Below are 288,358 nucleotides of genomic sequence, written 5' to 3' on the forward strand. Positions count from 1 at the left end.
CTTCCTCCCCACCCCCTTTTTTTACTAAGGCATAGTAGAGGTTTATGCTGCTGCCTGAGTTGCTAAATGCTCTGATGCTCATAGGAATTCTACGATCGTCTGAGCAAGGTCAAAGAGCATAGAGGCTCGAATTCTCGTAACGATGTCCTGAAATTAGGTAGAGGTGGGCTTCCTACCACCGTCTAACTAAGCAAATCAGGACATACGTTTTAAAAAAATATTGATGCGGCAAATGGTACCTACGTTGAAGGTGCCGTTCACGCACCTAGGTACGTCTAAGGATGCCCGAGGCCTGCGTGGGAATGGTTTATGCCGGACGTGGCCTTAGGCAACCCTAGGTGCTTCTGTAGGTGCAAGAGAGGCGCCTATTAACGGCGCTGATAAATGACTGACATCATTTATAGAATCCAGGCCTTAGTGCTCCAGGCCATAGTAGAAACATCTACCGCAGCTTAGTAAAAAAAAAACAAAAAAAACCCCAACAAAAAACGGGGGAGGGTCAATTAGTAAATCGGCTTAAATTATGAGCTTTAACAAATTCATAATTGAGAAAAGTAAAAATTAATTGGGCGACAGGCGCCTATCTTCTTAGATGCAATTCTACAAAAGATAGGCACACTCCAAAGTAGGTGTGTTTCGGGGCGAAGAAGGACTTAGGTGCTGCTAAGTTTGATTCTCTAAAGAACTTAGGCATCTATAATGTATGCCTGTAAAACCCTGGCCTACATTACAGACACCCTAAGTTTTAAGTTAGGCGCTGCTAAGCACAATTCTGCAATTAGTGCCTAAGAATGGATAGGCGCCTAACTTTAGATGCCTATCTTTTGAGGCGCCAATTACAGAATCTGGCACATGGTGTTGCCAGTGTGCGACAGGTTGATTCAGTTTTGTTTAAGCTGATAAGGAAATACTAAAATATTACAAAGTGCCTAAATGACACTTAAGGAAAGAACCAAAGAGTTCTTAAGAACATAAGCAGTGCCTCTGCTGGATCAGACCATAGGTCCATTGTGCCCAGCAGTCTGCTCACGCGGCGGCCCATCAGGTCCAGGACCTGTATAGTGATCCTCTATCCCCTTTTCCTTCAGGAAGTTATCTAATCCCTTCTTGAACCCCAATACCGCACTCTGTCCTATTACACCCTTAGTTAAAAGTGCTTCAAATAAGAGTACCTGGATGAAAATGCTTTATGAAATGAGAATTAAACGCGGCAACATTACCAGCACTCCTGACGCTAGGACCACCGATACACTTTTGTAAGGCTGCTTTTGGAAGACGAGTGCTATCATGATTAGGGATTGTAACAACAAGGGATGGAAAAACAAATCAAGACAGAATGCCACAGACCAGCAACATCTCAGGAAAGTAAAGACTCGCTCCAAATACTTGGAATGTGTCTCACAAAACAAACCCTATAAGTGACCAGGAAATCTGCTGCCAGATTACTCATTTCCACCCACCAAGAGTGGCTGCATAATGTGCACCTCAAAGCACACGCAGACCAACCTAAATTTACACTGCTATCTCTCTTCCCCCAACATGTCAGAATTTTGTAGTCTGAATTTGGTTCACTTTGGAGTCTAACACAAATCTGCACCATGACGTGATCTCAGAACCATTACTGCAGACACTGCCGCAACAGCTCAGCCAGCTCAGGCTGTGTAAATGGGACCAGTCCTACTACCCCACTGTGTGAAGCAGGCAAGCTAATGCTGAAAAGCCGTGCTGATCTTTAGAGACAGAACACACATGCAAAGAGGCTTACTGTGAATTGCCATCTTATATTTCTCAATGGCATACAATATCACACTAAGGCAAGCAATCTTCAGTACCATTCATAGAAAGGGTTTTCTAATTCCCTTTCTCTATGTTCTGATGTTTCTGGATTTGGGAACGATGCAGCCGTCTCGAATAAAGAGACTATGTTAATCAATGACTTCTACTATAAATCCCTATCTTACACTTTGAGACATGTGCAAAGGTGTCAACATCTCTTCAAAGATAGCACCCTTCACGTTGGAGCCTCTCAAGTTGGCTTCCTGTAGGTCACAACCAGATAGATCACAATTCTAAAATAAAAAGGACATGTAAATGTGAATAAATTAAGAGTTTTACAATATTTAAACAAGACTTATGTTGTTAAAGTAGGTAGGGATTTTCTTCAAAGATAAAAGGAAAACTATTACAAAGCAGCTCCGACGACTTCAAAGTGCTTCTTTAGGGCTTGTTTTTGCTGCTGCAGATTGTGTTGTAAGATTTTTTAAAAGATGAGTGCTGCAACATTAAGCTGGAAGAAACCGAAGGGAGAGGAGAGGCATCTCTGCAAGAGGGGCAAGGGAAGGGTTACCTGAAACTCATAGAAACTGTCTTTCTATAAAAATTAACTGATACTTGCTTTCCCTGTCTTTCAGTGCCGACAAATTTCGGTTTCAATAGTGTTTTTCTTAAATAAAATCCACTCACCTCTAAGTCAGTTCCTGCTAGGGTTGCTCCTCGGAGGTTACAGTTTTTCAGTTTGGCATTTTTTAAAGTGGCAACTCGGAGATTAATTCCAGTCATTTGACTCCCCTCCATATCAACACCCTTCAAGTTAGCACCTAAACATATACAGAGTTTAAAGTCCTGCTCTGTAACAAACATAACATAAATTTTTATTTCTATCCCACAATACTTTGCAGTTCAATGCAAGTAACAAACAATAAAATAAACTGTTCATATAGAGTGAATTACAAATATAACTCACATAATTAATAAATCGACAATCACAAATGAATATTTAAAATGCTATACATCTAAAAATTTCTTAAATAAGTAGGTTTTAAGCAGTTTTCTAAACTGGAGATAAGATGTAGAATTTAGTAAAAAAGCATGAATTTCTGATTTCCAGCTTGCTGTCTGGTAAGGAAAGCAATCTACACTGAAATTTCTTAAACATGCATTCTCTGGCCAAGGGAAAAACAAAGAATGCCAGATTTTGTGAAGTGCGAAGAGAATTGTTAAATGCAAAGTGAGCCAGTAAACCAGGCAGCAAACCATGAAGTGCCTTATAACAAAAACAAGCTAACAAACATAATACATGCCGCCAAAGGTAACCAATGCAATTTACGAAAGTATGATGTAATATGGTCTGATCTTTTTTAATTGAAAAGCAGACTAACTGTAACATGCAGAGCCTTCGAAGGTGCTTCTGAGTACCAGACAGCATAACTATATTACAATAATCTATGACCAATAAAACTAAAGACTGCACCAACAGATGAAATGCTGTAGCGTAAAATATGATCTGATAGAGTAATTTCCAAAGAGTGCAGAAACCCTTGCGCACAATTTTAATTACTTGTGAGCTTTCATGGTTAAGTTCCAATCTAAATGAACTCCTAAGATTTTTATAGTGGATTTTATGGGATAAATTACACCTTTTATATCAACATTAAGGCCCTCTTCTATCAAATTGCGCTAGCAGTTTTTAGCGTGGTGAGCCGCGCTGAATGACCACACTACTCACGACACTCATAGAGTTCCTATTAGTGTTGGGAGCAGCGCAGTTCACCGCGCTAAAAACTGCTAGCGCAGTTTGATAGAAGAGGGCCTAAGATTTTCTTCAGCTAACCTATAAGGAGTTGCAAAAAAAAAAAATTTTTAACAGTCAAGTAACTGATCAAAACACATACCAAAACTATGTGCAGCCAGCACTAATATTATCTAGAGCTCATAGCTACTCGCATGTGTTGGTTTTTTTCCAGCTTATCTGAAAGACAAACAAGTCTTCTAATCCAGACTGATCCCAAGGCAGAAGGCAGGTGAAGCCCAATTACAGGGCGAGGCTTCAGGACTACTAGACACATCTACAAGAAAGAAGATTATCGAGGTAAGAACCTAATCTTTCTTTCTAGTGTAATGTATCTAGTAGTCTTGAATGCTAGGGACGTACGAAAACAGTCCCCTGAGTCTAGACCGGGCCCACTAAGCCTGAGATGCAAACTGGAAACAGGAGGATCTAATTCCCAGCCTCTTCCTTCCTTTCACTTTTATGTAAGGGAACCATAGTTTAAGTCTGACTTTGAGGGCTAAGTAAATTAAGAAAAGCACTGCTGAAACAGAAGACTCCAGTGGATTAGAGGATCTGAGACAGCAAGATTTTATAAAAGGTAAATCTTGTCAAATCTGACTGGGTGACCAGACAGTTGAATTGGGGGAAAAGCATTAGATCTGACATAGTCCAACACAAGAGACTTATAAATGAACTGAGCAACCTAAGTGAAAGACTGTTAGAAACTAGTTGAGTGGTAGGCAACAAAGGGTATGGTAAATGTGGGTGGGTCCTTACTATTAATTGATGGTGCTGTTTTTCTTCTTCTTAATTTTTTTATATATTGTTCACCACTTATGTTTCCTTGTATAGTGAAATAGTGGGTTATCAAATAAGTAAAATTGCAAATCTGTAGTTCATTCTGAAGGAGAAGCACATTACCTCACAGACTGTTCCCTGGTCTGGGTCAACATTTTTGTAAGCAATATTGCAGAAGAATTTTCAAGAAAAAAAAAGTTTGCCTCTTTGCAAATCATACCAAAATATGTAATAGGGCAGTTTGGCACCTAAAATTTAATGCTAAAAAATGAAGTATAATGCTTTTGGGAAATCTCCAAGGCAGGAGTATAGTACAGGTGGTGAAGTTTTTCTGCAAACAGAAAAACAGGATCTGATGATTTCAATATAGCCATATAGGTAGATAAGGCAACAGCAAGCACCAGGAAGATGTCTGGGTACACAGGAAAAAAATGGCCAGCAGGAAAAAGGAGGCAATAATGCCTCTATATGAAAATCTTCACTGAAACCTTATTTGGAGAGATCATAAAAGGATATACTTGTATGTAAACCAAATGGAATCTGTCTAGAGGGTGGCCATTAAAATAGTCAGTGGTCTCCATCAAAAAGCAAATAGGGTCCTGTGAAAAAAGTAGCCCTCACATGAATAATTTTAAATAGTCTTACTCAAGGAAAAGGCTTTTGAAAAATCACTACTGTCATATCATTGGAGTCTCTCCAAAGAAAAGTGACTATCCACTGCTTCGGAATTGATTCTTACAATTCTTCCTCTCATCATCAACAGGAGAGAGATGCAACAACTTTGAGGCACACTGCCACATGAGACAGAACTGCTACTAGGTAATGATCTTACAATCAAAATTTATAAATCATTCACTTTACCTTCTAGGTTAGCCTTAAGGCCTGAAGGATCCTCAAAGTTACATCCTTTCAAGGAAGCTCCTTCTGCATTGGAACAAAGCATTTTCACTCCTTGGAGATTTGCACCCTGCCAAATTCAAACATTGAGAGCAAGATTTATAGCACAGCTGAGAAACAGAGGAGCCAGTTCAAATCCTACTATGCCTCCCTGAGGCCTTGGACAAGTCATATAACCCTCCACTGCCTCAAATACAACCTTAAAAGGCGATTCTAAAAATGGCACACAGCAGTACATGCACTTTGTGTAAGCAAGAGAGCACTTATATTGGCAGTTACACACATGAATGCACTATGGACCAGATTCTATAAATGGTGTTTTGGAAAAGTGAGTCTCCTAAAGGGTCTCTAAGGTCTGGTGCTCCTCAGGGGTCATAGCTGTCCCTGACCTTTTTAAATTTATATCTTGTGCCTCTGGCAAGCCTTCAGTACCTGGGGTACTGATTTTTATTTCTTTGCAGATGGCATTGTTACTTTTTTCTTTATTGATAATAACCAAGAACCAGTTGTTTCTGATCTCAATGGTAAACTGAGTTGGTTAACTGACTGCTGTCTGACAATCATTTGATCTTAAATTTTGGTAAATCTTCAGTAATGTGGATTTCTCATAGACACAGGGTGCTCAGAGTCCTACCAGAGACTGATGGTAAACAGCTGCCTCTTCTTTCTCATATCACATTAGGAGCACATTGTAATTTGGATTTAAGTTTTAAACTTCAAATGACATGTTGTAAAATCATGCTTTTATCACCTGCAAATGCTGCACCAGTTCAAACTAGTTTTGACTATTGAAAATGTGATGAAATTAGTTCATGTTTTTATTATGAGTCGCTTAGACCAGTGTTCTTCATCTGCAGAAATTTTCTGCCAGTCCGCAAGGCCAGCACGTCCATCGGGCCTAAGACAGCATACTTCAGCCACCGGTCCACAATGCGATCAACGCGGCATCTTCGGGCCGGCTCCCTGCTGTAGTGTACAAAGCCTTTGGAAAAGACTCCTACCCGCATCCTGCGCCTGAACCGGAAGCCTTCTCTCTGACGTCACAACGTCAGAGGGAAGGCTTCCAGATGAGGCGCGTCCTGCTGGCTACAGCTTTGTGCAATGCAGCACTCGGGGAGCTGGCCCGAAGATGCCACGTTGATCACACCGTGGACCGGCCCAAAGATAACACCGGGGGGGGGGGGGGGCAGGCCAGAAGGCAAGGCACATGGAGGGAGAGAGACAACAACGGTAAAGGAAATACTTTTATTTTTTTAATTTAGTGATTGATTTGTCTGTTCAGGAAGAAATGCATTTGTTTCTTTTCCTCTGGGGTTGTACAGCTTGCAGAATCTTGCATCTTAGGGTTTGTTTATAAATATTAGTATTTTTAGTTTTTGGTCCTGCATTTCCATTTGTTTTCTGGTAGGAATGAATGTTGAAAAGCATACAGTGTGCTTTGTATATTTTAATTTTGTGGTTAACCATTATGTGTTGTTAATACAATTATATTGTGTGTATATATGGAAAAAACGATGTTACAATTAGTACTATTATGGGGGCGGAGTCTGGGGTGGAGATTGAGTGGAGATGGGCACGACTTAGCCCAGTGATCTTCAATTGCCAATCCACAAAATAATTATTTTATTTCTGCCGGTCCATAGGTGTCAAAAGTTTGAAGAACACTGGCTTAGACTACTGTAACACTTTCTTAGCTTTGGTAAAGCAAACTTACATTGCTGCAGCTTATTCAGTATACTGCTGCTAGGCTTCTTACTAGTGCTAAAAGAACTGTTCTTATTACACCAGTCTTGTATGATATGAATTGGCAACTGTCTCCAAGCATACTAAATTTAAATTGTTATACTTAAGAACATAAGAATTGCCGCTGCTGGGTCCATCGTGCCTAGCAGTCCGCTCATGTGGCGATCCCCAGGTCAAAGACCAGTGCTCTAAATGAGTCCAGCCTCACCTGCATATGTTCCAGTTTAGCAGGAACTTGTCCAACTTTGTCTTGAATCCCTGGAGGGTGTTTTCCCCTATAACAGACTCCGGAAGATCGTTCCAGGTTTCTACCACTCTCTGGGTGAAGAACTTCCTTACATTTTTATGGAATCTATCCCCTTTCAACTTGAGAGTGCCCTCTTGTTCTCCCTACCTTGGAGAGTGTGAACAGTCTGTCTTTATCTACTAAGTCATGTCCCCTCTCAGTCTCCTCTTTTCAAGGGAGAAGCGGCCCAGTTTCGGCGCTTTTCGGAAAGAAATTAAGACCGCTCTGTTCAATAGATTTATTTCCTAGTCAGACAACTCCCCCCCTTTTAAAAACTATTACTCAACATGTTGATACTGCGTATTCTCACTAATTGTATTCTGTATTCACTGACTGTTCAGTGACTTCTTCACCATTTGTATTCTGAATTTCGCTGGCTATCCAGCCCCCTTCACTGTAACATGTTAATATTATATTGTATCTGAGCCATCCTTAATACAATGTTCTTTGCTTTATTTGTTAGTCTATGCAATATCACTTATAGTTCAGTCACACAGAATACGTTCTTAAATGCCTATGGGGTATCAGCCTACCCTCAGAGCAGCATAGCTCTTAAAGGGTTAATTCTTCATTTTTCCCTGAAGGCATAATCATCACTATTTTCATATTTTCTTAAAATACTGATAATTATATAAATAGCGTCATAAGTACTTTGTTTCTGTTCTTCAATAAATAATTGCATTCAAAAAAGTTTCATTCATTATAACATATTAATATTATATTTCTTACTAATTTGTACTCTGCAATCACTGACTGCTCAGTGACATCTTCCCTATTTGTATGCTGTAATTCACTGATTGCACAGCTCTCTTCATTGTGAACCGCCTAGAAGTCGCAAGATTACGGCGGTATAGAAATAATAAAGTTATTGTTATTATTATTATTATTAATCTCTCACTGTATTTGATATTTAAGGCCTAGCACTTATGCTCATTAGAGTATTTATTTGAGAAATTGTCTAAATACTCTCCTTTGAGGTCTCTACATTCTTCCCAAAAGGACCAATTTGGGTTACCTGGCCCTACAGAAGTTAAAACTGTTGTCTACTAGGAATAGACTCTTTTCTCATGCTGAACCTCCTCAGGAAGGATATAGCAGAATTAGAAAAGGTTCAAAGAAGAGTGACCAAGATGATAAAGGGGATGGAACTCCTTTTGTATGAGGAAAGGCCAAGGAGGTTAGGGCTCTTCAGCTTGGAAAGGAGATGGCCGACGGGAAATATGATTGAAGTCTACAAAATCCTGAATGGGTGGTGAATTGATTTTCTTTTTTTACTCCATCAAAAGGTCACTCAAAGAATAGTTAAGCTCTGGAATGTGTTGCCAGAGGATGTGGTACGAGTGGTCAATGTAGCTGGTTTAAAAAAAAAGATTTGGAAAAGTTCCTGGAGGAAAAGTCAATAGTCTGCTCGGTAGTTGCAACCTGAATTGGCCACTGTGGAAACAGGATACTGGGCTGGATGGTCCATTGGTATGATCCAGTATGGCTATTCTTATGTTCTTATGAACCTGCTCTTTGGAATTCTTTGTTCAACAGTTTTTGTGATGATTTGTCTTATCACGATTTTTGTAAATTAAGACAATTCTGTTTTAGCAATATTATGGATCTGTGAATTATTGATTATAAGAAATCTAGCAGCTTTAGTTGCATATTTTGGTTGTTTACCGATTGTTCACTCTACTGTTGTAACTTTGAATGGTAATGTAATTGTTGTATCTCATTTCAATAGCAGTAAATTAAGAACAATAAATCCAAGCCAATAACTAACTTTGCACTTTGTGAAAAATAGTGTTCTTGTTTTGTACCTTATAAAGCTGGTTTGATTTTATTCATTTTGTACTTTTGCTATATTTTACATTTTGAGGGAAATTCTATACACCGATGTCTAAGTTAGTTGAGAAACGCCATTTAAAATGGCAAAAACATAAAAGTTAAAGCTCCTACCAGCGCCTAAATAAAAGGCACCAGAATTGTGCCTATGTAGGCACTTTATGGTGCTTTATGTCAGTGTTCTTCAACCTTTTGACACCTATGGACCGGCGGAAATAAAATAATTATTTTGTGGACCGGCACCGGTCCGTGGACTGGCAGTTGAAGATCACTGGGCTACGTCGTGCCCATCTCCACTCAATCTCCACCCCAGACCCTACTCCCCATAATAGTACTAACTGTAACCATTTTTTCCATTCATTTTTCATATATACACACAATATAATTGTATTAACAACACATAATGGTTAACCACAAAATTAAAATACACAAAGCACACTGTATGCTTTTCAACATTCATTCCTACCAGAAAACAGATAACCCCGTGCAAATGCAGAACCAAAAACTAAAAGTACTAATATTTAGAAACATACCCTAAGATGCAAGACTCTGCAAGCAGTACAATCCCAGAGGAAAAGAAACAAATGCATTTCTTCCTGAACAGACAAATTAATCACTAAATAATAATTAAAAAAAAAAAAACCCAGACAAATCAATCACTAAATAAAAAAAATAAAAGCATTTCCCTTACTGTTGTTGTCTCTCTCCCTCCATGTGCCTTGCCTTCTGGCCTGCTCCCCGGTGTTATCTTTGGGCCGGTCCATGGTGCAATCAACGCAGCGTCCTTGGGCCGGCTCCCTGAGTGCTGCATTGCACAAAGCTGTGGGCAGTGGGATGCGCCTCATCTGGAAGCCTTCCTCTGAAGCTGCGAAGTCAGAGAGAAGGCTTCCAGTTCAGGCGCAGGACGCGGGTAGGAGCCTTTTCCCACGGCTTTGTGCACTGCAGCATTCAGGGAGCTGGCCCGAAAGACGCCACATTGATCGCACCGTGGACCGGCGGCTGAAGAACGCTGTCTTGGGCCTTATGGACGTGCTAGCCCTGCGGACTGGCAGAAAATTTCTGCGGACCGGCGGTTGAAGAACACTGCTTTATGCCATTATGGACACAGCTAATACCGGAAATGGCGTTAGATGCTGTAAAGGTATGATGCACAACAAATAAAGGCGCTAGAAACGTAGGCTTGGAAAACCCTGGCCTACATTTTGGGTGGCTATCTTTCCCAGAGGCTTGATTCTCTGAATGGTGCCGTCTTGTGATTATCATGCAATTGGCAGCCGCTTTTTAGGTGGCCGCCAATATTGGCACCATATAGAGAATCTGGGACTTTGGGCTTGTTTACTTATTTCTGGTGTTGACCTGCAATCCTCTTCAAAAATACTATGCTTAGCAAGCAAAAATGATACATCTTGAGGATTTTTTCTCATTTTGAACATTCTACTTAGTAGCAGTGAATTTTAAGGTACTGAATTTCTCTGCCAATAACTAATTGCAGGCTGAGGAGACAAGAGTTACACTAAATGGTCTTAAGTCTGGACACTACTGAGACAGATAAGTACAACATGTGAAGCCAAATCTCAGATTAGACCAAAAAGGTACAGCAGGGCACAAAACAAAATTGGTGGGAATCTACAGTATTTCTTAAACAAGCAAGCAAAAAATAAGCTCTCACAGGTCTCTCTTTTCCCCCGTTTCTTTCAGACATTATTTTGAAACACAGTAGCAAAAGGGGGCGTGGCTTAACGCGAGCACGGATGGAAGTGTGATCGTGAAGCTCCTCACCATCCAGGCAATGAAATAAAAAAAAAATTATTTTTCCTTCAAAATAATTATATAGAAAATATATATTTAAAAAGCTAAACAAAAGATACAAGATAAAATCCTAAATTGCGGCATTTGAAGTGAGGTATGTGCTGACAAGAGTCGGGAAAGCAGAGAGCCGTTTGTGTTGGCGGTTTCGTAAAGTTTGAATGCAGCGCTAAAGCCGCGAAGTATATGTGAATGATCAAACAGTTTGGCGAATTTGTGAAAAAAGTTTATGCTCCGACCAAAAAAAGCTGATAAGAGTCGGGAAAGCAGAGAACTGTCTGTGTTTTCGGCGGTTTCAAGAGGCTTGAAAGCAGTGCTGAGACTGCGAGATGCATGTGAATGACCAGATAATTTGATTGAGAAAATATAAAGAAAGGTTGTGTTCTGACAAGATATAACTGAAGGAAAAAAAGCTGAATTGCTACAGTTAAAGTGAAATATGTGCTGATAAGAGTCGGGAAGGCAGAGAACCGTTAGTGTTGGCGGTTTTCATGAAGTTTGAATGCAGCGCTGAAGCCGCGAAGTATATGTGAGTGATCAAACAGTTTGGCGAAATTGAAAAAAAAAAAAGTTTATGTTCCGACCAGATATAACTGAAACAGAAAAAAGCTGATAAAAGTCAGGAAAGCAGAGAGATATCTGTGTTTTCGGCGGTTTCAAGAGGCTTGAAAGCAGTGCTGAGACTGCGAGATGAATGTGAATGACCAGATAATTTGATTAGGAAATTGTGAAAAAAGGTTGTGTTCCGATCAGATATAACTGGAAAAAAGAAAAAAAAAAAAAACCTGAATTACTACAGTTGAAGTGAGATATGTGCTGACAAGAGACGGGAAGGCAGAGAACCGTTTGTATTTTCGGCGGTTTCATTAAACTTGAATGCAGCGCTGAAACCGCGAAGTACATGTGAGTGATCAAACAGTTCGATTGGGGAAATTGTGAAAGAAATTTGTAATCTGACCAGATATATTGAAACCAAAAGAAGGTAAAAGATTATCCTTTGATAAAAAGGGGATTGAATAAAGAAAATTGAGAGAGAAGAATACTGGCATTTTCTCTCAATAATTAAGAGCCGAAGCGCTGAAGACAAATAAATATCAGCTTACTAAAAAAAAAAATAAAAATACTGAATTGAATATTACTTTCCTCTGACAAAGCTGCGATTGGGCTTGTGAGAGAGGAGACAGAGAAAAGGTTCAACGGAACTTTAAAAAAAAACTGAAACAGCAAGACATTGAGGCAATTGAGAGACGCTGAGAAAAAACAGAAGACAATTGCTTCAAATAGGTCAAAATAAAGAAAAATAACTCTATAAAGTGTTGCTCTCCTCAATCAGGGCTGCGATTGGGCTTGTGAGAGGAGAAAAAAAAGAATTTTTTTTTTTTTTTTTCAGCGCTGAAACGGTGTCTCATTGAGAGAGAGAGTGAATGTCAGAGATAGTGAATTAAAACTTGTGAAAGGAATAGACTAATCTGAAAGATATCTAAGGGAAAGAAATGTTGTTGGACTGAATGTAAAAGAATTTTCAAATCTGACATAGGTAAAGGGAAAAAAAAATAACCATCTAGTTAATATTAAAGAGATAAATAAACTAAAAAAAGGAATATTCAAGATTATGACAGATAACTGAGGAAAAGAAAAGAGCTTAAAAAGAAAATTTCTACTTCAAAAGATAGAACAAAATCTTGGAAGAAAAGAGATTAAAAACCTAAGAATACCAAATCTAAGAGACTAAATACAAGAAATAAGAATAACTAAAAAAAAAGAAAACAATAACATGGCAAGTACCAGACAAAACAAAAATGAGGCTGGTACATCTGCAAAAAGACAGAAACAAGAACAAATAACACCAAGCAAGATACCACTTCCTATCGAAGAATCAGACACATTAAGCAAAGCAGAAGTTATGGAAGAACTAAAACAAATCAAACAAATGCTCAAGGAAACTATAACTAATATGTCGGAAATGAAAGAAGAAATTTTAAATATTCATAGACAAATGGAAGTTAACAACAAAAGAACAACTGAACTAGAATCAAAAATGGAAACTATAGAATGTGAATCAAAAAGATGTAAAAACGACAGCCTGGAATTAAATAAATTAAAAGATCAACTAGAAGACTACGAGAATAGAGGAAGAAGGAAAAACATCAAACTTTTTGGAATACAAGAAAATTTAGAGGGAAAAAATACTATCCTTTTCCTTGAAAATTTAATTCCAAAAATACTACAGTTAGACTTGAAACAACCAATTGAAATTGAAAGGGCGCATAGAATCCCAATTAAAAATTTAGAAAACAAAAACAGACCAAGACCAATAATTTTCAAAATGCTGAGATACCAACAAGCACTAGAGATACTAAATGCTGCAAAAAAAGATAAAAACCTAAATTATAAAGGATCAAGATTATGGTTTTTACCAGACTTCGCCAAAAACACAGCAACTAAAAGAAAAAGACTACTAGACATGAGACCTCTACTAAAAGAAAAAGGATTTAAATATGGTCTATACTACCCGGCGAAAATGAGAGTGTCATCTGGAGACAAGTCCTTATATTTTGAGGATCCCGAAAAACTAAAAGATTTTCTCTCTAAACCAGAACCTATGATATTTTAACATAATACATTAAGATGGTTTTGAAGACTCTATGAAAAATTAGAAAATATAACATATCGAAATATCTGAAGAAATGGAGGAAAACAATACAAAGAAAAGATAATAATAATTATATGAAAGAAAGAACAGAATATAGGAAAATTATTAAATAATACACTACATATATGTTTAAAATAATTATATGTTGAAATTATAATACTAAGGAAATACAAATTAACATATTGTTAAATGGATAATGATACATTAATAAAATGTTATGGAAAATGATTAAAGATATAAAAGATCAATATAGATAGATAGAAGGGAAATTTGTTTAAACATTGAATATTGATTGCCTGGAATGGGGAGAATGTTAGGATTACAGTTCCAATGTGTATCCTTAAGCAGCCAATGTATTGGGTGGGAAAGGGAGGGACAAGGAGAATATTTATTAGAATAATTAAGGGAGATACATTAGGGTTAAATATGTGTGTCGTGAAGAAAATTTTTTGGATATTAAATATGAAAGAGGAGAGGAAGAATAAGATAATGAAAAGTATTAAAATATATAATGTCTTTTAAAATATATTCTATTAATGTCAATGGCCTGAATCACGTAATTAAAAGGAAAAAAATATTAACATTTTTAAAAAAGCAAAATGCAGATATTTACTGTCTGCAAGAGACCCATCTTAATATGAAGGAATCACAGAAATTATCAGGTGGATGGATAAAGGAATGTTTTTTTGCTCCAGCAGTGGATAAAAAAGCAGGGGTTGCAATTCTTATAAATAAAAAATGTATAGCCAATATAAAGGTAAAAAGTTCAGATCCACATGGAAGATGGATACATATCGATATAGGTATGGGAAATGATACCCTGACGTTATTTAATATATATGCCCCTAATTCGAATCAATCAGAATTTTTCAAAAAGCTACAAAACATGTTATTACCACTGGCTGCCTCTAATTTAGTGGTGGCTGGAGATTTTAATGCTGTAATGGATCCATTATTGGATAAAAAACCAGGTAAAAATATTAAATCTTTAGGTCTAGATAATTTAGTTAGATCATGCGATTTGAAGGATATATGGCGTATTCTTCATTTTAATGATCAGGAATATTCATTTTGTTCACAAGTTCATAAATCATTTTCAAGAATAGATTATATTTTTGTTTCAACAAATAAAGTGCAACAGGTGATTAAAGCCTCCATTGATCCTATTATCATTTCGGATCATGCGGGAATATGGATAGAAATACAATTAGATCAATTAGAAAATAATAGACCTCTTTGGAGATTTGATAATGCATTGCTTGTGGATGACAAATTTTTGGAAAATTTTAAAACACAAATTAATGAATTTTTTCAAACAAATTTAGTGGAAGATACATCTATAGAGAATGTATGGGATGCATTTAAAGCAACTATGAGCAACATATTCAGCTTTTATTAGGAAACAAATTAAAAAACAATATATAGAATTAGAAAAAGAAATAAAAATATTAGAAGCTAAATTGATAAGTAAATGGGAATATGAAGTTTTGCAAGCTCTTTTGAAAGTAAAAGGTAAATATAATGAATTAACTTCAAAAATGATAAGAAAAGATTTGTTTACCAAGCAAACAGTGTATTATGGAAATTCTAATAAGGCGGGAAAATTATTAGCAAATTATCTTAAGGCAAAAAAAAGGAGAACTAATATTAATGGAATAAAAGATGATAATGGTATAATAACAAATCAAACAAATATAATATTAAAACAATTTTTAAATTTTTATAAGGATCTATATTCTTCCGAACCTTATTTGGAGAAACAAAAAGATGGAAAAAAATTTTTAGATTTAATTAATGGACCTAAAATTCCTGATCATATAAAACGAAGTTTAGAAGAACCTATATCATTAAAAGAATTAGAAACAGCATTGAGATCTCTTAGAGTTGGATCCGCTCCAGGTGGTGATGGTTACACAGTAGAATTTTATAAAACATTTCAAAATATCCTCTCCACACATTTATTAAAATTATATCAGACACAACTTATAAAAGGTAATATAAAAGGTACTATGGCTGAATCAATAATAATTGTTTTGCCTAAGCCAAATAAAGATCCTACTTTGGTTTCGAACTACAGGCCTATATCTTTGATAAATGTTGATAATAAACTTTTGGCGAAAATTTTGGCTCTGAGATTAGCCAAAGCTCTCCCACATATTATAGATATGCATCAAACGGGTTTCGTTGCTAAAAGACATTCCTCCAATAACTCTAGACTATTATTTCACATGCTAAACTTATCAAAAAAAATGGATGAACCGGCTTTTACAGTTTCATTAGATGCTGAAAAAGCATTTGATAGAGTAGAATGGAATTTTATGTATCAGGCTTTAGAATGGTTTGGTATAGGTTCTGGATTTATACAAATGGTAAAAACTTTGTATAGCTTCCCAATGGCAAGACTAAATATTAATAATAAGATATCTGATGGTTTTCAATTGCAGAGGGGAGTTAGACAAGGCTGTCCGTTATCTCCTTTGCTATTTGATGTTGTATTAGAACCCTTATTGTTAGCAATACAGCAAACGAGGGAGATACAAGGTATTCCATATTCAGATATGGAATATAAAATTTCGGCTTATGCGGATGATATTTTGCTTTATTTGAGAAACCCAGAGTCTACCTTATCTTCTTTATTGGAATTAATTGATAAGTTTGGCAAATTTTCAGGTTATAAAATTAATTGGAATAAATCTGAAATTATACCCTTGAATGTTTACTGTGTAAAAGGATTATTTGATAATTTTCCATTCATATGGAAAGAAGAAGGATTTAAATATCTAGGCATTCAAGTTAAAAAAACAATTGAAGATACTATAAAAGAAAATGAAAAATATGTATTAAAAAAAGTAACGGAGTTATGTGAGCAATGGAACCCATTACATATTTCTTGGTGGGGAAGAGTTCAAACTATTAAAATGATGATGTTACCTGTGGTTTGCTACCAAATGAGTATGATACCTATTTATTTTCAGGGGTCCTTTTATAAAAAGCTTAATAGAATTTTAACAAAATTTCTTTGGCTTGGTAAAACACCTAGAATAGCTTTAGTAACCTTACAAAAATCAATTAAGGAGGGAGGGGTAAATTTTCCAAATTTCTATAGGTACCATCAAGCCTATATTCTACGTCAGGGTATGTATTGGATCCTCCCAGAACTTATAGATAATGCACCAGATTGGTTATATTTGGAATGGCGCCTTATGTTTCCCCTAAATTTAGTTCATCTACCAAGTATTAATATACCTAAAAGATACAAAGAAAATAAAATAATAATGGATACTTGGAAAACATTGAGATTTATTGATAAATTAACACCCATCCCAATATACAAATCAACTAATCAATCCATATGGATAAACTCCAAGATCAAAATTGGCGGAACTCAAATCCTTTGGAAGAACTGGATTATTGCAGGCATTAGATCTCTAGACGATGTTATTTCAGAAGGTAAACTGCTGGATTTTTCACAATTGCAACATAGATTTGGTCTTAATAAAACACAAAGTTTTAAATGGTTGCAATTGAAGCAGGCCATTCAGGTTGGGTTCCCTGAATGGAAATCATTAAACAATCAATATAGTTTAAAGTTCTTATGCTTTAAAGCAGACTTCCTAGGACATCAAGCCGCATTGTGGTATAAATTAATATCTGGATATCTAAATAAAAAACCAAAAAATGGTCTAAGAGACATTTGGAGCATTGAGATTGGACATCAAATTAATGCATCTCAATGGCCACTAATTTGGTCTTGGAGAATGGGATGTACAGTGTCAGCGTCTATGAGACAAACATGGTTCTTTTTATTACATAGAGCTTTTTGGACCCCTACTCGTTTGCAAAAATTAGACAGTTCTAAGTCTAATAGATGCTGGCACTGTAATCTAGAACCAGGGACATTAGATCATTTATTATATCATTGTCCTTATATTAAAATTTTTTGGAATTCAATTTGGCCACAAATTAATAAATTAATGGAAAATCATATTGCAATATCATATGATACAATTTTATTTGGAACAATGATGAGAAAAAAAAGTCAAATTTCACCAGAAAATAATAAGCTTCTATTAATTATGACAGGGGTTGCCATTCAACATATAACTAATAATTGGAAAAATTACAACAACCTAAATTACACATTTTGGTGGAATACAATATGCCATATTTTTAAAATGGAAAGAACAATAGCAATACAAAAGGGGACATATAATAAATTTATAAAAATATGGGGGCCATTGACAAAATACTGTAATGAATAAATAATATGATGTTTTCTTCTTCTTTTCTTCTTTTAAAGATTTTTTTTTTTTTTTTTTTTTATGACACACATAAAGGGGGGGTAAGAAAAATCAATTTATACAAAGTATGTTATAATATATTATACAAAATGTAACGTATGAATAAAAGGTAATAAAAGGGTAAGGGGAGGGAAATGGGACAAAAATTGTTTTCATTATATTGTATTAGATAGAAAAAAGTTATTGAATATATATCAATTGTATTCTAATATGTTGTATATTTTTTATAAAAATTTGAAAATTAAAATATTATATTAAAGTAATGAAAGGGAGGGGGGAGGGTGAGGGGGAAAATCAAATTCAGAAATATAATGTATTAGATATAAAAGTGATAATATGCATTTATCAATTGTAATTTATTATTATGTACACTTTATGAAAAATAAAAAAATAAAAAATAATGGAAAAAAAAAAAAGAAACACAGTAGCAAGCACAGGTATTATCTTTAAGAAGGGCAGCAGTAAGACTTACATCCAGGACAGATCCTGAGAGATCTGCTCTCTCTAGATTTGAGCTGCACAAGTTGGCATGCACCAGATTACAGCGGCTCAGATTCGCCATTTTAAAATTAATGTAACGGAGATCCAGCCGGGATAGGTCAGCACCACTAAAATTCAAACCCTTCAGAAACAAAACAAGAACAAAAAAAAGTACAAGTAGCTACAAGTAGCAATCAATTATCGAATAAGGACACTCTGCATAGAAGCTATATTATGTTATTCTACAGTATCCTGGACAACTTGTATTTTGTTTAGAAACAAATGGCCAAATATTCAGTCCCTAGCAGTCAGCTGCTGGCTACAAGTGGTTTAAGCCCAGGAATTCAATGTTGGGCTCCAGCACTGAATATACAGTAAGTGCGGTCACTTGAAAGTGACTGGGCATCGACAGATATTCAACATGTCCAATTAGCCTTTTTGATGTCCTAACTTTATGTGCCTCTTTAATGGGTTAGCCGACTAAATATCACCACTCAGAAGTGCCGACTCCACCCGAGCTCAGCTTGCTTCCGCTCAGACCACCCTACCACTAACCAGACTGCTGTAGTGGTCACAAGCACTATCTGCTTAAATGCCACTGAATATTAGCATATGGCAAGGTCAGTGGGGTTTAACTGGGCAGGAGCCTTTCCTATCTGGTTAAATCCTTCTGAATAACAGGCCCCAAGTTTGTTTGTTGTTTTTTTTTTTTTTAATATTAAAAGTTACTGTGTTTCAAGATGATCAGTAATCCTATCCACAGCTGGTAAGAGAATGACTATGTTCTTGTAGAAGTTTTCATGCTCTGGAGTACCAGCTTCTTGGCAAGACTATAAAAGTTGCCATTTTCTTGGAGTGCCGGGGCCTTACCCAATGCCCACCTCTAACCATCAACAACAAGAAGGGACAAACATACCTGAAATTTTTCAGCTAGTTGAAGTGTATATACAGTGGTGCCTCACACAACGGACGCCTCGCACAGCGCACGCTGCGCACAATGAACTTTATGTCTTGATTCGTACAACGAACTTCGTTTCACACAACGAAGTCGCCCGAGCTGCATCCTTCCGCGCAGGCACTGCGCTTAACTGCCCTCTCTCCGCCTGGCTCCCTCTTGCCCCCCCGACTCCCCGACACGATCAGGGCAAAAAGGAGCCCAAGCCCTCTTGCCCCGCCGATTCCCCAACTCCCCGACAATATCGGGCCAGGAGGGAGCCCAAGTCCTCCTGGCCACGGTGACCCCCTAACCCCACCCTGCACTACATTACGGGCAGGAGGGATCCCAGGCCCTCCTGCCCTCGACGCAAACCCCCCCTCCCCCCAACGACCGCCCCCCCCAAGAACCTCCGACCGCCCCCCCAGCCGACCCGCGACCCCCCTGGCCGACCCCCACGACACCCCCAACCCCCTTCCCCGTACCTTTCTGTAGATGGCCGGACAGACAGGAGCAAACCCGCCTGTCCGGCAGGCAGCCATCGACGGAATGAGGCCGGATTGGCCCATCCGTCCCAAAGCTCCGCCTACTGGTGGGGCCTAAGGCGCCTGGGCCAATCAGAATAGGCCCGGGAGCCTTAGGTCCCTCCTGGGGGCAGGGCCTGAGGCATATGGTCGGGTTGGGCCCATGTGCCTCAGGCCCCGCCTACTGGTGGGGCCTAAGGCGCCTGGGCCAATCAGAATAGGCCCGGGAGCCTTAGGTCCCTCCTGGGGGCGGGGCCTGAGGCACATGGGCCCAACCCGACCATATGCCTCAGGCCCTGCCCCCAGGAGGGACCTAAGGCTCCCGGGCCTATTCTGATTGGCCCAGGCGCCTTAGGCCCCACCAGTAGGCGGAGCTTTGGGACGGATGGGCCAATCCGGCCTCATTCCGTCGATGGCTGCCTGCCGGACAGGCGGGTTTGCTCCCGTCTGTCCGGCCAACTACAGAAAGGTACGGGGAAGGGGGTTGGGGGTGTCGTGGGGGTCGGCCAGGGGGGTCGCGGGTCGGCTGGGGGGGCGGTCGGAGGTTCTTGGGGGGGGGCGGTCGTTGGGGGGAGGGGGGGTTTGCGTCGAGGGCAGGAGGGCCTGGGATCCCTCCTGCCCGTAATGTAGTGCAGGGTGGGGTTAGGGGGTCGCCGTGGCCAGGAGGACTTGGGCTCCCTCCTGGCCCGATATTGTCGGGGAGTTGGGGAATCAGCGGGGCAAGAGGGCTTGGGCTCCCTTTTGCCCCGATCGTGTCGGGGAGTCGGGGGGGCAAGAGGGCTTGAGCTCCCTTTTGCCCCGATCGTGTCGGGTAGTCGGGGGGGCAAGAGGGCTTGAGCTCCCTCTTGCCCCGATCGTGTCGGGGAGTCGGGGGGGCAAGAGGGCTTGAGCTCCCTCTTGCCCCGATCGTGTCGGGGGTGCCAGGGACCACACGGAGTCACCCACCGTACCACCCGATTCGGGTAAGCGCAGGTATCGGTGGGTGGCTTATTTGCGGGGGGGTGCCTTATTTTACATTTTTTTCTAAAAAGGGGGGGCTGTCTTATTTGATGGCCCTGCCTTATCATCGGGGAAACACGGTAGAAAAAAAAAAAAAATGAACAGTTAAGTCCCAGTTTTTGCCGCTGAGACTCTGCCCTCTCTCACTGTAAAATTAGACTCTACTTAGTCTGTCTTTAAATTTAAAAAAATGTGTGTTGTTTTAAAAAACAATTATGTTTTTAGATGTATCTAAATAAAAATAATAACCAAAAATTTATCTTTTTTTATGTCATCTTAGCATATTTTATGCTACAGAACGAATTATTTTTTTTAACATGTATTGTTATGGGAAAACGCGTTTCACATAACGAACTTTTCGCATAACAAACTTGCTCCTGGAACGAATTAAGTTCGTTGTGTGAGGCACCACTGTATTACTAAACAATTTGACTTCTCAAAAAGGGAAGTCCATAGAAACTTACATAAAACCACAATTAAATACATCAATATAAATATATAAACTACAATGAATAAAATCTCAATACAAAACTCATTGCCTTCCCTACGTTTACTAGGGAAAGTGATGTGCCATATCACAGCTCTCTACAAATACCGCCACATGTACTTAATTGTTATCCGCTGGAAGATTAACAGAGGTCCTTAGGGGTATCAGACAGCCCTCCAAACAGCATAGTTTGAATGGGTAAATTCTTCATTTGCCCCGTGGTACCTCCTCCTCCTTACTTTTTTTATGTCTTTATAAATATTATTTTAAGAATTTTTTATTTGTGTTTATATTATAAACATGCTCAAGGCCTGAGAGTTCACGTCGAACGTGAACTCTTACGTCGAACGTGAACTCTCAAGGCCCAGCACAGGAAGCAGATCTTCAGGCACCGGCACCACGCACAGGACATGCTGGTGCCGGTGCCGCTGCGGAGGCTACAGCAAAGTAAGAAGAGGGTTCGGGTGGGTTGGGGGGACCTCATGTCGCGGCGGGGGGGGGGGTGTGCGGATCGCGGGGGGGCCTTCGGGGGGAGCAATGCTGGTTCTCGTGGGGGGGGGGGGAGTAGCGCTGCTGGCCTCGGGGGGGAGTGGGAACCTATCAAAGCGAGTTTCCATTATTTCCTATGGGGAAACTCGCTTTGATAAACGAGCATTTTGGATTACGAGCATGCTCCTGGAACGGATTATGCTCATAATCCAAGGTACCACTGTACTGTAATTCTTTATTAAAAGGGATCTGTCTAAAGCAGTGGTCTCAAACTCAAACCTTTTGCAGGGCCACATTTTGGATTTGTAGGTACTTGGAGGGCCTCAGAAAAAAATAGTTAATGTCTTATTAAAGAAATGACAATTTTGCATGAGGTAAAACTCTTTATAGTTTATAAATCTTTCCTTTTGGCTAAGTCTTAATAATGATATTGTAATTTATAGCTAAAGAGACATATGATCAAGAAACTGTTATTTTACTTTTGTGATTATGATAAACATACCGAGGGCCTCAAAATAGTACCTGGCGGGCCGCATGTGGCCCCCGGGCCGCGAGTTTGAGACCACTGGTCTAAAGGATATAAAGCGTCTTCAATTAATTCAAAACACAACCATCAAGATTATTTCGGGCGCAAAGAAATTTGACGTTACCCCACTGCTACAAAAAGCCCATTGGTTGCCTGTTATACATAGGATAACTTATAAAACTGCTCTCCTGACTTTTAAAACTTTACAGACCAATGCCCCAGCATTTATCGACAGACTCTTGATTCCATACGACCCCCCCAGAGCTCTTAGATCCATTTCACAGAATATCCTTAACGTTCCATCCTTAAAAACAATTGGTACACGTCATACCTTAATCTTTTCTGTGAACGCTCCTACGACCTGGAATTCTCTTCCTTTATATTTAAGAATCGAAAAAAACTTACAAAAATTTAAAAGTAGCCTAAAGAGTTTTCTTTGTTAAGATGCCTTTAGTTGACCACATGATTCTTAATAATGTTCGAAAGGTTACACTCACCTATGGGGAAAGTGTCCACAATTTATTTCTTTCCATTTATTATTCCTATCTTCCCAACTTCCTTTTGTATTCACATTAATTGGGTTTTTTTTCTATAACAACTGTATTTCTCCCTCCCTTCCTATTGTTTCTTGGGGCTCCATAGTCCTAATTATGTATGTCTTACTTGTCAAATCCCTAGTAGATTTGTTATCTTGGCCTGCTATGTTTAGTTTGTTAAAATATTTGTTTTTATGTTATTTTTTAATATTTTGTAAATCGCTTTGCATATTTGAATAAGCGTTTAATCAAAAACTTGAATAAACTTGAAACTTTATTTCACATAAATTAAGTATTATAAAATATACTAGCAAACAAGAAAGAGTGATCTTAGAATAAGAAATAATTTGTAATCTGAAATTTATTGTACCTGGCACCGCAGTTCTGATTTGGTAGGAGTTGCAAGCAGAAATCGGACAAACTCCTTCCGGGATATTGGAGAATGGTCTTCTGCTGGCTGAGAATTCTTGAAGAGAGATTAGAAAGAGAAATAACCCAGCCGTTGGACAGAGCATGACATGAAATGCCTTCCTTACTTTCCTTGCTTGTGTTAAAACAGCAGAGGACAAAATAAAACAGTAATCCTTTTTGGTCAAGGGTATTAAACCCTGCAAAAGAGAACAAGGATCATCTTCTGGGCAGAAAACAGAAATAGAAGCTTATAATTAATTTACCAAAGTTCAAGAGACTTCTATGTTGAGCCATCATTGTGTCAAGGGTTGGCTCTACCACTTGTGGGCTAGGCATCCGCCTACGGTGCCAGAATTAGAGCATGGTGATGGCGTAGCTGCCAAGACAGCATGGCAATGAGCACATGCACAAGGCCTACCACTACACTGTGATGTAGACCTTGGATGACCTGGGTTGAGGTAGGAGATGGTAGTGGCAGCAGTAGAAGAGAAGAAACCAGGCACAAGAAGAAAATGGGGGAGATGCTGGAGAAAAGGAGACAGGAGGACCTTGAGCTACCCCCAGGGGGAGGGCTGAGGCAGCAAATGGCTGAAGATTCACCTATAAATGTTGGATAGTCTTGGGCTGGTCCTGGTCACACCCATGTTATACACAATAAGCATACAATACTCAAACCCTGCTAATTCTTTCTTTTTCTGAGTCTCACACAGGTATATGCATATGCATTTACATGCTACAAAGCATCAAGCAGGAAGACAGTTATGTGGATTGCCAGCACCTCTGCATGGAACCAACACAATCAATGAAAAATCCTCCCCCTCCCCCTTTGCTAGGCTGTGACAAAACAATATACGTAGATTTTGTATAGAGAATAAAAAGAGTATATTACCTTTATTGCTACTTCTAGGTGCTCAATCAATGAATCTATGCCAAAAAATTTGGCTTCCTCCAAAACACCTAACAGAAATGAGAAATTGCATGTGATTTGTCATTTACAGACAGAAAGTATATACTCATATGACCTTCCTATTAAGTTTGTTCTGAGGTCAGATTTCAGTGTTCAGCTTGAGCTCCAAAAAAGAAACCCTGAATGTGTGCTATATGCTGTTATGCTTCCGACTTGTTATACCCTGCTGTCAACATGGTTCACTTACTGAATTACGCAGCCATTTCCTAGCACTGCATATTCTTCACACTGCACCCCTGCAACACAGGCCTTCCTGACAGCCCAGAGCAAGGTAAACCTCAGCGCATGTTTACAGACTAAAATTACTGCAGAAAAAAAAATAAATAAAAATTCCATAACCCCCCCCCCAAAAAAAAAACAACAACAACATACACACAAACCCTATGTTCACTGGCAGGAGGTGAACATAATTTTTTTTTTAATATGGCGAATACCAGGCCAGGCTGTTTAAATCAGTATCCATATAAAAAGGGGGCAGGGCAAGGGCAAGGGCAAAGGTGGGCAAAATATCCAAACAGTGACGATGGTCAGCCATTAGCCAGATGGTGAAATTATATTCTTACCTGATAACTTTTTTCCCTTTAGTCACAGCAGGTGAATCCAGTCTAGTGGGGACTACATCCATCAACCAGCAGGTGGAGATAGAGAGCACTGAATTGTCCTCAGGTATATCTTGGATGCATAACCTCCTGGCCAACCAGAATAGGTCTTCTCAAAGCAGTTGAAATAAGCACATAAAAGGCATGAAACATATGAAGCTCCTCTCCCTCACATGTGCTACCCGAACCACTGATGCTTTAAAATTGAGAATGCCCAAACCGCGCCTGAGAGCGACAAACCCCACAACAGGGTGGGGCACTGGATTCATCTGCTGTGACTAAAGGAAAGAAAATTATCAGGTAAGGACATAATTTTACCTTCCTTGTCATCAACAGCAGATGAATCCAGAGTCTATTGGGATGTACAAAAGCAGTCCAAATGTAGGGAGGGAAATAAATAAGCACATGTGAGCAGGAGCAATCCTCGCTTGAGAGCACCACACTGTGGAATTCACATCTACAGTGCCCCTCCATGAATAGTACGAGTGCAAGGCAGCATCCCATCACGACAAGAGATGACTCCCCATCTAACAGAAGCCCTCTCAAAGAACAAAGACCATAGGGCTCCCACAAGACCCAAATCAAGAAGAATACCAGAGGAGAGGCAAGGCATCCCCTTGTAGCCAGACACTATTCTTTACCTGGGCAACAAAGTGTCAAGTGGCTTTCCCAGAGTCCCAAGGAGATACAAAGGCAAGCTCAGGGCACTGAGGTAGCTGGTCCAACATCTAGTCCCCACCTCCACATGGATGAACCAAGAAGAAGTAGAAAGAATAAACTCTGAGCAAGAGAGAAAGAACTGCAAAATAGCCCGCAACTAACCTAGCCATAGCTAGCTGTCAGCCGGCTGAGACTAAACAAGGTATATTCAGGCCGTAAGCGAAATGGCGCCAAGGCCAACTCACAGCCCGTGCAGCGGTGACTGGTGCCTGCAGGACTGAGGCGGCATCCCTCCTCCAAAAGGAGAAGGACTGATGGCGGTGATGACAGCAGCTGCAGCAGCGGTGGCGCCCCCCCCCCCCCCCCCCCCGAGCTGCATCGAGAGGGAAGGGCCTCCTACCACCCACCGCTGCCCAACCTAGCTGCAACAAGTGGACTCCAGAAAAGTGCAGGTGCCATGACACCACACTCACCCATACCACAACGGCCAACCCAGACCGGCGCAGGGAGCAGTAAGCAGCATCGCGCAATATGCTGACAATCTTCAGCTCTCCTGCGCTGGGAACTGTGACTACCAGCCCTGCTGAAGCTCATGAAGAGCAACGGGGGCCCCATGGCCCTTCCCTATGCTGGAAAGGCGTACAAAACTCCTCCTACCGGTGCCTCTCCAAAGAGAACGGCAACCCTGTAGCTCCACACCCACAGAACGAGCGAGCTTATGGGATTTAGGTATCCAGGTTCTACAGATGGGGAGGGTAGGGAAAGGACCTGGGAGAACCCAGGTGTTGCCCCCCCCCCCAAAGTTGGCACCGTATAATTAACATCCTACAGCTTAACTGAGGCCTGAGCCACAGGAATATTTCTCTACTGAGGCCTAAGCCACAGGAATATTTCTCCTCTGAGGCCTAAGCCACAGGACCAGGAATATGTCTCTTTTCTGATCCAGGAAACTGAAGCTGCTAGCTACCAAGCCTGGCTCAAAATCCACCGCAGAATCCAGGAGCTGAGAGGAACCCATCCATTCAGCCGTCCAATAGGGAAAGGGACCTGGGAGGGCCCAGGTGTTACCCTGAAGAGGGTGAGGTAGGGACGCTGGGAGGGCCCAGGTATACCTCCAAAACTGGCACCATCAGCCAGAACACATAAGAATTGCCGCTGCTGGGTCAGACCAATGGTCCATCATGCCCAGCAATCTGCTCACATGGCGGCCATCTGGTCAAAGACCTTGCCCTAACTGAGACTAGTCCTACCTGCATACGTTCCGGTTCAACAGGAATTTGTCTAACTTTATCTTGAATCCCAATAGCTGGCTCGAAATCCACTGCAGAATCCAGGAGCTGTGAGGAACCCATCCATCAGCCTGCTGGAGATAGAACATACTGGTTGGCCAGGAGGCTATGCATCCAAGATATACCCGAGGACAACTCAGTGCTCTCTATCTCCACTTGCTGGTTGATGGATGTAATCCCCACTAGTCTCTGGATTCATCTGCTGTTGATGACCAGGAAAAGGACTTTACATCTGGGTAAGAAATACAGTATGTTTAAAAGTTTAATGCCAGCATGGTAACTGCAATATATATATATCTATATGTGCTACATCTTGAGTTACACGTGAATGCATTTCTTACAACAGGCCTAGATTTTCCGCCTGCATAATCATTAAGTTCCTCCTGAAGACCATGTAAACCGTGTCGAGCTCCATCTGCGGAGATGATGCGGTATATAAACCCAAGATTTAGATTAGATTAGATTAGATTAGCACTACATATCCTCAAAGCAAGACATTTACAAGCTTGCACTATTAAAAAAACATTTTTTGGTAGATAGTACTATCTATCATTGTTTTTCATTCATTAGCAGGATGAGGAGTACCAGGGACAATAGAAGATGTCAAAATGTGGCTTATACACAACAACCAAACTCAAGATTCTAAAAAAACAAAACAAAAAAAATCAAAAACAAACTTCAGCTGCTCCAATGCTTAGAGCACTACAAACATAAGAGTTGCTCTATAAGATCAGTCCATAGGTCCATCTAGCCCAGTATCCTGCTTCCGACATTGGCCAACCAGGTCACAAATAGCTGGCAGAATTCATGTTGCTCATCCTCAAAGATAAGCAGTGGCTTATAAAATAGGGACTATATAATAAGGGTGTAATTTTATAAATATTTTTATAGGTAAGAATGTTTATATATATATATATATATATATATATATATATATATATATATAAAAAACCACACCCCAGCTTGCATGTGCACAAGTTTATCTGAACTGAACAAGGATGACCTGGGGACAGTGCTAACCTTTCTGAAGCCCTTATGTTCATACCTTATAAATAGAGCCTCTTTTCTTAGGTTTTGTAAATGAAAGCATGTATTTTCCAGCTAATTAAGCGTTCTTTGAGGATAATTAAAAATATATGACTATATAATGGTGATTTTACATCAGGAACTATTTATTGCTGGGTACTTTTTCCAAGTGGAATAAGATATGTAGATTTGTGCTACTTAGGAACAATCAACACAGAAAAGAGAGAAGGGAAGAGAGGACACAAGGAAAAGTGGTGGTCTATTGGATAAACACCTAGGTTTTGCATCACATAGAAACATAAAAACATGATGGCAAATGGCCCATCTAGTCTGCCCATCCGCAGTAACCATTATCTCTTTCTCTCTCCGAGAAATCCCAAGTGCCTATCCCAGGCCCTTTTGAATTCAGACACAGTCTCTGTCTCCACCACCTCTTCCGGGAGACTGTTCCATGCATCTACCACCCTTTCTGTAAAAAAGGGTTTCTTTAGATTACTCTGGAGCCTATCACCTCTTAACTTCATCCTATGCCCTCTCATTGCAGAGTTTCTTTTCAAATGAAAGAGGCTCGACTCGTGCGCATTTACATTATGTAGGTATTTAAACATCTCTATCATATCTCCCCTCTCCCCTTTTCTCCAGCGCCTAGTATCACTTTCCTCCAAAGTTTACAGATTGGGATCTTTAAGTCTGTCCCCATACGCCTTATGATGAAGGCCACATACCCAACGCTTACCAGTTAAAACCTAAGATCAGAAGCACTATTTATAAAATGTACACTTATGCACATAAAAGAAGCTGTAAAATCTCTGTATATTAAATGGCTGTAAATGTGTGCAGTACTTTCTGTGGGATAAATTTCATAATGCACATTTTCCCTTTGAAAACTGGTGTTAATTTGGGCACTGAATTCATGCATTCAAGTGATCATTATTTATAAAACTACCCGCTAAAGTTGATATCAATGGTACAAGGAGAGAGAAAACATTCACTGTACACTCACACAAACTGCACTAAAAAAAAAAAAAAAAGAACTGACATTAAGTCATTAAACGTGCTTGCATTAGGACCGGTGTTACGCTTGATCTTAAGCATGGGAACAAAATGTCAATAGCATAAGAAAGAAATCTGGTGTAGATGAAAAAAAAAGATATTCAATTCAATTTATGGAGCTGCTTAGGCAGATGTGCTTAATAAAATATACTGACAAAAAAAAAATCCAAAACATTTGCAGCAAATGAGTGTGTGCAAGTGAAATTGCTACCTTAGGCTCCTTTTACTAAGCTGTGTTAGGGCTTTAACGCGCTGAATTGCCGCGCGCGCTAGATCTTAACGCCAGCATTGACTGGCATTAGTTCTAGCCGTGTAGCGTGTGGTAATATCCTGCGTGCGCTAAAAATGCTAGTGCACCTTAGTAAAAGGAGCCCCTAGTGTTTATTAAAGGAAAACAGATGCATCATGGGGGTAATTTCATACAGCCTATTTTGCATGTAAACTATGTTTTACATAAGTAAAGGTCTTATCAAATTGCACATGGGTATACACTAAAAATGCACCTTCTTTTGATCTGCATGCAGACATTTTATAAAATGTACATGTATATGCACACAATCACACCTTCAGAGAACATATAAATTTGTGTGCAATTAGGGGTATCGCTCAGAGCCTAGTTTATAAAAGGTGCACAGCCACCTATGCTGCTTTTGTAAAACAGGTGCATTTTTGACTATTTCACATAGGTGCTCTATTAGAAATTATCCCCAACATGTGCTAACCCATTAACCTAAAGAGTGCACAAGCATCTTCTCATACTCCAAGACTGGGGGGGTTCATATATAAAGCACCAGGGCTGCCAGTTGCTGGATACAGAAGGGGTAGCTGAAAAATTAAGAAGGAAAGAGGAGATGAAGTGCTGTCAGAAGCAGAGTCTGCCTCAGCAGGCTGCAGGAAGACCAAATCCAGATAGTGGATTCATGGAAGCCAGAGAAGCGTTGTATGCTCAAAAGCTTTTTTATAGACAGCACCTACCCAATAAATTAATGCCTTCATTTACAATCAGCTGCCCATGCCGTAAATAGTTCAAAATTGGCTCAAAGTATTCTGGGCTACGATCGATTAGAAATGCCCCTCGGTGGTCCTGTGTATTTCCCCAGGCACCTAGTATCACAATCAGTCATTAGTCAATACATTAGAAAATTCAAAAAAGTTCTGCAACTGAATCAATACTTCCCAACATTTTCCCTTGCTTTTTCCATAAAAATGAAGAAAGTCCTAATATGTTAATCCTTTCAATAAAGCCTCTTCCCCTTGCTATGTCCTTTTGCTTCATTCACTTCCCATTTGTAGTCTTTTCCCGTTTTCTTTTTCAAAGCTATGTCTAGCCTAACTCCTCAGTTCTGTGCTGTTTGCTAACTTTCTCTTTCCACAAGAAACTCAGGGGCTCCCTGCTTCTTATGGGATTTAAATTAGGTATTACCTCTTCTTCACTCACCTTATGCTGCTTAGCTTGCTCTCGGCCCAGTTCATGTTTTGTTCTTCCTGCTCCTTCATATGGCTTTCCCCATTCCTCTGCAATTATCTGTCTTTTCCTCTACCTACATTTCTTACCACCTTTATAAAGATCACATGGTTCTGTTAGATACAAAGGCCAGCAAATATGCTATTGAGACCTTTCTACGGAATAAAACTGAGAAATGTAATCTTACCTGTTAAAATTTCCTTTCCTTGAATCCCAGTAGAGACAGAGAACCCAACATGTTTACTGACCTTTATAGTATCTCTTAGACCTGACCTAAAGTCTTCTTTTTCTTCCGGCTGGCCTTCATTTTTAAATTTTTCTATGAACTTATTTGGCATTAGTAGCACTAACCCTTCCTGTTTAAATAATTATTTAGCCTTAATGCATACAGAAATCTAAAGTTTAGTTATCTGGATAACTTCAACTGGATAAACTGAACTGCAGAACATAACCAGTTAAAAAGGTATCCAGATAACTTTCCTAAAGTTGCCCTGATAGGCCACTAAAATAATAGTGACTTATCCAGTTAAACTTTGTTAGATAGCATTGATATTCAGCACTATCCAGCTAAACTAAAGCCATGTCTTCAGAATGACCAAAGTGCTGCCTCTTAACTGAAAAAACAAAAAATGTCCAGTTGAAGAGTTGGTTAGACAAATCTTTTGAACACAGGTCTCAAAACAGTACACATACAGTTGCCTACCTTACGTTTCATATGCTGTTGAGAAAGCCTCCACAGCACCCTCATACCCCCACTGAATAAAGTAGCAATGGGGTTTGGGAGTAGAACTTATTTATATATCATCTTTCAGTCAAATACTGTATATACAAAAATTAGGGTACAACATAATAAACTCATATCTATGCAAATTAATAAGTAAATAAATCTCATCTACTGACCTCTGTCTCTGAACATGTGGGCCAGCATACTGTCAGGTTCCTTACTGATTAAAGTGCTCCTGGCAGTGGAAAGAGAAACAAAGTAATTCCAAAACCCACAACTCTTCTCAAAGTCCTAGCATATGGATGGCTATATGAAAAATTTACAGCTTTTTGGATCTAGTTCATCAAGATATCAATATTTACCTATGGACAAGTGGACTAAGCTAAAAGCCAATGAATTTTGCAAATTATAGCTTGAGATTCAACGGGCTATTTCCATTGGCCACATGGATAATGGGCCAACCAACTCCGGTGTGAACGGAAGAGGGATGGTGTTGTGCATGTCTTTATAATGAAATGGGATGCCTACCGTGTAGTAGTAAAGCTGCGACCTCCAACATTTAGTGTCAACCAATCAGTATGGGAACCGTAAACTTCCTCAGAGGCCTTCATGTCTGACTGAGGATCTGTACAACAGAAACAGGTTGAATAGATTTGTACATAATGCAAAAACAAAAATACAATGTTAAAAGTAGCTCTGCTCAGTAGACATGCATCCCTCTCACATTTGACAGCTGAAGTTCACTTTGGTAGACCATCTGAATGGTTTAAGTCAGGGGTGTCCAACCTTTTGGCTTTCCTGGGCCGCATTGGCCAAAAAAATGTTTCTGCGGCCGAACAAATGCGCAAATGCTACAGCAAGACAGAGGAGGGAGCCGGCAAGACAGTAAACCCCCGGGGGCAGCAGAGGAAAACACTGCATTGCCCTCGACTGGGGCCGCACAAAATACTTCACGGGGCCATAGGTTGGACACCCCTGGTTTAAGACATCTACATGGGGAAAGGGATGTCTAAGTTTGCCCATTTAAAAGCTTTTTATAAAATACACATGGTGCTGAAAATGTGTATGTCTGATTCCACACACTTTATAAATTAACATTTAAAAATACAAAACAAACAATAGGCCATTACCACTAGGGTATTATTAAGCAGCACTACACACATATATGAGTGCTATTTGCATGTGTAAGTGGCAGATTTTGTAAGTCTGCACCAAGAACAGCTAATTAGCTATTCTCCGAAATGTTCTCCTCAGGGTGATAGTTTTCAACATTAGACTGAAGGAGAACTTCATGGGGAATAGTACTGTACTTACCTAAAAAGAAATTAGGTGAGAGTTATGCATGACTTGAAGGGGGGTAAATGCTAACTGGTAAAATATAGAATATACATATACTTTGAAGATCATCGAAAGTATATCCCCGTGAAAATCTTTGTTGTCATCTATGTGTTCACTAGCACTTTTTATTTAGATACACGTTTTTAAGTATACACTAGTCTTGTAGCCTGTTACGTTAACGGGTGCTAGAATATATGTGTGTGTGTCTGTCTTTATTTCTTTCTCTCTCTCTCCTTAGCCTCTTTCTGTCTTTCTTTTTCCTTGGCTGTCCATCACCACCCCTTGCCTGCTTCTCCTGTCCATTCTCTCTTCCTTTTACCTCCACTGTGTCCACCACCACCCCTTCACTGCTCTCCTTATGCAGCAGCAGCCCTTCTCCCTTTGTTTTACCTCCCCCCTGTCCAGCAGCACCTCTTTCCTTCTCCCCCTGTCCAACATTAGGCCTCCGTTCCTTTTTCATCACCCCCCCTGTCCATCAGCACCTCTTTCCTTCTCCCCCTGTCCAGCAGTAGGTCTCCCTTCCTTTTTCTCCCCCCTCCTTCATATCCCTATGATACACTTACCTTGCTCTGCCCCTGATCAGAGGTTCCCGACAGCCGCCCAGTTGCACCCATTGGAAAAGTTCCCTCTGCCGCATCCCGCACCCCTCCTGACGCGACTCCCGCTGTCTTTCTTTCTGTCTGTCTCTGTCCCTGGCCCCCTTTGTCTTTCTGTGTATCTCCCTGCCCCTGTGTCTTTCTTCTTTTCTTTCTGTCTCCCTTCCTCCCTCTGTCTGTCAGTCCAAAGCAGCATTCCCTCCCCCTCCATTTCCCTCTCCCCACACCAGTTCCTTGCAGCAGCATTAGCGTTTCCTCTACCCCCCTTTCCCTTCCCGCAGTACAGACTACGAACCTGGCAATTCCAGCGTGTGCAGCAGTCTTCACATGCTGCTTCGGGTCCTTCTACTGGCCTGATTTACTCTGGCACGTCACTGATGACATCATCAGAGACGCGGCAGAGCAAATCAGGGAAGTAGAAGGGCCCGAAGCAGCGTGTGAAGACAGCTGCACACGCTGCTTGAATCGCCAAGGTAGTCGGATCCGCGGGAAGGGAAGGGGGCGGCGGCAAAGGACTCGGGTCCCGATCCGGGGCGGAAAGTTGCTGGGCTCCTCGGTGGGGGTGCGATCCCTCTTCTCCGAGACACCCCCCCGCTCGGCCGCTCGCCTGCTGGAGGAACGGAGATCGGCGACTGGCTGCGGTCCTGGCTTGTGGAGGCATCGGCGGCTGGTGACGTAAGCGCGCATGCGCACTCCTACCTAAGGTGCCCTACATCTCACGGAAAACGGACGTATGCAGATGGGAGTGCGCATGCGCGGCCTAGCATTTTATTATATTAGATTGCCATATTTACAAGGCACTTTTGTGTATAAACAATGCTTAAGGATTCTAAAATTAATTTTCTTTTTATCTGTTAGCAAGAACCATTCACTATCTGAGCTGCCAGGCTAGTTTTGGGAAGTACTGTGCATTGCAGTGTGAAAAATCCTATACTGGGCCTTCCACTCCCAGGGACTAGGGATAGCACATTCATTTATGCATGTGTTGAAGTAGTACAAGACAGATTTATCACAATGTCACTCCTGGCAGAATCTGTGCAACTGCGTATTGCAGAATTTGTGCAGAATTCAAGGTGTTCTGTGCAGAATTTCGGTATTCCATCTCTGTGGCCCGAACTGCTGCCGGTGACATCTTTGGGCAGCCTGAGCGAGCTCGGCAGGATTCCCACTACTGTGTTCCCACCCTTGATGATATCACTTCAGGCAGGACAGTGATAGAGGGAAGCCTGCAGAGCTGGTGGCAGGTTGCTTAAATCAGCATCCATGAAGTACACAGGATGGATTGAGGACAATGGGGAGAGATTGAGAAGTGCTGGCAGGGGAGTATAGAGTAATGATGTTGACTGGAGGAAACAGGGGTGAGAGAGTGATAGGTGTTGACTGGGGGGGGGGGGGAAACAGGGCTGAAAGAGCGAGAGATGCAGGTTGTGGGTGGGGACAAGGTTGAGAGAGTGAGAGATGCTGGCTGGTAGGGGACAGAGAGTGAGAGATGCTGGCTGGGGGTGGGGACAGGGATGAGAGAGTGAGAGATGCTGGCTGGGGTGGCAAGAGCGAGAGAGTTGCTGGCTGTGTGTGTGTGTGGGGGGGGGGGGGATAAGCTATTTGGTTTTTTTCTACTATAATTTAAATGAAAATACTGGATTGTACTGAAATTCTGTACCGTGAATCAAAACTAAAACCCAGACCCCTGCTGGACAAATATCAATCATTTTTTGCACAGAGAAGCCTAATTGTATATTGAATAGCACTTCAAAATACTGTGGTACTGTGCAGTTCAAGGGAAGGGGGAAGATATCTTGACTGGTAAGTTTAATTCTATCAGCAAACATGTGGATGATATATGGTTATAACAGACACTCCATCATGATTGGCTGTCTATATGTGGTTTACGTGGTGAAGACTTGACAACCAGCGTTTAAGCATGGGTGGTTGTGGCCTGTAGAGTGGCGGGTGTGGCTCTGGAAACCATTTGAGGCAGGCTGGATGGATTATACAAATCTTTATCTGCTGTCATTTACTGTGTATTATACAGCTCTACTTACCAATAAATGGTTCTCCTTCACACACATATAAAACGTCATCATCTCTGAGAGAAAATACAAAATTTATGATTTATAAAGTAATCGTTACATCACAGTCATTGTACTTCATGCCACATCAAGGGCTAGATTCACTCAGCAAACAGATCGTGTACCGATCGGTCTGAGACTCCTTTGCGGCCCAATTTCCCTCTGACCCATTTCACTAACCTGTGTACTGATCCGATTCCAATCCATGCATGCAAATGAGGGGAAACGACATGCAAAATAGGCAGGGACGCGATTCACTAAACTTTTTTCTTGAACACCGACTGGGCTGGCCGATCAACAAGAAGCGACTTCTGGGGACCAGTCGCTCACGTCCTTTCCGACTGTCCTATCAGCCCTGCAGCCCTGAAATAAACCTTATCTCTGTCTCTCCGATTCTCTCTCTGGCTCCCCTGCTCTCCACCACGACCTACTCTCTGCCTCTCCCGACTCTCTCTCTGGCTCTCCTGCTCTCTGCCACAACTTGCTCTCTGCCTCTCCTGACTCTCTCTCTGGCTCCTCTGCTCTCCACCACGACTTGCTCTCTGCCTCTCCTGACTCTCTCTCTGGCTCCCCTACGACCTGTTCTCTGCCTCTTCCGACTCTCTCTGGTTCCCCGCTCTCTGCCTTGACCTGCTCTCTGCCTCCCCCGACTCTCTCTCTGGCTCCCCGGCTCTCTGCCGCCCTTTCCTGCAGTGCAAGCCTGTGGTTTTAACTTGCTTTAAACCCGCGGGTTAAAACCACGGGCTCGCACTGCAGGCAAGGGTTGCAGAGAGCAGGCGAGTCAGGGCCAGTAAAAAACAAAACAAAAACCAGACAGCAAACACATGCGCAGACCATCTACAGGCAAAGTAGATGGTCTGTGCATGCATCGGGATCGATACCTAGCGATCTGTGTCGGTGGATGGGGGCGTGACTCTGATCACCCCCGTTAGAATATTCTGGCTTCCAGAATCGATCGGCCCTGCCCAGATCGGACACGGATCAGTCATGATAGGGCAGGTTAGTGAATCGGGCCCCAAGTCATTACATGCCTTTACAGCTAAAGAGCACAAAATGAGTTAAAGCACATTAACAAGGGGTAGATAATCAGTAGCCTGCTGAGTGGCTGAGATAAAGCTACTTATTTCTAAGCTAGAACTGAGCTGAACCAAGCTGGCTGTTTTCAGCTAAATATTTTCCTCAATTTAGCTATGAAAGTCAAAATCTGACTGGCTAGATTTACAGAGGTCAATTACAAACAGTTAATACATGTTATGTTCTGTAGGGCACCTTTCATGCAATGAGCCCTATCATAAACTGCATGTGTTTACTATTAGTGAATGACCACTTTAGTGTGGCTGAATTCTCAACTAACCTACTACTATTGCTACTACCGGGATTTTTGGGCCAAGCATGGTGGGAGTGCTACCTCAAATTCTTAAAGATATAGTATTTAAGGCAGCATTTCCGCACCAGGCTCCGTGGACGTCATCAACCACATATGAGAATCATTTGGCCTACTTGTCCTATGAGAATGCATTCATTTGCACTTCTTATACTGTACATTATTCTAAATGAGTGGTTCTCAAATCTGTCCTGGACAACTCCAGCCAGTCAAGTTTTCAGGATATCCCCCAATAAATATGCATGAGATGAAGGTGACAAGCATACAATCTATTATTTGCAAATTCTTCTCATATATATTCCTTAGGGGATATCCTGTTTGATGGCCCCAGGCCAAGTTTGAGAACCACTGTTCCAAAACATATAGAGAAATACATGATTTAACGGTTAGTGTTTCATACAGCTATTTCCTAACTAGTGTTACAAGTAAAAGAATTGAAAAGCTCTGGTTACCTAATCAAAGCAATGTCATCGATGAGTCCTCCTTTCCCGTTATATATACTGGCAGCTTTTATTCCAAGCTTACTACTTGCCACAGACAGTAAATCCGACAATGACCCATAAACAGCAACTACCTACAAATACAAAAAAGAGGACTAATAATCTTTGCATACAATCTAGAACCATATAAAAAATTATGGATAGCAAGGCACCTAGGTTTGGGAATCCAAGGTGACACCTAATGTCTTATAAAAAGTGTCAGAATTGTGTTAAGCGTATGTGGCCGAACTGTGTATTTATAAATCAAATGCTTACAATATCGAAACTATACCCGCCAAATACACCTACACTTTTATCCACGTTTATTCGCTCCTTCAAATAAATGTAGTAAACTGATGAGACAATGTTATGCTGTATATCTCTCCTTCATCCTCCTCTTCAAATTTCCTGCATCTTTCTCCCATGATATCCAGCATCTTTTCTTCTTGACCTGCCCCTTGGTCTCATGACTGCTCCCTTCCTCCATTATCCATAACATCTATCTTCTCCCTCTGCCCCTATCCCAGGTTGTACAGCATGTCTCTTTCCCCCTTGCTAGTTAATAATTTCATTATCCAGCTTATTCCCTCCCTTTCCCACTTGTTAGGTGCCATCAATTCATGTTCAAGTCCTAATGACATGATGAATTTACATATCTAAAAAGAAATCAGTTTTGTGCCTCCAGTGTCATCCCCATACTAGTTGCTTCTTTGTTTACTAAAGAGCCCAGGAGACTGAAATCATTTAGTTTCTATTATATCGCCTTCAAGCTCAAAATCTTCATCATTTTCCGTGTTCATGATCTTCGTCTTGTTTATGTTCAGTTCTAATCTCATGTTATGACTTTTGGCTTTGATGTTTCTCAGTAGATCAGGGGTGTCCAATGTCGGTCCTCGAGGGCCGCAGCCCAGTCGGGTTTTCAGGATTTCCCCAATGAATATGCATTGAAAGCAGTGCATGCAAATAGATCTCATGCAGATTCATTGGGGAAATCCTGAAAACCCGACTGGACTGCGGCCCTCGAGGACAGACATTGGACACCCCTGCAGCACGTCAGGGGCTGTGCCACTTTATTCACAAAGGTTCTTTACCACATCGAATAACTATTCACATTTGGTAAAAAATGCCAGTGGCATATTTTTCCACAATCCAGTGTTTGATAAGCTTATCAAACACCGGATCACCGAAAAATATGCCAAGAGTATGGTGAAGAATCTTTGTGAGTTAAGTGGCACGGCCCCTGAGGAAACTAATCAGTGAAACAGTTGAGTAACTGTCGGGCTAAAGTTAAGTGCTTCTTCTTGTTGTATACATATTTTAGCACGTTAAATTATCATATAGTGAAAATTAATATCAGACCAATGATGAATACACCACCCCAGCAATGGGCATGAAAGCAATGTGAGTAATGCCTAGGGTGTATGAGGTCTGAGTAGTTTGGTATATATTGTATCAGTTTGCTCTCTTTGGGTTTGGATATTTTTGATTTTTTTGAGCAAGCTATTTTCATTTTGATTTTCTTGGATTATCCTCCCTTATCTATATCAGGGTTATCCAACCTTAGTCCTTGAGGGCCATAGTCCAGTCAGTTTGTCAGGATTTCCAAAATAGATCTCATGCATATTCATTGAGGAAATCCTGAAAACCCCTGATCTATATCATCTCTTTCCTACCACTGCCCCCACCCTTCAAATCATTTTGTCTACTATTTCTTTTCACTCTTCCTCTGAAAATGTTCCCTACTCTGTGCCTCTTTCACTCCTCCTATCCACCCACCCCCATACAGCAATTTTATCTCTCACCCGTACCCTTCACCTCTCCCAGCCACTGCCCATCTGGCTGTCATTCTGCATTGAGTTCCCACGCTGATATTTTCGGTCCCGCCCACAAGGAATATGAAATCCGAGTCCAAACGCCGACTACCTTTAGAATAGTCCTCTTCTTTTTTTGATTGCCGAGGCTGCAGTCCTTTTGGTTCAGTCCCCCCCCCCACCGCCGCTGAAGTTTTCGGTCCTGCTCTGCCCCCTGTGACTAGGATTAACATATGGCTCCAGAAAAAAAAAAGGTTGGATCGAGACATTCTCCTTACTTCCATTGCTTTCAATGAAAGTAAACTCGGATATCCTAGTCCATCCTTTTTTTTTTCCTCTGGAGCCATATGGTAACCCTAGTCACAGGGGGCAGAGCAGGACCCGAAAACTTCAGCGGTGGGGGGGAGGGGGGACTGAACAAAAAGGACTGCAGCCTCTGCAATCAAAAAAGATTAAAGAAGAGGACTCTTCTAAAGGTAGTCGGCGTTTGGACTCGGATTTCATTTATGCTAAACAGGAATCCATGAAAAATGGGAGATTTTGTCTTTAGCGAGCTCCGAAAACGTGTAGCTGCCATGGAGAATGGGATGAGAATAAGATGACAAGGGGCCCAGCTCCCGAAGGTGGACATCATCTCCGTCCACTATCCTCTTGTACCTGCAGAACTGCCACCATTATCAAACAATGAAATAGCTGGGAGCTCACCCCACACTTCAAGAACAGCTAAAAGTCTCTTTCTCGACAACACTATAGAGAAGCTGCTGCCCCCAATGATGCTAAAGTAGAGCCCAAATCAACAGAGTAACTACTGGCAGGGCTGGTCGGAAGATTTAACTGATACCAAGGCCTCCAGCCAGACACTACAGGCTCCGCTCCAGTCCAGTGCCCGAGAGCTCCTCGGTACGCAAAACAATCTCCAGTAGCCATTTTTCACGTACCTTTCCGTTCCTGGCACTGCCATTCACAAACAAGGTGACTCTTCGCATAGTCTCCGTCTCAAGCTCACACTACCTCTCTCTACACAGCCGGCGCGCTCAAAGAACACCCATAGCTTCCCGGGAGATGCAAGTGACGCAATGATGCTGACCAATCATAGGAAGAGGGGGAAGGAACCTAGAAAATCTACAAAGTAACCCGCCAACCGTTTGGAGGAGTGGCGCGAGGGCGCAGACCAATTGTAGAGAGAGAACTTACAGGGCAACCCGCCTACAATTGGAGGCTAGGCTGGGAGTGACGGGACAGGGCGGTAGACAATGACGACAGACTAAAGGTGGGGTTTAGGGAAGGGCAAAGGAACACAGCCACAGTTCAAAATCTCATTGGTGGAACACATGTACAAGGGAGAGTCATGGGATGATCCCTCAGACAATCACAACAAAGGGGGAGGGATCTACAGGTATAACTTCTTAGGAAAGCAAACAAACCGGAAAGAGTGAATAGCCGGGCAGAACCATCTTTAGTATGCGATCAGTAATTTCTAATATTGGGTTCCGTGGAATATTGCACCGTGGTTGGTGCCTTCCATAGGTACTAACGTTTCAAATGTTTGGGAATGTTAAACACAATAAAAGTTGCCCTTTCTGGATATAGTGAAGTTTACCTAGTATTGGGGATGCTTTAGCAACCACAATGCTGGCTCCTAAAGAAATGTTAATCTCTAGCTCTTAAATGGAATCTGAAAGTCCTCATCTGATTTCTCAGCACGATTGATACTTACATATTTGAGAGTTTAACTCGTGTTTGTTATTCTAAGTTGCTTTTCCTAAAACGCAATTAAGATAGGAGGGGCCGCTGAAAAGTTCTCAGCTCAACCAAGACGAGAATACAGTAATATAAAATAAAGCACAAAACGTCAAGAAAAGTGTACAATAACTTGTAAGTTTCATGGCTCCACCTCGTTCGCTTTTTGGTTTGACTAGAAACTTTTCAGCAGCCCCTGTCCTCTTCATTAGCTTTAGAGCCTTCTCTGATATACTGTCCACACCACATACCATACATAACACCGTTGAAACCATAAACTAATCCAAAATTAGTTCAACTCTGCGATTTGTACTGAGAAAGGTCATCTGCCCCTCCTTTCTCTCTTCTAATTGGTTTATTCGGGGGCTTTTGTTCTCTCTGATTCGCTGGGAGGAAATAGAGTTTAGATCCTTCCGCACTAAACTAAAAATCGCGCTGATCGTAATACCCTGCATGAAAACAGAAATTATTCTATGGTTATATGAAATACAGTAAATGTGTTGCATTCGCGGGAGAATGGATGTTCGGATCTTTTAAAGTGATATGTTGCGTCTTTATAATACAATTCATAGGCGGGTGACGGTTTGACCAGTGCGCAGATGCATACTTTGTTCTGTCCAATCGCTGTTGAGAATACACATGAGGAGGTAAGTTTGAATTTTTTTTTGCTTTGTTTCTTTGGCAAAGATTTTGCTGGGAAAATTGGTTGCAATTGTGAGCGTGGCATCCTGTGACTGATTTTGAATTATCCCAGAATAACGCTGAGCGCGTGAAGACAGCGATCTGCTTGTTTGGTGGTTGGATTAAGTTGCTTATTATTTTGAGAATTAAAAGAGAAGGCTATCATTCCCTCATTGACGTTCCTGGTGATCTTGGGCAAGTCACTTTTGCTTCCGGTAAGCCCGTTTGGAAAAGAGACCTAAAAACGTTATAATTCACTATGCGTGTTAAAAAAAATAAATAAATCCCAAACTGTTATTAATCTGTGGTGACTACTCGGATCTATGCAGGTAAACCTAGCTGATGATTAGCATGGAAGAGGCAAGAGTTCAGCTATATTTGTCAAGTTTGGTGCAAGTTTATAAGAAGACAGTACTTCTCTGTTAAATCACTGGACCATATGAATGAAGTTCTGTTTCTGTGCAAACTATTGGGTTGATTTACTGGTCTTTTAATCTCCCGACTTTTAAGCCAGCCACCAGCACCATTCATTATTTCTGTGAATCTCAACTAATTTAGTAAGTATGGGGGCCCTTATTCTAAAATGCAGTAAATTTTTCACATTATATATGTTAATTTTATATATTAAAGTGTAGTAAGTTAAAAGGCTATGCTGTAATGGTTGGGCATGTTCTTAATTGCAAAGTGTTAATATGTGATCAAGATCATTACCCCAGGACAAGCAGGCGGCACATTCTTACATGTGGGTGACGACATCTATGGACCATCTAAAGCAGTGGTCTCAAACACGCGGCCCACGGGCCGCATGTGGCCCCCCAGGGACTATTTTGCAGCCCGAAATCTGTCGTCGCCTAAAGCAGGGGTCCCCAATCTGCTTCCCTTCCCACTGCTGTCCCCCAAGCCGCCGCATTTGGGGAACAGGCCGCCACTGCCACAATCAGGGTACAGGCTAGCGCCGAGGTCTTAACTCTCCCTGCTTATCTTCCCCAGCTCGGAGCTGACCAATTCTCACCACCTGACGTCAATTCTAACGTCAGGGAGGAAGTTCCGGGCCAGCCAATCGCTGCCTGGCTGGCCCAGAAGTTCCTCCCCGACGTTAGAATTGACGTCGGGTGGCGTGAATTGGTCAGCCCCGTGCTGGGGAAGATAAGCAGGGAGAGTTAAGACCTCGGCGCTGGCCTGTTCCCCGATTGTGGCGGCGGCAGCCTGTTCCCTGATTGCGGTGGTGGCGGCCTGTTCCCGAATGGTGGTGGTTTGGGGGAGGGCAGGGAGAAATAAAGAAAGAAAGGGGGGACAGGGAGATAGAAAGAAAGAAGGGAAACGGGACACAGACAGAAAGGGGCATGGAGAGAGAAAGACAGAAAGAAAGAAAGGGCACGGAGAGAGAGAGAGAAACACAGACATATAGAAAGAATGGGGGCATGGATAGAGAGAGGAAGAAAGAAGGGGGCAGGGTGAAAGAAATAAAAAGTTTGAGGAGGGAAGGAGACAGATGCCAGATCAGGGGGAAGGAAGGAGGGAGGGAGAGAAAGGAAAGAAAGAGATGTCAGACAATGGAAATAGGCACAGAAGAAGAGAGAGATAGAAGGGAAGGTAAGACATGGAAATGTAGATTTTGAAAAGAATGCAGAAAAATTGAATATTAATGCTAAGATGGATGCAAGGCAGAAAGTGAAGACGGAGAGAAAACCAGTCAAAGGACAAGAAGACCCTGGAAAAATAGTTAAATGCACAGAAAAATAAAGTCACCAGACAACAAAGGTAGGGAAAATGATTTTATTTTCAATATAGTGATTGAAATGTGTCAGTTTTGAGAAAGGAAAGATATTAAACTTTAAATGTGAGGGCTGCAGAAAAAATAGGGTACTTGGAGGGCCGCAGAAAAAATAGTTAATGACAATTTTGCATAAGGTAAAACTCTTTATAGTTTATAAATCTTTCCTTTAACTGTTAAAGGAAAGATTTATAAACTATAAAGAGTTTTACCTCATGCAAAGTTGTCATTTCTTTAATAAGACATTAACTATTTTTTTCTGCGGCCCTCCAAGTACCTACAAATCCAAAATGTGGCCCCACTAAGGGTTTGAGTTTGAGACCACTGATCTAAAGCAGTGTCTTGCAAACTTCTGGAAGCTGTGGCATATTAAACCCTGTGCTGTGGCTGGAGGGCTTCCTAAAATGCATGGACGTCGCCATGATGATGTGCACATGTGTGAAGGCCATCCAGACGGGGCTCTGAGTTGCCAGTGTTGGTGCTACAAAAAGAGAGGCATGTAGAAAAGGAGGTGCTGGTGAGGAGAAGTGCCGGCGCCAGCTGACTGCCTACACAACGTGCCTCTCATCGCTAGAGGTACGTCCTGTTTGCAGTCAGCCGGCGACGTCTGGCACACTACACAGTTTGCAATACACTGGTCTAAAGTGAACTGTCACTTTAAGAAATGAAAAGAATGCCCGTAACGCTCGTGAGCAGGTGCTTTCCCACCCACTGCCAGCTCGTGGACCATCAGTTCTTTGTTTTCCGTCACATGCCTTTTGGCGTGTAAGTATTGTATGCATTTTTAACATGTTTTTTTATACACGTTTATTTTCTGTGTGTATTGCATATGTTTTTTTACCAGTATTATTGAAAGGAGTGCTTTTAAACCTCAACCTATTAGCCTCCTTCTCCTCGCTAAGGACCCTCATGCCTGCGGCTTTTCTCTCAGAGTCATTGACTTCCCGGTAAATTTTAGATTTTTTTTGGGTCGATTTTGAAGTGGCATTAAGAATGGCCAACTCAGACGCTTATGTTCCTCTTCACAACTCTACTGCAGGGCCATCAACTTAAACGTCCAGCTCTTCCTCAGCTACTTTGGTGTTTCTACCAAGCGTAAGAAAGCTGAGAAGCACAAGCACTGTTCCCCCTCTAATGCTGCTGCATAACAAGCATTGTCTCCATCAAAGAAGCAATGACTGGATGCCTCTGTACATGTTCATTCTGTGCGAACTAACACATAGGCGCCAGTTCCAATATCTGTGCAGCAATGAATACAATTTATGCTGCCTATTGCGCAAGCGCCATCTTCGCAGCAGCAAGCACATTTTATGTCGCCTACCGCACAAGAGTTCTTCTCCAGTCTGGAGTTACGCAAAGAGACTCGGGTCCCCCGATGCAAAGTTTCTCAGATTTTGTCAGCTTTAATGGGACCGGGAAGCGCTGTGCTGCCTATTGGCGCGCCTACTCCACCTAAGGGGGACCCATTTTCCCTTCCGGCTCTCAGTGTCGATGACGCTTCAGAGTAGGATTTGGATAATTGTAAGTCCCTTTCCATTTTGTTTTTGTGGGGCTCTTGTGCAACGGTAGATGATGTAGGATCTCTTTCAGGGTCCAGTATCCAGGGTGCGGCAGCGGATCACATGATGATCCCTCCGTGCGTCACCTTTTCAGGTCAGCTTCAGTCTCCCATGTAATTTCTGACACCCTGTCTATACTGAAGCTTGATGCCCTGTAGCCTTCCACTTCGCAGTGCTCCGTCATGTGCAGCACTAATGCACAGATAAACTTTTTTTTCAGCTCACCCGAATCTTACCACTGAAAAGCGGAGACTCAGAGGAGACATGATAGAGACTTACAAGATCATAAAGGGCATAGAGAAGGTGGAGAGGGACAGATTCTTCAACCTATCGGGAACCACAAGAACAAGGGGGCACTCGGAGAAATTGAAAGGGGACAGGTTTAGAACCAATGCTAGGAAGTTCTTTTTCTCTCAGAGGGTGGTGGACACCTGGAATGCGCTTCTGGAGGTTGTGATAGGACAGAGTACATTACGGGGTTTCAAAGAAGGATTGGATAAATTCCTGAGGGATACAGATAGAGGTATAGATAGAGGGATAAAGGGGATTGAAGGGTTTTAGGCAAAGGATCACTTTACAGGTCATGGACCTGATGGGCCGCCGCGGGAGCGGACTGCTGGGCACAATGGACCTATGGTCTGACCCAGTGGAGGCAACTTCTTATGTTCTTAATCCTGAAGGCTGACCAAAGCTATGTTTTGGCCCTATCTTATAGCTCCTGACTTCCAGCAACTGTTTGTCCAGCCGAAGGTGGACTCTGCAGTAGCGCAAGTAACCAAGCGTACCTCCCATCCTAGTGAAGGTGGAGTGATGTTGAAAGACACACAGGACTATAGAGTGGATGCAGTCCTGAAAAGTGAAACGCTGGCTTTGGTTATCAAAGCTTTAGCAGCTGCCTCCTTCATGACACGTGCCTGCTGTACCAGACTGTGGACAAGTTCCTCAGAGCTTGGGGACTCCTGTTCCCATGTGTTTGAGGGTGTGGTTATGAGGTCAATGTTCTTTATGACATCATTAGAGTCCCGAATAAGTTTCAGCTTGCTCCATTTCAGCCTCTCTGATGCTCTGGATCAGACAGTGGGCGGAAGACTCAGCCTCCAAGACCACTCTCAGCAGATTACCCTTCAAGGGGTAGATGCTTTTTGGCAAAGGGCTAGACAACCTCATAGCCAGTGTGGCAGATTTCTTCCTCTAATCCCTCTCGAATAGTAGAAGCCATCAACCTGCTTGAGGCAATAGAAGCGATTTTCATTCCACAAAGATAGCTTGCCAGTTTTCTTCCAGCTGCTCCTCTCCAAGGCCCTTTCAGGGGTCCTGACAGAGATTTGGCGGTTTTTGGTGCCAGCAATCCATGGGTTCCCAGAGTGGCTCGGCCTACAAGAAGCAGCAATGATGCCAGAAGGATGGCCAACCTCCTCATATTGGAGGGTGGCTGTCAGCATTCGGGGACAAATAGGAACAGATCTCGTCTGACCATTGGCTGCTAGACATCAGGGAGGGGCACAGGATCAAGTTTTATCAGTCCCCCTCCAAATTTATTCTTTGAATCCCTGGCCAGAGAAGCAGATCAGAATCTGAGCGACAGTGCAATGATTCCTAGGCATTTGTGCTATAGAACCAGTTTCTGAAGAAGACTCAGGCAGATACTCTTTATACTTCATAGTGCCCAAGAAAGGCACATAAGATTGGAGGTCCATTCTGTATTTGAAGTATATAAATGAGACCCTGAAAGAGGGAGAGATGCTGGATGAAAGGATAGTTGAGAAAAGGTGGATCTGTGGATGGAGACGAAAAAAAGGAAAGATGCCAGACTTCCAGGGGAGGGAAGAAATAGAAGATGGATGGTTAGCATGGAGAAAGAAGGAGACCCTGGCAAGCAAGTTATCAGAAGGCAACCAGAGCCTGGGACCAACAAGATTTGAATAATGACCAGACAACAAAGGTAGAAATAATGATTTTAATTTCAATTTAGTGATCAAAATGTGGCCATTTTGAGAATTTATATCTGCTGTCTATATTTTGCACAATGGGCCCCTTTTACTAAACCGCAATAGTGGTTTTTAGTGCAGGGAGCCTATGAGCAGCGGTTTAGTAAAAAGGGAGGGGGTATATTTGTCTATTTTTGTATAGTTGTTACTGAAGTGACATTGCATAAAGTCATCTGCCTTGATTTCTTTGGGGAAAAAAACCCCTGAATATAAATGATAATTAACATTTTCTCAGCGTACAGTGTGCTTTGTGTTTTTTTTTAAATTTTATTGTTGGTAGATCATTTTGACTTGGTCATTTTAAAAGTAGCTCGCAAGCCCAAAAAGTGTGGGCACCCCTGCCCTAAAGTAAAGCTTAACTTTGTATACCGAGTCATCATTCTGAGAAGGTTCGACTCGGTTTACAGCAATTAAATAAACAGGGAATGATTTACAAATGATAAGTAGAAGATAATAGCAAAATTTCAAAAGAATTAATTTTCAAAATGTTTGGCAAATAGAGTAGTTTTTTAAAGATTTACGGAAAAATTGAAACAAACTGGAACTCCTTAAAAAAAAAAGGGGAGATCATTCCAGAGTTGAGATAATTTAAAGACCAAAGATTGACTGAAGATCTGGACTCCTATAATCCCTTTTTTAGAAGGAAGGGAGAGTTTAAATTGTTGGATACCTCTTAGGGCTAGATTCACTTAGTACACCAATCGTGTCCCGATCACTTTGCAACCCGATTATTCCCCGACCCGATTCACTAACCTTGGTGCCGATCAACCTCCGATCCGATCCATGCATATAAATGAGGGGGAACGGCATGCAAATGTAGGCAGGCAGTGATTCACTAAAAAAATGAGGAACACCGACTGGCCTGGCTGATAAGAAAATAAGTGACTGCTGAGGACCAGTCGCTCAGGTCCTTTCTGACTGCCCTGCTCTCTGCTGCCCTGCCCTGATTCTCCTGCCCTGCGGGTTTAAAGCGGGTTAAAACAACAGGCTTGCAAAGTAAAAATGTGTGGACAATTGCCAAAAAATAAAGTAAAAAAATGTTTCTAGCTCTTCCAGGCACAGTGGGCCAGCGCATGTGCACACTATCTACAGGCAAAGAAGATGGTCTGCGCATTAGTCGAGATCACTGCAGAGCGATCCGTGCGGTTGAGGGGCGTGTTTCCAATCGCCCTCATTTGCATGAGTACACTTTGTGAATCAGCCCCACGGTCATGGATCGGATCCGTGGGCTTAGTGAATCCAACCCTTAGTCTTGTTAACCATTCCATTTTTAATAATTCCTAGCATTTTGTTTGATTTTTTTGGCAGCCACTGCACATTAGACAGAAGAACATAAGATCTTCTTCTTGGGCGCTAACCCCTAAGGTGGACCCTAGCATCTGGTAACTATGATTTGGGTTATTCTTCCCAATGTGCATCACTGCCTTTATCTACATTAAATTTATTTTTAAAACATTTTTAAAGCATTGGCCAAAGAGGCCCCACCAAGCAACTTTGCAGCTTTAAAGATTAGGTAGTTATTTCTAGAAGTCTCCACAGTTAAACAGATGTGGGCATCTAGCAGAAATTCATAATCATTTTTTTTATTGCTGAACTTGTCTTTGGAATTACCCTCCATTTGATTTCTGTTTTGAAAGCAATTGAATGCCTGTTTTTCAGTAAGCATTAGTTGGCACAATGATATTCTTTGGAGCTGATGTTTTTATTTAATAATCAATATTATTATGGCAGTGGAGCCATATAAGTTATTTGTTTCATTGCCTCTCTTTATTTTTACTTGATTTATTTTTAGGTTAATATTTTTACATGGTACATAGTTTTATTTTAAATAAGATGTATCTTTGGAACCCACCTAGATTGTAACATGGGATATAAATTTTGTTTAACTTTTTTTCCTTGTTGACATCTGAAGCAGTTCGAAAGCCTGCAAAATCTTCTAGAAAAGTCTTGAAGAAGTTGCCCGTCGTATGTAACGAGGATCAGCGGTAGTGCCTTTCCACTTGGACAAATCGGAGAAAAAACAACTTTCCGAATGAACAAAGACATTTTCAAAAGAATGAACGAGATTACTCTTTTCAGGTAGTTGAGGAGTCAGTTCCTGGACAAATTCATTATACTTTACAAGAGATGAAAGAAAATATGGATGTTATTACTGACAAAGATAATCAAGATATTGATAAATCAAAAAGTGTGAAGCAAAGTGGAAATGCTGAGACTGTAGCACATGAAGGTGTAAAATCGAATGACCTAACTTCTGGCAAACTAATCAGCACAGTGGATGATGATCCCTCCTGTGTTTCTTCAGTAGAATCTGGTAAAAAATTGGAATACCTAGCTTCAGAAGGTAAATGTTACTATCCTGCAGATAAATTCTTTTCCACACCAGAAAAATGCAATGATTTTCCTTGTGATTCAGAGCAGTTCATCACTGAGGCATCAAAAGAACTATTGAAGCCACCCATTGATTTTACCACTGTTACTGCTGCTGACTTCGGCATTACACCAGAGATTTTTACTATTAAATCTTCAGGTAAAACCAGAGGTAAACTATTGCTAATTTATACATTAGATCTTGGGTGTAACGTGTGGGAAAATACCTTTTTATTTCAGCTAAGTGATTTAAAATGTAAGGGACCTATTTACTAAAGCGTAGGGCTCCTTTTACTAAGCTGCGATAGCGTTTTTAGCGCATGCCAGATTTTAGTGCGCACTAAACCCGCGCTACGCGGCTAAAACTAATGCCAGCTCAATGCTGGTGTTAAGGTCTAGCGCGTGCGGCAATTCAGCGTGTGCTAAAACCGCTATCGCAGCTTAGTAAAATGAACCCTTAATGCATGCTAATGAAATTAGCGCATTCTAAATGCTGAAAAGCCTATAGGTATAAAATGGGCTGCTTTGCATTTAGCATACACTGTCTGTTAGCATGCGCTAAACTTTAGTAAAAGGGCACCTTAGACTGGTGGGAGTGCTGGCGGGCTGGATTGGCTGATCACAGTCCTCTGACGCATATTACTACACATTTCTCAGGGGAGAGTGTGGCGCAGTGGTTAAAGCTACAGCCTCAATACCCTGAGGTTGTGGGTTCAAACCCACGCTTATCCTTGTGACACTGGGCAAGTCACTTAATCCCCCCATTGCCCCAGGTACATTAGATAGATTGTGAGCCCACAAGAACAGACAGGGAAAAATGCTTGAGTACCTGAATAATGCATGTAAACCGTTCTGAGCTCCCCTGGGAGAACGGTATAGAAAATTGAATAAATAAATAGTGATGAGCCATTAGTATGACAGAGCTAGATAATTGCTGTACTTGCTTCCTTTCCGAGTTTATTCTAGGTATGCTTACTTGATAGGCTGTGTCCTAAGTTTTTTATTTGATATGGATGGAGCCAAAATCCTGGTCTCTTGTTTCTTTGGTCTTCACCTCCCTTCCCCTACCTCCTGGAAACTGCAGTTTGTATGCTAACCAGTGATTTTGTTAAATGCATTGTCTCGATATAGGAAATGCCAATAATTCACTGCTGAAAGCAAGACGTAGATCAACAATTGGTGTGCGGGGTTCTCCAGAAACTAATTTTCTTATTCGATACATTGCTCAACAAAGAAGTAATATCAGAAAGGAGTCTCTTACACAGGTACGGTCATTTTGTTCTATAACATTCTTTCCAAGTGTTTTAGAAATGTTTAGCCATAAATAAAAACAAAAAAACTAATCATAAGTCCTGCTCAGTAATCCCAAGTATGTGCAAACTTGATCGGAGTTGATTAGAACTGTATATAGCGGTATGAGATTGTAAAAGATCCACATCCTGAACACTAAGTTTCACTTGTAATATGTTATACAGTCCTTCCTGGCAAAGTGTGTGAAAGAGTAAGTTGCATGGTAATTAATATGATGGTATGCCAGCTGACTAAAATAAGATTTCTGCAATTTCCCTCTAGACTGGTCCAGATATAAGGAGGGTATGTGCTCTCTTGCCAGTAGATAGAGTCCAAGAGCAATGGCTTTTGACATCAGATTTCTATAAATTCTGTGCATCCCTCTGCCAGCCAGTAATTTCTCAGTCTCCAGCAGGTGGTAGGTAGAGCTATTCTAGGTAACCTGTTATGGACAGATGGGCCTCATTTATTTTTCTTTTAATTTATTAGGAGGAGTATTGTGGTAGAACTTTTGGAATCCCTGAGCAAATAAAGACCAAATGTCCCATCCAATCTGCCCATCTGCAGCATCCACTATCTTCTCTTCCTAAGAGGTGCTGATTCTCGTATCCCTAGAGGTGCTGCCCTGGAGTGAGTTGGGTCCCTCCCTCCCCCTCCACTCTTCTGATATCCCCAGGAAGCTGGCTGCCTACACCTTGGTCCGTCTCCCTTATTTCTTGGGAACAGGCCTTCAAATGCCCAGTCTGGAGAGTCCAAGCAGCAGATAAAAATAAAAAATTTAAGTAACAAGGAAGAAATAACCAGTGCCATTTAAAAGATGTCAGGTACTGTGCTGAAGATTCTGATCAGGGCAAGGCAACAGGAAGAGATGAGGCCCTGAGTGGAGGATGGATGGTCTCACTTCCTCCAGCTTCCACATGGCTCATATAGCTCAGAAGCTGTGCAAAAAACTGGACAGGAAATCAGATCAGTTAGGAGCAAAGGACTTATTTTAGTGAGATCTGCCATTGAGCCCACAGAAGCTGTTAGGACACTGGAGTATTCCTCTTGGAAAAGTAAGGTTTGTATGTGTGTGTAAAGGGAGAGGGGCACAGGGAACTGCCGGTGGTAGAATTCATGGAAAGGTTTTTCCCAAGAATTTGTGCTTTTAATCCATAAAATAAGTACCTATCTAAAATATGTAAATCGCTTTGATTGTAACCACACAGAAAAAGTGCTATATCAAAGTCTCATCCCCTCTACCTTACTAGGTGTTTTGTATGAAGAGGGCCCTGGTAGCAGGTGACTGGAATGCAGGGAATCTGAATATTTTCCTCTAGGATGCCCAAAAAGAAACCTAGAACCAGAAAGGAGGAAATTGACCTGTGGCTCTCGGGGGGATCAGGCCTACTAGCAAGAAGCTCTTCCTGCCGAGGTTCTCCCAAGAAGTCTTCTTGGTGTGGATATGTGACTGGAAGGAACTGCCCATATTTTGACATCTCAGATGCTCGTGGCCCTCAAGATCTTTGGAAAAAAATCTGATGACCAGTGCAAATCCCTTTTTCCTGTAATCAACAGCAGACGAATCCAGGTCACCAGTACCTAGCCAGAACCCAAATAGTAGCAACATTATCTCTCCAGTCTTTTCAGTTTCCCTTTCTCCTTCCTGTTTCGTTGGCTGAGCCCAATAGCCTGGCCTGTGGTTTCTTATGGGCCTCCAATCTCTGGTGTCTCTCTTGGCATCCATGGCCTTTATGGCTGGATATAATCAGGGCTTTGCTACGGGGACTGCAGTTGAGTGTGGAAGTGCAGGGCTGGACGCCCTGGTTAAGCCCTGACCCACAGATCTACTTCTGTATGTATTTTCACTGTGGGCCATGGTGGGTCAGGTGATGGTGGTGGTAGTGGTTCACCTCTGCAGGATGGGCATACAAGTGCATCCTTACCTGGCTGATTAGCTTATCAGAGCTCCCTCTTGTCAGGAGGATGAGCACTTGGTACGGCAGGTGGTAGTTCTCCTCCAGAGACTTGGCTGGATAGTCAACTTCCAGACAAGTCAGCTGCAACCGACTCAGTGCTTTGACACAGCGCAAGACTCTGTTTTTCTTCCTGAGCCACACAAACAGAAGCTCAGGAAGCAGATCTTAGAGATCCTGGCATTACCTATTCTCATAGCCTGGCTTTACTTTCAGGGGCTGGCTTTTGATGGTGGCCTTTCTGGAAGTTGTCTCTTGAGCAAGAGTGCCTATACGACCTTGCCAGGTCACTCTCCAGGTAGTCCCTGAAAAGACACACTCTACAGATGCAGCCCCCTGATCTTCAGGGGCAAGATGTAGCGTATGATGGTGGCTCCAGGGAATGTCTTATTGAGAGGTATGCCCTTCAGAATCTCCTCATGGGTGACCCTTACAATCGACGCCAGCCTGAGCTGCTGGGTGACCTCTCTGCTTTGCTTGCCTTTTTCAGGGTAAACAGACTCATTTGGAGACCAAGAAGTCCATATATTGGCCAGAACTGGGAGCTGAAAGAGTTATTGTCCTCACTGACAGGGATAGCAGTCAGGGTGTTTTCGGTTAATGCCACCACGGTACCTTAAGTGAACAAGCATGGAGGCCACCAAGGCACTCTCCCTCGCCTGGAGACACAGATGTTGTTCCATTGGGCAGAAGCCCTCTCAGATGCCCACATGGCAAGGGTAGAGAATGTGCAAGCTGACTTTCTCAGCAGAGAGACTCTAGATCTGAGAGAGTGGTCTCTGTCTGTTCAGTTCTGGGGAAGGCTGGACATGGATCTCATGACCTCAGCCAAAATCCCAAAGGCAAATTGCTTCTATAGTTGAAGAGCCTTTGTTCAACCTGGCCCACAGAGTTTTTTCCCTGTGTTTTCCTCCATGGGCCATGGTAGGCCAGATCATCTGCAGAATAGCAAGCCACGAGGGGGTGGTGATCCTGATAGTTTCATTATGACCTTGTTGCAGATCTCTCAGGCTATTGGTTCATCCTGGTCTGCTCAGCCAGGGCACAGTTCCTGTGGAGAATCCCAAGTTCTTTGGTCTTATGGCATGATTCTTGAGTGGGGCCCTAACTCGTAGAGGTTACTCATGTTGTTGTGACTCTCCTTAGGGCAAAGAAGCCTTTGTGTTTGTGACTTACACTAAGACCTGGAAGGCTTTCCAGTTATGGTGCGCCAGTGAGTGGATGGAGCCAGAGAAGGCTCCTTTCTCACTGATTCTAGCCTTCCTACAGGCTGGCCTATAAAAAGGCCTAGCAGTGTCTTCTCTCAAGGTACTGCTAGCTGGCTTCTCTTACTTTTAGGGCTAGGAGAAGTCTGCAGTCACTATTGTCTCACCCAGACGTCACTTGGGTTTTAAGGGAGGCTCTCCGATTGTGTCCTCCATTGCATAGACCGTTTCCCTCTTGGGACCTTGTTGTTCTGAAGGGTCTATCTTGGGCTCTATTTGAGTCCCTGATGAACAAGTCCCTCTTGGATTTTATGGCAAGACCATGTTTTTGGTTGCCATTGTCTCAGCAAGGTGGATCGCAGAGTTACAGGCTCTCTCCTATAGAGAACCTTTTCTTAGGTTTACAGAGTCTGGAGTTTCTCTGCGGACAGAACCTTCATTTCTGCCAAAGGTGGTTTCTACGTCAATCAAGAGATTCGTCTACCCACTTTCCACCCCTGGAGTTCGGCAAAGCAGACAAGATTTTGCGTAGATTGGCTATATGTAGAGTCATCCTGCACTGCTTGGAAAGGACTAATGATTTCTGGCTATCCGCCCACCTTTTTGTGTGGACCAGTCAATCGAGACGTGACAGGCCTGCTTCCAAGGTTTTGATTGCTAGATAGATTTGCATAGCAATTTCTTCCTACATTGCCTGTGGGTAAACAGCCCCCTTTCTCAGTCACTCCATATTCAACTAGAAGTGTAGCAGCTTCCTAGGCGGAGTCCCGGGCTGTCATTTCCTTATGGAATTTGTAGAGCAGCTACCTGGTCTACTCTCCACACTTTTATGAGGTTCTACAGAGTAGATGTTGAGGCTCGGGAGGATGCTGCTTTTGGGGCCTCAGTAATGCAGGCAGGCTCATCTTTCCTTCCCTAGATGTCTGATACTGCTTTGGTACGTAAGCTTCAGAACAGAATCCTATGTCTTTGTAATGGAATAGAAGATTAGTTTCTTACCTTGTTAATCTTCTTTCTAAGACATAGGATTCTGTATGACTCACCCTGTGCAGATTTTTGATTCGCCTGATTTCTGCCTTGGACATGGCCAGTGTCTGTCGCAGGACAACTTCTCCTTCCTTAAGATTAGAAGTGACAAAATACAGGAGTTTGACGTCACCTATTTCCATTATCCTTTGGGAATTTTATGGGTTTTCCTAGTTGCGCTTAGCAGGTTGGTTCCTAGCTGCTCATGTGTTTAATTGATTGTTAATTGTTAATCATTGTATTTTTTTGTCATAAGTTACAGAACACAATGGAATATGGTTTGCCGCTGGGAAGTTCCCCATGCCCTTCATCTTTTCTTGTTTCAGTGGAATTGGATTGCTTTGCTACTCTCTGAAGAGGGAGCTGTTCTCAAGTGTTAAGGGGAGGAGTTGGAAGTTTTGAGTGACACCCTTCTGCAAAATTCACAACTAAGGGGAAGGAACAGCTTCAGCATCCTATTTCTTAGAAAGAAGATTAACAAGAAAAAGAACCTAATCTTTACGGGAAGCTTCCCTTCTGGATCCTACAGTCAAGATTGTTTCTGTTTTATTTAAACTATGCTTGCTTACTTTTAAATCCCTATTATTTAAAACCCCTGCTTTTATTTTTAGAGTTTTAATTCCTTACTCTATCTCTAGATCTCTGAGAGCACAAGACCAACACTTACTGGCCATCCCCTCATTAAAAGTTATTAATACGAGGCGTCACACTATTTTTTCTATAACCGCTCCTCAGTCCTGGAATGACCTCCCATTATATATAAGAGAGGAAAAGAATTTGGACAAATTTAAGACCAAACTTAAGAGTTTTCTCTTTAAAGATGCTTTTAGTGATTAAATCATAATGCTTTTGTTTCTTTTTATCTAATATTTTATTACAAACTATATTTGTTTCTCCTCCTAATGTTTTTACCTTAAATATATTGAATTAAACACTGATTGTAATCCCTTAATAATTTTCCCTTTTATTTTGATATCGTATGTATTAGTTACTTAATTTAATTGATTTAAACTTTGTATAGGAATGTTTGTATTTGTCATTTTAATTTGCTTAGATTTATGTCTGTGTGATTTGTTACCCATATTTGGCTATTTTAGCAATTGTACATCGCCTAGAACTTGGAATAGGCGATTAATCAAATTATATAATAAACTTGGAAACTTGGTGGCGATTATGTTGGTGAATCAAGTTTCCGAGTTACAAGCTCTGCCTTCCTTAAGATTTCGGAAGCAGTGCTCTCTTTATGCACGCTTCTGTCTTTCTTAATGAAAGTAGTCTGGGCCTTCCACGTTAATCAGAAAGTCTGTTTGCCTGCTCTTTTTGAGTCCCTGCCAGACACATCCCTCTTGGATTTTATGGCAAGACCATGTTTTTGGTTGCCATTGTCTCAGCAAGGTGGATCTCAGAGTTACAGGCTCTCTCCTATAGAGAACCATTTCTTAGGTTTACAGAATCTGGGGTTTCTCTGCGGACAGTACCTTTGTTTCTGCCAAAGGTGGTTTCTACGTCAATCAAGAGATTCGGCTACCCGCTTTCCACCCCAGGAGTTCGGCAAAACAGGACAAGATTTTGTGTAGATTGGATGTATGTAGAGTCATCCTGTACTGCTTGGAGAAATTGAAGAAATCTTATTTTAGTCAGCTGGAATACCGTCATATTAATTACCATGCAACTTACTCTTCCACTTTTCACTCTATGGCAGGGTGTCAGACTCAGGGATTGGAGAGGTTGTAACCCTATAGTTCTACTAAGACTAAGGGGTCCTTTTTATTAAGGTACACATTTAGCGGGTGCTAATCTTTAGAGCGCGCTAAATCAATTAACGTATCTTAATAAAAGGACTCCTAAATATCTTAATAAAAAATTTGGCCTGCTATTTAACCTATGTTTTAGATTTCGGCCCCTTATGTGATTGAGTTTGACACCCCTGCTTTATGGGCTATAAGAAAAAGGATAAAGTGCTGCATTTGCTGGATGCTAAACAAGTGCTTCTCCAGTACCTCAAAGTTGCCAGTGAGTTTTGCATATTGGATTACCTTTTTGTTCTTACCAGTCTTGCCAAGAAAGGAAGGCCCGTGTCTAAAGCCTTGGTTTCCAGATGAATTAAAATGGCTATTTCCTCCGCGTATGTGGGTTGCGGTAAGCAGCTGCAGATCACATTGAAAGTGTACTCCATGAGAAGTGCGAGTACCTCATAGGTAGAGACTCAGGCAGTTTCACCCAAGTAAATCTATAGAGCAGCTACTTGGTCTACCCTTCATACCATTACCATGTTCTATATGGTGGACATAGCAGCCAGGAAAGATGCCGCTTTCAGGTCCTCCATTTTGAAGGCAGGCTCAACAGGCCCACCCTAGACCAGGGGTAGGGAACTCCGGTCCTCAAGAGCTGTATTCCAGTCGGGTTTTCAGGATTTCCCCAATGAATATGCATTGAAAGCAGTGCTTGCAAATAGATCTCATGCATATTCATTAGGGAAATCCTGAAAACACAACTGGAATACGGCTCTCGAGGACCGGAGTTCTCTACCCCTGCCCTAGACCAGTGTTCTTTAACCACCGGTCCATGGACTGATGCCGGTCCACAGAAATTTCCTGCCGGTCCACAGGGCCGGCATGTGCATCAGGCCCCAAACTATGTTCAACTGCCGGTCCGCAGTGCGATCGATGCGTTGTTAATAAGATTATATTGTGTGTGTATATGAAAAATGAATGGAAAAAATAGTGTTACAATTAGGACTATGGGGGCAGGGTCTGGAGTGGAGATTGGGTAGAGATGGGCAGGGTCTGGCCCACGACTTAGCCCAGTGTTCTTCAACCGCCGGTCTGTGGACCGATGCCGGTCCACAAAATAATTCTTTTATTTCTGCCGGTCCATAGGTGTAAAAAGGTTGAAGAACACTGCCCTAGACTATGGAGACTGCTTTGGTACATCCCTAGCGTTTACAACTACTAGTCACATGGCACTATAAAGAAAGATTAGGTTCTTATCTCAATAATCTTCTTTCTTGTAAATGTGTCTGGTGGTCCTGAATTCTCACCCTGTCAGTGGGCTTCACATGACTTCTGACTTAGGATCAGTCTGAATTTGAAGAATTCTCTGTCTCAGATGAGCTGAGAGGATCTTAAAAAAATAAAAGGAAAACATTCAAGAACATAAAATCTGGTTTAAGTCTCTGCTTGATTGTAGGACATACGAATATTGACGAGCTCTATATAAGATTAGTGCTGGTGACACATGTTTGTATCTGGTTTGAGCAATTATTTGAATGTTATGTTAATGGGTAATGTTTTTGTTACAGAGTAGAACAGAATTGTAGTGTCAGAGATTTTTTCCCATTTCCCTCCTTCCAGTTATGTCTGTCATTACAGTGTTGATTGTTTTTGTACATATTGAGGGGGCAAGAGCAGCTCCCTGAGAAGGAGGCTGAGTTCAAAAGATGATTGACAGCATTCTTCAAGCAACTTGTGGGTTCAGATGCAAGAACCCAATCTTTCTTAATGGTTAGATGTGAAAATTATGTTGAGCACAGAAATGTATAACTGGGCCAGTGTGTTTAAATAATCAGAATATGAAGCCATTAACATGTTGCTGCACAAGAAATGGAAGCTTTTCTGTAGCTCTATATACAGTACATTGTATCAATGAACGAAAACTGTGTATTGACTTAGGGTTTTTAACCAAAAGTTTTATTTCAACATATGTTTGCACATCAGAGCAATCATGTGTGCCTGATAGACAAACTGCCAGTCAATTTGGGTACATGAGCTTCTGTTTTAATAGCTTTCTTGATGGATATGTATAGTATTTTAGAACTGTATAGTCCTCAACCAAAAATACATTTTTTTTGTTTTGCTTGTTTTTCAGGATAGCCCATATAGATCTCCTATAATTAAATCTCCATATAGTTCTTCATTGAAAGAGAAAATCTCTGTATTCAGATCCTCTTTCCAGTCATTGGAAGAAAACAATGGGAAAATCAGTGATCTTGAGTTCTCTGAGGAAGAAAAAGAATCTGTGGTGACAAAACGTAAGAATTTATAGAGAAATTAATATCTTTCACACAGCATTTTGTAGTGTATTTGTTTATATCATTATCAGACGTTGAGACTTTGTTACATTAAGTTCAGCAATAGAAATCTGTTAGAGGCAGAATATATTTTGAGCCCAAATCATCTGGGTCAGCAGGTATATTTATGTGCATGAGTTTCTAATAGTGTTTATACTTAATTAAATAATTTGTGTATGAAATACAGCAGAAAGCAAGAGCCCATTAAAGAAGCAAAATGCGAAAACACTACCAAATGGAGAACCATTAGCTAAGAGAAAAAGAGTGACTGAAGGAAATTTCAACCTAACATCATCAGAAGATAAAGAGACTAGAACAAGCAGTGAACTTCCTTGTGGTGTCCAGGAGGTCGCTGTTTGCAGTGAAACTGCAAAAGAAATGTTCAAGGTATAAGTGTTTGACATACTATAAAAATGTTTGTTTTTCTGACTAGATGACTGACACTTTGGGCTTATATTAGCTATTTTTGGATTTAGAACTAAATTTCCCCTTTTTGGATTAATTTCCCTTATATATGTGTATGAACAGTTCTACCTGAAACTGATACTGGTATGACAGAAGCGGAGCAGTTCTGATTTGAAAAAGAAACTAAAAGAAAGTCTACTAGCAAATTGAGTCTTGGTTAAAAATAACTTGATTAGCAAGACCAACTTCATGGCTGATTCTTGTAGGGTGCTTCATTAGCATTCTGGGCTGTCCTCCAATTCCTCAGTTATCTCTCTACAAGCGAGATGATAGGAGCCTGTCTTTTCTGCTCATGTTCAATTAAATTTGGTTTCTGCTCACCCGCTGCGAGGCTTTTTGGTGCTGCAGAAGATCCCAATCTGGGGCATCTCTGGCTTCAAGGGAGCGCAGACTGAGGTGGAGAGTCTGTTTCCAAGGGGCAGACTGTTTTACAGTGCACCCACTTGGACACCCTGCACTAAAAATTCAAAGGTTCAGAGACAGATCCCTTGGGAGCAAGGCTCACCCCAGGTTTGTCCGCAGTGGGCTTGAGGGCAGACTGAGTTGGCTCCGTTGCAGGATTCCAGTATCGGGGATGGCTGCTTTCCTGCTGATGAAATATGGTTAAACCACTATGATCCTGAGACAAAACAACAATTCATGCAATGGTGGCACTTGGATTCTCCAAGGCCAAGGGAATTCAAGACTCAAAAGTTAGCAGGCAAGGTCATGATGTTCCCTCTAAGCTGAGCAGGTGTCCTCCAGCTGCATTGCTACCACTAGGAGGTGGAATATTTTCAGTCGCTAAGGACAGGTATGTTCCCTGGAGTCCTGCAGAACTTGCCTGTCCCTCACAATTGAAAAATGTGACAGTAAAACAGCACCCTCTATTGGTGAGACTGTGGGTGGAGGACTCCTGCTCAGCATGACCATCATGTTTTAGCATCAGAAAGATGTTGTAAGAGGCCAAACAGTTAATGCTGAATACTGCTGTGCTGATTAAAGGAGACATTGAAAGAAAAAGGAGAGGGAAGCAGAAAGGAGTTCCTTTAGCAAAGCAATGTACCTGTTCATAAGGCTGTTGATGAATGTTTTGACACAGTTGGGGTTTCAGTGCATAGATCATGTATCCTCATCAGATCTTGCTCCATCTGACTATTTTCTGTTTACAAACCTTAAAAAGAGTTTAAAAGGGTGACAATTTTCGAGTGATTCGAAGATGATTTAGCAACTGAGCAGTATTTCAGTGATCAGACATCGGAGTATTTTTTTTTTTGGAAGGGTTACAGAAACTTCAGACACGATGTGCAAGATATGTTGAACTTAGGAGTAAATATGTGGAATAACTTGTAAGTTTTGTGGCTCACATCATTCCTTTCTTGGTTGGGCTGAGAACTTTTCAGCAACCCCTCATAACAGGCTGACAGACAGTCTGTATAACAAAATTGTGGGGAGGGTCTTTAAAATTTGTATTTGGGGGTTCTGGGATTAGTCAGGTTCCCCCACCTCTAAAATCCCCAAATCACTAGTTTTAGACCCCAGTTCCCCCGGGCCGTTTTGGTGCTAAAATTGCTGCTGCGGTGGCTGTTTTGGATTTTCCAATTTGAAAATAAAAGCCTCTATCTGCCTCAAAACACCTTGATATTGCTTAAAAACAGGATACCTTGGATTCAGGCCAGATTCACAATGGATAGCTGTCTGAGGATCATCCATGTCTCACATGCCACTCAGCGTGGTGGTGGTGGTGGTGGGGGGGTGGAAGTCAATGGCTTAGCCCAGTGTTCTTCAATCGCCAGTCTGCAGACCGGTGCCGGTCCACAAAAAAATCTTGCCGGTCCGTGAAAGATTCGGGTCCCCACCGCAACAAAAGCTGACATGCAACTTCCTGTTGCTATGCCGGAACACCTGCCTTCACTGCGGGACTCATTCCGCGTATGCCTCCTGATCCTGCCTTTGTCTCCGCACCCCCAGACCAGCAGCAGCAGCTCTGTGTGCTTTTAACTTCGGCACACAGCTGCTCCTAAGCAGTAGTTTAGCCGCGGTTTCATGAGACAGCCTAAGGGCCTTTGCTAGGTCGGCCCGCTTCAATGATGCGATGTGGGCCGGCCTACCAAAGATCCCGAGGCTGCCTCATGAAACTGCAGCTAAAGTACTGCTTAGGAGCATCTGTGTGCTGAAGTTAAAAGCACACAGAGCTGCTGCTAGCCTACATAGAGGAAACATTTGCTGGAGAGGGAAGGAGGGAAGGGAGAAGAGGTACTCCTGACAAGGGAGGGGAAGGCGGTACTGCTGACAGGGGAGAAGGGAAGAGAATTACTGTTGGATAAGGGGAGGAGGAAAGGGAGAAGGTACTCCTGGACAAGGGAGGGGAACAGGGTACTGCTGGACAAGGGAAAGGGAAGGGAAGAGAGTTACTGTTGGATAAGGGAAGGAGGAAAGGGAGAAGGTACTGCTGGACAGGGGAGGAGGAAAATTGGAAGGAAACAGCTGGCAGGGAGATTAGAGGAGGGGAAGGAGTCGGGATGGAATGGAGAGATCAGATGAGGGAAAGGGGAGAGACAGAGGAATGAGAAAGTAGAGAGAGATTGCTGGGAAGGGGGTCAGATGAGAAATAAGGAGAGAGGGACAAAGATGCTTGATCTGGTGTAGGAGAGATAAAAATGAAGAGAACAGAATGGATCATCTAAAAAGGAGAGAGGGGGCACAGGCTGGATGTAAAGGGGAGAGGGGCATAGAAAGAAGGCAGATACCATAGTTGTTGTTATTATTATTATTATACTAGTGTTTAAGCTCGTTACCTTAATGGGTGCTAGAATAGATGTCTGTCTATCTTTCTCCTGCCCCCCTGTCTCTTTCTTCCTTTCTTTCTGTCTCTCTTCCTGCCCCGTTTATCTTTTTTCTTTCTGTCTCCTATCTTTCTTTCTCCCTCCCGCTTTCTTTTTTCTTTCTATCTTTTTTTCTTTCTGTCGCTCTCCCTGCCCAGACCCTCACTGAATAGGCCGTTACATTAACGGGTGCTAGAATATATATGTGTGTCTGTCTTTATTTATTTCTCTCTCTGTCTCCTTAGCCGCTTTCTGTATTTCTGTCTTTCTTTTGGCTGTCCACCACCACCCCTTGCATGCTCCCCCTGTCCATTCTCCCTTCCTTTTATCTCCCCTGTGTCCACCACCACCCCTTCACTGCTCCCCTTATCCAGCAGCAGCCCGTCTCCCTTTGTTTTACCTCCCCCCTGTCCATCTGCACATTTTCCTGTTCCCCCTGTCCAGCAGTAGACCTCCCTTCCTTCCCTCCCCCCACCAAGCAGTCTGAATAGTTACATTTGTAAACTTCAAAAAAGCTGAGAACATTGTTATCGAGAAATAAATGCTTCAAGTCAAGCAGACCTTGAAAATCCAGCCCTGTTCCATTTCTGCTGGCATCTTTGTATTGCGGGTGGCTGCTCCCTGTCGCTTTCAGGCCTTTCCCGGGGCGCTTTAACCTGCGGTAATGTGTGCGAGCGGCTCCAGCACCGGCTTCTCCACCCGGACCCTGGGCACGCTCCGCCCCTTAGCTACCCGGAAGTACCGGGCTTCACTCGCCTGCTCCCGGAGAGTAGCCCGAGAGGGCGGGAGGGGGGAGCGGCTGCCGTGGTGATCTTGCCGACTCCCTTGCCGGAGTTATTTTTCAGTTTAAAGGTGCCACGGCGGCTTCTCTAACGATCCCCGCGTGCATTAGAAGTGTTTTCTGAAGCAGGTGCGGCTGGTGACAGGAGCCGCGGCGGCACCTTTAAACTGAAAAAATAACTCTGGCAAGGGAGCCGGCCAACTGGCAGTTCAATTGGTCTTATCTGCTTCCTGCTCGCCTTGCCGTATTTTTTTTTTAGTTGAAAGACGCGGCGGTGGCTCATCTCATGATCCCCACCTGCGTCGGAAGTCCGACGCAGGCGGGTATCGTGAGAGGAGCCACCGCTGCGTCTTTCAACTAAAAAACACAATACGGCAAGGAGCAGCAGGGAGCAGGCCAGACGGAAGAAATGGACCCTAAGCAGCACATGCGCACTCCTATCTGCGGGTTGCTACAGCTCACGGAAAACGGACGCACGCGATGGGAGTGCGCATGTGCGGCCTAGCATTTTATTATATTAGATGGTAGGGGGAGAGGGCAGACAGTGGATGGAAGGGGCAGACGCTGGATGGAAGAGAGTGAAAAGACGATGAAAGCAGAAACCAGAGACAACAAAAGGTAGGAAAAAATAATTTTATTTCTATCTTGTGATTAGAATATATCAGATTTGAAATATGTATCCTGCTAGAGTTGATGTTAGACATAACTGGGGAGTGCAAAGCCCAGGCAGTGCTTCTTTAGCTTTCAGCTGGCTTAGGGCTCTCTCTGACCAGGGGGCACTTGCCCTAGTTGCACTCACCCTAACACCATTCCTGCCATGTGTGACTCCGGTATTCTGTTAACATGATATTTGTGTAGCATTCTGTAATAATTTGGCTTATTCAGTTTTCTTGATAGTAGAGGGGATATATGTGAAGGGGAGGAGAGACGGGGTTTAGTTGATCCTTGTCCTGTATTATTTGTATTTATAAAATGACAATTATACAGAATATTGTTTCATAAGAACATAAGCAATGCCTCTTCTGGGTCAGACCTGAGGTCCATCGTGCCCAGAAGTCTGCTCACGCGGCGGCCCAACAGGTCCAGGACCTGTGCAGTAATCCTCTATCTATACCCCTCTATCACCTTTTCCAGCAGGAAATTGTCCAATCCTTTCTTGAACCCCAGTACTGTAATCTGCCGTATTACGCTCTTTGGAAGCGCATTCCAGGTGTCCACCACTCGTTGGGTAAAGAAGAACTTCCTAGCATTTGTTTTGAATCTGTCCCCTTTGAACTTTTCTGAATGCCCTCTTGTTCTTTTATTATTCAAAAGTTTGAAGAATCTGTCCCTCTCTACTCTCTCTATGCCCTTCATGATCTTATAAGTCTCTATCATATCCCCAAGTCTCCTCTTCTCCAGGGAAAAGAGACCCAGTTTCTCCAATCTCTCAGCGTAAGAAAGGTTTTCTATCCCCTTTATCAGACTCGTCACTCTCCTCTGAACCCTCTTGAGTAACGCCATGTCCTTCTTAAGGAACGGCGACCAATATTGGATGCAGTACTCCAGATGCGGATGCACCATCGCCCGATACAATGGCAGGATAACTTCTTTCGTTCTGGTTGTAATACCCTTCTTGATTATGCCTAGCATTCTGTTTGCCTTCTTAGCAGCCGCTGCACACTGTGCCGTCGGCTTCATTGTCATGTCCACCATTACCCCCCAAGTCCCTTTCTTGGGTACTCTCATTTAATAACATTCCTCCCATCGTATAGTTGTACCTCGGGTTTCTGTTTCCCACATGTAATACTTTACATTTCTCAACGTTGAACTTCATCTGCCATCTCGTCGCCCATTCCCCTAGTTTGTTCAAGTCCCTTTACAATTCTTCACAGTCCTCTTTAGTCCGAGCTCCACTAAATAGTTTGGTGTCGTCTGCAAATTTTATTATTTCGCACTTCGTCCCTGTTTCTAGATCATTTATGAATATATTAAATAGCAGCGGCCCGAGCACCGAGCCCTGCGGGACCCCACTCGTGATCCTCCTCCAGTCTGAGTAGTGGCCCTTCACTCCTACCCTCTGTTTCCTACCCGCCAACCAGTTTCTGATCTATCTATGTAAGTCTCCTTCCATCCCATGGTTCTTCAGTTTCCGGAGTAGGCGTTCATGGGGCATCTTGTCAAAGGCTTTTTGGAAATCTAGATATATGATGTGATGTGTTTTTTTTAATACTTTAATAAAATATGTTCAATATAAAATCATAACTATTTGAGGCTTGTGCGGATGGGATCAGATGGTTAGTGGGACCGAGGTCGCGGGGACAGGGTGGCGATGGGGTTTTTAAAAATTTCAGTCTTAGTAGTTTGCCGGTCCACAAAATAATTATTTTATTTCCGACGGTCCATAGGTGTAAAAAGGTTGAAGAACACTGGCTTAGCCTCCCCTAGTTCCTCGGGAGGTCTTAGTACCCAGATGGTGTGAGGGCCAGGGGAAAAAGTGCAAGTTTGAGCTGAGGAGCAGCGCAAGTATGTCCCTGGAAAAGAGCAGTTGTGACGCTGCTGCAAAACCCCAGAAGAGGAGCTTGTGAGCAACTGCAGGAGCTGTCTGGACATCCTGTACAAGGGTTCCCCTCTGAATTCATCATTATGATTGAAGCTTACATGATTGATAAGGGTCACATGGAACCCTCAGAGATCGCGGCTATGCTGACACGGGTTCATCACCTCCCCTCCTAATAAAAAGAGCGCAATTACTTAGCAACAGTGCCATGCGGAAGACAGGGAGGGCCAATCTGAGGAAGACTGGGATGAAATGGACTTTATTTCAATGGCTTTACTCTCCCAGTCAAGTTCCTCTGAAGCAGGAGATGCTGCTTCATTTCTGGATTTGGTGGAGGCTCCTGATCTTGGAGAGGACCTGACTGTGCGCTGGCTGTTTAAGCCGTCAGCGCTTTTGGAAGTGATCACAGACTCCCTCCAGGAATTAAAGATAAAGTCTTTGCAGCCCTATGCTACACAGTGCTTGCTTATGAGCAGCACAAAAGTACAGACCAACTGTTTTCTATCTCAAGACATTACAAAAATGTTCACGGACCATTGGGAGGTTCCGGAGGAGCCCCTTTGGATGGCCAAAGCCATGGCAAGGCTCTATTTGATGGATGCTGAATTTAACTAGCTCTTTGTTCCACCAAAAGTGGATTTCCTGGTTGCACAGGTTCCCAAGCATACCTCACAGGGAAGATGACATGGTATTAAAGGATGCCCAGGAATGAAGGCTGGACTTTGTTCATAAGAAGCTTTTCGAGGCTGTAATCTGGTTTGAAAGCAGCTGCAGTGGTGTCTTTTGTTGTTTGGATTTGCCCATGATCCAGAGGCAATTGTCAGGAGGGATCACCAGTTTTTAATGTTTGGAGTGGATTGTATAGCTGATGCTCTGTATGACCTTTTCGGAGTCATAAGCAAAATGTCTGCCCGCAGGATGCTATGAATCAGACACAGTTTTTCCAAGGTGAGCTTTAGTAAATTACTTTTTCTTTAGCATTCCGGCACAGGATGGGTTTACGCTCCTCTGCCAGCAGGTGGAGACTGAGACACTGACTTCTGTCTACAGTACAAGTGGGTTGTGCAGTCCCTATTAGAATCAGTCTTTTCTCAGTCTCCAGGTGGAGTGGTAAGATTGTGCAGTCTGTGCTGAGGTTTGTTATGGGCCTGTTGGATCTTTCTTGTTCCTTTTATTGTCCGGACAGAGCTTGGAGGACCCTCTCGGAGATCCTGCTGACCTCGGGGGTGTCACACTCAGAAGGGTTGAATTCCTCCTCCCCATTTCCCCCACCTCTCCAGGTTTTCTAAATTTAAAGGAGCCTCAACTGTATGTCTGGCCACTTGTTTGGCACAGACTACAGTTTAGAGTGCCTGTGGGGTCTGCTCTCTTGAGACAGCTAGTTTAGCTGTGAGAAGTTAAAAAAAAAAAAAAAAAGACACGGAATAAAAGAAGCATAAAGTGGTCCTGAGGCTGCCGTTTATGTACGACGTTGTACACGGGTTTTTGGTGCATTCAGTATGAGCATTTCCAAAAAGAAGCACAAGTGCATTTTATGTTGGCGCTGAGCGGTGGATGCGGCTGGCGGGTGCACCAAGTTCCGACCTCCTTGAGGGGACCTGGCTTCGGGTGTCTGTCCATTCCCCTCAGCCATCGTCCAAACAGCCACGGGTGTCATGGGACAAGGAGTCTTTTCTGGCTGATCTGTTTTCTTCGGATGAGGACTTGGATCTTGGGGAGGATTTTTCAGATCTGTTAGGAGGGTCTGATGTTTTGGATCCTGTACAGTCGATGCTAACAGAAAACCATGTCCTTTTCATACACAAAGAACACAGAAACACCCTCGCCCAATATGGAATAATCACAAACTAAAAATAAAAAAATGTAGACAAAAGTTAAACTGAAACGCCAAGAAACCAGACTCTGCAACACCACAGAAACAATGGCACATGTCCCCTAATACTGTACAAAATATAAAGACTGTACAAATTAACAAATAGAAGTAAAAGAAATAACGAGAAATAAGAAAATACCATTTTATTGGACTAATCCATTTTTCAATTAGCTTTCAGAGGCCAAATCTTTCTTCAAGACAGTACAGTATACTGCTGTTATGGTATGGTATCCTGTCCTGACCTGAGGAAAGGGGTTTAGTCCCCCCAAAATTGCCTTATTTCAATTTTTTATCAATACAGTTACAATATTACTTATTACTTGATTCTATGTAAAGCAACAAAAAATTTTCTTTCTACCTTTTGTCGTTTCTGCTTCAATCATTTTCTCTTCGCTCTCTTCTTTCTATACAGCGTTTGTTCTCTCTCCCTTCCATGCAACATCTGCCCTCTCTCTTTGCCCCTTCCATCCAGCCTCTGCCCTCTCTCTCTCTACCCATCCCTTCCACCTACTGTCCACCTTCTCTCTGCCCTTTCCATCCAGTGTCTGCCCTCTCTCTCTTCCAAATGGCATCTTCCCTCTTTTTATGTCCTTCAATAGCTTCTTGGGCTGAATCTTCTCTTGTGTGTCCGGTGGATATCTGTAAAGCTACGGTTTGGTCTTCTCTCTATTCCTTTGTTTGACACTACCGTGTGGATGTTCAGGCGCATAGGGCGCAGTGTTCAGTGAGCGTGTTCTTGTGGCAGCCCTTCGGGGGTCCCACCCATGATGGATACTGCTTTGGTACATCCCATGGGTGGAGATTACTACAGATCACTGGTTGCTGGACATTATAGAGGAGGGGTACAAGATTGAGTTCTTTCGTCCCTTATTGGACCTTTTTCTGGAATCTCTGGCTGGAAAGCCAGACAAAGTGATCAAAGTCCGAGCAACAATGCAAAGGCTGCTGGGTCAGGAAGCCATAGAGCCCATACCAGAGGAAGACTTATGCTCCGGAAGATATTCGATGTACTTCATAGTGCCCAAGAGAGGCCTAGAAGACTGGAGGCTGATTCTAGACTTCAGTGCAGTGAATGCAGCCCTAGATCCCAGGGAATGGTCACTGTCTCAGGAAACCTTCACTTGCTTTGTGAATTGGTGGGGGTGCTTGCCAGTCAATCTGATGGCATCACAGCCAACATGAAGGCGGCTTGGTTCTTCAGTCAAAGATATGAGCCAGGAAGCGAAGACCTGGTGCAACCTTGGCTAAAATATAACATAATAATAACAGTTTATATACCGCAGTACCGTGAAGTTCTATGCGGTTTACAATGATTAAAAGGTATTACAGATCAAGTGGAATAAACAAAGTTCAGAGTTGGTGAATAGCAGTTCTAAAGATCATTTGTTGAGGACTAAGATTGTATAGGTCAGTTGCCTAAGTATTTCAGGAACAGATGTGTTTTTAGGCATTTCCTGAATTCCCTATAGGTAATAGGCACGAGCAGTTGTTCCAGGTCTTTACCCCATAGTGCTGCTTGATGTGAGAAAAGATGTTGATGATAGCTTTTAAATTTACAACCTAACCGGTGGAGAGGCAAAGTTCGGATGTGAAGTTCTCCTGAATCTGTTGGTTGTGAAGGAGAAAAGGTCTGTGTTATATTTAGGGGCTAAGCCGTAAAGTACCTTGAAGCAAAAACAGCCAAACTTGAATTTCACACGTGCCTCCATCGGCAGCCAGTACAGAAGTCGATAGGAATGTGTCACGTGATCAAACTTCTTCAGTCCACAAAGTAACCTAACCGATGCATTTTGTACCAGTTGCAATAGCCGCATGTTTTTCTGGGAGAGTGCCAGGTAGGCGATGTTACAATAATCGAGTTGACTCAGTATGAGAGATTGTACCAGAATTCTAAATGATGGGACATCGAAGTAAGTTCTGATGGACCTAAGCTTCTAGAGGGTGAGAAAGATCTTTCTAATCAGGGAATCTACCTGGTTTTTCATGGTCAGGCTCTGGTCTAGTGTTACTCCCAATATCTTCAAAGTGGGTTGAATGGGATAAGTAAGGTTACTGATGCACAATGATGCTTTAGTGTCAATTGGGCGTGGCAATGCTATAAAAAATTTTGTTTTCTCTGAATTTAGCTTTAGTCTGAATTCAGTCATCCATTGCTCCATCCGATTTAGTGCTGCTGTTGCTTTGGGGGTGACTTCTGAGACAGAGGTAGTAAATGGGATAATTATCATGAAGTCATCAGCATAGCTGAATAGTTTTATCCCCAGTTGGGACAATTGTGCATCCAATAAGGCCATGTAACCATTGAAGAGCAGTGGGGATAATGGTGATCCCTGTGGCACGCCGAATTGCTCCATGTATCGGAGAGATCGTAATTAAAACGGACTTGGTTGGTGCGTGATATAAGGAAGCCTCGAAACCAGTTTAATACCTCTCCTCTGATTCCAATTGTGTCTAAGCATTGTAATAGTTTCCCATGATCCACCAAGTCGAAGGCAGAGCTCATGTCAAATTGCATGATTAGGGCGTTGAGGCCCTTACTAAACAGGTAACGCACATTGTTCAGGATAGCCGCAATTACTGTCTCAGTGCTAAACTGAGGCCTAAAACCAGATTGAGTTTCGTGCAAGAGAGAGAACTGGTCGAGATATTCCATCAGTTGGGTGTGTACCATTCCTTCCATGATTTTTACAATAAATGGGATGGATGCTACTGGTCTATAGTTTGTTACTGATGTTGGTGATTCTTTACGATTTTTTGGAATTGGGGTTATTATAATATGACCATTATTAGTGAGGAATTTTCCATTGTTTAGGTTATTGGTTAGGTAATTCATTAGAGATAGTTTAAAGTCTAATGGAGCTGCTTTCATAATTTCTGGGGGACATGAGTCCAGGACGCAGTATGATTTAGAGTATTTGTTATATAACTTGATGTAGTTATTCCATTTTAAATTGTGGAAGGAACTCCAAAATATTTTCCACTGGTATTTCATTTCTTTGTATATCAGTTGATTGATGTTCGTATTTGGCAATTATTGAGTAGCTATTTCTTAGGTTTTTAATTTTTTAATCAAAATTTGTGCTAGATCATTTGCTGAAGATAACTTGATGTCATGTATGGGTTGAGTGTAGTGTGTGGTGTCAAATAAATTTGTAACTATGTTGAATAGTTCTTTAGTATTAGTTCCTTTTGAGCTAGTGTTTGATGAGTTAATTTTGGATGAGTAAAATGTTTTTACGTTTTTCTTTTATCTGTTGTTTGTAGAGTTTAATGTTGGATCTCCAGTTATTCTGGTCTGACAGCTTTCCCCTTTTTTTCAAGATTCTTTCTAATCGTCTTACTGGTTGTTTCATTGTTAAGAGTTCGATGTCAAACCATTTGTTGTATTTGTTTGAGCAGCTTTTTACTATTTCGTTTAGGGGCACTATTATTTAAAATGGATGTGCTAGTTTTCATCCAGTGGTCATAGAAATCGACTCCTTCTATCTTCGCTTATAGATTATATTGTGACCAATATTCCTCTGAGTTGATATGGCCCATTGTGAGGTGTTCTCTTTTTGTCCATGGACGTGTCTTAGATTTTAGCCGAGTCCAAAATAGATTGAAATAATAAGTGTAATGGTCAGACCAGATATCATGACACCAAGTACCATCCAAAAGAGAGATGGGAGGATTTAAGATCTCCTTTATGGACATCGTTACCACGTCTAAATGATGGCCTTTTTCATGTGTTTGAGTGGGTGAAGGGAGATTGTAATTGTGTAAAGAGAGAAAGTTTTTAAAATCTTTCGCTTCTAGATTGTCTATTTCATCTAGATGTAAGTTTATGTCTCCCACAATTAGATTATGTGATGAAGTGATTGAGTTATGTTGGACAAATTCGCAGAAGTCCTCTCTAGCTTTTGGCCAGCTTTTCGGTGGAACATAGAATAATATACAAGTAAGGGAATCTTCTAGTTCCTTATTGCTAATTTTACGGGCTAATATTTCTAATTGGTTGGTCATTTTGGAATCTAATAGTTCAACTACAAATCCTTCCTTGGAGGCAATTGCTAATCCTCCCCCTCTTCTTCCATCACGATTTAGCATGTGAATTTTAAAATTATCTGGTAGTAGGTCATTTATTATTGGGTCACCTTCAGAAAGTAGCCACATTTCTGTTAGGAAAAGACAGGCTATTTGCTTGTTGATTATCCAGTCTTTAATTAAAAATGCGTTGTTCCTAACAGATCTGGTGTTAAGATATGCACAGGGAACAGAAGTAGCTGTGATAGGTTTGGTGGACGTAGTGGTTTTGATAGGTTTTACTTCCCTTATCCTTTTATTTTTTGGGATACGTTGATGTCTTCCGTTGCTTGAGATTACTTTGATATGGTTTGCTCTGTCTTCCTGTTGGTTAATTATAAGCCTGATGGGTAGATCAGTATAGTGGGCTGAATGTAACTGTGGATAGAGTGACTTAACATCCTTGATGTTATTATATATTAGATAGATTAGTAGAATTAGTAGGAGATGCATGCTTGCGGAATAAACTGACTCCTGTTTGTCCTAATGGCTATTTGGTGTTTCTGTTACTTCCAGTTTCTAGGGAATTAATTAGCAGTGAATCAGAAGGCACTAGATCAAATTCAATAATAATAGTTAAATTAACAGTTAAATTAGTTATATAACAGTAAATCGGATATCCCTAAGTCAAATTCGATAGCCACAGTTGAATTGATAATTAAATTAATAGTTAAATTAGCAATAAATCAGGTAGTACTGAATCTGATTCAGTAGTAACAGTTTTAAAGTTATGTGTCTTGTATTGCGAGTGCAGGCTGGAATAAAAGAACCAAAGTCGGCAAACTGAGGAGGGTAAGCTTGGTTCTGAGGTGATTCAGCTGTGCGCTCAAGCAGTGGCGGCGAGTGCAGGCTGGAATAGATAATACAGACTTAGGTTATCTAGACATGCAAATAATTAGGTTAGTCAGTCATGCAAATACTTATCAGTTTGACCAGTGGAAGGAGGCTTCTTTTGCTCCGCACAGACGCTTTGCAAAGGCGCGTGCTAAGGCGCAGGCGCCTTTGCCGTGCGCCTTAGCCATCGCGCCGAACGGCCGAGCGCCGTTCGCTCCTCTGGAATTTAAACTGTTCTCGGCAGGCCTGGGATGGGCGGAGCAGGCTCTCACGCCCAGCGGGGACGGGGTAGTAACGAGGCTCCCCTGCTGCTGGAGTCGCTGAGGGTTTCTTCCCTTTGCAGGTCAGGGCTGGTGAGTTTCCCGCTCTGCAGGGCTGTTCCTCAGCGTTGTCGGCTGGGACTCTCTCTCTCCCATTGCGAGTCAGGCTCCAAGGCTAAGTGGTCCCGCAACTGCCGACGTCGGGGGTTGGTGTGGGCGTCTTTCCCTCCGCAGTTCTTTACACCTTCTCACCAAAGCCTGTGATAGGCAGACTTCTGCACAGGATCATGGTGCAGCCAGGGGCCAGTGATCCTAATAGCACCAGATTGGCTGAGGTGACCATGGAATGCAAATTTGGTATGTCTGTAAAGGGTCTAAGGTTTGTCTTCATGTCATCTCCAACTACTCATGCAGGGTCCAATTGCCCTGCAGAATGCAGATCACTTTGATCTTATGGCATGACTCTAAGTAGCGCATAAAGACTGTTTGGACAGAGTGGTCTCCTTCACCCTTCTAAGAAGTAAGAAGAAGATGATTATTGTAGCATATATGAAAACCTAGAAGTGCTTCCAAGCTTGGTGCGCTCAGATGAGTGAGGACCCAAGCTTGGCACTGATCTCTCTGGTACTCGCCTTTCTGCAGGAAGGTCTGGATAAAGGCCTAGTAGTTGGCTCCCTGGAAGTTCAGATTTGAGGCTCTCATGTTTTGGGACTAGGATTAATAAAAGCAGTTTAGCCGCACATCCAGAGGTGGCCAGATTTTTGAAGGGCGCTTTGTGCCTCCATCCTCTGGTGCAACATCCCTTTCTAGCATGGAGTCTTAATCCGGTTCCATGGGCATTGGCTATTGTGCACTATGAACCTTGAGCAAGCTTCCCTGATGGACCTTGCCATCAAAACTGTGTTTTGGTGGCGATTACCTCATCCTGATGAGTGTCGGAACTACAGGCTTTGTCATGCAGAGATCCCTTCCTTAAAATTTTGGATTCTGGTGTGGTCTTACATACAGTACCATCTTTCTTACCAAAAGTGGTTTCCAGCTTTCACATCAGTCAAAAAGTAAGCCTACCTGCCTTCACTCCTTCGGGATCAAGAAAAAGTGATCAGGTGTTGAAATTGTTAGATGTGTGCAGTATCTAGAGGTTGCGAACAAATCATTGTTCATATTGGTGGGGGCTGCCCACAAAGGTCAACCAGCCTTGAAAGCAATCATTTCAAGATGAATCCATATCTCCATTTCTTCAACCTATATCAGAAGTGAAAAATGTCCGCCTATATCTTTGAAGGCACACTCCACTAGAACAGTAGCTTCCTTATGGTTGGAATCTTTGGTGGTGTTCGCAGTAGAAACCTGTAGAACTGCTACTTGGTCTTCTCTCCATACGTTCAAGAAGTTTTAAAGGGTGGATGTGTTGTCAAACAGAACTCCACATTTGGATTTTCAGTTCTGACAGCAGGCTCATTTGTCCCTTTCTAAACTTGGGGGACTGCTTTGATATGTTCCACAGGTTCAGGAATGGAGTGTCTGTCATACCAGAAGGAAAGATTAGGTTCTTACTTCAGTAATCTTTCTGGTAGACACAATCCATTCCTGATGCCCACCCTGTCAGATGTTCATTTGCCTGCTTTCTGCCTCAAAGGTGCCAGGGAATCCAGACATCTTGTTTTTTTTTTTCCTTTGTACAGCCTTGACAAGGATAGAGGATGCAATTTCTGCGTTGAAGAAGCTAGGGAGTATTTATAAAATCTCACATACTCTTAGTGCAGGTTAAGCTCAAGTTGGTGACTTGTCTGTTTTTTGGGTTTTTTACCCTGTTATGTATTGCAAATAGTTAAATTTTGTTTATCTGTTATCTGTTTGATAATATGAACATTGTTTATCTGTTATCTGTTTGATAATATGAACAGAACAAAGTCTCTCTGTATCCCTCCCTATTCTATTTCCTTTCCCTCCCTATTCTATTTCCCTATTCTATTTCCTTACCATCTGCTTTTGTACAAACTGAGGAATTGGAGGTCAGCCCAGAAGGATAGGAGAAAGAGCTAAAGAATGCTAATGAAGCTCCCTACAAGAATTCTCTCGAAGAGATTGACTACTCACAAGTTCAGGAATGGATGTCTACCAGAAAGATGATTACTGAGGTAAGAACTTAATCTTTCCTTAGACCATACAAATGAATTGGCTGAGAGGGGCACCCACTTTTAGATAATTGTACAGCATATTATGACATCCAGTTTGTGATTTGGTTTAATTATCAGATTATTGGCTTGAGAGGTTAGTCAGACATACAAGAAGGAATGCAAAGATATATTTAGTAGCGAAGACATAGGATTCTGTACAGTGACTGTTACTTCCCATTAGTTGCAAATCTGCAGAAGGGTATCACATCAAAACTCTGAACTCTCCCCTCCTGCAGTGGAAAATAACTCCCTTTTCAGTTTTTCCTTCTGCAAGTGAACTCAAAAAATGTGTTCTGATCTGCAGCTGTGGACCTGCCCCGCTGAGCTTGGTATTCAGATCTGGTACGTCTCCAAAGGGACAGGTGTCTCAAGCTGCCAGTTCATCCAGGGCTCCTCAGTCAGGGCCCAGTGCTCATGGAGAATCCAGAGTGCTTTGATCTTATGGCATGGCTCTTTGAGTGCACGGCTCTAATTCAGAAGGGCTACTAGAGGTTGTCGTTATGACTCCTTAGAGTGAAGAAGCCAGCGAAGAAGCGGCTTATGCGACGACCTGGAAGGCATTCCAGTTATGGTGTACCAAGGAACAGGTGGAGCCTGAGAAGGCTTCTATCCCGGTGATTCTAGCATTTTTACAGGCTGGTCTTGAAAAGGGCTTAGCGGTTTTGTCTTTCAAGGTACAGATAGCTGGCTTCTTGTGTTTTAGGGTCTGGAGAAGCATGTAGTCATTAGCATCTCATCCAGATGTCATTCGATTTTTGAAGGGGCACCCAGATTGCGGGCCACTGTGCGCAGGCCTTTCCCATTTTGGGACCTCATTATTGTTCTAAAGTACCTGTCTCAGGCTCCGTATGAGCCCTTGCTGGACATGTACCTCTTGGATATTAAGGTTAAGACTGTGTTTTTGGTCGCCATTGTCTCGGCAAGGTAGTTTCTGCCTTCATATCAATCAAGAGAGTCATTTGCCCACTTTTCTCCCCAAGGGTTCAGCAAAACAGGATAAGATTTTGCAGAGGCTAGATGTACATAGAGTCCTCCTGCACTACTTGGTGAGGACTAATGATTCTCGGCTTTCCGACCACCTTTTTGTTCTAACCAGTCACTCGAGATGAGGCTAGCCAGCCTCCAAGGTCTCGATTACCAGATGGATTCACATGACAATTTCATCTTTGCACATTGCCTGTGGTAAACAACCCCCTATCTCAATTGCAGCATATTCGACTAGAGTTGTAGCTGCTTCCTAGGTGGAGTCTAGGCTGTTTCGCCTGATGATATTTGTAGAGCAGCTACTTGGTCTACTGTCCACACTTTTACAAAGTTCTACAGAATGGATGTGGCGACTCGAGAGGATACCGCTTTTGGGTCCTCAGTACTGTGGGCAGGCTTACATGTTCCTTTCTAGATGTCTGGCACTGCTTTGGTACATCAGCTACCGTACAGAATCCTATGTCTTTGTTACTGAATGAAAGATTAGGTTCTTACCTTGCTAATCTTTTTTTTTAGATAGAAGACATAGGGTTCTGTACGTCCTGCCCTGTCAGAGCCTTTGATTCGCATGATTTCTGCCTCGGACATTGGCAATGTCCATCCCGGGACTTTTTCTCCTGTATCTAAGATTAAGCAGAGACAATATTACAGAAACATGGGGGACCCTATGCCCTTTCTCCTTTGGGGGGGGATGTTTTTTGGGGTTTTTTTTTTTTTTTTTTGCAAATAATTTTTATTGAGAAAGCAGTCAATACAAACAATAAATACTAGTCAGGGGGGGTTTATGGTTCTTACTAGTTGCATTTAGCAGGTTGGTTCATATCTACTCATGTTCATAATTGCTGTTCAGTGTTAAATTGTTAAATGTTTATTAATCATTGTTTTTTTTATCATGTTACAGAGCAGAACAGAATATGGTTTGTAGCCAGGGAAGCTCCCTGTGCCCCTCCTTCTGTTTTCTTCTGTTTCAGTGGAGTTTGATTGCTTTGGTACCAACTGAAGAGGAAGCTGTTCTCCAATGCAGAAGGGGATGAGTTTAGAATTTTAAAGTGATACCCTTCTGCAGATTTGTGACTAATGGGAAGTAACAGCTACTGTACAGAATCCTATATCTTCTATTTGAAAGAAGATTAGCAAGGTAAGAACCTAATCTTTCATTATTCCAAATCTTTTCTTTCTTTAGGGAAATTGTTTCGATTCATCAGTTGAAAAAACTGGTTGTTCCAGATATTCAGTTTCAGGATTTACGTCTGATCTTTTGGCAGTAGAAGGAAGAGGTGAGCAGATTCTTTATACTAAAAGTAGGAGACAATCGGGAGTAGTGATCAACGAAAAGCAGCACAGCCAAAAAAGTGTAGAAATCAAGTACAATTTTATTGTGCAGACATCGACAAGGTACCTCACGAACGGCTACTAAAAAAGCTGTGGAACCACGGGGTGCAAGGGGATATCTACCGATGGATCAAACACTGGTTGGCAGGCAGGAAACATAGGGTTGGAGTAAAGGGCCAATACTCAGACTGGCGATGGGTCACGAGTGGAGTTCCACAGGAGTCGGTGCTGGGACCTCTATTGTTCAATATATTTATTGACGATCTGGAGACGGGGACAAAATGTGAGGTTATCAAATTTGCTGATGACACCAAACTCTGCAGCAGGGATAGGAACACGGAAGACTGTGAAAACCTGCAAAGGGACCTAACGAGACTGGAAGACTGGGCAAATAAGAGGCAAATGAGTTTTAACGTAGAGAAATGCAAAGTCATGCATGTAGGGAAAAAGAACCCGATGTTCAGCTACAAAATGGGGGGAACACGGCTAGGGGTGAATAACCTTGAAAGGGATCTGGGGGTGATGGTTGACACATCACTGAAACCATCGGCGCAGTGTGCGACAGCCTCAAAGAAAGCAAACAGAATGCTGGGCTTTATCAAAAAGGGTATCACAACCAGGACGAAGGAAGTCATCATGCCGCTGTATCGCGCAATGGTGCGCCCGCACCTGGAGTACTGTGTTCAATACTGGTCGCCGTACCTCAAAAAGGACATGGCGGTACTCGAGGGAGTGCAGAGGAGGGCGACTAAACTGATAAAAGGTATGGAAAATTTCTCATATGCTGACAGGTTAAAAACGCTGGGGCTGTTCTCTCTGGAGAAGAGGAGACTTAGAGGGGACATGATAGAAACCTTCAAAATCCTAAAGGGCATAGAGAAAGTGAATAAGAACAGATTCTTCAAACTGTGGGGAGCCACAAGCACTAGGGGTCACTCGGAGAAATTGAAAGGGGACACTTTTAGAACAAATGCTAGGAAGTTCTTTTTTACCCAGAGGGTGGTGGACACATGGAACAAGCTTCCGGAGGAGGTGATAAGCCAGAACTCTGTACAGGGGTTCAAGGAAGGTTTGGATAGGTTCCTGGAGGATAAGGGGATAGAGGGGTACAGATAGAACTTGAGGTAGGTTATAGAAGTGGTCAGTAACCACTTCACAGGTCGCGGACCTGATGGGCCGCCGCGGGAGCGGACCGCTGGGCAGGATGGACCTCTGGTCTGACCCAGTGGAGGCAACTTCTTATGTTCTTAAATAAAAATCATCGCATAAAAACCCGACACAGGCCATATTTCGTCCCCATTAAGGGCTGCATCAGGGGTTGATAAAACTAGAAAACAATAATAAAACAGAAAATGAATATCATAATAAAACATGTTTTTTAACATATGTTATCATCAACATAAAAGCTACATGTCTATAAAGGACATAGGTTTTTCTTGTAGTCCCTATGTCCTTTATAGACATGTAGCTTTTATATTGATGATAGTATATTTTAAAATATACCATATGTACAATCTGTTTTATTATGCTGTTCATTTTCTGTTTTATTATTTTCCAATTTTATCAAGTCCTGATGCAGCCCTTAATGTGGATGAAACAAGGCCTGTGTTGGGGTTTTATATGATTTAAAGGGGAATGGAATCGAGCCTTCATACCACCTTTTGTAGCTATTGAACCACACTCAAAGCGGCTTACATACAGGTACTTCCCTATCTGTCCCAGTGGACTCGCAGTCTATATAATGTTCCTGGGGCAGTGGAGGATTAAGTGACTTTCCCAGGGTCTCAAGGAGCAGCATAGGGTTTGAACCCACAACCACAGGGTGCTGAGACTATAGTCCTAGCCTCTGCACCACACTCTCTATGATGAGTTTTATTTGATGTCTGCACAATAAAATTGTACTTGGTTTATACACACTTTGGCTGTGCTGCTTTTCGTTAACTACCATTTTGGATTTTGTAGACTGCCTGCCCTGTTGTTTTTTAGGACAATCGAGTATACATAGATTAAAGTACTCCAATTTTTTTTTTTTTTTTATATGTCTGCTTGTACACCATATGTTGAAGCATGAAATTATTAAAATGTTTAATCTCTTGTCCTGCTAGACCAGTCCAAACATGGATTTATATTGCTTATCTGAACTAGTCTAGCAGGATTCAAGGAAAGGAAATGAGTAGGTAAGAATCAGTGAGTTATGGGAGACAAAAAACAATCCCCGTGCAGCCACAGCTCCACAATATTTGTATCTCTAGCAGGTGGTAATGGGCATGCTGCAGTGTAAAGTTCCAGACCAGCTGAAGTACTGGTTGTCCAGTAGAGTTTTGAAAGATTAAGAACTGGTTGAAAGATAGAAAACAAAAGTGTAGGTTTAAATGGTCAATATTCTCATGGAGAAGGGTAAATAGCTGGGATTCCCCAGGGGTCTGTGCTGGGAATGCTATTTTTTTAGCATATTAGTAATCTAGAGATGGAGTAACTAGTGAGATAATTAAATTTTCTGATGACACAAAGTTGTTAATTCTCAAGAGGATTGTGAAAAATTGCAAAAGGACCATGTAAGACTAGAAAACTGAGCATCAAAATGGCAGATGAAGTTTAATGTGAGCAAGTGCAAAGTGATACATGTGGGAAAAAGGAACCTGAACTATAGCAATGTGATGTAAAGTAGAGAATGACACGGTGACAAAATTCATCACCGTTCCCGTCACTGCGGGAAATAATCCCATGTCATTTTCTAGTGTTTATTTCAACCTCAGACCTTCTACACCAGCATTCTTCAACGCAAAGCTTGCGGGTCAGTGGTTGTGGCCATTCATACTCTGATTCTTCCCTCTCTCCTTAAAGAATGACATGAAGATGGTTTCCCGCGGTTATCTGCGGGGACGGGAACGGTGATGAATTTTGTCACCGTGTCATTCTCTAATATAAAGTTCCACATTAGGAGTCGCTGCCCAGGAAAATGATCTAGGTGTCATCGTTGAGGATACATTGAAACCATCAGCTCAATATGTGGCAGTGGCTAAGAAAGCAAATAGAATGTTAGGAATTATCAGGAAAAGAATGGAAAACAAAGATGAATGTTATAATGCCCTTTTCCACTACAATAGATGATACATTCTAGACAATAGGGTTATTTCCCCATACTTGCATGCTCTGCAGAAGGAACCCACTCTGCATTTTTCACTCTGTCTCTGTAGTACTTCACTGATTAGTTTAGTGCCCTCTACAGTCTTTCCTTCTGCACACGTCTGCAGCTCTGTGTGTTCTGCTTTCCCCATATTATTGTTTTAAGTTCAGTTTAGTTTTGTCCCCTTTCCAGGTATTTTTGTGATTGAAGCAAATTTGGAGATCTACCTGCTTGAGAATTTATAGACTTCGGTCTGTAGCTGACAGGCCAGTCCCTTTGGATACCTGTTAGCCACTCTGCATAGTTTTCCTTGGAGCTCAGGGCTGAAGTAGTCTCAACTTCAGTTAAGCAGGGGTTCAGCGCAGACTGTTAGGCATGCTTAGGGGGCTCAGCGGTGTTCTACAGCATGCTGGCTGCATTTTTGCACTTCTGCCCGTCAAGGTGCGCATCTGGTGGTCTGCTGGAGTGGGGGCATAGTCGGACAGTGGAATCTGACCGGCACTCCGAAGATTAGTTTTGTGAAAGCATTCCCAGCGTTATGGCAGTGAATTCTTATACAGCTACTGAGTAAGAGCTGTGAGCAGTTGGATTCCAGTGTATCAGGTCACCATGAGTACAAGGAGCTGACAGCTTGTGAGAGACATTGGGGGAAAGTTTAAAAGTGGGGTTTTCTGAGTTTCTGCATATTGCCCTGTGTTACCCATCCTGAAAAATCCTAAAATCGCCGTTTTGGAACTTTGGGAAATGTGAGAAATATTGTGGGGGTTTTTGTGCAAATTTGGTGCCGGTGGCCGTCTTGGATTTTTAGTGATGTTTTTTTTTTCCTTCTTGTTTCTTCAAAACTGCAATTTTTGCCTGGATAACTGCTGAGATAGAGTCCTTGGGGGGGGTCTCTACATGTGAATTCATGCCAGGATTGTGCAAATTTAGTGCTTTTAGAACATCATTGCACCACGTGCAGCTGGGGTAAGGGGGGGGGGGGGCTGTAGCAACCAGCTTAGCTTTCCCCCCACAGAAGCAGGTGATCAGACGCTCAGCCAGCCCAGTGGGGTGGCCTCCATTACTTTCGGGACTCGGCACAGCTGGTTCATCGGTCAATCTGGCTGTAGACTCTCCTTAGTCTAAGACATGCAAATTTAAGTCATCTAAGGGTGACTCCATGCTCCAGGAGCTGGATACTTTCTCTAAAATGAGATTTTGTACTCGGAGTTTAAAAATCAAAACCTGAACTATAGCTATGTGATGTAAGGTTCCATGTTAGGAGTCACTGCCCAGGAAAATTATCTAGGTGTCATCAGGGCTGTGGAGTCGGAGTAAAGGAATCGGAGACAATTTTGGGTACTGAAGTCGGAGTCTTGGCTACCAGAAACTGAGGAGTTGGAGTCAAAGGATTTATCTACCAACTCCACACCCTGGGTGTCATTATTGAGGATACGTTGAAACCCTCAGCTCAATGTGCAGTTGTAGCCAAGAAAATAAATAGAATGTTAAGAATTATCAGGAAAAGAATGGAAAACAAATATGACTATGTTATAATGCCCTTATATTGCTCTATGGTATGGCTGCACCTCGAATACTGTGTATAATTCTGGTCATCGTATCTCAAAAAAGATATAGTAGAATTAGAAAAGGTACAGAGATGGGTGACAAAATTGATAAAAGGGATGGAATGGCTTCCTTATGAGGAAAGGCTAAAGCAGCTAGGGCTTGTCAGCTTGGAGAAGAGATGATTTAGGGGAGATACGATAGTCTATAACATACTAATGTGAATCACTTGATTACTGTTTCAAAATATACTAGAAATAAGGGGCATGCAATGGAACTACTAAGTTGTAGAAATAAAACAAATCAGAGAAAATATTTCTTCACACAACATGTAATTAAACTCTAGAATGCGTTGCTGGAGAATGTGGTGAAATCAGTTGGCATAGCAGAGTTTAAAAAAAGGATTGGATAATTTCCTAAAAGAGACATCCATAGGCCATTATTGAGATGGCTTGGGGAAATCCACTGCTTATTCCTAGGATAGACAGCATAAAATCTGTTTTACTTCTTGGGATCTTGTCAGGTTCCTGTGACTTGAGTTGGCCACTGTTGGGAACAGGATACTGGCAATTCTTTATCTATAACATCACCAAAATACAACCTTTCCTCTGAGCATACTACCAAAAAACCCTTGTTTACTCCCTCATCACCTCTTGCCTAGTTGGGAGGGACCACAGCCAACGGTCATTGTGGGAGGAGGTCCCTTCTGCCCTGAGCTCTGCATACAGAGAGCTCAGAGGCGAGTCCAGTCTAATGCGGCCAGAAGTGATTGCCGGCAGAGACTGTATCCAACGCAGAGAGAGTATCTTGAAAGTAGTTGGAATCCATGGACTATTATTGCCTTGATGTAATGAAGAATCAATTTGGACTATTATTGAGGAACACAAGTTTATTTTTCTTTTGGAACTGTGAAAGCAAATTGTAGATTTGAAAGCTGAAGTTCCTAATGGAATAAAGAATTTTGTTTTGGAAGCAGAACTGGGTGTTTTTCATTTGATCCACCAACTCCAATCAGCACTGATAATCCGCTCGGTCAGCACCGTGTGTCCTGGGCTCTTTCGGTCATTCTCACTTGGGCGCGGCCTGGCCTAGGTGATACAGGGTGACAAGATTGCAATCTGCTTCTTACTGGTCTCCCATGTAACCAGCTCTCTCCCTTTCAATCTGTTCAGAATGCTGCTGTACGACTTATATTCCACCAGAGTCGCTATGCTCATGTCACCCCTCTAGAGCATCAAATAATTTCATAACTCCCTGTCTACTTCTACATACAGTTCAAACTCCTCTTATTGGCCATATGACTTGAAACTAACCTATAGAAAATTGCTGGAGTTTGCAGTTATCATTGGATCTTAATGAAGCAATTGTAATTTAATTTGGAAGATGTACTACGTATGTTTAATAATGAATTAATTGAAGATGTTACAATCTCTACAAAATGGCCAGTCACTTGTAATTCGGGGAGTTTCTTGGTTGGTTTCATACCAGTTAGTTGGATGCCAAGAACTCCCAAGGCCTTGAATGTTTAAACTACACTTTTGTGTCTGGTAGATTTTCCTTTGTCTCCCCTAGATATAGAAGAAAGAACTGAGGGTGTATGAAGCCTGTTCACGTAGTTTATTTAGAGCAAACACTTGTGACTTGGATTGGCTTCCGTGAAGATGGAATGCTGGGCTAGATGGACTATTTGTCTTAGCCAGCAAGGCTATTCTTATGAATTCAGTTGCCAGTTGTCTAAGATGTGTTAAGCTTTTACATATTGATAACTAGTCTAGAGAATGACTTAGAGGCAAAGTTTGTCCCTGTCCCTATCACCTCCCCGTGGGTACCTATCCCCATGTCATTCTCTAGTCTGTAGTGCCTGTCTCAGGGCTTGCTTGTGGTAGGTGCAACAAGCCTTTTGGGAACCATCAGAAAACAGTATCATTAGCCCTTAGGAGTCTGGGTGGAAACAGGTTCATTTTATGGAGCAGATGCCCTGTATGACCTTATTTGTCCCTCTGCCAGAGCAGCATGATGTTAGTGTTAGTCTGGTGGCCGTCAAATTGGTCAGCAAATACAATGTTGAAGACCTTACACAGCAAGCTTCCCTTCAGGGAAAGCTGTTGCTTGATGAACACTTAGAATCTGGGGGAAGGATAAGTTCAAGGTCTCTTCTGTACTACTGCTAGCAGAATGAAGTTCAATCTTTACTGATGTGGAAGAAATGGATCCTTTCAGCACTCAAGGAGGTAATATTTTCCTCCCACTGGGATAGTAGAGCTTGGTTATGTCCCACCTGTATGTCTAGATTATTCTAATAGAATGTAAGGAAGGTGAAATTTGTTATCTTATAATTTTCTTTCCTCTACTCCTGCTAGACCAGTCCCTACCTAGAAGATTGTAAGCTGGTTCCTTCTATATTGAATAGATCTCGAGACCAATCTGGGTTAAAAGTATCTTATAATTCTTCCTTTATTATAGTTCTCACTTTTGTATATGTTATAAGACCAATCTATCATAAGCTTTGGTGAAAGTACACTGGCAAGGTTTTTATACTAGTGGTGATGTTGCTAAAAGTGAGTGTTCTCTTCCTCCATATGCTGGTTGAAGAGCACACATTTCATCTACGTCTCTAGGGTGCAGAAATGAAAATCATCAATGCTACTTCCTTTCAGGGATAGATAGGGTTATGGTTCTTTTTCATTGCTGTAACACTGTGAGCTGTGGCTGCATAGTACCCTTCATAAGTTAGAACTCTCAAGTGGTTGGTCTCTTGTCTTCTATGTGCTGGTTGACAGGCATAACCCATTGGTTTTGCACTACTTTGATAAAATTTAAGGAAAGGAAATTTACATAAGACCAAATTTTCACCATACTAGTTTCATGGTTGAATTGGACTTGAATGTTTGAGCATCTGGAATGTGAGCCGGATGCCATGTGCATGACTGATACCTGATGATATGTTCTATGCTTGATGATATATTCTGTTTGATGATAGTTTTTTCTGTACTGCAGAGCATAAAAAACCATTTTTATATTGAATATTTTGTTATGAAGGTGAAGCCACTCTTTCATCATGTGGAGAGAGAGAAATTGTGAATTACGGTACATTGAAACAATCTGGGAGAAAGTTGGTCACATTTGCTGATCTGATGCTACCGTTAAAAAAGGAAGCTTCTCTATGCCTTATACAGGTGGAAGATGGTCCTTTTCTTCGACCTGTGCTGAAGAAGACTCGCTTAAAGGTATAGTATGGGCTTTGTTTAGTTGTTAATCCAAATGTTATGCATTACTAATTTGCCAGCCTTATTTATAAAGGGCCAGTTATTCAAATTAATTGAAGCAGGTTCCTGCCCATTTAAATCACTCTCAGCAGGCTGGCCGCCAATATTCAGAAACTCTTAAATTAGGCAGGGCCATTGAATATTGGCACTAACTGGCCATTCTGTTACATCTCAATATGTATACTTTGGACGAAAGGCAGAAGAAGGGCGATACGATAGAGACATTTAAATACCTTTATGGCATAAATGTGTATGAGCCGAGTCTCTTTCATTTGAAAAGAAGCTTTGAAATGAGAGGGCATAGGATGAAGTTAAAATGTGGTAGGCTTAGGAGTAATATAAGGAAATACTTTTTTACAGAAAGGGTGGTAGATGCATCAAATAGTCTCCTGGTAGAGGGGGGTGGAGACAAAGACTTTATGAATTCAAGAAAGCATGGGACAGAACTTGGGATCTCTTAGGGAGAGGAGGAGATAGTGGATGCTGTGGATGAGCAGGCCTATTATCTGCCATCATGTTTATATGTTTCTATCTACTCTGGATTCCATACGTATGGTATTCAGTCCCAAACTGTGAACTGGATCCTGCAGAAGTAACACAGCTTTCAGCACCTCTCACGTTGCAGTGGAGTATAGTGCCCAATTCATTTTTTTTTCTTTCTGAAAGTGAACCATGCAGAGGTGTTTCTGATCTGCTCTGCTTTATTTTTCTTTTCGGTGACTACATTGCTTTGAAACCCCTTATTCAGGGGATCTCTGCCTGAGGAAGGATGTAGGTTCCGCGGATCCTGACTGCAGCTTCACAGGTCAAACCTTCAGGTGAATCTGTGGGGCCAGCCTGCTTTGTGCCATTTCAGAGCTTGGGGTCTATTCCCCTGGGAGCCAGCTTGCCTTATGAATTATTTTTCAGAGGTTGTGCTAAGAGCAGATAGGGTAGCTAGTTTTAAGAAAGGTTTGGACCATTTCCTGGAGGAAAAGTCCATAGTCTGTTATTGAGAAAGACAGAAGCCACTGCTTGCCCTGGATTGGTAGCATGGAATATTGCTACTCCTTGGATTTTGGACAGGTATTAGTGACTGACCCAGTAAGACTATTCTTATGTTCTTGAACACAGGTTGAGGGTACCCTGAGTAGGAACTCCTGGAGTGTTAGGGTGCAGACTGTGTATTTCCTTCTCCATTGTGGCTTGAGATTCCATGGGGTGTAGGTCTTGGTCGGGGTCAGTCTGACTGGTAGTCTGAAGAGTTCAAGGATTGGAGTAACTTGAAGTTTCTGAAGCAGAAGGTCCTTTCCCTTCACTTCAGCTGCAGGAAAAAGCTGATAGGCAGGCACTGCATAGAACTGTGAGTACAGCTCCATTATATCCTTTGGGAAAATCAGGGGTGGGGGATCTGAAAAAGTCATTTTTGAAGGATTCCAAGGGTAGGGTTCAGATCTCCCACCTCTAAAATCCCTATTTTCTAGTTTTATTTTTTAATTACCGGTAAGTCTTCACATACTGTTTTTGGCGCGATTTTTCTGGCAGTGGCCACTTTGAATTTTAAACAATATTTTTTTTCTAAAGCTTTCTGCCTCAAAACCCCTTGATTTTTTTTTTTACAAAAATTGATAGGCATTGACTTCTCACCATGTGCTAACATGAATCTGTGTGTCAGTTGTGCCTGATTGCTGACAGAGGAGCATCTATGTACTGGGGTGCGTGTGAGGAGGGGGGCGGGAGCTTTGAGCTTAGCCCTATCCGTGTCTTCCAGGGCTGAGGAACTGCCCTAGGTCCAGGAGATGGGGAGCAAATCCTGCCCAATACCTGAAACTGGTGAGGTGGAAAGCGACGGTGCATGGAGCCTGTGGATCTCACAAAAGCTTTGCCATTGGTCTGTCAGGAGTCGGTTATTGCCCCGTGCAAGGCTTCTTCCTGGAATTTGTCCATCTCATATGGATAGTGTTTTTAATGGACCCGGGCTGCGATCTGCAGTCAGAGAGAGCGTCAGTGTTGCCAAGGATTGTCTTTTCTTCTTGAGATCAGTGATCTGGTTCCCAGTGCCAATGACCACTCAGACCCAGATTGGTTGAGTTGGAAGTCAGATTCCATGCCTCTTATCTCAGAGCACTGGCTCCATCCTGGATGACTCCGATTCCATTTTTGGTGACATCAAGCAGGATGCCTCTGCGGACCCTGATAAGAGTGATGACCCCTCTGTTTGCTGGTTGTTCAAGTTGGTCTTGGTCCACCATTTTATTGCAGATGCAGTCAAGGAATTGAAACTTGAAGTAGTATTCCACTTCTAAGTGTACAGTCATGAGCCACTCCAATACTCGGACCTCCTTTTTCCAACACACTTGAACATTGCTGCTCTGGTCACGGAGCAGTGGGAGACCCCTGAAGGTTCTTTAAAGGTGGCGAAAGCAATGTCCAGGCATTAGCCCACAGCTCTAGAGTTTCAGTATCTGTTTGATCAGCTGAAGATAGACTCTGCAGTGGCTCAAGTCACCAAGTGCACAGCCCTCCCAAGGAAAAGAGGAGTGATGCTAAAGAATTCACAGGATCTCAGGGTGGACATGGTATTAAAGAAGCAGTTTGAGATGCTATCTTTTGGGTATCAAGGTAGCAGTGGCAGCCTCATTTGCTGCATGGGCTTGTCACACAAGACTGCGACAGGTACCCTCGACAGAGAAGGGTGCCTGCTCCCAGTTGATTTTGGAAGTAGTAAATTATGTTTGTTTTGTTTAATTAGCATTTGTTATACCGCATCAGCGTATTACAGACTTAAACGGTTTATATTATAATACAAATAATATATGAAAGGAACTCCATTAGAGATAGGAAAGCACTAGATAGAAAGTACTAGATAGATATGAGGGGTTTCAGATGACAAACTGTCCTTCTCAAATGATCCCTCAAAATAGAAGGTCTTCAATCTAGTCTTGAATGACTGTGTGGTTACTTCTAATGTCCAGTGGTAGATAATTCTATAATTGGGGGCCAATGAAATAAAAAGCTTTCTTTCTAGTAAATTCCCTATTTGTATGTTGCGGTTGACTTATATGACCTCATTAAGGTCCTGGGCAAAGTCTTGGCTTATGAGGTCCCTGTTTGCAGGATGCTGTGGATCAGACAGTGGGCCAGTGACTCTTCTTCTAAAGTGACCCTAAGCAGACTGCCCTTCAAAGGGCAGATGCTTTTTGGCAAGGGCCTTGATGACCTCATGGCCAGTGTAGCAGAATGCTGCCCTAAGTTGTATTGGGTAGTTGTGAACAAATGCTCGTTGAGGTTTGATTTTGATTTGAGCTAAAAAAGCCTAAAAAAGCAGGAGGACAATGCAAAATATATAAATTGTGGGGGGGGGGGGTTTCCACAAATATACAGTATATGTAGTTGGACAGTTTGCATTTCTGTGCCTACATACTGTGTGGTTTTGCCTGGTTCTTTAGAATATGGTTGAGATGGAACATGCTTTACCACAATCGGCTCGAGACTGTTGCACCCTGAGCTAACTTATGTATCGTGCTCCCCCTTTCCACAATCTTGTTTCTCTCCTTCCACTCTTCTCCCTGCCAGTGATCCAGTATCTTATCCTCTCAAGTTTCCATTCCCACCCCTCCCCAACTAATGATAAAGGGTGTCAAAATCTCAGTTTGGCATCTCTCCTTTTCTCTTCCTCCTATTCTGTAGATACTGAACTGCAGGCAGAGGGTCAGAGGGAAGGAGAGATACTAGACTAGGATTTTGGCATCCTGTATCACTGGTGCCTTGAGTCAGTACCTCACTTGGTCCATAGGCAGAGCCAGCTCTGTATTTTGTTTGAAATCAGCAAGTCAGTTTTTCCTTTAGTAAATGTTGATATTTATTCCAGAAGGTTTTGTAGTTGATTTGCACCATCTATTTTTTTTTATTTTTTTTTGTTAAATTTTAAGTATGAGAATAATCAGTGGAATGATTTTGTTTTGTTTTTATTAGGACTGTGCATCTAATTTGGAAGCCCGAGAACATAGTTTGTTGGCAGAAGGCACAGGATTCCTTGAATCTGGTAAGAAATTGCTGTAAACTTATAGTTTAAAAAGTCTTTGCATATTTCTTTTGTAAACTGGCTAAGAATTATTGACATTTTCATAGTTTCGCACTGCGGGGAAGGGCAGAGAGCAGTGCAGCAAGCCGGGGCAGAAAGCAGGGCAGTCAGAAAGGACCTGAGCGACTGGTCCTCAGCAGTCGCTTATTTTTTTGATTGGCCAGTCCAGTCGGTGTTCATGACATTTTTTACTGAATCGCTGCCTTCCTACATTTGCATGCCATTCCTCCTCATTTGCATAATCGATCGGGAGTAAGGTTAATGAATCGGGTCGGGGTTGCAAAGTGATCGCAAAGTGGTCAGGACACGATAGGTGTCCTTAGTGAATCTAGCCCAAAGTCTTTACCTAACAGCAGACCAAGAGTCCCTAGGGGGTCAGGTCGAGATAATCTAGAATGGTGTGCCTATTTACTAGAAAGAAGATTGTGAAGGTAAATACATAATCTTTCCTTAGAATATAGAATTCATTTCAGATAAAAATGCCACAATTATACAGTTATCTAGTGATTCTCCATTTCAAAGCATATTTAGCATAAATACTAATGGAGCCTTTTATTAAAAAAAAAAAAAAAAAAGTGGTAAAATGTTTTTTTAGGTACCAAGTATTTTTATTATACACTTATGAAAAGTTTTTTTCATTGCAGTGCTGTGATTTCAAGTTTTTATAACCAAAAAGCAGTTACTGTAACAGGTGTTATCCAGGGACAGCAGGCAGATATTCTCTACATGTGGGTGACGTCATTCACGGAGCCCTGTTGCGGACAGCTTTTCAAGCAAACTTGATTGAAGATCTTCAAAGTTTTCTAGTGCTACACCACGCATGCACGTGTGCCTTCCCGCCCGAGTTAGGGCGCGCATCTCCTCAGGGTGGCCTCAGTTCAGATAGCTAGCAAAGAAGCCAACCAGGGGAGGCGGGTGGGTTGCAAGAATATCTGCCTGCTGTCCCTGGATAACACCTGTTACGGTAAGTAACTGTGCTTTAGCCCAGGACAAGCAGGCAGCATATTCTCTACATGTGGGTGACCTCCAAGCTAACCAAAAAGAGATGGTGGGAGAGTTGGCAATTTAGGAGAACAGATTTTGCTAAACAGACTGGCCTAAATGGTCGTCACGTCTGGAAAAAGTATCCAGACAGTAGTGAGAGGTGAAAATATGAATCGAGGACCAAGTGGCGGCCTTGCAGATTTCTTCAATAGGAGTTGATCTGAGGAAAGCTACAGATACCGCCATCGCTCTGACCTTATGCCCCGTGACTCGACCCTGCAGAGGGAGACCACCCTGAGCATAGCAGAAGGAGATACAAGCAGCCAACCAGTTGGAGATGGTTCGCTTAGAAACAGGGCACCCCAACCAATTTGGATCAAAAGATAAGAAGAGTTGGGGAGCAGTCCGATGAACCTGAGTGCGTTGCAAGTAGAAAGCCAACGCACGCTTACAGTCCAGAGTGTGAAGCGCCACTTCTCCAGGATGAGAATGAGGCTTCAGAAAAAACACAGGAAGAACAATGGATTGGTTGAGGTGGAAATCTGAAACCACTTTAGGCAAGAATCTAGGATGGGTATGAAGGACCACCTTATCATGATGGAAAACGGTGAAAGGTGGATCCGCAACCAAAGCTTGCAGCTCACTGACCCTGCGAGCAGACATGAGGGCAATCAGAAACACCACTTTCCAAGTGAGATACTTCAAATGAGCCCTATCAATCGGCTCAAATGGAGGTTTCATCAACTGAGCAAGGACCACATTGAGATCCCAAACCACCGGAGGAGGTTTGAGCAGAGGATGGCCTGGAGCATAAAGAGACGAATCTGAGAAAAAGTCTCCTGAAGCTGGCGGAACTCCGGCAGACGGTGAGCTGCCAAATCAGCATGGAAAGACAGCATGGTCTTGATGCAGTGCTTGAAGTAGGACGTAAAGTTGAAATTATAACTGAGGATCCTGTTCGCCATCATCGAGTTTTGGTACAGATGACGGCCGAACTTGTCCATGGTATGCCCCTCCCTGCCCTGGGGGACAGCAGCATAGACCTTGGAGGGGTTAGACTTCTTTAAAGAAGATTCCATAACCAAAGATTGGTGGGAGAGCTGCGCCTTCTCAAACCCTTTGCATGGGACCTTCCGATAGCGGGACTCCATCTTGGGTGGTATGGCAGAAATGGCATAAGGTGTCTCCAAATTGTGGAAGAAAGTCTGCTTCAAGACTGGGTTCAGCGGGAGGCGCAGAGATTCCCTGGGCGGATGAGGAAGCTCCATCTCCGCCAAATACTCTGGGGTATATCTGGATTCAGACTGGAGATCCAGCTGAAGAGCCTTCCCCATTTTAACAATGAACCTGGTGAAGGAGGAAGTCTTGGAAGAGGAAGGCCCCTCCAGAGGCGTCGAGGATCTGGACCTCGGGGCAGCTAAGAAGGAGGGAGAAGCCTCCCTCGAATACAGCACCGGCATATCCGTGTCCAAAAGCATGGACGCCGAGGAAGCTCTACTAAGAGACAGTGGAGGCGTCGAAGAATGCTTACACTTAAGCTGCTGGGAGGGAGAAGACCCCGGAGTCCGAGGAACGGAAAACTGTGGGGCAAGCCTCGGAGAGCCCATGGGAGGAACGGCTGCGAGGAGGGAGTCCTCGACCTCGACTTGGAGACCGAGGAGGTGTGGGAGACAGCTGAGGCTGGGCCTCAACCCTATGGTGCACAGAGGCCTCGACAGACCTCGAGACCCGAAGCGCCGGAGACCTACCCCGCTGAGGAGGGGAGTCTCTCGGCTGCTTGGTAGACAGATGCTTCGAAGATGAGGCACGCTTCGAATTGTGCTTCGATCGAGGCTGGGCAGCCGGCGACGCAGGCCTCGAAGGAACAGATGAAGAATCACTCAAGGACAACTGACGAGACCGGCGATGCTTGTCCCGGGGAACCTCGGTAGGGCGCTCAGGCTGGCTCGCAGGGAGCAAGGTCGAGGCAGGGGCAAGCTGGGTCAGAACGGAGGAGATCTGTGTGGTCAGAATTGCCTTAAGCATGTCCTCAAACATCGACACCGAGACCAGGCAGGTGCAGCAGTGCGCTCCAACGAGGGCGACCTCGAGGAAGAGTATTCCTGTAGCTTGGAGGCACGCATGGAGGGAGGTCTCGTAGAGGCTGGCAGGATGCACTCACTGCCTGGCATGCCAGAGACTCCGTGGAAGGCTTCTTCGGTAGGGAACCTGAAGGAGGAAGAGGAGACTTACCCGAGGACGAGGCTTTAGCAAGTGGAGCAGACAGGGCCTTCGAGGCCGGGGCCGAGGTCTTGTCTGCAGGCTGTTCCATCGTGCTGAAGAACTCAAGGATCCGGGCATGTCATTGCCGAAGAGCCCGCGGTTGTAGAGTGGCACAACTCGGGCAGGATTCGGTTCGGTGGTCAGAGCCCAGGCACTATATACACCAACGGTGGGGGTCGGTAATAGAAATCACCTGACCACACTGAGTGCACTTTTTAAACCTGGTAACAGGCCGGGACATAAGGAAAAAATCTAGCCGCGGCCGGACGGAAACCTGGGGTCCCTCGGGCCGAACGAATGAAAAATCAAAAATACAATTTTATTTATTTATTTTTTTTTTTTGACGCGCTGCACAGCGACTCACACGATTACAAAACAAGAAAGCAAGCCACGGTGCAAGAAGGCACTTAGATTCGACGCAGAGCTGAGAGACAGGGCTTTCTGGTTCCGCGGAAAACTAAGAACTGAGGCCACGCTGAGGAGATGCACGCTCTAACTTGGGCAGAAGGCACACGCGCATTTGCGGTGCATCACTAGCAAACTTTGAAGATCTTCAATCAAGTTTGCTTGAAAAGCTGTCCGCGACGGGGCTCCATGGATGATGTCACCCACATGTAGAGAATATGCTGCCTGCTTGTCCTGGGATAAACTCGTTTTCATTAAAATTGGGGGGGGGGGGGTTCTACCAAAACCAAATGCATATGCAGCTTGGAATATCATACTCAGACTTTGTCATCTCTTGTTCATTAAATGCTAGTTTCAACATATATTGTCTATTTGCATGTGTTGTTGCAGAAGTGAAGAAAGCTGTTTTATCAGAAGAAACTGGAAACACTGGAAACTCTAACAAAAAGCGAGTTAGATTTGGAAGAGATTTGAGTCCTGAATTATTTGATAGATCATTGCCACCCAATACTCCTCTGCGTAGGGGGGGAACACCGGGCAGTCCCATCGAATCCAGAACTACTCACCCTTCATTACTGGAAGCTGGGATCAGTCTATCACCTTTGGCCCAACCAAATTTTGACGTAAGTCCTCTACAGACTATTGCACAGCATTTAAACAGAAAAGATCAGTAGGTCAGCAATGGTGAAGCACCCCCCAGTAATGGGGTACCAGATGTTTTTAATACTACACCTGTTCTACTAATTGAACTGCCACCTTTTAATTGATAGCAATGTAGATTAATGTTTAAATTCATTCATTCCAAAAAGTCATGTGCATTCTTTAGCAACACATGGTTAGCAAGATATACATAGGGTGACGAATCCTGTGAAATAACTAAAGCTTGTTTAAAGAGGGAATGTTGATAGACCTATTTATATTGCTTGTCAGAGGAGGATTGATGCAGCCCCTGACCTTGTAACGTAGTATACTTTTAAGGGGGAAAAGCTTCTGATTACCTTGAAAGGGCCATGTGTGGCTTGTAGGACAAGTGCATAAATGTGAAGAAAAAACTAGATTCATTTTTTTAGTTAAATGTAGGGGCCTCTTGCTTAAAGGAGTGTAGATATCTCTGCATGCAGTATATAAAAGGAAATGTCCATTGGTAACACCTCGATAATCTTTCTGTTTGAAGGGTATATTAGTCTTGACGGCCTGTCCTGTTAGATATCAATTTTTTCTGCTTACTGACTCATACAGGTATGGGACTCCAAAGTTTGGGATCTTCTCTTATCAGGCATCTGAAAAGTAAAGACACCTCTCTAGTATTAAGAGGCAAACGAGAGTATAATTGCTCTACCTGTGTTAGTGCTAGTTGCAATTAGATAAGTGGCTTGTTTGTTCCACCTTGTTTTCCATACTGGAGTGTTTTGGTTTTTTTTAATTGATATTATTTATTTAACGATAGTTGTTACAAAGCAGAACAAAAGTGACTTGTCTGGAAGGTTCCCCGTACCCCTCCTTATTTTTTTTTCTTATGGTGGTTTACATGTACTTTGAGACAAACTGAAGAGCTACGGCACCTCCCACTGAGGAAGGAGGCAGAGCTGAAAAAGGTAAATAATATCTGCACAATTCACAGTTGGAGAATAACCCCTTGGTCAAGACTGATGTACCCTTCTATAAGAAAAAAAGATTATCGAGATAAGAACCTAATCTTTCCCTAAATGATCTGTCATAGTAAGGCTCAGTGTTCTCCCCAGGGCCTTTCAGCCGGGCGCTCCGCCCAGCTAATTTAGATGAGCGCCCAGCTGTAATCTCGATCGCAATCCTGCTGCTGCTGCCGCCTTCTGCTCAACATTTTTTTAAAAAAACCTTTTCACTGGCTTGGAGATTTACCGGGCTGACTCGGCACAGCCTGAATCGCAAGAGCCTGCCTTTTTTTTTTTTTTTAATTTTTAACGCCAGCAAGCGACTAGAACCCATGCTCCCCGGCGGGGCTCTAACGTGCATGCCGCTTCCCTCCGAAACCGGAAGTCACGTCCCGAGGTGGGAAGAGAAAGGAAGTCGGCATGCACACGCCCCGGAGCATGGGTTCGCTATAGGAGACAGGTCAGCTTACAACTTGCTCTTGCTTGCTTCGGGCTTTCCTCGCTGCCGGGTCCTGCCTACTTTCTGTTTCCGTAAAGGCAGGACCCGGCAATGAGGAAGGCCCGAAGCAAGCAAGAACAGCGAGTTGTAAGCTTCCCTCCGTTGCTGACTTATGGAAGATAGATCAACGATGGAAGGAAGCTTACAACTTGCCTTAGTCCAGCCCTGCACAACATGCGGCCCAAAACGGATGTCACTGCCGATATGGCTCTCACTCCGCTCTCCTTTGAAGATTAGCTCAGGAGGCAAGATTTAGCCCGAGATCAGACGAACATTAAAGGGCATCTGAGCAGATTGAGGAGAATATGTCCTGTTTTTCCATGCCTAAAAATACCACCTTGTCTAATGTAATCTCTGATCAGATCCTTAAGAGTGATGCAACTATGTATGCTGGACAGTCTCCTCCAGTAAACAGAGCTTTAAAGCCTGCAGCCATACAGAACCAGATAGTCAAAGGGCTCCGAAGTGTAGTATTGCCAAGGGATCTGTCTCACAAGTTTCTGCTGCTGGCAGATGTAAACACAGCACAAGAAATAGAGACTTGTGGCATTCTGTGTGGAAAGCTGATGCATGTAATAGTGCCAAAGCAGTCTGCTGGACCAGACTACAGTTCAGTGATATGGGGAATATGGAAGAATTATTCAGTGTTCAAGATCAACATGATCTCCTCACAGAAGAAAGACGGAGAGAAAGAGAGAGGCAGATACTGGAGAGGGGGGGAGAGAAGGGAAGGAGATAGAGATGTCAGACCATGGGGTGGAGTGGCAAGGAAGGAAAGGAGAAGAGAGAGATGCCAGAGCATAGGGGAAGGGTGGAGACAAAAAATGGAGAGGGGTTGAAGCTGAAATAAATCATGTACAAAGGAGAGAAAGGGCACAGGATATAGAGTTTACTGAAGAGACATAGAAAGAGGGAAGATACCATATGGAACAGAGAGAGAGCAGACACTGGATGGAAAAGGCAGAAAGGGTGGACAGTGGATGCAAGGGGCAGAGACAGGGTGGAAAGTAGATGGAAGGGGTAGAGAGAGGATAGAGGCTGGGTGGAAGGGGCAAAGAGAGAGGACAGATGTTGCCTGGAAGGGAGCGAGGACAAATGCTGAATAGAAAGAAGAGAGTAAAGAGAAGATGACTAAAGCAGAAACGACAAAAAGTAGAAACAAATTTTTTTTTTTTTTTGCTTTACGTAGAATCAAGTAGTATTGTAACTGTATTGATTAAAATGTATCAATAGGAAATGGAAATAAGGCAATTTTGGGGGGGACTAAACCCCTTTCCTCAGATCAGGACAGGATACCATAACAGCTGTTTACTGTACTGTCTTGAAGAAAGATTTGGCCTCTGAAAGCTAATTGAAAAATGGATTAGTCCAATAAAATGATATTTTCATATTTCTCATTATTTGTTTTATTTCTATTTGTTAATTTGTAAAGTGGTAACTGTTATGTAGAAGTTTTTTTTCAAATTTACATCTACTGTCTTTATATTTTGCACAGTATTAGGGGACATGTGTCACTGTTTCTGTGGTGTTGCATTGTATGCAGAGTCTGGTTTCTTGGTTCAGTTTAACTTTTGACTACATATTTCTATTTTTAGTTTGTGATTATTCCATATTGGGCGAGGGTGTATCTGTGTTCTGTGTGTATGAAAAGGACTTGGCTTTCTGTTAGCATCGACTACAGGATCAATTGACTGTAGGATCTGGTTTGTTTAGTTTTCCAATGCGTGTGTTGGTGTTCTAGTGCTCACTGCAGTGTTTAAGATGCTGCCTTTTCCTAGATGCACCCTTATTGTGTGACTCATGGATTATTACTAAAAATATATTTTTTTATATAGAGGAGGGGGTTGTTAAAAAAATAATTAGCACTGGCTGTCATATATACTAGGTACACCACTGGATTTAATGACCCTGTTCTAACTTTACTGTTGACGTAGGTGTTGTCCCCCCCAACACACAGACACACACATTATAAAGAATTAAATTAAAGTTGTATTATCATCAAGCAGCTTTCAAATGACATTATAAGCAAATAAAAATAAAATATTTTTAATACATTGCTAATTATTACCTGCATCTTTACCTATACTGTTTTGCCCTAGCTCTTACTTTGCACTATAGCAAAATAAAAAAGAAGCAGATAAAGATCAATCACACAGGTGCCCTTCAAGGCTCAGTAACACCTCTCCCTAAATTATGTGGAAGAGGTCTGGAAGTGGGGATAGCATCTATTTTATATCCTCAGTGAGACCTCAGGAAGGAACCTAGTGATCAAAACATTATTAGAGGTGTTGTACAGCCATTTCTTGTATGATTGGATGAGCTATATTTATCTTTTTTTTTTTTTTTAGTTGTTTAAATTCATGCAGAAATAAATGGTTAGATTGAACCTAATGACTTCATTAACGCATTTCCCTTTTTTAAACCTCTATACCATTTGAAAGAGGGTGAATATCTAATTATTCACTTCTAGAATTGGATACTTCTTAGATTTAGTAAAAATATTCTGGCACAAGTGTCAAACCTTAAAAAAGGAAGTCATATCGAGCATTGGAAAATAATAATAATTAACTAATAAAAATAGTATACATTTAATTTTCTCCACTACCAAATTTCCCCGCCCCGCCCCACCCGGCTACTTTTTCATGCCACCCGGCTAGAAAAAATTTCTGGGGAGAACACTGAAGGCTAGTGACTTATCTGTAACGGATGATTTCTGTAGACAGCAGGGGAATGCAACCATGTTGCTGGTAACATCTGAATAGATCCTGTGTGTGGTACTCTCCTCTAACCAAGAGAACCTTGTAGGTAAAGGGTTTCTAAGCATGCGCAGATGTTCTGCTCAGTCAATGTTTTCTTTAGTCTATACCAAAGTAGAAACAACAAAAATTATCAGAGAACTTTGATGTAGAAAGGAATTGGTGGGAGGGGAAAAGGTGGCTGCATTCCCATGCTGTCTGTGAAGAACATGTTATGTTCTTCCCTTCTTCCCACCCTATTCCAAAACCCCCTTCACCTTTCGAAATGCAAAGGGATTACTGACATGGCAGTAATTCTCTAGTGCTTCTTGCAGCTTCCTTAGTGCTGTTCTTCTGCCACGGTCTGCCTCCCTCTGATGCAACTTTCTGTTTCCACTTGGGTAGACCGCAGCAGAAGAACGACACTAAGGAAGCCATGAGCAGCACTAGAGAATTGCTGCAATGCTGGTGATCCCTTTGCCTTTTGAAAGGTAAGGGGGGCTTTGGAACAGAGTGGAGAGAAGGGAGGACATCCCGGCCCAAGGGGGCCTCCTGGAGCAACTAATTTTAAATGCAGGGAGAGAAGCTGTACGGGAGGGCATTTGGTGGAGCTGGGACTGATGGGGGAGGGAGAAAAGGAGAAGAAAGGGAGAGATGCTAGATTGGAGGGCATTTGGTGGGTGAAGAAATTGGGGAAGTGGGCAGGGAGGAGAGGAATTAGGGGACCCCTCCTTAAATTATTCCTTGAGCCCCAGCATGTCTAACACCGGCCTTGATTACAGCTGAGCAACTACACCTCTGACCAACAGGAGAAATGCAGGCATACTTACGGATGACTCCAGAGAACAGTCCGATAAGAAAAAAAATCTTCTTATTTCTGGGGCTCTTTGAAAAAGGAGGTGGAAACGTTTCTCATATTTTAGAGGGTAAAAGGTTCTTGAGAACAAATTGACCAAAGTTAACCTAAACATTTTTCTGCTCCCTTGGTATTTTGTTCCAATATGTTCCAATACGGGTCACTCCAACTGCACTAGGGAGACAGGATTTGTAGAAGCTGTGAAGGACTGCTTCATGGAGCAACTAGTCAAAGAACCGACGCGAGGGGGTACTACTCTTGACCTCATCCTAAACGGATTAGGGGGGCCTGCAAGAGGGGTAGAAGTGGGAGGACCACTAGGCAACAGTGATCACAACACGATCAGATTCACATTAGAAAGAGGGACACCCATAGTTAGGAGGACCGCAACAACTGCGCTGAACTTCAAGAAAGGGAACTACATTGCTATGAGGGAAATGGTGGGGAGGAAGCTCAGAAACATCTTTAGGATGGAGACTGTGGGAAGCGCCTGGACCCTATTCAGGAACACCCTGCAGGAAGCACAGAGAATGTATGTCCCCAATTTCAGGAAAGGCTGCAAGAACAAGCGATCAAAGGACCCGGTTTGGATGTCAATAGAAGTAAAGAGGGCGATAAAGGACAAAAAAGTATCTTTCCGGAGATGGAAAAAGGACCCAACAGAGGAAAATCACCAGGCGCACAGGAAATGCCAAAAGGAATGCCACCGGGAGGTTAGAAAAGCAAAAGGGAAATACGAAGAGGGGCTGGCCAAGGAGGCGAAAAACTTCAAGGCATTCTTCAGTTACATTAAGGGGAAGCGACCAGCGAGAGAGGAGGTAGGGCCGTTGGACGATGGGGATAGGAAGGGAGTGATTAAGGAGGATAAAGAGGTAGCTGAGAGGTTGAACACGTTCTTCTCGTCGGTTTTCACGAGCGAAGACACATCTAATATACCAGACTCAGAGGAGCTCATGAGTGGGGAACAGGCTGAAAAATTAGAGCACATAGAGGTAAGTAGGGAGGATGTCCTCCAACAGATAGACAGGTTAAAATGCGGCAAATCACCGGGCCCGGACGGGATCCACCCAAGGGTTCTGAAGGAACTAAGACAGGAAATAGCGGGCACAATCCAACATGTTTGCAACCTATCCTTGAAAACTGGTGAGGTGCCAGAGGACTGGAAATTGGCAAATGTCACACCCATCTTCAAGAAGGGATCGAGGGGTGACCCCGGGAACTACAGGCCGGTGAGTCTGACTTCAATTATAGGGAAGATGGTGGAAGCTATGATCAAGGACGGCATTTGCGAGCACATCGAGAGGAATGGCCTACTGAGAACAAGCCAGCACGGATTCTGTAAGGGAAGGTCGTGCCTAACGAACCTTCTGTACTTCTTTGAGGGGATAAGCAGTCGGGTGGACAATGGGGAGCCCATAGACATCATTTACCTCAACTTTCAAAAGGCTTTTGACAAGGTGCCACATAAAAGGCTACTTAAGAAGCTGTGGAACCACGGGGTGGGAGGGGATGTGCACAGATGGATCAAGCACTGGCTGTCGGGTAGACAGCAGAGGGTTGGAGTAAAGGGTCAGCATTCTGACTGGCGGGGAGTCACGAGCGGTGTGCCACAGGGATCGGTGCTGGGGCCTTTACTCTTTAACATATTCATCAATGACCTGGAAAAGGAGGCAAAGTGTGAGGTTATAAAATTCGCAGACGATACCAAACTGTGCGGCAGAGTTAGGACCAGGGAGGAGTGTGAGGACCTACAAAGGGACCTGGACAAGCTGGAAGACTGGGCAAACAAATGGCAAATGCGCTTCAACGTGGACAAATGCAAGGTCATGCATATAGGGAAAAAGAACCCGTTGTTCAGTTACAAATTAGGGGGGGTATTGTTGGGAGACAGCAGACTCGAGAGAGACTTGGGTGTGCTGGTGGATGCATCACTGAAGCCATCTGCACAGTGCGCAGCAGCCTCGAAAAAAGCCAACAGGATGCTGGGCATCATAAAGAAGGGCATAGCAACCAGAACACGGGAAGTCATCATGCCATTGTATCGAGCGATGGTGCGTCCACATCTGGAATACTGCGTTCAGTATTGGTCGCCGCACCTCAAGAAGGACATGGCGGTACTTGAGAGAGTCCAAAGGAGAGCAACGAAAATGGTAAGAGGGCTGGAACACTGCTCATACGCTGAGAGGCTGGATAGGCTGGGGCTCTTCTCTCTGGAGAAAAGGAGGCTCAGGGGAGATATGATAGAGACCTTCAAGATCATGAGGGGCATAGAGAGGGTGGATAGGGACAGATTCTTCAGACTGAAGGGGACAGCAAATACTAGGGGGCATTCTGAGAAACTGAAGGGAGACAGGTTCAAAACAAATGCAAGGAAGTTTTTTTTCACCCAAAGGGTCGTGGACACTTGGAATGCGCTACCGGAGGAAGTGATCAGGCAGAGTACGGTACAAGGATTCAAACAGGGATTGGATGGATTCCTGAGGGATAAAGGGATCGTGGGATACTGAGGGAGGAGCTGGGATGTAACACAAGTATAGGAAGTTAACCAGGTAATGAGTATAAACCAACCTGGTCGTGCATGTGCAAGACCGGAGGGCTAGGACTTCGATAGGAAGGCAGGACTTATATGAGAAACCAAGGTGGCAAGGGAGCCCCTTCTGATGATTCAGACAAGTCTTGACCTGTTTTTGGGCCGCCGCAGGAGCGGACTGCTGGGCAGGATGGACCTGTGGTCTGACCCGGCAGAGGCACTGCTTATGTTCTTATGTTCTTATGTAGGATGTTCCTATTGTGATGATCAGTACTGCTTTGTTCAATAAAGGTTTTTTGATAGTGACATCAGATACTGAACGTTAAATGCTGAGGTAGCAGAAAAAAACAGCTAGGCGCCATGTTGCAAGATAGCTTTTATGGCAGTGTGATCATGCAATGTGTAATGGCAAAGAGTTCTCAGCCTTTGAAACAGTTGGCTTCTAATTTAGTAGTGGCAGGAGATTTTAACGCTGTTATAGATCCTTTAATGGATAAAAATCCTAGTAAAATTATGAAATCATTAGGATTAGATAATTTTGTACAGTCTTGTAATTTAAAAGATATATGGAGAATACTTCATTTTGATGGGTGGGAATTTTTGTTTTGTTCTCATGTACATAAATCCTTTTCAAGGATAGATTACATTTTTGGTTCAACAGATAACACAAGCCTCTATTGATCCAATTATTCTATCTGATCATGGAGGGGTGTGGGTTGAACTTAAAATTATAGATCAAGATTATAGTAGATCAATTTGGAGATTCGATAATGCATTGCTTGTAGATGCAAAATTTTGTGAAGATTTTCAATTAAAAATGACCAATTATTTTCAACTTAAAAATATAGGAGAAATCTCTATGGAAACTTTATGGGATGCTTTTAAGGCAACCACGAGAGGACAAATTATCTCGTTATCAGCATATATCAGGAAACGGGTTCAAATACAATATGCTAATCTTGAAAAAGAGATTAAGATTTTGGAATCAAAATTTATTGAAAAATGGGAACATTCTACGTTACAAGCTCTTTTAAAAGCTAAATGTAAATATAATGAGATTTTTTCTAGAATGGTTAGGAAAGATTTATTTTCTCAGCGAGCTTTGTATTATGGAAATTCAAATAAGGCTGGAAGATTATTGGCAAATTATCTGAAAGCAAAAAAAAGGACAAAATACCGTATTTTCACACATATAATGTGCGCGTTATACACGATTTTACAAACCGTGCATAACCATGCGCGTTGTACAAATTTTTTTTTACATAGTTTCCCCCTCCGACGTCCGATTCATCACCCCGAAGGACCGCTCGCACCCCCACAGCCTCCTCCTCCCGCATGGAGAAGCTGCCTACCATTGTTTCCGGATGCCAGTGAGCCCAGTTGCTTCCTCTGCTGGCGGTCCTGCCCCTTCTCTGAGCGCTGCGCTGCTTCCTCTTCCGGTGGTCCCGCCCTTTCTCTGATGTCAGAGAAAGGGCGGGACCGCTGGAAGAGGAAGCAGGTTAGCACAGGGCTCAGAGAAGGGGTGGGACTGCTGGCAGAGGAAGCAGCTGGGCTCACTGGCATCCGGAAACAACGGTAGGCAGCTTCTCCATGCGGGAGGGGGAGGGGGGAGGCTGTGGGGGTGTGAGCGGTCGTTCGGGTGGGGGTGCGAGCGGTCCTTCGGAAAGGAGAGTCGGGGCGGGCGAAAGGAGAGTTGGGGCGGCATGCGCGCGCTATAGTAAAAAATTTTTACATAAATTTCTGTTCCCCGCGCGCTATACCCATGTGTGCGTTTTACACGGGTGCGCGGTATATGGGTGAAAATACAGTAATTGCAATTAAAGATGAGAAAGGAGATAATCTCAAATTAAACCTATTTTGAAACAATTTTTAAATTTTTACAAGAATCTTTATTCTTCTGAGCCTTATTCAGATAAAGAAAAAGATGTTTAGAGTTTTTAAAATTATTAGAAGGACCCAAAATTCCTGAACATTTAAAAGGAAGTTTAGACAAGCCTATGTCATTGAATGAATTACAAACGGCGTTGAAATCCATGAGAGTAGGATTCGGTCCAGGTGGTGATGGTTTTACAGTAGAGTTTTATAAAGCATTTCAAAACACCCTTTTGCCACATTTGTTAAATTTATATCAGGCTCAACTCATTAAAGATTGCATTACAGGCACTATGGCAGAATCATTAACTATAGTTTTGCCAAAGCCAAATAAAGATCGCACGCTGGTTTCAAATTACAGGCCTATTTCTTTAATAAATGTTGATGAAAAACTTTTAGCTAAGACATTGGCTTTACGCTTAGCTAAGGCTCTTCCTCATATTATTGGTATGCATCAAACAGGGTTTGTTGATCAGACACATTCTTCTAATAATACCAGATTGGCTTTTCAAATGTTATACTTAGAAAAGGCCGGATTTTTCATGGCTTTTATTGTTTCTTTGGATGCAGAGAAGGCCTTTGATCGTGGTGAGTGGACCTTCATGTATCAAGCTATGGAATGGTTTGGTATAGGTTCAGGTTTTATACAAATGATTCAGTCCTTGTATAGCTCTAGATTGTATAATAATAATAATTTTTCAGAATGTTTTAGCTTGCAGAGGGGGGTTAGGCAAGGATGTCCCTTATCTCCTTTGATTTTTGATATTGTATTAGAACCCTTGTTATTAGCTATTTAGCAAGCAAAGGGAATATAGGGTATTCCTTATTCAGAACAGGAATATAAGATCTCTGCTTATGCAGATGATATACTACTTCATTTGAGAAATCCTGAATCAACCATTCCATGTTTACTTGAATTAATAGAGAAATTTGGGAAATTTTCAGGATATAAAATAAATTGGAGTAAATCAGAAGTTCTTCCACTTAATGTATATTGTACAAAAGGTTTGTTTCACTCATTTCCTTCTCTATGGAAAGAGGATGGAATCAAATATTTAGGCATTTGGATTAAAAAAACACTGGAAGAAACAATGAAAGTGAATTAAAATTTTTTATTACAGAAGGTAACAGAAATGTGTGAGCAATGGAATCCTTTACATTTATCTTGGTGGGGGAGAGCTCAATCAATTAAAATGATGATTTTGCTTGTGGTTTGTTATCAAATGGGTATGATACCAGTTTTTTTTCAGGGGTCTTTTTACAAAAAGTTAAATAGTATTCTAACAAAATTTATTTGGCTGGGAAAAATTGCTAGAATTGCTTTAGTGTCTTTACAAAAGCCAATTGCAGAGGGAGGGGTAAATTTCCCCAATTTTTATAGGTATCATCAATCCTATATCATGCGCCAAGGTATGTATTGGGTCCTCCCAGAGCCCATTGAAAATGTTCCACATTGGTTGTGGTTGGAATGGCGACTTATTTTTCCTCTGATATTAAACCGTGTTCTTAGTGTCAAAATGCCTAGGATATATAAAGAAAACAGAATATTAGTTGATACATGGAAAACCTTAAGATTTGTAAATAATTTAACACCTATTCCAATACATAAATCAACAAATCAAACTATATGGCTTAATTCCAAGATTCAAATTGGCGGATTTAAGGTCATTTGGAAGCATTGGGTAATGGCAGGTATACGGATTTTAGATGTTATTTCCAATGGTAAACTGCTTGATTTTTCACAGTTGCAACATAAATTTGGTATTGGTAAATCACAAAGTTTTAGATGGTTGCAACTGAAGCAGGCCATTCAGGTGGGGTTCCCTGAATGGAAACATCTTAATAATAAATATAGTTTGGAGTTCTTATGCTTTCAGATGGACTTTCAGGGACACCAGGCCGCACAGTGGTACAAATTGATATCAGGATTTATGAATAAAAAACCAAAAACTGGTCTTAGGGACATTTGAAGCATTGAGATTAAGCATCAAATTACTGCGTTTAAATAGCCACAAATTTGGTCTTGGAGGATGAGATGTATGATGTCAGCATCTATAAGACAAACTTGTTTTTTCTGTTATATAGAGCATTCTGGACCCCCTGTTCGTTTACAAAGATTAGATTGCTCTAAGTCTAATAGATGTTGGCATTGTCATCTCGAAGCAGGGACTTTAGATCATTTATTATTCTATTGTTCTTTTATTTTGGCTTTTTGGAAATCGATATGGGGCCAAATAAATTGTTTATTAGAAAATCCAGTGGCTTTATCATATGATACTATACTATTTAGAATGTCAATGAGGAAGACAAGTCAAATTCCCATTCAACAGATTATATTTAATTGGAAAAACTGGAGTAGATTAAATGGAATTCTCTGTGTCATATGTATAAAATGGAAAGAACGTTAGCCACACAGAAAGGAAATTTTAATAAATTTCAGGAGGTTTGGGGACCATTAATAGAATATTGTAATGAGTAAATAACATTTTTCCCTTATTGGTACAATTGCAAAGTGAGAGTTGGGGGGATGGATTTCTAATCTTGTGGTAAATGTTTAGTTTATTTGAAAAGATTGCATATATTATATGATATATGTAATTACTTATGAAATAGGGATGGGAGGGAGGGTTTAAATATTGTTAATTTAAGTCGTATATAATAGATAGTCAAGTGATATTGTATAAGTTCGAATGTTAAATTTCTGACGCACTTGTTGTAAGATGTAAAAATGAATAAAGAATTAAAAATAAAAAATAAAAAGAAACAGCTGGCTTAATGTAATTTGATGTGAAGGTGGGCTTTGTGGGACTGCATGATACTATCAAGCTCCTTCAGCCCTAACATCTTTGGGTCTCCTTCTGTTTTCCTTTTGCTCTTCAGCACTTAAGTGTGGTAGAGCACTCTCCATCTTGTGTGGTCTAGCCAGCCATCTAGAAGACCGCTTCACTGGATTCATTTAAGCCAACCTTTGTGTTTCAACAGCCTCTCCTTCTCCCTTGGACTCCTGTTTTACAGATACAGGGCCCTTTATCCTTTCCTCCAAAATAAGGCAGAGAACCAAAAGTACGGCCAGTAAAGAAGCAGGGATATCAGAATATAGAGAACAGATTGTGGTGCCTGTTTCATGAAATTAATTTCCTATTCAAGTAAGAACAACTGTGTGGTGATTGTGTAACTTTTTAAAATTAAAACTAGGAATGCATTGAACTGTGTATGGATTCCTTTGAAGATGGATTGCCTAGTGGGAGCTCTTCATCTTCTGATACATTCTCAGGTAAGTGAGAACCTCATGGTTAAATGAAATTCAGTTAATCAGGAAAATTCTAGAACTGTATGCAAGAATGTATAAAACTAGCTGAAACTAAACTTAGTTTCTCCAGTTTCCTTCTGTGCTCCAGTGTCTGCTTTCATCATAGTTTTCTTGTATGCCATTAAGGTGATTGTTTACCCAGAATATAATCAGAGTTATAGGTATTTCTAAATGACTGCTTGATGGAAATAACACCCACAAAAGTGAAACTGCCTCCAAAACTGGAATAAAACTTGTACTTTCAAGGGGCAACTCCTGTTTGGCAAAGATCTGAATGACCTCATGGCTAGTGTGCAGGCCCAAGTCTTTGCCTGTTAACAGGCCCTGACTATCCAGGGGTTCGGGGCGCCCTACTTTTCTATCCTTCAGGTGTTCCCGTCAGTACTTTGGGACTTCTTCTGGGCAGCGCTCTTCTCAGGCTGCCAGGCCAAGGTTTTTACTGCATCAAGATTTACAAAGACTAGGAGACACCGATGAAGTTAAAGAGTAATACTTTTAAAACCAATAGGAGGAAATATTTTTTCACTTAGAGAATAGTTAAGCTGTGGAACGTGTTGCCAGAGGATGTGGTAAAAGCAGTTAATGTAGAAAGTTTTAAAAAAGGTTTGGATAGTCTGCTGTTGGTCCGAAAATGGGGCTCCCAGTTTATATTCGGGCCAGCACACACCTGCCCCCCTCCCAGACTTATTGCAGCCCTCTGCTGGACCACCAGGCTCTGCATCCTATCCCCCCCTCCCTGCTCTGTCCAACTTACTTCCTGGTGGTCCAGAGGTGTAGCGAGCGCTGCTAACCCAGTCGGTCGCTGCCTCGAGTTCTGGCTTCAGCTGCTGAGCTATACCAAGCGGAATCACGCTTTTGTGTTGCTGTTCAACGCTGAGCGGCTTCATGAATGACTCCCGCGAAAGTGTGCAGTGCCTGGCAGGGAGGGAGATGGGTGCAGTGCCTGGCAGGGAGGAGGCACTGGGTGCAAATCCTGACAGGGCACTTGAATATTAAGCTGCCCGACTTATATTCAAGTCAACCATTTTTCCTCCTTTTGGGGGAAAATCGGGGTCTCGACTTATATTCAGATCGACTTGATTTGAGTTTATATGGTATAGCTTATTTGAAGGTGCAGTCTACAAAATTGTACACAATATTCTAAATGAGATCTCACCAGAATCTTATACAGGGACATCAAAACCTCCTTTTTCCTACTGGCCATTCCTCTCCCTATGCACCCAAGCATCTGTTGCCCTTTCAACCTGTTGGCCATCATAAGATCATCACATTCATACTATTACACCCAAGTCCTGCTCCTCTTTTGTGTAGAAAAATTCTTCATCCTCTAAAGTTTACAGTTCCCTTTTGTTTTTGCAGCCCAAAAGCACGATCTTGCATTTCTTAGCATTAAATCTTAGCTACCAAACTTCAGACCATTCCTCAAGCTTCATCAGGTTCTTCCTAATGCTATCCACAACATCAGAGTTTGGTATCATCCACAAAGAGGGCCATGTTTCTTGACTTGTTCAGACTAAACCTGGCAAACAATTTGTGTAATTTACTGAAATAATAGTATAACTTACCTGAATAGCAAAACAGTTTCAACCTTCAAGGTTCTACTGGCCTTTTATGTGATGTAATATGTGTATTGTGAGGTAAACATTTTGTTCCAGCATGTATAGGACTAGTTTGATATTTTTTTTTTAAAATTCACATAATGCCAAACCTTATTCAAGCCTAACATAGGTAATGTTAGAAATACAGACTACTCTTGTACAGAAGTGAACATAGTTTTGCATCTGCGTTATGTGACCTCTAAAATGAGAATGTGCATCGTGGGTGTGCACCTGTGGAACAGTCTACCTGGTCATCTGAGATTATGCACGGAATGTGTCAACTTTGAGAAATTATTAAAGACCCAACTATTTTTGATGCCTATATGTAGGTAGTAGAAACAATTCCTGTGCCCTGTTGGACATGTGGCTGTCTCATTCATGTAAATCATGAATATCGCCTATGATTGTTTTTATAGATATGCAGATAATGAAAATTGTCTTGTCGATAGTCTTATGAAATTTCTATGAATGTATTTGATATTGGAAACTGCCTAGATTCAGGCGATATATCTCTATCACTGGAGTCTTTTCCTTATGCTTTGTAGGAAGATACTGGGAAATATTTATGAATGTGTAAAAATGGTTGGAGTTGGAGTTCATTAATCAAGATTTGTTACAATTCCTTGAAGTAATGGTGTGTAAAATTTCTTGGGTAGAATAAGTTACATTTTTCTGTTCATACTGCTTGCATTGGTTTCACATTTGCTTAACGGTGCTAATCTATGACCTCTCTTTGGAATGCTAATTCTTCTCACTTTGTTAAATAACGCAGCATGCATATACTTCTTTTTACTTTGATTGTAAAAGTGATGGCAGCCTAATGAGTTAGTAAATATAAATATTCCTGTATAACAAAATTATTTAATTACTTTCCATCAAGGGTGAGCAGATGAGCTGCTCATAGAGTAGAGGCAAACTTCTCACAACCTTTCAGCGAGAGCACTTTTAACCAGCTCTTTGTCATAAGTCCAGATTAGTCAACTTTTTTTTTTTTTTTAACTTATTCACTTATTCAATGTTTTCTCAATTATCTTCAAATATAGTTTACTTAAAAACTTATCTTAAGCTTCATGCAAAGTGATGAGTCTTATTCACTGACATGGATCCCTGTTTCGCCGTGGGAGGTTTCAAGACAAAATCTCCCCTTCAGTATACAGACTCCTCTGTTAAAATTCTTATTCTATTGGTACTGCACTTGGGATGCTGTGTACTTGACTTTACCAAGAAACAGAGTAATTGTAGCTGTAAGGGTGACTTCTATTGGTTCTCTGTGGCTTTTAGCAAGGAGAAGACCAGTATAACACTAGCTAAAAGGAAGAAAACAATCTCATCCCCCCAAAAACAAAACAAAATCCAAAGCTATTGGAACTACACTTAAACAGATTTGCTTTTACTGTGTTGAAAATTGCTACAGTTCTGAAACTTGCTATATGGAGTGAACAGCACATTGAGAGTGCAATGCGAATCATACATCTAACAGTAAAATTGTACTTGCTATTTGTTTTAAACTGAAGGAGCTGTTCCATCAACTTCAGATACCACACTTGAAGAGACTTCCCTTCCCAACGTCAGAACAACACGGTCTTGTACAAGGAAAAAAGTAAGTCATCCCCTAACTCCCCTCATACTTTTCCAATCTGGCATTATGATATTTAGCCATCCTTACAGTAATCCATGTTCCAGTGCAATAGGTGAGACATTCTAGACAATAGGGTTATTTCCCCATGCTCTGCAGAAGGAATCCACTCCAGATTTTTCATTCTGCCTCTGTAGTACTTCACTAATCAGTTTAGTGCCCTCTACGGTCTTTCCTTCTGCAAGCATGTCTGCAGCTGTGTGTGTTCTGCTTTCCCCATTCGATGTAGTTTCGTCCCCTTTGCGGGTGTTTTCGCGTTTGAAGAAAATTTGGAGCTCTGCCTGCTTGAGAATTCACAAACTTTGGTCTGTAGCTGACAGGCAAATCCCTTTTGGGTACCTGTTAGCCAGTCTGCATAGTTTTCCTTGGCGCTCAGGGCTGTCCCTGAAGTAGTCTTCTGTTAAGCAGGGGTCGAGCGCAGACTGCTATTTATTTATTTTATTTATGTAAAACATTTTTAATCTGCCTTTATCCAAGGCGGCTTACAAATTTCCATACATAATAAAGTTGTAAAATAAAAAGACATACATCAAATAGAGGAAAATTTAGAGTTACAATAGTCTATCTGCCTAGCCACACATTAGGCACGCTTAGGGGGGCTCAGCGATATTCTGCAGCATGCCGACTGCATTTTCGCTCCTCTGCCCATCCTGGTGTGCATCTGGCGGTCCGCTTGAGTGGAGGCATAGTCAGATAGTGGAGTCTGACTAGCAGCCCGAATAACAGCTTTGTGAGAGCATTTCCAGCACTGAGGCAGTGAATTCTTGTACAGCTACTGAGAAAGAGCTGTGAGCAGGTGGAGTCCAGTGTCTCGGGTCACAGTGAGTACAAGAATCTATCGGGGAAAGTTTAAAAAGTGGGGGTTTCTGAGTTTCTGCATGTTCCCCTGTGTTCCCTCCCTCCTGTAAAATCCTAAAATCGCCATTTTTGGACTTTGGGAAGTATGAGAAATATCACGATTTTGGTGCCGGCAGCCATCTTTAATTTTTAGAAATCTCTTTTTCTTTTCCCTACTTCTTCGAAACTTCAAATTTTGCCTGGGAAATTGCTGTGAAGGAGTCTCCTCATGTGGATTCATGTCAGGATTACGTAAACTTAGTACTTTTAGAATGTCCTTGTGCCACATGCTGCTAGGAGAGGAGAGGGGGCTGTAGCATTCGGCTTAACTTTCCCTCCACAGATTGCTCAGCTAGCCCGGCAGGGCGGCTTCCATTACTTTTGGGGCTTTCACAGCTGGATCTTCAATCAGCCTGGCTGCGGACTTTCTGCAGCCTAAGACATGCGTATTTAAGTCATCTAAGGGTGATTTTATCCCCCAAGAGCTATGGCCCCCATAGGAAAAAGCAAGTTGTCACATCTATTAAGGACTGTAGGGGTGTTTGCTTTAAGGAGAAGCCTCAGTTTATGGAGCAGTTTAAGTACTATAGGGAACAATATGATCAGAGGGAGTTCTCCATTTTAGACTGGGTTCAATTTTTTAAGACCTACAATTACCTCAATTCATATAGGAACAGCTTGGTGCTCTAAATGCTCCTATTCTTTAGCAACTCTCCAGACCACAGGTGTCAAAGTCGGTCCTCGAGGGCCAGAATCCAGTCAGGTTTTCAGGATTTCCCCAATGAATCTGCATGAGATCTATTTGCATGCACTGCCTTCAATGCATATTCATTGGGGAAATCCAGAAAACCCGACTGGATTCCGGCCCTCGAGGAGGGACTTTGACACCCCTGCTCCAGACCTTTATAGCTGAAATAGGAATCTTCAGATGGGTATTTATCTTATGACCAGCAGGTGGAGACTGAAACAAAACTTTGGAACTGTACATAATAGGTTGCTCCCCCTTATTCCCTCAGTCTTCTTTCAGTGTCCAGCAGGTGTGAGCGAGTTGTACCCATCTCCCTTGGTAGGGGTGTTGGAATTTGTTTAGGGCTTCTTGTCCCCTTTTTGGTGCCGGATTGAGCTTGGGGGTCCGTCCAACCTCTGGGATGTCAAACCTGGTGGATCGCGTGCTAGGTCCCTCCCTCCCTTTCCTCCACCTCTCCAACATTTTTTTTTAGGTGTCTCAGCAGTAAGCCTTGCCCCAAATTCAAGTAAGGCATACTGCTTTGAGAGCCAGTGGGGGTCTGTTCTGTGAAAAAAAAAAATCCTGAGGCAGTGCCAATTGCTTTCCCTTTAAATTTAATGTAATTTACTGTATTTTTTAATTAACTAGCACTTTTCTTTTAGTTAGTTAGCATATGGAGCAATGAGCACTTTAGAAGGGAAAAAGTGCTCATTGTGCTCCAGATGCGAGGCACTCGCAGCCGGGCTGTGTAAACGCTGTGTAGCCTGGAGCAGTGGAGGAGCCTCATCTGCAGCAGGTGCCAATAGCCAGGGCTCCCTGCTGAAGATGCTTCGCGAGTCGGCTACTGAAAGTGGGGAAGCCCTGGCTTCCCCAGCCACCCATGGAGGGATTTCCTCAGCCGCCGACAGTAAGGGTAAAAAGGATTCCCTTACCGCTGAAGCAACTTGGGATTTCCTATCAGCTGCTGCCAGCTTGCCTGTTTTAGCGGCTGGAACAGTTCAGGCTTCCCAGCCGTTACAGGCACTGGAGGGGTTATTTTTAACGTGAATTTCACCATTTTTGGCAGCAAAGCCCTCTATTTTCTCTGCAGCCTCAGGTGACCTTCCCCCTGTCTTGGAAAAACATGGGCAGGTTTCTGCTGGGTCCCCTGCTGTGGCAGGGAGTCCCATGGGACTGTCGGGGGGGGGGGGGAATTTTCCCCAGACTTATTTTTTGCTTTGTGCAGAGCTTATTTTCAGGCAGTCCAGGGGGGAAAGTCTGCGGTGGGCCCGGGGGTCTTGAGGGGGGTTGTTCCCTCCATGTCCCCTGCGATTTTGCCCCCCTCTACTCCTTTACCACCCCTCCTCATCTCTCATCCAAGCACCCGCGGGTGGCCTGGGACGAAGACTTGTGATCTGAGGAGCATCTGGACCTGGATGAGGACCTGGACCCTTGGGGAGATCTCCAGGATCCTCTTGAGGGGATGGCCACTGGTAGCGGGGCCTCGGCTTTTCTGGCTATCGGCGAGGAGGTGTCCGTGGTGCGCCTTTTTCAGAGAGATGAGCTCCCAGATTTAATTCAGGTTTCCTCGGTGTTGCATTTTGAGGAGATGCCGCTGGAGACTCCACTGGTGGGGGACCCTCTTCTCCAGGAGATCCGCTCTGCGCCCCACTCTTTTAATATGCATGAGGATATTCAAGATATTATCCTGGCACAATGGAATACGCTGGAGGCATCTTTTCATTTTTCACCTCCATGGCTCGTTTGTATCCCATCCCAGAGGGGGATAGGGCTACCTTGAAGTCGCTGGTTGTGGATGCTAAATGGCATACCATGCCCGTAGAGAGTGATTCTGCCTTACGGGACTCTGAGGAGCATAAATTGGAGACCATCCTTAAACAGAATTTTGATGTCTCTGCCTTGGGGGTCCAGGTGGCTATTTGTGGGAGGATCGTGGCTCGCGCCGTGTTTCAGTGGGCTGAGCGTGTTCTTAATCGTAAGTCTGATGACTAGTCCTTGGTGGATCAAGAGGTGGCGAAGATTGAGATGGCAGCCTCTTTCCTCTCGGATGTCCTCTATGACTTGGTAAGGACTTCCGCCAAGTCTATAGCTTTTGGGGTGGCCACACGTAGTACCTTGTGACTCCACGCTTGGTTGGCGGATGCGGCATCCAAGACTAAATTCACAAAATTTCCCTTTAAGGGGTCTTATTTTGTTTGGAGAGGAGTTGGATAAGTTAGTTCAGACTCTGACAGACTCTAAGGTTCTCCGCCTGCCAGAAGACTGCATCCGACAGGCTGGTAGGGAGGGCTCTGCGGGATTTCCGCAGATAGCGTATGGAGCTGCTACCTTCCCGACTTCTGGGTTTTCCCAGGATCATTTCTATCAGCGCATGCAGTCATTTTGGGGGGGCCCTTCGGAGGCTGGGAATCCCTCCACCGGTTCACCCACAGCATGTCCTTGCCAGCAACCCTGGTTCCGGTGGGTGCCCGGCTGCATGAGTTCTCTCTGCGATGGGCAGAGATCACGTCCGATTAGTGGGTCCTGGAGGTAATTCAAGACGGTTACGCACTGGAGTTTGTCCACTCCCTGCCAGATCGTATTCTAGCTTCTCCTTGTCAGGCAGAGTGGAAGCAGCAGGCCTTTCACCAGACCCTTCAAAAGTTGCTAGATCTCAAAGCTGTTGTTTCTTTGCCCCCTCAGGAGTATGGCACCAGCAGGCACTTGATTTACTTTGTGGTGCCCAAAAAGGACCTTTTGGCCCATCTTAGATTTGAAAGGGGTCAACAGGGTTCTCAAAGTTCCGTCTTTTCGCATGGAGACACTGTGGTCGGTGATCCTGGTGGTTCAGCCGGGGGAGTAACTGACCTCTCTTGACTAATTCAGGTCTCCCATCAGCGTTTCCTTCACTTTGTGATCTTGGGTCAGCACTATCAGTTCTGTGCACTTCCCTTTGGTCTGGCCACAGTTTTGCGGACATTCACCAAGGTTTTGGTGGTCTTGCGCAAGGAGGGCATTCTAGTACATCCCTACTTGGACGACTGGTTGATTCGGGCAAAATCATTCCAGGAGAGCACCCGGGTCACAGCTCGGGTGGTGGAGTTCCTGCAGTCACTGTGGGATGGGTTATCAACCTTGCCAAGAGCCGGTTGGCTCCCTCGTAGCCCCTGGAGTACCTTGGGGTTATATTCGACACCTCCTTGAGGAAGGTCTTCCTCCCAGAGGCCGGATAAGCAAATTGCAGTCCCAGATTCGCCTGCTTATGGCGTCCCTGGGTCCTCAGGCGCAGGATTTCCTCCAAGTCTTGAGGTCGATGGTGGCTTCCCTAGACATAGTGAGGGGTGTTCGAGCGCATATGCGTCCTCTTCAGTATGCTGTACTTCTTAGGTGGTCGCCCCAGAGGCACAGTCTAGATCTCCCTGTACCCCTGAGGGGTTTAGCTCGCTGCAGTCTTCGTTGGTGGCTCCAGTCCTCCCATCTAGTTCAAGGTGTGAGTCTGGATCAGCCCCATTGGACGATTCTTCTCATGGATGCCAGTCTTTTTGATTGTGGCGCTCAGTGTCTGGGTCACTCGGCTCAGGGCGGAGGAGTCGTCCTGGTCGATCAACGTTCTGGACACCAGAGCCATCCGTCTGGCACTGTTAGCCTTCCATTCCTTCTTGATGGGAAAGTCGGTCCAAGTTCTGTCAGAGTATGCCACGGCAGTGGCCTATGTCGATTATCAGGGGGGCACCAAGAGCACTCTGGTGGCGCAGGAGGCGGCTCTGCTCATGTTCTGGGCAGAGTCTCATCTTCAGGATATTTCAGATTCCCACATTGCAGGTGTAGAGAATGTTCATGTGGACTTCCTCAGTCGTCACGTGCTAGATCCCGGAGAGTGGTGTCTAAGCCACGGGGCTTTTCAGTTGATAGTGCAAGCTTGAGGTCAGCCCTTCATGGACCTGATGGCCATGAGTGTCAACGCCAAAACGCCCCGCTTCTTCAGTCGTCGCAGAGATGGTCAGGCAGAGGGTCTAGATGCTCTGGTTCAACCATGGCCGATGGAGAGTCTGTTGTACGTGTTTCCTCCGTGGCCCTTAGTGGGCAGAGTTCTTTTCCGCATTGTTTGTCATCTGGGCCTTGTGATTATGGTGGCCCCATATTGGCCCAGGCGTCCGTGGTATGCAGACCGTGGTATGCAGGTCCATGGTATGCAGACCTGGTCCGTAGTATGCAGATCTGGTAGCGGATCCTATGCCTCTCTTCTGACCTTCTGACACAGGGTCCCATTCCAGTGTTCGATGCGGGTTCCTTTTGTCTTTCGGCTTGGCTCTTGAAAGGGATTGCCTAGGTAAAAAGGGGTATTCCGATAAAGTAATTTCCACTCTGTTGGGGTCCCGGAGACTTTCTACTTCTCAGACTTATATATGAGTTTGGCGTATATTTGAGGAGTGGTGTGCTGCGCGTGGAGTGGTCTCTTCTTGCGCTTCCCTGCCTAACATCTTAGAGTTGTTGTAGGATGGCCTAGACAGGGGCTTGGCTTGGTCTTCTCTCTGGGTTCAGCTTGCGGACTTGTCAGCTTTTTGTGGGTTGTTGCGAGGTCAGTGTCTCGCTGCCATTCCTGATGATATTAGCTTATGAGCGGCCAGATTGCTCAAGCCTCCTGTGTGTCTGTCTGTTCCATCTTGGGATCTTAATTTGGTCTTCTCCGTGCTGGTGCGCCCGCCTTTTGAGCCCTTGGGTTCCTGCTCATTGAAGGACCTTATGCTTCTACTAGGTGTGTTTCTGAGTTGCAGGCTTTCTCTTGTAGGTCTCCCTTCCTGGAGTTTTTGAGGGAGTGGGTCGTATTGCCTTTTCATGTCAATCAGGCACTGGTCCTCCCGGTGTTGGGTAGTCGTGGAGGATCTTCTGATTAGAAAGAGTTGCACAAGTTGGATGTTGGTCGGGTCCTTCGCTCTTATGTGCAGAGGGCCCAGGAGATCAGGAAATCAGATCATCTTTTTGTTCTTCTAGCGGGTCCTTATACGGGGGATGGCGCGTCCAAGGCTACCATTGCGCGGTGGATCAAGGAGACTATTGCTTCTGGATACCTTCTTCAGAAGAAGCCTTTTCCGGATTTTCTCAAGGTTTATTCCACTCGGGGTCAGGCAGCTTCTTGGGCTGAGTATTCGCTGGTGCCTCCAATGGATATTTGTAATGCTGCAGTTTGGTCTTCCCCCTTCGGGGGCTCCACCCATGATGGGTACTGCTTTGGTTCGTCCTATCTGGAGAGTTGCTAAAGAAGGAGAAATTAGGTTCTTTCCTGCTAATTTTCTTTCTTTTAGCCTCTCCAGACTGGTATATCACCCCACCCTGCCTGTTGTCGTGTTGTTCTTGTGTGAAGATTTTTGCTTTTTTTGCGGGTTCTAGTATTTTTCTAGGGCCGGGGAGATCAAAGAACAGTGGCTGTGGCTTGGCTGCATAGCTGATGAGCTGTGGAGAACTTTGACATTTGCATTTGCTCCTTTGCATTTTCCAACAGCGTTCAGGTTTTATTAGTTGTTACTCCTATTCGGAGTCCTGTTTTCTGTTTATGGTTTTTAGTTCTGCTTGGCTATTTGACAGACTGAGGGAATAAGGGGGAGAGTAACCTATCATGTACAGTTCCAAAGTTTTGCTTCAGTCAGGCACTGGTCATGATGGTCATGATGAGATATATACCCATCTATAAGATTCCTAATTCAGCTATACAGGTCTGGAGAGGCTAAAAGAAAGAAAATTAGCAAGTAAGAACCTAATTCAAATTCGCCTGCCTCTGCTTCAAAACCCTAACTGGCTCATCCCCGATATACCTGTCACGCCACTTCGTGTTCCCAGCCTCTAACTGTACTCGCAATGCCTACCTATTTGCCTACCCCTCTCCAAAGGGATGTATCTACAAAAGATTCCTCGACATAACCCTCTCTTTCCACGCTGGCAAATGGAATGACTGCTTGACCACCCTCATCTCTCTTGTCCCAACTTACCTATCCTTCAGGAAATCTCTCAAATCATATCTCTTTGATAAATTCCTCTAACTCCCGCCCTCCCAACCAAACTACTAATCTCGACCTCGCCTCCCTTCCTACCCTTCCTCTCCCTTCTCACCTTTTTACCTCTTCTTCCCTGGTTTTTCCTTCCCCTTTCTGCACCCTCTTGTAACTGTTATTGGATCATTTTATAATTGCCACTGGTTTATACCATACACTTGATAACTAATTCTCTGTATCTTCATTGCATATGTACAGTCTCTTCTCCTGTAAACTGCCCTGAACTGTTTTGTGGTATTCTGTATCTTCGCTGTATATGTACAGTCTCTTCTCCTGTAAACCGCTCTGAACTGTTTTGTGGTATTGCGGTATACAAAAATAAAGTTATTATTAGTTATTATTATTAATTTCTCCTTTCTACAGAGGAAGTTAAGCAAGGTATAAAGCATCTCAAGTTAGCCAAGGCACCAGGGCCAGATGGGTTTGCGATAGAGAGTTGCGCGGGGACAGAAATCCCACCCGTCCCTGCCAAAGTCCCACTCATCCCCGTGAGGAGTCCCCACCCATCCCCGTGAGGAATCCCTCCGTCCCCAACCGTCCCCGTGAGGAATCCCCTCCGACCCCGCCCGTCCCTATAAACTTCAGAAATAGTTACTTCATTTAATTATGCTACTGAATTAAAGGCTCTGGTAGAAACCCATTTACAAATAAGCAAAAAGACTTTATTAATTTGGAAATATTAATTGGGAAGAATACATACTTTGTAAACGGGTTTCTACCAGAGCCTCTTTTGTTTATAAATTTTTATCAACACAACTAATATGCTACTTTATCCTGAAGCAAATAGAATTCTTTTCCTACCTTTGTTGCCTGGTTTCTGCTTTCCTCATGTTCTCATTCAGTTCCTTCCATCCACTGTCTCTCTTCCTTCTGCGTCTTCCATTTGCTCTGTTACTGTGCCTCTCCCTTTCTCCCCCCTTCCAAATTGATCTGGCACCCATCTTCTTCCCTCCGCTCCCCCCATAGTCTGGCATCTCTGTCTTCTTCCCTGCCAGCGTCTTCTCCCCACTCTCTCTTCCCCATTTCCTTTCAGCATCCTTCTCCCCCCCCCCATCTTCCCCATGTCCTTTCAGTGTCCTTCTCCCCCTCTGTCGTCCCCATGGCCTTTCAGCGTCCTTCTCCACCCTCCCTCCCGTCTTCCCCATGTCCTTTCAGCGTCCTTCTCCACCCCTTTGTCTTCCACAAGTGCTTTCAGTGTCCTTCCCCCCCACCCCCGTCTTCCTCATGGCCTTTCATCGTCCTTCTCCACCCCTTTGTCTTCCCCAGTGCTTTCAGCGTCCTTCTCCCCCCTCCTTCTCTCCCGCCCCGGGTGCAGCACAGCCAACCAGGTCCCCTTACTTTTGTGACGCTTCCCCGACCGACAGACCGACAACAGCCCCGGTCTGACAAACCTCCCTGCCCTTAACCACGAATCTAAATTTCCTTCTTACAGCTGCTGTAAGAAGGTAATTTAGATTCGCGATTAAGGGCAGAGAGGTTTGTCGGACCGGGGCTGTTGTCGGTCGGTCGGGGAAGCGCCACAAAAGTAAAGGAACCTGGCCGGCTGTGCTGCAACTGGGGCGGACCGCCCTCCTCCCTTGGTAGCCACTCGAGTCGTGAGGCTACTCTCCTCCTTATCTGCCCTGCCTGCAACACAGAGCCGAACGGAAGTCTTCCCGACGTCAGCGCTGACGTCGGGAAGACTTCCGTTCGGCTCTGTGCTGCAAACAGAGCAGGTAGGGAGAAAAGCCGCGCGACTTAGTACTTCCAGCCCCGCAGGAACCCCGTGACCCTCAGAGGCGTCCCCACGGGATCCCCGTGACCCTAGGGGGCGTCCCCACGGGATTCCCGCGACCCTAGGGGGCATTCCCACGGGATCCCCGTGACCCGAAGGGGGAACCCGCGGGATTCCCGTCGTCCCCGTTCCCGTGCAGCTCTCTAGTTTGGGACAGAGTACTATAAAATATTGACTGACTTGGTGGCCAAGCCTTTGTGTAATTGCTATCAGATGTTGTTGAAGGGGGCCTTGGTATGGAGTCCAAAACATAGCACATATTACCTTGTTACCCAAGCCAGGGAAAGATCGATTGCAGGTGGGCTCATTTAGGCCTATTTCCTTTTTGAATCAGGATGCCAAGCTGCTAGCAGCAATAATGGCCAGTAAGCTAAATAAATACTTCCTTGATAATAGAAACTGACCAAGTGGGATTTGTTCCTAATCAATATGCCTCTATGAATATCATCAAGGCATTGGTGGCAATACATGAACAGAGGGGTAAGGGTGGTACATTAGCCATTGCTGGCCTTGACATGGAAAAAGCATTTGACAGCATCTTCTGGAAGTATTTATTCTGGGTTCTGTTGAAATATGGCCTACAGGGAAACTTTGTACAATGGATTACTGGGATATATACTCTTCTGCAGGCACATCTTTTGATTAATAGTAAATTGATAACTCCTTTGATTTAAAAAGGGGCACAAGGCAGGCCTTTTTTTTTTTGGGGGGGGGGCCTTGAATCATTGGTTACAAAGCTTAGGCAAAGCATTGAATTAAAAAGACTTAGAGTTGGGGGTACTGAGTGCAGACTTACACTTTTTGCTGAAGATATATTGTTATTTTTAGATCAAGCTCCTAAACACTTACTGGTGGTATTGCAGACAGTTCAGGATTTTGGAAGAATCTCAAGTCTCCAAGTTATTTGTGAGAAGTTTGAGCTGATACCACTTTCTGGAGTGGGGAGAGAACCCTGGCATGTTCATACTTTTATTTTCCATAAAATATACTTGTAGGAAAAGCAGGTACAAATATTAAAGCAAATGTGTATGTATGTTTCCTTGAAAAATGATAAAATCCTTGGAGTAAAGAAAAATGCCTCTGAAGTTGTCTTAATAGTTTAAAAATTTCTCCCTAATAATACAGGAATGACAGGTTTGCCAGAAGTTTCCTGTTTACATTAATTTATTTGAAATTTAGAGTTTAACTTGTATTATCCTTATGTGTGTGTTTTCTGAACAGTGTGCTGACTTTGTGAAAAAGGCAGATGATTGTGACACTTCTACTTCAAAGCACGAGTGCTCTAAACAGCAAAAATTCAAAGATAAGCCACAAGCTAAGAGCACAAGACCTGTTAATAAAAATACTCAAGTAAGTCAATTATGTGCTAATTTAAGGTATTACTGTTTTTAGTCGTTTCTATTTACTAAAGTTCTAATTGATTTCCTTCCTGAGACCTGGTAAATAGGGGAAATTTGAATTGATTATGGGGGTGCAGCACAGAGTTACATTACATTACATTACATTAGTGATTTCTATTCCGCTTGTGCCTTGCGGTTCTAAGCGGATTACAAGTTAGAAGACTGGACATTTCCAGTAGCATTGCAGTACATATAATCAAGAATGCGTTAAGTTACAATTGTTGTTCTGGACTTTTCCAGGATAAATTGGTAGTAGATATTAGATAGTGATAGGTTGTTTAGACGAATAGAGATAATATTGTCCGGATTCTGCTGTTTAGACGAATAGAGATAATACTGTCCGGATTCGGGTGTTGCTGGTGGTGGTGTTAGGGTAGTCATGAGAGCATTTTCTAATACTTTTGTGAGGTTATGATGATGTGAAATGTTTTTTGAAGAGATGAGTTTTGATTTCTTTTCGGAATGCTTTAATGTCTATTGATTTGGTCAGTAGATTGGTGATGGTAGTATCGATCTTTGCTGCCTGTGTCGCTAAAAGGCTGTCATATAGTTTCTTTCGTCGTGTTCCTTTGAGAGGGGGGTGAGTGAATAGGCTCTGAGTTCTCCTTAATCTGTGTGAGAGGTTACGGTGTAGTCTGTTGTTTAGGTAGCTGGGTGCTGTTCCATGTATTACTTTGTATAGTAGACAGTAGAATTTGAACTGGGATCTTGCTTTTATTGGTAGCCAGTGTGAATCTAGGTATGCTTTGGTGATGTGGTCATATTTGCCTAGTGAGTAGATGATTCTGAGGGCTGTGTTCTGAACTGTCTGTAATTGTTTTATCATGTAATTTGGGCATGATAGGTATAGGCTGTTACAGTAATCTACAATACTCAGTACTAGGGATTGTACTAATATCTTGTATTGATCTTTGTTGAAGAATTTTCTTATTTTTCTTAGGTTACGTATTGTGAAGAATGCTCTTTGGATGATTTTGTGGATTTGAGACTGCATTGTGCAGTTTCTGTCTAGTTGAATTCCCAGGATCTTGAGTGTGCTTTGCATTGGGTACTTGATTGTATTTACTTCTAGTTCTGTGAGAGAAGGTTTTTTTTCCCTTTCCAGTAGTAGGAATTTAGTTTTTTCCGAGTTCAGTTTTAGTTTATGACTTGACATCCATTTTTCTACCGTTTCCATTATCATTTTCAGGTGGTTTGTGGATAAGGGGTCTTGAATATTAAAGGGTAGGAGGATAGTTATATCATCTGCGTAGCTGAATGATACTGTGTTTAGGGCGTCTAGGGTTATGCCTAGGGATGCTATGAAGAGGTTAAATAATATGGGTGATAATGGTGATCCTTGTGGTACTCCACATGGGTTTGACCATGGTTCGGATATGTGCTCTTTTGATTTGACTTTGTATGTTCGTGTTTTGAGGAAGCTTTGGAACCATTTGTGAACATTACCTGAGATTCCTATTGCGTCTAATATCTGGAGTAGTGTGTGATGGTCAACTAGGTCGAATGCCGCAGAAAGATCGAGTTGAATGAGAAGCAGCTTGTTTCCTTTGCTGAGGTGTTGTCGTGCAATGTCTAATAGTGATACCAGTAGAGTTTCTGTGCTATGGTTGGATCTGAATCCAGATTGTGATGGATGTAGTATGTGATGGTCTTCAAGGTAGTTGGAGAGGTGTTGTGCGACAAGGCCTTCTGTTATTTTAATGTATAGAGGGATTGAAGCGATTGGTCTATAGTTTGCAGGATTATCTATAGGACCTTTGGGATCTTTTAGGATAGGTGTAATTATGATTTCTCCTAATTCCGGTGGGAAATGACCTTCACTTAGTGTTGTTTGAAGCCATAGTGTGAGGCTAGCTTTAAATTTGGTGGAAGCTGTTGCTAGTAAGTATGAGGGACAGTTGTTCAAGTCACATGAGGATTTGCTGTATTTTTTGTAAAGCCTGTTCAAGTCTGACCATTGTATCTTTGGGAAGTTTGTCCATATCCTGTCTGCTGGTATTGCTTCATCTGTTTTGGGATTGATTCGTATTTCTTCTATGTTGGTTCTTGAATTGTTGAATGTGGATCTGGTTGTGATGATTTTGTGTTTGAAGTGATCCGCTAATTGGGTGGCTGTGGGAGTTTGGTTTCCTTGGGTGGCGAGAAATGGTTTGGTATCGGTGAGATTTCTTAAGATGTCAAAAAGTATTCTTGTGTCTGGTTTTTCGGTGCTGATGAGTTTGGAGTAGTAGTTTTTTCGTTTTTCCTTCAGTTTGGTATTGTATTGTTTGATTAGGATTTTCCATTCATCTTTGATGTGGTTGTGTTTTTGTTTTTTCCATGACCTTTCTAATTGTCTGCATTTTCTTTTTAGTTGTAGAAGTTCGTCGTCGAACCATTTATTAGATGGTCTGTCTATTTTGTTTTTGTTTTTTATTGGAGCAAGTTCGTTTAGTGTGGATTCACTGAGGGTCCGCCAGCTGTTTATGAATTCTTTGGGGTTGTTGGGGTCGATTTCGGGGTCAACTGTGTTCCAGAATGTGTGAGGTTCGATTTTCGGTCTGAATTTGATGAGTGTTTTCTTTGGGATGGGTTTGTTGTTATTTTGAGCCCAATTGATGGTGAATGAATATTTGAAATGGTCTGACCATAGAGTAGGGTGCCAGGACCCGTTTGAGATGTAGATGTTTTGTGTGTTTTGATTTGGAGATGAGTAAGCTGCTATATCAAGTTGATGACCTTTTTCGTGTGTGGGTTCTGGGTTGAGAATTTGATAGGATAAAGTGTTGAGGTATGAGAGTATATCTGTTGTTTGTTTGGATGATTGATCTTCTAAGTGGAGATTTAAGTCTCCGAGGATCAGGTTATGTGTGGAGGAGAGTGAGTTCTGGAAGATGAATTCTTCAAGTTCTTGTTTTGAAGTGTTCCATTTACCTGGTGTAATGTAGCAAATAAGACAGTTCAGGTTTCCATTGAGTGATTTGTCAGTTATTTGGCAGGCTAGCAGATCAAGATAAGGGGTGGAGTGCTTGGTCAGTACGTCGATGTTGAGATTGTTTTTTGTTATGATTGCTAGACCTCCTCCTCTTCTGTTTTCTCGACATACTACTTCAAGTTTATATCCTTTGGGGCAGAATTCTGTGATGCTTGGATCTGACTCAGAGGTGAGCCATGTTTCGGTTAGGAAGAGACAGCCTAGATTGTCTTTGGTCAGCCAATCTTTGATTAGTTCTGCCTTTGGGCTGACGGATCTGATGTTCATATATGCGCAAGCAATTGTAGTGTATTTTGTGGTTGGTGTAGTGGTTGTATTGATGATAGTTCTTTGTGAGGTTTGATATTTTTGTGTGTTTGAGTTAGGTTTTGGTGGGGGTCTTTTTCCCCAGATGGTGGGGATGCTGGCTTGGCTGGATAGTGGGCATGGAGTTAGCGTTCTAGTGGTATGCAGTTTTCTGGTATGTTGAACAGGTCTGTGTGTTGTTGTTAGTATAGGGATGGTTTGTATTTGGTAGCCTGTGGTTTTCCATTTTGCTATAAATGTGGCAATTAGTATGAGGGCAAGAATGAGGTTGTGTGTACGCAGTGCCATTTTTTTTTTTTTTATATTTGTGAAGATTGCGGTTTGGTAGTTATTTGAGTTGGTTGTGAGAGTGGTTGTATGGGTTGTGTTCAGAGTTCACTGGAGAGGTGGCTGGAGAGGCAGGGGCTCGGCGTTCGGCGGTCCGCGGTTGCTGGAGTGGCAGGGGCTCTGATAGAGAGCAGAGACCTCCTGCTTGCACGGCGTCGGGCGGAGGAAGGAGGGACAAGATGGCAGAAACTTCCTCCTTCCTCTGCCTAGGAAGTCGCTGGGGGGGGGGGGGAAGCTTTCGGTGGCCCTCAAGGGCTGAAGAAAAATCCGACTCAAAAGTCGGGTTGCGTCGGTGATCCCCGGTGGCTGGAACGGCAGGGGCTCTATGAGAGAGCAGAGTCCTCCTGCTTGCACGGCGTCGGGCGGAGGAAGGAGGGACAAGATGGCAGAAACTTCCTCCTTCCTCTGCCTAGGAAGTCGCTGGGGGGGGGGGAGGCTTTCGGTGGCCCTCAAGGGCTGAAGAAAAATCCGACTCAAAAGTCGGGTTGCGTCGGTGATCCCCGGTGGCTGGAACGGCAGGGGCTCTATGAGAGAGCAGAGTCCTCCTGCTTGCACGGCGTCGGGCGGAGGAAGGAGGGACAAGATGGCAGAAACTTCCTCCTTCCTCTGCCTAGGAAGTCGCTGGGGGGGGGGGGAGGCTTTCGGTGGCCCTCAAGGGCTGAAGAAAAATCCGACTCAAAAGTCGGGTTGCGTCGGTGATCCCCGGTGGCTGGAACGGCAGGGGCTCTATGAGAGAGCAGAGTCCTCCTGCTTGCACGGCGTCGGGCGGAGGAAGGAGGGACAAGATGGCAGAAACTTCCTCCTTCCTCTGCCTAGGAAGTCGCTGGGGGGGGGGGAGGCTTTCGGTGGCCCTCAAGGGCTGAAGAAAAATCCGACTCAAAAGTCGGGTTGCGTCGGTGATCCCCGGTGGCTGGAACGGCAGGGGCTCTATGAGAGAGCAGAGTCCTCCTGCTTGCACGGCGTCGGGCGGAGGAAGGAGGGACAAGATGGCAGAAACTTCCTCCTTCCTCTGCCTAGGAAGTCGCTGGGGGGGGGGAGGCTTTCGGTGGCCCTCAAGGGCTGAAGAAAAATCCGACTCAAAAGTCGGGTTGCGTCGGTGATCCCCGGTGGCTGGAACGGCAGGGGCTCTATGAGAGAGCAGAGTCCTCCTGCTTGCACGGCGTCGGGCGGAGGAAGGAGGGACAAGATGGCAGAAACTTCCTCCTTCCTCTGCCTAGGAAGTCGCTGGGGGGGGGGGGGAGGCTTTCGGTGGCCCTCAAGGGCTGAAGAAAAATCCGACTCAAAAGTTACTTTAGCTATTAGATCTTCTTGTTCATGTTGCTGGTTATTGTAAAAGCGAGTGCAATTCTCTTTAGGTTTACAAAAAATAGCAAGCCCTTGACCCGGGATAGTAGTCTTTCTCGCAGAGGGTATTTTGTCTTGTCTCATTGCACATTGGTGGGGCAGACCAAAGATGGACTTGATGGCTTCAACCAAGAACTCAAAAGTTGAACACTTTTTCAGTCGAAGAACAGAACCAGGAAACTTAGATCTGAACACTTTGGTTCAGACCTGGTCAACTCAGGATCTCCTTTGTCTTCCCGCCTTGGCCCATGATGGGTCGAGTCATCCACAGGATAGCGTCTCCTGGGCTTAGTGATCCTAGTGGCCCCGGACTGACCTTGCTGTCCATGGTTTATGGGTTTTGTCCATCTACAATGAGACAAGAAGCTCAAGCTCTCTTTTTATCACAAACTTCTCTGGAAGGGACCAGTTTATGGAGAACCCCAAGTTCTTTGGTCTTATGGAGTAGCTCTTGAGTACAAGGCCTTGATTCAGAGGGACTACTTCGATGTGGTCATTGCCAGTCTTTTGAGGTCCAAGATGTGCTCTACTATGGTGGCTCATACACCAGGACTTGGAAGGCTTGTAAGCAGTGGTGTGCCAGAGACCAGGTTGAGTCGTTGCGTGCTCCCATTCCAGTGACCCTAGCCTTTATCCAGGCCGGTCTAGAGAAAGGCCTTGTGGTAGCTTCCCTCATGGTATAGGTGGCAGGCCTTTCTAGTTTTACAGCACACAGTGGTTCCAGTTCGCTTACAGCTCATTAGTTCTAAAAGTTTTTCTCTGTAACTTCGAGTGTCCCCTAGTCTTTGTAATTTTTGACAGAGTGAAAAATCGATCCACTTGTACCCGTTCTACTCTACTCAGGATATTGTAGATTTCAATCATATTTCCCCTCAGCTGTCTCTTTTCCAAGCTGAAGAGCCCTAATCTTTTTAGTCTTTCTTCATATGAGAAGAGCTCCATCCCCTTTATCATCTTGGTCGCTCTTCTTTGAACCTTTTCTATGCTGCTATATCTTTCTTGAGATAAGGAGACCAGAACTGAATGCAATACTCCAGGTTAGGTCGCACTATGGAGCAATACAGAGGCATTATAACATTCTGAATCTTGTTAACCATTCCTTTTTTAAATAATCCCTAGTATCTTGTTTGTTTTTTTGGCTGTCCCTGCACATTGGGCAGAAGGTTTCATCGTATTGTCTACAATGACACCCAGATCCTTTTCTTGGGCACTAACTCCCCAAGGTGGACCCTAGCATCCTATGATTCGGGTTATTCTTCCCAATGTGCATCACTTTGCATTTGTCCACATTAAATTTCATCTGCCACTTGGAAGCCTAGTCTTCCAATTTCCTAAGGTCTGCCTGCAATTTTAACAACTTTGAACAGTTTAGTGTCATTTGAAAATTTAATCACCTTACTTGTCGTCCCAATTTCCAGATCATTTATAAATGTTAAATAGTACTGGTCCCAGTACAGATCCCTGTGTTTACTCTCCTCCATTGAGAAAAATGACCATTTAGCCCTACCCTCTGTTTTCTATCCGATAACCAATTCCTAATCCACAACTGAATGTTGCACACAGCAGGTTGGTTCATGTTGCTTCCATGTTCATGCCTGTCTTTCATGTTTCCTGTTCATTAATTGTTCTCTTATATGTTGCAGAGCAGAACAAACTAGTGTTACATTTGCAGGGAAGTTCCCCATGCTCCCTTCTTTTGTGTATGCTTTGTTCCATTAGTGATTGATTGCTTTTGGACTCAACTCTGTGTTCCTCTGCTAAGTAGAAGGAGCAGAAAACAATGTGTGGATTTCTGCAACACCCAGTTTGCGGGAACGGATTGAACACCTATCGTATTGACTCCTTCATGGATTAACAGAAAGAAGATTACCAAAGGTAAGAACCTAATCTTCCAATATGCTGTTTGGTACAGCTCTAATTTATGAGAGGGTCACTTGAAGTGCTTCTCAGTACAAATGTAAAGATTAGAAAGTGTGTGTGTACGTGTTGTTGTTGTTTTAATACATTAAAAAAAATATTGACAATTCATTAATCACATACCTAACACTTTAATGAGTTAGGTTTGATGTCTGTTTGGTGAACTTTGTTTACAATGTTTTCAAATATTGTCAGGTTACCAAAGGGAAAAGTGCAAGAGGGAAACGAGGGAAAAAAAAGATGGTACCAAAACCATTGTATGGAGAAAGAGAGCTAGCTTCCAAGAAACCTCTTCTGAGTCCTATTGTAGAGCTTCCAGAAACCTCTGGAACACCATCATCCTCGGCTAACTGGAGGTTATCTCAAGGTAAATGGTGTTTCTTATTCAATAATAGTAAGGTTGGAACTGGTCATATTTCTGCAGTGTTAATTCCCATTTGTTTAACCAAATTGTTTTACTTTGGCTTATCTTGTTAGACTTTCATTTTTATGAACTTATTTTAAAACAAAATATCTGCACCTGTAGCCTGTCTGGAAACGGACACAAAGGGAATGTTAAAGCTCTCCTAGAAAGTATTCTAAGATAAGCAGGAATTGTGAGGAAAATTTAATCCCATTATCCTGTTAGTCTAGTCCGGACTACTGGGTTGTACCACTTAGCAGCAGATGAAACAAAGAGAATTTGAATATTCTAGTGACATCACTTATAAAGAGTGATGCAGCCTGAAACAACTTCTGCCTTCAGTAGATGGTGCAGGTTTGGCAGATGCGGAAGGACAAACGATTTGGCCTGCATTGTTTTGCCTTGATGTGTAGTAGATGGCCCATCTCCAGTTGAGCTTGAAGATGCACTGCCCTCTGTGGCTCTCAGTGTAGCCTGCAGGTTTCACTTGGGACTCTTGCCAGCTGGATAAGTTATTATCCCAGGACAAGCAGGCAGGTATTCTCACTAGTGGGTGATGTCATCCGACAGAGCCCCGATACGGACGTCTCACAAGCATTTTTGCTTGCAGAAACTTCAGAAGTTTTGAGATGCCCGCACCGCGCATGTGCCAGTGCCTTCCCGCCTGATGGTCCGGGCGTGTCTCCTCAGTTCTTTTCTTTCCGCGGAGCTGAGAAGTTCTACTTCAATTCTGCTAATTGAAAACCCGTTTTTTTGCCTTCTATTGCCGCGGTTTTGAGTTCTTTTACTCTTTATCGTGTGTTTTCTTTATTTGGTTTCTTTTTCAAAAAAAAAAATTTCTTCCGGCGATTCGACCGGGTCAGCCGCGTGGCTCAGGCCCCGCTCCTTCGATCTTGCGGTGGAGCTTTTTCGGCCTATGTCCCGGCCAATTACTGGTTTTAAAAAGTGTAGCAAGTGCCAGCGATTTCGTTGACGGACCTGCATCGACGCTGCCTGCAGTGTCTGGGTCCAGAACATTTCCCAAAATCGTGCCGGCCTTGTTCCACTCTCACAGCATGTGCGTTCAAACGTCGCTGTTTTTTGTGGGAGTCGATGTTCAAGATGGAAGCTGCTAAGGAACCCTCAGCTTCGACTTCGACCAGCGCTTCGCCTGCACCGCTGAAGTCTTCCGCCGCTTCTGCTGCACCGAGTCTCCTGAAGCCGGCTTCTTTTGTTTCGGCTTCGACTCCGCCTTCTGCTCCGGTGCCTTCCTCCGTCTCCTCGGATCAGGTACCTCCTCTCCTCCCATTCCACCAGTGGTGCTCAAAGTGCCGAAGGCTTCCAAGCAAAAGCACTCGACCACGAAAGAGCGCGAAGACCATTCAGGAGGTCCCACTTTAGGTGCGGCTCCCTCCTTGTCGGCTTTGTTGCGGTCCCTTTTGGAGGCTCAGTTTGTCGAGCTCATGACCACCATGGGACCCAAGTTGATTGCCATGATCCAGAGTGACCAGCCGGTTCCGCCTCCGGGGGCGGACCGCCCCTCCTCCTCCTCCTCGCCGTTCGCTCTCGCTTCTCGGCGAGGAGGAACGGCGATTGGCGGCCGGTCCCTCGAGGCGGGCCTCTTTTAGTGACATGCCCCCTTTAGAGCCCGTTACGCCTCCGGATGAAGAGGTCTGGAATTCCTCTTCGGGTAATCGAAGCCCTGGGCATCGCAAAACACAGGAAGAGTTCTTCCGCACTCCTTATCAGACCTGGACTGCGTCTCGGGAGGCGTCGAATCTCCCACCTCTACGCTCTACTGCCTCGAGTCCCATTTACTCGTTGGAGGCTTCTGGGGACCATTCTAAACATCGCCGTTCTAGATCCCCTTCCAGGCACTGGGAGGGGCATCGGTCCAGGCATTCTTCGAGGAACTCCTCTCGACACTCTACAGTCTCCCCGCAGAAGAAGCTGCCTCGTATGGGGTATTCCTCGTCGGATGTGTCTCCTCCGGGACCGGAGTTCGAGGATCCCTGTGGCTCGTATTCGCCCTGCCGATCGCAGGTCTCTGTGGATCCCGAGGCCTCGACTTCGTCCAGTCCGTCTCGCAGGCCTGTGCTGGCGGACCAGTTATCCTTTTCGTCTTTCCTCCGGCAGATGACCTGGACATTACCTTGGACTCTGGTTCTCGGTACTCCAAGGAATACCTCGACACTATGCATTTGCCTCATCCTCCTGCTGAGTCTCTTCATCTGCCTCTGCACAAGCTCCTCGACCAAACGTTCATGAGGTGATTTGAAACGCCGTACTCTATTCCTGCTGTTCCTGGCAAGTTGGACGCCCGGTACCGCACAGTTCATCACAAGGGATTCGAGGGCTCTCAACTCTCTCATTAATCCCTACTGGTCGAATCCTCCCTCAAGAGGTCTCACCCGTCCCAGGTGTATGCCTCGGTGTATGCCGCGAGGGCAGGACCATGGATAAGTTTGGGAGGCGCATATACCAGAACTCGATGATGGCTTCCAGAGTTCTCAATTATACTTTTCATTTTGCTACTTATTTGGAGTTCTTCCTGCCTGTGCTTCGGAAGTTTACACCCTACATCGAGTCTCAGGCTCGCTTCGAATTTGAGGAAGTGGTTGCCTCACTGTCCCAGCTTCGCCTTCAATTGATGCAATCCTCCTACGATGCCTTCGAGCTCTCGGCACGGGCTGCCGCCTGTTCTGTGGCTATGCGTCGTTTGGCGTGGCTGCGGACCATTGACATGGATCCGAACCTTCAGGATAGGCTTGCCAATGTTCCTTGTGCGGGAGCAGATTTGTTTGACGAGTCCATCGATACCGTGACGAAGAAACTGTCTGACCATGAAAAATCTTTTCAGTCCATTCTTCGGCCTAAGCCTAAGCCACAGCAGTCTCGACCACCTTTGATCTATCAGCGGCGTTATGCACCTCGGCAGACTCCTGCTGCGAGACAACCAGCGAAGCGACAGCCGCCACAGAAGGCTCAACAAAAACCTCAGCCTTCTACTGTCCCCAAGGCTCCTCAGCCTTTTTCACTCTCTCTTAGGGAGCATAACCAACCTCGTTCTGCCTTCCCCTGTTTTTCCCATTGGGGATCGCCTCCATCATTTTTATCATCGATGGGCGGCTATCACCACCGATCTCTGGGTCCTTACCATCGTCAGGGAAGGGTACTCTCTTCAATTCCATCGGGTCCCTCCGGACCACCCTCCAAGAGAGTATCCTTCCAACTTGACACAGACCGCCCTTCTTCTTCAGGAAGCTCAGGCTTTGCTCCGGCTCCAGGCCGTCGAGCCGGTCCCTGTGGACCAGCACAACTTGGGGTTTTACTCCCGGTACTTCTTTGTTCTGAAGAAGACGGGCGACCTGTGGCCTAATCTGGACCTCAGGGTCCTCAACAAGTTCCTGGTCAAGGAGAGGTTTCGCATGCTGACCCTTGTTTCTCTACCCCCTCCTCGAGCAGAACGACTGGTTATGCTCTCTGGATCTGAAGGAGGCCTACACTCACATTCCCATTCATCCGGCCTCTCGCAGATTCCTCAGATTTCGGGTGGGACATCTTCATCTGCAGTATCGAGTGCTTCCATTCGGCCTGTCCTTGTCCCCCAGGGTCTTCACGAAATGTCTGGTGGTATTGGCCGCTGCACTCCAGAACCGGGGCTTCAGGTTTTTCCCTACCTCGACGACTGGCTCATCAAGGTTCCCTCGGCTCCGGGGGTCATCTCGGCGACCCTGTCCACGATTCGGTTCCTGCAGAGTTTGGGCTTCGAGATCAACTTCCCCAAATCTCATCTACAGCCTACCCAGTCTCTCCCCTTCATCGGGGCGGTTCTGGATACCATTCAGCTCAGAGCATTCCTTCCTCCTCAGCGCCTGAATGCTCTTCTTCATCTCTGCCAGTCAGTGTCTTCTCGCCAGTCCATCTCAGCAAGACACATGATGGTTCTCCTGGGCCACATGGCCTCTACAGTTCATGTGACTCCTTTTGCCAGACTTCACCTCAGAATTCCTCAGTGGACCCTGTCTTCTCAATGGACACAGGTGTCAGATCCTTTGACTCGTCACATCATTGTCACTCCTGCTCTTCAGCAGTCTCTACTTTGGTGGATGACCTCTTCGAATCTCTCCAGAGGTTTGCTGTTTCACACTCCTCCCCACCAAAAGGTTCTCACAACAGATTCCTCGACCTATGCATGGGGAGCTCATCTGGATGGGCTTCGCACTCAGGGATTCTGGACCAGTGTGGACCGACTCCATCAAATCAATCTTCTGGAGCTCAGAGCCATCTTCAATGCTCTTCAGGCATTTCAACATCTGCTTCACGACATGGTGGTCCTCATTCGCACAGACAATCAGGTCGCCATGTATTATGTCAACAAGCAGGGGGGCACGGGCTCGGCCTCCCTCTGCCAGGAAGCTCTCAGAGTCTGGGATTGGGCGATTCGCCACAACGCCTTCTTCAAAGCTGTCTACATTCAGGGGCAGGACAATGTCTTGGCGGACAACTTAAGTCATCTCCTCCAGCCTCACGAATGGACTCTCCATTCCAGGCCCCTTCATCAGATATTTTCTCAGTGGGGGACACCTCAGATAGACCTCTTTGCGGCTCCCCACAACTTCAAACTGCCTCAATTCTGCTCCAGGATCTACACTCCTCATCGTCTTGAGGCAGATGCCTTTTTGGGGGAATTGCTTTCTGTATGCGTTTCCTCCATTTCCACTCATTCAAAAGACTCTGGTCAAATTGAAATCCGACCATGCCACCATGATTCTGATAGCTCCTCGGTGGCCCAGGCAACCTTGGTTCTCCCTTCTTCTCCAACTCAGCAGCAGGGAGCCGTTCCTTCTTCCAGTATTTCCTTCGCTGCTTACTCAGCATCAGGGATCTCTGCTTCATCCCAACCTGCAGTCTCTCCACCTGACAGCTTGGTTCCTCTCAACGTAACTCCTCACCAGTTTTCCCAGGCGGTGAGGGATGTATTGGAGGCTTCCCGGAAGCCTGCTACTCGACAATGCTACTCCCAAAAATGGACTAGATTTACTTCCTGGTGTGTTTCTAATCGTAAGGAGCCTCAGCGAGCCTCCCTGCCTTCTGTATTGGACTATCTTCTACACCTGTCTCAGTCTGGCCTCAAGTCTACATCCATACGAGTTCACCTGAGTGCTATTGCGGCTTTCCATCAGCCTCTACAAGGGAAACCTCTCTCTGCTCATCCTGTGGTTTCCAGATTTATGAAAGGACTTTTCCATGTCAAACCTCCTCCAGTGGTTTGGGATCTCAACGTCGTCCTTTCTCACCTTATGAAACCTCCTTTTGAGCCTCTCAACAGGGCTCCGCTGAAGTTTCTCACTTGTAAAGTGGTTTTTCTGGTTGCCCTCACTTCTGCTCGCAGGGTCAGTGAGCTTCAGGCCTTGGTGGCGGATCCACCTTTCACAGTATTCCATCATGACAAGGTGGTCCTTCGCACTCATCCAAAATTCCTGCCTAAAGTGGTCACTGAATTTCATCTCAACCAATCCATAGTTCTTCCTGTGTTTTTTCCAAAGCCTCATCCTCATCCTGGAGAATCAGCTCTGCACACTCTGGACTGTAAACGTGCTTTGGCTTTCTACCTGGATCGCACCAAACCACACAGAACTGCTCCTCAACTTTTTGTCCCCTTTGATCCAAACAAGTTGGGACGACCTGTATCGAAGCGTACCATCTCCAACTGGATGGCGGCTTGCATCTCTTTTTGCTATGCCCAGGCTGGATTACCCCTTCCCTGTAAGGTCACAGCCCATAAGGTCAGGGCAATGGCGGCCTCTGTAGCCTTCCTCAGATCGACACCGATTGAGGAGATTTGTAAGGCTGCCACTTGGTCCTCGGTTCATACATTCACCTCTCATTATTGTCTGTATACTTTCTCCAAACGGGATGGACAGTTTGGCCAAACAGTGTTACAAAATTTATTCTCCTAAGTTGCCAACTCTCCCTCCATCCCATTGAGGTTAGCTTGGAGGTCACCCACTAGTGAGAATACCTGCCTGCTTGTCCTGGGATAAAGCAATGTTACTTACCGTAACAGTTGTTATCCAGGGACAGCAGGCAGCTATTCTCACGTCCCACCCACCTCCCCTGGGTTGGCTTCTCTGCTAGTTACCTGAACTGAGGAGACACGCCCGGACCATCGGGCGGGAAGGCACTGGCACATGCGCGGTGCGAGCATCTCGAAACTTCTGAAGTTTCTGCAAGCAAAAATGCTTGTGAGACGTCCGTATCGGGGCTCTGTCGGATGACATCACCCACTAGTGAGAATAGCTGCCTGCTGTCCCTGGATAACAACTGTTACGGTAAGTAGCATTGCTTTGCCTTTTTCCCTTCTTTGACCAACCCCATCCCTCCACCCTCCCAAGTATACTGCTTCAGTTTAAAAAAATGGATAGATTATGCAAAGGTGGCTTTCTTTTTCTTTCAGCAAGTTATAAAACACTTTCACCTGATTACAAAAGGTCCCCCCCAATCCCATAACATCCATCACTTTCCACAGAAAGTCTCAGTTGACTCTATCGAAGGCTTTTTCTGCCTCTATAGCCAGCAGGGCAATCTTATTCTGACTTTGTCCATAGAAGGTTTAAATACCATCAAATGTTATCATCCACATGTTGCCACTGAATAAAACCAGATTGATCCAGATGGATCAACTCCAACAGTACCTTTCCCAAATAAATGGCGAACACTAGTTATAATCTTGGCATCTACATTTAAATGGGAAATTGGCCTGTATGCCCCACAACTAAGGGAGTATTTACCTAGTTTCAAGAGCACTGAAATCCCTGCTTCCCCTATTGAATTGGGCAAAGAACCACCCTCATGGACTCCATTCACCTGTCTAACCAGCAATATCCCTAGCAGATCCTTAAATTGCTTATGAAATTGATTGGTATATCCATCAATCCCTGGAGATTTTCTCACTTTTAAATCTTTGATGACCCCCCTTCACCTCTCCAATGGAAACTGGGACAAACTTGAAACTATCAAAGATTGCAGAAACTGTGCCATTACCCATGGCTTCACTTGATCTGTATTGCCATATAGCTCGGAATAATATTTAAAGAATGTGTGTCGGATATCTGTATCAGTATATTATCCCAGGACAAGCAGGCAGGTATTTTCACTAGTGCATCGGGGAAGGCACGCGCGCATGTGCGGTGCGGGCATCTCGAAACTTCTGAAGTTTCTTCAAGCAAGTATGCTTGTGAGACGTCCACATCGGGGCTCTGTCAGATGACATCACCCACTAGTGAGAATAGCTGTCTGCTGTCCCTGGATAACAACTGTTATGTTAAGTAACATTGCTTTTTAGGACTACCTATGGAATTCTAATTCTAATGATGGTTGCTTTCATCTGTCTTGCGAATATATCTAGCCAACATAGAACTTAGACTCTATACGAGTAAAGTAATAAGTCTAGTTTAGCTCTCATGAAATCAAAGTCCTCCATTTGAAGTAAGTGAAAGTCTGACCTCACCTGTTGGAGCTGATGATAAATCTGGGGGTCCTGGGTTCTCTTTTGAAGACCCTCTAGGACAATCAATTGTTCCCTCAGTGCTAAAGATTGCCAGTGCAATATCTGAGACATTATAGACAAGTGGATTGTGTCCCTATGGTCACGTGCCATCTGCAGAAGGAATCCACTCCAGATTTTTTCTCTGTGCCTATGTTGTACGTCATTGGGCTCCTTAGCTCACCTATAATTAGTACCCAAGCACCAAGAGCCATCAAATAAAGGTGTAGTAGAAACACCTATGGCAATCAAGCTCAGCAACAACTGTTCTGCTCAAGAAGGAACAGTAGATAGATGGGGGGGAGGTTGTTGGGGAACCCCAGCAGCCTGCCAGCTGGAAGGTGTGGGCATCCCTCCTGCCAAAGGGGGGGTATTGAGTGGCCCTGGGAGGGGGATCGGAGGGAGGGAAAAATTGGGGGGCATGAGATTTTTTTTGTGATGGGGTCTGAGCTGTCAAGCCTTATTTTCCTGTCAGTGCCTGAGCCAATCAGCACTCAGGGACTGAAAGGAAAGTAAGGCTGCAACAGCTCAGACCCTGCCGGAAAGTTTTGCCCGCAAATGTAGTATAACGAGTTTAGAGACTCCTGTAGTGCTCGTTTTAATATTAATGGCTTCATTGTATTACCATTTTAATATTAATGATCTTGTACTACATTTGCATAATACAATTGGAGGCTGCTAGGAAGCACGGAAAAGAGTACAGTGAGCCGTTCTGAGAATCAGCCAGTAAAATGCTTGGACACAAAACTGGCTAGGACTTGTTTAGTGTCCATCGTTAAATGCACGGTGAGTTTTGAGAATCTGACCCACACTATCTTCTTTCAAGCCCAATGCAGGGGTGTCAAACTTAATCATAGTAAGGGCCCAAATCCAAAACACAGGCTAAGTCACAGGACAGACCCCGCCCAGTCTCCACCCCAGAACCCGCCCCCATAATAGTGCTAATTATAACACAATTTTTTCCATTCATTTTTCACATATACTCACACAATATAATCTTATTAACACATAATGATTAATCACAAAAGTAAACTATACAAAGCACACTGTATGCTTCTCAACATTCATTCCTACCAGAACACACATAACTCATATGTAAATACGGGACCAAAAACTAAAAGTACTATTGTATAAAAAAGAAACCCTAAGATTCAAGACTCTGCATGCAGTACAACCCCCAGGCAGTACAACCCCCCAGAGAAAAAGAAACAAATGTTTTTCTTCCTGAGCAGTGCAAAATATAGACAGCAGATTAAAATTTTCAGAATTGACACAATTCAAACACTAAATTGAAAATAAAATCATTCCCCCTACCCTATATTGTCTCCCTCCCTCTATTCTGTGCCTCGCTCTGGTGGGTGTCTTACCTTCTGGCTGTTTTATGCGACCCTTGGTCCGATGCCCCCTGTGTTACCTTGCGGCCGGCACCCTCTTCCTCACAGCCGCAGTGTGCACAAAGCTATGTTCTGCGCCTGAACAGGAAGCCGTCTCTCTGACATAGCAACGTCAGAGGGAATGCTTCTGGATGAAGCGCAGGACATGCGAGGAGCCACTGCACGCGGCTGTGAGGAGGAAAGAACCGGCTGCAAGATAACACCGGGGGCAGGCCGCATAAAACGGCCAAGCGGGCCAGATTCGACCTGCGGGCCTTGAGTTTGACACCTGTGCTCTATGGATTTGGGGTTATCTTTAGCTGTTAGAGTCCATGGCTGTAACACTGAAGGTAGTGCCTAGGCAAGGGCACCTATTTTGTAAGATTTTTCTAATTATTACTTCTGTATCAAGTTTCTTTGGCATTTTATTATTAGAGCTGTATTGAACAGCATATTTTGCTATTCAACTGAATGCAAATCATGAAAAATATTATTTGGTTGAATATGAATAATGGGCATTAAGCTTTAACCTAAGAAATTATAAAAGCAGCAATGTATAATTGGAGACCAAATATTTATTTTAGTAGGATTTAATGGATGAAGTGCTGCTAACATGGTAATGGAAAGAAAAGGTTAGATCAGCGGTTTCAAACTCGTGGCCCGCCTGGTGCTATTTTGAGGCCCTCAATATTATAAAGAATGATTCTTTAGTGTCCGGTGGTCACATCTGCAACCGCCTTCAGCTCTCACCTCCTCCAGCACGAGATTATGTACACACGCACAAGCTGCACTACCTCCAATGGTTACCTTACGTTCTGGAACGTTGCCCGCCTCACTGCTGTAACCTCACGCAAGAGCTTTCCTGCGTCTGTACACAATTGTGAGTCTTGTACAGACGCAGAAAAGTGCTTGCGTGAGATTACAGCAGTGAGGTGGGCAACATTCCAGAACGTAAGGTGCCTTACTTAGAGACACTCTATTGCAAAATCCAGGCTGCCAAATTTTTGAAGGAAAAAAGAGAATCTAATCTAATCTAATCTAAACCTTAAGTTTATATACCGCATCATCTCCATGAGAATGGAGCTCGACACGGTTTACAAGAACTTAAAATAGTGGGTAGAGAAGAAGAAAAAGGATTACATGAACTTATGTGTAGAAGGGGGGAGAGAAAGGGGGGAAGGATAGAGATACAATTTGCTGAAAAGCCAGGTTTTCAGTTGTTTGCGGAATAACTGAAGGGAGCTCAGGTTCCGCAGCGGGGTGGTGAGGTTGTTCCAAAGACCTGTGATTTTGAAGAGAAGGGATTTTCCCAGTTTGCCTGAATAGTGGATGCCGCGTGGAGAGGGGAAGGCTAGTTTAAGCCTTTGGGCAGTTCTGGAGGAGTCGGGACTGGAGGAGTTGAAAGACAGTGGGATAAGAGGAGGCAGGATTCCGTGAATGATCGGTATTTTCAGCCTGCTTTTACAGAAAAATACCTTTCAGAAACTCTTTCAAATCAGTCTCATTAGAAAGAGCATATTTCAAACCCCCTAGAAAAGTGGGCTTCATTTTTCAACGCAGGTTAACAATGCCCGAAAAAGGGGGACAAAGTTGGGAGATGTCACCATGGCAACGGCCTACGTTTCAACTTACAATTATGTCACTTTTCACACTGTTTTTCCCTGTTTATTTTTACTCAAGCTTTGGGTACAATTATAGTGTTCTTAATTAATGATTATTCCTAACTAGAAATTGAGGTGATAATTTTGTTGCATGCAGATCACAAATTACAACTTGTTTTCTTTTTCAGATCCACATTATTATTAATTCAGTTTAAAATGGATACCAACGAATCGATGCCAACAAAGTGGACTTCACTTCGGATTGGGAACCATATAAGATACCCAATTTAGGCTTGGGAACCTAGGATAAGACACCCTAATCATTGGCTTTGGAACCAGAAAGATACCAACAAAAGGCTTTGGAACCTTGACAAAGAAACCAAATGCGAGGCTTGGGAACCTGGACGAAGTGGCCCACCCGTGACTGGTATTGCACAGCTATCGGGCGTGACCCCTATGGCGATGGGGTTGCCAGTTCAAACTCTTGAACTGGTAGTGACAATGTCACCATGGACCAACGCAATAGAGTAGTAGTAATACTACGTCAATACAAAACTGTAACTTTAAAAATGTCAGAACTCTGTTGAAATAGAGGCTGTTGCCGTGGCAACGTCTCCCAACTTTGTCCCCCTTTTTCAGCCATTGTTAACCTGCGTTGAAAAATGAAGTCCACTTTTCTAGGGGGTTTGAAATATGCTCTTTCTAATGAGACTGATTTGAAAGAGTTTCTAAAAGGTATTTTTCTGTAAAAGCAGGCTGAAAATACCCTATTTTTGGCCTTTTTACACAAATTAGCAACTTTACACTTAATTTGTAAACTAATGGAAAGAGCTTGGAGGTTGAAATTGTACTTTTGAAAACAACGTTGTACTGAGACATTATGCGCCAAATTTCGCATTTATTACTCAATTATTGTGGGAGCTAAGTAATGTCAAATTTTGACTTTTTTTGGAGCACTAATTTTTTCGGACAAGTTTACTGTAATTCAGCCATTCACTCAGTGCTCGACAAAAATTATTATTGGTAGCACTGAATAGAGCTCCAAAAGTTGTGCAGGGTAGCTAAGTTTCAGTTTTTTGGGAAACATAGCTTGTGAGATATTGTGTCTCAAAGTTGTCAGAATGTCATCGTCGTACTGTATTTCATTGTGGTATGGGGGTCAAACAAATGGCTATATCTCCACAAATATTCCACAGGCGAAACTAAAACTTTACCAAAGTTCATTTGAGACATGGTGGACTCTGCATATGAAGTGTCATCAAAATCCGTGATGGTCATGCAGGGCACTTTCCAAGAATCTGATCACTTGACATGGAATGACCCATTTGGCTGTTTATTCCCTCAAAGAAGTGTAGTAAATTCGTGAGGCATGACCTTCCCTCGCCCTCAGCTGCCCATTTTTTTCTATGTGCTCGCAGATGCTGTCCTTAATCAGTGCTTCCATCATCTTACCCGGAACCGAAGTCAAGCTCACCGGCCTGTAGCTTTCCAGGTCACCTCTCGATCCCTTCTTAAAGATAGGCGTGACATTTGCTATTTTCCAGTCCTCCGGGATCTCCCCAGTTTTCAAGGATAGGTTACATATTTGCCGGAATGTTTCCGCTATTTCTTTTCTCAGTTCTTTTAGTACCCTTGGGTGGATTCCGTCCAGGCCCGGTGATTTGTCACTTTTCAATCTATCTATCTGTCGGAGGACGTCCTCATGGCTTACCTCTATTCGCTCCAGCTTTTCATCCTCGGATCTCCTCGGGTTCTGGTACATTTCTTTAATAAGACATTAACTATTTTTTCTGCGGCCCTCCAAGTACCTACAAATCCAAAATGTGGCCCTGCAAAGGGTTTGAGTATGAGACCGCTGGGTTAGATGGACCGTGAAAAGGGAGGAAGAGACAAACAATGTAACTGGGAGGGAAGAAGTAAAGGGGACAGATGCTGGAACCGGGAAAGAGAAGTGATGGACTCAGGTAAAGATTCAGGCACCTGGAGCGAGCAGCCCTGGCTCCGGACAACCGGGTGAGAGTTGGAGCTTGCTGAAGAGATTTAGCCTAGAGAGAGGGAGAATATGATTAATGAGTTAAATTATTAATACATGTTGATTTTTTTTTTTAATACATTAATCAGCCAAAAGAAATATATTTCCAGTGCAATAGGTGAGACATTCTAGAGAGTAGGGTTATTTCCCTATAGCTGCGTGCTGCTGCAGAAGGAATCCACTCCGGATTTTTCACTCTGCCACTGCTATACTTCACTGGGCTCTCTAGCTCCACCTTCAGTTCTTTCCTTCTGCACGCGTGCCTGCAGGAGTGTTTGTTCTGCTCTCCCCATTTTATTATTTTTAACTCGATATATTTTGTCCTCTTTTCAGGTAATTTAGTGCTTTTTGAAGCTCTGCATGCTTGAAAATTCACAGACTTCGGTTTGTAGCTGATAGGCCGATCCCACTGCATGCCTGTTAGCCAGCCTGCATAGTTTTCTCTGAAGCTCAGAGCCGTCCCTGAGGTGGTCTCACCTACTGTTAATCGGGGATCAAGCGCAGGCTGTTATGTGCCTTTGGGAGACTCGGCAGTGTCTCGCAGGGTGCTGGCTGCGTTGTACCTCTCCCTGTCCTGGTCCGCAGGGGTAGAGGTGTAATCATACATTGGAGTCTGACTGGCAGCCCAAAGATCAGCTTCGTAAATGTATTCCCAGAATCGTGGCAGTGAATTTTCTCATCCAGCTACTGTGAGAGAATAGAAAACAGGTTGCAGCACAGATCCTGTCAGGTCACAGTGAGTATACAAGCTGACAGCTTGTGAGAGACATTGGAGGTTGGAAAAGTGAGGTTTTGAGTTTCTAGATGTTCCCCTGTGTTTTCCCTCCTGAAAAATCCTAAAATTACTGTATTTACAGTTTGGGAAGTGTGAAAAATATCTTGATTATGGTGTGAATTTTTTTAACGGTGGGCATCTTGGATTTTTAGCAATCTTTTTTTTGTAAAAGTTTCCTGCTTCAAAACTGCAAATTTTGCCTGGAAACCTGCTGGGATGGAATCATCTCCTCATGTGGATTCTTGCCAGGATTGCGCAAATTTAGCACTTTGAGTGTCCTTGCGCTACATGGTGTAGCTAGGGGGCTACAGCATCCAACTTAGCTTCTCCCCTGCTGAAGCAGGTGACTAAACATTCAGCTAGCCCAGCGGGGTGGCTGTCGTTGCTTTCGGGGCTCGGCACTACTGGTACTTTGTCAGCTAGGAAATGTAAATGCAAGTCATCTAAGGGTGACTTTATGCCCCAGGAGCTGGACACTTTTTCTAAATTTATGAAATTTTTGTGGTCAGAGTTTCAGAATAAGTGTTCTCCCTCTGAGCAGTCTCAATCCGCCTACGCGGCATCTCTTAGTGGTGTGGTGCCTTTGGGCACATCCTGGCCTCAGCCTGCTGTGGTTTTTGCACTAGCTGATCCTGATCTGGGGGACCCGAATCCTGATGTTTCCCTTACTGATCCATTGTTAGCAGGTATGGTGCTTCCCAGAGTGGGAGATCAGGGGCTGTGTGCTGGATCTGTGGCCTCTGGCATCTTGGATCCTGTGGATGGTACTACTGTCCTACGCTTATTTAAGTTTGCAGCTCTGCTAGACTTATTTCTGAGTTGTTGCAGGAATTGAATTTAGTCACTCAGTCGGCTTCATCCACTTCTTCCTTCTGGCTTTGTGGTGTGCACTTGCAGTCAACTACCTTTCCCTCAGTCAAATAAATTGATAAGGGGGACCACAAACACGGTAGTTTTATATTATGTGAGTGATTAAAGAGAATAGGGCAAATCTAATACAAAATCGCTCTTGTGTTCAGATGTTACTTATTTGCAATCATACCAACTTGTGATGAAACAAATGCTCAGAGACATAGAGGCAAAAGATGGTGAGGCGATATTCTTGTGGTTCGCCCCTTGTTTTTGCCTCTATGTCTCTGAGCATGTTTCATCACAGGTAGAACTACCTTTCCCTGGCACCCTGATATGAGTGTTCTGGTCTTGGAGCAGTTTGACTCTCCGGAGGATTCTCTGAAAATTGCTAGAGCTATGTCCCGCTTGTATCCTGTGGCACAGGAGTATCAGCAGCTTTTGGGTCAGCCCAGGGTGGATTTTTTGGGTGGTGTAGGTGACTAAACGCATCTCTCTCCCCAGTGAGGGTGGTGGTGTGTTAAAGGACTTGCAGGACAGCCAGTTGAATGTGGTCCTCAGGAAACTTTTCGATTCAGTTACTTTAGGTATCAAGGCTGCTTTGGCAACGTCGTTTGTCGTACGTGCCTGTCTCTCTCGACTACGCACCCTGGAGAGTGAGGCAGTGGATCCCCATCCTCAACTTCTGATGGCTGGGACAGATTATATGGCGGATGCATTGTATGACATTGAAAGGTTTTGGCAAAGGTGTCTGCATACTCCATCTCTGCCCGCTGAATGCTCTGGGTTTGACATTGAGCTAGTGATTCCATTTCCAAGGCTCCATTGGCTAGGCTGCCTTTTAAGGGGCAGTTATTGTTTGGCAAAGGGCTGGACAACCTTATGGATTCTGTAATGGACCATCACCCTAAGACTCTGCCCAATAGTAGACCCAGACGCTCCAGGTGTTCTGATCACTCTAATTTTCGTGGCTCACGGCATTCCAGATCGTATGCAATTCCACATTGCAGATATTCGCAGGTCTCCCGATGATGATATACTGGCTACAAGCGTTCCCAGCCTTCCACCTCCCATTCTGTGCCCTCTACCAGAAAGGCTCAATGACGCCAGACTGAGGGATGCCCCTCTGTGGATAAGGGGCTGGTTCTCAGCGTTTCTTCCTGCCTGGATGTGCGTTACATCCAACCAGTGTGTCTTAGACATTATTCGGTCGGGCTACAAACTGGAATTTGCTTGACCTCTGACAGATTGGTTCGTGGACTCTCCATCAGGTTGCCTGGACAAAGCATTCAGGGTTCAAGCCACCATTCAGCGCTTGCTAGATATTCAAACTATAAAGCTAGTACCACTCAAGCTCAGGCAGATACTTCATATGCCAAAGAAAGGCTCAGAATATTGGAGGCTTATTCTGGATCTTCAGCACAAGAATGCGGCTCTCAAGATTCCATGATTCCAAATTGAGACCGTGCATTCGGTCATTGCAGTAGTGGCCCCTGGAGAGTTTCTTGCCTTTGGATCTCATAGAGGCGTACTTGCACATTCCCATTTTTCTGGACCACCGCAAATTTTTGCATTTTCATGTTCTGGAACAGCATTACCAGTTCTTGGCCGTGCCCTTTGGACTGGCGATAGCGCCCTGGACCTTCACCAAGGTGATGGTGGCTTACCTGCAAAAGAAGGGCCTCCAGGTTCACCCTTACTTGGACAACTGATCAGAACTTGCACACTGACCAAGGCACATGGTAGAGCAGATGCTGGAGGATCTGGGCTGGATTACCAACATTTGACACCCACACAATCGCTGGAATATCTAGGAGTCCTTTTTGACATGGCAGTGAGCTGTGTCTATCTACCAGAAGCCTGCAGGTAGAAACTGTATGCCCAGATTTCTTCCATTCTACAGCAGCCGGCTCTGTTGGCATGGGATTCTTCAAGTTCTGGGATCCCTAGTTGCCACACTGGATGTGGTTCCTTGAGCAAGGGTGCACTTGCGTCCTCTTCAGCATGCTTTGGTCTTTTGCTGGGCTCCGCACAGATATGCCTTGCAGGCCCAGCTGCCTTGGACTCTGGAAACCTGAGCAAGCTTGGACTGGTGGCTTCTCCCACAATTGCTCCGCAGGGGCGTACTGCTATACATTGCCTCCTGGATCATGGTGATGACAGATGCCACCCTTCGTTGCTGGGGAGCCCATTGCAGTGGTCCTGTTCAGGGGTGTTGGACACCCTTGCAGTGAAAATGGTCAATCAACTGGTTGGAGCACAGAGCCATTCAACTAGCTCTGACGAGATTGCAGAAGAGTCTGGAGGGCCGAGCGGTCAGGGTCTTCTCAGACAATGCAATGGCAGTAGCCTATGTCAATCTCTAGGGAGGGACCAAGAGCACTCCTCTGGCTCAGGAAGCCCGCCTTACTTACATGCTGACGGCAGTGCATGTGACGGGAGTAGAAAAAGTTCAAGCAGACTTCCTCAATAGATAAGACTCTGAATCCGGGTGAGTGGGTCCTGTCCCCAAGGCATTCCAAGCGATAGTGGGACACTGGGGGTGGCCCCGCTTCAACCTCATGGCCATGGTAAGAAATAAGAAAGCAGATGGTTTCTTCAGCCAAAGTTCCGAGCCTGGCAGCTTGGGACTCGACGCTCTGGTGCAGCCGTGGCTTCAGGAGATTCTCCTGTATGTTTTTTTCTCCTTGACCAATGATTGTTGGATCATTTGGAGGATCCCGATTGGACTCGAAGACCATGTTATGCAGATCTGATGCATCTGCGCAAGGGTCGCAGCCTTTCGGCTAAGCGCCTCTCCGTACCTTCTCATGCAGGGTCTGGTTTCCATGGAGGATCCGGGCCACTTTGCTCTTACGGCATGGCTCTTGAGCGCACAGCATAAGAGCATAAAGGATATTTTGTCCTGGTTGTAGATACTCTTCTGAAATCATCCACGGTGTCAGTGTACAGCCTTCCAACATTGATGTACCCAGGACCAGGTGGACCCATATTCAGCTCCAATCTTGCTAATTATGGTTTATGGTTTGTTTATTTATAATTCTTGCCTTTCTTCAGGCTGGGTTGAATAAAGGCCTCATTGTAGCTTCTCTTCGGGTCAAAGTGGCCGGGCTCTCCTGTTTTAGATCCCGGGAGTGTTGGTCTTCCTTGGCGTCTCATCCTGATGTCACAAAATTCTTGAAGGGAGCTCTTTGTGTCACTGCTGGATAAGCATCCTTTCCCTTCCTGGGACTTTAACTTGGTGTTGTCTAGCTTTACCAAGGCTCATTTTGAGCCCCTTCGGGATGCTTCTCTTGGACTTGACGCTCAAGTCCGTTTTTCAGGTCGCCATCACTTTGTTTCGGAACTGCAGGCTTTATCTCACAGAGACCCTTTTCTCCGTATTTCGAAGGCAGGGGTTTCCCTTTGGACGGGTCCTTCCTTCTTGCCGAAGGTAGTTTCGGCTTTCTATGTTAATCAGGAAGTGTTTGCTTGCCTTTCAACAAACAGGTTCCAAGACACAGGACCGCCTGTTGAAGAAACTGGATGTGCGCAGAGTTCTTCTGCGTTATCTGGAGGTCATAAACGAGTTTCATCTCTCTGACCATTTGTTTGTGCTGACTCATTCATTTAAGCAGGACGCTCCCACTTCCAAGGCCACAGTTCCCAGGTGGATTTGTAGGGCCATTTTGCCAGTTTACATTCTTGCTGGGAAACAGTCTCCTGTTTCCACTGAAGTTTCATTCTACTAGGAGTGTGGTTTCTTCGTGGGCCGAAGCTAGTGCTGTCTCCCTGAGGAGATTTGCAGAGCGGCAACGTGGTCTTCTCTTCACACATTTTTACCAAGTTCTTTTTTTTTTTTTTAGTTCATTAATTTTATTGAATATTATAAGTAATATACAGAAAGCAGTTCAAATACATAAAAATTGAATAAGAAATAGTGATGTAGAAACAAAAGAAACCATAATTGCTGTTATTTGCATATAGTAGATTAGTAAGAAGAATTCAGAGTATTTGAAACTGCTAAGAAAAGAAATAGAAAGGATAGAAAAGCAGAGAAGATAAATTGAAATAAAAAAGAAAAAAGAGAGATAAAGAAAGAGAGAGAGGCAGAAGTGTCTACAAGGCAGAATGAACATATGAATCTAAGAATGACCAAGGTGATTTATTTCGCACCAAATTTGTAGATAAACGAGATATCGTGTTCTTTTCATATGCATATGATTCGAATTTGTGGTACATGCTCAATGAGTTCCACCAAAAGGTGTAGTCTAGTAGTGTGGGTGACTTCCAATTTTTCAAAATGTGCATAAGAGCTGTCACAATCATGGTGTCAATAAGTTTAGGAGGACAGTTTGATAGTGCGAAACAAGGGTGTTGAGAACGAAGGATTATAATGTCTATGGAAATAGCTTCTGAACATTTGGTAATAGATTTTATGGTGTCCCAGATACGAATCCAAAAGGAATGAACCTAGTGCAGTGAAGAAGCATGTGATCAAGAGTTCCAGGCTCTTTCAAACAGTTCCAACAGGTAGGGTCTTGTTTCAGTTTCGCTTTCCACATTCGAAATGGAGTCCATACTACATTCCACATAACAAAGAACATTGATTGCGAAACTCTTGAGGATAATAGAGGACGATTTGTAGATGACCAGAAGAGTTCCCAATCTATTTCAGAAAGCGTGGTCTTTAGGATAGAGCCCCAATGGTTCATGGATTGAGGTGTAAAGGTGAAGGTGTGATCTCTTAAGATGCTATAAAAAAGAGATATCGCCCTACCTTTCAGTAAAGCCAAAGTAGACCAGTGATGAATAGTTTGTTGAGAGGTCATAAAGTCAGGGCGCATTTGCACATTAGCTAGTATTTCAGTAAGCGTAAGCCATTGGGGATATATAGAGGATGGGAGTGAGTTTACAGAACAAAAAGTATCAAATGGGATAAATGAAGTGGAGGAGATCAATTGATGAACAAACCACACCCCTGCCCGTTGCCACCTCTTCCATGAAAGGGATCTACCCTTATTTTGAATTTTAGAATTATTCCAAAGGGACATAAGTGGGCCTTCAGCAACAGAGATCTCTCTTCTTAAAGATCCAGCACAGTGAAGGGGAAGGGAGATCGAGTCGTCCCCCTTCACTGCACCGGAGGAGACTGAGATCGGCGATTTGCCCCGCCCCCCAACAGCCACTTCGGCACCGGTCTGTCATTACAGCCCTCTTAAGGGCTTTGAATACAGGACCTCTCTTCTTAAAGATCCAGCACAGTGAAGGGGAAGGGAAATCGAGTCGTCCCCCTTCACTGCATCGGCGGTTTGCCCCGCCCCCCAACAACCACTTAGGCACCGGTCTGCCGTTGCAACCCTCTTGAGGGCTTTGAGTGCAGGACTTCTCTTCTTCAGAATCCAACACAGTGAAGGGGAAGGGAGAACGAGTCGTCCCCCCTCACTGCATCGGTGGAGCCTAAGATCGGCGATTTGCCCTGCCCCCCAACAGTCACTTTTTACCAAATTCTACAGAGTGGATGTGGTGGCAAGACAGGACTCTGACTTTAGGTCCTCTGTCTTTAGATCCTCTGCCCTAGCTTTTGGGGGGGACTGCTATTGTGCATCCCTACTGTCTAGAAGAATGTCTCACCTATTGCACTGGAAAAAGAGATTATATACTTATCCTGGTAAGCTCTTTTCCAGAAGATAACTGAGACGTTCTAGACTCCCACCCTGTCCTTTTATGCACCTGCTTACAGTTTCCAGTCATGTTTATGCTTCTCCAAGCTGATTCTTGGATGCCTATCAGCTCTTGAGGGCTAGGAAGAATTTGTATATATTTCAGTTTACTGGGAAGTAGTTTCTGAGTTCCTTTGAAGCCTGTGTTGGCGGTTGATGGTACTGTTTAGTTACTTTTGAGCAGAACACTTTGTTTAAGCCTGTTGCTACAGGTGCCTCTACTTCACATGTGTTGGGTGGCTATATTTGCTTGGGTATTAACTGAAGGTGGAGCTAGAGAACCTAGTGAAGTACAACAGAGGCAGAGTGAAAAATCTGTAGTAGATTCCTTCTGCTGCAGCACACGGCTATTGGGGGGGAAAACCCTGCTCTCGAGAATGTCTCACCTATCTACTGGAAAAGAGCTTACCAGGGTTAGTACATAATCTCTTTATATATCAAAACCTGAATTAGTTAAGGATTCCTATCTGTATGAACTGATCATTGTGCTTGTTCTCAGAAAGCAAAGTTGCTTGTTTAACAAGTGTGCTCGAGGGCAACAGGATATCTGTCCTGATAAAGCCTTCCCACCTCCCCACAGCTTTTCCATATGGCTATGTATGGAACTGAGGTGTCTCCAGTGCAATTGCTATTATGTAGGAGGTCCTTCACATAGCTGAGCAATCTGGAAAATCCTAACAACTTTGTAGATGTGCCAGATGATATGTTTAGTGTACAGTGCTGCATACATCTGAGATTTGGACGGATATCCTGCTGTCCTCGGAACAACAGCTAATAACCCTTCAGCATTTATTACTACAGAAACAGCAGAAGATTTACTTTAAGGGACTTGAGAAACCATTGTGTAGAGGTAATAATGGATGAAATGTTTATCTTGCATGATTTAGTAAAATATTTGGCCTTCCCTGTACACCTTGTTGTTGTTTACTTGCTTTAGCAGGAAAATATTCAACCTTGGAACATTGTTAGAAGTCATTTATTTTTGTTTCTATTAATTTTACTTGAAGATTTTGTAATATGTATCCCTATTTTAAATAGTTTGAAATGTTCAGTTGTACCTGCAACTGCAGCATTGTACATGCTTGAAGTACATGCATAACCACTTCAAATTTTCAAACACTGGATAATATCATGTCCATTTATCAAAACTGATTTACTGTTCATGTAGCTTTGACCATTTGTCAAATCTTTACCATTTGAATGTATAGAGTGGTTGTTGTTTTTTTTCTTTTAATGTTTTTTATTGGGTACAACCCTTGTCCTTCAAATCACCTCACCTGTGCCCAGAGAGTTGTATGTGTAATGAAATTGTACACATTAGGCTGCTAAAAGTCCATGTTGTACATATTTGTCCCCTTTCAGCATTTATCTTCTAAACATTTGAAAATCTAGCATTTTAAACTTTTGTTGTTACTTTTTAAATAGGTGGTAATTTGGGCACCATGGATACATGCAAGGAACCTGTGGAAGATGATTCTAGAAAGAAAAATACAGTTAAAAATTCTAGTGGGAAAATCAAAATTGGCACCAAAGGATATCGCTTTGAAGTGTCCAAAGATGAACAAGTGATTGAAGGATATGAAGAAAGACAAGACCCTAGAAGAAAAACAGCTGTGAAAGGAGGTGTCGTCATTGTTGAAGACACCCAAGCTGATGAATGTAACACTTCAGAATTTAATTCTAATAGAATGCCTTTCCACTTTCCTACTATAAATAGTACTACATCTGGACCAAAGTGTGCAGACATGAACACATTGGAGCAAGCTGGTAACACTGGCAATAGTGACAACTCAACAGCAGTACAGAGTAAAACAGAGGAGTATTCTAATATCAAATTGCCCAGGGAAGATATTATAAGTTATAGTGATACGGCAGTTATTCAGAGGCGGCATAGCAAAAGAGGCAAATGCAGACGGCACAGCCTTCGGATGTCTGAACGGCGTTCCTTAACAGTTAAACACATTTCACTTGCTAATGCCAAAGAGGTGTCTCTGCACCTGCCAATACTTGTAAACCAAAACACGAACCATTTCTTATTGGCTAAAACACAGAAAACTGAGGATGCTCTGGATATATCCTCTCTAAAGGAGAAAGAAACCTCTTCAGATGAAGAAGCTACAATGGGATGCACACCTAACCAAATTCTATCTGCATCTTCAACAAAAGTTCTGTGTCCAAAATTTGAAGAGAATGACAGATGTGAAGGTAGTAATTCATGTTATAACAGAGATTGCATATTGCCTCTGCTCACAGAGTCCAATGTTAAAGAAAAATCTAAAATCCAAACAAAAGCAAGAAGAAACACGATCTTTAATTTCTTTCCTGAGGTTGGTATCTCTGAAGGCACAGTATCTCCTGAAAGAAATGGCCATGGTTTCCATAGTGACAGGCCAGTTCTTCCTTCGATAGCGCCATCTAAAAATGATCCAGAGACCAGTGCTATCGATCACAGCTTCTCTATAGAAGATGTACTTGGGTCAGTGGCCAGCGGTGACAGGAAGAAGGTGAGACGCAGCGCAAGACTATACAGGAGTTCAGGAGTATCTGGGCTAACCTGGGTGGAGACCTCACCACAGAGTCATAAGGATAATGTATCAAGTTCTCTAAAAGCCAGACGGAAAACGATGAGCATTTCTGCACTGAAAATCAATAAGAATAGTCCCCAAAGTTGGAAAAACAATATGAAGTTCTCAATGCCAGACAAGGAAAATTGTGAAAATGTACCCGTTTTATTTTCCTTTAACAAATCAAGACAGAGGAGGAGCATGTGTGCTTTAACTGTACAAGATGCGGGTGCTTCAAAATTCCAGAAAAGTAGAAGTTTTTCGTATCAAAGTACCACAAACTGTAAAACAGATGTAGACAAAAAGCATCTGCTGGCAGAGAGAGAAATAAATGACTAGCATATCTCATGCTTCCTATTTTTATTTTAAATATTCTGTCCAAAAGATTGGTTCCTGTCCCATTCCCTTCAACTTCATCAAGCAAGTACAGTGCCTCTCACAGTGAAAATAGGATAGTCTGGGTTTGGGCATCTTTTAGCAAAGACCGTGAATCACTGGCTGCTTTGATTTTTAGCCTACTTCTACCTTTTAGCAGGCTCAGAATGTTTAGCTGAGAGCATTACTAAATAGCTAGATTGATACTTCTGTTCTTATGAAATGACCTACACAGATACATCTATCAGAAATTCAGATTTAGTGTATATTAATATGCCTGTACATCCTAGTAGAATTCTGCTTTTTTGTACCATTATGGAAAATGGGTTGTTTTTTTTCTTTCATGCTTAAAACCTTTTACATTTGGGGGCTGTAATCTTCACACACTCTGCATATCTATGTTTTTTTCAGTATGCTACCTGGTTACCTCAGCAACTTAGATCTGCAGTGCAGAGTGGCTATCTTGTAATATGTTCAGGTGAAAAACCTTTTGGGAAGAATTAAAATACCGCATTGTTTCTTAGATGTGGGAAGCGCACTTCAAAGCTCCACCATAGATAAGCTTGCTATCCCCTGCCTCCTTCTTTTTTATCCCTGAACTGATGGACTTGATTTTATTTCATGGCTAGTTATTTCTTGTAGAATGTAACTCTGTTGATTGTAGAATTATTACTTGTACATAATGATTTTTGCCTTTAAAAATATCAGTATATACAATATTTAAAAATAAAAAGTCCCCCCCCCCAATTCTGTAATGAAAACTATCTAGAGTGATTTAAAATTAGAACACCAACAAAATGAGCCAAGCAAGTGTTTTCATCAGAAATATTTTGTCTTGAATTTGATTCACAAGCTTTGCTTCTGCTCCTTGGACACAACAGGAAGTGTTCACAGCCACTGCAGCAGATGGGAAAAAGGAAAGACCAAAAGGGAGAAAGAAAATCCAACGTAGTCTGCAGTAAATAACAGCAACCAGAAAACAACAAACAGACTGCAGACAATGTACAAGATGCAGGCGTTGTTTATTAGTAAATGCAGTAACATATACAACCTTATAGCCAACCAAGGGACCCAACACGGTCCGTGTTTCGGATGACACGCCTTCCTCAGGGGTCCATGGTGGTTAAGGTATAAAGCAAACTGCGTAAAAGATAACAAACACACGCCAATCATGATCAAATGGGGTCAAGCAAGTCTTACACAATGGAAAAAGGAAAGACCAGTCATTGCACAAAAGTGGCACCTTGTAGTCTGATCTGGGATGCATGTGTACTGGATTTTAGGAGGTGCTGGAAAAAGCTAGGGCTGAGGGCCATTAGTTTGCTGAAGGGGAAAAAATCTAGGCAATTGCATATGGAGGTTATGGAACTGTAGTCTAGTAAAGACCAGTTAAAATAGAGGTGGAAGCTTCCAGGAGAAAACATCCATTCTGGAAAAAATATATAATACTATTACTTTTATTAAATAATGAAAAGTTTCATAAGGCCTGTTAATGGAGGCAGTGGAGTGAGTACAAGTGTGCTTATCATCACAAATGTCAAACTTTATATTTGTATCAAACAATCATCCCCACTTAAATTAGAATGTGTCTGAAAGTTCTATTTTACTAACAGGAGTAAGCCTCAGTAATGGAGCCTACGCGTAGTCAAAATCAATGACTGGGATATTCAGCGTAGTTGTTTCTTGCTCCTTATTCTCCAATCATTGGCTTCACTCCTTCCCTCCTATTCATTACCTTTATTTACCAAAAAACTAAAACTAATATAAATTAGTAGTATTTATTTTAAATCATTTTTTACTTTTTATAAAATCCTATGTTTAGTTTATTTCCATTCCTTTCATTACACTCTTGTAAACTTCATGAAACTACATTCAACAGTTAATTCTTATTATATTTAGGCAACTTTTCTTTTTCAGAAGGCCTACTTATCTTAAGTCAGCGCTTGCATTATAGAAAAGCCAACGTGGCCATCGTTTCGTGGGCAAAGATTCCAACCCACTGCATCAGGGCCGATTATGTTAGAAAACAAGCTGTGCTCACTGTGTAGTTGAAAGTGGTTATATTTGACCAGAACTGATTTATAATCAAATGGCCAAGCATCATGGTGAGACAGGTTGGGCAAAAATAAGGACAATAAAGGTTATAGTTTAAGGTTACAATGCAGGATGGGTATCGTTTATTAAAACCTTTTTCTATAGGTACAAACTGGGTTAAAAATAAACTTGAATAAGACATGGCCCCAAAGACCTGATTTCCTCAACTGACCAAAATAACTCGGCATTGAAAAGCAGAAACATAAAAACATGACGGCAGATAAAGACCAGATGGCCCATCCAGTCTGCCCATCCACAATCTCCTCTCCCTAAGGGATCCCACATGCCTGCCCCACACTTTCTTGAATTCAGACATAGCTATTGTTTCCACCACCTCTACCAGGAGACTATTCCACGCATCTACCGCCCTTTCTGTAAAAAGTAAGAAAGCATTATTGCCTCTTTATGGGAAAGGTAGAGACAAACTGTATATACTATCCTCTTCAAATAAACACTTGTTTTATAAAATGTTAACTTTAAAGCATTTGAAGTAAGTCTTGTTTGCAGCATTAAAAGTTAAAAGCCTTTTCTGTTATAATTCCAATTTGGTGGAATGACCTGCCATAAGAGCAGCAAATGGAAGGTGAATAGCTAGCAGTTTTCAAAACTAAAGTCTCATTTTTATGCAGGCTTTGGTTGAGGTTGCTGCTGGGAGACGATTGGTGGCTTTCCTTTTATTGGGTTATAATATTAAGGTTGCTGAATAAATATGATTTGACTGCTTTAGGTAAGATGTACACCTTTTTATGCATAATGAGATGAGTGTTTAGAAGTGGCAGAATATAAATTGAACGGAATAATATACTAATATTCTGAGAAAAGATTCAAAAACCCTGGATCTCGCAGGAAGATGTTCTAGGATGTGATGCTCAGTTCTAGAAGCTTAAGTCTTTCAGATGGTATACCTCAGAAGGAAAATGACAAATTCTTGAACTCTCTGTAACTTGGAGAACATAAGAATAGCCATACTGGGTCAGGCCAATGGTTCATCGAGCCCAGTATTCTGTTTCCACAAGTACCTGGCAAAAACCCAAATAGTAGCAACATTTCATGTTACCCATCCCAGGGCAAGGAATGGCTTCCCCTGTATCTGCCTCTAGTCCAGACCTTGGACTTTTCTTCCAGGAACTTGTCCAAACCTTTTTTTTTTTTTTTTAAACCAGCTACGTTAACTGCTGTTATCACTTTCTCCAGCAAACGTGTTCCACAGCTTAACTATTCTCTGAAAAAAATATTTCCTCTTATTGGTTGTAAAAGTATTTCCCTGTAATTTTGAGAGTCCCTTACTTATGACATGAGTGCTCCTTTTTAGTGGCTGAGCAAGGAGACAGGCATGAATTAAAGCTTCAGATCTATATGAGTATCCATATGAGGCTGATGGATGTTCCTGCACAGGAAAAAACATTTTGGAAATAAGGTCAAAGAAACAATTGACAATTTTTAAAAATTATTGTTCCACATTTCAGACACTATTGTTACCAAAAAGGAAGCCCAAAGGGGCCTCATCGACGAGACAATCAAGGTACAACAAAGGAGTTGTGAGGATAAGATGTCAATAATTCAGCCATGGATGTAAAGTTCAAAGTTCACTCTATTGATAGTAGCACTGTGAAGACTCGACACTGACAGTGTTTCGGCATCTATGCCTTTGTCAAGAGTGTCAATGGCTGGTAGTTCTATCACAAAAATAGAGCAGGTCAAAATTTGGAAGCGAGCTGGAAAATATCTGGTATCCAAAGCGAAGCTAAGGGTCACGAGTGAAAGAGAGCAAGTGACAAAGTGAAAGCACTTCTCTTTCACTCGTTTGGATAGCCTGGGGGGGGGGATCATAGAATGACCCAGGCCCATTAATCACTACATTTATGGTGGAACATGTGGCCCACCAAACCCCCCAACCCTATTCTGCCATATAGGTACCACCAAAAAAATACTGAAGGGGTAACAAACTCAACTACTATGTTGTTACTGTTGAGTGACTAAAGAGAGTTACTTAAATTCAAAAAAAGTCACTACATGAAGAATATTCATAAGTATTAATTCAACAGTTATCAATTTCTATAGCTGATAGAACTCTGCTCAGAGACATGAAGGCAATATGTTCTGCCTCACCACCCAATCATTGCAGTGTTCACAGTGAATTTGCTCCAGGTGAAAAAAAATTTTCTTAACTGTTATGTTGCTAGCTACTACAGCTATGCTTAGCTTTTTGTACAAATCTAAATTGTATATACTGATATTTCTTCTTAAAATCACGCTTTGACAGTATAAGCTAATCGTATTTTATGCTATATGAGCTTTCACCTCCAGTTTCTGTGTTTGGGTTCCCTGACACAGGACCGAAACGTGGCACGTCGGAACCAGCTACTTTTTCAAAGCTAAGTTTGAATAAATCTGCTTTCACACTTTAGATTTGTACAAAAAGCTAAGCATAGCTGTAGTAGCTAGCAACATAACAGTTAAAATTTTTTTTCACCAGGAGCAAATTCACTGTGAACACTGCAATGATTGGGTGGTGAGGCGGAACATATTGCCTTCATGTCTCTGAGCAGAGTTCTATCAGCTATAGAAATTGACAACTGTTGAATTAATACTTATGAATACTCTTCAAGTAGTGACTTTTTTATATAGGTGCCACCAGCAGCTATAAGGACTATTGGGGTTATAGACAGGTGGGTTTTCGGGGAGGGCTCACCATAACCTATAAGGTGAGAAGTTTGTGGCATCCTTTTTGTGAAGTTCACAGCAGTTCCCTATAAGGTGCCCCACTGTTCTGTTGCCAAGTCTGGATGGCCAGTCCATTAAAATGGTATTGTTCTGGGTGTTTAGGACTTGATGAAATTTTGGTTGAAAATGTATAAAGATAAGCGTACTGGCAGTCTGGATGAACAATAGCCTGGACATCCATATAGAAGATTAAAAATTATTCTAGATGCATTTTTAGAGAATGGACATTTTCCTGCTGCTGACTTTGGGCGTCTAGCGCCATACGATCAAATTGGACTTAGATGTATGTTTTGATTATGCCCCTCCACGTATCTGAAGGTGGTTTGTGACAACACATTTTGCAGGAACCAATCAAATACAAAGGCCTGCCACTCATGTCAGCATGGTAGTAGTTGGGAATTGCAGTGGTGTTTTAAAAATTAGAAAGTATTTCAGAACAGATATTTCAAGTTTTGGAATCCTTTTACGAAGAAGCACTAACAGATTTAGCATAGGTATACAATGGGCTATGCAGCATTTAACATACACTAAGGGCACGGATCTGATCTGTGTCTGGGGGGCTGATTCACAAATCACCTTCATGCAAATGAGGGCGATCAGAATCACACCCTCAACAGACTGAATCAGATCGCTGAACAGTGATCCTTGAGCATGCACAGACCATCTGTAGATGGTCTGCTAATGCGCTGGCCCTCTGCTCAGTAGAGCAAGAAATTTTTTTTTTTTTTTCTTCCCAAGCCCATGGTTTTAACCTGCTTTAAGCCCGTGGGTTAAAACCACAGACTTGTACTGTGGGGAAGGGTGGGGGAGGCAGGAGATCGGGGCAGAGAGCAGGGCGGTCGGAAAGGACCTGAGCGACTGGTCCTCAGCAGTTGTTTGTGATCAACCAGCCCAGTTGGTTTTGCAGGTTTTTTGTTAGTGAATTGCTGCCTGCTATCATTTGAATGCCGTTCCCTCTCATTTGCATGCGCAGATCACAGGATGATCGTGACACAGGTTAGTGAATTGAGTCGGAGGGAAATCGGGTTGGAAACCAATCAGTACACGATTGGTTTGCTTAGTGAATCTAGCCCCAAATCTGTTAATTCACTTTAGTGAAAGGACCCCTTTTGGAAGGATGGGTACTAGTTAGAGCTTAGTAAGGGGGGGGGGGGTTTACTCCCCTTTTTTTTTTTTTTACTGTTGAATTATTAGAAGGGTACAATACTTATTTGTAAAAACATAAAATCATAAAATCTAACAAACATTTGAAGGAGAGTATAACTCAACTGCAAAGCCGATAATGAAGTGCAAATTGCTTATCAGTGCTTTTTAAATAAGCTAGGCACCTAACATTAGGTGTCTTTTATAGAATCAGGGCCTTATTAGCAAGGCCTGGGATCCATATTAGAAAAGGCTACCTTTTTCACAATGTTCTGGAACATCTTTAAATATATTCTGAAACTAGGAGGGGTGGGGGGATGATTGAAGTTGTGTTCACCTGGCACTCCTTGAAAGGGGAAATGAGACTAATGAAAAAAAAGTGATTCTCCCAGTCTTTGCTTCTACTCCTTATAGAATATACTTTAGGCCTTTTTGCACAGTGAAAATATTAATGTTATTTTTTGCATTTTTAAATACAAAGATAAAGGTGGTTGAGTCCTGCTTTAAACATAATTGTTCTGTGATTATATGTGGGAGAATTATGCATGCTGTATACCTATATAACAGTCCTATGTATATATTTAATATACTGTAGAAACAGAAAATTCTGATTAGTATAACAATTTAAACCCTTAAATAAATATTGGTCAAAACTAAATATGTGTAAGGATTTTACTTCATTTAAATACTTGATTGCATATTTTGTAGTTTGGAATAATGTAATAGGTGACTGCTGATCAGAGCCAAATGTCTCATTCTTTACCAGTTTGGGCAGATAATTCTCATTCTTAAATGAACAGCAGCTTTCCCCTTCCCTTGTCATTCCTTTAAATTACCTTGCAGTGCTGACCTCTCTACTGCTTTCCCCTTCCCTTGTCATTCCTTTAAATTACCTTGCAGTGCTGACCTCTCTACTATTGTAAACCAAGACAAAGTAATCCTCGGGAATTTGGTATTCTGACTGATCCTAGAATAAAAATATATATTCAGAACTGTAGTGCAAGAGTTGTAATGTTTCTACAGCTACAAAATTGACACAGATCAATTTGTTGCCAGAGGAGGGCAGTATAACATCAGTGATCCTTTAAATATACTGTGTGTATATATATATATATATATATATATATACACACACACACACTAGTCTTATAGCCCGTTACATTAACGGGTGCTAGAACATGTGTGTGTCTGTCTTTATTTCTTTTTCCTCGGCTGTCCACCCATTCTCCCTTTTACCTTCCCTGTGTCCACCACCACCCCTTCACTGCTCCCCTTATTCAGCAGCAGCCCTTCTCCCTTTTTTTTAATCTCCCCCTGTCCAGCAGCATCTCTTTCCTGTCCCCCTGTCCAGCAGTAGGCCTGCCTTCCTTTTTCTTCCCCCTAGCACCTCTTTCTTGCTCCCCCGTCCAGCAGTAGGCCTCCCTTCCTTTTTCTCCCCCCCGTCTCTTCCCCTGTCCAGCAGCACCCCTTACCTCGCATCTGCCCTCCGCCGACAGACGCCGCGGCCTGCAGGCGCCAACAGACGCTGCAACCGACAGCCTCCATGCCGCCCGAAGCCGACAAAACCCTAAGCCGCGCATGCGCACACCTACCTGCAGGGATCTACAGCGCACGGAAAACGGGAGCACGCAGGTAAAAGTGCACATGCGCGGCTTAGGGTTTTATTATATTAGATTTTTTTTTTTTAGAACCTACTCTGCACCTATTTGATTTGTCCTTTTTGAAAGCATTTAAATATGAACATCATATATCTAAAAAGGCAGTTACATTCTTTATTTCATTTATTTTTAAAACATTTATATCCTGCACAACAAAAAATCTGTGCAGGTTACAAAAAAATATATATAATTTCTAGACATACTTATTAAAACTAGTCTTTACAATGACATCACACTACAAAAAGCCTGAAAATTATGTGCCTTCAGGCACTTACAAAAAGATAGAAAAGTTGGAATCTGACAAACTGCTTCTGGCAGTGAATTCCACAATCGATGGCCTACCCACACAAAAAACTCAAGCGCAAATAAACGCCTTATGTGATTATCTTAATGAGGATATTTCCAAAAACTGCATGGACTGAGGGCTAGATTCACTAAGCAAACCGATTGGTTTGCAACCTGATTTTACTCTGGCCTGATTCACTTACCTTTCTGCTGATCCGATTTCAATCAGCGCATAAAAATGAGGGGAACAGCATGCAAAGTAGGCAGGGACCCGATTCACTAAAGAAATCTAGCAAACCGACTGGGCTGGCCAATCAACACATGAAGCGACTGCTGGGGACCAGTTGCAAATGTCCTTTTCGACTCTCCAGCTCCATTGCCATCCTGCAAGAAGAAGATTACCTCAAGGATGACACCCACAGAGGACTACCGCAAGAGGGGGAGAATTTGGCTAGTCGAGGCCCAAAAGAAGAAAGAGTGAAGCACATTGAGGACATTGACCTGAGACCGAAGCGAAAATTGAAGAAAGGAAAGTCAGCGATCCTAGTGGGAGACTCGATCCTTAGGCATGTGGACAGCCACATAGCAGGAGGGAGAGAGGACCGACTGGTGACCTGCCTTCCGGGAGCAAGAACCAAGGACATCGTGGACAAAATTGGAATGATCCTGGAAGGGGCGGAGACAGAAGAGACCGCTGTAGTGATCCACATCGGGACGAACGATGTCAGCAGGAGAGACTACAAAAGAAGCACGCTGTTAGAACAATTCAAGATTCTGGGAAGGAAGCTGAAGATGAGGGCCCAGAAGATAGTGTTCTCAGAGATCCTACCAGTACCGAGGGTAGATGTGAAAAGGCAGGAGGAACTACAATCAATAAATACAAGGACAGAACAGGACAAAAAGGAGGTGGAATAGCCCTATACATAAAAGAAGGCATATAATCCACACAAATGGGCAAACCAGAGATATCGATGAGGAAATGGAAGCCGAGATGAAGCGTAAATGCAAAAGCGGCAACACAGTTATTATGGGAGACTTCAACTACCCTGGGATAGACTGGAGGCTTGGAAGCTAGAAATGCGCTAGGGAGACAAAATTCCTGGAAGCTACACAGGATTGTTTCATGGAACAGCTTGTTAGAGAACCGACGAGAGGAAATGCCACTCTGGATCTAATCCTAAATGGGTTAAGGGGACCTGCAAAGGAAGTAGAAGTAGTGGGACCGTTGGGAAACAGCGATCATAATATGATCAAGTTCAAGGTTGAGGTAGGAGTGTCAAAAGGCAAGAGATCCATTGCGACAACCTTTAACTTCAGGAAAGGAAACTACGAAGCAATGAGGGAATTGGTAAGGAAGAAACTTAGGAACACTTCCAAAACATGGCTAACGGTAAATCATCAAACAAATACTGCTGGAAGTATCAAATAAATAACTTGGATACAAAATTACTTCCTATTAGTAATGCACCAACTTAGCCGTGCCTCAGTGACCGTATCATCCAGTACAATGTTGCTGTACATTTATTGCAAGTCAACGGTCTGGTCTCAATCATAGGCCACTGGCTATTAGAGATTTAAATGTATAATTTTTTATAAACTTTTTTTATAAGAAATATTATCTTTTGCTCAATTTAAATGCAAAAAAACATTAATAAGATAGTGCAAATCTTAAATAGCACTTATCTTTCTGGAGCACTGTGAATCCCAACGGGGCCACCGTTTCACCCGCTGTGGCGGTAACGGTAAATCATGCCTGGTCCTTCTTCATGGACATGGTGAGCGAGGCGCAAAATCTGTATATCCCCAGATTCAGGAAGGGGTGTAAAAAGAATCGAACAAAAGACCCAGCGTGGATAACCAAAACAGTGAAGGAAGCAATAGGCAATAAGAAAAAATCATTCAAGAAATGGAAAAAGGACAAAACTGAGGGGAACTGGAAAGAGCACAAGAACCATCAAAAAGAATGTCACCGTGAGGTTCGGAAAGCTAAAAGAGAGTATGAAGATAGGCTAGCCAGGGAAGCAAGAAATTTCAAACCATTCTTCAGATATGTTAAAGGGAAGCAGCCGGCTAGAGAGGAAGTGGGACCGCTGGATGACGGAGACAGGAAGGGAGTGGTGAAGGAGGAGAAGGTAGTGGCAGAAAGGCTTAACGTTCTTCTCGTCTGTATTTACAAACGAAAACACGTCCAACATACCGGAACCTGAGCAATTCTTCAACGGAAGTCAGGCAGAAAAATTAACATCCATAGAAGTGAGCCTTGAGGACGTTCGTAGGCAGATAGAAAAACTAAAAACTGACAAATCCCCGGGTCCGGATGGGATACATCCAAGGGTTCTGAAGGAATTAAAGGAGGAGATAGCGGAACTACTGCTGCAAATTTGCAACTTATCCCTGAAAACAGGCGAGATCCCGGAAGATTGGAAGATAGCCAACGTTACGCCCATCTTTAAAAAGGGATCAAGAGGTGACCCGGGAAACTACAGGCCGGTGAGCCTGACTTCGGTTCTGGGGAAAATGTCAGAAGCACTGATAAAAGAAAACATCGATCAACATTTTGAAAAACATGAACTTCTGATAACCAGCCAGCATGGTTTCTGCAAGGGAAGATCGTGCCTAACGAACTTATTGCACTTCTTCGAAGGGATCAACAAACGGATGGACAAAGGAGACCCCATAGACATCATATATCTAGATTTCCAAAAAGCCTTTGACAAGGTGTCCCATGAACGTCTACTCCGGAAACTGAAGAACCATGGGGTGGAAGGAGACGTACATAGATGGATCAGAAACTGGTTGGAGGGTAGAAAACAAAGGGTAGGAGTGAAGGGTCACTACTCCGACTGGAGGAGGGTCACGAGTGGTGTCCTGCAGGGCTCGGTGCTCGGGCCGCTGCTATTTAATATCTTCATAAATGATCTAGAAACAGGGACGAAGTGCGAGATAATAAAATTTGCGGACGACACCAAACTATTTAATGGAGCTTGGACTACAGAGGACTGCGAAAAGTTGCAAAGGGACTTGAACAAATTAGAAGAATGGGCGGCGAAATGGCAGATGAAGTTCAACATTGAGAAATGTAAAGTATTACATGTGGGGAGCAGAAACTCGAGGTACAACTATACAATGGGAGGGATGTTATTGAATAAGAGTACCCAGGAAAGGGACTTGGGGTAATGGTGGACATGACAATGAAGCCGTCGGCACAGTGTGCAGTGGCCGCTAAGAGAGCGAATAGAATGCTTGGTATAATCAAAAAGGGTATTACAGCCAGAACGAAAGAAGTTATCCTGCCGTTGTATCGGGCGATGGTGCGCCCGCATTTGGAGTACTGCGTACAATATTGGTCGCCGTATCTTAAGAAGGATATGGCGTTAGTCGAGAGGGTTCAGAGGAGAGCAACACGTCTGATAAAAGGTATGGAAAACCTGTCATATTCTGAGAGATTGGAGAAGCTGGGTCTCTTTTCCCTGGAGAAGAGGAGACTTAGAGGAGATATGATAGAGACTTACAAGATCATGAAGGGCATAGAGAGAGTAAAGAGGGACAGATTCTTCAAATTTTCTAATAATAAAAGAACAAGAGGGCATTCGGAAAAGTTGATAGGAGACAGATTCAAAACAAATGCTAGGAAGTTCTTCTTTACCCAACGTGTGGTGGACACCTGGAATGCGCTTCCAGAGGACGCAATAGGGCAGAGTACAGTACTGGGGTTCAAGAAAGGATTGGACAAATTCCTACTGGAAATGGGGATAGAGGGGTATAGATAGAAGATTACTGCACAGGTCCTGGACCTGTTGGGCCGCCGCATGAGCGGACTGCTGGGCACGATGGACCTCGGGTCTGACCCAGCAGAGGCATTTCTTATGTTCTTATGCTCTCTGCTGCCCCGAATATTTATCCATCTGCCCCGAATCTCTCCTGCCTGCTGCCCCCAACTCTCCTGTCCTTTCCCGCACTGTGATCCTGTGGTTTTAACCCACGGGTTAAAACTACGGGCTCGCTGGGTTAGTAAAACTAAAAAAAAAAAATTGCGGCTTTGATGGCTCTTAGACGCATGTGCAGATCATCTACAGATGGTCTGCGCATGCGTCGGAATCGTTCTCTAGCGATCTATGCAGTGGGGGGGGGGGGGGGGGGGGGCGTGTCAACAGTCGTCCCCATTTGCATCCAGGCCTTTTGTGAATTTGTCGGCCTGCATGCAATTGGACACGGAATCAAGGGGTAAATGAAACTAGCCCTGAGTATGCAAAAGGTGAGAAAGCTTATGAGGCACCTCGGGCAACCACAAGCTTGAACTGAATCCTCCAAATAATAAGAAGACAATGCAAATCAATAACAAAGGAGATGCATGTTGCCCCCAATCACTTGCGCTGCCACATTCTGGGACATTTGCAAGGCCCTCAATGACTTCTTAGGCAGTCCACGCAAAAGAGCATTGCAATAGTCAAGATGTGATAATACAAAACATTGCATAACCTGACGAAAATTGTTGCAAAAGAGCAACTCATAATTTCAACACTAAAATCTTTAAAAAATGCATTTCTAACTACAGCAGCAATGTGACAAATGACAATGAGGAGTCTAATAAAACCCCTAAGCTTTTAATCTCATGTTACACTAAAATCTGAACCCCCATCATATGCAAAGACTGAGTGAGATATGTGACACCCATGGATCATCAATTTTTAATCCCCCCTCCCCCCTTCACACACCCATTAAAAATTTTTTTTAGTAACCTCACACCCCTTGGTAGACCATTGCTTGAGGAAGGGGATATTAGTTTAAAAAAAAAAATGTATTCTGTTATGCTCCTTCTGGATTCCATACACTAGGGGGCTCATAATCAAAACGGAAATATGTCTAAAAACTGACCTAAATCGTTAGATGATTAGTGAGACAAGTCATCCAAGTGCTGATAATCGAACTGGGTTTTAGACGTATCTAAAAATGACTTTGGTCTTCACAGTGCTGCATTACTCCCAGAGCTAAAGGATGTTTTAGGAGGAGTGGTGAGGGCGGGATTTGGGCAGAATGTAGACCGTCCTAGACATAGTTGTACTGCACGTATAACCGAAAGTTTTACAACACTGCCTAGACGGAACTTGGACGCTGTGACTTAGGCCATCTAAAATCAGGTCTAAGTCACAAGACGGTATCCAAAGTGAACAGATAACCACTGTAGGGACAAAGTACAGACCCCTACACACTCCCCCAGTGATCACTGACCCCCCTCCCCCCCCACCCACTGCCATAGAAATCGTTATAACAACTTTACATATCTGCCTCTAGAACAGCAACACCTGGCAGTCTGGCATAGGAAAGCCTTATAGAGCTGCACAGAGATGGCTTAAGTGGTCTGGGGGATGGGATAGTGAACCATGGAGAAGAGGATCCAGGCCCATAAACCACTCAAACCACTGCATGCATGGTGAAACATGTGCTCCCCCCCCAAATCACCCAAACCCTTATGTACTGCCATATAAGTGGCACCTGCAGCCACAAGGGCTATTGGGGTGGTAGACAGGTGGGTCTAGTCGGTTCTGGGGGGTGTTTCGGGGGCTCACCATGACCTATAAGGTTGTGGTGAGATGTGTATGTGGCACGCTTTTTGTGAAGTTCACAGCAGTGCTCTATAAGGTACCCCACTACTCTGGTGCAATGTTTGAGTGTCCAGTCCATCACTTTGCTGACCCCGCCCACATACAAAAGGTCCTTTTCTAGGCATTTTTGACTTGGATGAATTTTTGGATGAAAATGGGGTATAAAGATGGACAACATAGCGGTGTGGACGATCAGACGGCTGGACGTACATACGATTTTCGGAAAAAAAATTAAAAATGTTGGACGTATTTTTTGAAAATGGACTTTTTCCCATGTCCGACTTTGGGCGACTAACGACTTAGGCCCAAAAAGGACTTAGACGTATCTTTTGATTATGCTCCTCCATGTGTTCAATCCCAACCTGCAATCTGGGAGTTGCAGAAATCCACAAATTTTCTGAGCACATACTCCACCCCCTTAGCCTGAGAGCTAGTAAACATATCCAGTTACAATTTCTGCAAGTAATCCGTGCAGAAGTCTTTTGTAGTTGCTCTGCTTTTTCTTATTTTACGCTTAAAGTTCATTTTCTCAGTGGCTTCTGCCTTGAGACCCCTTCCTGGTGGACCCCTGTCGGAGGAAAGGATGCAGTCCTGTGGTTTCCAGACTGCTGCTTCACAGAGAAACTCTGGTGGATCTGTGGAGCCAGCCTGCTGTGTACCACCATTTCTAGACTTCGGGCCCCTTCCCCTGGGAGTTTGCTTGCCAGTGACCTTGTCACAGGTTTCAAGCACAGGTTGTGTGTCTGGAGTGAAACCCACCTGAGTTTAAAGGCACAGGCTGCCTTTCCCACCCCAACTACGTGGACATGGATCTGTGGGGCGGAGGTCATAGTCAGTCTCTGGCCAGCTGGCAGTCCAAATATTTCAAGCTTCAATCCATTTGGAGCTGCTTCTGAGGCAGAAGGTCCTTTTCTTCCATTCAAATGCTGTTTAAAGCTGCTGACAGTCTAGCACTTCATACTAGTGCTGACTGATTCGAATCGATTCACTTTGGTGAATTGATTCATTGTTTTAAAAAAAAAAATCAGGCTCGCCAATTCGACCAGGTCTCCTAAAGCAGGAGTGGCAGCATTGCCTCTTGCTGGCCATCCACTGCCGCTGCCTCTCCTGTTTTAGGGAGTCCCTTGGGTCAGTCGGGAAGTGCTGCAGTGCAAAGGAACTCATGTAGCATCCTCCGGCTTTACCCCTGCCTCCCCGTCTTACCTTCAGCTAATTACGGCAACCTACAAAGAGGATCACTGTTGCTGTAGCGATTCTTGTAGGCTGCTGTCATCCTCTGCAGCACGTTCCCTCTGCCGCACTCCTGCCCCTCCTCTGATGTCAGGGGTAGGATCGTGGCAGAGGGAATGTGCTGCAGAGGATGACAACAGCCAGCAAGGATGCTACAGCACCGGCGATCATCTCTGCAGGCTGCCGTAATTAGCTGAAGGTAAGACCGGGAGGCCAGGGGGGAAGCCGGAGGATGCTACAAAGAAGTGGGGAATATGCAGGCCTTCGGGGGGGGGGGACGGGGGACCCTGGAGTATAAGTATAGGGAGGGAAGGGGGGGCCAAAGAGATGTGCATATGATGGACTGGGGCGGGGAGAGAGGGAGGGTGGAAGAAATAATGAATCTAAAAACAGGAGAGGGAGAGAAATGTGGATAATGGGATTTAAGGAGGGAAGGAACAGAAAGGGAGAGAAGTTGGACACAATGGATGGTGTAGAGGGGAGGATGGAGATACTGGATAGGAGAGTAGTTGGGAAGAGAAAGGGAAAGCTGGTAGACCCTGGGGTGGTGATGAGGAAGGAGAGAGAGATGCTGGATGAAAGGGTAGTTAAGAAAAGAAGAGATGGTGGATCTGGGGATGGTAGGGTCCATTGCTGCAGGGATGGAGATGAAAAAAGGAAAGATGCCAGACCTCCGGAGGAGGTAAGGGGAGAACAAGATGGAGATGGAGAAAGACGAAAACAACAAATGGGCAGGAGACCCTGGCAAACGAGTTATCAGAAGACAAATAGAAACCAGATCCTGGAACCAATATGATTCGAATAATGACCTACCAACAAAAGGTAAAAAAATAAAATTATTTTCTGTTTTGTGATTATAGTATGTCAGATTTGAAATGTGTATCATGCCAGAGCTGGTGTTAGACCACAAACGTGAGCTAGGATTTAACAGAGAGAGGAAAAGTCTTTTTTTGTTTGTTTATTTTGTTTACACCTCAGTGCCAGTGTGGGTAGGAAAGGCCAAAGGGGGTGAAGAGGCTATAAAATAAACCCACCAGGATGTTTGAAAAAAAAAAAAAAAAACACCCAATAGGGCAGGAAAATCGAATTGAAAAATCAATTCAATAGGCTGAATCGAAATTTTTTTTCCTGAATCTGGCCGCACTACTCCATACCTTTCAAGATTGCTGCCTCAATCAGGTAGTACTCATCTGAGCAGACAACCAAGTAGACATGTGCTATGTGAACAAAAAGGGAGGGGCAGGATCTTACCGCCTTTGTCAAGAAACCATACAGATCTGGTCCTGGGCGCCTCTGATGTTTTAAGGTCCCCTTCTGATTCCTCCAAAAAAATTTTCATCCACAAGGTAAGACTTTCCTTACCAATATATTAAACTTATTGAATGTATAAGTGGGTAGAAATTTATAAATAAATAAACAGCTGGATGCTAAAGAGTATGAAAGCAAGCGGAGAAAAGGAACAAGTCATTCTAGCAGTGACTTCAAGTATACAAATGAAATAGTGTGGCTGTGTTAGTCCACTTTTCAAGGTAATATAAAGAAATAAAACAAAGGAAATAAGTTGGTACCTTTTTTATTGGACTAACTCAATACATTATATGATGAGCTTTTGAAGGTAGTCCTTCAGATCAGAATTAAGCAAATGTTGACAAATATCAGTACAGTACTCCCCCCAATATTCGTGGGGGTTCCATTCTAGGAACCCCGCAAATATCGAAAAACCGCAAATACGGTTTTTCATCTGGGGAGGCAGGAGAGGGCAGCTGGATCACCAGCAAGTGAAGGAAATCACTTGTGGTATGCTGTGACTGCCTCTTCCTGTACTAAAGTTGGTCCTCGCCAATCAGGAGCTGCTTTGACACGCAGCTCTTGATTGGTGAGGCCCAACTTTAATACAGGAAGAGGATGTTGAGCATACCACGAGTGATTTCCTTCATTCGCCGGTGTTCCAGCTGCCCTCTCCTGCCTCTCCAGCTGCTCTCTCCTGCTTCCCCTTCGCAGTCGTAAAATACTGTGAATGACCTGGACCGCGAATTTGCAGGGGAACACTGTATAAAGAAAACATGAAAGCATTTTAGGGAGGGGAGGGTGGGTGGGCAGGAGACAGCAAGGTGGAAGAGCAGTTTTAAATGTCTTTGTAGTGGGAAAAGAAGCCCAGATCTCTGTTAAGTCCTGTCTGGTAGGTGTCAAAATGTTTTATCATTTTGATTTCAAAAGTTTTACATTCTTGGGTTGTCTTAAAGTTCTCTTTTAGGTATTCTTACCATAAAATCATTGGTGTAGTGGTCAGTTTTTCCAAAGTGTTGCTCGATGTTTTTTGAGAAGGTTAAGTTTACACTTCTGTAGGCTAACAGCCCCGACCCTGATGAAAGTTTGAAACGCGTCAGCGGGGACCGGTTCAGTAACAGCACATGAAAGCACATAAAAGCTAAATTTATTAAGTTGTACAAATGAAATAAATGAAAAAGAAATATTAGTTTAAATTAAAATGAGTCGCATACAGTAGAAGGATCAATGAGGAGTGCTGCCACGCTGAGCTAAATTGCTCATATGGCGTTCTGAAGATCCTGTTCTGAAGTGACTGCTAAGATTATCACTGGCATCCTTGTTGGTATTGCAGTTTTTAATATATCATCTGTGTGGGTTGATTCTGGTCTTTAGCATTTGGCCTCTTTACCCTTTTTGCATTGAATGATTTACAGTACTCCCCCCGAAATTTGCGGGGATCCATTCCAGGTACCCTGTGAATTTTGAAAAACCACAAATGCAGTTTTTCACCTGTCAAAAGGCAGGAGAGGGCAGCTGGAGCGCCAGCGGGTGAAGAAAGTCGCTCGCGGTCTGCTCCGACTGCCTCTTCCTGTAGTAAAGTCGGGCTACACCAATCAGGAGCTGCTTTGACACGCAGCTCCTGATTGGTGTAACCTGACTTTACTACAGGAAGAGGCAGTCAGAGCAGACCGTAAATTTTCAGGGGAACACTGTATACCAAATTAGAAGAAGGACCATTTATGCTGAATGGTTTTTCCCATATGAGTGACTGTGGGATCCTTTGAGATATGCTTGTATAGTTTGCAGGTTGCCACACCACAAAGACATTTAAAAGTGCTCTGCCTCCTTACTGTCTCCTGCCCACCCATCCTCCCTAAAATGCTTTCATGTTTTCCTTATTTATTTAATTTGTTTTCTATCCCATTTTCCAAAAGAGCTCAGAGTGGGTTACAGGTTAAAATAATATACAATTAACAGGTTACAATTTGTCATTGTTACAGTACATTTGCTTATACCTTCGAAAGCTCATCATAAGATGCATTAAGGTATTGCCTTATTTCCTTTGGTTTTTGTTTAAATTAATTTAAACAAAATTAATTTAAACTAATTTAATTTAAACTAATCTTTATGGGGTCTTTTTACTAAGGTGCGCTAGCTGTTTTAGAGCACGCTAAATATTAGGGCACGCTAAATGCTAACACATCCATTATAATCTATGAACATGTTAGCGTTTAGTGTGCGCTAAAACAGCTAGCGTGTCTTAATAAAAGGACTCCTAGTTTACCTAAGTATAGAAATAAATTTCGGCAGGTCACCAGATAAACCTTTCAGTTAGCCACCTTAAGGGAAAAAGAATAAAATGTGCATTATGAGTTATGGAGGTAATAAATAGATTTACTTAGCTTTGTACAGTAGCACAAATGCAGACATCTCTTATCATACCTAATAGGGGCGCCTCAAATCCAGGAAGACATTCCCTGGTCCAAGGCAAAGCTCAGCACTTCTGGGCATAGGGCTCTGATTTATAGATTAGTACTCATATATTGTGGGGCTCATAATATAAAAAAATAAAAAAAAGTCTACAAAGTGGCCTAAATGGGTACTTGGACGATCAAAAAGCCTGATTGTCCAAGTACCCATAACCAAAGCGGGTTTTAGATGTATCTAAAACCAGCTTAGGCCTTTCCCCTGCCTCTAAACGCATAGAGCGAAAAGCATTTTTAGAGGAGGGGAAAGGGCGAGAGGTGGGCCGACCTACACTTAGTTGTACAACAGGTATAACCAAACTTTTTGACAGGTTGCCTAGTTGGCACTTATACATTTTGACTTAGACCAATTCAAAACAGGTATAAGTGCCAAAAAAGGGGCCGTTGAGCTGATCACGGCTGCCGCGATCAGCTCAGCGGCCCCGGCAACCTGCCTACTCCCTACCGCAATGCTCACGGCAGGAGAGATGGCTCACCTGTGGGCGGGGCGTGAGCCGCCTGGCCCAATCAGGCCCTAAGGCCCGCCATTCTGCCTGCAGGCCGGCCTGGCTTGGGACCTGTCCATCTGGCCAACTTTTGTAAGGTAAAGGAGGGGTATCGTGGGTAGGGGGGCTGTAACGGGGTCGGCAGGGAGTGTTGTGGGTCAGCGGGTGGAGGTGGTGGTTTGGGAGGGCCAATCAGGGGTTCGGGGCGGTCATAGGGGGGCAGGAGGGTTGGGCTCCCTCCTGCCCGATCCGATTGGAGGGGGGGGGGGTGGATTGTGGCAGGAGAGATTGGCTATATTTCCTGCCGCGATAGCGATCCGAAGTGCCGCGGTTGGCAGCACTTTGGGATCGTTATTGCGGCAGGGGAGATGAGCCATCTCTCCTGACGTGATCATTGCTGGGGGAGGGGGTGAATTCTGTAATCGGTGTTGTTTTTGACAGATACTGGTTACAGAATCCAGCTTTTAGGCAATGGACTGGCTGCTCTTTCGCCTAAAAGGTCTGGTTTTGGGCGTTTGGAACATAGGCTTTTTGGGGGTTTATTATATGTTGTAAGGATAGAAGTAGTGGTGGTCTGGGCGTTTAAACAGCTGAACATAGAGGCAGGCCATTATTTTTTTTTTAAACTCCTTTTGGACCTTTTTTTGAGAATAGACATTTTCCCTGCTTCTACTTTCAACATTTAGGGCCTAGGCTAAAATGGGGCTTAGATGTGTTTTTTTTTTTATGCCCCTCTTTATGTCTGGTTTAAGCAAGGTTTTTTTGGTCACATATCACTTCTGAAAGGTCTTAACTAAAGGTAGCTCTGTGAATCATTAACCTGTATTCATATTTCTATGACAGTGTATTTGGATTTTCAAAAGGCATTTGACAGTTCCTCATGAGATCCATAGGTGATTTGACTTGTGGGTCATAAAGCAATGTTCTGTTGTGGATTGCTAAAAGCCAGGAATCAGAATAGAACTAAATGGTCAGTTATTCACATGGAAAAGAGTCAGTTGTTGAGTGCTTCAATGGTCTGTACTGAGACCTGTGCTGTTTAACATTAATATATGATCTAGAGACAGGCGTGATGAGTGAGAAGATCAAATTTGCAGATGATAGAAAATTATTCAAAGTTGTTATAACAGGAGAGGATTGTGAGTGATTTACAGAAAGATCTTGTGAGATTAGGAGACTGGGTATCCCAAATGGCTGAAGAGCATGAACATGGACAAGTGCAAAGAGATGCATTTACGAGAAAAATAATCTCAAGTACATGATGCTGGCTTCTGAGTTAGAGTAATTACCTTGGAGTCATTGAGGATAATGTGTTTTAATTTTCAGATCAGTGGGCTGCAACTGCTAAAGTAGCAAACGTAATTAGGGATTTTTCAGAAAAGGAATGGACAACAGACCACTGGTGATGCCCATTGAGTACTGAAGGTAGTTCTAGCACCCTGTATCATAATAGATATAGTGAAATTAGAAAAGATTCAGAGAAGGGTGACCCGATAAATGAACTGGAACATCTCCCATATGAAGATAAGCTAAACAGATTAGGTTTCTTCAACTTGGAGAAGGGGGTATGATCAAAGTTTATAAAATCATGCGCAATCAATCATGCATAAAAATTATTGGCCAGGTAGACTGGGGAGAGGGATTTCTCATCCCTGGAAATGAGTTGTAAGAAATAGATTTTATTTATTTATTTTTTAATCAGTTGGATAGTTGTGACTTAGACAGGTCCCTGTGGAAGGCCTTGATGAAGCTTTGGTCTGACGCAACCTGTCCAAAAATGCTGTGCAGGGAGACGATGTTTTAAAATTTGGAGTGTGAATTACTGAGGATAGCGAGTAGTCTACTCTGAGTCATGTATCATTTTCTATAGAGGTAAATAAAATAAATTGGACAAATATTCTTGAAACAAGCCTATATGATCATTCATATAAACACTGGATGTCATTCTAGTGCATTTAGAAGGGTGTAAGGATTTCATGCATTCTGGAAATCATGAAATAGAGTTTCCTATAACTTAACATAGGAGGACACCTTGGAGAGTATTGGAGTTGGAGGAGCAATGATAAACTGTTTGTTAAGCAAAACTACTTCATTACTATTTACACATTTCTACAAAGCTAAATTTACAACAAGTAATAGCTTAACCAGTAAAAGAAAGGAGGTTTTACATCGCATGCTGGAGGTAAAAAAAAAAATAAAAAAGCATAAAAGCAAAACATTTCAACCTAATTTAAAGAAGGATCAGATTCTGGCCTACTCCCAGTGGGAGAGACACTATTCCCATCGCTTCCACAAGTGGTTTAGTGTACTGAGTTTTGTAATGAAGCCTTGTAAATTGTACATAACAGAGCAATTAGCTACTTGAACCATTCTCGAGAGTCTGTCATGTATTGTGGATGAAAACATGGAAACACATTTCCCTGAAAAACCTAGTGTTTATCTTGGGCCTATGCCAAGAAGAGCTTGACCTCCATCTTCCTGACCCCCGCATTCAGCTAGAATCGGTTGGCCATTTTTTTTTATTTTTTTTTTTTGTTTCTAAAGGGGGTGAAAGACGGATATAATGAATGATTTTTATTATGCAATAATTCAAAACCTTTGACTGTATTCGGATGGGATGAAAATTGTTCTGCCCAGTGTTATAGCCAAAGCAAACAAAACATTCCCCAAACTTGGATATGTGGTTTCTCTTAAGCTGACAGTAGTGAGAGCTCTGTACTGAAACTTGGAATTCAGTCTGGTAATTTTTAGCCTCTGTTATGTTGAATGTTTAAGCCAAAGAAAGCAATGAAAAACTATCACATAATAGCACACATATTTACAGTTTGCAGGTGGTATAGCTTTTCTCCCTAATTTACAGTGTTTGACAAAAAAAAGTTTTATTGTAGAACAAGATCTTTATTCTATTTTTTTTACTTGAAAATCTTGGATAGCAGAATAGTAGATGTGATTATGGAGTTTTTTCTTTGCTTTGTTTTATTGTAAACTGCCTTGTTATGCTTCTGTACGAAAGACAATATATATTATACATATGAGTGTCCTAAACCAGAGTCAAATGCTGAAGCTTATACATTAGAAATCCCACAAGAATCATTTCAGTTGCTTGATTTATGGGCAAGCTTGTATAAGACATTCCATGAACCCCAAAATACGAGTTTTAGTGATATTAAGATTTATTTATAAGGTAGCATAAAAACTGTAGCCAGTTAATTGGGTCAGATCCTTGAAATTTTCCTTTTTTTTTTTTTGTTTTTCTTTCTTAAGTAGAAATAAGTCAAACAAGTTGTAAATGACTTTTGGACTAACTTGGTATACATTTATAATGAGTTTCCGAACTATAATTTTTCACCAGGCTAGTGTGGGTTTGGGGAAGGAGGTTTGCAAGGTCTTTCAGAAAATGTTAAAATGTCAAAGAAATAAGGAAAATTTAACTCTTCAATATCTTGGTAGAGAATCATGACTAGAGATTTGGCAAAATCTTTGAACAACAAAAAGGGCTCCTTTTACTAAGGTGCTCTAGCGTTTTTAGCGCAAACACAAAATTACCGTGCGATATGTTTCTAGACTAACCCCAGCTCAATGCTAGCGTTAAGGTCTAGCGTGCGTGGTAATTTAGCACACGCTATTCCACGCATTAAGGCTCTAATGCACCTTAGTAAAAGGATCTCAAAATGCTGGAATATATATATATATATATATATATATATATAATTTTTTTTAACTTTTTTGGGTTGTGTGGTTTGTGAATCTATTTTGTAGTAACAGCTGAGAACAAAACCTGTATCCTGAAAGTCTAAAATGTAAGAGATTCATTCCATTTTTCTAGAATTCAGTTCCTTTCCCCTGCTCTCTATTATCTCATACACGGCACTGTCCAAAGGCGATGCCAAAAACTTCAGTAATATTAAGAAGTGTTTTTCAGCTTTGTCCCCAAAATGATATTTTCTTTTGAGAAGAATGTTTTCTCCAGAGGGTTACATCATCATTTGGTTCAGCTTTTGGAGTTAGAAACTGGACTAAACCGCAATGTTCTTCTCATGGGAAAGCATACTTCTTCTGTTAAGTATTCCCACCAGAAATTTTAGAAACAGTTTACATGCTACAGTACAATTCTGTCCATATTCACCCTTTCACCTTACTGCAGCTGAGCTTGATTCTTTGTTTTTGTAAGGAAATAGGATCACTTTTTTATTTTGCTATTACTTTGTATTTTATGGCCTAGTAATTGTATTCTTTTATACACTTTTTTTTCCCGATAGTTTTGGGGGCAGATGTTTCTTGAAACAAAAAAACATTTTTAGATGTTATACGGCACTTCAGAAATATTAAACCACTTTTATATAGTGTGGGGGTTCCTAGTAACTATTGTTGCTCTCATCTCAGCTTTTTCCTTACATCCCTTCTTCTCACTTTTGATGGAACATAGGCCAGCACCCAACACTGCAATTGGTTAAACTGATGATGAAAACAAAAGTTAGTGCTGAACAATGGGTTATTCTGTCTTACCATACATAGCACCGTATCTGTTTTACGAGTCTTATTTTCAGTTGATGTGAAACATGACCAATATCTAGTTTTAAACATAAATTATGAATTGTAGTAAATGTGGAGGGGCATTTTTGATATGATATCTAAGTCTGAGTTTGAAAGTTTTAGGAAAAAATGTCCAAAAATCCAATAGAGAAAATGACTTTTCAAATCAGAAAAAGTCTAACTTTTTGTTTTGAAAATCACCACTTTCTAGATGTGTTTGAGCTTAGTGCATCTACTGTCAACTTTTTTTGTATTTTTAAAAACTTTATTGATTTTCAAACTACAAATGCGCAATAAACCATTCACATATTTGTACATTATATAAGCGCAACAAACCTTACAAATATTACTGCACAAAGAAATTTTCCCCTACCCTCCCGGTTAATAAACAAATAAATCAAAACTTTCATGAAACTATTTATAAATTCCTATATCAATACCATTTCCATTCCGCCCCCCCCCCCCCCACTGAATGTATATGTTTACATGTCCACAAAATGAAAAATTATTCCTCTTTACAATATTTAGCCAATGGTTCCCAAACATCCATAAAACTCATAAAGCGTCCCTGTTGTATGGCCATGCAACGTTCCATTTTATAAGTATAACACAGAGTTTCCCACCAAAATGAGCAATTCAACCTATCCCAGTTTTTTTCCAATTTCTTAAAATGAGCTGCATGGCAAGTCCTATCATTACTAATAGAAGTTTGTTATTTATCATTGATAATTGGCTTTTAGCTCTCATAAGTGTACCAAATAAAATAGTATCATAAGATAAAGCCACTGGATTCTCTAACATATTATTTACTTGGTCCCAAATAGACCTCCAAAACTGCAGTATCAAGGGACAATAGTAAAGTAAATGATCCAAAGACCCAGCTTCAAGATGGCACTTTCTAGATGTGTTTAAGCTTAGTGCATCTATCTTTTAGGATCATTTTTAGAAAAGAAAAAAGTCCAAAAGAAAAATGCACACAAACCATTAGGACATAGAAGCAGCAAACTGACTACACAGACATCTCAACAGAGCAGAGGGGCACCATAGGGGGTACTGCAGTGAACATCACATAAAAGGTCCCAGGTACACATCTCATATTATATGGTGAGGCTTCCAAAACCCATCCAAAACAATAGTCCTTATACCTGCAGGTGTCATCTTTATATAGGTACAGTAGGTTCTGGGTGGGTTTTGGAGGGATCAACATAAAGTGGGTTATGGTGAGATGTGAATCTGGAACTTGAGTGACATTCACTGCAGTACCCCCTAGGGGTACCCTCTGCTCTGCTGAGATATCTGTGTGGCAATCTAAAGACGTCGTGCCAGCTGGTATGTAATGTTTCTTTCACATCTTTGGGTGGTGAGAGGGGATTGTTGACCACTTGGGGAGTAAGGGGGAGGGAGTCATAACTTAACTCTCCAGTGGTCTGAAGAGTTTGGGTATCTTTTTGACCTTTATTCATTTTTTAAACAAGTTTAGCCCTAAATGTCTAAATGGTACCCTGGATGTTTTCTTAAATGTTTTATAGAAACATGACGGCAGACAAAGGCCAAATGGCCCTCTAGTCTGCTCATCCGCAGTAGTCATTATCTCTTTCTCTCTCTGAGAGATCCCACCTGCCTATCCGAGGCCCTCTTGAATTCAGCCATAGTCACTATAGAAACATGACGGCAGACAAAGGCTGCAAAAGATCCAAATTCTAAGCCTGCCCAAAACACGTCTTCAACATGCCCCCTTGGAATTTAGATGAACAGGAGACAGCCTAGAAAAATTTCTACAATATGGTTTTTTAGCAAATAAATGTCTAAATGCCACTTTATGCCTTTGTTTTGCCATTTTTCTCTTTTGAAAATGAGTCCCATAGTGGCATACTTAAGAGTAAGTCATCTGTTTATTTCATGGTTCACAAAATTGTTTCCCATCCAATAACGGTACCTGTTTCAATACCCAACCTTCATCATTGCTCCAATGGTTAGCAATGGCCAGTTTCAGACCAGAAATCCTGCTAGTCGGGAAGCTGATGCTACACATTTGAGAGTCACTGGCAGATCTTGATGAAACTAAACTTGAACAAATAAAAATTTTTGTATTGCATCTTCTGGGATAATTTTGGGTCCTGTTGCTAAGGAATCAGATTGGTCCTCAGGATTAGAAAATTTGTTGCTTAGAACAAAAAAAAATTCCCAGAAGACAGAGGGCTGCTTAGCTATGCTACAGAATCTGGAACCAGAGAACTGAAACTTGAAAGTAAAGCCAAAGATACTTGAACTTGTTATTGGATTTCTTTATTATGACTTCCGCTAGACTAGAGCTTGCATCTAAGTTAAATCATTATGGCGAAAAGAACCTGAGTAATTGTGATAATGTTACTTTGTTTGACTAGTTAAGCTTACTGCCATTGTGCAACTGATGCATACAGCATTAAGGTATCTTGTTTAAAGTCTCTCTGAAAGTCAGTGAGTCCCAAATATCATAACCACCTTGATAAGCTTTCATATCTTCCTTGCCCCTATCATCTAATAAAAGATCTTCATGTGCCATTTATCAAAATCTGCAGATCCATAAAATGCATCGTACGTCTGGACCCCGAAACACCACACCTATGCATGTGAGCAGAGGTTTGAGGGAGGGGGGGGGTTGAAATCAAAGAACTGTCAAATGCCACCCTTAGTGCTCCTTTTACTAAGGTACGCTAGCGTTTATAGCACACGCAAAAGATTAGTGTGCGCTAGCCAAAAAATTACCACTAGCATGCCTTTGTAAAAGGAGCCCTTAATGTTTTCCCTCGTGTACTAACCTTTTTCTTTCCTATTGTGCTTTTCCCCCCTTCTCTGTTCGTTTCTAGAGTCCTGTTAGTGCTCAGTCTTAATTATGTTCCCCCTAAATTTAAGAAATTTTGTAATATGATCGATGTTAATCGCTCAGACAATTTGTTTTAGAAGGTATATGAAATTTTAATAAAACTTGGATGAGAGAGGCTTGAGAGTGAGACAAATATTAAAAATGATTGTGCAATAAAATATTTGAGGGACTAGGTCATTCTTTTGTAAATAGGTATAGTTAGAATGTATTTGTGAAAACCTCATCACCTGTGGCTTTCTCTTTTTATATTGATCTAAAAGAGAACATAAGCAGGCTATAACCACACAAAGACTCATTAAGCAGGACCAGCTGTTGAGGAACTGGCACCAAGGCTGCTGACTGAAAGTTGGCACAAGAGCTCTGTTAAGAAATTAAGAACATATTTGCCAAAATACATACATAAATGGTATATAATCACATTTAAATTAATTATACTGTGGGCATACATATAGATGTAATGATGTGAATGTGGCAGGGAAACTGGGAATACTTTGATAGATGGGTACATAAATGTAGTGTAAAAAATACACATCATAAGTACATTTCCATATATCATTTAGCTGATGATAGGGCAGAAATTGCACCATTTGTCATATTACTGACAGCAGAATATGGCAATAGAAGGGATTGTTTGGGCCTTTTTGATAGGGCAGTGACACTAGGATGCCGATGACTTCACAATTGGCTATAACAGTGTGCCCCAAAGAGATTCCAGAATTTTGCTTTATCTTTAAAAATTCCATTCTTAGGTATACACTAGAATAGATGACATATACAGGTACATCACGTACACAAGAGTCGGTCAGTGTTATGAGCATCGGTGTGTGTAAGGATATAACTGCCCAGACAAGTGCATTGATCAGCAATTCTATCTGCTTTAGTCTCACCATTGTTACAATTACACAAACATAGCTTAAAGAACTTTAAATACATAACTTTCAGATTTAATTTTTTATTGGTTTTGCAATTTTATAATTTCAATTATAATGTGCCTCGAAAAACATTTGCTCCATATAGTGTGCCACAAAAAACATTTGCTCTGTTTAGTGTGCCAGAGCTAAAAAAAATTAATAATAATTTTGAGACACACTGGGCTATAAGATAGAAAAATTGTATTCATAGTCATGGTTCCCTCTAAGCTAGTGGTTTCAAACTCAAACCCTTTGCAGGGCCACATTTTGGATTTGTAGATACTTGGAGGGTCTCAGAAAAAATAGTTAATGTCTTATTAAAGAAATGACAATTTTGCATGAGGTGAAAACTCTTTATAGTTTATAAATCTTTCCTTTTGGTTAAGTCTTAATAATAATATTGAAATTTATAGCTAATGAGACATCATACCGTGGGCCTCAAAATAGTACCTGGTGGGCTGTATGTGGCCCCTGGGCCGCGAGTTTGAGACCACTGCTCTAAGCTGAGCAGTCTTGCCAGTTGGGGGGAGCTGTTTCACTATCACATTTTCAATAGTGAGGGACAGGCAAATTTTGCAATAGAGAATGACACGGGGAAAAATATTTGTCTCCGTCTCTGCCCCACCTTATGAGCTCGGTCCCTGTCTTCACCTCATCCTCGGGAGCTCGGTCCCCATCCCTGCCCCATCCCTATGAGCTCAGTCCCCATCTCTGCCCCATCTCCATGAGCTTGGTCCCTGCCCCGTGCCCGCAAACCATCTGATCCCATCTGCATGGGCCTCTAATAGTTATGACTTTATATTGAACTTATTTTATTAAAGTATAAAAAGAAACAATATTCTGTACCATTGTCATTTTATAAACACAAATGCAGAGCAAGGATCAACAAAACCCCTGTCTCCTCTCCCCTTCACAAATATCCCCTTCACTATCAAGAAAACTGAATAAGCCAAATTATTACAGAATGCTACATGGAAAAATCATGCTAACAGAATACTGCAGTCACACATGACAGGAATAGTGTTAGAGGAGTGCAACTAGGGCAACTGCCTCCTGGTCAGAGAGAGCTCTAAGCCAGCTGAAAGCTAAAGAAGCACGTCCTGGACTTTGCAGTCCCCAGTTATGTCTAATACCAGCTCTAACAGGTTACATATTTCAAATCTAATATATTCTAAATCACAACATAGAAAATAATTTTTTTTCTACCTTTTATTGTCTCATTTTATTCTTCAAATCATATTGGTCTCAGATGCTGGTCTCTGTTTTCTTCTGCCTTCTATTACCCCACTTGCCAGGGTCTCCTGATCATTTGACATTTCTTCTTTCTTCATGCTCACAATCCATCTTCTCTCTCTGTGTATGTATTGCTCCCCGTGTTCAGCATCTCCCTTCTCTATGTTTCCTATATGCCCCTTTCTAGTATTTCCCCTGTGCCCATCTCCCTGCCCATCATCTCGCCATTCTATGACTCCCCTCCCCCTGTTTACAGCATCACTCCTCTATAATCCCTATGGCCCTCCCGGTCCAGCATCTTCCTGCCATGTCTAGCATTACCCTTCTGTGTCCATATACCACCTCCATGCAGCATTCCCCTTTTTGTCCCTATTCCTATGCCCAGCATCTCCCCTATTTTTGTATATCTCTCCGTGTCCAGCTTCTCCCCTCTCTTACTCCCTTACACCAATATATATTTCACACTCTTTTTCCTTTCTCCACTATGTTCACTCACTCTTCCTTCATCTCCCTGGTGCAGCTTTTCTCTTTCCCTTTCCTTCTCTCTCTTCTTCCCTGTAGGTGTTGCACCACTCTCCCTTCATTCTAGCCCTCTTCCCATGGGTCTAATACCTCTAGCCCCTCCCTTCAGTGCCCAGGTGTGGGTCTGGCACATCTCACTTCCCTCCAGTTTTACTTCACCCACCATGTGGGCCCAGCACCTGTTTCCCTTCTCCAATCTCCAGACCAGATTCAGCAACTGTCTCCCTTCCCTTCAACTCCAGCTGGTCCAGCAGCCCAAACAACCCCCTCCCCCTTCACATGTTCAGCCCCCTCCTTCCCTATCATGGGTCCAATTATTCCCCTCCCTCGTACCCTCCTTCCCTCGCTCCCAATCACTGCTACTGGCAAAAAAAACAAAAAACCCCAAATCCCCCATTAGCCCCTTTGCACCTCCTGGAGCAGGCCTATCAGCCTCTTAGAAGTGTTCGTAAGACGAAGAAGCAATGTTGTCGCACCTAGGGCTGCTTTGGAACCTTCTTTCTGCTGAATCCCTCCTTCTGATGTAACTTCCAGCGGGACTTGACAGGAAGAAGGTTCCAAAGCAGCAATACATGCAACAACGTTTCCTCTTCAGCCTATGAATGCTTCTAAGAGACTGGTAGGCCCGCCCCGGGAGGCACAGTATTTAGTTGTTGATTTTTGCCAGTAGCCATGATTGGGAAAGAGGGAGGGGGCTGTTGGACCCATGATCATGAAGGAAGTTGCCGACCAGGAGGGGTGGGAAGGGAGGTGACTCATCCTTTACTGCGGGGACAACTGCTCTACGGGGCACTGAAAAGCTTTGTCCCCATACCCGCAACAACCAATCGATTTTTTTTGTTTGTTTGTTTGTTTGTTTTTTCCCCCCTGCGGATTACCCACAGCTAGCCATGGGAAACAGTCACCGTGTCATTATCTATTTTGCAAGACTCCAAAAATCTGCCTGTCCCTAGAGATGGAAAATACAATACTGAAACACCATCCCCTACTGGATTCAGCTTACAGAGAACTTCGTAGTTAATGATTATTATTCGTAATGATATTATTCGTAGTTAATGTTCGTAGTTAATGATTATTTCTAAGTTTTGTTTTAAATATATTTCCATTGCAGTCCCAATAAATACAGTGCTAATTTCTAGCAGTTGTATTAGTACTGGAGACAATGGGCTAGATTCACTAAGCAAACCGATCCCTTTGCGACCCGATTTTACACCGGCCCGATTCACTTACCTCTCTGCCGACCATCCTCTGAGCCACGCATGCAAATGAAGGGAACGGCATGCAAAGTATGCAGGGATGCAATTCACTAACTAAAACCCTGCAACACCGACTGGGCTGGCCGATCACAAACAAGTGACTTCTGAGGACCAGTCGCTCAAGCCCTTTCAAACTGCTCTGCCTTCTGCTGCCCTGTTTTTCTGCTTTCTGCTCCAAACTCCTGCTTTCAGCCTTGCTTCATGCTTTCAGATTCTCCCACCTGCCCCAATCTCCTGCTGCTATGATCTCCTGCCTGCCCCAACTCTCCCATCCTTCCCCACAGTGCAAGCCCATGGTTTTAAACCGCGGGCTTAAAGCGGGTTAAAACCACAGGCTCCAAAAAAGTTAAAAAAACCACAGGCTCCAAAAAAGTTAAAAAAAAAAAATTATCTGCCGAGCCCGGAGGTCCAGCGCATGCGCAAACCATCTACAGATGGTCTGCACATGTGCTGGGATCGCCATAGAGCAGTGGTCTCAAACTCAAACCCTTTGCAGGGCCACATTTTGGATTTGTAGGTACTTGGAGGGCCTCAGAAAAAATAGTTAATGTCTTAATATAGAAATGACAATTTTGTATGAGGTAAAACTCTTTATAGTTTATAAATCTTTCCTTTTGGCTAAGGGTTCCTTTTATCAAGCCGCGCTAGCGGGGTTAACGCGTGTGACTTTTCATCACGCGCTAAGCCCACACTGGCCTAAAAACTATCGCCTGCTCAAGAGGAGGCGGTAGCGGCTAGCATGGCTGGTGGTATAACGTGCGCTATTACCTGTGTTAAACCGCTAGCGCGGCTTGATAAAAGGAGCCCTAAGTCTTAATAATAATATTGTAATTTATAGCTAAAGAGACATATGATCAAGAACCTGTTTTATTTTACTTTTGTGATTATGATAAACATACCGAGGGCCTCAAAATAGTACCTGGTGGGCCGCATGTGGCCCCCGGGCCGCGAGTTTGAGACCACTGCCATAGAGTGATCTGGGCCCGCAGTTGGGGGTGTGATTCCGATCCTCCTCATTTGCATGATCGTGATTTGTGAATCAGTCCCCCGGACATGGATCAGATCTGATCCATGCCCTTAGTGAATCTAGCTCATAGTGAATTGTTTGGGGGGTTTTTAAAGTTGAAATCTTTTAGTGGACCAACCTGAGAACTTTCTACTGTGGGTGTTATCCATGAGTAATTTAAACAATATGGGTCCCTTCAGACAATAAGAAGATAATGGCAGATGATAAAGATCAATTTACTCATGTAGTCTGCCTAATTGTCTTCCTCTCTGGTTTGGTATCACATTGGATAGATGATTATATTTTTATCACCAGCTCCCTCTATTTCTCATATTTGTATGCTCTCTTCACGTCAAGATTAGATTACTGCAGTATAATATATTCAGGACTTCCTCCCACCTTTCTCAAAAGAATCCAATCTATCAAACTGCCTTATGTATCCTGGTTCACACTTCTAAATTTGTTCATCTGTTATCACTGGCTACCCATAGAATTCTGCATTCGTTTCAAGATTCTTGTTTTACCCCTCTAAGCATTGCCTTCCTATTTTGCTATCTTACAAATCCCTCCACAACATTCACTTTCACTATGGAGCTCATAATAAAAACTTAAATATATCTTAAAAACCCGTCCAAGTGCTGATTATCAAACTGATTATCTGGACGTGTTACGGGACATTTTATCGCTCTGAATACTGCTGTGCACCCAGAGCTGAAAGGGGTGTATCTGGACGAGTGGTTAGGGCAGGATGTGGGCTGACCCAGATTTAATTGTCCTGCAGGGATAATTGAATGTTTTATTAGACAGTCAGGATGAAACTTAAACGTTGTGAGTTAGATGATATAAAAACAGGTATAAGTGCCAAAAAGGTATCCAAAGTGACCAGCTAACCACTGCATAGACAAAGTAAAGATCCCACACACACGCCCCCAGTGTTCACTGACACCACATCACACCCCCTCAAAGATCAGAATAAAAAGTGCATACCTGTCTCCAGAACATCAGCACCTTCTATAGGAAAGCCTAGTAGAGCTGCACACAGGTGGCTTAAATAGCCTGAGGGGTGGGCTAGTGAACCATAGAGAGGAGGATCCAGGCCCATAAGCCACTCTAACCATTACATTTATGGTGGAACAAGTGTGCCCACCAAACTCCCCCCCTCCCCCAACCCTACTCTACTGCCATATACGTGCCACCTGCAGCCATAAGGGCTATTGTGGTTGTAGACAGGTGGATATATTGGGTTTTGGAGGTGTTTTGGAGGCTTCACCACAACCTAGAAGAAGGGAGTTCCGGGGAGATGTGTATGTGGCACCCTTTTTGTGAAGTTCACAGCAGTTCCCTCTAAGGTGCCCCACTGCTCTGTTGCCATGTCTGGGTGGCCAGTCCATTACAAGATTGGCCTCTCCCACACCCAAATAGTCTTGTTCTGGGCATTTGGAACTTGGATGAAATTTTGGTTGAAAATGTAGTATAAAGATAAATGTACTGGCGGTCTGGACGAACAATAGCCTGGACGTTCAGATAGACTTTGAAAAATAAAAATATTTTAGACATATTTTGTGAAAATGGGCATTTTTCCACTGCTGACTTTGGGTGTCTAGCGCCATATGCCCAAATCAGACTTAGACATATGTTTTGATTGTGCCCCTCTACCTGTCCATCAGGCCAGTCTTGATTCACAGCTTTATCATCCATTCTTGATCTTGAAAATTCTCTTCTCAAATGTAAGAATGCCCTGAAGACATATTTATTCACAGAGGCTTGTGGCAAATGATTGGAAGGACAGCATGCACTGAAGAATAACAACTACAGTTACAGTTCTATTAACAAATAATTCTTTATCACCTTTAATATATTCTTTGCCATCTGCTTTCCCTCCCCTCCCCTTTCACTATTTCCTGTGACTGTAATTTTTTTTAGGAAATGTGGTACCGTACTCCCCCGATATTTGTGGGGGTTCCTTTCCAGGAACCCCCACAAATATCGAAAAACTGCAAATACGGTTTTTTGCCTGGGGAGGCAGGAGAGGGCAGCTGGAGCACCAATGAATGAAAGAAATCACTCACAGTATGCTCCGATGGCCTCTTTCTGTACTAAAGTTGGGCTACACCAATCAGGAGCTGCTTTGACATGCAGCTCCTGATTGGTATAACCAGGGCCGCCATCAGAAATTTCTGGGCCCCTTACTGAGCAATCCTATTGCCCCCCCCCCCCCCACACCCCTTCCCCCCCCTGACGACCCCCCCTTTCTTCCATGGGCCGAATACACACATACTTTTCTCTGTCGCCGCACTCTTTGACCAAACGATTTGTAAGCCTGCAACCACGTCAAGGTAGACTCTTTCAGCAGGGCCCTAACCTAACCTAAACTAAACTAATCTATACCTATCTATTCTAAACTAACATATGTCTAATACTGAACTAATAACAAACTAACAAACATCTGCATAATAAATAACTAATAATTAATAGTGCTAGTAGCTATAATTCACTTTTGAATGTAAAATCTCAGTTAAGGATTTCTTTTGACCTTTGTAGGCCAGAAGTAGATCACAATTGCACAATATTTTTTGTAACAAGTATTAAATGTGTTTTTATAAATACTGTAAGCTTAATAAATATATCAGAAAAAACTACACATCTGAAAAAAAGGGATATTGCTATTCTATTGAGTAGCAGCGTAGCCTACTTCTCTCTCTCTAATCCTACCATATAACAGCTCTCTTCAATAATTAAGAGTCATTTGGTTAAATCTTTCGGTCAGAAGAGTAAAACAATTAGTGCCTTTATGGATCGCAAATCAACATATGCAACTAGGAAGTTGAACATCTACTCTACAACATTTTCAGTAGAATATGGTAAAGTGCAAGTAAAAAAAAATAAATAGTGTATTTTAGACAAAATTAAAACAAAAAAAGAATTTGTAGGAAAAATGTATTCATTGTTGTCTCGACATTTTTTTTTTTGTAAAAAGAGGGGCAAAAATTTTCAAAATTTTGCCAGTATCGATTTTTGGTCCCATTAAATACCCATAAGCCCTATCTTACATAACATATTTAGCAGACCAATGTAAAAAGCCTGCAAAAAATAACTCCAACCTAAAATACACTATCCTAAGTCTTATAAAAAAAATGTCCTGAGCAAGATAACTTTTTCCAAAGTTGGGCTTCTAAGCCAATCTGCTTACTTAAATAAAGACTCCATCCACTGCTATTCAGCAGACTGGGTGGAGAAAATGTAGGTACATGTATATACCTGTAAGGTAGTCATTAGTGGATGGATCCACTAACTTGAAGAGGTAGTAGTCTCCTTGCCATTGCACATGTCCACAGTTTGAAACAATGGTCAATATAGTTTAGGCTGCCAGCCTTCTCACTTTACGGTTTGCAAAGTCTTTTATTAGGTCCTTAAAATCTAGTTTTTTAGCAAGTTCATGTTCAATAGAGAGCAGTGCAAGGCTATTTAAACATTGCTGACTCATTGTTGAGCGCAGATAGTTCTTGATTAAGGCCAGCTTACTAAATGCTCTTTCTCCTTCTGCAACAGACAATGGAAGCATTGAAAATATTCGCAAGACAATGCATTCTTCAGCGAATATTCCTTGCAGCTGTAGATCATATATGGCATTTAGTAATTCCAAGGGACGCAGATCACCCGAAAAAGTAGCTTCGTATACTTTACGGAGATGCTGCAGTTCTTCCACTAAGGACTGTGTAAAGTCATTAGGGTAAGCAGAAATCAGTTCATTTGTTGAAGTTATGAGATCTTCCTCAGAAAGCCCTCTTAATTTCAAAATGAGAGCAAACAGCTTGCAGGAATCTTCCATTGATTTAAACCGTTGATGAAGGTCAGAAATGATGGTATCTAATGTCAGGTAGAAAACTCTTGATCTGAAGCTATCCTGTGCATTTTCCTGGCGTGTCCTTGTTTGACGAAGCTGTTGTGTGTTCATCAGTTCTGTAGGAATCTTCATATTTTCTGCTACCAGTGTAGCTTCTGAAAGGATTGAAGACCAATTTTCTCTAAGTGTCTGCATTTCTGCAGTTAGATCCTTGATATTAGCAGCAGCAATATCCATGGAAACAGACCTTGATTGCAAGATCTTATTTCTCTCATCAAAACTTGCCAAGACTTTCACCCAAAATGTAGTCAAAAAAATTGCTCGGAAAGAAGAAAAATATTCATAAAATCCTTGTGCATCAAAATGTGCCTCTGTTGTAAGTTTTCCTGTTGCGATAATTTTCTCCACTGCAGTAAGAATGCTTGGAAGTGTTCGAGCAATGGGGCGAATAGCTTCAATTCGTGCACTCCACCTGGTATCACTTAGACCATGCAAAGAAATACCAATTTCTTCAGTCAATATGTTCCATCGCTCAGGACTGCTACTGCAAAGAACATACAATCTGTCCACATTTCCAAAAAAAGTCTTCACTTCTGGACAGCATGTTGCAGCATGTACACCTACAAGATTCAGCGTGTGTGCAGCACAAAGACAGAATATAGCTTGAGGGTACTTTTCTTGTATTCTTGCTCGCATTCCTTTAACTCTGCCAGACATATTTGCTCCGTTATCATATCCCTGACCTCTACAATCACTGAGATCAAGTCCATGATAACTTAATCTTGTGACTATCATATCGGTGATTTCTTAACCTGTTTTCTTAAAAAAATCAAAAAATTCAATGAACCTTTCTTCCACAATCCAACTTCCTTTAAATTGATCTCGGTGAACATATCGTATTACTATCACATTCTGCTCTGTATGTGAAATGTCAGGAGTAGCATCACATATGATAGCAAAATATAGAGCTTCTTTTCGTTCGCCTCCACAATGCGATTTCCACAAATATCAATAAATTCGTTTTGAATGGCCCAAGATAGATAGTGCGCTGGCATTTTTTCCCCTTTCTCTTGGCTGTCTTTTACTTTTTGTAAATGGTCAGATAGTAAGGGGTCATACCGAGCCAGGATTTCTAGAGTTCCTAGAAAATTTCCATTTTTAACATCCCCAATTCTTTGTGTGCTTCCTCTAAATGCTAAGTTCCTGGAGGCCAAATATAAAGACACATCAAGAAGTCTTTGTAGCAGAAGAGAGAACTTCTCAGCTTCCCTTGCTAAAGTTATTTGTATTTCTGCATCAATACCATGTCCACCTATAGACTTCTGAAGTGTTCTCCAACTCCAGTAATGTTTTCTGTGCTGAATTGATTGCTCATGCTCTGGTAAGCGCACATACAGCCTTTGCCACTTGGTTTTGGTAGGATCAAAGCCTTCCTTTTTGCAGAGAAAACTTGTATTCTGGCATCTCGGCTCACTGGTAAATGCAAAGCATGTTATGCAATATAAAACTTTTCTGCTAATGCTCCACCTAAGCCAGTCCCTTAAAATCTTCTCACGTCCATTGGGTGATTTGGCATAGAGGAGATATTCATAAAAAGAACGTCCGTCAAGATCTTTACTCATAGACTGTGCCATTTGCTTTAAATCATCTTACATCATTAATCCAAATTGCACAATTCTTTCTCTGTCTTTGTCCTGAATGACATCTGGCCACATTGCTGGATCCTTCCAGTCAACAAATTTATGAGCAGGCGCGGAGAACGCATTTTTAAACAAATATAGTTTATCCTTGTACTCCTTATGTAATTTTAATCATCTATGGATATGTTTGTATGTTTATTGTTCAAATGGTTTTATTTATTTCCCCAAATTTATTTTTGTTATACGCATTGAAAATATTTGATATTGCGTTTAAATCAAAATCTCAATAAACTTGAAACTTGAAACGAGTGCCCGTGAGATTGTGGGAGGGTTAAATACTCAAAACTTAGAAGAATAACAATTTACTTAAAGTTTTTGCTATGCCAGCTTTCTGGTATCTTTACATACAGTGGCATACGTAGCATATGTAACACCCGGGGCCCATCAATTTTTGGCACCCCCCCCATCTGTAAGAAAACCATGATTTTTAGTAACAAACCACACGTCACACATGAGTACCTAGGAAAAGGCAGCATCTTACATATTGCAGTGAGCAGTACATCAATACACCCATTGTAAAACTAAACAAGCCAGACCAGCACAGATCAATCCTACACCGTCAATCCTAACAGAAAACCATGTCTTTCGAACACACAGAACACAGAAAACACCTTCGCCTAGTATGGAATATGTCATCACAAACTAACCCCTCACTCTTTTACAAAACTGTAGTGTGGATTTTAGCCACAGTGGTAACAGCCCTGACGCTCATAGAATTCTGAGCATCAGAGCTGCTACCACCACGGCTGGCGCTAAAAAATGCTCCACAGTTTTGTAAAAGGGGGGATAAAATAGAAATACACAGTTTCAATGCTCTAACTCAGAGGTGCCCAAACTTTTTGAGCTTGTGAGCTACTTTAAAATGACCAAGTCAAAATGATCTACCAACAATAAAATTAAAAAACACAAAGCACACTATACGCTGAGAAAATATTAATTATCATTCCTATTCTGGGTTTTTTTCAAAGAGGTCAAGGCAGATGACTCTATGCATTGTCACCTCAGTAACAACCATACAAAAATAGACAAATATACCCTCCATCCTTTTTATTAAACCACAATAGCAGTTTTTAGCGCAGGGAGCTGCGCTGAATGCCCAGCGCTGCTCTTGACGCTCATAGGCTCCCTGCGCTAAAAACCACTATTGCGGTTTAGTAAAAGGGGACCATATTGTAAAATATAGACAGCAGATATAAATTCAGAACTGTGCATAGTAAGTGAAGGGAAGTTTTCATCTCTGGGAATTTACCCAGTTAACTATTAAGTTATTTGGGCAAATTCCTTTGAAAACTGTGGTAATACTGCCTCCACTTTGCTAAATTTAAAATAAAATCATTTTTCCTATCTTTGTGATTTCATGAGTCTCTGGTTGCACTTGCATCCAATCTTTCTTCCCTTCTTTCAGCCTGTATGCTTCCTCTCCTCCACACCTCATTCCCTCCCCCAACTTTTTCTTCCTCTCTTCATGCCCCCTTTCTTTTTTTCTGTTTCTCTTCTTTCCTTCTGTTTCCCTGCCTTCCTTCTGTTTCCCTGCCTGCCCCCTTTCTTTCTTTCTCCCTGCCGTTCCCCAAGCCACTGCCACTGCCGCTGCCATCGGGGAACAGGACCCACCAATGGATAACAGGCCCCAAAGCCGACGCCGACGCATGCTCTCCCTGCTTCGGGCCGACCAGCATTCCTCTCCCCGACGTCAATTCTGCCGTCAGAGAGGAAGTTCCGCCCAGCCAGGCAGCGATTGGCTGGCCAGAACTTCCTCTCCGACTGCAGAATTGACGTCGGGGAGAGGAAGACTGATCGGCCCGATAGATTAGATCGCCAAGACAAAGTGAGTCCTGGGTGATCGACTCACTTTGCCTTGGCGAGCTACTGGCGCCCCTGCCTTAGAACACTGCCTAGGACCCTGGGGGAGCCCGGGCCCCCTGTCAGCTCCAGGCCCCTGAATGCAGGACTGGTAGTACTGCCCTGATGGCGGCCCTGGGTATAGCCCGACTTTACACCTCATCAATAGCCCTTATGCCTGCAGGTGTTACCTCTATGTAGGTACAGTGAGTTTTGGAAGGTTCACATAATCCACCTTAAGTGCAAGTAGTTAGAGTGGGATATAGGCTTGGGTCCCTATCTCTATTGTCCACTACACCACCTACTAGGCTACTCCAGGAACCTGATTGCTAGTCTACTAGGTCTGACCATAACATCTGAGGGTATCATGGTATGTACTGCTTCATTCATATCTTTGGGGGTGGGAGGGGGGTCAGTGACCACTGGGGGAGTTTAGGAGGATCAAGCCTTCACCCCTCCAGTGGTCATCTGGTCAGTTTGGGTACATTTTTGGCCCTTATTTGTTGTTAAAACAGATCAAGCCGTCATCTTTTTTTAAACGAGCCCCATAAGGTAAGAAGCTAGTAAATTTAAATGGGCCAGATTACATGATGGTACGTTGATGATATCGAGTTGTTAGAAATTTCAATAAAGTACCTAAATCTCCAGCAATGTGGAAAGATCAAAATCAGAAGCAGATCATTTCAGATCAAAAGGTCCCCAAATGCAAGGGTCCTGAGCCCCCATTCCTAAACCACATATCCAAAACCAAAATACAATAGTAAGGAAACAGTTAATGTGCCAACCTGCGGTTAGGAGGAGGAGGGGGTACTGAAAAAGAATGAGTACAGTCATGGTGTCACTGAGTCAGAGAGAAGTAGTTGAGATAATGTCCTCCATATCTCAGATGGATATATTTCATATTTATGCAGTTGGCAGTGGGATTTGAAATATAACATAAGCACTTCCTGAGATGTCAGTTTTCCAGCATTTGTGGTCTGAACAAGGATGTAATTCATATCTGCAGGTGCTTACTCTGGTATCAAACACTCCAGCAGCATCATGCCTGTGGAATCCAGAGCTCCCTAGTGTCTCATTTGTATCCTGATATGCCCACATCTTTCCTATTTCTGCAGGGTTTTTTTTCCTAAATAGCTCTCATTTCCTTCAATAGGATGTTTTATTTCATTCTCTTCTTGCAGTTACTTTTTATGAATGTCACCGCACAAACTTATAGAAGCCAGGCTTGGAATATAACACATATGACCATTTAGCTACCAAAACCAGTAACAAACAGAGGAACCATTAAGTTAAAAAAAGAAAAAAGAATTACTTCTCGCCAAAGTTCTGATTTTGATCCAGCATTAGCACATCAACCGCATAGACTTGATCTCTAAAAAAAAAAAAAAGAAATCTGTAAATCTATGTCCTTGGTCAGTAATTTTATAACAGGTTTCAAATGGGCATCTATTTTAGAAAGACATGTGGGGGGGCATTTTTGACAGGATGTGTGAGTTTGGACGTTTTGGGAAAGACATCCAGAAATCTAGAAGAGAAAATGTCCATTCTCAAAACAGCAAGACGTCTATCTTTTAATGACCTATGTAGACATTTTGGTCCTTAGTATGCCTATCTTTTTTGGCCATTCTTGAATATAAATACGTCCACATGAAAAATGCACAAAAGAAAGTTTTCATCTAGGCAACCTGCATTTTTAGCAAACTGTTCCGACAGCTGAGCATAGCACAGGGGCTCTTCTAAGTAGTGAATTTCACATTAAAAGTACCAGGTACAGATGTCACTATATATTGCTTATATTGTATGGTGAGCCCTCCAAAATCCCCCCAAAACTTACTGCACCCACCCATACACCACAATAATAGCCCTTATGCCTGCAGGTGTCATTTTAATGTAGATATAATAGGTTTTTGACATCTATACCTGGAACTTTTAATGTGAAATTACAGTGCTTCTTGGAAGAGCCCCTCTGTTCTCTGGGCTAAAATGTCTGAGTTAACGTCTGAACCTGCTTGGGCTGAGAACTTTTCAACATCCCCTGATAATAAAGGCTAGAATGTACTGATTTTTTAACATCTTTGGGGAGTAAGTGGGGGGGGGGGGGGACATGCCTTAATCCCTCCAGTGGTCATCTGTTCAGTTTGGGTACCATTTTAGCATTTAGATACTTTTAAAACAGGTTTAGCTCCAAACATCTAAAAAAAGGACCTTTTGTTAAAGGTTTGATTATGCCTGATAAGCGTTCAAATCTTAAACCTGCCCTAAAACCACCCCAAACATACCTCTAACACCCCTCCCCCTTTAAGATTTGGATGTACCGGAGACAAAAACAACCAGAAAGATGTCTAGAAAGTCTGTTTTGAGAATGCCCACTTGGACATTTTGACTAGTAAGACATCCAAGTATTGGTTTATTCTGTCTTTTGGCCATCAAATCTTTTTTGAAAATGAGCCCCATAGTTGACTATCTATATATAATGGCCCCACAAAAGCTGTATCTAATGAAACCCAAGGATATTTATATCAGTTGAAAGCTTGTGTAAATATATGTGTAAATGTGCTTATCTTTTAGAGAGGAAAATTCTATTTGTGCCCTAAAAAAATCAATGCAGATAAAAATATATACCTAGCGTTATTCTATAAACCACATTTAGAATGAGGTGCAGTTTATGGAATAATTGTAGTGCCCATCCCCATGACTAAAATTTAGGTGCAGCTATTTACACTACCTAAAACCTGGGATAAATGCTTGTTCCTAAATTGTGCATGGATCGGGCTTACTTTATAACTGTGCCTAACCTTTAGAAATGCCCATGACCCACCCATGCATCTCCTGCGGTCATGCCCCCTTTTGAGATCTGCTCAGTAGAATTATGCTTAGACAGTTGTGCACGTAGGGCTGGATTCTGCAACCAGAGCCGTTATCGGTGGTCGCCTTATAAGCGGCCACCAATCACGTGCCATAGAAATATAGAAACATAGAATATGACGGCAGAAAAGGGCCTACGGCCCAACAAGTCTGCCCACTCAAATAACCCTCCCCTCTAAGTTCCTCTTTGAAGTGAGCCCACGTGTTGATCCCATTATACGTTACTGGCCTCAACTACCTGAAGTGGAAGATTATTCCAACGGTCGACCACTCTTTCGGTGAAGAAGTACTTCTTAGTGTCACCATGGAATCTCCCGCCCCTGATTTTCAGCGGATGCCCTCTTGTCGCCGTAGAGCCTGTAAGGAAGAAGATATCTTCTTCCACCTCAATGCGGCCAGTAACGTATTTGAACGTCTCTATCATGTCACCCCTCTCTCTGCGTTCCTTGAGAGAGTAAAGGTGCAACTTACCTAGTTGTTCTTCATAAGGGACATCCTTGAGCCCTGAAACCATCTTGGTGGCCAATCGTTGAACCGATTCCATTCTTTGCACATCCTTCTGATAGTGTGGCCTCCAAAACTGTACACAGTACTCCAGATGTGGTCTCACCATGGACCTGTACAGCGGCATCACCAATCAGGCCAATCATGCATCACCGCAGTTTCAGAATCGTGCTTACAGGAAAAATAGGCACCAGAAATATAGGCCAGGGTTTTCCAGGCTTATATATCTGGTGCCTCTCATGCAACTTTATTCATGGTATACAGTATACTTAAATCTGGGCGAGTGTAAATCATGAATCCTCGTAATGCACTCCACCTAAATTCTGCACCCTCCCCCCCTCTTCCCCGAATGTGACACCACCAGAGATGACTACAAGTTTGTGTATTCTTGTCATTTTAAATGTGCCATTTTACACATAGAAAAGCCATCATAAAATTACCACGTTCCTTGCTTTGTATCAAAGGTGGTTTTATTCACAAACAGCATGGAGAAGTTAACAGGGTGTCATCTTTCAGAGACAGATGGACATGACAGGCTTGATTTATAATATAAAAGGTTTTTATTCATAGGCACAGAGTGGGACAAACCTCCTTCATCTATCGGATCCTGTATACTTACGATGCAATGTAAGTATACAGCTATGTTTTCTATTATTTAAAAATTTAAAGAAATATCTGTGTGATATTTGTTTTAATTTTTGTGTACTACCTTGAATTTGTGATCGTAAGTTTCATGTGTGTTACGGCAAGTAACTTCGAGGGCTCCTTTTACAAAGGTACGCTAGCATTTTTAACGCACGTATCGGGTTAGTGTGCGCCAGCTGAAAAATTAGTGGCTAGTGCGCGGGGCAATTTAGTGCGTGCTATTCCGCGCATTAAGGCCCTAACGCACTTTTGTAAAAGTTTTTTGTTTTCCATTAGAATTATTTTTAAAGGCCTTTGCTGTCTAATATTTTTTATTTTATTTTTTTTACATTTAATAAAAAGCTTGTTGGCATGCATTAGCAGTTACAGTAGCTTAAAACAATGTAACATACGCTTCTCTGTTGGAGATATGAAAGCAGCAGCCTGTTAACCATGGTTTGCACCCTCGCTAAATAATCCTTCATATAAAAGTTGGTAAGGAACTGAATAATCAGCTAATGCTTGCCTAGAATATATCTGTATCTATCTCTATCTAATAGGAGCGTGCAGGGGGGATATATTTTTTATTTATATTTTGCTTTCTATGTCTATTTTGTTCTGTCATTTCCATTACAGTCAATAGAAATACAATCTACAATTTCTGTAAGGGATGGGTTTGCCTTCATCCTAATTCCTCACAAGCATCAAATACCCCCTGTCTCCCACTCCACTCACCCTGTTTGGTTGCCATCTTCTAGCATCCGTTTCCCTTTATCCTGGCTCATATGCTCTCTTCCACTACTCCCCCCCCACCCCACTTCCAGGACTCCTCTTTGGCTGCTGGTATGATTGGGCTCCACTTATTGTCCTGGGTGTCCTCTTTCCTTTTTGATTGTGGTAGGATTGGGCTTTGTCAGTAACCATTGGCCTTCTTTCGCTCTTTGGAGGCTAGTCAAGCACCACATGCCTGCAATGGGAGCAGTTTCCAAAAACATGCAACAAAAAACTTATGAGTTGGTACATCAAGTTTTTATTAAAATTGAATGCTGTCGCTTATCCAACTTCTAAGTGAGATACAGATTAAAATATAATGGGGGAAACATATCAAAATAAAAAACGCCAGTCAACATGGGTTCAGGAAAGGGAAATCATGTTTAACGAATTTACTTCAATTTTTCGAGACCGTGAACAAGCAAATTGATAGTGGAATGCCGGTGGACATAATATATTTGGACTTCCAAAAAGCATTCGACAAAGTTCCACATGAAAGGCTTCTCAGGAAACTACAAAGCCATGGAATAGAGGGAGATATACAAAGGTGGATAGGCAAATGGTTGGAAAACAGAAAGCAGAGAGTGGGCATGAATGGAAAGTTCTCAGACTGGGAGAAAGTGACTAGTGGTGTGCCCCAGGGCTCAGTACTTGGGCCGATCCTATTTAATATTTATATCAATGACCTGGAAGACGGAATATCCAGTGAGATCATTAAGTTTGCAGACGACACAAAGCTATGCCGGGCAATCAGATCGCAGGAGGATAGCGAGGAACTCCAGAGCAACTTGTATCAGTTAGAGAAATGGGCAGATCAATGGCAGATGAAGTTCAACGTGGAGAAATGCAAAGTAATGCATTTAGGTAGTAAGAATAAGGAATACGAGTATAGAATGTCAGGCGCAACTCTGGGTAAGAGCGAACAAGAAAAGGACCTGGGTGTACTGATAGATAGGACTCTGAAGCCGTCGGCACAATGCGCGGCAGCGGCAAAGAAAGCAAACAGAATGTTAGGCATGATAAAGAAAGGAATCACGAGTAGATCGGAGAAAGTCATAATACCGCTTTATAGAGCAATGGTCAGACCACACTTGGAATACTGTGTCCAACATTGGTCTCCCAACCTAAAGAAGGATATAAAACTGTTGGAGAGGGTGCAGAGACGAGCAACGAAGTTAATAAGAGGTATGGAGAACTTGGAATATGAGGAACGACTCAAGAAACTGGGACTGTTCTCCCTTGAGAAGAGAAGGCTGCGAGGGGACATGATCGAGACGTTCAAAATGCTGAAAGGCATCGATAAAATAGAGCAGGAAAATAAATTATTTACATTGTCCAACGCGACACGGACAAGAGGACATGGTTTGAAGCTAAGGGGGGACAAGTCCAGGACAAATGTCAGGAAGTTCTGTTTTACGCAGCGAGTGGTAGACGCCTGGAATGCTCTCCCAAAGGAGGTTATTAAAGAATCCACTGTGCTGGGATTCAAAGGCAAATTAGATGCACATCTCCTTATGAGAGGCATAGAGGGATATGGGTGACTAAAACTACATCAGGTGTATACCTGACTGGGCCTCCGCGTGTGCGGATCGCCGGACTCGATGGACCATGGGTCTGATCCGGAGATGGCAGTTCTTATGTTCTTATAATAATGATCCAAATTAAAAAAAAACAACATTAATCAAATGGCGTAACAAGTAAAGAACATCAAATACAAGACTTACACGAGAGAAAAGGAAAGTAGGGGAAAAATACAATTGATTTTGGATAGAAAACAAGGAAGGAACGAGAGGAAGGGGAGTGCTAAAACACGCTTCTTTTAAAAGATCTGCTAGTCTTACTGATGATCTCAAAATGCCACGAACAGTCAGTAGAATGCTCCTTTAATTAAAATCCAAATCACAAATTTATAAAATGCTTATATTGCCAGCACTGAAAAGTTTAGTACCTACAGCACAAAATACATTTTTGTTTGGATTTGACATTTCATAAGTGAAATAGTACACAATGAAACATAAAATTGTATTGTATTGAAAATTTATTTACAGTATAGCCTGCCTTTGTCCAAGGCAGGGAACATAACAATATACTTAATTAAAATACATACATCACAATCCACTAGGAACAATCAACAGTTTAAAAACACAAAATACAGCAGGCACTTTAAGACAAATCATAGGGCTTGAACATTGTTGTTATCTCTGTTTTAAACACGTGCATATCCTTACTTTCTATCATTTCATTTATTTCCTGTTGCATGTGTTTGGAACAGTGTTCTTCAACCGCCAGTCCACAGTGCGATTGATGCAACATTATCTTTGAGCCAGCTCCCTCTTCCTAACTGATTCAGTGCACAAAGCCACGGGCAGTGGCTCCTACGGACATCCTGCGCCTGAACCGGAAGCCTTCTCTCTGACGTTGCAACGTCAGAGGGAAGGCTTCCAGATGAGGCACGGGACGTGCAAGGTGCAATTAGTACTATTATGGGGGCGGGGTCTGGAGTGGAGATTGGGTAGAGATGGGCGGGGTCTGGCCCACGACTTAGCCCAGTGTTCTTCAACTGCCGGTCCACAGAATAATTCTTTTATTTCTGCCGGTTCATAGGTGTAAAAAGGTTGAAAAACACTGGTTTAGAAGGTTTAAAAATTATGTTCTAATGAAAACAAATACACTTCTTCCTTCGTATTCGCAAGGGATGCGGGCGCGAATATGGAAAAACCACGAATAACTTTTTAAATTTTGTTTGCGGTTTTTAGAAAAAGCCTTCCGTTTTTATTATTGGAACCGCCAATAACTTTTCTACAGCGATTTCTGGGCAGGCATGCTGGGAAGCACTGGTTTTTTTTCAGTGCACACTGAAGCAGTTAATGCATGGAAGTAAGTGCATGGAAGCAGTTAATTTGTGGGAGAAAGCATGATAACAGCGATTTTCAGAGTGAAAGGTAAGCGATACACTTTTTTATCGGTACAGTAAAAGGAAAAAGAACTTTGATGATGATGTAATTTTGGGGGAGGTGGAGTCAGCTTCCGAAAAATCATGAATAAGCCAATCCGCAGATACGGAAACCCTGGATACGGAGGGAGAAGTGTAGATTTATATTCCAGCTGCGACAGCTGACGATGACCTGCTTCTCTGAATGACCTTATATGCTGAAGATAAGTACAAGTGCAAGGCCTCACATTTGACGAAGACCAATGCACGCAAAACATTTTATTTATTTAAGTCGCTTTCTAGCCCGTTGTCCCCAAAGAGCTCAGAACGGGTTACAGGTTTAACATACATAATTTCTGTACAAGTTTACGACAAAAGTTTTTATCCTAACTTGATACATGCTAGGAACTAATAATAATATACAGTTACAATTTACTATGGTTGTCCTTATGATGCAGTACAAGTTATATCTAATTTGACACACAGAAAGCTACAGTGTATGATACAAGTTATCCTTATATGACACATACTGGTTCTGGCACCAGTATACATCTCTTTGTAGTCTATCGGTCAAGGGTAGGGGTTTAGGCGAAGAGGTATGTTTTTATTTTTTTCTAAAGCTGAGGAGTCCTTCAAGGGATCTGATCCGCAGGGGCAGTCGATTCCAGTGACTCGGTATGACGTGGGAGTAGGACCATCGCTTTGCGGTTTGCACTGCAGTTGAAGAGCACAACCAGGGGGCATTTTGAGGCGTATTTTGTCCTGGGAGCAGAGGGACCGGTTCAGCACATTCATAGGAAGCTTAGGCATCACATAGGCCGGCGCCATGTCGAGCAAGGATTTGATCGCTAGCATCAGGCCCTTTCTAGAGGCTTTCTATGATTCACTGTGAATGTGCATCTCACCCCCTGCTCCGCTATTGTGCAGGGCTGCCTCAGTTTCCCCCCCCACCCCCACAGCTTGTAAAATTTATCTTCCTATTATGGTTTATTTTTGTTTAGGCTACAGCTTCCACAGTCCTACGCTCTTTCCAGCAGCAAAGGACCAGAAGGTAAGGAGACACTAGCAGGGATTGTTTTTTTTTTTTAAACAAGTGTTAAGTACTTCACAACTGTAACCCTATTCTTAAAAATAAATTAACATTATTTTATTTATTAGGATATATTTACCACCTTTTTGAAGGAGTTTACTCAAGGAAGTGTACAAACATAAGCAATAGACAATTACAGCAGTAAAAATATTCAAATTACATTACAAAGTATAGCATAGCTACATCACAATGTCAGCACAATATGCAATAAAAACATTTTAATAGACAGGATAGGATGGAGCATATAGATAAGAGTAAGAAAATAAGGGAACTATGATGGGTGTTCAATAATGAGTTCAGTAATGAGTTCAGTAATGAGTTTTAAAAATTTTTTGTTTTATTTTTCAATAAAGTCCACTTTTCCTGCTATGACTTTAACCCCTTTGAAAAGAATTCAGTTTGACCTTCAAACTAGGACATCATAGCTTCCATGACATCTTCATGGAGAGATTTCTTTAAAACTCGTAACAGGAAATAATCTGAGGGAGCCAAGTCAGGACTGTAGGATGGATGGTTCAGCTGCTGAAACCTACATTCTCGGATGGCAGCATGTGAATGTCGTGACATGTGCACTGGTGCACTGTTGTGAAGAAGCAGAATGCCTGCTGTGAATTTTCCTATGTCTTTTCTCCTTGACTGACTCCCATAAAGTGATCTTTGTGTTGACGTAACTCTCCCTGGTTATTGTTGTCTTATATGGCATGAACTCCAGAAGCAAAAATCCTTCATTATCCCAGAAGACAGCTGCCATGACTTTGCCTTCAGATTTTTCTGTCTTGAACTTTTTTGGAGGGGGGGAATGACTTACGCTTGCACTGCATTGACTCCATTTTGGACTCAGAATCTCTGTGATAGACCCAAGTCTCATCTCCAGTCACCAAACGAAAAAAATTACTTGGTCTTCATGGAACGTCTCCAAGTTCTCCTGACAGCACTCGAGCCTCGTGGCCTTCTGACATGGAACCAGCATTCTTGGAACACATCTTGCATTAACTTTGGACATGCCCAACTTTTCATGAATTATTTTCTATACTGTATCTGCCAAGATGCCCATTTCTTCAGCTATTTGGGACACCTTAATTCGTCTGACTGACAAAATGAAACACTTGACTTTCTTGCACATTTCTGTGGAAGTTGCTTCCTCAGGCAATTCAGTGTAAGGGTCATCTTCAATGGGCTCTCTACTCCCACTTAAAATGCTTGTTCCAAAATTTTACTTTGTAGAATGATGGGGCAGATTCACCATAAACTGCAGTCATGCATTCATGGATCTCCTTTGTTTTTTCCTCTTCTTATGTGAGAAATTTTATCACTGAATGGTGCCCATATCTAGCAGTTTCTTACTTGATTCTTACTTGACATTCTGTTTCTTGGAATATTAGACTCACACTGAGCCATAACTGTGCATGAGTAACATTGAGACATGTCACAACATATATAGACTTGTTTCAACATGCTTGCTACTTTCTTTCATACTCAGGTAGATAAATTATTGAATGCTCCTCATAATTTAAAGAAAGTTACACAGAAGGGCAAAATGGTGCTTGAAAATTATCTTAGCTAGAGTAGGAGCTGATAAACATAGTTTACTATATTACGTGCAGCTAGCATTTCAGAATGTAGCTGGTTACTCCAGAGAAGGATCACTGGCAGGTATCACATTGTGTAATGTCCTTCAGAGAGAGTATGTTTAAGGATACTCCTTGAAAGGACCTTAGCAATGGCGTACCTAGCATATGTTAGAGTAAATACTTTCAACACACTGAATGTGAAGATGTCCAAAATGTAAGACAGGAACAGCATAGACCTAACTCAATCCAAAAAATGAAGGAAAAAGCCTCAGAAAGGGCCCTCCCACCTCACCAAAACAGCTCAAAGAGGTGGTCGAGCGTTCACCTCACTGGCAAAAAAACCTTAATTATATGATAAAGTCTTATGCTGTGCTGTAATGTGCCAACGAAAATTAAATAATAGAGGAATTATTCCACTTATCTTCACTGATCGGTGGATAAGTGGAATAATTCCTCTATTATTTATTGTAAAACTAAACAAGCCAGACTAGTACAGATCAATCCTACACAGTCAATCCTAACAGAAAACCATGTCTTTTCGAACAAACAGAACACAGAAAACACCTTCGCCTAGTATGTAATCACAAACTAACTCCTCCCTCTTTTACAAAACTGTAGTGTGGTTTTTAGCCACGGTGGTAACAGCTCAGATGCCAACGCTAAAAAATGCTCTACAGTTTTGTAAATGGGGAGATAGAATAAAAATATGTAGACAAAGGTTAAACTGAAGCACCAAGAAGCTGGACTCTGCATACAATGCAACATCACAGAAACAGCGATGCATCTCACCTAAAGCAAAAAAAAAATAAATAAATATAATTTTTTTCTACCTTGTGTTCTCTGGTTTCTGCTTTCTTCATCTTTTTGTCACTCTCTTCCTTTCATCCATTGTCTACCCTCTCTCTGCCCCTTCTATATGGCATCTTCTCTCTTTCTATTCCCATTCCAGAAACTTTATGCATCCCCCTTCCATTTCTCCCTTCACCCCCATTAGTCTGGCATCCATATTCCTCCCTTCCCTCCTCCAATAGTCTGGCATCTCTCCTCTCCTCTTCTTCCCTTCCCTCTCCCACACCCACATGGTCTGGCATTTCACTCTCTCATCTCCCTTCCCCCCACTTCCATCAGCATCTGCCCCCTTTCTCTCCCTCCAACCCAATTCCATGCAGTGTCCTTCCCCCTTATGTCTCTTTCTCTGCAATTCCATCAGCATCTGCCCCTTTCTCTCCTTCCACCATGCTTCCATACCACCCTGACCCCCATTCCCACCCTTCACAATGATTCCATACCACCCTGACCCCCTTTCTCACCCTTCATCATGATTCTATACCACCCTGACCCCCCTTTGTCACCCTTCACCATTATTCCATACCACCCTGACCCCCCCTTTGTCACCCTTCAGCATGATTCCATACCACCCTGACTCCCTTTCTCACCCTCCGCACCCTTCCATACCACCCTAACCCCCCTTTGTCACCCTTCAGCATGATTCCATACCACCTTGACATCCCTTTGTCACCCTTCAGCATGATGCCATATCACCCTGACTCCCTTTCTCACCCTCCACACCCTTCCATACCACCCTGACTCCTCCCTTTGTTACCCTTCAGCATGATTCCATACCACCCTTTCTCACCCTCCACACCCTTCCATACCACCCTGACTCCTCCCTTTGTTACCCTTCAGCATGATTCCATACCACCCTGACTCCCTTTCTCACTCTCCACACCCTTCCATGCCACCCTGACCTCCTTTCACCACCCTACTATGCTCCTTTCTTTCTCCATCCCAAAGGTCCCGCAATGACTGCTTCTGCTCTGGATGGAAGAGGTAAGTGACGTCGGAGGGGGCTGGGCCGGCAGACGCAGTTAGTTGCGGCAAGATTCCGCGATGACTGTGGCTGCCGGTCCACTCCCCCTCCCCCCCCCGACATCACTTACTTCTTCCGGAAAAGAGGCAGTAGACAGCGCAGTCATCGTTGGACCTTCGTTCACTTCAGCGTGGCTGCCGACTCTACTCTGCGCTGAGATGCTGTTTGGAGCAGCGCGGGAGGTTCCAAATCTGGCCGGCTGTGAGGGAAATCCTGTTCATTGAGTATTTTGGGACATGTCCTTTGAGGGCCTTGAAAATCAGACATAGTTTTATATTTAGCCCTGTATCGTACTGGTAGTCAGAAAAGTTTTTGCAAAAATGATGTGATGTGGTCATGTTGCTTACAACCTTCTATTAGTCATTCATTGCTTTGGTTTGAAGCAGCGATTTTCCTATGACTCTCCACACATCAGTTTCTCCACGTATCTACTACCATAGGACTTTTAGGGACCCCTGAAGAAGACTATTTTGTCAAAACACGGCCCGTATTGGGTCCTACCCTTTCAGCTGACTATGGTTTTTATGTGGATTATTTTATTTATGTGTGGATTTTCCAATTGCATTTTTTGGAACTTTTATTTTTTTCAATAAAGTCCATTTCAGTAACATCGTCACTCCACAGTGTTTTGCTGCAGCATTCTAAATCAACTGGAACTGTAGTCAGACCAGTATAGAGTGCATTATAATAATCCAGTCTTGATGTTATCATGGCATGCACAGCTGAGACAAGACTTGCCTTCTCAATGTAAGGAGAGCGAGGCAGTATAGTTGTCACAATGACAGAAGCGGCTCTTGAAGGTTGCTTGCATTTAGGGGATCAGAGTAAGTGTTGAATCTAGCTGTATTCTCCATATTTCCCCAAAGAGAATTTGATGTCAGGTATATTTATTTTAAAAAATTTATATTCCGCTACATCCACAGTTCTGAGCAGATTACAATTTATATAAGTTGCATCGACTTAAGGCACTTAAGAAAAAAACTTCCCTCTCTGTCCCAGATGGACTCGCATTCTAAGTTAAAGTGCCTAGGGAACTAGAGAAAAATGAACAGTATTATAAATATATGCATATCTAGTGAAATAAAATAAGAATAAAAATAATGAAAATAAAGCAGGGAGATAAAAGATTAAATAAAACCCAACAGAAATAAAACAAAATAAAAACATGTGAAATAATAAAATCCAATCAATGTGGTGAAGCAGGGAGGACAGAGCTCCAATGCAGGCCATTAGGGCTCTCCAGCCTCAATGCAGGAATAGAATGACACAATAAATCGCCACTCAGTGCATACCAGCTTCCAAGCCAATCAGAAAGTTTTCTTGGAACCTCAGAACACCACTCTGGGCTCACACAGTTCAGAGCCCTAAGCTTCCGGTAGCCTGAAATACTTTTCTTTTCTTTTTTTTTTCCCATTCTTTATTTGTTTTAAAAACCAACACAAAGTGCAACAGATTTACCAACAATTGGTACAAAAAAACAGCACTCATTACAATCAAATAATAAGATAAGTACATATCCCCCCCTTCCTGGAAATGCATAACACTCATTCAGAAATCAAAGGGTAATATTAATAATCAATTCATACAAAATTTTGTTAATGGATCCCAAATTTCTTTGAATTTATTATAGTGTCCCAATTGTAACGAGTTCATACGTTCAACCTTATAAAATTGGCATAAGGTTTCCCACCAAAAGTTATAATTTACTCTATCCCATTTTTTCCAGTTTTTCGTAATTAGCTGCATAGGAACTCCTGTCATGATAAGAAGTAATCTATTCTTATTTGCATTGATTGGACTCTTGGGCATTAATAGTGTTCCAAACAACACTACATCATATGACAATGACTTCCAATATCATATTGATTTGACCCCAAATAGACCTCCAAAATTTAAGTATCAAGGAACAATAGAACAATAGATGAAGTGTCCCTATATCGAGATGACAATGCCAGCATCTATTAGACGGTAGAACTAACTAACTTTTGTAAACGAACAGGGGTCCAAAAAATTCTATATAACAGAAAAAAAAACCAAGTTTGTCTCATATATGCTGACGCCGTACATCTCATCCTCCAAGTCCAAATCCGTGGCCATTGAGTTGCAGAAATCTGCTGCTTTATCTCAATGCTCCAAATGGCTTTTAGACTAGTTTTAGGTTTCTTATTCAAATATTCAGATATTAATTTATACCACTTGGCAGCCTGATGCCCTAGCAAATCTGTCTGGAAGCAAAGGCCCGGCAAGCTATACTGATTTTTTTTAAATTTCAGAATACTTTTCTACATTTTTTGAGTTTTCACCCTTTTTCCTTAAAATTTAATCTACCTGTGAGCCAAATTTTGAGATTTTGATAATGCTGCATATGATTTGGAGAGAAGATTTTTGGTGAGAGGCTATCCAAAAAAAAGCTATAAAACATGCATTCTTAAGAGCTAGATATGCACATACAGAACTTCTATTAGAGGAGCATCCAAGGGATGATGAAACAACAACACATTTGGTTTGAGTTTTACCTTTCTCCATAGCAGCATATATAGTGATTACATTGATTAAAGAATATTGGCATATTCTCCATTTACATGAGGTTCTTATACAGAGCCCTATGTTTGCTTTTAAATGGGATAAGATGATTGGACAAATGATGGCCTGTCAAAAGTGAGGACCTCCAATTAGTAGGAGTGATGCGTCACATGCCGTCTGTGGGAGGTGCCAATGGTGTAAGATGTCCATCACTGGACACCAATGGCAGGACCCCCAGACGAAAATAATTATTAAAGGTAAAGATTATTCAAGCTAAAGAAGTTCATGTGCCTTGAATTTGGGGAATAGAATGACAGGCAGGCAGTATCATGGACATTCAGATAGCCAGCAGCTACATGATGGATCAGGAACGCCCCACACACAGATCTTTCTGATCACCGCAGGGCCTCTCATATAGGCCCCACTTGTTATAGGGAACCATAGAAACTTGGCTTTACGTGGGTTCAGGCAAAGTTTGTTGTTTTAGCCCATTCTAGCAAAAACGGTAGCAGAACGAGACTTGGGGGTAATCGTCAGTGAGGACATGAAGTCTGCCAATCAAGTGGAGCAGGCTTCATCCAAGGCAAGACAAATCATGGGTTGCATACGAAGGGGTTTCGTCAGCCGAAAGGAGGAAGTTATTATGCCATTGTATAGATCCATGGTGAGGCCCCACCTGGAATACTGTGTGCAATTTTGGAGGCCACATTATCGCAAGGATGTGCTGAGACTGGAGTCGGTGCAGAGAATGGCCACCCGGATGGTCTCGGGACTCAAGGATCTTCCATACGAAGAACGGCTTGACAAATTACAGCTATACTCGCTCGAGGAGCGCAGAGAGAGGGGAGACATGATCGAGACGTTCAAGTATCTTATGGGCCGCATCGAGGCGGAGGAAGATATCTTCTTTTTCAAGGGTCCCACAACAACAAGAGGGCATCCGTGGAAAATCAGGGGCGGGAAACTGCGAGGTGACACCAGGAAATTCTTTTTCACTGAAAGAGTGGTTGATCGCTGGAACAGTCTTCCACTACAGGTGATTGAGGCCAGCAGCGTGCCTGATTTTAAGGCCAAATGGGATAGACACGTGGGATCTATTCACAGAGAAAGGTAGGGGAGGGTCATTAGGGTGGGCAGACTAGATGGGCCGTGGCCCTTATCTGCCGTCTATTTCTATGTTTCTATTCTCAAATTGATGTTAGACAGTTAGTGAGTTTATTCAGGGCTGTGGGTAAATCAGATTCATTGGGTATGAGTAGCTGCACATCTCGTAGATGTAGAACTGAGTGTCCATTGACTGAATCAGCTTGGCTAGTGGCTTGAGGCAGATATTGAACAGAATAGGTGACAGTATCGATTCTTGTGACGCCCTACATGTCTGTGCCCATGGTGTCAAAGAGCTGCTGCCAAACAGTATGGACATCTGTCAGATAGATAGGATCTGATCAAAGAAAATACTGTACCACTGATACCTGTTTCTGCCAGTTATGCTAGTATAATATCATGATCTTGCCAGGTACATCTGACCTGGGTTGACCTCTGATGGAAACAGAATACTGAGCTTGGACATTTGATCTGTCACAATATGGCAACTGTTCTTATCCACAGTGTCAAAAGCTGCTGAGAAATCTAACGGTACTAACATTGAGGCAAATTCCCTGTCTTGATTTCTGTGAAAATCTAGTAGGTAAACAAGAGCCGTTTCTGTTCCATAAACAGGTCTGAATCCAGACTGGCATGGATCTAGCCAATTTCTCTCTTCTAACAAATCCTAGAAATGGGATGGTAGATACTGACCAGTAACTTTGAAGTTTGTCCTGATCAAGATTGCTCTCCTTCAGCAAAGGACGCACCACTGCCCTTTTCAATGTTGTTTTAGTTGTCCATTTGAAAGAGAGGACAGATTTTTGTAGCATCTTCTATGAAGCCCCTAAAAGCATAAGAACAGCCATACTGGGTCAGATCAATGGGCCTTCTAGCCCAGTTTCCTATTTCCAAGTGGCCAATCTAGGTCACAGTACCTGGCAGAAACCCATATATTACCAACATTCCATGCTTTTGATCCAGAGCAAGAAGAGGCTTCCCTCATGTCTGTCTCAATAGCAGACTATGGACTTTTCCTCCAGGAACTTGTCCAACCTTTTCTTAAACCCAGATACTCTAACCACATTCTCTGGCAATGAGTTGCAGAGCTTAACTATTTTTAGAGTAATAAAATATTTCCTCCTATTTGTTTTAAAATTATTCCCATGGATTTTCATTGTGTTCCCTAGTTTTTGTTCTTTTTGAAAGGATGAAAAATCGATTCACTCTTACTCATTCTACACCAACCTCTTTAGTCTTTTCTCATAAGAGAGGAGTTCCATCCCCTTTATCAATTTGGTCACTCTTCTCGCTACACTCGTGTTACCCCCTCTCCTTAAGTCACTTCACTGGCTCCCTATCCGCAATCGCATACAGTTCAAACTCCTACTGCTGACCTACAAGTGTGTTCATTCTGTTGCCCTTCAATATCTCTCCTCTCTTTTCTCTCCTTATACATCTCCCAGAGAACTCCTTTCCTCAGATAAGTCACTCTTAACATTATCCTCCTCCTCCTCTGCCAATTCCAGACTTCATTCCTTTCATCTAGCTGCCCCCTATGCCTGGAATAAATTACCTGAGTTTGTTCGCCCAGCCCCTTCCCTTCCCTTGTTTAAAAGCGGACTGAAAACCCACTTTTTTGATATAGCATTCAATCCTTAACCCTACTTCTCTGCTCCCACCAGCCCAGCCAGCTGATTAACCGTTCCCCTTAACTATATCCATGACACCCTGTTTATCTTTCTTGACTGTTTAGATTTTAAGCTCTTTTGAGAAGGGACTGTTTTCTTCTTTGTGACTCTGTACGGTGCCGTGTACATTTTTGTAGCACTATAGAAATTATTAGTAGTAATTGTAGTAGTCTTCTTTGAACTCTTTCCAATTCCTCTAGAACTTTTTTGAGATACAGCAATCAGAACTGTGTGCAGTACTCAAGATGTGGTTGCACCATGGAGCAATAAAGAGGCATTATAATATTCCTTTCCTAATAATTCTAGCATCCCATTTCCTTTTTTTTTTATAACGCCGCAGCTGTACACTGGATCCCCTCTTGCCTGCTGCACCTTCTTTGATGGGCAGGGGTCCGGGGAGCAGGTAGTTGGTTGAAAATCTCTCAGGATTTTGTCTAAGCCAGGGGTAGGCAATTCTGGTCCTCAAGAGCTGGAGCCAGGTCAGGTTTTCAGGATATCCACAATGAATATGTATGAGATGGATCTACATACACTGCCTCCTTGAGATGCAAATCTATCTTATGCATATTTATTGTGGATATCCTGAAAACCTGACCTGGCTCTGGCTCTCGAGGACTGGAATTGCCTACCCCTTGTCTAGGCTATCCTCTGTTATTGGGTTAAGAGTCCCAGATATCTGTGGCAGGGGGGAGCAAGTTTGCGCTCTTCTGATTGATTGTAGACTGGATGGGACTGACTGTAAATTCTGGTGGAGAATTTTAATTTTGTTGGCAAAATATGCAGCAAAATCATTGCAGTTCAGTTTTGACTGGGCAGGTTGGTTCTGTTGGGGAGGGTTGCAATAAGCTGTTTACTTTGCTGAACAGGTGCTTGGTTGAATTTGCAGCCTGCTCAATGCATTCAGAGTAATATTGGTTTCTAACTGCTGTTGAGGCTTGGTGATACTTTGTCATGTGTTTCCTACAGTTTAGCCTGTCCTCATCCAGGTGAGAGTTAAGCCATCTCTTTTCCAGTGTCCGTCCTTTACACTTAAGGGTCTGAAGCTCTGGAGAGAACCAAGGGGAGCGTTTGTGAGTGGAGCATAAACCATTTTTAATGGTGCTGTTTTTTCTAAGGTCTTAGCTATGTGGGTATTCCAAATATCAACTTGTTCTGACACTGTAGTTGTTTCATCCACATGTAGGTAGTGCAAGGCCTTTAGAAAATTCTCCACAGTCAAGTGTTGTTTTTTTCTTTTTTGGGGGGGATGGGGGTTTGTCTATGATCTCCTTCCAAATTTGGGGAGGTGCCATTTGTTCAGGTGGTCACTTAGGGAAAACTTAATTAGAAAATGATCTGTCCATGATAGGGGTGTTGTTTCAACATCGCTATCTTGGTTTTCTGAGATGTCAACCACGTTGTAGAACACCAAGTTTAGTATGTGACCCTTTTCATGGTTTGGAGAATTGATCACCTGTGTGAATCCTAGTGCTGTCGTGTCCAGGAAGACAGCTATAATGGTATCCGGGGTTTCGATGTGTAGACTGAAATCTCCTATGATTGCCATCCTAGGGTAATTCAGAGTCACATGTGTAGTCAGATCAAGGAGTTCTTGCACAGATGATGTGTTGTTATAAGGTGCTCGGTGCTGCTCATGAGTAGCCAGATTTATTTCTCCTCTCATAGCTGGATTAAAAAGAGATTCTGATTTATTTAGCTTGGGAATGGAAATTCTGTACAGTTTGATTGTATCCTGAATCAGGACTGCTATCCCTCCACCCTGTCTTTCTGTTCTTGGTTGATGTTGGATGTTGAAACCTGTTGGAAATAGTTCAGCCAGTGGTAAGCCCCCACTTTCATCTAGCCAGGTTTCACTTATTCCTAACCAACAAACATAAAATATAACACACAGATGAAAAATATTTTGTATTAATTTGAACATTGTTGCTCTCTAAGCAGTTTTAAATACCTAGAAACAAATTAAGATGTAGACAGCAGTCCAGTAGCAAAAGGGGGCTACCCAGTCTTTTGCACTATGTGCAACATATTATCTACTAGTTTCTGACAGGATATATACATATATATATAAGAAGTGCAAGGTTTTCCTAGCTCTCAGAGGCCAATCACAACTGTTTGAATGTTTTCAGCTGAAATCAAAATTGCAGCCAGTATTCAGAGAAGACCTTCAGGGGAATAATAAATCAATCAATCTCACCTCCCTTCATAGTCCCTTTTCTCCCTTGGAGGGGAAGGCTACATGGAAGGTACAATGTTACCTTGGTGTGACAAGAAGCAATGCTGTAGCTAGGAGCTACTCATAAGGTGATGGCAGCATCTTGTAGCATGAAGGCTGTGTTCCCAGGGGTAGGTTGCTAGTCTAGATGGAAGAGTAGGACTGCCACTGTAGTTGATGATTCGATCTTTAGGAATATAGATAGCTGGGTGGCTGGTGGACATGAAGATTGTTTGCTTAGTCAGTTTCTTGCCTGGTTTGAAGGTGGTAGACCTTATGTGTCAGGATTTTAAAAACCTTGGGGGAGGAGCTGACTGCATTAAGGAGGTTCTGGAAACTTAAGTTTACAGTAGGATTTTTAGGTAGAAAATTGAAGCCTAAACTTCCAGAGTAGCATTCTCAGAAATGTTTACCATTCCACATGCAGAACCCCAGAACTCTGGAATCTCAGTGCAAGGACGAGAGAGTGCACAGAAAAGTTATTTGCTGGGAACTGGGCAACGTTCTGGGGAGAAGAAGTCTTTGAGTGAAACAAGGCTGCTGGTACTAACCTTTAAAAAAGGAGATTGGGCAGATTTTTAACTAGATCATAGTGGAAAGCTGGCAGTCACCTAAGAGCATATAATTTAGAGTGAAGTGTCTTTTGAAGGATATTGATAAACAGGGAAAGTAGGGCATCCCAATGGAGAGGCTGAAATAAATGCAAACAGCAGCCCAGTTACCTTTTAAGTAAAGAGCAAACCATGTTGAAAGATTCCAAATATTCCCTGTCAACTACTTAGCAGGCTATAAATGATGAAGATAAAGTGTATTTGCTTAACCAATACTTCTGTTCTTTATTCACAGATGAAGGGCTTGGGGGCAGGACTGCAGAAAACACACAGGAATGGAAGTGAAGCAGATCTCAAATGATTTTCAGAAGACTTTGTTCATGAGGAACTAGCTATAATAAGGCAGACATGGGGCCACAATGGATACATTTGAGAGTATTAAAGGAACTTAGGAAAGTTCTAGTGGCTTCAATGTCTGACCTTTCAATCTTCTTTAGAGCTGGGAGTGGTTCCAAAGGATTGGCCACTTGAAAATAGGATACTGGGTTGGATAGACCATTGGTCTGACCCAGTATAGCTATTCTTACTCATGTTCTTACTAGAAAAGGGGTGGATGTGGTTTCCACAAAAGAGAAGGTAAGAAAGACATTGGGAACTTCAAGCTAATTAATCTGACCTCTCTGATGATTAGCAGAAATGCTGCTAAAACAGAGGATAGTGTAGTTTTTAGAATCCAGTGGGTTGCAGGACCCGAAACAGCAGTTTTATTAGAGGTTAGGTCTTGTTAGATTAGTCTGCCAGTCAAAGAAATCAGAGTTGGATTGAAGGAGAGCGTTAGGTACGGCGTATTTAAATTGCAACATAGTAGGAGAGGAAGAAGCTGAAATATCTTGCTTGAGCAAAAAGACCTAGTTGTGCACTGGTAACATCAAAGCTGTACAGCCTGGGGCATGGCCCATGACATTTTCTGAAGGCACTTTCTGCAGCAATATAAAGCATACTCACAGGAGGAGGAAACTGAGATGATCTACCTTGTCCAAGCAAGGAGCCCTGGTTGTATACTTGTAACACTGTGGTTGTACACCTTTGGGCGTAGCTAGTGGTTGCTCTGAAGATACATTTTTCAGTGATAAAAGCAAGGACTGGTGGTAGCATGGCTGAAGGTGCATGATTGTCTCTTTGGTCAAGCCCCTTCAGAGTCTAGAGAACATTGAGGAGCTTTGATACTGTTCTACCACTGGATTTGAAGGTACTGTGATTCGATTTCTTTGTTAAATGTGATGGGTAAGTAAAGAATGAAGCCTAAGGAAACTCATGTTCCCTTGGAAGTTGTATAGAAGTATCAATAGGCCCAACCACAACTACCTTAGCCAGAAGTTATCTCTAGATCTACTCTAGGGACACTTAATTCCCTAGTCCCTCTGAGGTTAATGCTTTCTTTGAGGCTCAGACCCTGATGCTCAAAAGCCTACCATGCAAGTAAAACTGGTTGTAGTTAGTCTTACTTGCAAATCAGCTCAGCCTCCAATACTCAAAAGGGTTCTTGGGGGCTTTTACTAATCATGGTAGCAGCCATTGAGAACCCTTAGTATTAAAATGAGCATCCTTGTGATGCACAGAAGGGAACGCTCACCTCTTACCAGGGAATTTATTCTGGTAGGTCTTGTAATGTAAGTTTATATCCTGCTCAGACATGTCCAGAATCACTCTAAAACTTGCTCATGATCAAACATGCAACCTCAGGCTAATGAGGCAAACCACTCTCCACACCTATGCACAGCTGTGCTGAGCTCTGATAAGCAGCTGCAAATACACACACAAAAAAACTTTCCAGCCTCAGACCTCTTATTTTTTTTAGCTGCTTATCAAAGCACATGTGTGGAGAATGTCTCAGTGGTTAGAGATCCTGCCTCAACAGCCTGAGATTGTGGGTTTGATCCTGAAGAAGTCACAAATTAACCCCCCCCCCAAAAAAAAAACAAAAACAAAAAACAAAACAACAACCCAAAAACCAAAAAAACACCTAACCTTTTCATGAGATCCAGCAATCAGGATCTGTACTGGACCTGCACAGAAGAGCTGTGCCTACTGGGTTTCTCTTCTGTGTAGGCACCAGGGCCAGCAAGCACATAATTTGCTTGCTCTTTGTGCTGAGCATAGCCTGCCATAACAAAATTGCTGCCAAACCAGTATTTTTTTTTTCCAGATTAATGGAGCTTTTGCATCCTACCCTCATACCTTAGAAGGTACTTCCTGAGTTTTACCCACTAATGAGTGATTGTATTTGAGGTGGGAATGAGGAACTCGATGGAATTGTTTTATATGAAAAATTACAGAATGCAGTTCTAAGTTCAGCTACTCCTTTAAAATATTATTACTAAGCACTGAAGCAGACAAATTGGTTTTGAAATATACTTCCTGATTTACCTGCTAAGGAAACTACTTATTTATACCAATTAAGCCTGTTTGTTTTTTTTTGGTTTGGGGGGTGTGGGGGAATTCAATTCCCCTTTCCTTGCAAAAAGTATTTAATTTAGAATTATGGAAGATTTGGATTGAATTTTCTTTAGCCGGATGCTTTTCACAATTGTGTGGAGTTTCTGGAGTCAGATGGTAACCCTACATCAGTGGTTCCCAACCCTGTCCTGGAGGACTCCCAGACAAGTCGTGTTTTCAGGATAGCCCTAATGAATATGCATGGAGTACGGATTTGCATGCCTGGCACCTCCATTATATGCAGATCTTTCTCATGCATATTCATTAGGGCTATTCTGAAAACCTTCTGGCCTGGAGGGTCCTATAGGACAGGGGTGGGAACCACTGCGCCTATATCGAACCTCATTCATTCCTTTTCCTAGATCAGAGGTTCTCAACCCAGTCCTCAGGACGCCCACAATGAATATGCATGAGAGAGAGTTTCATGCACTCCCTCCATTGTATGCAGAGCTACCTGACTTAGCTGGGTGTGTCCTGAGTATTGGGTTGAGAACCTATATCTTAGACCAGTGATCTCCAAACCTGTCCTGGAGGACCACCAGGTCAATCGGGTTTTCTGAATAGCCCTAATGAATATGCATGGAGCAGATCTGCATGCCTCTCACGTCCATTATATGCAAGTCTTTCTCATGCATATTCATTAGGGCTAGCATGAAAACCCGATTGGCCTGGTATATGCTTAAAACCTAAGATCTAGATCAATGGTTCCCAACCCTGTCCTGGAGGACCACCAGGCCAGTTGGGATTTTGGGATAGCCCTAATGAATATGCATGAGAGAGATTTGCATATAATGGAGGTGAAAGGCATGCAAATCTGCCCCATGCAAATTCATTAGGGCTATCCCAAAATCCCGACTGGCTTTGTGGTCTTCCAGGACAGGGTTGGGAACCACTGATCTAGATGACTGCATTGTTTAAACCCATTATAACATTTTATTTTCTATACTGTTCTCCTATGGGAGCTCAGTACAGTTTACATACATTTATTCAGGTATTCAAGCATTTTCCAGTGGTCTTACAATCTATCTAATATATCTATATAATCTATCTGGGGCAATGGGGGTGGGGGGAGATTGAGTGACTTTCCCAGGGTCACAAGGAGCAGCATGGGTTTGAACCCACAGCCTCAGGGTGCTGAGGTTGTAGCTTTAATCACTGCACCGCACTCTCCCCCTCTGCTGTTTTCTCACTGAGCTCATGAAACATAGAAACATGATGACAGATAAAGGCCAAATTGCAACCTTAGAGTGACAATTTTCAGTATTTTAACTCTGATGACTTCCAGGTTCTATCCGACATGTGGATGTTACAACACTCACGAGGATTTATTGCAACGTAACCATTCCTTCATTTCATAAGAAATTACATGGTTCTATGTACAGAAATTAGTCTATGCATGGGATTACAAGGTTCTAACTGCGGTACAGTAAGAACCATGTAATTCTAAGGTCGTGAAATGGCCCATCTAGTCTGCCCATCCTATCTCTTTCTCTATCCGAAAGATCCCACGCGCCTATCACAGGCCCTCTTGAATACAGACACAGTCTCTGTTTCCACCACCTCTTATGGGAGACTGTGCCATGCATCTACCACCCTTTCTATAAAAAAGTATTTCCTTAGATTACTCCGGAGCCTATCACCTCTTAACTTTATCCTATGCCCTCTCATTGCAGAGTTTCCTTTCTAATGAAAGAGACTCGACTCTTGTGCATTTACGTTAAGTAGGTATTTAAACATCTCTATCGTATCTCCCCTCTCTCGCCTTTCCTCCAAAGTATACAGATTGAGATCTTTAAGTCTGTCCCCATACGCCTTATCATGAAGACCACACATCATTTTAGTAGCCTTCCTCTAGACCAGGGGTGTCAAAGTCCCTCCTCGAGGGCTGCAATCCAGTCAGGTTTTCAGGATTTCCCCAATGAATATGCATGAAATCTATTAGCATACAATGAAAGCAGTGCATGCTAATAAATCTCATGCATATTCATTGGGGAAATCCTAAAAACCCAACTGGATTGCGGCCCTCGAGGAGGGACTTTGACATCCCTGCTCTAGACCGACTCCATCCTTTATATATCTTTTTGAAGGTGCGGCCTTCAGAATTGTACACAATATTCTAAATGAGGTCTCACCAAAGTCTTAAACAGGGGTATCAATACCTTCTTTTTCCTACTGGCCATACCTCTCCCTATGCAACCTAGCATCCTTCTAGCTTTCGCCGTCACCTTTTCAACTTATTTGGCCACCTTAAGATCATCACATGCAATCACACCCAATCACAGATGGGGAAAATTCAGTAAAAAGATCTCACCTACAACATGTTTTTTGATCTTTATTTCTATACCTTGGTAAAGATGACACTTTGAAGAAAATTAGGCCTGGAAGAGAGAAACCGTGGGCCTAATCAACTGGCTATGGGATGCACCAGACAATGCTCCGTACCTTTCAGTGCCTCCAGCATTGAACTCCAATTAGAACAATCAGGTATACAGTATATCCAGAAGACCAAATCAATAAAACAGATTAACCATGTCTGCATAGGATGTTCAACATTAAACTACAGTGATTTTGCAAGGTGTACAGCTTTGTTTGCCGGAGGCTTGGCACATACAGCATATTTCAATCATATTCATTGCTGATATCCTGACAAGCAGACTTGTTCGATGAATTTGCAAGACTAGGAGACCCCACCCCCCTTGGTCTTCGCTTGTTGGGCAAACCCCTCTTATCTGTACCCTTCTCTTCCACTGTCAACTCCAGACTCCGTCCCTTCTTTCTTGCAGCGCTGTATGCCTGGAACAGACTGCCTGAATCAATACGTCATGCTCCATCCCTGGCAGTGTTCAAATCCAAGCTAAAGGCCCACTTTTTTTGAAACTGCTTTCAACTCTTAACTCCCACTCACTGCTGTCAGATACCTACCTATACCCACTATAATCTCCCCAACCCTGAAATGCCCTCTCTAAATTAGATTGTAAGCTCTTCTGAGCAGGGACTGTCTATTGTGTGTTAGAATGTACAGTGCTGTGTACAGCGCTATAGAAAGAATAAATAGTAGTAGTAGTAGAAATAATTGAGTACCTGAATGTAAACCATGTGAGGCTATAAGTGGTCTATAAATACTAAAATAAATAAATAATATAAATACTACTTATTTTAGATCAGGGGTTATCAACCCAGTTCTTCGGATACACCCAGCTACTCTGGTTTTCAAGATATCCTCAGTGAATATGTACGAAATAGATTTGCATGCACTGCCTAAATTAAGTGCATATTTATTGTGGGTTAGAGAATGACACACTGACAAATTTTCCCCCGTCTCTGCAGGAACTCATTTTCCCATCCCAGAGAGTTATTTTCTTGTCCTTGCAAGATTCCTGCAAGCTCTGTCCTCATCTGCACAAGTCTCAAACACTTTAAAATCCTAAGTGTTCGAGGCTTGTGTGGTTAAGGCAGAGCTTACAGGAATGGGAGTAGGGACAGCAATAAAATCTGCAGGGATGGGATGGGGAAATTGAGTTCCTGCGTGGACAGGGAAAGATTTGTCCCCACGTCTTTCTCTATTGTGGGTATTCTGAAGACCTGACTGGCTGGGTGTGTCCTGAGAACCCGTTTTAGACACTTCTGTCTGCATTGTTCAGGAGTAGATATCACTACCACTGGTGTCTTACCCAATTTTTATGCAGCCTAGTTCAAGAGGCATCATGCCTCTTCTATGAGATGGCAGGAAAATCCAGTTGTTTCAATGGCTTTTCAAGATAAAGATGCACTCCCACAAAGGTTCCAGTTATCCAAAAATACAGCCTTGCATTGGTATAACATTCCAGCGATCTACCACTCTTTCGGTGAAAAAGTATTTTCTGGTGTCACCGTGCAGCTTCCTTCCTCTGATTTTCCACGGATGCCCTCTTGTAGCCGTGGGACCTTTGAAAAAGAAGATATCTTCTTCCACCTTGATGCGGTCCGTGAGATATTTGAACGTCTCGATCATGTCTCCGAGGAACGCAGAGAGGGGAGACATGATCGAGACGTTCAAATATCTCACGGGCCGCATCAAGGTGGAAGAAGATATCTTCTTTTTCAAAGGTCCCACGGCTACAAGAGGGCATCCGTGGAAAATCAGAGGAAGGAAGCTGCACGGTGACACCAGAAAATACTTTTTCACCGAAAGAGTGGTAGATCGCTGGAATGGTCTTCCGCTTCAGGTGATTGAGGCCAGCAGCGTGCCTGATTTTAAGACAAAATGGGATCGTCACGTGGGTTCTCTTCACAGAGAAAGGTAGGGGTGGGTCATTAAGGTGGGCAGACTAGATGGGCCGTGGCCCTTATCTGCCGTCTATTTCTATGTTTCTATGTTTCTATGGTTCAAAATGTTATGTGATCGTGGCACCGAGGTATCCCCCCTCTTCAAACCCAGCATGCACCCAAAAAGAGGGAGAAAAAGCCTCAGCCTAATGTAGCAGTGTAGACCAAAAGGTACAAATCAAAACTGCTTTTGATACTTTCACTGGCCAAAAAAACCTCCCTCACAGAACAGCTCAGGTTTAGAAAAGGGCAAAGTCATCCGGAGGCACGTTCAAGGACTTAGCTGACAAAAGACGACTTGAGCTCCAACGCTATCACGTCTTCTCCAATCTTCCCAACAAGCGACCTTGTTTCACCAATGTTTGGCTCATCAGGGGAACAAACAATATAGCTTTGAAAAGTGCAGCCACGCATTGGTGAAACAAGGTCGCTTGTAGAGAAGATTGGAGAAGGGTTCATAGACAACTCGGCGAGAGACAAAGGCGCGCGCCGACAATTGAGTGCAAGACGGAGGCGCGCGCTGAAGAAAATTACAGTTTTTAGGGGCTCTGATGGGGGTTTTTGTTGGGGAGCCCCCCCCAGTTTACTTAATAGATATTGCGCCGGCGTTGTGGGGGGTTTGGGGGGTTGTAACCCTCCACATTTTACTATAAACTTAACTTTTTCCCTAAAAACAGGGAAAAAGTGAAGTTTTCAGTAAAATGTGGGGGGTTACACCCCCCCACAATGCCCCCACAACGCGGCACGCCCCCTCCCGTCGGAGCCGTAAAAGCAGTAATTTTCTGTGGTGCGCGCCTCCGCGCTGCACTCAATTGTCTGCGTGCGCCTTTGTCCCGGCGCGCTTTTGACCTGACACCTTGGAGAAGACATGATAGCGTTGGAGCTCAAGTCGTCTTTTGTCAGCTAAGTCCTTGAACGTGCCTCCAGGTGACTTTGCCCTTTTCTAAACCTGAGCTGTTCTGTGAAGGAGTTTTTTTTGCCAGTGAAAGTATCAAAAGCAGTTTTGATTTGTATCTTTTTTGGTTCTATACTGCTACATTAGTCTGAGGTTTTTTTTTCCCTCTTTTTGGGTGCATGCTGAGTTTGAAGAGGTGGGGATGTGTATAACATTGCCATCCATGTTCATTTTTTTTTTTTTTTTTTAAGAAATACATCCATAGTTTCTTTATGTTACAAAATGATTTCTCAGAGAGAAATGGCTTGAATTTTGTATCTACAGTATATGCATAAAAAGACACTGCCAACAGATAACCTGCTTCAAGAAACCTATCGAACAGTTTTTAATTTTAGGAGCAACATGGGATGGCTGTCTGGACTCTTACCATTTTACTTACTTGGAGGAATAACCTATAAGAATATATCTTAAGAAGGCAAAGGCCTTTTACAGGGAGGCATAAGTGGGAACAAAGCTCAGATTATGAAAGCAGCAGGAATAATAATAGAAAACTGGAGGGGGGGCAGGGGGAAGCAGTGTTCTAACTATTACTACCAAGTTCTTCATCAAATTTTACACAGCTCATTTTAAATGGAGAATTAGGTGCATGCAGCCTACTTTGGAGACTATATAATAATGAAAGGGCTAAGGCAGCTTATGATTTCTCTAGTTCTTTCATTTCCCACTAGATGTCTCTGAAGGAAACTAATTAAGAAATGTTCATAGCTTGATTAAACAGAACAATTGGATTGAAGTCTCTTGTTCTGTTTTTAAAGGCTTGCGCCTTTTTGCTTTTACATATACTGGGGGTGGTTCTGGTATAACAATGCTCAGTAAAGCTATTGCAGAGGAAAGATTGGTAACAATGGGCTCCTTTTCCCAGATTTCCTGCCCCTACTTTATTCTCTTTACCCTTCCTCCTCCTTCTCTCTCTTCCCCCCCCCCCCAACATTGTGTCTAACCCATCAGATACCCTCTTCAGTGTTATCTGTATCACATTTTCTGATGTTGTCCATCCTTGTTTTCCCAAGTGCTCCACTTCCACTTCATCTATTCCATGGTATTGTCCTCAGGAGTTCACATTGTAGCTAGTGAAACTAACTTGTATGGTGCTGTGTTCCTTGAATGCTACAATCATTATGTCCTGTGATTGGTGGAACGTAACATAGTAAATAATGGTAGATAAAAATCAACATAGTTCATCCAATCTCTCTAGTTGACACTTTTTTTTTTCCTTTCTAGAAGTTCAGTAGCTGATACCATCTTATGCAGAGATACATAGAGGAACTTTTTTTTTTTTTAAAATAAGCAAAAAAAGAAAGGCTATCTCAAAATGACCAGAAAAATACAGCTATAACGGATCATTGCCTTTATCGTTGATTATCTGTAGCCTTGTAAAATCTACGTCACACTACTGATTGTGTCACTTTCTATGTCATGTAATCTTGCTCTTGATTGTTCGGACTTTGGTCTTGCTGATTTATATTGCTGTTGATACTCCCTATGTTCTAATTCTTTTTTCCGTTTACTATTGTTGACATTATAAACCAATAAAAATGTTTTTGAACAAAATATACCTTAAAACGATGCACCACAGAATGACATACATCATCAAATAGTTATATCTGCCAGTGGAAAATAGCCCTTGGAAAATGTCTATTTGTGAAAGTAATCCCATGTTCGGGGAAAACCCCCACATCTGCTGATGTTAGGACATCCCCTTTCCATGCAACAAGGCTGTAATACTTTTGTTTTTGTTTTTTTTTCTGTTTGCCCATGCTGTGGGCATGCCTTGACAGACATTCCCCTCTGCCCCTAGCCATGGCCAAAGTTTATTTTGAAAATAAGTCCCTGTATGTCTCATGTTTCTCCAAACAATGTTGCAAGCTATGCAGAATAAAAAATAATTTCCCAGTGGAAAAAGAGGAATAGCCTAATACCGTGTTTCCCGAAAATAAGACAATGTCTTCTATTAATTTTGGGTCCAAAATACACACTAGGGCTTATTTTCAGGGATGTCTTATTTTTTCATGTACAACAATAATCTCTCCCTTCCTCTCCTCTACTCCAACTCTTCCTCTTTTCTTCCCCCCACCCCCTATGTGCAGCATCATTCCTCCTATTTCACCCATCCCCTTGTGCAGCAGGACCCCACCGACCTTCCCAACATGAGACTGACATACCTACGCTCTGAGGCCTCCTAATGCAGCAGGGGTGGGGGGTTGCTGAATTGACGTGTCTGATTTTTTTCAGCAAATCAGGCAGCACTAGTATCAGGGATGGAGTCAGGGAGTGCCGGAGACATTTGGGGGTGGGGGGGGGATGGAGGGCTTCGGGGGTCAATCATAACTCGGGTTTATTTTTGGGATAGGGCTTATATTAGGAGCATCTTTAAAAATCTTGCTAGGGCTTATTTTCAGGGAAACATCTTACATTCGGGGAAGCAAGGTAGTTGAAGCAGTACACTATGAACCAGGGTTCAGATCCAATGCCATTTCTTGTGATCTTAGCAAGTCACTTAACCTTTCACCACCTCAGGTACAAACTTGCAAGTTTATTAATAAGAGGAGTGAAGTTTAAGTAAAACTACAGTAATCATCCAAAATTCCAACTTCACAAAATCAGTGTTCAGAATTCCAATAAGCTATAATGAGCATAATTTAACTCTATTTAAATCAGCTGGAAAAATATCTAGCATTGCCCCAGATAGATTGTAAACCCACTGGGACAGACAGGCAAAAATGCTTGAGTACCTGAATAAATTCCTGTAAACCGTTCTGAGCACCCCTGGGAGAATGGTATAGAAAATTGAATAAATCAATAAATCTGTTATTTGGAATTCACAGCTTAGTCACTGGCGTTTTCCTTCTGATTTTAAATAGAGTTAAATTATGTTTGCTATAACTTATTGGAATTCAGGTACAACCCTACTAGACAATATTCTCTGGTTCTTTCATTTCCCACTAGATGCTTCTGAAATAAACTAAGAAATGTTCATTAAGATCTGCAATAGATTAAATACTTTAGCAGGTGTGGATAACATGATAAAGATTATAACAAAACTTGAAATGTAAAACCGGAGTGATTTATATGGTGATCTAAAGATGGTCAGATACAGTAGGTACTGTAAGAAAGCTATTAGCAATTGGAAGGATGCCTGGGTACATAGGGAGAGAAATGGGCAGCAGGAAAAAGAGGTGATATTGCCTCTTTTTAAAATTTTATTTAAATTACAATTATTTGGTATGGAAATGAGAGCAAAAAGTCAGATTTCTGCTAACAACAATAAATTACTACTAATAATGACTGGGGTTGCCATTCAGCAAATTACATATAATTGGAAGGATTGGAGGAGATTAAATTATAACTTTTGGTGGAATTCTTTATGCCATATCTATAAAATGGAAAGATTTATTGCTTTACAAAGGGGATACTTTAAGAAGTTTCAGGATGTGTGGAAACCATTAACAAAATATTGTAAGGATTAAGTAAAATTACTTCCCTTTTAATTATCAGTTCAGGATATAGGGAGGGGTATTTTTATTATTACATATATTATATAATAATGGAAGATATGGATGGGAGGGATGGGAAAGGGGAAGGAATAAAAATTTATATATAATGTACCAATGATTATTTATAAGTGATATATTTATTGTTACTGTGAATGAATATATTTTACACTTAATGTAATTTTGAAAATGAATAAAGAATATTAAAAAAAAAATAAAAAATAAATTACAATTATAAACAAAGCATAAACTTTGACAGGAAAATAAAGTAACGTTACAGCCAAGTTTCCATTGGACATTAAACAAGCCAAAAAGAATAAAACTAAATTGTACTCTTTATACAGTCCTCTATATGGAGAGGCAAGAAAGAAAAATCCTCCAGGAAAGAGAGAAAATACTATCAGTTAAAGCAGTAATAGAGCAGATCAATTCAGTGCTATTTACAGACTTGAAATTACACTTCGTTTTCCTGAGATGCAAATGAAATCCCCTTCCCTTCCAAAAAGAAATGCAGCTGGGCTGGATCATAGAAAATATATCTGTTATCGTGATAGGAAATAAAACATTTACACAGAAATGTTAATTGAAAGAAAGCGCTTAAAGAGATAACATTGTCACAATATGATGGAAACTCCTTTCTCCTAGCTTGGGTCCGTTTTGAGACATCTGGTAAAATACAGACTCTTTCTCCTAAATAGGAGATTTGCTTCAAATTATACTACAACTTCAAAAGCATCTGTTTATCTTGATGAAAGACACCAATAATGTAGCACAACCCACCAGTACTACAGTATTCCCCCGCGAATTCGTGGTTCACGAATCGCGGACTCACTCATTCACGGTCTGCTCTGACCGCCTCTTTCTGTAGTAAAGTCGGGCTACACCAATCAGGAGCTGCGTGTCAAAGCAGCTCCTGATTGGTGTAGCCCAACTTTACTACAGGAAGAAGCGGTGGGAGCAGACCGCGAGTGATTTTCTTCATCTGCTGGTGCTCCAGCTGCCCTCTCCTGCCTCCCCTGCCTTTTGACAGGCGAAAAACCACATTCACAGTTTTTTTAAAATTCATAGGGGTTCCTGGAATGGAACCCCCATGAATTTCGGGGGAGTACTGTATGTCTGAAGATTCCAGTAAAGCTGATACTTTTATTTGTTCTCCAACTTCCTTCATATATTTTAGTGTCCTTTTCAGATATTATCTTTATATAAATCTAGTGAGACTTCATTTTGGAATGCTATACAATTCTGGAGCTTGCGCCTTAAAAAAGGTATAAACAGAATAGAGTCAATCCAGAGGTTTGAAAATGCCAACCTGGAAGTCTTTATAGAACAGCTGTGGATGCTTAGATATTTTGGATTTAGATGTAGTGACATAATAGGGAGGAGGCGGGGGGAGGGGGCAGTCCACCCGGGCGCCATCTTGGCGAGGACACAGGCACCCATCCTCTTGCCACCCCTCCATCACGCATGCACGCTGTTCCCTTCTCCCGTACCTCTGTAACATTCCTATCATAGTAACATAGTAACATAGTAGATGACGGCAGATAAAGACCCGAATGGTCCATCCAGTCTGCCCAACCTGATTCAATTTATTTATTTATTTATTTTTTCTTCTTAGCTATTTCTGGGCAAGAATCCAAAGCTTTACCTGGTACATGAACAACAACCCTCAATCTGCTGTCACGCCAGCGCTGGCTCTTCCTCTGATATCAGTTCCTAGACCCGCAACTAGGAAGTGACATCAGAAGAGCCAACGCTGGCATGACAGCAGCTTAGGGGTTGCTGCTTGCGCCAGGAACAGAATGCTAGGAATGATTAAGAAGGGGATCACAAACAGGTCGGAGAAAGTTATCATGCCGCTGTACCGGGCCATGGTGCGCCCTCACCTGGAATACTGTGTCCAGCACTGGTCGCCATACATGAAGAAGGACACGGTACTACTCGAAAGGGTCCAGAGAAGAACAACTAAAATAGTTAAGGGGCTGGAGGAGTTGTCGTACAGTGAGAGATTAGAGAAACTGGGCCTCTTCTCCCTCGAACAGAGGAGATTGAAAGGGGACATGATCGAAACATCCAAGATACTGAAGGGAATAGACTTAGTAGATAAAGACAGGTTGTTCACCCTCTAAGGTAGAGAGAATGAGAGGGCACTCTCTAAAGTTAAAAGGGATAAATTCCGTACAAACTAAGGAAATTCTTCTTCACCCAGAGAATGGTAGAAAACTGGAATGCTCTTCCAGAGTCTGTTGTAGGGGAAAACACCCTCCTGGGATTCAAGACAAAGTGCAGAACTAGAACATACGCAGGTGGGGCTAGTCTCAGTTAGGGTGCTGGTCTTTGACCAAGATCTGCCGTGTGAGTGGACTGCTTGGCACGATGGACCACTGGGCTGACCCAGCAGTGGCAATTCTTATGTTCTTATGTACTGGGGAAGGAAAAAGTGTGCATGCACGACGGGGAGCTTGGAAAGGAGCAGGGGGGGGGGTGAAGAGGAGGATGTGTGCAGCAGGAGGGGGCAAGGTAGGAGTGTGTGGAGCTGGTGGAGAAGAGGGAGGGGGATGGGCGCCACCACCCCAGGCACCTCTCACCCTCACAACGCCACTGTTTGGATATTTTGGTTTGGAAAATTGACAACAGCGGTACATGTTTGGGGAGAATGTTATCTAGATTGAGCAATCCGGATGCCATTTTTGAACCTCAATACTGCCTCGGGCACCAAGAGGACATTTTAACCTAGAATGGGCAATGCTCGTCCATGTGCAGCACCATATACGAGCATGTTGCATGGAAAGATCATGTCCTGACATCAGCAGATGGTTTTTTTTCACCATGGGAATACTTTCACAGGGTTTTTTTTTCCATTGGCAGACATGACTATCTGATGACGTTTGTCATTCTGCGGTGCATCTTAATTGTGGATAATTTTAGGGTGCATTTTGAACATTGAAATATGTCTGTCTTAATGATCCTGTGTTTTTTTCTGGGATAGGCTTTTTATTTTTTTTTTTTGCTTTAACTTGGACATTATATCAAAAATGCCCCTCTATGTATCTCTCTATAAGATGGTATCATTATTGAACTGCTAGAAAGGAATAAAAGAGATTGGATGATCTATGTTGATCTTTATCTAGCATTATTTACTACGTTACGTTCCACCAATCACAGCACATAAAGACTGTATCAATCAGTTTTGTTTTCTGCGAACACACCTAGGAGTTCAAGATAGCCCTACCACACCAGTCCTTGAGTCCTTCACTTCAAGCTCATATATGACATTGACCTGCATGGTGCATCCAGTCTGCTCCACCAGGAAATTTAAGTATGTGATGTTCAAGGTTCTTCAAAGCTTCCTTCCTCTCCACCGTTTCTTCCATTAACAGCTTTTAAAGCCCTACCTAGATGGAAATATTATACAAGGCTTCCATTCAAATCAATTAGACAAGCTGAGGCTTTAGTTCAAATATGAATCCATTGTGTCATTTAAATTAGCATAAGATCCGCCATGCTGCATCAGATCAAGGTCCACTATCTTGACAATGGCCAGTCCTGATAATTGAAAACTACTTAATAGGAAAGTCTATTCCATTTTACTTACACCAGGGGTGTCCAATGTCGGTCCTCGAGGGCCGCAGTCCAGTCGGGTTTTCAGGATTTCCCCAATGAATATGCATTGAAAGCAGTGCATGCAAATAGATCTCATGCATATTCATTGAGGAAATCCTGAAAACCCGACTGGACTGCGGCCCTCGAGGACCGACATTGGACACCCCTGACTTACACCATAAAGGGAGATGTAGAAGCAACCCAGTCTATTTAACTATCAGTTGTGTATTTTTTTTTAACATTCAGCTATGCAATTAGCCTGAATCAGAGCATGACATGGGGGCGAATACCCACGGGGATGGGGACAGGGACATACTTTGTTTCTGTGTCATTCTCTAAAATGCTGAATCTAGCATCAATATGTAAAAAGTTAACACATCTTAGACCAGGGGTAGGCAAACTTTTTGACTCGTGGGCAACAATGGGTTCTTAAATTTGACCGAGGGGCTGGGCAACAAGGGGGGGTCTGATGCTGCATGAGAAAACAGCCCCCCGCGGCTGCCAGCTGCTGAATCCTCATGAATTTTCTTTTCGTGCAACGTGTTACAAAGTTGCGCGCATTCGCCGGTTTTGCCTCCCTCCCTCAAGCGTTAGCATCTGTCACCGATGGGTTCTGTCTGCCGTGGTATCTTTTTGTTGCTTCATTTCCTTCGATGGAAAGTCAGTTGACCCAACTCAATGAATGGAAACGGAAAGAGCCATAAGCTGTGCTGACTTCCAAACAAACAAACAAAAAATGCCTGCAGCTGGAGAATAAAAACAATGAACATCACAATGCTGAACTCTCCTTGGTGGTCACTTATTAGCGGCCCTGCTACCAATCCCGATGCTCTCCTGGTGCCAACAGTGCTCCTGTCGCTTTTTCCTCACCCCGTCCTTCATTTATTGCTTATCCCCGCGCGACGGCTAAAAGTTTAGATCTACTCACCAGATCTGTCGCCATTACCAAATTTTCTTTTCTTAAAAAATCTTCAGGGAGCACTGTATTACAAGTGATTTCCTGCTCTCATTGGCTAAATTGGACATCAGTCAAGGAGCAACTGGTTCCTATAAGATCAAAGTACTAGGTACTAAGGCGGAGATAAACAAAGCTTCTTGTCAATTGACAGTGGAAGCCACCAATCAAGGTAGGCACTTTTTGATAATACAGACTGAGTTCTAATTGGCTTTCAAACTAGCAGACATGGGCAAACTACGGCCGCCTCTGACGCTGCAGCTGGATTAAAAAACTAAATGGGCCAGATGTGACCCACGAGCCGTAGTTTGCCCATGTCTTAGACAATTGGCAATTGAATTCGGTGATTAAAAAAAAAACTGCAGAAGCTGCTTTTGGATTTAAATGAACTACTGTTTATGACATCGTTTGTATTTTGTCTGCCATTTGCAACGTCCTTCCATCATGTGCCCAGTTGCTCAAGCATCTTCCTGTTACTGTCACAGATTCATCCATCGTTGCTGGCATCAAGGAACATCTCTACCATTTAATAGACACTTATTTTCCTGTTCATCCACTACACAGTTTAGGTTCTCTTCTAAACCCATGTCTGAAAAACAATCAAATTATCTTCCCAGATGATGTAGGCAACTGAATCTTTGGGAAGGTTGTACTAAAACCAGATAGAAATGAAAGGATTTATTTGTGATTTATAAACAGTTGTACAGAATATTGTCTCTTTTTATAAAAAGATTTAAATATAAAATCATGAGTGTTTGAGGCTTTTGTGCAAATGAGGACAGGATCTATGGGAACAGGATGGGGACAGAGCCCACAGAGAACAGGGACAAAAATTGTCCCCATGTCATTCTCTAGCCTGAATGCCTAATCTGGCAACAGAATCCATACTTTAATTGTGCAGTGACTGAAAAATTACTTTTTTAAATTTTGGGAGTGTATTTGATATTGCTGCATGGCTCAGGGTCCTCTTGTATATATGAGAAATTTTTTAAATTAAATAAAAAAAATAAATAGTGATTATTTTTTTAGCAAAAGTTCATCAACCTTTTGACTACCAGTATTCCTACTGCACTGTAACTAAGGAGAACCATAAAACATCATTAATTACTGAATCATCTGCTAAATCACTTTGCATTTCTTTCTTGTCAAGACATCTGGATCCTAACTTTCTTCAATCTTTTTAAACTGCCAGTCAGCAGCAAAGGAATCAGTGTCTCTCTTTGCAAAGGCCTTTCTTTATCGACAAATTCACAGGCTAGTCAATAAAAGAAAAAGAAAAATGGAAAGAAAGAAAGGTGGACAGTTGCAGACCCTTCAAAGTTGTTCCTTTCTCTTGGTGTTCTAGGAGCTCTGTTCTACACTAAACAGCCCCAGTCATATGTCTTTTGTAAAAAACTGTCTGACAGTTCTTTATAAGTGAAAGAGAAACACTGCTGCAGTTATGACCTTTCCTTTAAAGGCCACAGATGTTTTGCATGGTGGGAGAGATTATGGTTACGAACTTAAGCATTGCAGTGTAGAACATCTGACACAGCCAGCAGAGTTGTCTTGTTAGGCTTCATGCGTGCAGCTCCCCTTAACTGAAATGGTGATATCTCCAATTCAATTGTAAATTATTTATTATGTCATTCTGTTGGGGGGAGTCTGTCGCAGGAATGTGCACATTTAAATATATCTTGTAACACACTAGACAACTCTACCCTAACATGTGCTACAGATATATTATGACTAGATGTTCACATGAATCCATAAATCAGTGCTGCAGTCTTATGGGTTAATGATGTAAATGTCACCCAGAGGGTATGCAGTTGGGGAGGCCAGTGATGACCCAAATACGTGCTTCTCAATGTTTTCAGACGAGTTTCTCCCCTACATCTTATTCAGATGACACCTCCAACATTAAACCATGCTGGACTTCCTGCAAAGCTGTTGGTCCTGGTGTTTAAAATGGGAAATTAGAGCTAAAACAAGAGAGAATTATGAGGGGCTTAGATCACCTTTGATTATAGAAGAAGCCTGCAAGAATGTATGTTTGAAAGCATGTGTGCACTTACTCCAGGCCTGTGATCTTCATGTTTTTCTGCAGGAGAATGGTAGCTGTAAGTTGCTCTTCTTTATATGAACTAAATCGTATGGGCCTCTAAGTCTCCCACATCTCATGGGCATCTCCCACTTTGAAAGCCAATATACTGTTGCCCCACATATGGATGAAAAACTCTTCAAACAGTGGACGAAAGAAAAGGGTATAGATAGAAGTTGCAAGTTAATGTAGAGGTAGTGACTAGAGTAAGCTGTGTTTCAAGTTTCAGGTTTATTTAAAAATGTGCTACAAATGCCTATAAAAATTTGTAAGTGGTGTACAAAATAAAATTAGGTGAAGCAAGAGAGTTATAAAAAATATGACTTAAAAGTTATGTCTGAGTATGTTGAGAGGAAAAGGTCTAAGAAATTCTGCTGTGTTCAATGAATAAACATTGGAGTTCACAAATGCAGGTTGGTTTATCTTTCATTGACCAAAAACCTCTCACTCATTAATTTAAATACTTTATATTATATGCTTGACATATGCTTAATTAAAGTGCACTTATCTTGAAACTTGTGCTCAAGTTCCTTTATGTGGTGTGCAATGTACTTCACAATAGTTGCCCGACGGGGCCCATTTCGCCAATGGATAATGGCTTCCTCGGGGGGTCTTTGAAAATGTTGATAGCTATAACGCTAACATTCACAAAATGGCGCCATTGGCGAAACGGGACCCGTCGGGCGACTGGGCGACTATTGTGAAGCACATTGCACACTGCATAAAGGCACTTGAGTGCAAGTAATGTAATGTAATGTAATTTATTTCTTATATACCGCTACATCCGTTAGGTTCTAAGCGGTTTACAGAAAATATACATTAAAATTATAAGTAAGAAAGGTACTTAGAAATTCCCTTACTGTCCCGAAGGCTCACAATCTAACTAAAGTACCTAGAGAGTAATAAAGAAGTGAAAAGTAGAGATAGAGGAAAATAGAAAATAAACATTCTAACAAGACTGTATTGAACTAAGTACTTTGGAAGGTAGAAGAGAGGAGAGAAAGGAATAGATGCAGAAGGAGGAACCGTTGAACAAAAGAATTCTGGAGAAATTTAAATGATAGAAATAGAACAAAACAAAAACAAGTGGCAAAACAATGAATAAGATTAAAAATAATTCATAAACTGGAAAAAAAGAAAAATAAAAACATTGTCTTCAATCCACGGTTTCAGCTTCAGTGATGAAGTGGAGCAAGTAAGTTTTGGAGGAATGATGACGTTCCCAGAAAAAGGACTTCTTCAGGAAAGAGATTTGGTTGATAGTCCCAGGATGCCCATGTCTCCTCCTCTGCGATGGTCTCCTCCATGCAATCATCCCCACGACACACTGCCCGTGCTCCAGTCGCTACCCTGTACGGCTGCTCCAAGGAGACTGCCCTAGATGAGGCCTGTGGTGACTATAAGAATTCCTCTTCTGCGGAAAAGCCGCCCGGTGCTGATTTTGGTGTGTGTTGGTGCCGCAGGAGCTGGGGTTGACAGGGAACCCCTGCTTTGCTGCTGCTACGCTCCTCACAGCGCACGGATTATGCGACACCGGCGAGAAACTCTGGAGAAAAGCCTGGCTGATGGACGCTGGGATTTCGGGGCAGAAGTTCTCAGACTCTGGGCCGGGCAAGCGTTGAACAGGCTGCTGCCGCCGGAGCTAGGTGCGCAGGAGACAGGCGGAGGCGGCGAAGAGGACCGCACCGACCATGGGGCGCCGAAGCTGGACACCAGGGGTAAGTCCCCTGCTCCAGCACGATCCATCAAGCACATCCGGACAGTGGGTCTCGCGGGAAGCTTCCTCCAGCTCCTCTAACTGCAGGCCATCTACCGCAGCGCGGCATCTGCGCTGCTCTTGCTTCAGGAGTCCGGCTCGATCGCTGCCTCCGTCCGCCCGTCCGAGATCTGCCACCTCCCTTCCTGCTCTCAAACAGGGGCAAACTGCAGCACGCAGCCGCCAGCACACAGGAGCAAAGGATTCAGACCAGGTCCTCCACAACCTCAACCAGAACAAAGTCTCAGTCCGGTCTCTCCCAGCCGCCACCACAAAGTCCATCAACCTACAAGTGCAGGGCCCCTCAACTGCCAAGCTGGATCCAACAGTCAAATCATAAAAACAGTAAGTAATTTGAAAAATAAATATATAAATAAATATATAACAAAGGAAAAGAAACTCAGAAAAAGAAACTAAGATCAAAGACAAAAGCAAAAATTAGAAATCAACAATAAAAATTATAAAAGACAAAAGAAAAAAAAAAATAAAAAGTAGTGGAAGGAGACGGAACAGTACATGACTTAACTGTCCTCCATCTTGTTAGAATTGTTTCAAGTTTCAAGATAAGTGCACTTTAGCTGTTATTAATTAAGCATATGTCAAGCATATAATATAAAGTATTTAAATTAATGAGTGAGAGGTTTTTGGTCAATGAAAAATAATCCAACCTGCATTTGTGAACTCCAATGTTTATTCATTGAATGGAGCAGGATTTCTGAGACCTTTACTTCTCAACATACTCAGACTTAACTTAAGTTGTGTTCTACAAATCTGGTTTGGGATTTTGAATAGTCATTCTCAGAGGTTTTGACCATTTTTTGATGTTATAAAAAATATGGACAAACTTGAACAACAAACGAACGGAAACAAGGGAAAAAGGGTAGTAGAACTACAATGGTTTTAAGAACAGGTAACAATGAAGGGAAAAAATAGGTTAGGGGCATGACAGGAGCAACAACTCTTATGTAGATGCCAAGTCTAAAGGTTTTAAGTTTCAAATGCATTCTTATAAAGAAAGCTTTTGAAGGAACTCTTGAATCTATCTAGTACAGATTCTTCTCTAAGATAAGCCGGGAACGAGTTCTATAACTGGGGTGCAATGATTGAAAAGATCTCATTACATCTGGTGCTGATGATTTTTAAAGAGGGTGCTGAAAAGAGATTTTGGTTGTTCGAACGTAAGGCTCGGGGTGGCGAGGGTAATTAGTCTGTCTAAAAAGATAGGAAGGTTTGTCTGACAAATCTTGAATGCTAAAAGGGCAATTTTATAAGAGATGTGGTGTGGAATTGGCAGCCAATGAGTATTTTTCAGGAGCAGAGTTACATGATCATATTTCTTAGAATTCGCTATGATTTTTATTGCAAAATTTGGAATTCATTATAGTTGCCTTGATTGTTGTATTGGTAGGAAATAGAGGACCTGCATCCATGAACAGAAGAGAGGCTGGGGAGCATGCACTCTCCTGCAATGCAAAAGCTGTATTATCTTTATGTTATGCTCTGTCAGTACCATGAATGCTAGGACATCATAAGAACATAAGAATTGCCGCTGCTGGGTCAGACCAGTGGTCCATCATGCCCAGCAGTCCGCTCAAGCAGTGGCCCTCTGGTCAAACAGCAGCACCCTAACTGAGACTGGTCCTACTAGCGTACGTCCTTGTTCATTATGAACTTGTCTAACTTTGTCTTGAATCCCTGGAGGGTGTTTTCCCCTTTGACAGACTCTGGAAGAGCGTTGCAGTTTTCTACCACTCTCTGGGTGAAGAAGAACTTCCTTACATTTGTACAGATTCTATCCCCTTTCAATTTTAGAGAGTGTTCTCTCGTTCTCCCTACCTTGGAGAGGGTGATCAACCTGCCTTATCTACTAAGTCTATTCCCTTCAGTACCTTGAATGTTTTGATCATGTCCCATCTCAATCTCCTCTGTTCGAGGGAGAAGAGGCCCAGTTTCTCTAATCTACACTATGTTTAGTTGTATCTATTCCATGAATGTTGCAATATCTACTAAGCTATATCTGCCAAGTATGTACTTTTCATTTATGTCTGTCCTGTCTATACTATGAATGCACTTTTGTAGCCCGTTCTGGGCTCCTTTGGGAGGATGGGCTAAATAAATGAATGAACGAATAAATAAAGGAGTAAAGAATAATAGCGGGTAGAAGGAAGAGAGAAATATAGGAATGAATGAACTTGTGAAAGTTGTGGTGGGGAAGCAATGGGAGGCAGAAAGGTGAAAAATAAAACTGCCTCCTTTATACTATGGGCTCCTTTTACTAAGCTGCGTTATGGCTTTAATGCGTGGAATAGCACGCGCTAAATTGCTGCTAGTCCTTAACGCCAGCATTGAGCTAAAATGCTGCGTGTGCTAAAAACGCTAACGCAGCTTAGTAAAAGGAGCCCTATAACTTCCTACCTCATGATTCTTTCCTCGTTTCTCCCAATTGTTTGGCACTCTTGACATTTCATAAACTGTTCAGCCCCACTGGGATCCTTACTATGAGTAAGATATCGCGATAGATGAGTCATATCAAATGGGTCAGATTAGAGTTTCCAAGTTTATTTAAATTTAAATTTGATATACTGCCCATCATTAAAACCTCTGAGCAGTGTACAATAACTGAATAATAGTATAGATTAAAGCCAGCAGGAAAACAGGGCTGAAAGAATAGCGGAAAGAAAGAACCATTTTTTTTTTAAATTCTTTATTGATTTTCCACATATTAACAATGCAAAATACAAATAACAACTTATAATATATCAAGAAAAGCACATTCATCTTAGAAATATACATAAAACAACCATTCCCCCCCCCCCAATCCTCTCAATGATTCAAATATGTAATAAAAATTTCATCCCACTCACCCTGGAAGGACCCAACTAAGATAGAAGTATCCCCCTACACCCTGGATGTGTGTAGAAACTAACAAAAAACAAAGAAAACTACACTGAAGTAACAAAAGACGTCAAAGGTCCCCACACCAGTTTGAACAAACTACTATGCCCCAATATGTGAGCATTCATTTTTTCACATCTATAGCTGGACCATAGATTGGCTCACCTAAAAGGAAAATTTAGATGCTCATGATTTTTCCAGTTTCGAGTAACCATCTGCAAGAAAGAACTATAATATATGTTAGAAAAGTAGGATGGGGAAAGGGAAGGCAGGGATGCTGTCAAGCCATCGTGGTAGGCCTTTTGCTGACTGTGTTAGGAGAATAAAAAAGCAGAAATAAAGATAATGATTTTAACTGAATGAGGGACTCTGAATGCATCATTAAAAAGGAATGTTTTTAGTTAGACTTTGAATTTGTTTATTGATGTTTCAAATCTGATATGAGACAAAAGGTTATTCCATAACTGAGAAAATTTGACAGATGGTGTCATATGTTAAGTGACGGACGGTAGGGATAAGCAAGAGATTTATGATGATGAGTGACATGTTCTTAAAGGGGTATAGGGTATGAGATAATGATTGAGAAAAGAAGGGATATTGGTTAGGTGGCTATTAAATACTAACAGCATTAGTTTAAAAACTATCCTGTGAGTAATGAGAAGCCAGTGTGACGAATATAGTAGCAGTGTGATATGGCTGAATTTATGTGCAACAGTAATTAGTCTGATAGTAGGGTCTTGGATTAATTGAAGCGCTTGTGACTTTATTCATACTTGGCTTCCCTCCTTGGACAGTTTGCCGCCGCGGAGTCGTAGTCGAATTGTGAATGGGTTGCAACTGTATTCTGCTCCACCTGTATGACCTGGGATTCTTTCTGTTGGGGTTGGGGGGTGGAGGGGTTTGGGGGGAAGGGGGGGTTTGGGTCTGTTGGGGGGTGTTTGGGTTTCTTCGTTCCCTGTGAGGACATCAGAGTCCAATCCTCTTTGGGGGGGAGGTGCCCTCCTTTGACTTTTCTTGTAACTGTTACAATCCTTCTCTGTATTCTGTGGTTGTGAGTTGTTATTCTATTTACCAATAAAAAAAGTTTCATAATAATTGAAGCTCTTGTAATTCTTGGTATGGTAAAACCATGATATAGAGAATTGCAATAATCTAAATTTGTAATGACAAGAGAGTGTATTAAGATGTTAAGTGCATTTGGTTCTAATACATTTTTGATAGATCATATTAATATGTTTGTAGAAACAGTGTTGAATGAAAGTAGATATCTGAGAATGACATGAGAGTGTTTCATCTAATATAAACCCTAGAACCTTAGTGGAGGAGACCCTTGGAATGGCGATATTCTTAAGAAGAATGGGAGTGGTTAATTGTTGATAATCTGAGTTTGTGAGAATGACCATTTTTTACTTTGAGGGGTTGAGAAATAATTGGTTGTTCTTAAACCATGAACTTATACTGGTGAGAGATTGATTAATGCTTTGGATAGTGATTGAATCTTGTGGATTGATGGTGCAGAGTGGTTGTAAGTCATCAGTGTAAATGTAGGGTATAAAACCTAGTGATTGGGCAGTGGTTAAGAGTGGGGCAAGGAATACTGAACAGTATTGGCACAAGGATGGATCCTTGGGGAAGGAAAAGGGGTTAGAGTAGGATTCTTGAAATAGTAGGTAGTAGTGCTGCCCGAGTTCACGATTCGAATCGGTTCACCGATTCACTTTGGGTGAATCGATTCGAATTGATTTAAAACAACAAAAAAAATCAGCCTCCCGATTCGGTAACTGGCTGGCCAGCCGCTGCCGCACCTGCTTTAGAGGGCGAGGGGGGGGGGAGGGTCAATCAGGAAGTGTTGGTGTCTGGCTTACCCCCTGGCCTCCCGCTGGTGTCGAGCTTCCCCTCTGGTGTCCGGCTTCCCCCCTGGCCTCCCCTACACCATTTACCTAATATCAGTAGCCTGCAGACTCGCAGAGAAGATCGCGGTGCTAGTGATTTTGCAAGTTGCCATAGGTCTTTGGAGCTGTTTCCTCTGATGCGGTCCTGCCCCTCCTCTGACGTCAAAGGCAGGATCGTGGCAGAGGAAACAGCTTCAAAGACCTATAGCAAATTGCAAGATCGCTAGCACTGTGAACTTTTCTGCCAGTCTGCAAGCTACTGATATTAGGTAAATGGTGTGCGGGAGGCCAGGGGGAACACACAGGCCTTCTGGGAGGGGGGGAGGTATGTGGTACAGGCTTTCAGGGGGGACAGGCAGGCTTTCAGGGGTGGGATGCAGGTCTTCAGGGGGGATAGGCCTTCGGGGTGTGTGCAGGCCTTCAAAGGGGGGACAAGCCTTCAAGGGGACAGACAGGCCTTCAGGGGTGGGGTGCAGGCCTTCAGGGGGGGACAGACCTTCAGGGAAGGGGGCCCCTGGTGTAGAAGTACATGAAGGGAGGGAGGGAAGAGGGTTCAAAGAGATGTGCATATGCCGGACTTTGGGGGGGAAGAAATAATGGGTCTAAAAACAGAGGAGAGGGAGAGAGATGGTGGACAATGGGATTTAGAGAGGGAAGGAACAGAAAGGGAGAGAAGTTGGACATAAGAGATGGTGTGGAGGGGGGATAGAGATAATGGATAGGAGAGTAGTTGGGAAAAAAGGGAGATATGCTGGACTCTGGGGTGGTGGGGAAGGAGGGAGAGATGCTGGATGAAAGAGTAGTTGAGAAAAGGTGGATCTGTGGATGGAGACGAAAAAAAGGAAAGATGCCAGACCTCCGGAGGAGGGAAGGGAAACGGAATGGGAAGACAGAGATAGAAGATGGATGGTTAGAACGGAGAAAGAAGAAAGAAGGAGACCCTGGCATGCAAGTTATCAGAAGACAACCAGAGCCAGGGAGCAACAAGATTTGAATATTGACCAGACAACAAAAGGTAGAAAAAATAACTTTATTTTCTGTTTTGTGATTACAATATATCAGATTTGAAAATGTGTATCCTGTCAGAACTGGTGTTAGACTGCAAACTTGAGCTAGGATTTAACAGAGAGAGGAAAAGTATTTTTTGTTTGTTTATTTTGTTTACACCATAGCGCCAGTGTGGTTAGGAGAAGGCAAAGGGGGTGAAAAGGCTAAAAGAGGGGTGAAGAGGCTATAAAATAAATCCACCAGGATGTTTGAAAAAAAAACACCCAATTGGGCAGGAAAATCGAATCGAATTGAAATTTTTTTCCTGAATCGGGCAGCACTAGTAGGTAGATGCAATTAGTGAAGTATGATTCAAACCAATAGTAAGCTCTGATCCCAATTTGATTTAGTTGCTGGAACATAAGTGTGTGGTCAATGGTATCAAAAGCTTTGGAAAGGTCTAATGATAGTAAAAGTAAAGTTTGATGATGGTCTAGATCAGGGGTAGGCAATTCCGGTCCTCGAGAGCCACAGGCAGGTCAGGTTTTCAAGATATCCACAATGAATATATATGAGATGGATTGGTATGCACTGCCTCCTTGAGAAGCAAATCTATCTCATGCATATGTATTGTGGATATCCTGAAAACCTGACCTACCTGTGGCTCTCCAGGACCAGAATTGCCTACCCCTGGTCTAGATGAAGTGTATATATGCGTATGTGGTTATGCCAATCAAAGTATGTTCAGTTGAATAGTGTGTTTTGATTAGGTTGCAGAATATTTTTTCAATAAAGTCTGCAAGATGTGAGAATGCTACCTTTTCTGTAATTTTTGCTTGAAATGTAAGGTTGACTATAGGATGATAATTGGTACTATTGGTTACAGATTACTTGGGGTCTTTGACTTTTGGTCTGATAATAGAAATTTTCCATGTTTCTGGGAGTGATCCTAATGTGAAACATTTAGTAATCATCGAATAGCTGTAAGGAAAAAATAATGGCCTAAAGCATTTAGTTATTGAGGTAGGATGATATGGACTGATGTTAATACTCACATGCCAGTCACTACTTGAGTGATGTCGCTAATAGATGGTATAGTAAAGGACAACAGAGTGCTACTGAGTGCAGGTGACTGGTGCTATGGAGGGTTAACCTGAGATATATATGTGATGATGGAAGCAAAGTTGAACTTAGTATGGATATTTGTTTATCAAACGGTATTAATGCGTATACAATTTGGCTACAGCACTCCCTTGGAAGGATAGTGCAATGGTTATTTCTCATATCTATAAGAACAAGAGCTTTCTAGTACCAGTGTGGATTTTTAATTTGACTTTAGCAAGGGCAAGGGCTCTTCTCTTTGGCACAGTATTAATGTAGGGTGAAACATAATTTGAAAAAGATTAGTGTGAAGTGTATCTTATATAGGTTTAGCATTGAAAGGAAAAGAGAGGAATGACAACATTTTATGTCCAGGCCCTGGAGGTTAACCCTCTCTCCCACTGAAGTGCTAACAGCAAGATCGTTCTTACCAGAAGAAAAAAAATGAGCTCCGATATTGAATGTAGCCCTGCTATATTAGAACTAGCCTAAGAGGGAATTAATGCTGAAAAATAATAATAATAATTCATCCCAGGACCTCTAATACTGCAAAAACTATAGATTAACAGACAGAGAGAGGCATTTTAGATTTGATCACAGAAATACATTGAAAGAGACCACCAACATCACCATTGTGTCTATAATATAGCCCAGGTGGAACCTTGCCATCAGAATGTGATATGAACAAAAAGCACAAAGGGCTTCAATGAACAGAGACTAGTCTTTATTCACCCACAATGAGCTGTGTTTCGGCATGCAACGCCTACATCAGAGGTCTATAAATATATATATACATATTATAATAGATGCAAAACAAATTATAAAAGATACAGTGTGACAAACCTATGCCAGCTTTGTCCCTGTGATGAATAAAAGCAGAACACGGTCCCTGATCAGGAGAGCTGACCAGGTTAACAGTAAGGATATTGAAATGGCTTACTACCCCTCAGACAGTGAGGTACAGCAGGAAGGATATGAGCCTAAAGTAATTCAGCAGAAAGTGCCATACCAGTATAAGTATACCAGAAAGCCTCTTAGGACTTTTACTGAGAAGTGGAAACCTGATCCTGCCCGGTATTCCAACTATTGTCAGCCTAGGAGAAACCAGCTTTATTTACCTAGGGATTTTCAGCCCAACGCCCCTCCTATGACACACTTAAAAGCAGAGCTCTGAATCACAGTAGGGGAGAGAGAGGAGAGACCAGAGAGACAGGAGAAGCAAGGCAGAGGCACCAGCAGCAGTGCAACCAGGAAGGTGAGGGGAGGAATCTTTCCCTTCCACCTCACAGCAGTGAGGACGTGGATATGGCTGAGGACTTGCCTAGCCTGAGACCAGCTGCTGAGAGCATGGTGGGAGCCGAGGCTATGGATACTGCTGAATTGCCTTTAAATGCCAGCTTTAACCCAGAGTGGATGAAGGTTAGTTCCTAAGCTATAGGGAAGAAAAGAACCTGTCTGAGTAAACTTTGTTTGTGTGCTGGCTCTCTGCAAGCAGAGACCAAGTGACTCTAATCAAGGAGAGAAGGAAAAAGCCTTTTCTCCTGACTGTTCTGATGTTTTTGTTTGTTGAGAAGCTGTAAATTTCAACCTGTGAAGTTTCTATGATAAAGCTTCTGCAACAATAGTAACTCATCTAAAGCACCCTGCTGTGCTACGTCTACACAAAAGCTCAGCTGTTGCTGATAAGCCCTGTTAATCACAGAGCTCTGGGAGCAAGGGCTGAGATGGACACTATACCTCACAAGTTAAGCTGGGGACTTGTGACTTTATTGCCTATGTTTTGCTACTGTGTTTGCCTTCCATGTTTTTGCAGTTTTCTTTTCTTGTATGGAATTTATTTTTCCATGGCATTTCTACTTACCTGAACCCTGGTGAAGAGGACTGTATTTAACCAGAGAAAGTCCAGGGGAATTATATTGAACTTTGGACATTTCTCACAACTGTGTGAACCATTTTTATTTGTTGCCTGATTTATGAATTTCATGACTGTGGCTGACGGTGCTCAGACCACTTACCAAATAAAGCCTGGAATTGAGAGTTTAACAATACCTGAACTGTGTCTCCCATTCTTGGTAAATGTATCTCAGTGTGGCCTGGGCAGACTAGGCAGAGGCCTAGGTCTGTTTTTAAGAAGCGACATCCCTGCTTCTCTCTCGATACTCCCCATCCTTCTACCCTTCCTTTTATTTTTATTTATCATTGTAATTAAAACTTCCCTATCCCCCCAAACCTCTCGTTTCTAATCAGTCCTAATTCGTCATAGTTTTAGGTTTACCCTCTTTTTATTTTATCTCACCTAATTCAAAAATTATATTAGACCTTTCTAATTTTTAATATTGTAAACTGCCCAGATACATGTGATGGTCGGTATATCAAGCCATGAATAAACTTGAAACTTTACCTGAAAGGCCTTCCTCTTTCCTGAGGAAGCCATGCCAACAGGTCAGAGTAAAATACTGCTAAGCCGCCTGCAGGTATAGGCAGGGGTTAGCTATGCGACAACAGTCAAAACTGAAATACGGAAAATGAATATAATGAACATGTATCCTTTAAATGGTTTAAAATGAAAACAAATAAATGTGACTGTATAGGTGACTAAAAGGAGTGAAGCATGCAGAGATAATGATGATGAAACTATGAAAACTAACCAATGGAGTGAATCTGTAAAAAAAACAAATGGATACTATGAAGAAGCAATGCATTAACCTTATCTTTTACAAAACCACGCAAGAGGTTTTTAGTGCCAGCCGGTGTGCTGAATCCTCTGTGCTGCTCCGACGCTCATAGTAACATAGTAAATGATGGCAAATAAAGACCCGAATGGTCCATCCAGTCTGCCCAAACATACACTCTCTATAATTTAATGATTTAATTTAAATTGTTCTTTTTCTTAGATATTTCTGGGCCAGAAACCCAGAGTTCTGCCCGGTACTGTGCATGGGTTCCATCTACTGGCGTCTCTGTCAAAGCTCACTCCAGCCCATCCTCAACTGAATGACCATATAAGGGACACAGACCTTGCAAGTCTGCCCAGTACTGGCCTTAGTTCTTCAATATATACCATTATTTTCTGATTAGAGATCCTCTGTGTTCATCCCATGCTTTAAAAAAAATTTTTTTTAAACTCTCTCCACCACCTTCCTCAGGAGCGCATTCCAGGCATCCACCACCCTCTCCGTAAAGAAGAATTTCCTAACATTAATCTTGAGTCTACCACCCCTCAACCTCAGATCATGCCCTCTGGTTTTACCATTTTCCTTTCTCTGGAAAAGATTTTCTTCTACGTTAATACCTTTCAAGTATTTGAACGTCTTAATCATATCTTCCCTGTCCCTCCTTTCCTCTAGGGCAGCGGTCTGAAACATGCGGCCCATGGGCCGCATGCGGCCTCCCCAGGGACTATTTTGTGGCCCGCGATCTGTCCTCGTCTAAAGCAGGGGTCCCCAATCTGCTTCCCTTCCCACTGCGCTCCCCCAAGCCACCGCAATTGGGGAACAGGCCAGAGCCCGAGGTCTTGGATCTCCCTGCATATCTTCCCCAGCTCGGAGCCGACCAATTCTCGCCATCTGACGTCAATTCTAACGTCGGGGAGGAAGTTCCAGGCCAGTCAAGATTGAGGAGCTAGCATTCCTCTAACAGTGTTAGAATTTGTTGCATTTCCTTGTTTCCACTCCAGGTTTTCTCCTTTGTCAGGTTTTTCATTTCCTGATAGTCAACGTCGTGACGTCATCACGTTTTTGACGTTTTTGATGTTTTTTTCGACGTCTGTGCATTTAAACAATGCTAGAAATCAGCTTTCTGTCTGGCGTTTTTTTGAGCTTTGAAGATTTAACAACCGTTTTTCCAGCAAAGGTATGTTAGCTCCAAGGAGCTCTTTATATTTCTCTCAATTTGTGGCGTTTTCCATTTCCCCAGTGCTGTTGTAAAAATGATATTACCTTCAGTCTAGGTGTGGGCATTAGAGGTTTGTTTCACTCACACCTGACTTTGATTTTTACTGTTTGTTTTTCATTAGAACCATTTTTCAGTCACGAGGGCACAATTACCAACGGCATTTAACCAGGAACCTGTCTGAACATCACCATTCGGGTCCCCTGAGGCAGGGAACGAAACAGGGCCACGTTGGGACCCCCAAATCCTGCTTAAGCTAAGTGCTAAAATTTTTTTTGTATATGTCATCATCTACAGTGACTTTCAAACATACTAGAACTTTCATGTGCAAGAGTTTTTTTTGAAACAGATTTAAGCAATATTCTGTGGAGTTAGTGATCAAAGTTTTTATAAAATTACAATAACTGGAAGGTGAACTCTTCACCCAAGGGAGGTTTTCAAGCTTTCCTTATAGAGTTCCACATCTCTGAGAATTTTTATAAACTTTATTTTGATCACTCTCCATGAATTTTGTAGTATCTTCAGGTCAGTTGCACAATTTGTTATTTTCAGACCTTTTCTGACTTGTCTACAGTTGCCATCCCTGAATATATCATAGTAAAAGATAAATGCAAGGCAGAAAGTGAAGACGGAGAGAAAACCAGTCAAAGGACAAGAAGACCCTGGAAACATAGTTAAATGCACAGAAAAATAAAGTCACCGGACAACAAAGGTAGGGAAAATGATTTTATTTTCAATATAGTGATTGAAATGTGTCAGTTTTGAGAAAGGAAAGATATTAAACTTTAAATGTGAGGGCTGCAGAAAAAATAGGGTACTTGGAGGACCGCAGAAATAAATAGTTAATGACAATTTTGCATAAGGTAAAACTCTTTATAGTTTATAAATCTTTCCTTTAACTGTTAAAGGAAAGATTTATAAACTATAAAGAGTTTTACCTCATGCAAAGTTGTCATTTCTTTAATAAGACATTAACTATTTTTTCTGCGGCCCTCCAAGTACTTACAAATCCAAAATGTGGCCCCACTAAGGGTTTGAGTTTGAGACCACTGCTCTAGGGTAAACATATTCAAGGCTTCCAGGTAGAGAATGACACGGGGACACATTTATCCCCAGCCCCACAGGAACTCAATTTCTCTGTCCCATCCCCGTGAGTTATGTTACTGTCCCTGTCCCATTCCTGCAAGCTCTGCCTTAACTGTACATGCCTCGACCACTTATGATTTTAAAGTGTTTGAGGCTTGTGCAGATGTGTCCTAAGCTGTTTTTTTTTTTACTTTGGGCGACTTGCGACTTAGCCGAAAATGGACTTAGACGTCCCTTTACCTTAGGTTGCTTGGGTTAAAAGAGACATCTCAATTCTTGTCTACATAAATATAAGAGCAGAACGCAAAGGGTGACATCTTGGAGTTTTATCAGTGCCCAGCATCGTGCACTTGGTGGGAGGTAGTGCTATCTACCTTGGTGAAAGAGATGGAGAAAAACTGTGCTTCCTAGTGGGGTCAGGCTCTGCCATTTTCTGGACTAGATTTGTTTGTTATATAGTTATTGCATTAACAATGACAAACACGGGCCTGCCGCCAGGATTTCTTTGATAGGAGGTGCCAAGTTCCCAGCTGAGGAGGCCAGCACGTCTGAGCACTTCAGATGTTTTATTCATCTAATGATTTCCTTTACGGAGAGATGGGGCTGTGCTGAGCCCATATGTGACTAGGCCTAGCCAAAAAATGTTATTAAATGCTTCAACCCTCTGTACACTCCAAGAAAACTGCGAGGTTGCCAACCAGTTTACTGAGTGTTAAAAAGAAATATTTCATGTTGTCAATAAGCAGAGTTTTAATGAAATTTATCAGTAGTAACAACAACAACAACAAAAAAGAGAGTGAGAACCCAGTGCAAGCTGCTGCCTTTTGACAAGTTCCATGATTCATATGTGGAAGCATATGGCTAGTCACACACTTAAAAGGCAAAGATGGGCTGTAGTCTGCAGAAAGTAAAAGATGAAATGTCCAGAATTTCCTGCAATATCAGACCTTATAAGAGAGAAAACTAATCAAGACAAAGAGTTCTTATCACAGACTCTCAGCTATGATTTGGTGATAGTTACATCTCATTCATTTGTGTGTACACAGAACTTGAGTGTTGTGCCAATAATACATTTGATTTGAACTCTCTCCACCACCTCCCTCGGAAGCGTATTCCAGGCATCCACCACCCTCTCCGTAAAGAAGAATTTCCTAACATTACTCTTGAGTCTACCACCCCTCAACCTCAGATTATCATAAAAGTAATACAGTGCTTTGGTGAGTGGTGGGCGCGGGGGGTCCTGGGGCGAGAGGACAATTTATTTATTCTGTCTTTCTTCTCTTCTGGTCTGTGGGTTGGGGGTGTGTGTGGGGGGGGGGTGCAGGTTTCCTTCCTTGGCAGTGGGCTATCAGAGTCCAAGTCTACTGCATGGTGGTCTCTGGTTTGACTATGGATCTGGGATGGGAGGGGGTTGAGGGTTGGGGCGGGGGGGGGGGGACTGGGGTATTGGATCTGTCTCGTTTGTATCCTGGATCTATTTGGTTGTTGTTTCATGGTTGATTGTACTTTGTAGGATGGAGTTTTTCTGAAAATAAAAACAAATTATACATAGAATAATACATTTGAAATAGAACCAGTAAATTCAGCCTTAACAGCCTCTGAAGTCATGGGGAGTTAAAGAAGAAGCGGGTTTATTTGTTTGCCCCCAGATCTTCTGAACTGGATTCCTTCCATTTCCCCATCTCAATTATGTAGTCTGTATCTCTGGAAATACAGTATTTTAAAAGTGGGAGGGAAGACGCAATTACACAGTTCACTTTGTATTGCTGGCTCACGGAAATGCAGGCAGTCTTACTTGTGGGTGTTCAGCTATGGCACACCCTGGATCTGTCACAGCCTGAATCTGGATAACCCAATATCTGGAAAAACAGGAGGAGAATATTTCAGAGGACCATTTAAGAAGCAGACTTTAGGATTTGTGTATGAATAACTGAGAGGTCTCTGCTACTGCACTGACATTTTTATGTATTTTTATTTGCCTCCCCCCTTCTAGCCATTATACAAAAAAGGGGGCAAGTTGTAGATTGATGTTACTCTTCATTATTTTTAATTCAGATTCTGTTTTAATCGAAGGGCACAGACATGGTATATTAGAGTGAAAAAATGACTTAGGGTGTATTTACAGATATAAGCATTTTTATGTAACATATAGCATTTTAAATATGTTCATTTGTCTTAGCATAAGTGCTTAATGTAAGATACAGCAAATAATAAAATTACATTTATAATAGAGAGAATCAAAAGGAGTTTCTAGTAAAATAAATATGCATTAATTAGAAAGCTAAAACACAAACTAAGAAAAACATAAACTACCTTATGCCCCCCCTCCTTTTTTACAAAACTATGAAAGCGGTTTTTAGCACAGGCCAGTGCGTTGAATGCTCTGCACTGCCCCTGACGCTCATAAGAACTCTATCAGTGTTGGGAGCAGCGCAGAGCATTCAGCGCGTCAGCCTGTGCTAAAAACTGTAATTAGCATTAAAATCCCATCTGAGCTTCATTGCTGCACCACCCCACCCTCTTTCACAATGCCAGGCCACCTGTCAGGGTTCTATCATATGTCATTGCTGCCACCCCTCAGAGCTCACTCCCTTGTGCATGTGCCATTCACTGCCAGCTGTTCTAGTACGCAACCTATGCGTGATGTGGTCATCCTAACTTTATGTTCTTACCACACATAGGCCAAGGAAAGCATGCTCTTGAGGAGCTGGTCCAGGAGGTGGGCCATGAGGCAGTGGAGGAGGCGGGCGAGGATGTTGCGGAGGAGGCGACTGAAGATGTGGCAGAGGAGGCAGGCCAGGATGTGGCGGAGGAAGTGATATTGGAGCAGGGTTCCTGGGAGGTGCCAGAGGACATCTATGCAGACATGCCATCTCTGGAGGGAGATGAGGGATCTATGGAGCCAGCTGCCAAGCCCAAATGACCTGCTGTCCTGGGAGTGCCCCCAAGAGTTTCCACCCCCCATCCTGAGGCCAATATAGAGCTCACGAAGCCAGTGGGGCAGCTGCGTCAGGACATCCAGCAGGGGCTTGAGGAGCAGAAGCATCTCCTGTTGGAGATGGTGGGGCTTCTGCGGGAGCTGGTAGGCATATTCCAGGAGCCCCTGTGAGACTGTACTGTAGAAGGGCCAAAAGTGAGACTGCACAGGATAATGGTGCATTGAGACTCAGATCATGTTTCCAACTAACCAGGGCAGCTCACAAGTAGCTGGCAGAATCCCAGTGACTGAAAGGATATCACAAGGCCTATTCTTACCAGATTCTGTGGACTGTCCCAACTGAGTCTCATTGGGACATATGAATATATGTGGTAGGACGTTATCAACCTACTTAATGTCACTGGCTGTTATGTGAAATGCTGTCATCACATTCTCTGTCAATAATTGCAAGTGCAGATGCCTTATGTAGAGAAGCTAATAACGAGGTGATGGTTAAGGTGATAGTGTGCAATTGTTTTATGAAAACATGTGTCCCAGTCCTGGGACTAGGGTAGGGAGACATTCATATGGTGGGCCTAGGTTTACCACATCGAAAGGGTACCCTCCCCAGATCTATGAAAAACAGCTATCGGCAGCCATGGAATCTCCTAGAAATGATAACATAAAACCAGTGAATAGAATGTGATAGGGAAGCAGTAATGATTGACAATCTGAGAATGGGATTTCTATATTGCTTTTAAGAGGTTACACGTTCAAATTGGTTTACATATATTCAAGTACTTATGGCCCCAATGGAAAATTAAGTAACCTGGCCAGGGTCACAGGGGGCAGCCTTGGGATTTGATCCCACAATCTGTGGATGTAGAGGCAGCAGTGCTACCAGTAGGCCACCCCTCACTGATTACTACCTTCCTTAACATAAGTCAACTATATGAGGGTCAGAACTGATAACTTTCTTTGCACTTTGGGATAGTGTTAGACATGGTGCAATTCGGCAGGCCTGTGTTTTTTGACAAACACAAATGAGATACAGTACTCCCCCGATATTTGCGGGGGTTCCGTTGTAGGAACCCCCGCGAATGCTGAAAAACCGCAAATACAGTTTTTAGTGGAGGAGATAGGAGAGGGCACCCGGAGAGGCAGGAGAGAGCAGCCGGTGCGCCGGCGAGTGAAGGAAATCACTCACGGTATGCTCCGCCAGCATCTTCCTGCATTAAAGTCGGGCCTCACCAATCAGAAGCTGCTTTGACACGCAGCTTCTGATTGGTGAGGCCTGACTTTAGTGCAGGAAGAGGCGAGCGGAGCATACCGCGAGTGATTTCCTTCACTCGCTGGCGCTCCAGCTGCTCTTTCCTGCCACTGCGGCTGTCTTCTCCTGCCCGTGGTCGTGGTCGGAAAATCTGCAAATGACCAGGACCGCGAACAGCGAACCGCAAATGACTGGGGGAACACTGTATTCTTTTTTTTCAGAAGCAATATTTGTATGGCTATTTGTGAACAAATTTTCTACCATTTATTTGTACTTCTGCAAAAGGTGTTTGCATATTTATTTGATACTTTACAACAACAAGAGCAAAATAAATATCAATATTCTACCTCAAAACTGGGAGTCATGTTTTATCCATTCATGTCATTTCACTGACCTTTACCTGACACAAGAGAACAGGCAGGTCACCAGGGATCATGGCCATTCAGCCTGCAAAATCAGGTGGTCAGCAGGTCCATGTCACAATACAGGACATGAGACAGAAGTTGGGTTACCATATGGCTCCAGAAAAAGAGGACAGATTGAGACATCTGGGATTGTGACTTCCATTACTTTAAATGGAAGTAAAACCTGGATGTCTCAATCCGTCCTCCTTTTTCTGGAGCATATGGTAACCCTAGACAGAAGGGACGTGTTATGAATGATTAATAATATAAACACGAACAGGTCAATGTTGTGAAAACCATGTTGTCATATGCAAGCAGATAAATCCCATAACGTTACACATGTGCAGCTGAAGGGGGAAAGGGAGGGGGTGGAGACATATGAGGGAGAGAACATAAGGGAGGGGGCAGGGAATGCACAGACATGTGTTTGGCCACCAAAGCAACCTGTCGGGCACAGATCAGGAGGCAAGCCAGTGTCAGCTAGAAGTGTAGTAGCCCCTCTCCAGTTTGGTGTTGACAACCCCAGGGTCTGGGGAGGGGAACCCTGCACTGGCACTGGAGAGGCAAGGACAAGCCAACAGAGAGAGAACGTGCCCAAGACCAAGGAAGGGTAAGGAAAGGTGTGGTGGAGGGTTCCTGGACTTAGAAATTGGGAGGTTGCTTGCCAGCACAGGACAAGCCAGGGTGGAGAGAGTAGGCTCTGGACAGCAGCAAGGGGGGAGTGTTGCTAGAAAGCAGTGGGAGACTCATAAGGGGAAGGCCCAGGACAGAAAGAAACATAGAAACAGGACGGCAGATAAAGGCCAATTGGACCATATAGGCTGTCCATCCGCAGTAACCATTATCTCTTTCTCTCTCTCTCTGAGATAATAATAATAATAATCAGTTTATATACCGCAAGGCCATAAAGCAGTGGCGTACCTAGGGTATGTGGCACCCGGGGCCCATCATTTTTTGACACCCCCCCCCCCCATGTAAAAATTTTTTTTTTTTTGCAATAACCATGAAATGGAATAAATGGTCAGAATAGAAACAGGCAGTGAAAATTTTCTTTTATTGAACCTCATATATGTAACCATTATTCCAAACATAACATAACATAAATTATGTCTAAATTGTCATGACATTAGAAGTACATATGGAGTAGTTGCAGGTGATGATTGGGACAGTTCTGATTGTGTTAGTTCGGTTTTATGTGTTTTTTGAATAGAAGGGTTTTTATTGCTTTTTGAAGGTTTTGCAGTCTGTGGTTGATATCAATTGGTTGTAGAGTTGGGGGTCGAGTGTTGCAGCTCGAATGGCTAGGAGGTTGTCGAACAGTTTTTTTCTTTTGACGTTTTTGGTTGGAGGGTGTGTGAATGGTGCACAAGTTCTCCTATGTCTGTTTGAAGTGGATTGAATTATTTAGCTGAAGAAATTAGTTACCCCCCATTCCACACACATTAATTCTCTTCCATTTTTGTTCCCATTATAAAAAACACTGATAAGTTCCCAGAAAAAAAATACATTAAAATAAGAAGTGAAAACAAAGGCCCCTACAGATGAGAACATAACATAAGAATAGCCTAACTGGGTCAGACCAATGGTCCATCATGCCCAGTAGCCCATTCTCATGGTAGCCAATCCAGGACACTAATACCTGGTCAAACCCAAAGAGTAGTAACATTCCATGCTACCGATCCAGGGCAAGCAGACACTTCCCCCATGTCTTAATAACAGATTATGGACTTTTCCTCCAGGAATTTGTCCAAATCTTTCTTAAAACCAGCTACACTATCTGCTTTTACCATAACTTCTGGCCACTTCATTTTTAAGTTTAGATCTTTCCTTTCAAACAGAGACCTTGCTAGATGTCAAATACAGCACAAGGTAACTTCACATGGACTTAGCTGTGCAGGAAATGTGAATCTCCTCATACACCCACCATATAGTGCAAAAATGTGCAAAGGTCTGTTTTTTTCTTTCGATCACTACATAGCCTAATGCCACACAAGCAGCGCTGTTACAAACATATTCTGTAGGTCAATGCTAAGGATAACAAAGTTTCCTTCCTTGGACCAGAAGGAGATAAACCCCTGGAAGAGATCCCAAAACAACACCCAAAGACCCACTCAGTGTGTGAATCAGTTGAGTGGAGTGGACTAACTGGGGGGTGGAAATGGGCCCGGAGTTTGCTCAGCAGAATTTCCCAGACCACCTCTTCCTCTCAACACATTGACACGCTGCCACCATCACCACTAGGAACACCTCACTGGGTAGGCCAGCTATGCTATAAACTTTATAAAACACATTATTATATTTTCTTATAAAGCACATATTTTAACTGACCTCTCTGACATCCTCAGCCTTTCCATTCACAAAAATAGAAGGAAGAAAAGTTCCCATTTCCTGCTGTCTCATGTCCCCGGCCTATACAATATTTTTTTTTCTGCAGACCCTTCAAAAGTCTGACCAAATCCTCGTTTCACTTGCATTATAAAGTACTGAGGATGCCATCTCTCCCCAATCCCAGGTCCTAAAGTCTAAGACAGTAGCGCAAACTAATGCTGCCAGATACAGGAAAAAAAAATTTTGATTCGATTCAGCCCTATTGAATTGGTTTTTCAATTCGATTTTCCTGCCCAGTTGGGTGATTTTTTTCAAAACTCCTGGTGGGTTTTATAGCTTTTTCACCCCCTTTGGCTTCTCCTAACCACACTGGCGCTGTGGTGTAAATAAAATAAAGAAACAAAAAGGACTTTTCCTCTTTCTGTTAAATCCTAGCTCACGTTTGCAGTCCAACACCAGCTCTGGCAGGATACACATTTCAAATCTGACATGTTATAATCACAAAACAGAAAATAAAATTAATTTTTCTACCTTTTGTTGTCTGGTTATATTTCAAATCTTGTTGGTCCAAGGCTCTGGTTTTCTTCTGATAACTTGCTTGCCAGGGTCTCCTTCTTTCTGCATGCTAACCATCCATCTGCCAACTCTGTCCTCCCTTTCCATTTCCCTTCCCTTCCCAGGAAGTCTGGTATCTTTCCTTTTTTTTCATCTCCCTCCACAGATCCACCTTTTCTTAAATACCCTTTCATCCGGCATCTCTCTCTCCTTCCCCACCATCCCAGAGTCCACCATCTCTCCGTTTCTTTTCCTAATTACCCTCCTATCCAGTATCTCTATCCCTCCTCCACACCATCCCTTGTGTCCAATTTCTCTCCCTTTCTGTTCCTTCCCTCCCTAAATCCCATGGTCCATCATCTCTCTCCCTCTCCTCTATTTTCAGACCCATTATTTCTTCCCCCCCCCCCAAAGTTTGGCATATGCATGTCTCTTTGAACACCCCCTTCCCTCCGTGTACTTCTAAATCATGGTCCCCCCCCAAAGGCCTGTCCCCCCTTAAAGGTCTGCCTGTCCCACCTTGAAGGCCTGTCTCCCCCTTGAAGGCCTGCACCCCCCTTGAAGGCCTGCCTGTCACCCCCTCCCCCTTGAAAGCCTGCTTGCCTGCCCGCCCGCCCCACCCTGAAGGCCTGATGCCCCGACCCACCCCGAAGGACCGCTCGCCCCCCTGGCCTCCCCGCACCACCTATGAACAGCCGCAGCAGGATCGCGAAGTCAGCGTCAGCGATCCCTGCGCTGCTTCCTGCGCCACGGTCCCGCCCCTCCTCTGACATCAGAGGAGGGGCGGGATCGCGGCGCAGGAAGCAGCGCAGGGATGCTGACGCTGACTTCGCGATCCTGCTGCGGGCTGCTTCACAGGTTGTGCAGGAAGGTCAGTGGGGCGAGCGGTCCTTCGGGGGTGGCGGGGGACTGAACGGCAAGGCCGGGAACACCCCCTTAGGGCTGGTACCCGGGGCGGCCCGCCCCCCCCTAGGTACGCCACTGCCATAAAGTTCTATGCGGTTTACAATAGTTAAAAAAAACCCAACAAAAAACAGTAAAAGAAGTTGAATAGAACTTAAAAAGTTAAAAGCCAATAATTAGAAACACTAAAATTATCAAAATGGTGCATAATAAAATTTTTATGAATTAGCTGCCTAAATACTTCAAAAACAGATGTTTTTAGATGTCTCCTAAATTCCCTATAAGTGTCAGTAAGCAAAAGCAATTGTTCTAAATCCTTACCCCATAACGCTGCTTGATATGAAAAAAGATTTTGATGTTTTTTAAGTTTACATTATCTAACAGGCAGAAAAACAAAATTCAGATGTGAGTTTCTCTTATGTCTGTTGGTTGCTCAATTATATACTTGGGAGCTAAACCAAACAAAGCCTTAAAACAGAAGCGACCAAACTTAGGGCTCCTTTTACAAAGGTGCGCTAGCGTTTTTAGCGCACGCACCGGATTAGCGCATGCTAGCTGATAAACTACTGCCTGCTCAAGAGGAGGCGGTAGCGGCTAGTCCGTGTGGCATTTTAGCGCATGTTATTCTGTGTGTTAAGGCCATAATGCACCTTTGTAATAGGAGCCCTTAAACTTCACCTGTTCCTCCAATGCAGTACTCGATAGGAGGGTGTTACGCGATCATATTTCTTCAACTTAAAAATCAGCTTGATCGCCGCATTTTGTACTATTCGCAATTGTTGCATATTCTTCTGGGAAATTGCCAAATAGGCAATATTGCAGTAATCAAGCTGGCTTAGTATAAGAGACTCTACCAAAACTCTAAATGATGAAACATCAAAATACGCCCTAATGGACTGAATCTTCCAAAGAGTAAAGAAACCCTTTCTGACCAGAGACCACCCGGTTCTTCATAGTCAAGCCCTGGTCCAGTATTATTCCCAAAACCTATCCCAGGTTTAGGAAAGGGTGCAGGAGGGGCCCAAGAGAGACAGGAAGGGAATATGAGGCAAGTGCTCTGGACATATCAAAGTGATGGAGGAAGGACCTGGGATCCACAAATAGAGGAGGACCCACAAAACAGACTAGGATAGAGGAAGGGGAAAGGCAAAATATGTGTTTCCCAGGAATCAGGTCCACCCATTCCTCTGTAATCAGTGGCTGTAGCATCTGCCATCCATTAGTCAGGTCTTGAAATAGAGGAAGGAGGTTCTTAGTAGGAGGAACATGGAGCAGCTGCATGAGCAAGGTTACAGGGAGGAATCTAGACAGCAAAAGAGGCAAGCATGATGTCTATACAACCAGAACTGTTACATGTATTAAATTAAAATACATCAGAAGGAGCAGTGTGAGCAGTAGTAGCTTACTTAAACACAGCAGCAGCAGAAGGCTCAGGTAGGCTCAAAGTCCCCTCAGCATTAGGTGGCTACCACGTGGAGAATGGCAGGGCAGATATGAAGGTATCCCAGTACAAAATGAAAATCAGTGCTTTTGTAGACTTATGCTGCCCACATGACTTTTAAATGTACCAATAAACGATCGAAAATCTGGTATAGAGGGCGGAAAATCTCATAGACAACCTGCTGATTTGTCCATAACCGACTACTTGGTCGTTCAATGGCAGGTCATCCAATGAGCTCCTCCTGGGACATCTTTTAATGGCTATATAAACATGCAAAGTAATATTCTCAAAAGTTTGGCACTTTGTTACCATGGCTCCAAAAAAGCAGCAGAAAGACCAGCCTCTGCCCCGGAAGCCTAATTTAAGCCAGACAGAAACTGAAATGCTCATCAGGGCGAATTCACGGGAACCATTAAGGAAGCCACTCAGCACTGAGCAGCAGCGCAAAATTGCGTACTTGCTCGTGCTTCTTCTCAGCGGCCGAAGACGCTCACAGGCAGCCAGTTAACAGTGGGGCAGGAACTTGGAAAGTTTGCTCCTGCCCGCTGCACTTCCACCGACGATCATCAGTAGAGGTATGAGCCTGAGGCTAGGACAGGGAGGGCAGCAGGCTGCAGAGCCTGGAAGGTAGGGAGGGTGCAGAGTCTGAAGGGGGAGGGAAGGATGGGGGCTGGGTGCAATGCCTGATAGGGGAGGGAAGGAAGGAAGGGAGCTGGGTGCAATGCTTGACAGGGGAGGGAAGAAAGGAAGTGGGCTGGATGCAATGCCCGACAGGGGAGGGAAGGAAGGAAGGGGGATGGTTGCAATGCCTGACAGGGGAGGGATGGAAGAGTGCTGAATGCAGTGCCTGGCAGAAAGGGAGCTGGGTGCAGAGCCTGACAGGGCAGGGCACTTGAATATTAAGCCGCCCGACTTATATTTGAGTCAACCATTTTTCCTCCTTTTTGGGGGTGGGAAGTTGGTCTCGACTTATATTCGGATCAGCTTATATTCGAGTATATACGATATATATTTTTTAAAGACACACTCAAAAGGCAAAAGGTACTATCACAGGTCTAAAAGCCTAATGGTCCCAGATGGAGAAAAATTGAGATAAGCTGAGGGTTTAGACTTTTCTTGGAAATATATTATAAAAATTCCCCCTTTAGGTTCTAGTTCCTCTCTCCAGCTCTGATAGTGGTCTAAGTAGGAGTATTATTCCAATGGTTTTATTGCTTGCTTCATTATTTTCTTTTTTCCTTAATGTTTTCAGTGTTTCATGTTGGAAATTACTCTGCTTTACTAGAACAAATGTTATAACTTGTAATGATTTAATAAATTTATTTATTTATTTCTTAAAGAAAAACTGATTGAGGTTCCCCCCCCCCCCACAGAGCAGGATTTACATTGGACTTGATCTTGGTAGATCCCTCAAAAGTTCTTATTTCATCGACTTGTCAGACATGGACCACTTCTTTGGTCTGACCATATGTTAGTAACTATGTGGTTAACAATAAAAAAGAGTGAGAATGCAGATGTTACCATCTGAAATAGATGAATAAGGAAGTTAAATAAAGTGAATCCAGAAGACCTACCTCCTCTTTTTTAAATTGTTTCCTGAAGATTTTTTAAACTGACAGTAGAGAAGCAAGCAGAAGTTTGGTCTCAGATGCTAAGAGAAAAGATATGAGGGTGGTTTGAAAAGTTTGGTAAAAATGAAAAAGCAAGTTAAACAATGTAATCTCAATCAAGGGCTATACATTTAGGGGGAAATTCTATAACTAGCACCTAAACATAGGCGGCGGTTGGCGCCCTGCCAATACCTAACTTAATTGAAAAATGCTGTCAGAGATGGCAAAAAATGGCAGTGTTGGAGCGCCTACTGATGCCTAAATAAAAGGTGGCTGGAATTGCGGCTAGGTAGCCGCTTTAGGCTGCAGAACACCAAGGTAGTGATGGTGGACCAAAGTGGCATTAGGTGGGCTAAAGCGGCTACCTAGCCACAATTCATGCCAAGAAAGGCAGCTGAAATGTAGGCCTAGAAAACTCTGGTGGGAGGGATGCCCACTCTCTCAGGCCGGCAGGCCCACTTCTTCAAAATGGCAGGCCTCCTCTTCCCAGTGCATCCTAGAATGCACCAGGAAGGAACCTGAGGCTCTGATTGGTCCAAGCACCTAAGGCCCTCCCATAGGAGGGGCCTTAGGCACCTGGGCCAATCAGGGCCATTGGCCCCCTTCCTGATGCATCTTGAGATGCACCAGGAAGGGGAAGGTCTGTCATTAAAAAGAGCCGAGCCTGCCGAAAGGAGTGGTCATCCCTCCTGCCGGATTGTCATTGAAGGTATGGGGTTGTGAGTGTTGGGGTGGGGTGGTAGGGGTTCAGGGAGTGATGTGGTGGGGTGCCAGGGGTTTGGGGGTGTCAGGGCACCATGGCCTCAGGGGATTTGGGATGGAGTGCTTATTTTTGTACCAAAGGGTATGGGGGATGTTTGGAGTATGTGGGGATTTCAGGGAGATATCAGGGATATTGGAAGAGAGGGGTATAGTGTGGGGGCTCTCTGTAGAGGGGGCTGGGGAATCCGTACCTGTGAGAGAGGGAGGGAAGGAGGAGTTTTCCTTCCAGTTCAGCTGATTTTGGCAGGAAGAATCCCCATCAGCTGAGCTGGCAGGGATCCCCAAAACTGGCTCAGCTGATGAGAATTCTCCTGTCACGATCAGCTGATGGCAAGCTGATCTGACGAGGTAGGACAATTGGGTACACATCCGAACAGCTTGTTTTTATGCATTTTTCATGTGGATGTCTTTATATTTGGGAATGTCAAAAAAAGATGACATACTAAGAGTTAAAAAGTCTAGATAGTTTATTTTTTTTAAAAAAGTTTTTAGAATGGACATTTTGAAAATGGACATTTTACTACTTAATTTCTGGATGTTTTTCTCAAAACATTCAAACTCGGACGTCCTATCGAAAATGCCCCTCCACATGGTAGCACTATAGAAATAATGTTAGGTATTATTAGGAAAGTGATGGTAAATATTAGACCAAGAATATTATAATGCCTTTGTATCGCTTCATGGTGTGACCTCACCTTGAGTATCGTATTCAGTTCTGGCTGCTGTATCTAAAAAAAAAAAAAAAAAAAAAAAGATATAGCAGAATTAGAAAAGATTCAAAGAAAAATGACCAAAATGGTAAAGGGAATGGAACTTGTGCTGACTGAATCTCACTATGAGCTATAGCTCATTGTATAGTCTTGACCATGGATTTTCTCAGATTTTTGTGCTGTTATACAGGGACTCCTTTAAGTGCCAAATACTGCTAACTCACTCTGAAGTTATTGGCAATTGTACGAGGTTCCCATACAACTAACCCTTACTTCTGTAATCTTAGTGTTACCAGCCAGACTCTGTATTTGTTGAGCAACTTTTTTTAATAACATGAAATAAAGAATAAATGCTCACAATTGATGACTTCAAGGCAGTTCAACTTTCATAGAATCTTCTCACTCTACCAGCTTTCCTGTTCAAGCTAGAACTGTGTCCACACCTTTTGGAAATAACTGCTCTACAGACTTAGAGAATCCAATCTGTGTTAGAAATAAAGGGTAAAAAAAAATCTGGTGGGAGAACAATGCTAACTCAGGTTCTTGTGCAGCTATATGGCAACAGTTCTCTCTCACACTGAAGTAGGGTGGGGCTTCAGCCCTTTGAATGCAGCTCTGGGAGAAGCAAAGCCTTCTGGGGATTTAAGTACACAGAGCACACCTTCCTCATACATTTTAACATAAAACACTTATACTTGTTCTTATGTAAGAAACTGAGTAAATGCCCACATAAAGTGCAGGCAGAACAGAACTCTTCTCATCATAGGAACCAACTTTTGAGAATGATTGGGGGTGCTCAACTCACAACAAATGTCCTTTCACCCAGCAAAGAAAAAAAAATACATCTAGTAGTAATGGAAGTGATGACCAGCCTATATTTAAATGTCAAGAGTAGGAGCATGGAATATGGACAAATCAAAAGCTAGGATCCAGTCACTCTCTCCTTCCCCTCCCAGCATGTCACCACCATGTTCTCTCTCTTTCCCTCCCTCCATTCAAGCCATTTATAGCACTTTTCTCCAATCAGTCCCTCTTTTCCCTCAGCTCATCTACATCACACTCTATTCCCCCAAGTTTTTTTCATTTTACCCTAATTTTATCTCTCCACCTTCCCCCCTCCATCCTCCCTCTGTACTTTTTAATTTATCTCTTCCTGCATAGGCATAATTTGATGCTTATATTTGGGGGCAGGTAATTTAATTGCTTTTGGCCTGCTCTAATCACTACATCTTTTTAACCTGTTCTGCTTCTCAATTTCCCACCGCTCCCCAGCATGTCCAATGCACTTTTCCTTCAGGGGTGTCAAAGTCGATCCTCAAGGGCTGCAATCCAGTCGGGTTTTCAGGATTTCCCCAATGAATATGCATGAGATCTATTTGCATGCACTGCTTTCAATGCATATTCATTGGGGAAATCCTGAAAACCCAACTGGATTGCGGCCCTCGAGGACCGACTTTAACACCTGTGCTAGCTAGTTGCCATTCCATGCAGGTATGGCTCACTTTACTTATTCACACTTCTCTCCTCTACAGGTGAGACTTCCTTTTGTTTGTAGATTTAACTCATCTTCAATTTGTGACTTCCCATTGGATCATTTCCTTATTCTGCTCTCCCTGGCTCCAGGCACATTCCTGCTTTCTGGAAATGGTTCCCCTTTTGCAGTGCAGCACTTACCCTAGCACTCACAGATTCGAGACCAATGGTTACTTTTCTGCCTGCAGTCCACATCAGATTCTTTGCCACATGCTTACCCTGAGCTTTGGAAGCCCAACAAAGATCATAGTTTGAAACCTCAAAGATTCCATGCTGAGTGGGAAAACATGTTCTAGCAGCCCAGGGCATAGGAGCATGCACTCATACTAACCCACTGTGTTCTAGGCTGCCTGCAGGATATTGTTCCAGTGGCCAAGTATCCAGCTCAAAGAGCCAAGCTGAGACCTGGGTCGTGGTTGCAGAGTTTTACCATGAGCAAAGAGGGGAGCAGGGATTCAGCAATTAAGCAAGAAGAAAGCCAGGGAGCCAAACCAGGAAACACACCATTTGTGAGACAGCATGTCCTTTCTCCCCCATCCCCACTACTGCCAATGGTCTCTTGGTACTCTTCCTGCTCACGTAGTCCAGTGCTCCCACCATTTCTACCTCTTGTGGAAATATTTTTTAATTTTTATGAGATATGGGAACAGTGCTATTCTCCTTAGTTCACAGTATTCCATCCTTCCACAGCCTCTTCATTCCTCATCCTTCTAATGAAATACCTTATTTACCCCAAGTGACTGCAAGGTTGGAAGAAAAAAGCTACCCAAAACTTTCCCAGCCCAATTAATAATATTATATCTCCCACTCAGTGGCTCTTGGGCTTGCTCAGTTGTGGGACATAGCTGATTGATTTGAACCAGGAGCCCTAAAAATTATCTTGCTGTTGCTTGTTCTTATTTTTTTCTTCCTAGTCTCAACCCTCCTGTCGCTTCCATCCCTCTCTTTACCCCTTAGTGCTTCTTCCTTCCAACCTGATCCTCTCTGCTCAGAAACCTTTTCTCAGCCAATCTCCCCTATCAACCCCCTGTTCTTTGAATCCCATATAGTTTCTCTCTCAGTCTCTCACAGCCTAAGCATCCACCCACCCCAGTTTGTATTCACTTCAGCTCTGTTTTCCCTTTCACAGTCCATATCTCTTCCCACAACCTATTAGTGCCTTTGCTACTTTGTCTGTTCTCTGCTTCTCTATCAATTCCTCATTTCTCAGCACTTCTCTCTCTCTCTACTGTAGACTAAAGGCAGGAAACCTGTCTGACCTACACTCCTGATCGCCTCTGCTACCTGCTGTGAGCCTGTTGCTCAGACATTCCTTAGCCAGCCAATAGGCAGCAGTGGAAGGCAAGACTAATAGCTTGGAGACATCAACCCTCTATTCTGCATTCCCCTGCAACCTATTGGCTGGCTAAGGACTGTATGACCAATGGTGTCTCCTAAGCCACTGGTTCTGTTTCCTGTGCAGCTTATTGACTGGCTAAGGAATGTCTGACCAGTAGGCTGCAGGGAGTGATGGGAACCGTAGCTGAGGAGACACAGCCTTACTTCCTGCTTTTCTCTGTAGCTCTACATCACAGGTGTCAAAGTCGGTCCTCGAGGGCCAGAATCCAGTCGGGTTTTCAGGATTTCCCCAATGAATCTGCATGAGATCTATTTGCATGCACTGCTTTCAATGCATATTCATTGGGGAAATCCAGAAAACCCGACTGGATTCCGGCCCTCGAGGAGGGACTTTGACACCCCTGCTCTACATCAAGAATATTTCAGCGCTGATGTCTGGACAGTACTGCAAAGAATATTGGGGGAGCATTAGCACCTACAGAGCTTGTGCGTATGCCTCTCATATGAGGAAACACTAAAGAGATTAGGGCAGGGTTGCCCAAAAGGTCAATCACGATCGACCAGTAGATTGCAAAGACAACACGATCTCCCTGTTCCCTGATGCTGTAACAGGCCAGACTGCAGAAGCGCCGGGCACACCAGCCTTCCCCCCTCCCCCTGAGGTCAATTTTGACATTGGTGAGGAAGTTACGGGCCAGCCAATCGCTGCCTGACTGGCCTGGAATTTCCTCTCTGATGTAAGAATTGATTCCGGGGGAGGGGGGGAGGGGGAGGGGGAAGGCTGCTGGCCTGTTACAGTGTTGGGGAACAAGGAGAACTCGGTGGCAACAGCGGCTTGAGGGCCTGTTCCCAGATGACGGCGGTGGTGGCGGCTTGGGGAGAAAGAAAGGACAGACAGAAAGAAAGATAAGGAGACAGAAAGACAGGGACAGAAAGACAGACAGGGAGACAGAAAGAAAGAAATGGGGGACAGAAAGAAAGACAGAGAAAGAAAGGGGGACAGGGAGACAGAAAGAAAGAAAGAGAGAAAGAAAGAAAGAAAGAAAGGGGAGGGGGCAGGGAGAGAGGAAGAAAAAGTTGGGGGAGGAAATGGAGTTTGTCAGGAGGCGGGCAGGGAAAGAGGAAGAAAAAGTTGGACAGTCAGAAGACGAAAGTGCTACTAGAGACTTATGAAATCACCAGGCAACAAAAGAAGAAAAAATGATTTTATTTTCAATTTAGTGATCAAAATGTATCTGTTTTGAGAATTTATATCTGCTATCTATATTTTGTACTATGGCCCCCTTTTACTAAACCACAATAGTGGGTTTTATTGCAGGGAGCCTATGAGCATCAAGAGCAGCGCAGGGCATTCAGCACAGCTCCCTGCACTAAAAACCGCTATCATGGTTTAGTATAAAGAGAGGGGGAATATTTGTCTATTTTTGTATAGTTGTTACTGAAGTGACATTACATATTTTAAAGTCATCTGCCTTGATCTCTTTGAAAACCCCCCGAATATAAATGATAATTAACATTTTCTCTGCGTACAGTATGCTTTATTGTTGGTAGATCATTTTGACTTGGTCATTTTAAAAGTAGCTTGCAAGCCAAAAAAGTGTGGGCACCCCTGGATTAGGGCTTTTCCGCTTGAAAATGAGATGCTGCTTGAGGGGATATAACTGAAGTCTACAACATCCTGAGTGGTGTAGAATGGGTAAAAGCAGTGGCATCATAAGGGAGGGGCAGTCAGTCCTGGACACCTTTCACCCTTGCTATGTTACTGGGTAAAAGTTAATCGATTTTTTTACTCTTTCAAAAAGTACAAAGACTAGGGGACACTCAACAAATTGGAGGAAATACTTTTTTACTCAAAGAATAGTTAATCTCTGGAATTTATTGCCAAAGGATGTGGTAACAGTGGTTAGTGTATCTGGGTTTAAAAAGGTTTGGAGAAGTTACTGGAGGAAAAATCCATAGTCTGCTCTTGAGACAGATATGGGGGAAGCTGACTTCTTGCCCTGAGATTGGTAGCATGGAATCTTGCTTGCTTCTATTTGGGTTCCCGCCAGGTACTTGTGACCTCGATTGTCTCCTGTTGGAAACAGGTAGATGGACCATTGGTCTGACCCAGTATGGCTATTCTTATGGTCTAAAAGTTGGCTCAGAGCTCCACAGTCCCTTGAACCAGCTCTGGAGATTAGCAGTACCCTTCTGATTTTCTTAGAAAACTCACATGGGAATATATAAGCCAAACATCTGTTTCGTTAATTGAGTTGCAGACAATCCAGTCCTGGCTTCATCCTATGTCCATCCTGCCTTTCTTATCTGATTATAAGAATAACAGATTCTCCAATTCCTCCTCCCGCCACACACTTTTGCAAATACATATTTTATGATAATGACAAAGTTTCTCAAGTTAACATGAAACAAAAATAGTCACTAAAGCTTCCATAATGATAAAATAAGCATTGAGAGATATTAAAACACAGGGAAACACGCAGGTTAATCTACTTGAAAAGATCTGTGCTTTCCTCTAGAAGGGCTGCTCTTTCATGAGCAATTCAGTGGTGCATCTATTTTTTGTCCAAGAGATGGCAACAGAGAGCCATGAAAAATAACATCTTTTTATATATTGCTTTTCACAGTTTCTATTTCAAGGGTTCCTACTTCTTAACTTTGTCTTAGTGGTTTTATTTAAAGATGTAAAGACCTGCTCTGAAACAGGACACTTTTCCTGAAATATCTGGTTACCATCTGTACCTTCTCTTTTGTCAATTTTCACATTATTGTATTGCCTTCAACTATTTTGTTGATTGCATCAGATACGTAATGTAAAAAAAAGTAATAGCACATCACAACTGAGGATGTGACCAGAGGACAGAAAACGGTGCAAGTCAAAGGCAAGCATTCAGAAATAAGGAGATAATTTTTAGGAAAGTTTCCAAGTTTATTTAAATTTGATATACTGCCCATCATTTAGATTTCTAAGCAGTTTACAATATTTCATTAATAAGGAAAAAATGGGAGGAAAATGTGTTGTAATTAAGGGGTAGAGAGGACCTACAGTTTTTGATAGTACATTGAGAGGAGGGAAGGGGTTGATGCTGTCAAGTCGTCTTAGCAAGCCCTATGTCGACCATTAAGAGTAGAAAAAAGTGGATAACTACTGTAGCAGGCCAGAAAAATAGCAAGGGAATACTAAGCCTGACAAAGACTAGAAAAGACAAAACCTCAGGGATTGGGCTGGTTTTGGAAAGGAACGTGGAAGGACAATACTATGCTTGCTCGCTAAATACATGATACTGTCTTCTGACCGCTCAAATGGATGTGCTATCATTTTAAAAAACATGTAAACATTTGTTATAGCATTGTCATTTCCCAGCCAGATGAAATGGAAGACCCCAAAATACTGTTTGTGTTCTTTCTGTCATTCTAGCTTGTTCTTTGCACTCCTCATTTGGAGTCAAGAAAGAGAAAGCAATCTAATGGAAGGTTACTTCCTAGGCTTTGCCAGCAAGATTTTTAAATCCAGGACATAATAGGCCATGCTCTGTCATCTTACAAAAGAAAAGAAAAAGAATCTAATAACTAATGCAAACAGACCCATCCATCCTTGTGACTAAGGCCGCGAAGGTAAGGGTAAGCATATTCAGATCAATAACAACAGAACATTATTCTGGCAAGATTATTATCTTGGTGCTACACCACAGATGATTGAACTTTTTTTTTTGGCAAGGCCTTCTTTGTTTATTTTTAATTTTATACCAAATTACAATCACAACTTCATTACCCTGCCTTGTGTCACATGGCAGCAGGATTATTAGGGGCATTTTCAAAACACTAAGATGTTAAAAAAAAATGGCATAAATAGGCACTTGGATGTCCTAATTGCTGGGATGTTCAAGTGCCGATTTTCAAAAACGTTTTTCTGGACATCTTGTGAGGCATCATAGCCACTGTGCATCTAAAACTAAAGGAAGCATTTGGAGGTGTGTTCTGGGCAGGCATTGAGTGTGCCTAGCCTTGGATGTCTTATGGTAATAATCGAACCTTTCCCAAGATGTCCTGAACGGAACCAGATTTTCTGAGCTAGACCTGTTTTAAAAGTTGCCAAACTGACTAGATGACTGCTGAAGGGATTACATTATGACTGTCCCATATTTCCCCAGTGGTCACTAATCCCCTCCCCTACAAAAAAAGTCTGAATGAAACAGTACATACCAGTCTCGAACAGCAGCATCTGGTATGTGAAATCTTAGTAGATCATCACACAGGTGTCTTAAGTTCAAGTTCAATTTATTTAATATACCGCAAATATAAAACCAGAAAGCAAATCTAAGCGGTTTACAATAAAAAAATTTTAAAAAAAATCTGAAAACAAAATAAATATGGTAAGAACAGAAAGAAGACAAAGGCGATTTTCCCAAAAAATATTTGGACGTCTAGCAGTTTTGCCGTTTTCAAAAATGGACATCTGTGGGAAAAACATCCAAAGCTGGACTTAGACGTCCTTGTGAAAATGCCCCTCCACGTCTGCCTATGCCAGCTGAACTGGCTCTGGTGAGAGCAGTGCCCTGGTAGGAATATCAGTGGTTCCTCTCCCCACTGGTCTCTTCCTGAGGTAAAAGGCCTTTTTGCAACCTGGTATACCGCCATTTTTTTAAAGTAGTTCTGAAGAGTCAAAAATACTATAGGACAGGCTATGATCTATTCCAAAGAAAACATTTTTGTAGAAACCTTCAATTCAGGAAGTTGCTTAAAATCTACTTATTTATTCCAGCTTTTTAAAAAGTGAATACAAAACAGTGGTTTGAATTAGGTTTGAACAGGTAAATGGAAGAACGATGGTACTCAAGAACAGTTTGAATGCATTCATATTGTGACTATGCAGATAGACTATTGTAACTCTGTTTTTCCCTCTACTTAATGTATATCTTTATTTTGTGATTTTATTCTGTATGGAAACTTTTTTATTTTGCAATTTTATTATGTATGGAAACTTGTAAGCTGCCTTGGATAAAGGCAGATTAAAAATGATTTAAATAAATTAATAAAAATTAATTCATTAATTAATTAACTTCACACTAATAGCAGGTAGGAGATTGGGATGGGAACCTGGTTCAGGGTTCCCAACAGCATCTCTTGACACATGGCACTGAAGGTGGTCATTGTGCTTGCTATACATTGATTCTGGCACTGTGTACCTCTACAATAAGTCCTATGAAATCTTGATCATCCGGGTCTTTATCTACCGTCATCTACTATGTCAGCATTTGTGAGGCAATTCTATAAATGAGCACATATAATTATGTGCTACTTGTGCTGGCACCAAGAATTGGCAGTGATGCATGTATTTGCACTAAACTAGGGGCCTAAATGTTGTAGTGCATAACTGCAAGGGGTAATACATGTCACAAACAAAACAAAGAACTTATAGAATATTATCAGTTTTCTGCGCTGATTGGCACATCCAGACATGCCCACTTACACCAGCCATTGGTCTGGTGTAAGCAGTGGTGTGTGGTCAGGGCCTTCAGGGGATTAGCCCCACCCTCTAACGGCCCTGAGGGCACTGCTCTGAATTTTATTGGTTGAGCAAACAACAGATGCTTCTCAGCCAATCAAATTCAGTTCAGTACTATAGGGGCCTTCAGGGGATTTTTTTTAATTTGTTTTACTTTTTGTTTGCTGGGGATTTACTGAATCCCCTGAAAGCTCTCACCACATGCCACTGGGCGTAAGTGATCTTGCCTAACTTTTGGCATGCTAAAACTTTTGGCATGTTACTAAAATTGCCACCCAGCATCCCCATTGTGGAGCTTAATTTGGGGGTGCCCAGTTATTGAATTGCCCCATTTGTTTTCTAATGGAATATGATGACTCATTTGGGCTAAAAGTTCTCAACTTTGTCTTTATTGTTCCAATGTCGCTGGCCAATGCATTCATTTGCTATCAATGTACACATTTTTCACCAGCCATATAATAAAAATTATAATTTATTTTTGTGTTGTGACTTTCTGAAAATAGCACCCTGGATGTATTTTATAACCATTTGGAATTAAAATAAAAAAAATTACGCTGGCTTCTTAGCGGCTTTTTAGCTGTATATCATTTACTTAGGGGCCTTTTTACTAAGCTGTGCAATTACAAGGCCTTAGCATGTCCTACTTCTAATAATCATTTCTATAATGCTACCAGACATATGCAGTACTGTACACCAAAAACACGGTCCCTGCTCAAAAGAGCTTACAATGTAGTTAAGACAGACAACACCAAGCCTATTTCCAGCACAACCAAAACAAGGCAACTTTCTGTTTATTGAATATCTGTCCGTGTTTTAATGTTAGCATTAGTGCATGGCCATTTAAAGAAATTAACATAAGAGCACTTACTGCATCCTATTTAAGAGGTACTAAGGGTTCCCACATTATGAATACTGTATACTAACCAGTTGGACGCTGGTGATGTCAGCACACTAGCTGAGCCACACTTCCATGCTCATTCTCTGCCCCTAACATACTCCCTCCAAAAGAAAATTTAAAAAATAAACACTGTGTGCTAAGCATGTACAGATAGCAAACTCTTTAGCATGTCCTGCGTTAAGCACATGTTAGTACTTAACGCAACTTAGGGCCTGTTTTACAAAGCCACGCGGCAACAGCTCTGAAGCCATTTAAATCTCTATGGGCTTTGGGGCCTTTTACCGCGCTGCAGCCGCTAGCGCGGCTTTGTAAAACAGGCCCTTAGTCAAAGGGCCCCTTATTTATTGGAAATCCTCTTCGTGCCAAAGAGCCTTCATGTTCAACAATGTCACCCCCAATCAGGACTTCTCCCCTACTCCACCCGTGGTCCTCCAGAAACTATGAATAAGAGAGAAGGAAAGCTGAAACTAAATATATTAATGTGTGTGCAAGACTAGACTCTGCAATCATTCAAAAAGCAGCTTTTACTATGACCTTTGAGCCTTCCAGCTAATCAGTTATAATAATTGGTTCCTTTGTGGAGGTCAACAATCCCATCCACCAAGGAGCAAGCTCTGTCAGTCAGCTACTTTTGTTCATATACTTTGATGGCAATTAGCTGTTATCTCATGATTGGGCTTAGAAAAAGTCTATGGCCAACACAGCACAAATTCTTAGTATTTGTTGCTAGTCTTTTCAAATACTGTACAGTGTTTTAACCCAGCAAAAGAATCCCTGAAGACTGCAGGCTCACATCCTGACACTCCCAGGAGGAAATTCCCCTTTTCCGTAGAATTTGTATTATTTACCTTTTGTTTATTCCTTATATTTACGCTGTTTTTTTACTAAATGGCACTAGAGGTTTTTAGCTTGGGCTGGTGAAGTAAATGCTCTGACGCTCATAGGAATTCGTCGGAGCATTTACCTCACTGACCTGCGCTAAAAACCTCTACTGCTGTTTAGTAAAAGGAGCCCTTAATTATTTATTGAGATTTATTAACCACCTTTGTGAAGAGATTCACCCAAGGTGGTATACAGCAGGCATAATTCAACCTAAAACTTACAATTTTGTTATCAGCATAAAAGTAGTAACCCCCCCCCCACCACCACATATAAACATAAATACAAAGAATGAGGTAGAGTTAAATTCAGTAAACTGAAACTTAATAACAGGACTACCTTGAAACAATTTCAAAAAATATACTTATTAGCAGCACTGAAATTCAAATAAGAAAGATATAACACATACTAAAAGGGAAGCATGTAACTAATGAAGCATCTAATAAGCGCAAATCAGAGCATTCAAATAACATAGATATGATGCTAATGCTTTTCTATAATACAGCTTATCCTATAGCCCTATAGGGGTTAAATGTATTAGATGAGTCATACAGAGTGCTTTGGGATAAACATATGGGAGGCTAAACTCAAGGCAAGTTGTTTGTACAGTTAAGTGTGGTATAAGGAACTGATTTTGTTAGTATGGGTGGTGAGCTAGTCCTGGTGCAGAATGAATGTATAGTCAATCACCCTTTGTATTAAAGGCTGGGGTGAAGAGCCAGACTGTCACCTGCTTCCTGAAGTAGAGATAATCTGGAGTTAGATGTAGCCCCTCTGGGAGTAAATTCCAGAATATGGGGGCCACTACTTCTTGTGAAGACCCCAGAAGTCTTGACAGTGCATAAAGGGCTATCATGTTCTTTAAGTATTCTGTCCCATTTTGTCTGAGGACATTGAAAATCAAATATAGGGATTTAAATTTAGCCCTGTAAGGCAGTAGTTCCCAACGCTGTCCTGAAGGGCCACCAGCCAGTCAGGTTTTCAGGATAGCCCTAATGAATATGCATGAAAGAGATTTGCATGTAATGAAGATGATAGGAATGCAGATCTACCCCATGCATATTCATTAGGGCTATCCCAAAAACCCGATTGGCTAGTGGTCCTCCAGGACAGGGTTGGGGACCACTGCTGTAAGGTACTGGTAGCCAGCGTAGTTTATACAAGAAGGGTGTGATGAGGTCATGCCTCTTGCAGCCTTCTATCAGTCGTGCTGCAGCATTCTGAATTAGTTGCAGCTGATGCAAACTCTTTTGGTTAGACCAGTGTACAGGGCATTACAGTAGCCTAATCGTGATGTTATCATGGCATGGACCATTGTGGTCAGACTTGTCTTTTCAATATATGGAGAGTGATTTTGCAATTGCTGAAGATTATAGAGAGAATTTTAAAGGTTGTTTGAATTTACGGGATCAGAGTGAGTGATGAGTCTAGCAGTATCCCGAGATTCTTGACCTGTGATTTTAGGGGGAGTTCATACTTTCCAAAAGACATTTTAAAGTCTGGTATTTGCCCACTTGTGTTAGGAACCCAAACAATCTCCGTTTTACATGGGTTCTGGCAGAGTTTGTTGTTGTATGCCCATTCTTGAGTTGCAATTAGACAGGCAGTCAGTTTACTCAAAGCTGTGGGTAGATCTGGTTCAATGGGTATGAGTAGTAGATTTAAAACAGACCAGAGAAAATATTTCTTCACACAACTTGTAATTAAACTCTGCAGTTTGTTGCTGGAGAATGTGGTGAAATCAGTTAGCTTAGCAGGGCTTAAAAAAAGGTTTAGATAATTTCCTAAAAGAGAAGTCCATAGGCCATTATTGAGATGGCTTGGGGAAATCCACTGCTTATTCCTAGGATAAGCAGCATAAAATCTGTTTTACGAGAGGAAGTTGCATCCAAAATGGACGCTGTTAGCCTGCTACAGTAAAGACGCCACTGATTGTCAGCCCTACCTCGGAAATCATGCCGAAAAGATGGGGAAAGAATGCCAGTGGAGCCTCCCGGCAACCGATAGCCCCCTCTATCACAATCGATGACCTTCTTCGACCTCTACAGCAGGAACAAGGAGCGCCGGGGATTAGCCCGCTTGGAACGCCGCTGGGGTGTAATGCGGCGGCGAAAACCTCAGGACTTGATGCCACCTTAAGCTCCGACGTAAGGACTCCACCTCTCCAACCATTGCCGCATGCAGCCAGCTCCCCTCGGGATCAGAGAGCACCCGAAGAGGAACCACTCTCATCTCGGGAGGCCAGTATGTTGGAGGGCTCGCTGACTGAGACATCTCAGAGTGATTTGTTCACTCTGCCAGGACCTGCAACTGGGACAACTAAAACTGATGGGATACAAGATTTCATTGAGGTAAACCAAAACTTAGAGCAACCTCTTACCACACAAGCATATCCTTTTTCAGCTATTAAACCCCCAGAAGTCACCCTTGAAGCGTTATGGGATTTGGTGAAAAATTTGGGTAGCTCCTTAAATCCCCAAATTAAAAATTTGGACAGAGAAATTAAAGAACAGAAAGGAGAAATAAATTTCATAAAACAAGATATATCCTTGTTAAAAACAGACATACAAAAGATAGGCAATGAACTAACATCAGTTAAAAATAATCAAGACTTACTGGTTAAAGATAATATAATTATGCAGAGGAAATTGGAAGCTCTAGAGCAGTGGTTCCCAACCCTGTCCTGGAGGACCACCAGGCCAATCGGGTTTTAGGGATAGCCCTAATGAATATGCATGGAGCAGATTTGCATGCCTGTCACTTCCATTATATGCAAATCTCTCTCATGCATATTCATTAGGGCTAGCCTGAAAACCCGACTGGCCTGGTGGTCCTCCAGGACAGGGTTGGGAACCACTGCTCTAGAGAATATTAGTTGAGCTAATAATTTGAGGATTATAAATTTTCCTAAGATCTTATCAATTTCCCCCCGAGAAATGGTGAAGTGATATTTCATGGAGATCTTACAAATTCCTGAAAGTTCTCTACCCCCTCTTACAAGGGTATACTATCTTGTTAAATCCCAAGTGGAGAAAAAAAGAAAAGGTTGGGGAATCTCAGGATGAACCATTGGACATCTCAGCTATATTGGAACAATCGGATAGAGAAGTGGCTATTTCAGCCACCCTTTTGATGTCTGTGGCTTTGGCTCCAGACAAGGATTGGATTTTAAAACTTTTCTTCAAAAACAGATTGAAGGACTTCCTGGGATACCATATCCAGATATTTCCTGTTGCCTCCAGAAAGACTCAAAAAAAGAAGAAGAGAATCCTATATAATAAAACCCTAAGTGTGCATGCCGTGTTTTCTGATCCGTGGCTGGATTCTATTTTAGAACCCGGCAGCAGGGAACACTCTGGCCATTCCCCACTTTCTGCCCTCACTCACCAGCCGCTGGAGGATGCGCAGGCAAGCTCTCTCCCTGCCCGCATCCTCGCCGCCCCGATTGCCTTCCGTGGCAGTATTCGTCGGCTTGAGGCGCATGAAAGGCAGTTCGGAGCGACGGCTGCTGGGAGGAGGGCTTCGCGGAGTGGTGCTGGCGGCGGCTGCCAGGAGGAGGGCTTCTAGCCGCTGAGGGTTGGGTGCTGCTCCTGTGAGGATCGTGGCCAGCTGTACCAAACTTCTCAGGCCGCACAGCACCTCAGTAGAATGTTTCCTCTGACATACGCTATCGCATCAGAGGGAATGTACTTCCAAGGGGCAGAGCAGCCTACGGGGTTCGCAAAAGCTGGCCGCGATGCTCACAAAGCTGCATACTGGACTGGGGAAACAGCTAAGGGGTGCTGCTGGAGCAGGGAAGAGGGACAGGGGGAGCAGGGAAGAGTTGCTACTGGACCAGGGGAGCAGGGAAGAGGTGCTACTGGGCCGGGGGAGCAACGAAGAGGGACAGGGGGAGCAGGGAAGAGGTGCTACTGGACCGCGGGAGCAGGGAAGGGGGACTGGGGGAGCAGGGAAGAGGTGCTACTGGGCCGGGGGAGCAATGGAGAGGGACAGGGGGAGCAGGGAAGAGGTGCTGCTGGACCGGGGGAGCAAGGAAGAGGTGCTGCTGGGCCGGGGGAGCAATGAAGAGGGACAGGGGAGCAGGGAAGAGGTGCTACTGGACTGGGGGAGCAGGGAAGAGGGACAGGGGGAGCAGGGTAGAGGTGCTACTTGACAGGGAAATGGAGTGGGGAGGGAAATGCTGCTGGTGAGAAAAGGGGGTTTGAGCTGAAAGGAAACAGATGGGAGAAGGGGGCTGGGGGGGGGTAAAAATGGGTTTGGAGCTGGGGCTGAAAATAGGGGACATGTAAGGAGGCTTTACTAGCACCCGTTAATGTAATGGGCTTAAACACTAGTTCTTAATGTAAATGTAAATGTGTAGTTAGATACCGTTCTTTAAAATATGTTTTACTGACCCATCTCAATTGATAAGTTTTCTCTCAATGAAATGTCTTGAGAATGGAACAATAACTGCGTCTAATAATAAGGATTAGTTCTCTGTGCTGCAGTAGTTAAACAGCTTTCTTAGGAAAAAAGTATGTGAGTTTAATCTCTCTATTCTTTAAGTTTTGGATCCGTGATTGGAGGACTAGTGTGTGATCAATTGAATTCACCCCTTGTGTTTTTATTATAATAATTTGAAGTATATTTCAAAGTTTTGAAAGTTAATTTAAGTTAAATATGGTTTGATTACACTTTTCTGTACAAGATGTTTTTATGCTTGGCAATTGTTTAAAAATTATAGAAATAAAAAAATAATTAAAAAAAATAAATCTGTTTTACTACTTGAGATCTAGCTAGGCACTTGGGACCTGGGTTGTCCACTGTTGGAAAGAGGATGATGGTTTTGTTGGACCTTTGGTCTGTCCCAGTATGGCAATTCTTATCATCGGCTTAGATATAGAATTTTGGGTCCATTGACCAAAGCAGCTCAGCCAGAGGCTTAACATAGATATTAAATAAGATGGGAGAGAGTATGAACCCCTAAGACACCCCATAGTTCAGTGCCCAAGATGTGCTATTGCTGAACAGAACTGATTGTTGTCTGTCTGACAAATAGGATTTGAACCATGTAAATACTGTTTATTTACTACCTATCCATAATTGCTCTTGGTAGTATGCAAGTCATAGATTTCCAAACATGAGAATCAACAAAAAACAAATCTTCAATATTTTTAAAACACATAGGAGAAAATATGTTTTCACTCAACAAAGGCTCTGGTACTCACAGCCGGAGGATGTGGTAACTGCATTAGCATGTCTGGATTAAAAAAAGGTTTGAACAACTTCTTGGAAGAAAAGTCTATAAGCTGTTATTAAAATGGGGTCGGTAACACAGAATTTTGCTTTTCTTTGGGCTTCTGCCTGGTACTCATGCCTTGAATTGGCCACCGTCGGAAGCAGGATACTGGACTAGATGGACCATTGGTCTGAACCAGTATGGCTATTCCTATTTTTAGACAAGCAAGCCACAACAAACCATTCATTACCCCTGTTTCTATCCACTGTGACACCAAATGGTGTGGACAGCATTGCAGCCAGGAGTCTCTTCAGTCTGTTTAACTCAGTGGTCTCAAACACACGGCCCGGGGGCCACATGCGGCCCGCCAGGTACTATTTTGAGGCCCTCGGTATGTTTATCATAATCACAAAAGTAAAATATAACAGTTTCTTGATCATATGTCTCTTTAGCTATAAATGACAATATTATTATTAAGACTTAGTCAAAAGGAAAGATTTATAAACTATAAAGAGTTTTACCTCATGCAAAATTGTCATTTCTTTAACAAGACATTAACTATTTTTTTCTGCGGCCCTCCAAGTACCTACAAATCCAAAATGTGGCCCCGCAAAGGGTTTGAGTTTGAGACCACTGGTTTAACTGAACCCTTGCTTGGCAGTGAGATAGGAACTGAAGTGGAACTGATATCAAAACAGCCTGTGGAAGACCTCAGGACTACTGAAGAAAGCATAAAAGTATGAGCAATAAACAATACAGTGGCTATCCAGGTCTAATTCTTCATCCTGTAAATACATTTCTCTTCCCCTCCCCCATTGTACTTATAAAATTGTATTTCAAATTTCAAAATAAAATAAAACTTTCATGACACTTCATTGCCAGCAGGCAATGTCTTAGCATATAGCACAGTTGGGTTGGGAAGGATGGGTTAGGGAGGAAATGAGGTGGTGTCTTGAAAACTTGTGAAGATAAAACAGGAAAGAGAAACAGGGTGGGTGGCTTCAGCTTGTGTTTAACAAGGCTCATATTAAGGCACAAAAGAACAGGCAGTAATGTGTACTGGTGCGTCTGGTTTCCTCTGGACATTCACAGAAAGAACTCTCTACTCTCCCCATTTGCTGCAAGTTCTCTAGGCATATAATTTGAAAGCATTTAGCTTAAATATATACTGAATTGTCACATGATGAAAGATCTGCGGTAGTGAGGTGTCCATGTGATGAAGTGGTAGTTTAAAGTAATGAAAACATTGTTCTACAGCAAAATATGAGCCTTGAAAAAATTTTTGTGTTAGAAGTTTTAGCAAGGCTCATGTTTAGGTGCAAAAGAACAAGTGCAGATGTGTGCTAGCACCTCCCCCCATCCCTCATTTACCAGAAGTTTTCTGTGCATTTAATTTGAACACATTTAGCTTGACTATGTGATGGTGTCATGTAATTAAATGTTCACAATGATGACGTATCACATAGAGGTTTACTAACACCACTAAATAGTTAGATAGCTTAGACAGTTGAATCCACTGTTTGTGAATTGAATTAAGTTTGCTGTTTGTGTATCACATAGAGGGGCATTTTTGATAGGACGTCCAAGTCTGACTGGACTTTTCCCTCAAGACATCCAAAGTCAGAGGTGGAGAAACTGGCAAAATGTCCAAACTTTTATTTTGAAAATTTCCTAATTAGACCTCTTGGCCAATAGGATGCTCAACTTTATTTGCCATTTTTGACCACAAATCCGTCCAAGTTCAAAATGTCCTAATCCAGACCATTTTGACATGTGAGGGACCAGCATTGAAATGGACTGGCCACATAGACATGCCAAAATAGAAGGGTGCCGGACGTGCATCTCAGAATGGTGCGCTCTCCAAAAGTCCCCCCAAACCTACTATATCCACTATCTACCATCCCAATAGCCCTTATGGCTGCAGGTAGAACGTATATTGCAGTATAGTAGGATTTGGGAGGGTTTTGGTGGGCTCACACTTTCCACCATAAATGTAGTGGTTAGAGTGGCTTATGGACATGGGTTCTCCTCTATATGGTTCACTAGCCCACTCACTCAGGCTGCTTAAAATATCTGTGTGATACTCTACTAGAATTTCCCATACTAAGTGCTGCTGTTCTACAGACAGGTATGTACTGTTTCATTCTGATTTTTGAGGGGTGGGAAAGGGTCAATGATCACTGGGGGAATGTTGGGGGGACATAACATAATCCACCCAGTGGGTACCTTTCTGACACTTAGACACTTTAAAAAAAGGTCTAACTCATAATGTCTAAGTTCTTTCAGGACGTCTTAGGAAAGGTTGGATTACCTATTACCCTAAGATGTCCAGGCCTAAGGCCTAGATGCACTAAAGTCATTGTTTGTCTAATGATCATCGCTAAACCAGTTTTGACTGGTTTAGTGATGATCACATTTGCTGACCCGATACAGAAAACCAGCTCACCACATGGTTTTCTGCACGATCGCTCATTCTCTGATATGGTCATGCAAATAAGGTCATTAATATTGAAATGCTGCCTGATTGACGCTCTAACAGTGCTTCGCAATGCAAAAAAAAAAAATAAAAAAGTGAACACTTTTAGCAATCTGAAAAAAGTGGCTGGTCAAGACCAGTTGTTTACATATCTTACTCCCATGGTGGTCTAAGGGATGTGACCAATTGGAATCTTAGGCCATTCCCGGTGCATCCCAGAATGCACTGAGAGAAAGGCTTAAGATTCCGGTTGGCATAAGTACCTAAGGCACCTCCTATGGGAGGGGCCTTAGGCACCTGGGCCACTCAGGGCCTTAGGCCCCTCCCTGGTGCATCCCACGATGCACTGGGAAGGGGAAGGCCTGCCATTCTGTGAAGGCCAGACAACTAAAAAAGGTATTGATGGGGTCCAGGTGGTCTTGGGGAGGTATCAGGGGCATGAATTTTGAGGGGGGGAGTACCAGCAGGATGGACTAAGCATCCCTCCTGCCAATGATCTTTGGGGGGGGGGGTTCTGGCAGGAGGGAGTGGGCATTCCCCTACACAGTAGCATGGAGCTCCAAGGTTAGTATCATGGAGCATGGTTAGTAGCATGGAGCTCCAAGGTTAGTGGTTAATGAAGTGAACTGTAAACTAGAGAATGACATGGGGACAAATTTGTCCCCGTCCCCACGGGAACTACTGTATATACTTGAATATAAGTCGATCCGAATATAAGTCGAGGAAAGGAAAGGAGGAAAAATGGTTGACTCGAATATGTTGGGTAGCTTAATATTCAAGTGTCCTGCACCGTCAGGCTCTGCACCCAGTCCCCTTCCTTCCTCCCCTCCCCTGTCAGACTCTTCACCCAGCACCCTTCCATCCTCCCCTCCCCTGTCAGGCTCTGCACCCAGCATCCTTCCATCCACCCCTGCCTCTCAGGCTCTGCACTCTCCCTCTCAGGCTCTGCCCTCTGTCCCCTGTCCCCCCTCCATGCCCTGTCCCCTGTCAGGCTCTGCACCCAGCATCTTCCCCTCCCCTGTTAGGCTCTGCACCCAACACCCTTCCATCCTCCCCTCCCCTGTCAGGTTCTGCACTCTCCCTCCCAGGCTCTGCCCTCTGTCCACTGTTCCCCCTCTCCGCCCTATCTTCCTACCTCTGCCGATCGTTGGTGGAGATACAGCGGGCAGGAGCAAGCTTTCTGAACTCCTGCCCCGCTGCTAACCGGCTGCGCGGATCCACTTGGTCCAAATCAGCGGCACGAGCAGCAGCACGATTTGACACTGCTTCTCGGCGCTGAGCGGCTTCCTTACTGGATCCTGCGAATTCTCGACTGGATGGGAAAATGAGTTCCTGTGGGGACAGTAAAAATTTGTCCCCGTGTCATTCTCTTCTGTAAACCAAGGGAACTTCATTTAAATCTCACGTTAACTCATTTAGTTATTTATTTATTAAATTGTGTACCCTTCAGGAACAGAAAAATACCTATTCTACTTAAATATGTCACCTGTAAGTCTGAAGGTTATTGAAGTAGTGCACTGTATATTCAGAAAAGCTGTAGAGCAATTTGTTGTCATAGCATAAGTTTCCCTTTAACAAGCATTTTCTGTTTCCTTTCTCTGTTTAGAGCAAAATGCTTTTCACCAGCCCCATCAAGGCCTGTAGTTGCTGCAGTCTGTTCTCTGTTTTGGAAAAAGCAGAGATGCACTGGGGTCAAAACATTCTGAATAGAGTAGCATGGAGCTCCAAAGTTAGAGCCCTCACCTATTCTTACCTGCTGGAGAAGTATTGCAAACTGTGTGCCGCGGCACCAGCGCCGGCTGACTGCCTACAGAACGTGCCTCTTGTGATGAGAGGCATGTCTTGTAGACCAATGGTTCCCAACCCTGTCCTGCAGGACCACCAGGCCAATCGGGTTTTCAGGCTAACCCTAATGAATATGCATGGAGCTGATTTGCATGCCTGTCACTTCCATTATATGCAAATCTCACTCATGCATATTCATTAGGGCTAGCCTGAAAACCCGATTGGCCTGGTGGTCCTCCAGGACAGGGTTGGGAGCCACTGCTGTAGACAATCAGCTGGCGCCAGTGCCTTTCCTTCTCTCCGGCCCTCTTCCCTGCTGGCCCCCCTTCTGATGTCTCACGGTCTGTCTGCAGGGCCTTTGCGCATGCGTGGATGTCGACATGCTGATGTCATGCATTCATGTGATGTCATCACAGCAACATCCGCCCACTTCTGGATGCATCGAGCCGCAGCAACATCCGCCCACTTCTGGATGCATCGAGCCGCAGCTCAAGAAAGTTTGCGGGACACTGTGCAGAGAAAAACTTACACTCTAGAAATTGAGAATGTTTATGGCAACCATATTTAAATTGGATCCGCAAAATTTATTAACAAACAAAAACACTCCCGAAATCTGACTACGGTATTCAGTGGATAAAATCTGTGTGTCTCACTCAGTTTGACCAAAATCAGCTAAGCAGAAAGCATGGACTATTTCAAAATAGCATGCAATGACCCTTTCTCAGTGATATCAGGGCCAGTTTAACTATTAAGGAGGCTACACAATTGCCCAGGGTGGCACCTTTTAGGGTGCTTATAAGCAACTGCAGCCAATGCAAACAATAGGTCTTGGCAGTCACATAAACTAATATCCATCTCCACTTTTGCATTTTCATAGGATAATTTTAGGAGTGTTGCTATCGGAGTGATCATAATTAAATTTATCAAAATTTTGGAGGGGGAGTTAATTGAGGTGGGGACTGGAATATAGGTTTGCATAAATGGTGTGAGGGTCCCTACAGGACACACAAAAATAGTATAACAAGCACAATTTACGTAAGAGAGTCTGTTGGATGAGGGAGGTAGAATACTCCAAGGTCTTTACTCATTGCTGCATAATGCTCCCACAGCACTCTAAAATATTTCAGATGTTTTCACCTAATGATTTTCTTTATGGAGGGATGGGGACGTGTTGGCCCCATATGTGACTGCAGGCCCAGCCAAAATGTTATGAAACACTTCAACCTTGCATCTGCCTCAACAGAACTGTGAGACTACCAACCGGTTTACTGAGTGTTAAAAGAAATATCTCATGTTGTCAATAAATTTCATGAAAAACTCTGCTTATCAGTAACGACAAAATAAACTGAGAGAGAAAACCAAAAGCAAGCTGCTGCATTATGACAGTTCTATGAGTCATATGTGGAAGCATATGGATAGTCACAGACTCAAGGGGCAAAGCTAGTTCCACACGAAGAATAATTTTACATATAAAAATACCTTTATTCGGCAAATCCCCCAAATCAATAAATCAAAATAACAAGAACAAGTGATAAAATCCTAATGTTCTTATCTTAAAGACCTGATACCGAGCAGATTCATTCTTCTCTAGTATCTTGCTCTGGAGTGCCTGAGTGAACTGCCCTCTTTAGGGTCCTCAATTGAGTAACATAGACTTTTCTGTAATCTGCATGACACTTTCACAGCACAAACTTTACAAAAAATCACAGTACCTCTCTGGAACTTAGACCAAATTCATTCAGTGTTAATGATTCTAAGCTTTCAGTAAGAAAATATACCAAAGCACTCTCCTAAAATATCTTATTTGAGTAGATACAAACAGGGAAAAATTACTCTTCTCTCCAAAAGCCAAAAGTGAGTAGAAATCTTTTAAAACATTGCTTCTCAAAATGCCTGTTCTGAATACTAGGGATGCACTGGGGCTTGGGTCCCTTACAGAGAATGCATTATGTTGGTTCCACTCCCTTTTTGAGGGAATGCCAAATTCTACTGCCTGTGTCTTCACCCCCACTTCCTGAGGTCTGTACCTCTTCCAATCCTTTCCTTTGCTTAGGCCAAGCCAACCCTCAGCAGCTTCTCTCCCTCCACAAGACCTAGTTGGCCATGAAGAGATGCAGCTCTCTGACACTCCTTCACATTTCCAAATCTTACAAGGATATGCTCTCTCTTCAGTGATGGACATGCAGTTTTAACAATTAACAGGAAGCAATATGACATTGTTATTAAAGAAATGTAAGTAGGACACGTAGATATATAATTTCCATTCTGCATTACATCACTTTGCTCTTCTTGTGGTCTCTAAGTAAAGACTCCCGAATTTTCTTCAATTCAGCTTTAGAGGGACAATTCATGGGTTCTGCTACAAATATACAAACTGAGTTGATGCAGGTTTGTCATCTACTCTTGATTTTTTTTTTCCTGGTTAAGAGAACTTGCACTTTTTTGGCTCCGAGTACTATTATAGAAGATCATACCGTAGAATTGACTTGAGAATATTTATTCAAACAACACTTGATATTACTTAGAACAGTGTTTTTCAACCTTTTTTGGGCAAAGGCACACTTGTTTCATGAAAAAAATCACGAGGCACACCACCATTAGAAAATGTTAAAAAATTTAACTCTGTGCCTATATTGACTATATATAAAGTAATTCTCTTGAATAGGAATCAAATAAACACAAAGAAAGTATTTTATAATTACTTTATTATGAAATATTAAGTAAACAGAATAGTGAAAAATTATAAAATACTTTATTCAGTGCGAAACCTGGGCCTGTTTGGCTGAACACAAAGCTGTTATTCTGGCTGGAATCGAAGAAAGACACACACGTAGCTCTTCGTCAACAGCCGTTCCCTTCACCGCCCCGTCACTGTCACCGCCATCCCTTTCACCGCCCCGTCACCGCCACTGCCATCCCATTCACCGCCCCGTCACCGTCCCCGCTGCATCCATATAAGCCTTAGTACTGTAATATTTAGCTTATTCCTTTCTTATAAATCAAAGTTCCTGCTGCTGAACTAGAGAAAGAGATGTTCAGCTGGCAGGGCTTTGTTTATAAATTTTTATCAACACAACTAATATACTATTTTATCCTAAAGCAAAAAATAAATAAATAAATATAATTTTTTTTTCTACCTTTGTTGTCTGGTTTCTGCTTTCCACATCTTCTCATTCAATTCCTTCCATCCACTGTGTGTTTTCTCTCTATGTCTTCCATTTGCTGTTACTGTGCCTCTCCCTTCACTCCCCCCCCAATTGGTCTAGCGCCCATCTTCTTCCCTCCGCTCCCCCATAGTCTGGCATCTGTCTTCTTCCCACTCTGTCTTCCACATTTCCCTTCGGGGTCTGTTCCTCTTCACCCTCCTTCAATGTCTGTCCTATTCCTTTCCACCACCACCCTTCCCTCCCTCCTTTACCATCTGTTCCTTTCTACTACCCTTCAGCTCCTCTCACGTGGCTTATCTATCTACCTTCCTCCCTCTTATTTTCTTGGCACGTTACAATGTAATTTGTGCAAGCCACTGGAGCCTGCGAGCTCGGTCCCTGTCCCATCCCCACAAACCATCTTGCTTCTGTGCTCCTATTTTCTCCATTTCTAATATCTCCCCTATGTATCTGTCATTGCCCCCCCCCCTGTAATTTCCCCTCTTTCTGTTACCTTCCTGTGTCCAGATTTCCCCTATCTTCCTCTTCCATACCAGTGTGTCTCTTCTTTTCAATCCCATCTAGCTTTTTTCCCTCTTTCTTCCCCCCCCCCTGCTTCTAGCATCTGGCTCACCTGCCTGTCCTTCCCTTTCTTTCCTGCTGTTGGTTTTTCTTTCCGTCTTCATCCCCTTGGCCCAGAATCCTTTTCCCTTTCACTCCCTCCTTCCAATTTGAGCCGGGAACACGAGCGATCGCACGGTCCCCGCAGCCACCACTCGCCTGCCCAATCGATCCTACTGTTTAGCCAGCTCTCTCCCTTCGCCTCACCTTAGTTTGTAGGTTTTGTTTTTCGGCGACATGCACGCTTTCCCAAAGAGCCGCGCACGCGCGGCTGCTCAGTGTTCAATCTTCTGCTCTGCTGCAACTTCCTGTTTCCGGTTGCGTCAGAGCAGAAGATCGAAACTGAACAGCAGCGGGGACCGGGGGAGTCTCATGGGAGCGCGTGCGGGACCCGGCCTGAGGCCTAATCAGTGTCTGCACCGTATGGCACACCAGGCAACATCTCACGGCACACTAGTGTGCCGCGGAACAGCGGTTGAAAAACACTGACTTAGAAGACTCTCAAGACTCCTGAAGCAGGCCTGTTGGCTGAAACATGTACATGTAAATGATTCAGACAATTCATGGTCATCTATTAGATGTGAGGACACCTAAGAGAGAAAAGTAAATAAGTTTCTCCACTGCAGTGTCATTCCTTCCACAGGAAGAGTTCAAAAAGCACCTCTTGTTCCTAAATAGATATGATACCAAAGCTGGGATGCTGACATCGGAATAGAAAACGGCACTGAATAATAAGTATGCCTACATTATTATTGAATTTACAGGTGAAGCAAAGTACTTATGGCAAGAAACTCACACAGGCAAGAACCCCATTCTTTCCTGCCTGCTGCCACTGCTCTGCTCAGTGACTCCGCTTCTTCATACAGGCTGCTGAGACTTCCGTGACAGCCTCTTGAGCCTTTTTTCAGGAAGTCTCGGCAGCCATTTTGAAGAAGTGGGGCCACCAAGCAGAGCAACAGTAGCAGGCAGGAAAGAGTAAGGTTCTTTCTTGCCCCTTAAGAGGCTACTAGACCACCAGAGCTTTTAAGGTAGGCCAAGGGAAGGCCCTCTGAGGCTCAGGTGGGGTGGGGCAGCTCAGCCAGCTTGTTATCACCATTACTGTGGGATTGCTATGATATCAGCTCCTATTCCTGCGACACTGTCGCAGAATGATCTACCGTTACTATGGTATATCTGGGTAATTTTTAAACATTTTCCCATTACTGCAGTATCTGTGGTATTATTATCACCTTAGCCAAATAGTTCTTTTGCACAGATGACCTTTTAAATGTGGTCTTCCAGAGTCAAAAACCTATCTCTTGGCAGTTAAAGCTCTGCCAGAGGTGATTACTGGGAGATAGAGGGAGGAGGGGCAGAGAGGGATTCAGACTATACTTGTATTCATTTGAAATTTCAACTTAAGCCTACCAGTTGTTTCTACATCTTAAAGTGTTTTTCTGTTATGTTTTCTGATCATGAGATATGACATGTTAAAAAGTTCCCATATGCATCTCACACATCAACAAAACAGAAATGGTTTCTCCAGAAACAGGGCATACATCTGTCAAAGCTGTATGTGTTTTCTAAAAGTAAGAGCACTGCATTTTCAGAAGGACTGAACTTTCTTCAGATGGAGCAGAGAAAGGACCCCTGTCCTTTTTGACTGTCATGTCCTGTGTGTGTTGTGTGTTTTGTGTGATTTTTTTTTTTTTTTTTTAAATGCTGCTTATTGGGACCTGGAAGAGGAACACTGGTGTTTTTGAAATATTATTTGCTGAAGACAGTGGATAGAATCTCAGTTATTAACAACCTCTCACAAGACAGTTATTTTTGGAGTGGCCTCTAAGGAGGCAACCTCGTAGAACAGAGCTCATCTATCCTGTGCCTCACTGTCCTGCCATTTCCTGCCGAGAAAGGGGAAAAGCAAAACCACATGTTTGAAGGAAAAAAGAATAGGAAACCCCATCGAAGACAAATGAGTACTCCTCTCCCTTGGCAATTAGTCAAACCTGGGCTGCATGCCAACCCAGGTGTTCCTGACAGTGTATAAATTTGCCAAGAACAATGAAAACAGCAGCTGATGGTGCTGACAGATTCTTTGGTCATTTCCTGTTGCATGGACATCTTCAGGTTACTTTCCCACAATTACTGATGTGGATTCAGTAAGAACCTTCAAATCTGTTCCCCAAACTGGGAAGGAAAGTATATTTCAAAAACCAACATTTCTTCTCAGTTCCCAGATGCTTTGATTTTAATCTACTGAAAAAATTCTTATTTTAATAAGCCTGAATTTAAAGATTATTTGCACCTGTACTGTCTAGGGTTTCTTTCTTGGCAAAGGAGGGCCTCCCAGGCTTCTGCCATGATTCATGCTTCATTCAACAGCAGCTGGAAGAGTTCCGTCCCCCTTCCATTGTCTTCAGAATCCAAGGACATTTAAAGAGGAGAAATTCCAACCAGAATATGAGTTTGCTGGTATTTTGCCTCCTGCTTCAATCACACCATCATTTTGAATATTATAGCTGAGAGAGGCAGTAATAACAGGTACAAGGACAAATCTAGGAAAGAATTGCTGAGCATGGTAGCCTCATCTATTGTGTTTTCACTAGGGTACACACAAGATTACATGTGCACTACAAACTTTTTAACTAGTATAGAACTGTTGAAATCTTACAGTATGGATGCCCATAGATCCCTGGAGCCTCTGCTATGAGCAATTTAAATCCACCTTGTAGCTGATAGTAGTAGTCCCCAGGTAGAGCACTAAACTCAACACTTTCCAGCTTCTACCAGATAAAGGAGAGTAGCTAATACAATAATATGAATAGAGGGAGGGATTAGAAACTCTCCTGAGAATAAAACCCTGCCTTATACTTGCCCTTTCTCCCCTGTGAGAGGAGAATCCTTCAGGCCTAAAGCTCAAGCAATATAGACCCAGAAATTCTGCAGACTTCATACAGTGCTACCCTAGCTGGAATAGGAGATCAAGGAATAATTAAAGATATTTGTATTTAATAGGAATTGTATCGATCAACCACCAGGGGTCCACAGGACCTGTGCTAGAGGTTGTGGCAACCATTTATACTATGGAGCTTCTAGAAGCAAGAGCAAGTGGGGTTTGCTCCTGCTTCATCATCTCACTGGACCACTTGGGAGTGAGGTAAGTCTGAGGTGGCCTCAGTGGAGAAGCGAGGGTGAGGCGCCCAGGGCGGTGGCATCCCTCCCCCGCCCTTGACTCCGCCTCTCCACTCCTTCCCCTCTCCCCCCTGCCGTGCATGCGCCCCCTTCCTTTCCCTTGTACCTGTAATTCACCTCCACAAGCAACAAGAACTTCAATGTGCTCCTCGTGACCCCGTTGGCTCTCCCTCTGACATCACTTCCTATGCGTGGCATCCAGAAGTAACGTCAGTGGGAGAGATGACGTGGTCACAAGGCACACTTTGAAGTTGTTGCTTGTGGTGGTGAACAACTAGAGGTACGGAGTAAGGGAAGGGGGGGGGGGCGTGCCGTACGAAGGAGAAGAGTGGGAAGAGGCGGGGATTGGAGAGGAGGAGTGGCCTCTTCTAATAAGATGGGAAGGAAGTCTGATCCTTGTGCTGTGGGTTTAGAGATCAGAACTGGAGGTGGGATAGTTGGGAGAAGGATTAAGCTGGTATCAGGAAGGGGGAACAGAGTTTGCCAGGTTGGGAGGGAAAGGACAGAGGGCAATACACTGTATGTTGCAGGCTGGTACCCAGATGTTACATAGATGCTAGCTGATATTCAGTGACAGCATATGCATAGTTAACTGGCCATATTTAAAACTGCTTTTTAGCTGGTCCTGCATGCCCAGTTAGCTATGAATATTGCTGGCATCTCTATAAATCTTGGCTCCTTCCCATGTAACACCCCTGTCCTGCCCACTTGCGACATGGCTAGTTAGTGCTCAAGTTCACCCACACTATCTGGCTCAGTGCCTCTGAATATCAGCAGCTAGGCAGGCATAAGGAATTTAAATGCACAGGGGGCTCTCCTGCCTGTTTAAATCACTTTGAATATTGACCTATAGGGAAATCATTTGTCCATAACATAATATCTGGAGTTGGCTGTGCTATTGAATGGTGTAGAGAAGGACATCATGCTTGGGAAGATCGAAGGAACCAGGCGAAGATGGTGATCTCCAATCAGATGGCTGGACATGTTGAAAACAACAATGGGGATGATGCTGGAGGACCTTTCCGGACTAGCACAAAACCAATTTCTTTTTAGATATGCAATTCAACAAGTCTCTAGGAGTCAAGCATGAGTCTGTACCTAACAACAACAATTTAAGTTTAAGTTTATTCTGCCCCCCCTTCCTGGATTATTTAAGTCCTGGCTCTTGCTCTTTCTCTGGATCCATCATTTGGGGCTCACACTAGGTGATTGCCTAGGTGGCACATTAATGCAAAGATATTTGAATGAACAAAGGTGTGGGCATTGCAGTAGGAGTGGCCATGTCCTCCTGAGTCACTTGGATTGTATTGGAACTGGGAGTTGAAGTCTATGGAGGCTGTTGTACACACTCTGTTGGCATGGAGGATGAGCATTAAGGATCCTTCAAGGACATCAGCAACCTCAATGTCTTCATGCTCTTTGTGTCATATTTTAATGGGAAGCAATCTCAATACATCTCAGCTTTTGCTTGATGTCCTGTATCACTTTCTCTTGGTACTGACAAAAATGAAGACAAATCCTTATGTTTATTGGGTCCTTGGTATACCACCTTTTCACAGATAATCAAAGCAGTTAATAATCTTCTTTGGATAGGAATTGGTTGATGACCACTTCCAGTGGGCTCTACCAATGTTTGATGTCAAGGGTGATTGAGAAGCACTTGATATCAATGCAGCTCTTGGATCCATTAAAATCGATATGTGCAATGAGTACATCAATGAACCAGTCTATGAATCTGTGAGTAGAGAATGCAATGAGCAAGACCATGATTGGGTCCCAGGCATTACAAGTGCCAGGAATGGATATCCATAATGGATATAGTCCTGCTGGCCATATCATCTGGTAAAATAGCCACAGCAAAATCAAACAACACTCGATAATGACAAAAATTCCCCAGCTGGTATCTTGAGGCCTCTAGTAGCTCACACCTAGCAGACATGAAAAATAAAAACCTTAAACTTTGATTATAAAATCTATCCAAGGAATTGCTGGGGAATTTGTTTAAGTAAGTGACGTGGTAGCAACAGAACTCACAGACTTAAAAAATTGAAAATTGCAATATCTAGCACCGAGACGACCGTGACACAAAAACAGGATCCAATCAGCTCCACAGAAAAGTTAAAATTGAAATAGTCCTGAGTGACAATGGTATGCGGGAACTGGTGTGCATGTGTGTAAAGCTTACTCAGAGTCTTCTATAAAAATGGATGGGATAGTGCTTCCCATGCAGTGCTCCATTGGTGAAGATTTAGCATTTTTGCTTGTCCTCAAAGAAATAACCATTTTCTGGCTGCACAGTATTCTCTTATTTAAGTGGCAATATATATACTTTGCAAGTGGGTGTTCAGAAGGGTGACGGTTGGGTATAGCATGGGCAGGGTGCACATTTATGTGTGTAGATTAAAAAATACTATAATCTATACACACTCTTTAGCAAACTAAGCATGAGTATTTACAGTATATCAGCTCCATAGCTGGTGTTAGTGATCATGCCTAAAATATAGGCACATATAAATCAAAGTAATATAACATAACAATCTGCTTCTATACCACAGTACTGTGAAGCTCTATGCGGTTTACAAAAGCAAAGTAGTTACAATAGGATGAAATATCTTAATTACCCAAATACTTAGTGAACAAATACGTTTTCAAATATCTCCTAAATACTTGATAGGTGCTAGAAATCATGATTAAGAAATTTAGGTCTTTATCCTAAGATGCTGCTTGATAGGATAAGAGGTGATGATGGTATATTTTGAATTTATACCCTCTGACAGATGGAAAGGTAAATGTTGCATGTGAACGCCTAGTGGGTTTACTACTGACGAATGAAAACAAGTTTAACTTGAACTTCTGATAACCAGCCAGCATGGTTTCTGCAAGGGAAGATCGTGCCTAACGAACTTATTGCACTTCTTCGAAGGGATCAACAAACGGATGGACAAAGGAGACCCCATAGACATCATATATCTAGATTTCCAAAAAGCCTTTGACAAGGTGCCCCATGAACGTCTACTCCGGAAACTGAAGAACCATGGGGTGGAAGGAGACGTACATAGATGGATCAGAAACTGGTTGGAGGGTAGAAAACAAAGGGTAGGAGTGAAGGGTCACTACTCCGACTGGAGGAGGGTCACGACACGAGTGGTGTCCCGCAGGGCTCGGTGCTCGGGCCGCTGCTATTTAATATCTTCATAAATGATCTAGAAACAGGAACGAAGTGCGAGATAATAAAATTTGCGGATGACACCAAACTATTTAATGGAGCTCGGACTACAGAGGACTGCGAAAAGTTGCAAAGGGACTTGAACAAATTAGAAGAATGGGCGGCAAAATGGCAGATGAAGTTCAACATTGAAAAATGTAAAGTATTACATGTGGGGAGCAGAAACTCGAGGTACAACTATACAATGGGAGGGATGTTATTGAATAAGAGTACCCAGGAAAGGGACTTGGGGGTAATGGTGGACAAGACAATGAAGCCGTCGGCACAGTGTGCAGCGGCCGCTAAGAGAGCGAATAGAATGCTTGGTATAATCAAAAAGGGTATTACAGCCAGAACGAAAGAAGTTATCCTGCCGTTGTATCGGGCGATGGTGCGCCCGCATTTGGAGTACTGCGTCCAATATTGGTCGCCGTATCTTAAGAAGGATATGGCATTAGTCGAGAGGGTTCAAAGGAGAGCAACACGTCTGATAATAGGTATGGAAAACCTGTCATATTCTGAGAGATTGGAGAAGCTGGGTCTCTTTTCCCTGGAGAAGAGGAGACTTAGAGGGGATATGATAGAGACTTACAAGATCATGAAGGGCATAGAGAGAGTAGAGAGGGACAGATTCTTCGAACTTTTGAAAAATAAGAGAACAAGAGGGCATTCGGAAAAGTTGAAAGGGGACAGATTCAAAACAAATGCTAGGAAGTTCTTCTTTACCCAACGTGTGGTGGACACCTGGAATGCGCTTCCAGAGGACGTTATAAGGCAGAGTACGGTACTGGGGTTCAAGAAAGGATTGGACAAATTCCTACTGGAAATGGGGATAGAGGGGTATAGATAGAAAATTACTGCACAGGTCCTGGACCTGTTGGGCCGCCGCGTGAGCGGACTGCTGGGCACGATGGACCTCGGGTCTGACCCAGCAGAGGCATTTCTTATGTTCTTAGTTTATGAGATAATTTGATGAAAGCTCGAACAAGGTTTTATAACAAACACAGCCAAACTTGAACTGTTCCCGGGCCTCTATCAGCAACCAATAGGGGCTCGGGTACAGTTCAAGTTTGGCTGTATTTGTTATAAAACCTTGTTTGGGCTTTTACCAAATTATCTCATGAACTTATTTTCGTTTGTCAATAGTAAACACATGTATTAGTAAAAACAAGGCGTTCACATGCAACATTTACCTTTCCATCTGTTAGAGGGTGTAAATTCAAAAGATGCCTACTTTCCTTTATAAATTAGTCTCTAAATAGGCACATTATTGATGCCTCAGTCTGTATGACCCCAGACAATAATGCATAGCTTCTGACTTTAATTTTCATGAAACAAAAATCTTTCTCTCTCATTGTAAAGTAAAAAGGTCAGTAATTATTAGTTTTAATCACCTTGCTCCAAGTAATAGCTAAAATTAAACATTGCAAACACACAGAACACTAGGAAACCACTCTTGTCTATCTATCTGTCTTGTGTGCGTGTGTTGGGGGGGGGAGGGAACAAACTTTATAGAAAAAGGACCACATTAATCTGAGTACTACCCATAGTGGGCTGCAACATTTTGCAGTGTCAGAACTAGAAATGTAGAGAGCTCTATAGACTTTCTGTGGTTAATACATAAAGCTAAAGTGCCTAATCTGAAAATATTAGTCAAATACAGTATTCAAAATTGCCAAAACACTGGTTAATAGACATTTTCTGTATATACTTCCTGTGGTTTGGGGGGGGCTGTATAAATTTCAATGGTGTGCTGCAGGTTTCCCACCCTGGTATGCCAATATATAGTGCCAATGGCATTATATATGTGGCTAAAAAAAAATCAAAGCAAAGATTATTTTGCTTCCATTTAACGTAACGTGTGAGCCTGACAGTTTTTGATCACCTTTAAACCTAGATCAATAAATGAAAGTGCTGCCTCCATGTCAGGTCTGGTTTTTCTCTTTCTCTCATACTCCAGCATTCTCTTATTCTTGGTGCTCTGTCTCCTCTTCTCCGTTAGTTTATGCTCTTTCTTTTCCAACCCCCATTTCTTATTCTCTTCCCCTCATGATCTCTGGGCTCACTCTCAGCCCCACCCTTAGCTCCATTGTTCAGTCCCAGGTCCCTCACTTGTTTTCTTATGCAGCCCTCATTGCTCGCTCTTCACTCTCTGCAGCTCACTCTCTCGTGCACTTTCTCCAGGTCTGCACAGCTCTCATTCACTTTGAACTGAATGCTACTGCACTTCTGTCACTCTCATCAGTCACCATGTAGACTGCACAGGAGTAAGCCGTGATTCTCTAAACGGTGCCGTCGTGTGATTGACACGCAATAGGCGACCATTTTAAGACGGCCACCGATATCATCCGATAACGGCATCCGCCGTTTATAAAATCCAGACCTTAGTCCATAAATGTAAGTGCACTTTAATAGAGGAGGAACTTGGGCAAAATAAACATTTCACTGCATAACATAAAGAATACTGTTAGCTAGGTGTGGGCAACCTCAACAGCCACAGCCCAGTGGGGGTTCCAGGATTTCCACAATGAATGAGATTGATTTGCATGTAGCACTTTCATTGTATGTAAATAGATCTCAGGCATTCTCATTGTGGAAATCTTGAAAAGCCAACTGAGTTGTGGTCCTCGAGAACCATGATTGCTCACCCCTGCTGTATGTTGTGGGCTAAATTGTCGGGAAGGGATAAAACGCGGACCCCACGGACCTGACAGACCTCGCAGATCTAAAACCGCACGTCCTTAAAAATCTGAGGTCCGTGCCACTTGTAGTTAGTCTCTGGCTCTGACAGACCTCGATGACAATTTAGCACTGACGAATCCGTCTCAGATATAGGGAGGGAAAAGTATTAGGATCCGTCAGCGCTAAATTGTCATCGAGGTCTGTCAGAGCCAGAGACTAAAACCATTCCCCTTAATGAAGTTTTGCAGAAAATCTCTCCTGCAAAAGATACCAGTGAGAAGAACCATTGGCTCAGTTGTGATGATGTGATTCGTGTATACTGTATGTACTTGTATTGCAAGACTTTGCTAGTTTAGAACAGTCACTAAACTCTTGCAGTGTCAGTGAGAGAAGAACCATTGGCTCAGTTGTGATGATGTGATGTGTGTATATTGTATGTACTTGTATTGCAAGACTTTGCTCGTTTAGAACAGTCACTACACTCTTGCGGCGTCAGAGAGAGAAGAACCATCGGCTCAGTTGTGATGATGTGATGCGTGTATACTGTATGTACTTGTATTGCAAGAATTTCCTCATTTAGAACAGTCACTACACTCTTGCAGTGTCAGAGAGAGAAGAACCATCGGCTCATTTGTGATGTGTGTATGCTGTATGTACTTGTATTGCAAGACTTTGCTCGTTTAGAACAGTCACTACACTCTTGCGGCGTCAGAGAAGAACCTTTGGCTCAGTTGTGATGTGTGTATGCTGTATGTAGTTGTAGCTCGAAAGCCTGAAGCAGCAAGTCTGGTTGCTGGAGGGAACAGTGAAGGAACTAGAGGAACTTCTCATTAATAAAGAGGAACAGCGCACACAGGAGAGGTTGCTTGTAGATTCCAGCACCAGTGAAGTGATTGAGGAATTGGAGAGATATATCGAAGAAGCCCACCAGCAGATTGTGGAGATCCCTGGGCTTGGGATCAGCGACCGAACAGCCCAGGAGGGAGAAATAATTGATGCAGACGGGGGCACAAATCCAACCAGCAGAGAGGATAAACCATCTGGGGATGAGCAGCAGAAGAAGGAAGACAGGACCTACATCATGGATACAGACCTAAGACCCTCGAGGAACCTCCAACTGAAGAAGATTGGGATCATAGTCGGGGATTCCATCATAAGAAATGTGGACAGCCACATTGCGGGAGGAAGAGACGACAGACTGGTCACCTGCCTGCCTGGTAAAAGAGTGAAGGATGTGGCCAGCAGGATCACCAGTATCATAGACGACGAAGCAGGAAAGGATACTGCCGTAATCATCCACGTGGGAACCAACGATGTTAGCGGAAGGAAATACAACAGGGAAGAGTTAAAGGACCAGCTCCGACTACTCGGAATGAGATTGAAGGTCAGGGAGGTGAAGGCGGATTTCTCGGAAATCCTTCCGGTACCGAGAGCGGACGCAAGGAGACAGGATGAATTGAGAGCAGTTAACGCCTGGATGAGGCAATGGTGCGACGATGAAGGTTTCGACTTCGTACGAAATTGGTCAACATTCTGGGGAAAAAGCAGGTACTATAGAAAGGACGGCCTACATCTCACCAAACAGGGAGCGAGAGTCCTGGCTGAGAACATGAAGAAGTCCTTTGAGAGGGCTTTAAACTAAAGGTCAGGGGAGAGCCAACAGTCGACAACATGTCGATGGCCCGGACACCAGGATATCCTGATGAGGAAACTTCAAGCAACCGAACAGATATAGAGGTGGAACATAATGAATCTATAGGAGGTCATGAAAAAGATCAAATGGATAAAGGAAGGGATATGAGGACCACTGAATCCAGGAAATTAGTACGATCAGAACTTAAATGTATGTACACGAATGCCAGAAGCTTAGGTAACAAAATGGGCGAACTGGAGGAGCTAGCAAAAAGAAAGCAACTGGATATCATAGGAATAACGGAAACATGGTGGAATGATGAAAATGAATGGGACACGGCATTGCAAGGATATAAACTATACAGAAGAGATAGGATTGGGCAAAAAGGGGGAGGTATTGCCCTATATGTCCAGGAAGACATAGAATCTAACAGAGAAGGAGAGTCGGAAGTAGATGATAAACCAGAGTCCCTCTGGATAAAGATTCCTGGACAAAAAGAAGCAGACACAAAAATTGGCCTCTACTATCGACCCCCGGGACAGTCTGAGCAAATTGACATAGCAATGATGGAAGAAATTAACCACGGATGTAAATCAGGAAATGTGACGATCATGGGGGACTTCAACTTTCCGGGGATAAACTGGAAACTGGGAACGTCAACCTGCGTCAGAGAGACAAAATTCCTCAAACTGATGGGTGATTGCTTCCTTGAGCAAATGGTAGGAGAACCAACTAGAGGTAGCACAATCCTGGACTTGGTTATAAATGGCATTACTGGAAGGACAGCAGATGTGGAGGTAACAGCCCCGTTGGGGACAAGCGATCACAATATCATCAATTTTACCATTTGCATCGGTAAGGGGAAACCAATCAGGACTAAAGCCACAACCTTTAATTTTAAAAAAGGAAATTACGACAGTATGAGAACCATGGTTAGAAAACGATTGAAGAAAGGTAAAACATAAATCCAGACAGTAGATCAAGCATGGTCTCTGCTGAAAAAAACCATCACAGATGCACAGAATCTTTACATACCAAGGATTACCAAAGGAAGGCGAAAAAAGAAAAAAGGTGAACCAGCTTGGTTGTCGAAAGAAGTGAAGGATGCAGTGAGGGAAAAGAGGAACTCGTTTAAAAAATGGAAACGGGAAAAAACGACGGAGGCCTGGAACTGTCACAAAACCGACCAGAAAAAATGTCATAAAGTGGTAAGAGAAGCAAAAAAAGTCTATGAAGAAAAGATAGCCCAGGAAGCAAAAAACTTCA

General features: G+C 42.8%; 2 protein-coding genes and 1 long non-coding RNA gene across 14 annotated transcripts; 1 reads left to right on the forward strand and 2 right to left on the reverse strand.

Moving 5' to 3' along the window:
• Positions 1-647: 647 nt before the first annotated feature.
• On the reverse strand, positions 648-39,886 carry KCTD9 (potassium channel tetramerization domain containing 9). Of its 3 annotated transcripts, XM_033950463.1 has the most exons (12): positions 39,649-39,885; positions 36,873-36,994; positions 35,010-35,053; positions 31,562-31,658; positions 31,210-31,268; positions 29,820-29,948; positions 24,140-24,207; positions 23,210-23,305; positions 18,337-18,486; positions 5,210-5,315; positions 2,464-2,597; positions 648-2,069 (listed from the first exon to the last, which is right to left on the reverse strand). In XM_033950463.1, the coding sequence occupies exons 1-12, from the start codon at positions 39,694-39,696 to the stop codon at positions 1,953-1,955; spliced, it is 1,170 nt and encodes a 389-aa protein (XP_033806354.1). In that variant the 5' UTR covers positions 39,697-39,885; the 3' UTR covers positions 648-1,952. The 3 variants fall into 3 exon arrangements, with proteins under 3 accessions (XP_033806354.1, XP_033806356.1, XP_033806355.1); XM_033950465.1 differs by lacking the exon at positions 18,337-18,486 and having other exon boundaries at positions 39,649-39,886; XM_033950464.1 differs by lacking the exon at positions 29,820-29,948.
• Positions 39,887-40,847: 961 nt separating this feature from the next.
• CDCA2 (cell division cycle associated 2) lies at positions 40,848-209,709 on the forward strand. 10 transcript variants are annotated; one of them, XM_033947524.1, is made up of 16 exons: positions 41,113-41,346; positions 48,365-48,994; positions 49,954-50,087; positions 58,166-58,328; positions 58,555-58,754; positions 76,336-76,429; positions 84,196-84,383; positions 88,377-88,446; positions 92,527-92,759; positions 105,455-105,533; positions 108,682-108,767; positions 119,389-119,517; positions 126,631-126,802; positions 192,261-192,317; positions 197,019-197,068; positions 208,904-209,709. In XM_033947524.1, the coding sequence occupies exons 2-16, from the start codon at positions 48,580-48,582 to the stop codon at positions 208,967-208,969; spliced, it is 2,136 nt and encodes a 711-aa protein (XP_033803415.1). In that variant the 5' UTR covers positions 41,113-41,346; positions 48,365-48,579; the 3' UTR covers positions 208,970-209,709. The 10 variants fall into 10 exon arrangements, with proteins under 10 accessions (XP_033803410.1, XP_033803409.1, XP_033803411.1 ...); XM_033947519.1 differs by lacking the exons at positions 41,113-41,346; positions 192,261-192,317; positions 197,019-197,068; positions 208,904-209,709 and adding exons at positions 40,848-41,097; positions 47,761-47,834; positions 148,124-150,384; XM_033947525.1 differs by lacking the exon at positions 197,019-197,068 and having other exon boundaries at positions 41,114-41,346; positions 208,904-209,708.
• Positions 209,710-241,712: 32,003 nt separating this feature from the next.
• LOC117361972 lies at positions 241,713-253,504 on the reverse strand. The gene is made up of 3 exons (XR_004539776.1): positions 253,357-253,504; positions 252,984-253,016; positions 241,713-241,957 (listed from the first exon to the last, which is right to left on the reverse strand). It is a non-coding gene; the product is annotated as an uncharacterized LOC117361972 (long non-coding RNA).
• Positions 253,505-288,358: the final 34,854 nt, after the last annotated feature.

The sequence above is a fragment of the Geotrypetes seraphini genome, chromosome 6, assembly GCF_902459505.1.
Source record: "Geotrypetes seraphini chromosome 6, aGeoSer1.1, whole genome shotgun sequence".
Lineage (NCBI taxonomy): Eukaryota > Metazoa > Chordata > Amphibia > Gymnophiona > Dermophiidae > Geotrypetes > Geotrypetes seraphini.

What these genes read in the sequence shown, in the direction of transcription:
- KCTD9 (XM_033950463.1), bottom strand. Translation starts at nt 39,696, where the DNA reads ATGCGAAGAGTCACCTTGTTTGTGAATGGCAGTGCCAGGAACGGAAAG. An exon ending in ACCTAGAAGTAGCAATAAAG is followed by an intron (nt 23,306 to 24,139) that starts GTAATATACTCT and finishes TCTCTCTTCAAG; the next exon opens with AATTCTCAGCCAGCAGAAGA. An exon ending in TCTCAGGATCTGTCCTGGAT is followed by an intron (nt 5,316 to 18,336) that starts GTAAGTCTTACT and finishes TGAATTTGGCAG; the next exon opens with GGTGCAAATCTCCAAGGAGT.
- CDCA2 (XM_033947519.1), top strand. Translation starts at nt 48,580, where the DNA reads ATGAAAGAAAATATGGATGTTATTACTGACAAAGATAATCAAGATATT. An exon ending in CTGCAAAAGAAATGTTCAAG is followed by an intron (nt 58,755 to 76,335) that starts GTATAAGTGTTT and finishes TTCTTTCTTTAG; the next exon opens with GGAAATTGTTTCGATTCATC. An exon ending in TAACTGGAGGTTATCTCAAG is followed by an intron (nt 126,803 to 148,123) that starts GTAAATGGTGTT and finishes CTTTTTAAATAG; the next exon opens with GTGGTAATTTGGGCACCATG.